Source organism: Leptodactylus fuscus, chromosome 7 (genome assembly GCF_031893055.1).
Source record: "Leptodactylus fuscus isolate aLepFus1 chromosome 7, aLepFus1.hap2, whole genome shotgun sequence".
Taxonomy (NCBI): Eukaryota; Metazoa; Chordata; class Amphibia; order Anura; family Leptodactylidae; genus Leptodactylus; species Leptodactylus fuscus.
In genome coordinates, this window is record NC_134271.1 from 107,364,306 (window position 1) to 107,652,663 (window position 288,358).

At 43.0% G+C, this 288,358-nt stretch overlaps 5 protein-coding genes across 7 annotated transcripts; 4 read left to right on the plus strand and 1 right to left on the minus strand.

Moving 5' to 3' along the window:
• The first annotated feature begins 21,974 nt into the window (after nucleotides 1–21,974).
• On the plus strand, nucleotides 21,975–213,419 carry RTN1 (reticulon 1). Of its 2 annotated transcripts, XM_075282750.1 has the most exons (9): nucleotides 21,975–22,437; nucleotides 95,771–96,502; nucleotides 100,533–101,306; nucleotides 206,484–206,691; nucleotides 208,980–209,118; nucleotides 209,975–210,044; nucleotides 210,643–210,689; nucleotides 210,765–210,823; nucleotides 212,421–213,419. In XM_075282750.1, exons 1-9 carry the CDS (start codon nucleotides 22,254–22,256, stop codon nucleotides 212,458–212,460), a joined length of 2,253 nt encoding a protein of 750 aa, XP_075138851.1. In that variant the 5' UTR covers nucleotides 21,975–22,253; the 3' UTR covers nucleotides 212,461–213,419. The 2 variants fall into 2 exon arrangements, with proteins under 2 accessions (XP_075138851.1, XP_075138852.1); XM_075282751.1 differs by lacking the exons at nucleotides 21,975–22,437; nucleotides 95,771–96,502; nucleotides 100,533–101,306 and adding an exon at nucleotides 193,935–194,158.
• A 9,332-nt stretch (nucleotides 213,420–222,751) lies between these two features.
• On the plus strand, nucleotides 222,752–255,428 carry CCDC175 (coiled-coil domain containing 175). Its single transcript, XM_075282752.1, has 20 exons — nucleotides 222,752–222,876; nucleotides 226,584–226,669; nucleotides 228,744–228,855; nucleotides 230,972–231,107; nucleotides 235,277–235,505; nucleotides 236,918–237,040; nucleotides 237,599–237,708; nucleotides 238,998–239,079; nucleotides 242,901–243,037; nucleotides 243,302–243,412; nucleotides 243,926–243,997; nucleotides 244,548–244,683; nucleotides 247,825–247,956; nucleotides 248,337–248,475; nucleotides 248,579–248,658; nucleotides 250,548–250,700; nucleotides 251,638–251,740; nucleotides 252,681–252,724; nucleotides 254,190–254,337; nucleotides 255,301–255,428. Exons 1-20 carry the CDS (start codon nucleotides 222,807–222,809, stop codon nucleotides 255,327–255,329), a joined length of 2,232 nt encoding a protein of 743 aa, XP_075138853.1. The 5' UTR covers nucleotides 222,752–222,806; the 3' UTR covers nucleotides 255,330–255,428.
• JKAMP (JNK1/MAPK8 associated membrane protein) lies at nucleotides 255,356–270,752 on the minus strand. Of its 2 annotated transcripts, XM_075282786.1 has the most exons (7): nucleotides 270,696–270,752; nucleotides 266,132–266,223; nucleotides 262,405–262,559; nucleotides 262,046–262,252; nucleotides 260,767–260,948; nucleotides 258,226–258,302; nucleotides 255,356–256,325 (listed from the first exon to the last, which is right to left on the minus strand). In XM_075282786.1, the coding sequence occupies exons 1-7, from the start codon at nucleotides 270,697–270,699 to the stop codon at nucleotides 256,107–256,109; spliced, it is 936 nt and encodes a 311-aa protein (XP_075138887.1). In that variant the 5' UTR covers nucleotides 270,700–270,752; the 3' UTR covers nucleotides 255,356–256,106. The 2 variants fall into 2 exon arrangements, with proteins under 2 accessions (XP_075138887.1, XP_075138888.1); XM_075282787.1 differs by lacking the exon at nucleotides 266,132–266,223 and having other exon boundaries at nucleotides 270,696–270,746.
• Nucleotides 270,753–271,033: 281 nt separating this feature from the next.
• Nucleotides 271,034–280,060, plus strand: L3HYPDH (trans-L-3-hydroxyproline dehydratase). Its single transcript, XM_075282784.1, has 5 exons — nucleotides 271,034–271,519; nucleotides 275,071–275,240; nucleotides 275,424–275,546; nucleotides 277,006–277,143; nucleotides 279,014–280,060. The coding sequence occupies exons 1-5, from the start codon at nucleotides 271,036–271,038 to the stop codon at nucleotides 279,137–279,139; spliced, it is 1,041 nt and encodes a 346-aa protein (XP_075138885.1). The 5' UTR covers nucleotides 271,034–271,035; the 3' UTR covers nucleotides 279,140–280,060.
• Nucleotides 280,061–282,850: 2,790 nt separating this feature from the next.
• Nucleotides 282,851–284,654, plus strand: GPR135 (G protein-coupled receptor 135). Its single transcript, XM_075280827.1, has one exon. The coding sequence runs from the start codon at nucleotides 282,969–282,971 to the stop codon at nucleotides 284,325–284,327; it is 1,359 nt and encodes a 452-aa protein (XP_075136928.1). The 5' UTR covers nucleotides 282,851–282,968; the 3' UTR covers nucleotides 284,328–284,654.
• The last annotated feature ends 3,704 nt before the right edge of the window (nucleotides 284,655–288,358 follow it).

A 288,358-nucleotide genomic window follows, 5' to 3' on the forward strand; every position in this document is an offset into this window, starting at 1 on the left:
ATAGAACCAAACACCTTAGGGTATGTTCACACAGAGGAAAAGGTGTCGGAAACCTTTTCCACCTTGTGAACTTTCCGCACGGCTAGCTGCAACGGGATGCTGATGCAGTATCAGCATTCCGTCGCGGCATGCTGACATGAGCATGTCGCTTCTTTTTTTCTGGGAACCGGAACAAACGGCTCCCTGAAAAAACACCTGACCAGCTCCCATTGATTTCAATGAGAGCTGTCTTTTTGGTCAGGATTTTGAGGCGATACAGCTTCAAAATCCTGACCAAAAATCTCCGTGTGAACTTAACCTTATTATTGTTTTTCTCCTTCTGTGACAAAGCCAAAAATTGGAAAACTTGATATAAGCGCAAAAGGCATGAAGCTGATTTCCACAGAATGTGCTCACGGAGTTACCTTTTAAACTGCCTTGGAACAGGTTTCAAATGGCATTTTTATCATGAAAAATGTCATTAAATGCCTATATTGCTCTGCGTTTGTTTTTTGTCATAGGGTAAGGCCCTATCTGCCCCATTGCTTGACCTTTTTGTGACATCCTCAGGGACTCCATTCACTTATATTACACTAGCTTTTACCCGCGACTTCGTCCACGGGACCCACCTGGAGCGGTGCACAGGCTTATTCTTTTGCCTTGTGTCTGCAGCGGGCCCTTCCTACACCTGTGGGTCCATGGACCCTCGGAGCCCACCCTGCGGGCCGCTGGAACTGTTTACCTCCTCTCCCTCCTGGCGCTCACCACCCCCCTTTCTCCCTACCCGCTTCTCCATGTGGTCACTCCTTCCTCCTACCCCTTTGCCCGCAGGAACGTGCCCCCTTCCCCCCCTAACCCCATGCCCCCTTCTCTCATGTTACCCACTCCGTGCCCCCCTTTTCCCCATGCCCCCTTCCCCCGTCTTACCTACCCTGTGCCCCCCCACTCTGCGGCCCACTGGAACTCTTTACCTCCTCTCCCTCCTGATGCCCGCCACCCCCCTTTGTCCCTACCCACTTCTCCATGTGGTCACTTCTTCCTCCTACCCCATGCCCCCTTCCCCCGTCTTACCTACCCCATGCCCCCTTTTCCCCCTATCAGACCCTGCCGACAGTGTGTCCCTTTTCCCCCTACCAACCTGTGGCCCCGGCCTCAGCACAGCCTGGGCTTCCCGTGCACCGATGTTCCGACTTGTAGTGTCCAGAGACTGCAGACGCTACGGGACAGCTGGCCGAACCGGTGTTCCAGAGCGCAGCGCAGGCAACCCCCTGTCTGGCCGCGGCAGAGTACTGCAGTCCCATGGTGAGGCCGGGCAGGTGGGGCAGCGTATGGACTTGTCGCTGCCCCAGAGTAGAGTCCCTTGTGCAGGACGCTCCGGACCTCTCAGAGATGCCATGTTGGTGTGGACAGCGGCCGGACGATAACTCCGCCCACATAGAGTAGCGGCACCCAATCAGGTGAGCTGCTGAAGGGGCTGGGATGACGTCATCCCAGGTCCTACAGCGAATTGAACTGTGAGAAGCACCGGACACGGGAGTGAATTGCAGTGGTGTACGGGAATTCGATGTAGCCTATCGTTCAATCCCAAGGTATGTAAGTGCGCATTTTCAGACAAATCCGTTCGCCCGTGTAGGTGTGATTGAGGAACAAACACACAAACATCCAAACACACATGCTTTCACCTTTATAATATTAGTAGGATTCTACAACCCCTTATGACGTTTAGCAGCAGGGTTTTACTTGGTGCTCTTTGCTATGGACATATATTTCCTCTTCCTAAAACCATACAGGCAGGGTTTGTCTTTTTTGCTTATTGTCGATATTTTAGTGGGTGCAATTCTATCCATTATTTCTGCCTTGTTAGACCATCCTATTGAAGATAAATGTAGATATAGATAGAAATTATCACAGAATTTGTATAGTCTAAATAAAACTAGATAGTAAATAAACTGTACAAAGTGATAGATTATCACTTTACAATGATCATTTTTAACATGGTGCCTTGTATATTTTTGCCATGTTACTGAACACAAGGATCAGTAGTTTGTCACAAATGAGATTATGACACCTAAGCCTATTACCATGCATTCTTATCAAGGGTGTAATCTTCTGCATTCTTGTATAAGGACACGTGTAAATAAAAGGAAGTTCCTTTTTTGTTTCATTTTTATGTTAATAAGACTAGGACATAAAATATAATACTATATATCTGCCTGAACAATAATACATATACATGCACATATACTGTATACTGATCAGCCATGATCAAAAAAGTGAGTAACAGTAATAAAATCTGACAGACACCTGCCAAAGGTCGGAATATATTATGCTGCAAGTGGATAGTCACTTCTTGAAGTTGATAATTTATATTGGGAGCAGGAGAGATGGGGAAGTGTAAGAATCTGAGTGTGTTTGCAAGGGGCCAAAGTGTAATACTAAGACAAGGCTGTGGGGTATTCCTGGTCTGCAATGACTGATACCTACCAAAAGTGATTGAAGTGGAATTTGCCACAGAATCAGAACAAATTCTACTTTGCGAACAAGCCCTTAGGCCAGGGCCCCACGGACCGTAAACGCCACGATTTGCCTGCGGCTGAAATGCTGCTAGAAAAAGCGTGGCGTTATACAGTACAGGTGCGGTTTTGGAAATCGCAGCATGTCAATTATATCTACGGAAACGCCAGCAGCTTTCCCATACATATAATTGTAAAAGAGAGTCCATGGAGGAAAACTTTCTGTTCCGCTGCGGGAAGAACCACTGCCAAACACCCTGGGAGCCTTAGCCTTAACCGGTTAAGGACCAGGCCCAAAAGTATGTTAAAGACCAGGCCTCTTTTTTCAAAACTGACATGTCACTTTAAATGGCAATAACTTTGAGACGCTTTAACTTACACAAATGAATTTGAGACTGTTTTCTTGTAACACATTATACTTCATGTTAGTGGTAAACACTAATCAATATTTTTGCATTTATTTATAAAAAAACTAGGAAATTTGATGGAAATTTGAAAAAAATTGCAATTTTCAAAATGTGAAATTATCTGCTTTTCAGGCAGATAGTCATACCATCCAAATACATGAATAAATATTATCTCCCATATCTCTGCTTTATATTGGCATCATATTTTGATTGTCTTTTAATTTATTTTGGACGTCACAAGGCTTACAAGTGTAACAGCAATTTTCCAGATTTACAAGAAAATTCTCCAAACCAATTTTTTAGGGACCACTTCAGTTCTGAAAGTAATTATAAAGGCCTGTATAATAGAAACCCCCATAAATTACCCCATTTTCAAAACTGCACCCCTCAAATTATTCAAAACAGCATTTGGGATGTTTGTTAACCCTTTAAGCATTTCATAAGAATAAAAATAATATGGCAGTGAAATTTAGACATTTCATTTTTTTTCACTAATACATTCATTTAGACCCAAAATTAACACATTCACAAAGGGTTGAAGGAGAAAATGCATCTGACAGTTTATTGTGCAATTTCTCCCGTGCACAGAAATACCCCACATGTGGGTGTAAACTGATTTTTGGGCACACGGCAGTGCATGGAAGGGAAGGAGCGACACTGGGTGTTTGAACAGCAGATTTTGCTGGAATAATTTTCAGCGCCATGCCTTATTTGCAGAGACCCTAGAGTACCAAAACAATGGAAACCCCCCAAAAGTGACCCCATTTTAGAATCCACACCCCTCACAGAATTCATCAAGAGGTATAGTCAGCATTTAGACCCTACAGTTGTTTCACAGATTTTACTAACATTGGGATGTGTAAATGAAAAATTACTAAAATGTCACTTTATCTCCAAAGTTTTCATTTTCACAAGGGGATAAAGGAGTAAAAGCCCCCCACAGTTTGTTAAACAATTTCTCCTGAACATGGCAATACCCCATATGTGGCTATAATCTGCTGTATGGGAACATGGCGGGGCTCAGAATGGAAGGAGCGCTATTTGGCTTTTGGATGGCAGATTTTGCTGGAATAATTTTAGGTGCCATGTCGCATTAGCAGAGCCCCTAGAGTACCAATACAGTGGAAACCCCCTAAAAGTGACCCCATTTGGGAAACTATACCCCCCACAGAACATATTAAAGGGTAGAGTGAGCATTTTGACCCTACAGCTGTTTCACAGATTTTATTAACATTGGGCCATGAAAATGAAAAATTACTTTTTTTCCAACAAACTGTCAATTTAGCCCCAAATTTTTAATTTTCACAAGAGGATAAAGGAGAAAAAGCTCCATAAAGTTCGTTACACAAATTCGGCTGAACACAGAAATGCCCCATATGTGGTCATAATCTGCTGTATGGGAACATGGCGGGGCTCAGAATGGAAAGAGGGCTATTTGGCTTTTGGAGGGCAGATTTTGCTGGAATATTTTTCAGGTCCCATGTCGCATTTGCAGAGCCCCTAAAGTACCAATACAGTGGAAACCCCCTATAAGTGACCCCATTTTGGAAACTACACCCCTCATAGAATTTGTCTAGGGGTAGAGTGAGTATTTTGGCCTCACAGGTGTTTCACAGATTTTATTAACATTGGGACGTGAAAATGAAAAATTACTTTTTTTCCCAATAAATCGTCCATTTAGCGCCATAGTTTTAATTTTGCAAATAGTTTAAGAATTAAAAGCCCCCCACAGTTTGTTACACAATTTCTTCTGAACACGGCAATACCCCATATGTGGCCAAAATCTGCTGTATGGGTACATGCTGGGGCTCAGAATGGAAAGAGCGCTATTTGGATTTTGGAGGGCATATATTGCTGGAATAGTTTTGAGGTGCCATGTCGCATTTGCAGAGCCCCTAAAGTATCAATACAATGGAAACCCCTCAAAAGTGACCCCATTTTAGAAACTACACCTGTCAAGGAATGTATCAAGGGGTATTATCATTTTGAGCCTAAAATGCTTCCCAAAAATTAATGTACAAAATGAAAATTGAAATTTTTAAAAATATGCCATTTCGGTGCCCAATACGTTGCACCCACTTTGTGTTGTCAGAGACCTGCACTCCTAAAACTATTAAGTGGGCCATCCCGGGGGTCAAAAAATTATATATGTGGGTGTAAACTGCTGCTTGGGCACACAGCAGGGCTCAGAAGGGAAGGACCACTGTGCGTTTTAGCTTTTGGGGTACAGATTTAGAGGGACCCTCTGGGCGCCATGATGTTTTTGCAGAGCCCTGGAGGTTCCAGTAAACTGGAATTCACCAAGAAGTGACCCCATTTTGTAGGGGCAATTTTAGGGTCTCTGCAAATGTGACGTGGTGTCCAAAAACGAAGAATCTAAATCTTCACTCCAAAAGCACATATTGCTCCTTCACATCTGCACCCTGCTGGGTACCCAAATAGCAGTGTATGCCCACATGTATGACACTGGTGTACCCCGGATAACGTACTTAATGCCATATGTGGGTAGAAATGGCTGTTTGGGCACAGCCGGGGACAGAAGGAAAGGAGCGCTATATTGGTTTTTGGAGCACACCATGCCACTTTTGCAAAGCCCCTGAATTGCCAATAAAGTGGAATCCGCAGACATGTCACCCTATTTTGGACACTACCCCACTGATGGGATTTATCAAGTGGTGTAGCGAGAATTTTTAACCCTTGAGTGTTGCATTTATTTAGTTTCCAGAAATGAAATCGCAACTGATAGAGAAGTTAAAAATGAAAATTTTACAGATTTGCCATTTCAGTGTGCAACATGTTGTGCCCGACTTATGTCAGCAGAGACACTCCAAAAACTGTTAAACGGGTATCCCAGGCACAACAGCTTTTAGAGCGTTCATCTCTGATACAAGGTGGGCACAACATATTACGCACTGAAAGGACGTATTCCTGGAAAAATGGTCATTTTCACCTCTCACAATCCACTACAGTTATAGTTATATATATAAAGTTATAGCAACACTTGGGGGTTAAAAATGCTGTCTGTACCCCTGGATAAATCCTTCAGGGGTGTAGTTTCCAAAATAAGGTAATTTATCAGGGGATTCCAAATTACTGGCGTTTCAGCTCTACAAAAGTGTCATGGCATCCAAAAACCAAACCGTCTGTGCTCCAAAAACCAAATGACCCTTCTTCCCTTCTGTGTCCGGCTGTGCCCTAGTATCAGTTTATACCCACATATGACATTATGTCCGTTATCCGGGGGTACACCAGTGTCATACATGTGTCATACATGTGTCATAAACTGCAGTTTGGACGTACAGCAGGGTGCAGAAGGGAAGGAGCGCTATGCGGCTTTTGGAGCACAGATTCAGATGTTTGGTATCTGGACGCCATGTCATGTTTGTAGAGCCTGTAAGGTACCAGAAAAGTGGATTCCATGGGGTACCAGGAGTGACCCCATTTTGAAAACTGCACCCCTCAAAGAATTTATCAGGGGGTGTAGTGAGTATTAGTATCCCGGACGTGACTGCACAGCGGATGGCGAAGAGGGAATGTATAAGCTGTGCGGAGGACATTGCAAACACCAAATTCCCTACTATGTCCCCGTAGCTCCTATGATTGGGGGAGTCACTCTGGGGGTCACTTTAGGGGTCACTTCTGGTGTCTGTTCCCTCATAAGCTGTAAATCTGGGGTGTCCCCTGATATCCGCTCACACAGCTTATATATTCCCTACATGACGCACCCAGTTGTGTTCTAATAATTTGGCGATTTTTGAGGGTTTTTGTCTTCACATTGTGAGATGCTATATTTTCTTTATGTTTCTGGTGACGTGGCCATATAAGGGCTTATTCTTTGCGGGATGAGATGCATTTCGTAATGACACCATTTTTGGGTGTCTACATCTTATTGAATACATTTTATTAACCCTTTTTTGCTGGATTTAAAAAAAAAAAATCAATCCTGGCATTGAGTTTTACTTTTTTAATTTTGCGCCATGCAGCGTACAGTATAAGTAACATGTTCCCTTTATTCTGCGGGTCGGTACGGTTACGGCGATACCTCATTTATAGTATTTTTTTATGTGTTACTAGTTCTGCAGAGGAAAAACACATTTGGGGACATAAATCAATGTTTTTTGCATCGCATCTTCTAAGAGGCGTAACATTTTTATTTTTCGGTTGACAGAGTTGGTTGAGGGCTTATTTTTTGCGGGACAACCTGCGCTTTTTATTGGTACTGTTGTCGGATGCATATGACTTTTTGATCACTTTTTATAGCATATTTTGTATGGTGAGATGGCGAAAAATCATTACTTCCGGCGAGTTTTTTCCGTTTTTTTTTTCCGGCGTTCGCCGTGTACATTAAATATTATTTCAGTTTTATTGTACAGATTGTTACGGACGCGACAATACCAAATATGCATTGTTTTTATTACTTTTGAGTTCTTTTTTTATATAATTCATTTTCTATTGAGAAAAAGGGATTTTTGGGCTTTATAACTTTATTAATTTTTTTCATACACTTCATTTTATTTTTTTTACATTTTTTTTTACTTTTTCATGTGTCCATTTAGGACACTTCAATCAGCAATACTTTGCTGATATAGAATGCCATGTGAGACACAGCCTGCAGGTGTCCCACATGGCATTCCGTAGCAGGATGTCAGGCTGTGTAGACGCACAGCCTGACATCAGAAGGTCCTGGCAGGATCACCAGGTATGTGGGGGCTTCGGGCAGTCTGGGGTCACTGGCCAGACCCCAGACTACCTTTTACTGCTATCGGCACCCTCCGATCTCGCCGCGGGGGGTGCCGATCTGATTTAATTGTCGGCGGATGCCTTTCGATCGCGCCGTGATGTTTCACGGCGCGATCGAAAGGGTTAAAACTTCCAGTCGGACTCAGTTCCGACTGGACGTTATGGAGGAAGGGGTTAGGTGTTAGTAACACCTAACCCCTGTCCCCCCCGCACCCCTCCCCCCGCCAGAAAGGTACCTAAAGGCCGGACGTATTTCGGCAATAGTCCGGTCTTTAGGTACCAGCACATGAGGCCGTAAATTTACGTACGGCGGTCCTCATGTGGTTAAAGTCCCATTTACATTACAAAAGCATCTGCCGTGTCCAGTGGACAATTGTTGCACTGTTTTGCATTGTTTTATTGTGATTGTGCTACTGTACTGTATCTAGTACTGCAGCTTACTTCTTTTCCCCCCTTTTTAGAGACATTGTACTGTAGATGGTATGCCTCTCCTTTTTTTGAGCCACAGTCCAGCTCAACCAGTGGTTTGTTGGCTGGGGTATGGGGACGAGATGCTGAGTTCAGTTAAGGGCAGTTCTTCTGAGTCTTCAATTAGCAGCAGAGGCCACCACTGAGAGTTAGCCCCTCACAGCTTTAGGCCAGTTGTAGATGACCGTGTGCTTCCGGCCAGCCAAGAATTAAAGGCATGGGAAAAGGAGGCCGTGCTTCCCCAACCCCTTTCATTAAATGACTAGGAGCCACGGAATTGCTGCAAAATAAGACAGGAACAGGACCTGTTCTATATTTTGCCGCCCAGACTGTCGGCCCGGAGACAGGGAAGGAATCTGCTGTCAGCCTCCTGAGAGGAAAGGGAGTGCTAGGTTGGAGGATTACATGAGGGTTACCAGAGCCTCACAGCCTGGACCCTGCATTACACAGGTAGACAGAGTACCATTGGAACTTGTATATATCATCCCGACCCCACATATATAGTGGCAGAGGCAGAGTGGAGTATTACTAGAGTTGGTTTTATTATGCAATGGACTTAATATATTATGGGGTATTTCCTTTCTGTAAAACATCATTACAAGGCTCAGGATCATCTTCTACAGTGGAATTCCTGTTGTGCTGCTACACCCATCTAAATGCTGCATCGATTGTCATTATCTGCAACTGCTGTCTTCTGAGTTATTCTTGCACTTACCATCAAGGGTCCTTCTAACCACTATCACCTGGCTCAGTAGGAGTAGAGGACTTCTCATAATTAGAAGTATTCTGGTAGATCTACCTTCCCTAAACGCTGCCCGGACTTGGGATGTGGACTGGAGGAGTCGATTTCATACTCCTGGGTACCTTTGACAACCACTTGTAGGACCAAGTTGATATCTGCTATGTGTTTAGAGTTATAATACTCCATTCTGCATGACTAAACACTATTAAATCTACACTTTTATTGATCATACTATTAAAATTAATGTTAAACTAATCACTTTTGTATGAATTGCAGTGAATACACAGGCTACCTAACAATGAGTCAGTAGAAATCCCAACTTTGTATACCCCATTTCCAAACACCACTCAGAACATCAATGGTTCACATTGTCTCTGGGTCAGGAATAATTTGGGGTTACTGTACCCTTTCACCCCGTCATCACTGAACAACTTTCCCTGAACACAGGAATGGTCACTTTCAATAATCTGATAGATCATTTCTATGTGAATAGAGATGATGCCATCTCGCCCTACATTTATGTGTTAATTGGGTTTTATTAAAGGGGTATTCCCACCTCACATACTCAGCAGTCTTCACTCTTGTAAAATCTTCTTTCTTCCTGGTTTCTTGCATCATTTGGTGGGCGGGGTTTCACAGGCAACCTGCCGTTTAGCTCCGCCACCAAATTCACGTGTAGCTCCGCCCACCCACATTGGACTATGAAGTACAGGCAGCAGCAACTCCATTCTGCGTTACATACAGAGACTGCCTGTCTCTACCATGATGAACACAACTGAATTTTCTAGCCTGATAACTGGGAGAACAGAAGAAATGAAAGCAGCTCCTCTCCTCTATCTGATAGCAGGAAGCTAGGTCACATGGTGTAGACACAGGAATAGCTAGATACACAGGCTGTCTCCCTGCACTTAGCCCCTCCTCCCTCCCCCCTGAGAGCAGCAGATACATCATTTGACTCAGGAGCAGCTAGGTCAGGGCTGTGGCCACAAAAAATTGAATAAAGTTAGATAGTGGCCAAACAAAGCAGTTTTGCTGAAGCAATGTATTTAGGAAAAGTCTTACATCCACATTAACAAGCAGTATAGATAGGATCCTTGTGATGGGACAACCCCTTTAAGAATTTTATATAAAAACAAGGAAGGGGAAAAACAAAAGAAACATGATATGAATATAACAAAGTATAGCTGCTGTAACAGTGCGGACACACACCTTGGTATACAGGGCGAACACAGCGTCCCAGAAAGGCCTAAGGACATCACATTCCCACCAAATGTGGTATAGGGTACCTTTCTCGGTGCCACAGCGCCAACACCGGCCAGACACAGTGGGATAAATCCTGGTACCATCGAGACAGAATTTTAAAATTCTTCTCTTGCGTACTGCAGGGCAATGGTCGCCCTACATTTAGGACAGCTCGATTATGGGCGTGGAGCAAAGCACGTATCCATCTATCCATATACATAAGATTAGTTTTCTAGAGAGTTGCTCGGACTCCTTTCCCTCAAGTATCCATATTCTATCCACCCTTCATCTTATGCGCTTCCCTTGAAAAATTGTCCAAGGGTTATCAGAGATGTTATAAGGAGAGTAGGGGATCACTAATAACAGTGCTATGTCATTCATTCTATTTCTCCCCTGGTCCAGTTGGCATTGTTGTGCGGCCCCCAAAAGTGTCACCAATACACCAGCTATTTAAATGTCTAGCTCTTCCCCTTGCATGTACGACCCCAAGTACAGCTACACAAAGTAGTACATCAGCACCTGCCATTCAGGACTTGTGAAAAGCTAGGTGCCAAGCCCATATGACTGCTGTACAGACGTATAGAAACTGAGGTTTTGTACAGACTCTGTGTAAGCCTTTGTTGGTGGAGGATGTTTAATGGATTTGTCGTGGTATACCTCTGACAGAAGACTATGATGTATACTACTGTATAGGAAAGCACAATCTGTGCTTAAAATATGTATCCTGACAGAGGCGAAAAGGACAATCTTTTGGTCTCTGTTGGATAATGGAGCCCTACAGATATATTTGACATATAGGTCAGAAGTTTTTTCTGGCTCGTACGGAATACAAAGAGCTATGCACAATGTCTATGATAATACAGAAAGGCAGAATATAAAACTTCACTCGGCTCAAACATAGGGATTTATCTTTAGGTAATGTTAGTATTTTAACCACTTCAGGACTGGGCCAATTTATCTGGAATGGTACTGGACACATTTTCAGGCTTTTTTCTACATACAGTCTTGAGGGCTATATATTTTTCCGTTACTCAAATTTAAAAAAAAAAAAAATTGTCTTCAATTGTTGATTTAATTATTTATTTTGACTGTACATTTACTGTATGTATTCTACAACAAACGGCGCAATTGCGAGGGAGCGTGAGGGGGACGCGGGGGGGAGGAGTCAACATGGGGGTCCAGTACAAAATTGAAATCACCACCCAGAACTACAACCCCCTCACTGAAGTCTGCCAATCTGCGGATAAGGGACCTACAGTATGTCAATTGACCCTGATTCGGAAGGTAGCAGCCAGCCACGGTGAGAACCGTGCCTCCCGTGCGCAATTTCAAGAATAGAAACCTACCCTCAGGGTCGATACAGGTGTCCAGAACCTCATGCTGCAAGGAACGGTGGATAGCAATCGAGACTCCCTTGGACTTAGCAACAGGGTTGACGCTGTGGAACCACTTAGGGAAGTAACGACTGCGGATATCCGGGACGTGGTCCTTCTTAAAATGAGTTTCCTGCAAAACAAGAATATGTGAGCGCTGTTTATGCAACTGATACAAAATCTGATTACGTTTTTGAGGGACGTTAAGGCCCCGAGCATTGAGGGTGCAAAAGTTAACGGAGGACATGGCCAAGAGGAAAGGAAAGAGAGAGGAAAGGGACGAAACAACTGGGAGACAAACAGAGAACGACTAAGAAAAACAAGTAACAAAAAGGGGGAAAGGAAAAAGAAAACAACCAGAAAAGAAACACAGAGGACAGGAGGACAAAAGAAACAAAACCAACTAAGTGGGGTGGAGACAAGAACTCCACACAAAGAGGTGGGGAAACGGCAAGGAAAAAGATTGCCAAAGACCACGCAAACAGAGAGCGTGGAGACCCCGGTGGGAAACGGGCTTTTCCAAATATAGCAGCCGGTACCCCATCCCAGGCCCCCAAGCGAAAACACCGAAACAGTAAATCTTCTAACAAAGTATAAAATGCTGACCGACAAAATAGAACAACAAGAACAAGAACATAATAATCAGGGGGAACAAGCCCCACAAAAGAGCCATCTAGTGGAGAGGAAGGAAACACTGCACATAAAGATAAGCATCACACATCCCTATCCCCCCCACGCATATCTCAGGAACATAAAGGGAGACCATTCCAGACTAAAGAAGCCCGACACAGTCAGAGCAATCAGGTAGAAGCACCAGGAGCAGCCTGAGACGGACTTGTCTCCACCGAGGAGCGGGTCTTGCTATGGTAATTTTTATGTAGCTGACAGATATTATTGTGTTGCTGGGGATGGGGCTAGAACCTGTGATGTGTGTGTTGTATTTTTTTTTTTTTTACATTGTGGCCATCATAAGGTCATAATAGACCTTTGGTGGGCATTTTAACAGTATTTTTTATTTAGGCTGATTTTCCGTGTAACTGGGGCTGATATATTTAGCCCCATTTACAGGAGAAATGCAGCCATCTAACCATAACTGAAGAACTGATCTGGCTTCTTTAGGACCCTGCACTCCTACCGTGCCTGGCCCGTGCCAATAACATGACCGCCGGGTGAGAGGGCAGCCACATCATGGAGGCTATATAGCTGTATAGACAGAGTTCTTTGAGCTTAGTGTACTGTATACAGTGATCAGGAAGGCAAAGACAGTAATAAACCATCCCAGCCTTCACTAGTGCAGCTCCTGCTTCTGTAGCTGCACCACACTGATACACCTTTGCACGGCTAACAATGGACTACCCAGATGTCAATGGCAGTCTGAAACTGGTTAAAGGAAAATATTCTAACATAAAGAAATTTCTTCTTCAGGTCAAAATTGGTCTCTTTTTGTAAATAAAATATGAAGAACATAAAATGAATCTATAGAGAAACAAATACGGTATATAGATAAGTAGCCAGACCTATATACAGCTGTATAGTCAGAATTTTACTAAATTAAATATATAGTTACTTTCATCAACAATCTTGTTCTATGTTCCCAGATAGTAGTTTAAAAAAAAAAATAGATATTGGGATCAGAGGTTTCCATCATCTTAATAAAATGCACATAGTGTAAAATCTTAGCGGTAGATTTTCAGAATGAGTCATTCAGTGAGTCATACTTGATAACGTCATGTACTCCCATGATAGAGCGTGTCCGAAATAACTGGTTGGGGAAAGATGCTAATGATGAGACCTGGTAAGACACGTGTAAGGGCTCGTTCACATCTGCGCCCGGTCTCCGTTCTGCAAGTTTCCGTTTCCTGCACAAAACAGAGGCAGGAGACGGAAACCTGCAGGACTCTTTCTCACCCATTCATTTGAATGGGTGAGAAAGCTGTGCGGCGGTGAGCGTTTTATGCTCTCTGCCGCGAAATCGTTTTTTTTAATCCGGACACAGAGTCGGACATGCAGTACTCTGTGTCCGGATTAAAAAAACCTGTTTCGCGGCAGAGAGCATAAAACGCTCACCGCCGCTCACGGCCAGACCCGGTCTGTGGTTTCCGTCTTCTTGCATGTAGAAGACATGAACGGAGACCCGAATGCAGGTGTGAACCTAGCGTAAGAGTGAAGACACATCATGGAGAGTTGGTTACACACTGGTCTGTACCGCCAATGTCTTCACTCACATTGATAATTATTCGTGGACTATTCCTTGCTCTTGTGTTGATGGCCGTACGGTTTGGCGGGTTTACCTGCAATACTGCATGGCCAGTAACAAGTAACTAGCAATAACAAATAAATGATAAGTAATGTAAGTAAAGACACCGGCATGTAACCTGTGCTGTATCATGTCTTCACTCAATATAGTCATCTTTATATAAATAATGGGATACATGCAAGGTGCAAAACTTATTATGTAAATTCACTGACAAAAAAAAAAACATTATATGTTGTAGATGCTTACACCCACCGTGAATGTTTTGCAAAAACTGCATGTGTGATTCTATCCTAAGGCTACTTTCACACAGCTGAGAGGGAAAACGGCCATATAAAAGGTACATTTCACAGTCATTTAGCAACCGAGGGGCATCCGTTTTCATGGATTTTGCATAGATTTGAGTCTATGAAGGGATCTGGTGAAAATGGATAAAAATATGGTAGGAACCATCATGTGAATAGCCCCATTCACGTGAATTCACATTACAAAAAACAGCAGTCACACGGGCGTGAAAGTTGTTCATGTGAATACAGCTTTAGGCTTTATGTACACAACTTTAGTTTTGGCCTGTGGTTTGTTTGCTTTTGTTTCACATATCAGTGAATACGGGTAGTATACGGACCCTTTCATTACTATGGGCCAATACACAGATCCACAGTTTTCACAGATCAGTGCCTGGGCCATGGAAATGTGTCACAAAATATGGAACAGGACCATTTATTGAAACTGAGTCCATCCATCCAAGTGTATGGGTCCATGAAAAACACTGTTGTCACACAGATACCAATCTGTGTGCCATCCATTCTGTTTTTACTGACCCATACACCGTGTATAGTTGTGTACATGAAGCCTAAGGTCTCATGTGCACTAGCAAGTTTACAGTTTTTTAATGGAAGGCACTCGGATTATAGCTGAATGCCTTCTGTCCTCCATTGATATCAAGGGGTGGTTTCCTCTCCGGATTACGGACATGTAAATGAGGCCTAAGGCACATACTATGGCATCCACATTTTCCATGGATTTCATACATATCCATTCCTTCAATGCACTTATACAGACATCTGCTTTTTTTCACTGATGCATCATGGATACATATACCTATGAAAGTGTATTGGTTCTTGAAATAAACGGATGGTATCCATGTGTCATCCTGTTTTTTGTAGACCTCTGAGACATAGAAAGTATAGGAAATGAAAAAAATCTACTTTTAACAGGCAGAAAACAGCGGGGTGGAGTGATGTCCGTGAATATCACAGAGATCACTTGTATTATTATTCTAGGAGTCCCTGCCTCCCAGCGACATAATGTTTTGTATATTACTGGACAGTATGTCGTGGAGAGATTGGGACTCCTAATATCAGGGCTGGCATCAGCACCAAGCAAACCCAGCAGGGCCGCCGATAGGCCAGTATTACCGCTACTGGCGTCAGGGGCCCGGTCAAATTGAAAAATGGGGGGGCCCGGTTTTGGCCGGCCCCCTGGTGCCCGCAGCAGCAATTGTGCCCTGGGCCGGTGTCACTGTAGTATAGTCGGGCAAGTGCCGGGGCCCACAGAGCCTCTTGGGGCCCCCCGGCACTTGCCTGTCCCGATTTCAGCTCATCGGCGTCCATTGGACGCCGATGAGCTGAATACACAGGCGATTAAAGCAGGAGCTCAGCTCAGCTCCTGCTTTAATGCTGCGCCCGGCTTCGGCATGTGTAGGCGCGATGTGATGACGTCACATCGCGCTTACACCTGTCAGTGGAGTGAGAGGAGCGTCAGAGAGAGGAGCAGCGAGGGAGCGATGGAAGGAAGGGTGAGTGTAAATAAGTGTTTGTTTTGTGTAACATAACATAATGAAGGGGGCCCATGAAACTGGGGGGCAAATGAAGGGGAGGGGGGAACGGCATGACACTGTGGAAGATGAAGGGGGTGGGGTGAGAATGGCATGACACTGTGGAAGATGAAGGGGGTGGGGAGAGAATGGCATGACACCGGGGCAGATGAAGGGGGGGAGAATGACATTACACTGGGGCAGATGAGGGGGGGAGAATGGCATTACACTGGGGCAGATGAGGGGGGGGAGAATGGCATTACACTGGGGCAGATGAAGTGGGAGAATGGCATGACACTGGGGCAGATGAAGGGGGTGGGGAGAGAATGGCATGGACACTGGGGCAGATGAAGGGGGGGGAATGGCATGACACTGGGGCAGATGAAGGGGGGAATGACATGACACTGGGGCAGATGAGGGGGGGAACGGCATGACACTGGGGCAGAGATGGGGGGACATGAAACTGTGGGCAGTTGAAAGGGGGAGAACAGCATGAAACTGGGGACAGAGATGGAGAGGGGGACATGAAACTGGGGGCAGAGGAAGGGTGTATATGAAACTGGGGGAGAGATGGAGGGGAGGCATATAATTTACAGGTGACTGTAGGAGGATTATACTGTGTGGGAGCACATGAAAATGAATGAGAATGGGTGGAGTCAACAGAAAAGTGGGCGGAGCTAAATTTGTTGTGGCACGCAGAGTGCGCCACACATTTTCTCCCTCTTTCTACTCTTCAAAAGTTGGGAGGTAATACATAATTGGTATGTCACAAAATAAAGTAGTGTTAAAATGGCTTAGGGTGTATGGGGCCCCAAAATTCATGGTGGCGGCCCTGAAACCCAGAGTACTTGTATGGGACCACTCAGGTTCAGCAATGAGCGCTTCCGTAAATGCAGGCGGAGGTGCTCATCCTGCTAAGTGACCTGAGCAGTTACTGCATCTTTCACTGACTGCTTATAGACCATCGGACCCCCATTCCTTATCTGTTTCAGTGCTAAAAGGCTTCCCAGAACAGGGAAGGAGGAGGGATCCAAGGAAGACCTATGGGCAGTAAGTGAAAGTGAAATATGCAGGGGGAAGGCATAGGGGGGCACTACACTTTATGGGGGATTAGGGAATGTTATATGAAGTCATAAGGAGGCACTGTACTATATGAGCACATAAGGGCCAATATATGGGGAAATAAAGGGACACTATCATATAGGGGAATAAAATACCATTATTTTGGGGAATAAAGAGGTACTGTGTGGAGGCATAAGGCACCAGTTCTGTATGGAGGTGTCAGGGTCAATTATTTGGGGGCATTGTATGGCAAACAGGAGCAATACTATTGGGGTATAAGGGGATATTTTACTGTATGCAACATAATGAGTCATTATATGAAGGCACAAGAGGGCCATGATATTGTAAGGGGGCATAAGGGACCACCGTACCGTATGGGAGCATAAAGAGGTCATTAAATTGTGATGTAAGGGGGATAGGGGCATTATACATGTGAGGGCACATCAATTACAGCTGCAAATTTCACCCATGATTTTCAAGCCTTGCAATGCAAAGGTCAAACGTTACAGAAGACCCTCAGCATTCCAGCAGGTTGCCGTGGGAAAAACTAACCAATTTTAAGTGGTTTTGGCACAAGGCCTTTTAGAGGAAAACACTGCTGCTGCACCAGTTGTGCTGCAAAGGAGCCCACTGAGGCTCTGTCTCCAAGGAGCCCACAGAAACCTGGAGCCAGCCCTGCTTAAAGAACAATAATGCTTGGAGTCCATCACATGGCATAGCGTACAGGCTGCCAAACACACACGGACAGAGTTTTACAGATGAAATTCAGTTATGAGAATGAGATGTTATACTTTACCTTCCAGCTGGAGCAGAGAACTATCAAAATGGCAGCAGTACCTGATCTGTTTAATGGCCAACACCAACACTACTTTGTAAGACTCAAATGGCCAGAACGGGTCTGTTGGGTTTCACACATTTTATAGTTCAAGTCAGGAGTGTTTTCATTGGCACATTTTTGGGTTACATACGACTTTTTAATTTACATTCATTTTTAGGAAGTGGGATGACTCCTAATTTCAAAATAATGTGATCATGTTATAATTCAGATTATTACAGAATGAGTGTTATCTGTTGTGTACTTTTTTCTATAATACAGTGAATTTTTCAAGAAAAGGGAAATGCTTTTTTAATCTATGATTACTTTTTTACAATACACTTTTATGATTTTTTTTTTTCTATTTTTTACAGCACCACTATGGGACTTTACCTGCATGAGACTTGAATGGTTGCATAATACACTTGAGGACTACTTGTCTACTGCAGTGTATTATACTGCCATTAGTGAAAATGTACCTTCGCCTGTTGGCATGTGACATCTGTGCAGCGCTGATGCTCACTTCTTAGCTATGTGTATACATCTGTGTGTTTTTTTCATGGACTCATTCACCTTTATGGGTCAATCAGATCTGTGAAGATGAACCCAAGAGGCTCAGCCATGAAAAAATAGAGGATGTCCTATTTTTCTACAGAGAAACTCAGTGGTATAAATAAACTCTTATTTTAGAGTGCTGTAAACACATAGTGCTCTAGAATACGGTTCCGGAACAGCTGCTGTGAAAATGTCTGTAGATGGTTATTAAGTGGTTAATGTCTATAGTGCATTATTGAATGCTCTGCAGTAGAGATGAGCGAATAGTATTCAATCAAATACTACTATTCGATCGAATAGTAGTATTCAATCAAAAACCTCCACTTGCATAGTTATTGGGGTACTCAGTCGAATACCACGGATGTGGTCTATGGAGGGGAGGTATTCGATCGAATATACTCGCTCATCTCTACTCTGCAACACTTTGCAAGTCTAATAGAGAAGCTGGGGAAAAAAATCCAGAAAAATAAATTCCAACCTCAGAGTAAAAGCAACAAACCGAAACAGGTACAAAAAGATGGAATATGAACAATTTTGCAATATTTAGCCATAGTATTTTTTCATGTAAGGGAGCGTTCACACTACCGTCATTGTCCAACAGGTAGTGTCCGCTGCTAATGTCCGTTCAAAATCTTGTGCGCACATTAGCAGCGGACACTAGCTGTGTCCGTGACATTTTGCATTCATTTAAATGGACATGGGGTGCGTTCTTTTACAGTCCGTGTCTGTCCTTAACTGTCCATTCCCAAAGATGTCCGACTTTTCAAGCGGACAGCAAAAACCTACATGTCACGGACACAGCTAGTGTCCGATGCTAATGTCCACACAAGATTTTGAACGGACATTAGCAGCAGACACTAGCTGTCGGACACCGACGGTAGTGTGAACGCCCCCTAATTTCAACCTAAATTTAAAGGGTTCACCCATGTATTAGAGCCCATGATATAGAGGATTATACTCACTTCATCAGCTTATTACCTACATTCAGCAGTCCATTCCCTTCTTCCCTTCACAAAATCTTCCAGTTAAAAGATGTTTTTGTCCTTTAACTGCCACTAGAGGGAGCTCACTGCATATTGTTATATACATCTCCCTGGAACTTCTTCAGAGATCAGCATGCTGCAAGCACCCCCTATTGGTGATACCATCTGGAAACCCCAAATAAATCTCTCTATAGGGTTGGGCATGATGATATTATGGTAAGTGATGTTAGCAAGGTTTTTTTGGGGGTTGGTTTCTTTTGTATGTTGTGTCTTTATTAAATTATAGTCAAAAAGTTTAGCGATGATAAAACTGAATTGTAACCTTAAATAGCCTCATAATCTTAATATTTGTACGTATTAAAGAAAAATATAGATTGTATTTTTTGTATGCAACACTGCATGGTCAAACATTACACTTTGTAATGCAGGGACAGTCATGCAAGTACTGATCTGCTGTGGCTGTAACATGAAGCCCTGAACAAGGGGAGCCTTCAATTAACTGTATATGGCATTTGTTGGTAAAAATTTGAGTTCTGCTCCACTTTTGGGTGGGTTTGCACAAAGTCTTCCCCTTTTGAGATCAGGACATAGTGAACTGGCCTGGATGGTTACGGAAATTGTGTGGCATTCCCAGCAAATATTGCACTGTTAGCAACTATGAAGGTGCTGAAAGACATAAAGCACAATGCAGTTTTATCATGGTTTCTGCAGATTCACAGAAAAACTATGACAACACTGCAATGGACATTTGGAGTTTGGTCACTTTCATAGTTGCCAACAAAGCCAATTGACCCAGATAAGCTTTATTTCAGTTCTGTAAATTGCGAGTCTGAATGGCCTGGGTTTGCATTTAGAGGGTCTGGATTGGGAGGGGGGGGTCTGTATTTAAATTGTACATTTTGGGGTCCGTATTTAATTAGGGGGATGTATAGTTATTCTATGGTCTGTATTCACATTAAAGCTTGGTCTGGGGTTTGAGTTTATTTGTGCTGCTCTAGAGACCACGAATGTCTTCAGAAGTGAGGAGAGAAGGATGTCTCAGAAGAAAACATCATGGAGGACTGGGATGGATGGAAAACAAAAAGAAGGAGAGTATCTACAATGAGAGGAGATTTCAGCTGTGAGTTGTTTGATAGAGTAGCTGTTACCTATTCTGATATGTCTGATTTAGTAAATACATATTTTGCACAAAGTCTCTTTGTAGCCCAGGGCTAAACTGCAAGTAGATTTTACCATTCTCTTTGTCAATGGTAATGTAAGCAATGTTTTATTCTTAGTACAAGGGAGACGCTACATAACAGGGATTCATAAAGCACCAAAAAGAGTTAATGTGTCAGGCACAGCCCCCTTCACATATTATAGAAGTGGAGATTTTGGGAAAAATAAGGGCAACAATGTGCAAGAAGTAAAATACTGCAGTTTGCACCAAACGAGTGTTTTCCATTCCTTATCCTACATAATTCATGGATAACTTATATTTACACTAATGTTTTGCAGCAAAAAATAGTAAAAAGTGCATAAAACACAGAATAAAACTTCTGGTCATAATCTGAAGAGCCTATGTACTAATACATTTGGAGCATATTTTAGAAGACCTTATGATATGAAAGCAAATGAACTAGGCTGGCATATGATTTGATATAAGTTGACATAAATTTCTGATATACGTTGTAGTAAATCTGTTGGACTATGGGAGACCATGACGTCTACCTAAATGTCCATTTTTCGCACCATTTGTAATAAGCAATGGGAGAAGTGTAAAGTGGCCAAAAGTAAAACAATGTTTGCTCTAATAAGGTTTCCCTCGAAATTGTAACTTTTGTATGCAAGCTTTCTGGTGCAAAGCTGATCATAAATTTCCACTTGAGGATGAGGTCAATGTTGCGCAAACTTAGTTTTTTTTTGTTGCAGATTTTGCTGTTTTTTCTTTAGCCAAAGCCTGAGAACCTATTTATGCTAATATTGTAAATAAAATACTGTTACTGTATGTTTTGCCTGTAGCATTAATTTTAAAGGTATTTTCCTGTTCTTTTTTATGATGCCCTATCCTATGGAGTGGATAATAGGAACCCTCATTGATCAGATGTGTGAAGGTGACATGGCGCTCGTGTGAGCTACGTGAACTCTTCATTGTTGTCATTGCATGCCATCTGATTCATAGCAGCCGTGCCATGGTAATTGTAACCCTATCCCATAGATGTGAATGGGATACAGCTGTTATTAGATTGCACTGCTGCTACAAATCAGACGACATGGGATTTAACCACTAAAAAGATCATAACGTGCACATATGCGTTCCTTCACACAGCGTATCAGCAGGAATCCTGGGTGTCAGAACCCCACTGGTCATCAATAGAAAATAAGTGTACAATCCATACCAGTAGGATACACAATCACTTTATGATCATTAGGATCTAGTTGAACTTCCTTGTCCAGCCAGATGGTCATTAGCACTATGCAGGAAAAACTTAGGAGACCAAGCACTACTTGAGCATTGTGGCCCCTTCATCCTCAGGATTGGTGGGCTCGTCATTTTATGAAATTGGAATATAAGCGTGCCATAGATGGAAAAATTGTCAGCTATGACCAATATCAATCCCCTATGATTATAATAGTCACATTGACATGTTATTATGTTTAGGAAAAGCTTCTGATAACCTTTATTGACCAATCTTGGCAATCTGGCGAGTCGTATGTGACAATTTACGAGGTACACTGAATGCACACTGAGCAATGAGTCGTAGATTTCCTGCAGACCTTTTTATATGTCTTAAATAACTTATATTTTATGGCATAATCATTTTGTTTATGAAGTGATCGCACATAGTGAAAAATATCGGATTATCAGATTTTTTTGTTTTTTGTTACACTGTTGGCATTCCAGGCACATACCTGTGTCATCATGACTAGGAAGGTAACTGACACAGACCATTTCCTAGATCATGAAACAGTATTTTACATGTATGCATGCTGCAGACACCCAGCTCTTAACTCTTGAATGCCTGCATCATCGAGAAATCATTAGCAGACTGCATGCAGACACATCCTGTACTCAGTGCTCCAGCAGTGAAAGGGTTGATGGGCGGTAGATGTTATATGCTAATCTCCAGACTGTGATTGGTCAGGCCAGGCAGTGATGTTGAGGTGGAACTAGTGGAAACTACACAAGCCATTTGCACCTGCGTAACGCTCCAGTGTTTGTGGCATCTTCCAGGAGACACTGCAGCACTGACCCATCCCCTCCCTCCCTCTCCCCTGTTCCCAGAAGCTTCCCATAGAGACAACTGCAACAGATACAGCCCACCATGGCTGCTAATCCTGGGAATGTCAGCAGATGGCTGGAAGGTGATGTGGCTGCTCAGATGTTTCCACAAGAGGAGGGAGATTCTGCAGGAAACAGCGCCTGGGGCTCTCTGGACCAGAAAGGGGGGACCAGCAGAGCTCAGCAGGCAGAGCATCCCCCTGTTGCCATGGGGACCACATCCACAGGTAAGCAGGGTACCATAGCAGACCCCCACTCCTACCTCCTTCTGTACTGTAGACAGGTACTAATAACAAGTACATCATTGGTTACATGGACTATTGTTGCAATACTTAAGTCTTATATTTGTAAACACTTATCAAAATATGTCCAAATTCTACTTGCTTATAAAACACGTGAACAAAGAAATTAATGCACCCCCTCCCCTCGCCCAACCTGCATAGCTGTGCTTTAAATATATATCCTAATATATATAATCTAAAACAACAACATTTACAAGTAGACAACATTGTTTATCTGATACCTGATCACATCCAGATACTCAGCGGTCGGGAATGTGAAATCATTTTTACCTCTTGGCCCCCCTCCATAAAAACCAACAATAGTTATCTTGAAAAGTGGTTGGTAACAACATTCTAGATTATACCAGGCAATATAGGAGCATATGGTGGAGGATGCGGTATCTGCAAATATTACAAGAGTATTATAATACAAAAGCAAAACTGATTTATGTTTTACCCTATCTGTTCTGCAATCTGCATACAGCAATTGTACTTGGAAGGTAGTTGTTATTAGTATTTCATAGGGACGGTGGCAACATTGCAACATGAATAAATTGATATATATTATGTAAACATCCTATCACAGATATTTGTTGCTACCTTAGATCTTCAGGCGTTCCAACCAGTTGTTTCTTGGAATACCTGATAAAAGGTTTTGATATGAAAATATGTACAGTACTTCTTATGTATGTGTGCACAAGAAGTCATAGCCATACTTGTGTTTATTGGTGGTCATGTAGCTTGCAGCAGGGAGAGGCAGATAAAAGTGTATAGCAGTACTGCTGGATTTGCAGTTATTGCAATATCATTCATTCATCTGTAAAGAGATCCTTCTGGAGGTTGTCAAAACTTGAGATATGTGATATTAAATAGTGTACAGGGGGATAATATATCTCACGCTATATATAGCTTTTCTTCTGCTTAAAATGGCTGATATTAAGAACCATTAGAATGTCTTACTTTTTAAGCAAATGTATAGGCCTTGCTCACACTATTGTCATGGCTTCTGTTTATAATGGAAGCCATGATGCTATTACCGATCCATTGAAAAAAGATCCTGAAATTATCCTGGTAAAGTTTTTAAGAATTTTATTAAGGGCCTTAGGGATTCTGATAGTTGTAATTGTAAAAATAGGAAATAAGACTACATTATTTTTCATGTCCAAAATAGTGAAATGGCTGACAGTATTTACTTATACAGATGTGAAGAAAGCCATGGAATCGATGTTGTGTCCCTTTAACTCACCCATTTAATTTGGATCGTTCACTGCCAAAAATTTCCGAGAGTACATCACACTTACTGCAAAACACTGCCTGTCAAACTGTCACAGTGACTGTCTTTGAACTGTCACTCCCATAACGCAGATAATTTTAGTAATTTAGTTATAAGAAGTGTTTGGCAATTAGTGTGCATGAAAAATGCATTTTTTTAGAAAAGTATCACAGCCACTATACAGTGGGGTATGTTTTGTTGCTAAAGGGGGCATACTATTCAAATGCTATCTTTATAACTTTAGTCATCCTGCTACCCTTCATCAGACGGTCCTCCATTAACCAAAGTGCAGAGTAGCTGCAATGATCAGTTCTGCTAGGGCCCAACTTGCCTGTACAATACATAGATGGCCCATTGTCTTCAATGGATGTCATGTGATGAGTCATTAGGCAATACCCATGTTCAAAAAGTGGTTAAAAAAATTGTAGATAAGCTACTACTACACCATGACAACAAATAACAAAATCTGACCACTCTATGTGGCTGCAGGCAACGAACTGAGAACAATACAGTATGGTTTTTCCAAAAGTTAACTACTGATGACCTATTCTCAGAATAATTTATCAATATCTGATTGGCCAATACCCCCGGTCTCCACTGTGCAGCTGCTTAAAGCAGTTCAGCGCCATTTCTGTTTTAGAAGCCAGTGATGTCACTTTCATTTGTCACATGACCTGTTTACATTCCATTTAAGTGAGTATAGCTGATCTGCAATACCAAGCACAGCCACTGCTTAATGTATGGTGCTGTGCTTGATATTTAATGTAGCAGCCAACCACTCACCCGAATGCTGTAGCTCTTTCAAACTGGAAAAATTTATAAAAATGAACATAAATTTAGTACATATTTTCATCAACATATTTTAGCAATTCATGGCAACTTCATTGGTGATTCTAATACAGTATGTAGTATTACTATGCCACAATTTACTGTCACATAGTGGCAATTGCAGGTCAGACCTATGAAACTGCTGAGCTGGGACATTGCAAAATTGCACATAAAAAATGGCATTCAGTCGAAAAATATTCTGGCATGTTCTAGAAATCACAAGTCTCTATGCCAGACTCATAACTTGGCACTTGGTAAGTGCTACAATGCAAAATCTGTAGTACTTACCACGTGGTATCTATAATACTGGATACTTGTTATGTTGGAGAGAGGCTTTTGGGGCCCCTTATGTTCCAGGGGCCAGTAGCAGTTGGTATTTCTGCACCCCGTATAGCTACACCCCTGCTCTTTGCTGCAGAGGGTGAGAAGGCTTTCATTATTTCGTTCACCATTAGATGAGATAACCTACCACATTGGTCAGAATGCTACAAAGGTTTCCATATATACACAGCATTTGTATGCCATTGTAAAGTTATTGCATACTCCACATCTTATTTGTAATGTGTCTTTTTATATCAATATCTCACATATATGACTTGTCAGCTCAGCCGTACCGTAATATTAGACTTTCCAAAAGGCCTGTCTCTATTGCCCTGAGGCATAGCTTGAAGGTTCTGGACATCAGTGCAAAATCATAGGGCCCTGCAATGCACTAATATTATTAAGGTATATTATTATGTGCTAAACTTTGCAGGGGTCCTCAAACTGCGGCCCGCTGGCCACATGCGGCCCGCCAAGCACTTCTGTCTGGCCCCGCTGACAACGCCAGCAGGCGTGCATTTATAATGAAGCTCCTGGGGAGCTCGGGCCAGACCATGGAGCGCACTTCACTTTACCTATTGGAGGGCAACTCTCCCGATGTCTGTGCGACCTGCTCTGCCTCCGGCCCACTGATTAAAAAGTTTGAGGACCCCTGTGCTAAAGCCTTAGAGACTTCTTAGGCCATGGTGCCTGGGTGTAACTGTGTCTTCTGCACTGAACTTGATACACCCCTATTGATACATTCCTAGTATGGGCAGACATTTGATAAAGGGTTGCTGTATACTAACTATATTCTTTTGTATCTGTTTACTATCTACAGCCAAAATTGCGGTAAAAACTTTTAAGCAAACTATTGAGTGATGTAATGTTAGACTAGGCAGCCTCAGCCAACCCTCAGTCCTCATAGACTATAATGGGGACCGTGTGGTTTCCGCTTGGTTTCTGCATGAAACAAGCGGAGAGAAAAGTGCTGCTTGCTTTCGTGCAGAAACCGAGCAGAAGCCACACGGACCCCATTATAGCCTATGGGGTCTGCAGGTTTCCCAGGTACCTGTTTTTTATATAGGTTTCTGTTTAGGGGGTCCACAAGCAGAGTCCCTGAACAGAAACCCAAACACTGATGTGAAAAGGGCCAAAGACACTACTGTACATGTAAATCTGCCCCAGTAAGTCTGAGATGTACAGGGGTTGGAGAAAATAATGTGAGCACCCCTATTTTTACTTAGTCAAGTTAAACTCTTCTTGATACATCTTCTGTCACCAGAATTGTCCCCTTTTTTTCAGTGAATTAGAGAATATTGCTGTTAATAAACTTTATTACTATTTTACTTTATTATTATTGTGCTGTTCTAAAAATCAGTTTATTTATTTTAGGGGGGGGGGTCGTATGTCGGAACTGACAGCGTTCCAAAAGGGACTGGTGGTTGGTGTGTGCCTAGTAGAGGTGTCTGTGACCCGAGTTGCTTAGTTGACAAGAGTGTGAAGAGCATCAAGAGTGTGAAGGTCTACTTGACACGAGGGACAGAAGAACATTTCATGAGACTCTAGCCAAAAACCCAAAACTACGGTTTGCAATTTGCTGCAGAGTTGAATGTAAATTTATAGGCCACAGTGAAAGCTGTGAAGTGTGCACTGCTCGAAGTTGATATCCATAGTTGTGCTGAAATACCCAAATCAAAGTCAAGCTTTGAGTTTCTACCACAGCTGCCGGTCTTTTCATGCTGAGATATGATCATGGAATCAGTATACTTTGACACACCCATGAACTTATTAACTCCCTACTACTTAGCACATATCAACACTTCAGCCTCCTTTGGAACTCTGTCCGGCCTGACGTATGGCAACGCTAAAGCACTTAAACAGACTTTTAGGACAACACAAGTACTAGAGTTTATTAACAGTGATACAAGCTACATGACTAAGATTTAAAAAAAAAAGGGAGCATTACCAGTGATGGCAATTGTGTTAGAAAGAGTTCAACCTGACTATGTAAAAATAGGGGTGTTTGCGTTATTTTGTCCACTCCCTGAATATCTCACATGTGGGCAAAAATATGGATTGGCTTTATATATGAAATGAAAATGATACAGTGCAGAGAATTTACTATTCCCAGAAAACTGACGTAGATGAGAATAGTTCTGGTGCATCTAAAGCTAGCAGTGCAAGGCGGAAACTAAGGCAAAGACAATTTATTGTAACTCATGCCACAAACCTGGGGTCAGATATTCATGAAAGTTACACCCATTCCTGATTGGCATAGATTTCATTTCTGACACATAGGAGTGCACCATAATTATTAAGACAATGGAGTATCTTAATGATTCAGCAGCGAACTTTTTAAGAGTGGTGTGCTAAGTCGCTGCGGGAACAACCGTGGTGTGGACGCATCGCGGTTCTTCCCACACCGCTTTGATCAGAAAGTTTACTGAGTTTTCCTCTGCAGACTTTCTGTTACAATTATATCTATGGGGAAGCCGCCGGCGTTTCCGTAGATATAATTGACATGCTGTGATTTTCAAAACCACAACGGTTTTGGAATTCGCAGCGTGTCCGCTCTGCGAATTTTCTCTGCAAAATGCGGATGGGATTCGCAAATCACGGAGTTTCCGGCCCATGGGGCCCTGGCCAAAGGGTCAGTGCACACGGAAATTTTAAAGTTGGTAATGTGACCAAAAGTTGAAGCATTAGCAGGGTACACAGAGGAACCAGAGGTGTGGGTTCACCAGCTCCCCTCTACACTGGGATCTTTTGGGCCTCTGGGGTTCCTGGGTATTAAAGGGGTTGTCCAGGATAACTTGAAATCCCTCCTCCTACTTTCTAAATAATGTCAATTATCAAAAATGAATAGTTACCCATATCCCTAGAGTGGTCACGTAACCGCCCCAGGGACATTTTCTGATTATCCGTTGATGATCCATTTCTCGATTTACGGATACGTATTGTCACTACTACTCCCCCCCCCCCCCCATACACTCCATTATACTTACCATTCAGGCTTCTTCTGGCGAGATGGCTTCTTCTCCTGTAATGATGCTGCCTGTGCACGCTCTTCTCTACTGTGCACGTGCCACCGGTAATTCACCTCTACTGCACTTCCATGCATGAACAGTAGAGGTGGATCATCTCTGCTGAGAAGGAGGAGTATGGCAGCAGTACAGGAGGATGAGCCATCTCGCTCTAAGAAGCATGGAGGGATAAGTATATAATATGGGTTGGGGGTTGGGCTGAGTAGGTAAGGAAGGGTGGAATAGTTAGAGAGACAGGGAGAAGGTATATGGGGGAGAAAGGAAGGAGGGGGAAAAAGGAAGGAGGGGGGAGTAAGATGAGAGGGTTAGTGAGGAAGTTACATTGCAGGAATCTGAGCATATAAACAAAAGCAGAAATAGTAGCAGCTCCCAGAGACACCCAAAAATCACTCAAAACTCACTAAAAGGTATATGGGTGCATTTATTAACCCATTAGTAGCACTAATAGACTTAAAGAAAAAGAAAAAAAAAACAACAACAGACCTTTTTTTGCCCGGAAAACCCCTTTATCCGTTGAAGGGAATGCACTGGAAAGCTTTGTTACTCTCTGGATAACCCTTTTTTCATAACTTCCCATACTTTTGTCTGAATACTTCTTCTGCTTCATGGATTTCACAAGTGTTATTTTCTGATATTTCTTTGTGGCTGGTTTCCCATATACAATATTTAAATTTGGTTATTCATCAGATTCATAAATATGACAAGTTTTATTACATAACAGCTATTCACAGAATCCAGATTACCAGGATACATTACAGCAGGAGAGCACTCAGCAACGAAGACAGGCTTGATCTTTTGCATTGCCTTGCTGTCTAACTCAGGCCTCGTTCACATGTGCGTTGTTATTCCATTCGGGGGAGTCCGCATGAGGACCCCCCGAATGGAATACCGAACGCAACTGCAAGCAGTGTGCCAGTGAAAGCACATGGACCCCTTAGACTATAATGGGGTCCATGTGCTTGCCGCGAGATCTCCGCAGGAAACATGCAGACAGGAAAGTACTTCACAGTCTACTTTCCTGCCTGCAGATGTGAACGAAGGGTAAGACGGATGCCTAAGGGTCATTTTATCCTTATCGTTCACATCTGCGTTCGGTATTCCATTTGGGGAGTCTGCATGGGAACCCCCCCTAAACGGAATACCGGACGCAACTGCAAGTGGTGTGCAGTAAAAGTACACGGACCCCATAGACTATAATGGGGTCCGTGTGCTTGCCACGTGCTGCCCGCATGAATCATGCAGACAGGAAAGTAGATTGTGAACTACTTTCCTGTCCGCATGATCCCTGCAGAGATCTGGCAGCAAGCACACGGATGCCATTATAGTCTATGGGGTCCGTGTGCTTTTACTGCACACCGCTTGCAGTTGCATTCGGTATTCAGTTGGGGGGGGGGGTTCATGTGGACTTCCCTAGATGGAATACAAACACAGATGTGAACCAACCCTTACACAGGCAGATAACAAGTTGACTGGTTCATGTTAACTGCTGTTTACCAGTACCTATCATACTGTACAGGGACAAGTATTGTTAATATGAACATTCATCCCCATATTGTGTTTATGAGCCATACATCCTTTTTTTTCTTTGTTTGTTTGTTCACTGGCTGACCAACTGGCATATTCAAAGCGAAATGGTTGAAAACAAAAGTTCTATGAAAATTTTTTCAGCCTATCATCATCCTGTGTAAGGGTCTTTACACGGCCTTCAGAAATAGCAATAGTGTGGCCAATTACCATGATGCGGTGGCCATGGATTTTACAGGTGAAACATGTTAGGAAAATATCCTATAAAATACATACTGATTTGCCACATGGTAATTGAACATATGACACACTACCAGTATGTGTGAACTAAATCGGATTATAACAGCCCAAACTATAGTTTTAGGGGGGACTATAGTACTGTGCAAATGTTTGGGGCAGATGTGAATAAAATACTGCAAAGTAAAGCTCACACTAACGCTTGGTCTCTGCTAGGTGATTTCCTTCCCCATTCCGCTTTAAAAATGCGGAAAGCAAGCAGGACTTCTCTCTCCAAATTTTTCTGCCCTTTTCGGGTGGAAACCCGGTGGACCGCATGGAGTTTGTGGGTGTCTGAGCGTAACCATTTTTGGATTAAGTTTCCATTCTGGGGTCCCCAAGCGGACCACCCGAACAGAAACCCAAGTGCTAATGTGAACCAAGTGTAAGAACTCTTTCACAAATAGAAGTGTTAATACCGTAGTTTATTTTTGTTAAGTAACAAAATATAGTGAATGAAAAAAAGAACCCAATATTTGATGTGACCACTCTTTGGAGGAAGAATCCTGGAAGTGATGATATGGCCCCCACAGATTCCTGATTTCAACATCACCCAGTCTGTCTGGGATTACACGTAGAGACAGAAGGATTTGAGCAACCCTACATCCACAGAAGATCTGTGCTTAGTTCTCCAGGATGTTTGGAACAACCTCCCTTCCGAGTTTTTCTTCCTAAGCTGTGTACAAGTGTATCTAAAAGAAATGATGCTGCTTTGAAAGCAAAGGGTGGTCACACCAAATACAGATGTGAATTAGGTTTCTCTTTTCTTCATTCCCTTCATTTTTTTAATTGACAGAAACAAACTCTTAACACTTCTATTTTTTAAAACATTCTTATTTTGCGGCATTTTTTCCACGTTTGTCTAAATTTTTTTCACGGTATTGCCTATTGATGCATTTGTCTCTCTAGAACTAAGTAACAATAAATTCTTTAAAAAAATACTTCTTCTGAGAAGCACTTCATCTAATAAGCACAGGGCCCTGAGATTTCAAGATCGAGGCCAAGGGTGACCAGACATTTCAAGTACAAGAGATTCTTTTTGTCAAGAACTGACAAATTGGATGTGCCACCCTTAAAGTGAATGAAAGAAGAAGTAATATAAAATGTTGCCTTAGTATAGGCCTCAGTGTGTCAGCTGAAATACCTTGTAAGATGGCTTGTTCATCACTGTGTAGTAAACCATTTGCTGATATGTCTTTTATTGTTGAATTGTTTATTGATGATGATTGTACCTGGGTCGATGACTTCCCTTTAGTATTTTGGTCGTAATTAGCTCTGCCATGTGCTCGATGGCGCTGTGGCACTCTAACTATTGTAGTCTTTCCTAGTAAAGGGAATAATAGACTTATAAAAGACATCAGAGATGTCACCACAATGTGAAGAGACCACCCAGAACCTTTTAGAAGGTAGGTGGCTTGCCACTTGTGGTCAGAGTGCACCTTAGAGACACGTCAGGATGAGACTATATAGCACCCTGGACAAGAAGGCCTGTAGAAAGCATGAAGTGGAGGTTCTGTGACTGAGCAAGGAGGGAGCTGGCTACTGCACTCCTTGACTGCTGAACTCAGCACTCTTCATAGTAGAATAACATCCTATGAACTGTTTCACTACAGGCTGACATAAGACCAGCCTCTACCATTTGTACATGTAACATTAAGCTAGTGCACCCCCCTAGCTGGAGAGAATGAAGCTGAAGTAAATTGTACATTTTTCTATTGCAAAAGACGTTGGGGCAAACTTATTAAAACTGGCATATCGTATGCCAGTCTTAATAAATGAGCCAACTGGAAAGAGAAAGATATTTATGAAGAGGCTGCAGACTCTTCATAATCAGACGGACATCCCTGTGCCAGGAACTGGTGTACAATTCTATTGTAACTCATGCCAGTAAACTGAGTTAATAAACTTGTACGGCTGAGGTGCCCATGCCACATTCCCCCACTGTGCATGATGTGGGGGACAACGCGTGTATCGGGGCTTTTGGCACATGTCTGGTGCAAGAAAGGGCCTTGTGCCAAATGTGCACCACAGTATCATCCTTCTATTGGCAAGGGAATTCCTCCCATTGTAATTGACAAAATAAAGAAAATGCACTTAAATTCTGGAGTAAAAAAACAACTGGTATACATGCCTGACACCTCATCTCAAATGTTTATGCTCCTTGTTCAAAAAGAAATCGGGAAATGGATAGGGTTTGATATGAAAAACGGTGCAGTAAAAAATTTGCCAAAACATTGGCCTATTTCTTGTGAGAATCAAAGCCAACTTATAAGTGGTGCAAAGTTAGCTATATATGTTATTGACTAGACATATATAAGTTATTGACTAGTTATATATGTTATTAACTAGTCATATATAAGTTATTGACTAGACTGCCTACAAATGCACCATGCCTAACTCCAGAAATTGTGTTATACCATCCTGATGAAGAGACCTTTATAGAGTCTCGAAAGCTCGATATGTCATCGAAAAAAATTTTTTAAGTTAGCCATTAAAAAAGGTATCAACTACTGAGAACTTCCCTCAAAAAATTTCTTTCATTTCATATCCACTGGCTAACACGGTACAAAGACATTTTTTTCTTATACAGAAAGAATTAGACAGTTAAAAAAAAATCTGCCTTGTCTAAATTTGCAGTGTCTGAAATTTAGGGCTCATGCAGACGATCGTTCTAGTTGTGTTTTTCATGGCTAGCATACTGACCTGATATATTCTATGACCCCAAACACATGACCCAGGGTCCTTTCTGTTCTGCAGCCGTGGCTCACTGAAATAAATTAAAGGGTTCATGGAATAAATGCTATCAAATGGGTTGCAGCCACTCAGAAAAAAGTGCCATTTGCAACAATTTTTGTTCCAAAACAGGTCTGTGAATGGCTCCTTGGAATAATCCTTGGTGGAACACGCTGTTTAACCATGGACCCCTCTTCTACCAGTGAACCTGTGTCTTGCCCAGAGGGGACAGATTTTTATATTGCATCCCCTCACCTAAGCCATCTTTACAGTATGAGTGTCACACATGCCCATGTAAGGACTAGTCCAAAGGAGAACTGGATCAGTTGGATCATTACCAAATACAGTATGTTGTATTAGTCTTTTTTAGGGAAATGAAAGCTATAATTTCTGAGACAATGGTTATCTGCTCCAGTTTTCGTTGCACTAGGTTTTGTGGTATTTGCTCAGTTGGTCACCATTGCATTGTAATTTCAGCCACTTATATAGTTTGTATGAAATTGTTGTGACCGTATATACCATATATCTCTCAGATGTATAGTAGTTGCCATATTACATACTGCACACCTATGTATGAGCGCAGTTGCCCATTTGTAAAACATTTTTATAATGTCGTCTTATACGTCTTCAGAATAAAGTGAACGTGTAAGATTAGGTTACAGACATTGCCTTCATTATACCAAGAATAATAGTATTCCTTAGCATTAAGGTAAGGTGCCAAGTCGGTGAGCTCAGCTGGCACTATTTACTGTTTGGGGTAATGATGATGAGTTTTATTCTCTTGGTGCTAATTGGTCATTTAAAGCTTGATAGATAACCTGAATTTACATACACTGTTAATGGTAAACTACTCCATATTCTCACTGCAGCCCCATTATCAGTCTACAGATGTGGCGCTGGATCATCATTTACTGACAGAGTGGCTTACAAATGACATAAATCTTCAGGAGCGTGGGAACAAATAATAATCTTATTGCATCGGTGCTGCTATAAGGGGAGAAAAGGTTCTGCTTAGACCCTTGTAGCTCAGTTTTCCTTCATAAAGTGCAAAGGTTAATTATTCCAAGGAGCCATTCACAGACCTGTTTTGGAACAAAAATTGTTGCAAATGGCACTTTTTTCTGAGTGGCTGCAACCCATTTGATAGCATTTATGCCAGTTTTGTGGCATAAATGACAACAGAAATCTACAATAACTACTATGAGCTGGCATAGATTTTTGCGGAGGCACGGCCTAGTACAGGATACTACTGATTCCTGACAAGGTTGTCATGAATCAGGTGAATCCAAACAACTGTTTTTTAAAAAAAAAAAAAAAAAACTTATCCATTTCGGATGGTTAGACAAAAAAAAATGGGCATGGAAATAGACACATTAAGCTACTTGAGCCTTTTTTGGTGTGAATTGCACCTCTTTGTACACGTAGCTAATAAAGAGACATCTAACTAACACGTGGACAACATTTGACAAGGAGATGCACCTACATCTTAAATAGGCACCACAGTAAAAGTAGTCTAAAAAAGGCGCACCTGCGAAAAATATGGCAAAAAAGGGGCAGATGATAAATAAACCCCTCTGAAATAAATGTAATCAGCAATGGACAGTTGTGATGGAATGCTGATGCAGAGCCAGTGGCCGGAAATTGGCAACATGAAATGGTGGAATTCCTCTGGATTTTCTTCTTAGGTACCCTAAGGCAGTGGTTCTCAACCTGTGATACGTCTACCCCAAGGGGTTCACCATGTAGTCTCAGGGGATGTACACCATGACTGAGAACTAATGCTCTGGAAATGAAAGATTTAGCAAGTGCTCAGGTTCTGAGGCTCCTTGGGAGGCTAGTAGAGATGACCGAGTAGTATTCAATCGAATACCTCCCTGCCGTAGGTATTCGTGTAAGCGGCCGAACACCAAGGGTTAACCCCTTGGTGTTCGGCCACTTACATGAATACCTATGGTGGGGAGGTAATCAATCGAATACTACTCGCTCATCTCTAGAGGCTAGTGCCACCCAAACTATCCACCATCTTAAAATACAGAGGCACAGTAGATGCCAAGTTGAGACAGATATCAGAAAATGGTGGGTTTGGGTTAAGGTGATGGATCTCTACAGTAGCGGATAGTCCGTGCTGAATAGAGGTATCTTCTGATCTATGATCTATGAAGCTGGTTGCAAGCTTAAAGACCCTGATATGCAAAATGATTTGTGTGCTACACTATGCACACTGGTTTATATTCCTCACTTGAGATTGGCAGCAACATCTGACACATGACAGATTCTACAGTGTCCCATGGGTTGCTTGGTTGGAACTTTTTCACAAACGGGTACTTGGCTTGAAAATATCGAGAAACCCTGCCCTAAGGGTCCGTGGCATGAGACTTCCTGCTGATTAAGTCCATTGAACCACCCTGCATCAGAATCCCCTCATGGCTAGACCACGGCTGAATGCGATGACCTAGGGCAGTGATGGCGAACCTATGGCACGCGTGCCAGAGAGGGCACGCAGAGCCCCCTCTGCTGGCACGCGTGCTGTCGCCCTGATCGCTCACTAACGGCGAATCTGATGCAGGATTCCCCGTTAGTGAGCGATCGCTGCCTTCAGCTGGTTGTGCAAATGCGCATCCAGCTGAAAGCTGTCAGTGTAGCTCAGTGTAGGCCACGCGTACTACGCGGCCTACACTGACTACAGAGTGTGACCTCTGAACAAGCGCGGGCGTGATGACATAAGTCATCAGCGCGCGCAGTGAACAGAAGAGAGAACACCCGGCAGCTCTTCAGGTAACTATATTGTGTTTGTTTGCACTGTCAGGGGAGGGGGGCAACGGTGGACATTTCATGTTGTGTAGGAGGGGGCTACTGTAGACTTTCATGCTGTGTGGGTAGGGGGCTACTGTGGACCATTTTATGCTGCTACTGTGGATCTTTCATGCTCTGTGGGAGGGGGCTACTGTGGACCAGTTCATGTTGTGTGGGAGGGGGCTACTCTGGACCATTTCATGCTGTGTGGGAGGGGGCTACTGTGGACCATTTCATGTTGTGTGGGAGGGGGCTACTGTGGACCATTTCATGTTGTGTAGGAGGGGGCTACTGTGGATCTTTCATGCTCTGTGGGAGGGGGCTACTGTGGACCATTTCATGTTGTGTGGGAGGGGGCTATTGTGGACCATTTCATGTTGTGTGGGAGGGGGCTACTGTGGACCAGTTCATGTTGTGTGGGAGGGGGCTACTGTGGACCAGTTCATGTTGTGTGGGAGGGGGCTACTGTGGACCAGTTCATGCTGTGTGGGAGGGGGCTACTGTGGACCAGTTCATGCTGTGTGGGAGGGGGCTACTGTGGACCAGTTCATGCTGTGTGGGAGGGGGCTACTGTGGAGTATACAGGTATAATCCTGTGTGGGGGCCACTGTGGGCCAGATTGTACTGTGTGGGGGGCCACTGAGGGGCAGATTGTACTGTGTGGGGGGGCCACTGAGGGGCAGATTGTACTGTGTGGGGTCCCCTCACTATGTATATCACACAGTATTTGTTTTATAGCAGACGTGAAATTAGTACAGGATGTAATAACATTGCACGGTAACTATAAAACAGATCCTGTGCGATGTAAATAGTGAATATTAATTGTTTAAAAGTACAGAATGCAGAGACCTTTACCTTTCAGTACAAGATCTGTAAAGCCCCAGTCACATGACTGTAATTTGTGGGTCTGCAATTGTGGACCCACAGAGTTTTAAGGTTAAATTGCCGTGTTGGCACTCCGTGATAATTTATTTGGTTTTGGGTTGCAGTTTAGGCACTCGGTCTCAAAAAGGTTCGCCATCACTGACCTAGGGTGACCATACATGTAAGACTTAAAGTGACTGAATCTGCCCATGTCTACCAATCTAATGTGTATTGAATGTTTGGCTGACATTCCTTTGGCATATTGTCAGAGTGAAGAAAGATCAGCCAACCTTTATACAGTATCTATAAAATCATCCTTTGTACTTACACAGTCTTAAAGGGGTGTTTTCAGATTAATATTGATGATTGATCCTTAGGCTAGGTTAGGCTATCAATATTAGATCAGCAGGCGTTCGACTTTTGCAATCCCTGTGGATTAGCTGTTTGTCTACCATGCTTTTATGTCCCCCATAAAAAAAGAAAAAGGATTCTTAGAATTTAAGACAGATCTGTTTTTTTCTTAAACATTATAGTAAACATATAATCTATTTTCCTTTTGCGTGCATCTATTTTTAATGAATAAAATGCGTCTGTTTGATGAGTCTGCTAAATGGACTGCAAAAACATGATCTGAATCGACCTTTGACATGCCCATCGACAGTAAATTGTCCTCCTGCAGGGACCCCGCAGGAATCAGCTGTAATCTGTGTGGAAACCTTGCAGTGGTTATCCTACCTACATGCCCATCACATATAAAGCTGCACATTACACAGCACACTTTCACCTCGTGGATTGCCTGTAGGCATGTCTTTTGTAGAATTGCTCCATGTAGGACCCTGAGAAGAGACTTCCTTCTAATAACTCATATTTTCTAGTAGAACCAAAAATGGAAAACCCTTTTAAGTTTTTATGACTGAATTATTGAAAGCGATACTTGCCTGTGTAATCCATGTTTATTTCGTTTTTTGATGTTGGAAACAATCGTCTCTCATTTACTTATAATTGTATCTAATTCTTGGAGTCTGCGATGATGCGCCGTTTCATGTGTTATTACAAGTGACTCTTGAAATTGAAGAGCCACACCTGGTAATTTCACTGGAGTCATCATCAAATATGATATAATGTCATATGAAATATCAAGAACATTCACAAGGATAGCATTTATAAGATCATGCTGTGTATGAGACAAGAACTCAAAGTCAATAATCTCTTTTAACTGTTTTTTTGAAGACATTCTCTTGGTCGAGTTCTTATGCAGCAATACCCTACATGCCATGCTTAAGGGGACATAATACCCCTTCTGACCCACATTTACAGCCTATCACCTAGCCAGCTAGTCTCGCACAGATGAGGGGTAAAAGCTTTGAAACAGCTACAGGTTATTGGGTCTCTCTTGCTTTTTCAGAAGATATTCTTGACTGGCTTTAACCCAAGTTCATGCCACTAGTTTTCTGTAAAACCAGTCATTGATCTATAAAGAGCTAGATTACAAAAGGAGCAAGTTTTAATTTTTCCAAGAAGGACTTTTTTTCTTATTATTTTACCAGAATCCTTAGCGGGGCATGTATGATCTTTGTACATTGAAAGGTGACTTGCAAAGGCATTCTCCTTAAAGGGAACCTGTTGCTATGAAAATGCTGTGCAATTTGATGGTAGCATATTATAGAGCAGGAGGAGCTCAGCAGATTGATATATAGTATTGTGGGGGAAGAAATGAGTAAACCTATCAATTAGAAATGAGCGAGTAGTCAAATATTCGATATTCGTTTCGAGTAGACCCTCAATATTCGACTATTCAACCGAATATCGAATCCCATTATAGTCTATGGGGAAAAAATGCTCATTTCAGGGGAAACTAAAATTCGACTAAGGAGAGTCACCAAGTCCACAATGACACTTCAGAAAATGATGCCAACACATCTGGAATGCAACTGGGACATCAGGGAAAGCATGCCTGGGGGCATCTAACACGCCCAATTCCCAGTATTACGCCACTATCACAGCCTATCAACTAGACACTTTCCAAACTCAATATAACCTCTATGAAAGTGGAAACATACTTGGAAACCTTCTTTCCTCTACATTAGTATGGACAGAAACACACATTTTAAGCTAAAGAAACATTAGCATGCACCCCTTTAAATCACGTTGCCCATGACAACCACAGATGGCATAGGCAATGGGAAATCCAACAGCCCCCACCCTTAACTGTCATTGTTTATGTGTTTGTGATGTGATGAGACCTCCAAAATTACTTTTGTGGCCCTTGATGTGAGCCCTTCCAAATTGAGTTAGAGGCCCTTAAGCTGAGCTATACATAAATTTACTTTCCAGGCCCTTGGGGTGAGGTGAGCCTTGTATCAGCAGAGTATTAGGCCCTTAAAGTGAGTTGAGCCTTTTACCAGCAGAGTTTTAGGCCCTTGAGGTGAGTTGAGCCTTGTAGGAGCAGAGTTTTTGGTCCTTGGGGTGAGTTGAGCCTTGTACCGGCAGAGTTTTAGGCCCTTGGGGTGAGTTGAGCCTTGTACCGGCAGAGTTTTAGGCCCTTTGGGTGAGTTGAGCCTTGTACCGGCAGAGTTTTAGGCCCCTTGGGTGAGTTGAGCCTTGTACCAGCAGAGTATTAGGACCTTTGGGTGAGTTGGGCCTTGCACCAGCAGATTATTATGCCCTTGAGGTGAGTTGAGCCTTGCACCAGCAGAGTTTTAGGCCCTTTGGGTGAGTTGAGCCTTGTACCGGCAGAGTTTTAGGCCCTTGGGGTGAGTTGAGCCTTGTACCGGCAGAGTTTTAGGCCCTTTGGGTGAGTTGAGCCTTGTACCGGCAGAGTTTTAGGCCCCTTGGGTGAGTTGAGCCTTGTACCGGCAGAGTATTAGGACCTTTGGGTGAGTTGGGCCTTGCACCAGCAGAGTATTATGCCCTTGAGGTGAGTTGAGCCTTGTACCGGCAGAGTTTTAGGCCCTTTGGGTGAGTGTTTTTTTGAATATTTCCTGCCTAACAGAACCTAATCCCTCTCTGACCCTCAGCAGTAAGTCTCTCCCTGTCTATCTCCAAGCCGCATCTAACACTAATATGGCTGACATTATCCTTATAAATCGGAGGTCACCTGATTTAGCCAGCCAATGACTTTTTCCTATTTTTTTCCGATGCCTACGTTTTCCTGCTTCCTGTCCCACCTCCCCTGCACAGTTATTGGTGCCAAAAAAGCACCAGGGAAGGTGGGAGGGGAATCAAATTTTTACTGCGTTTACGGCGTGGTATTCGATTGGTATTGAATATGTTGAATACCTTAGCATTCGATCGAATACCTATTCAATCGAACAGTATTTCCTCATCTCTACTATCAATCATAACTTTACTAGGGTTGAGCCGATCTTGACTTTTCAGGATCGATTTTGAAATCTGATTTCCGATCATTTTTCATTCGAACCCGAACTCGATCCCAATTCCGATCCCAATGCAATTCAATGGGATTTTTTTACTAATTGGAAATTGAATTTTAAACACAATCCTATTCACTATACAGCATGCAGTCTAACAATTGAACGCTTTAATTGTTAGAATCCACGCTGTGTAGTGATTTTTTTTTTTTTAATCACTAAGTAGCCAGAGGAGAAGTGACGTTTCCCCTCCCAGTACCCACCCACACTCTCCTAAGCCACAAGCCCCGCCTTCTTCCTAGCTCTTTAACACTAACCTGGGAGGCGGGGGCAGCGAGGCGAAAAAGAACGAGAACACCGGGCACTGGAATATCCATCTCTGCAGGTAAGTAGCTACTAGAGAAGTTAGCTAGTATCCCATTAGAATGAATGGACGCAGCCGGCGCACAGGGGGTTAAGGCTGTGTGCCAGCTGCTTCCATTCATTCCTATGGAACCGCAGCTGAGCCTTCACACTGAGTATACACTCTGCTCATTCTGAACGCAATCTCGTTCAGACTGAGCAGCATTAAAACAGATCCCATTGATTTCTATGGGTGCAGGCATACGTGTGCTCCCCATTGAAATCAATGAGAGGCTTTTTAACCAATTGCTTTCCATGTGATACGCTCATGTGATAAGCAATAGGTTAAAAAGCCTCCCATTGATTTCAATGGGGAGTGCATGTATGCTGGCACCCATAGAAATCAATGGGATCTGTTTTAACGCCGCTCATTCTGAACGAGATTACGTTCAGAATGAGCGGAACGTATACTTAATGTGAAGGCTAACATTGTTAGCTTTTCCCACAATGCTTGGCCAGTAGCAAAGCATTGTGGGAAATAATCACCGATCTCGATCCCACCTAAAAAGATCGTGTACGGAATCCCAATCGCGATCGTGAAATTTTCTCAATCGCCGATCGGAATCCAATCTTTTCCAAACACGATCGCTCAACCCTAATCTTTACTTTTTCAATTATTTGAAACAGTATTTGAGGTAGGTGAGCAGCCCTATGAGTAGTTGACAACTAACTCTGTAGTTGTCAATCAGAGAGAGGGCTGTCCATCACAGATAGGACCACCCCCTTGACACAAGTACTGTTTCACAACATATTAAAGTAAAGTTATAAATGATAGGTTAAACTGAACCTACTTGACCCAGTAATATCTAGCACAGATGTCTCCAATCTGGGAATGTGCAGCAGTTGCAAATCTTTAACCCCTTTCTTCTGCAACCATTTTTTTTATTGAAATGCAAAAATTTTTATTATTTTTTTTGTTTATTTTTTTTATTTTTCAGCTCACAGAGCTGTATGAGAGCTTGTTTGCTTAAAAAATTGTATATCCTAATGGCACCATTTAATATTTTGTATGATGTATGTACTGGGAAGCTAGAAAGAATTCAGAATAGGGTGAAATTGCAAAAAAACGAAATTCAATTGTGCCTTTTTTTTTATTTTTTTTATGGATTCTATTTTTTTTTTTTTTACACATTTACACTGGAGCCCCAAGTGGTGTAAACGCCGTGGTTTGGCCACAACATAAATGCCACGTAAAAAAATGTGGTGTTTTACAGTCACTGCAAAGTGGATGGTATTCTAGCGAATCCCATTCCCACATTGCGGAAACATACAGATATTACAGCTGTACATATAGATCCTGAACACTCGTACGTTGCCATAGCTGGTGTCCCAGTTGTTCCCATAAATGCTTAATTAGATATATATCTGACAACCAGGCGGGTTAAGGAAGTAATGAAATATGGCGGAGACATTGCTGGGAAATCCTGCTGAAAATGTCATTTGGAAGCCCTGTGGCAATACATGTGACCGCAGGATGTCCTACGCTGTTTTTATCACTCGTATCACTACTAGGGATGACCGACTGTTGCATTGGCTCCTCAGATCATCACTCCAAGGCATGTGGCAGCAAAGACAGGATCGAAGCACTCAAGGCTTTCATACTTGAACCCGACCATTGTCGGATCCCAAATGGAACCTGGATTCCTCATAGTTTCAGTCATGTGTTCAGGTCATTCATTCATGACACTGCTGTAAAAAAAGTTGGGAAGGGCTGTCTGTCCAAGGCATCATATGTAAAGGGCGCTGTCATGCTGTGATACCAAATTTCTTTTTGCTAACCACCTGGTCCAGGAAGAGATTTAGTGTGTAATGAAGATGTTGCCTGTGACTGAATGTTGAACAAGGAAACTGTGGGAGCTGCTTGTGCTTGTCTACTAGTGGTCTGTCTAGGCTCTCCGGAGCCTGTACGCTGTGTGTGCTTGTCCTTACATGACAACTTATTTCAATACCTCCTCTAACCAGCTTAGAATGGCTCATCTCTTACCAAGAGGCCAACTAAATAGGAGATTAGAAAAATTACTATTTTACATATGGATATATATGTTCTCATGGTAGGGGCTGCTGGTGACATATAAGATCACAGGTGGATTTTTGAAGGGAGTCTCTGTAAACCATGAAATGTAGGGGACATTATGATGAGCACCTTTAGATATTCCAATAGATGCACAATTTGGAAAATATTTTTATGGGGAAAAACCCCTTTAGGCTAAGGCCCCACGTAGCAGGCTGCAGCAAAAAAAAGTGCTGTGGGCAAAATCGTGGTGGCAGCGCACCTCTGCTGACTTTCTGATTCCACTATACCAATAGGGAACCTGCCGGCATTTCCGTAAGTATAATTGATATGCTGCAATTTCCAAAACTGCAATAAAGGGGCCCTGACTTTAAATCCATTTGACCTAAAAGCCTCTGACTGTCAAAGCAGGCTGGGAGTTGTAGTTTTATTCTTAGTCTCAGATTAGGGATCATCTGATCTAGTGGTAAGGTGTTTGCTTATACATTGGACAGTTTCAACTGGGATGCAAGATTGCCAACATATATAGGAAATAGGTCAGGAAAACCACTGGCATCTTTCCATAGCAGGACCTGTGCTATAAAACTGTACATGAGCCCCCTGTAAATTCTTTTAATATTCTATTTTCTAATTTCTTACATTTTATACTTTGGTAGTTTTTATTAAAAAAAAAAAAAAATGATATACATATACAGCAGAAATACCAAGAGAAGAATTTAGCAGGTAGGAGAAAACGTAACAATGTTGCATACAATGGCAAACATATCAGAGAGGCAACTATTGTGTAGCACAGTGGTGCTCACACTTTTTTAGCATGTGAGCTACTTTATAAACTGACCAAGGCAAAAGATCTACTACCCACTTCTTGTGGGCGGGGCCGGGGTGGGCCTGTGGGTGGGGTGTGCCTGTGGGCAGGGCCAAGCATGTGGGCGGGGTCGGGTGGAGCGTGAGAGCAGGAAACAGCGGCGTTCTGTGGCCGCCCAGAGATCCCCGGTGTCTGCTTGTTCACAGCGCAGGCTGAGAGTTATCTCTGGACATTGGCAGGCAGGCTGGGGCTGCAGCAGCCCCGCCTGCCAGTGTCCGGAGATGACTCTCAGCCTGCGCTGTGAACAAGCAGCACCCTGGCTCCCTCCATCCCTAAGAGCAGGGAGCGCGTCATCCCCTGGAGCTGCTGCTGCCCGGCCTGCAAGTGTCCAGAGTGCTTGTTCACAACGCAGGCTGAGAGTCGACTCTCAGCCTGCACTGTGAACAAGCAGACATCGGGGATCCCTGGCTGCATCCCGCGATCGACCCATACGTCCTTTGCGATCGACCGGTAGATCGCGATCGACGTATTGGACACCCCTGGTGTAGCACATGTTAAGAGAAGGCCTTACACTGGTTAAAGCGATCCCCTTTGCTGGGGTGGGGGTAAAATAGAACTCAATAGAACATTGTTAGCATACTAGTAAGTAGGGAAAAGGGTCATGGAAAGTGTGTGAAGGGGGCACAAACACCAGCCCTTCTGTCCCGATTGGTCAAATTCTGCACCATAGTGAGGATCTCATTTGATCTTTGCTATGGGCCTCTTCTATACTATGTATAACACTGTTGGTAGAACGGAAAATTCTCTGTTTTGCTACATTACCTCTAACAATCCCCAGTTCAGGTCGTTCTTGGAGCACAGTGGTTAATATCAATAGCATTAGATGATAGGAATACACTGTATGATTGATCAGATGTTATGACTTCAAAGAGCCATGACGGTATAAGCAATAAGCATCAAATCTGCATTCTATTTTACAGGCTTACTTGAAATATAGCCTGCATGTTTTCCATTAAATCGTGGACAGGTTATTGGTAAATGCACTTATGGGATTGAACTACCGTATTTGAAATTATTTGTGCCAATAAACAAGATCAAGTCTATTGCGTCATACATTTTTTTTTACAACTGGATGTTTAACCCCTTCCTGCTCTGCACTGTATTGCATGCCGTGGACACAGGATCTGTGCCTGCGGGGGGGCATGACTTCCACAGCTAGAACTCAGGACTAGGTGTCGTAGTTGGAAAATACCCCAACTCCAGTGGCTTAACCTCTCATATGTTGTGATTGCTATTAATCTGGGTGGTTAGGAGGCAAGTTCATGTCCCCTTTTCAGCCCCATGATTCTCTGCAAAGCATCAACAGGAGGCTGTTGATTGGTCTCTTGGTTGCCTTTCCCTATTAGATCTAGGGACTGTATGCGTGATGTACTGTAATAGGTACATATTGTACTACATTGCACTGGGAATATGGAGATCCCAGGTTCTAATCACTTTGTGGGACGACAAAAATATACCAAAAACAAGTTTAAAGTTAAATATTCCCACAGAATCAAAAAATAGTATTATTTATCACATACTATGAATGCTGTTAAAATATATATATTCTGAAATGCACAAATTAATGTGTTTTTATAAATATGTTTATGTGCTATCGTCATCTCACCCTCTCAAAATAGCCTTAAAAAGTGATCATAAAGTCATGTATAGCAATAATTCAAAAATTGTTAACTATAAAAACTACAACTTGCCCCACAAATAAAGGGCCCTGACATAGCTAGAAGAACAAAACAGGAAAAAAAAGTTAAAGATCAGAATTAATTATTATTATTATTATTGTTTATTTATAAATTAATTTATTAATTCCATGGTGCTTTACATTTGGGGGTTACATACAGTACACAAAATATACAGGTAGATATAATACTAACAATGACCGACTGGCACAGTGGGGTAGAGGGCCCTGCCTGCAAGGAGAGGCACAAAACGCTTACGGTCGGTCACTTTGCAAACCCATTCAAGTGAAGGAGTTTAAAAACTGACTGCCGGGTCTCCGTCCCTGTCCAGTTTCTTGGGCAGAAGACGGACACTGGCAGGATTGCCTAAAGTAGACATGGGCGCAGGTGTGAACCCGCCCTAAATATGGTATCGCTGACAGACTGTCATCTGTTTTGTATCAGTTTTTGATAATCAGTATTTGACTTGTCAGGCATGAAAAATGGCCAGTCAAAAACAGTACATGTGAATATACACATTGAAATCAATATGTTTTCAAAATATCCATCACACAGCCATTTTGCATTGTGCAAATAAAGCCTTAAAGGGGATCTGTCATTGGGAAAAGTGATTTTTAGTTTAGCATATACTTGCATAGCCTTTAGAAAGGCTATTCCACTCCTGCCTTTTGTATGTAAATTGCCTCAGTAGTTTTTGAATAAGTCCATTTTTATTCATATGCTAATTATACTTCTTCATGCACCCCGGAAGTGTCTGTGTCTACTATGAGAGCAGAGAGATGAGTCATCATCAGCAGCGGTAACCTCTCTGCTCTCACACACACACATAGAAGAGAATAGCAGAGGGTGATCACAGACACTTCTGGTGCACGGAGGAGGCTAATTAGCATATGAATAAAACTGTCTCATTCAAAAACTACTGAGGCAATTTACATACAAAATGTATGTGTGGAATAGCCTTTCTAAAGGCTATGCAAGTATGTGCTTAGCTAAAAATGACTTTTCCCAATGATAGAGTCCCTTTAAATAAAATTTGGGTAGGATTCAATGTATAACCTCTAAGGGATATTTTCAACCAACATAATTCAATGATGTGTCATTTTAAGTGCCAAAATAAGAATGTTTTTTTTTTTTTTTTTTTTTTTTTTTTTTTTGGGGGGGGGGGGTTATGTGGCCCTTCCCTCCCTTTTCTTCTTCCAACATGGATCCCCAGGACGACAACTGTATACCGCTATTAATATACCCCATCTCCATAAAGTGACATCCACCTTTCCCCAATAGGGCCACCTACAGATGTAGTGACCCCTGGAAGGTGCTCCCTTGCACCACTGTCTTTGGTTGTGATTTTTCTAATGTATATTATGCTTTAATATTTACTTCCAGACTCCTGAAGAAACCACTGCATTGTTTTTATGCATAAATGACTTTCTGCTTCTCCTAGCAATCAGTATGTGCTTGCATTGTCTTCCCTTTTTTTTCCATTCACTGCCGCATTCCCAGTAGACTTCTTGACTGGGAAGAAGTCTATGCCAGTGAAGTCTCTTTTTTTAGACCCAGCATTGCCTGATTGCTATTAGAGGAAATCTTACCTGACCTGTGTAACACAGCACTATACATCTCTCATCAATCACCATGCGACTTAACTCCTTAATGGTATCAAATGCATTCTCCAAGTGTCAGTTGCTTTCAGCATCAAGCTATGTGAGTCATCAGTTACAGCGAGAATATTTTTAGTCCATCTATGAGACTTAGCATTCTGGAGAGTGAATGTATTTTTGTTTTATAACAATTACATTAGAAAACACATCTATATATTGCACTGTTTTTCCTATGATCCTTGTACAGTGCTGTCTACAGGTATTGGACCCCTTCTCAATTTCTCCTATTTTTGCTCATTACTCAAAATTAAATGTTTCAGGTTATGCAACTAATTTTAAGATAAAAATGAAGAAAAAACATATATGATTGATGTGAAAAAGTGATTGTCCCCTTAAATCCCCCTCCCCGACAGTCATTGTTCATTCACACAACAGGATTCAATGGTGATGTCATATTAATGGCCAGTAAATCGCCCCATAGACCTTATTAGATTGATTCATACAGTCATTGTGTTAACAGTCCATGTGAATGATCCGAGAAGCAATAGAACATGCAATTTCTCAGGCCATTTTCACTGGTTGGATTTGCTTCAGGGATACAATCAGCCATGGAAAAAGGACTTTTCACAGCTGAGTACACAGCAACCTGTGTGAATGAGGCCTAACAACTGCAATAAAATTTTGGAATTTTGGCCCACTCTTCCACCCTTCTTTGCAAAATTGCTTTATATTGGCCATATTGGAGGATTTTCGAGCAAGAGTTGTCCTTTAATTGAACCTTTCTAAATTCTTAATTTTGTATCTTTTAAGACATTCAGAGGTTTTGTTGCCCATGTGATTCAGATTGGTGCCCTACTGCATAACCCAACTGCACTTGAGCTTTTGGTCACAAACAGCTGGGTAGATATTGAATATTGACCATGTGACAGACTTTTTTGGCCTCATTAATTTCACATGACTAATTTTTTTGCAGTCTGTTGTAACTGATGGTCAAAATATAAATCATGCTCTATTTTTACATGTTTTTGTGGATCCCTCCATGCACTGCATGGCCAGGGCCCCATGTGGCGTAAATGCCGCTGTGTTGCGAATTCCCATCCACACATTGCAGAAAAATATGTGCAGCAGAAATGCATGTCAATTATAGCTACGGAAATGACTGCAGTTTCCCTATAGGTGTAATAGAAGAAAAAGTCAGCAGAGAAAACCTCTGCAGGCTTTTTGTGAAAAGTGATGCAAGAAAAAACAATGCATTTCTGCCATGGTGTTTCTCGCAGCGCTTTTTCACTGTGACCCGGTATGTGGAGCCTTAGCCTAAAGGGGTAAACATATCCATATTCAGATTTATAGATTATTAAATGCTAAACATTTTGGAAATATGAATAGTTAAAAATTTTGCAGAGTTTTCAAAATTTTCTGTAGCCTGCTTAGGGGAAGCAAGTGATTTAGAGATGAGCGAGTACTATTGGAAACTCCCGTTTCGAATAGCACGCACCCATAGGAATGAATGAACGCAGGGGGTTAAGCGGCCGGCCATCGACAAAGTCTGTGTGCCGGCCGCTTCCATTCATTCCTATGGGTGCATGCTATTCGAAACGGGAGTTTCGAATAGTACTTGCTCATCTGTAAATCATTTGTCTTGGTCAGCTGTTAATAGATAACTTATGACTCTGAGTGCAGGAACATTCTATAGTTTAGGACTTGTCGAAACTCTATAAGGCAGGGTACACTACATGCAAGATAACTGGCCACAATAAGTAAATCATGGCTGGGTTTCTCACAAGTGCCAGGCCGTAGAATGTTCCTGTATTGTTGGTCATACCCATTGGCTACCTATCAAGACAAAAGCCTGTCACCACTAAGATGGTCAGAGAAAATCTTTAAATCTCTGTGAACTTTTTTAATTATATAAGCAAAACTGTTCTAACTTCTTATGGTCTACAAATTTAATGTTTAATGTTATGTTTGTGAGAAAACCCTTTAACTGAGGTGAGTGATGTCTGCAGTTCTTTAGTCGTTTGTCTGGGATCTTTTTTGCCCTCTTGGTTAGGTCCTTGATGACCTCTTGGTGTAATTTTGGTTGGCCGACAACTCTTAAGAAAGTTCACCACTGTTCCAAGTTTTCTCTATTTGTCGATAATGGCTCTCACTGTGGTTTGCTGAAGTCCCACGGTCTTAGAATTGACTTTGTAATTCTTTGGCATTTCATCTGCATTTGAATCTTATTAGAACATATTTTTTACATCATATTCTGCTTTTTGAGACCCTTTGCCACATTGCCAGTGTAGAGTCAATATGCCTGGATCTGGTAAGTGAAATAATAAATTAAATATGGATAAAAAGGTTGTTCAGGAATTTGATAGTTATGGCCTACGCTTAGGATAGGCCATAAATATCTGACCATTTGGGGCCGACTTTACACAACATAGGCCCTGAAGCAATTGGCTCTTGTCCTTGTGTAGTGGCAGGGTGCTGAGGTGCAGAACAAGGGGCCTGACCACTACATAGGACACAGTTGGCCAAATTCCTGGAAAGCCTATTTAACTGGTTGATATCATACCTAAGGGCCAGATAGGGTTGACCGGCAATTTCTTTTCACTAAATTAAGCCACCATTTGAGAACAGTATTTTTATTTTACTTGCGTTATCTGTGCTTAATGTTAAAAGCAGTTTGAGCTGGAATGCTCAAGTGTGCAAGTATACAAAAATATAGGGGCAAATACTATTCACAGTTGTACTCACAATGGGATGATTAGAGGCCTAGTCCTGGACCCCCACCATTTCGCAGATGTTACCCGTACTGCAGTTCAGCCCTGCTATGGGAAACCCCTTTTAGAGATAGCTGAATAGAATAGTTGAATAGCTATGCATTTATATATTTTGGGATGAAATTACCTAAGGAGTACCTACATTTACAAAAAAAACCTAAACAAAACAATCACTGCTTAGACAGGTGTACTAGTGTAAGATGTACTGGAGACAAAAAGATAGTGTCTAACCAGAGCTGTATCCAGGCTTTCCATCAGCTCACTCCCCTTACTCTGTATTTAAATACATAAAAGTGGGTTCTTGGCACCCCTTAACCGCCAGCACCTAGAGCACATGTCCTGGTCTAACCTGCCATCCATAATATGGGACATTTCCTTGTGCCTACTGGTTTCTGTATACACTCTCTCCATACATGTTGAGTTGGATGGGCTCTTCCTGGAGTGACTTAAGAGATGTGTCTTTGAGCTCCAAGCCAATCCGATGATTCTTCCCTTTTGCTTATCCTGTGTCCACCTCATAGTGTTACATTTAAAGAGGTTTTCCTTTTGATAACACTTATGCCCTATCCTGTGGCTGATCAGACTGATGAGACTGGAGGTCCTAAAGTGCTCCTTGTGGAGAGAATGGTGGTGTGTGTACTATTCACTGTTTTTCCCTATACCAGTGTATGGGAACCATTTATATGGCGTTACCAGCAGGAAATGGGGAGATGTAGGGCGCAGGAAGCTGTATTAGATGCTCTTCATAGGTACTATGTTTTTTTTTTTTTTTTACAAAACTATTATAAAAATACAAATACTTATGCCTGTGCCATCACAACATGGGCGCGAGAGGCACACATAATGGAGATAAAACAGGGCAGTTTCTTTGAGATTCTTCTTCTGTAAGATAATGTGGCAGCATTTCTCTTTGTGAAAGACATGGGACTGTAAGTACCGCTTAAGATTGATTGTTCTGTGTCAGTAAACACTAACCCCTTTGCTGACCAGACTGTGAATGTTGATTTTTCCGTTTCTGGAATGATCAGGACTTGCTAACCATGATTAATGGACCTATTGGTTATATCTGTCCTAGCAACCCTAACAAAGAGTGAATGATTCTGCAGTCAGATACAGAAAATTTGGCCTGAAATGACACAGTGTTTTGCCCATAGTGATAAGGCTTTGTCACAGGATTGTGTAGACTGGCACTTTGCAAAATAAGCTATTTTACCAAATATGATAATATAATGTGAGTCTTATTGTTCCACCTGGGGATAAGAGTGTATGTATAAATAATATATATATATATATATATATATATATATATATACACACAGTCCTATGAAAAAGTTTGGGCACCCCTATTAATCTTAATCATTTTTAGTTCTAAATATTTTGGTATTTGCAACAGCCATTTCAGTTTGATATATCTAATAACTGATGGACACAGTAATATTTCAGGATTGAAATGAGGTTTATTGTACTAACACAAAATGTGCAATATGCATTAAACCAAAATTTGACCGGTGCAAAAGTATGGGCACCTCAACAGAAAAGTGACATTAATATTTAGTAGATCCTCCTTTTGCAAAGATAACAGCCTCTAGTCGCTTCCTGTAGCTTTTAATCAGTTCCTGGATCCTGGATGAAAGTATTTTGGACAAACAATTCAAGTTCAGTTAAGTTAGATGGTCGCCGAGCATGGACAGCCCGCTTCAAATCATCCCACAGATGTTCAATGATATTCAGGTCTGGGGACTGGGATGGCCATTCCAGAACATTGTAATTGTTCCTCTGCATGAATGCCTGAGTTGATTTGGAGCAGTGTTTTGGATCATTGTCTTGCTGAAATATCCATCCCTGGCGTAACTTCAACTTCGTCACTGATTCTTGAACATTATTCTCAAGAATCTGCTGATACTGAGTGGAATCCATGCGACCCTCAACTTTAACAAGATTCCCGGTGCCGGCATTGGCCACACAGCCCCAAAGCATGATGGAACCTCCACCAAATTTTACAGTGGGTAGCAAGTGTTTTTCTTGGAATGCTGTTTCTTTTTGGACGCCATGCATAACGCCTTTTTTTATAACCAAACAACTCAATCTTTGTTTCCAAAATGAAGTTGGCTTCTTCAAATGTGCTTTTGCATACCTCAGGCAACTCTATTTGTGGCGTACGTGCAGAAACGGCTTCTTTCTCATCACTCTCCCATACAGCTTCTCCTTGTGCAAAGTGCACTGTATTGCTGACTGATGCACAGTGACACCATCTGCAGCAAGATGATGCTGCAGCTCTTTGGAGGTGGTCTGTGGATTGTCCTTGACTGTTCTCACCATTCTTCTTCTCTGCCTTTCTGATATTTTTCTTGGCCTGCCACTTCTGGGCTTAACAAGAACTGTCCCTGTGGTCTTCCATTTCCTTACTATGTTCCTCACAGTGGAAACTGACAGGTTAAATCTCTGAGACAACGTTTTGTATCCTTCCCCTGAACAACTATGTTGAACAATCTTTGTTTTCAGATCATTTGAGAGCGGGCTGTCCATGTTCGGCCACCATCTAACTTAACTGAACTTGAATTGTTTTGTAGAAAGAAATGGTCCAAAATCCCTTCATCCAGGATCCAGGAACTGATTAAAAGCTACAGGAAGCAACTAGAGGCTGTTATCTTTGCAAAAGGAGGATGTACTAAATATTAATGTCACTTTTCTGTTGAGGTGCCCATATTTTTGCACCGGTCAAATTTTGGTTTAATGCATATTGCACATTTTCTGTTAGTACAATAAACCTCATTTCAATCCTGAAATATTACTGTGTCCATCAGTTATTAGATATATCAAACTGAAATGGCTGCTGCAAACACCAAAATATTTAGAACTAAAAATGATTAAGATTAATAGGGGTGCCCAAACTTTTTCATAGGACTGTATATATATATATATATATATATATATATATATATACATACCTGTAAATGATAGTCTCATCTGAAGCTGACTTTAGATCACACCACTTGGAACTCTCACAAATAGGCTATTGGCTCTCATAAATGTGCCCTTATTTTAGAATTGTTCTTGGGATTCGTCAGTATATCTTGAGATGTGTGGCACAACCAACTTGAAAAAAAACTACTTAGGGAGGGTTCACACCTGTGCCCTGGTCTCCGTTTTGAGGTTTCCTTCTTCTGCAGACTGGAGACGGAAACCCGGCAGTCAGTGACCGGCTGTGAGCGCCTATGAGCGTTTTGTGGTCTCCGCGGCGAAACCGTTTTTTTTAACTGGACACAAAGTCCTGCATGTCCAACTTTCGGTTAAAAAAAATGGCTTCATCACAGAGACCACAAAACGTTCACGGGCGGACACTTTGCAAACCCATTCAAATGAATGGGTTTGAAAAGTGACTGCCGGTTTCCGTCTCCTGTCCAGTTTCTCGGGCAGAAGACGGAAACCAAAAGCGGAGACCGGGCGCAGGTGTGAACCTGGCCTAGCATTATATTAACATTAATTTTATGCATGTGAATAGGGATCAGCTTGTTAAAAAATTAAATATCTCCTATTTTTTTTCTGTCTTCACAGATCCTTCCATACACTTAAATATGTGAGGGCTCCATGAAAATGGGCACCCCTCAGTTGTAAAATGACCTTGAAAATTGTATGATTTTCTTAGCCATTTTCATCATTGTTCGTGCCAATGTGATTCCAATCTGTCACAGGTTTTCCAGCATGTCATGATTTTACATTGAATTGGTTTCATGAGAAATTGGAGTCCTTAACCCAAATTTGAGGAAAGATAGTGTGGACACCTGTATGTATGGAAACAGCAGAATTTACTATGGCATGAAAGGAAATATAAATATACTCTGTGTATATATAGGTAGGACTCTTAGAAACATTTATTATAGTAAGCTTAAGATATACCAGTTCCATACAGAGGTTCACAGGTATTATATACACCACAGAGACCAAACATGCAACTGAGCACATGAAGAGAATGAACTCCACTCAGATATTCCATCCCTTTTTTTAATGGGCGGCACAAACTTATACAGGTCTCAGGACACAAAGGCATAAACAGGCACTGAGTACTTCTGTTGTGGGAGGCAAAAGTAGGCACCATAATGGGGCCATCTCTCTTCTAAGTCTTCCATACCCTACATCATAACATTATTGTTACTGGAATTTACTGCATAGTACTTTGACTTAAAGGGTTATCTAAAGAAAGGTCCATCATTCTTTTTACAATGTAACATATTTTACTTTAAAGGGGCTCTATCATTAGATTTTCCGGTTTTTAGATAAACATATGCCTGGATAGCATTTAAAAAGGCTGTTCAGGTGCTACTAATCGTTTTTACCCCCCCCCCCCCCCGTTTTTCTGAATTACCTTTAAAAAGTATATGTAAAACAGTCCTACCATGCACCCCCAGCGTCATAGCTTGTGCACGCCCTCCTCTCTTCTTTGACTTCTTCCTCCTTGCGATCCACCGCTGCCAGCCCCAGTGTGCTACTGTGCTCGCTCCATTTTCCTGTACAGGAGAACATTGTGACCATACTGCGCATGCGCAGCACGTTCGCGTAGTTCTCAGGGGAACTGAGCGGTGAGTCACAAGGAGGAGGTCAAAGAGGAGAGGAGGGCGTGAACAAGCTATGACGCTGGGGGTGCACGGAATGCCCACCGTGCACGGTAGGACTGATTTACATATATGTTTTAACGGTAATTCAGATAAAGGGGGTTTCAAAAACGATTAGCAGCACCTGAATAGACTTTTTAAAGGCTATTCAGGCATATGTTTATCTAAAAATCGGAAAATCTAATGATAGAGTCCCTTTAATTGTCAAAACTGCCTGTATTGTCCTATTTCAGTACCCTTCACATGGATTCAAAATGTCTTCTACAGAGCTATGGCATCTTGAGATAAGACACAGATTTTACTCAGTGCACAGTTAAATTGCGCCAAATTTTTCAAAATGTCTATCTTGACACATGAGGCAGATGAACTAAAACTGTCTAACCTTCCATGAACAATTCAACCAGTTCCATCCCACCATCAACCTGACGCTCAATCACTCCTTCTCGGAAATAAACTTTCTAAACACAGTCATCAAGATACAGGACAACAAAATTGAGACATCACTGTATCGAAAGCCGATTGACCGCCCTACCTACCTAAGCTGGGATAGCTTTCATCTGAAACACATAAAGAATTCCATTGTCTACAGCCAAGCCATCAGATACCATCACATATGTTCAGACTCGGTGGACAGAGACAAGCACATTGGGGGCCTCAAAAACACATTCTTGAGGCAGGGTTACCATCCAAGAACAGTTGAAAACCAAATCAACAGGGCCACGAGAATACCGAGATCAGAGTTATTAAAATACAATACCAAACAGGAGAACAATCGGGTGCCCCTGGTTGTCACATATAACCCACACCTGGAAATGCTTAGAGGAATTACACGCAAATTACATCCACTACTGCAAAAAGACAACCGTCTAAAATTCATATTTCCAGATCCCCCTCTCCTGTGCTACAGACAGCCACCAAACCTCAGGAATATGATTATTAGCAGCTCACTGTCACCTCCAACTAACAAAGGAACATTTCCATGTGGAAATAAGAGGTGCAAAACCTGCCCGCACATACTGACTACGGACAAAATAAAGATCCCGAACTCGGATCGACATTACAAGATCCCAGGTAACTTCACCTGCAGCACACCTAATGTAGTGTATTTGATATTGTGTACTAAGTGTCCTGAGGGCCTGTATGTAGGTGAGACAGGACAGTCACTTAGGATGAGGATGAACTCACACAGACATACGATTAGAGAACAGAGAATGGACCTCCCTGTGCCAAAACACTTCTGCAATGAAAATCATAATATGACCCAGGATATGAAGATCCTGCTACTAAGAGGAAATTTCAAGAGCAGAAAAGATCGCCTCATATGGGAGGTTAAACTTATGGTGAACTTTAACACTCTCCAGAGGGGATTAAATCAGGCCCAGGGTTTTATGACCTTTTACAACCACTAGACAACACGTCACTGATCAAAGAAGCCATAAACCCAGAGAACTTTCCTGTGAACTGATATATATGTTTTTTTTACTGTTTATTTACATTATGTTCTGTTCTCCATCTATTTTGCATCTAACACTCCACTTTTCTGTGTATATATATGCCTACCTTTCAGAAATTGTGTTATACCATCCTGATGAAGAGACCTCTATAGAGTCTCGAAAGCTTGAAATATGTCATCAAAAAACTTGTTAGCCATTAAAAAAGGTATCAACTAATGAGGACTTCTCTCAAAAAATTTCTTTCATTTCATATCCATTGGCTAACACGGTACAAGGATATTTTAACTTTTGGACAGTGCAAGGTTAGACTAGACAGTCTGAAATTGCACCAGATTTTCCAAAGTGTCTAATACTGTTTGAAAATCTGCTGCAGTTTTAGACTGTCTGATCTAACTTTACACCTCTTATTTGTTTTTTATATAATTTTGGAGAAAAACTTTGGCACATTGTCCAGAATTTTGGCTCATTATCTGCTGCACAGTTCTGCATATTAAACTACGCCACCTTTCTTACAAACCCCATCCACCAACTGGACAAGCCATAGAAAGTATTAGACAATGGCTACAACACCGAAAATAAGTTGCAAATCCTGTATACCAGATGCATTTGTGTTCATTTATCTGGCCTCCTGTATTGCACAGGGCAATACCCGCTGAACTAGGGGTAGAAATTGTTGTAGTGTCTATGACAAAATGAAGTATAAAGCATATCTACAAAAGTTTTTTGGACAAATGATGCCAGAATTATGGTGCATTTTTATCTCCATAGTTTGTTGGTGACATATTTGAAGGGGATGCTTGGTGGTGGTGCCAAAACTTTTTCCCATCATGGCTGATGCAGAGATGATTAAGTGAGTTAGCTAAGCTAATGATCTGAGCCGGACAGACAGTCCCTTTCATCACATCACCAACACTCAGCAGCATGGGATAGCCTAACTAATTATTGGACAACAATAATGGATACCTGAACCCATTATAATAAATGCAGTCCATCAGGATCCATTCATTTCCATCATATGATGAATCTGTCCTTGTCTGGATTTCCGTTTTACTGGTCCTATAATAAAGATAGACAGAGTAGAGGTAGACAGATATGAGAAGTACAGTAAATAATGTATTCTCCGTACACAGCCAACAGTAAGTACCTGCTAAGTTGTTGAACTCCCTAATATTCGGCATACTAAGGCTAAGACCCCATGTTACAGAAAGCTGATTTTTTTGTTGTTGTTGCAAATTCTGCTTCATTTTTTTGAGCCAAGGCCAGGAGTGGATTGAGCAGAAGGTAGTAGTATACAGTAAGTACATCCTGTACACTTCCCATTCCTATTGAATCCACCCTTAGCCCAAAACATCACTGCAGAATCTCCAACAAAAAAGCAGCTTTTCTGTAATATTGAACCTCAACCTAATAGCTATGGAAAGTTTCCCATCCTCTTACAGTATTACTCTACTCAGGCATCACTCTTGCAATGAAAAGTTTCTGCAGATTTGATGTATCATGCCACCATGTCTTTTACTTTTGCATTAAATAGCTGATTTCTAAATGACTCATGAGAATGCCGTAATTGGATAACTGTCCTTGATACCGCTTTCTGTTGTCATGGGACCTAACATAAATAAATCCAGCTAGACAGAAGTTACTTTGGCACATTTGCCATTAGCAATTTTCATTTTGGTGGCTTCTGACTATGTGCTTAGAATAGATTATGTATAATGGAGTGGCACACATACGGCTTTATGGAAGTCACATAAAACAAAGAAACCAGATGAGGAATTCTATTATACTTTTGTTCATGGCACAAGAATTAAGGAAGACAGGGTCCAAGTCGAAATAGTTCTTTCAAAGGGAGTCTGTCAGCAGAACCAGCCATGCAGATAGATAGGTTTGGGTCATCTGAATCAAATGGTTTTTTCTCTCTTGTAAATCGCTGCTTCTGTTTCTGCCATACTGTTATTTTTTTCAATATGCATATGGGCTATTTGGAGCAGTGAGGATGTTGCCAGTTATCTCTTTAGAGCAACAGTAATGCCCTCAGTGCTCCAAAGAAATAATCTGCATATTCACAAAACAGCATTATCTCTGCAACAGAGGAACCAGTTTACAGGGCAGAGACAAAGTTGATCCAGGGGACTCTGACCTATGTGCAGGACTGGGTCGATATGCTGGGCTCTGGTGATAGACTCCTTTTAAGTTATAGTCATATGATTTTCTCAAATGCTACTCAAGAAACTGGCAACTTTCCTACATCGCAGTCACTGGAAAGTCCACGGTGGCCAGTCCACTGCTAGGACGTCCCATGTGAGCCTATCCTTCAAGAGATATTCCTATTAACAACACTTATTTCCTACCCATTGGATAAGGAATAAAGTGATACTTGTATGATCGCTGAGGTCTGACGGGTGAGACTCCCAGAGGTGCCAATCACTTCATTCACTTCTGTATGACTGTTGAAGATAGACAAGTACAAAACGCCATCAATATCATAGAAGTGGATGCATGTGTATTGCTGCTCCACTCACACATTAGCTTACATATCCTATTCAAGTCCAAGACAACTAGATTGAAGATACTACTGAAAGCATTGAGTTTTATATTGGGGACATATTGTGAGTTTTATATTGGGCATGGTGATCTCTATTTGCACTGCTTGTTCAGTATTGTGTGTAAGTACCTGTCAAGCACAGATACAGAACAGGAGACATCATGTAGCTTGTACCCAAGAGTAATATATTTGTTATGCTTGTTCTTCCTCATATTAGCCAACAATTTTAATGGAATTACTGCAAAAATATTATTCACATTTATGAAACATTGAGAGAATTTGTGAGGTACGTTATAAATTTCATTGCACAGTCTAAGGCTCAAAATACAGTCAACGTAATTTCATAATCTCTATAGAAACTGTTCTGGGATATAGACTATGACTCATGTAATTGTTAGAAATGCAAAATGTTTTATCTCAAATTCTCCACTTGAAAAAGTTTTATATGAATAGTATCTAAATTGCACAAAAAATAGAGAGCTTTGTGTCTGGTTACACCGCGCCAGTCCTTCTGCACTGCAAAAACCTTTGTTTTGTTTTTTCTATTTTTTTTAAATTGAAAGTCAAGCACTAAATGAATGCTTTATTAATCTATGAAACATAAAAATAGGTTACATTATTATACTGTACATAGTATTATTATCCATTACATTGCCAGAGACATTTCTATAGAACTATTTATATGTATGGGTTTGTCTGCTTGCATAATTTAGCTCCTCCTCAATTGCTGATGTAAATATCTTAACACTGTATTTTCAGTTTCCAGAGTGTAATGGGTTAAAAGAAGACATGCGTTATAAGTTTGCCTTCCTTCTTAGACTTCATGGTTTATCTTCAAGCTGGAACAAAGAGGCAGAGGCCAAGCAGTGTTCAGGAAAATACTTTGGGAAAGTATTTTAAATACAAAATACTAAATACTTTTATCCCGAAGTATTTTAAATAGAAATACTAAATACTACTTCAAAAGTATTTTAAAAATACTAAAATACTTCAAAAATGTAAACAAAAAATTTAATAAAAACATAAAATGGAACAATTGAACATAGGCTAAATGGAAAAAGAACTTTAAGTTTATTTCCAAAACTCAAAAAGTTTCTTCTCGGTGAGAGAATTATTCCCGCTCGAGAAAATAAGCGTTCGACTGGAGCTGATGAGGGTAACACACTCTTCGAGATCTGAATCATTGTCGGTTGTGTTCCCTTCACTGGTATTACGATTAATTTTACAGAATGGATTATGCGATCGGGATGATTAAAAAATAAAAATAAATCACACTTCACTACAAGGCGGACTTGCGTTACTGGAACGTGCTGGAATTTTCCCTCCTCTCGTCGTACCTTGCACGAGATACGAGAAACGAGAGTGATGGCATGACTCACGCTGTTTTTTTTGTGTTTTTTTAAGTGCGGTGAGGCGGGTTATTTAAATTACAACATTTGTTTTGAATTTAGACAGTAATAAAAATATTTAAAATACTTCCTAAACGTATTTTAATTACAAAATACCAATACCTGACAAGTATTTTAAATACTATTTTAATTACTTGTATTTTAAATATTCCCGAACACTGCCAAGCAGAACCATGTAGTGGCATGTCTACAGTGCTTGCAATCTATCAAAAACCATAGTAGTATGTCAAATGTACCTATGGAAACGCTGGCATTTTCCCTATAGGTAAAATTGAAGCAGAGAGTCCGCAGAGGAAAATTCTGTGAACTTTCTATGAAAAATTGTAACATCTCTGCCTGTTCGGGTTTCTGCGCCACCCTCTGCTCGCGTGCTGGAGGCGTGTGCAGTTTGGTTTTTGGCTTGGAGTTTTTGGTCGCACTGTGTGAACACGGCTCTAGTTCTGTGATTGTATTTGTACCACACCTGTCTTCTGACCTTGTTTGCCTCTGTTCTTGAAGTGTTAATTCGTGTGATTGACAGCCTGCCTTCCTGTCAACTCCAGGGGCGGGTTCTTCCTCCCTATTTAGTCTTGACTCTCTTTCACACCTATGCTTGCTATTGCCTTGTGCATACTTGCTCCTTGTGTCACTATTTTTGCTTGCATTCTTATCCTTGACCTTTGACTTTCCTCACTGACTATTCTTTGGACTCCAATTTGGCACTGCATCGCTCAACTGTTACTGACCCTTGGCTAGCTGACCTCTCTTTTGTTGTTGTCCGTCTTGTCACCGTTTTGTGTTTCACACATCCAGGAAGGGAATGTCTTCCTGGTTGCCACCTATTACGTAGGATAGGGCCTGGCAATAGGAAGGGTCAGTTGGGGGCTTCAGCTTAGGGCTCACTGTCTCTTGTGACCCGTCCCAGGGTTCAACAGCTACTGGGGAATTGCTGTCCTAGCAATTCCCTAACAAAAATGCTGCAGAAAAAAAACACAATACGTTTCTGCCGTGGTCTTTTTCATTGCGCTTTTTGACTGTGGCATGCTACATAGGGCTTTAGCTCCAAAATAAGTATAATAATTTCACTTCCAGTTTGTGGCAAACTTGTTTGGCCGAAATAAATATTTGGGCCAAACTGTCCGAACCCAAAACAAAATGAATCTTCCTGTTCACCCATTTCTATATGTCTCCTGTCTCGTTCTGATTCTGCTGGGTGTAACAGTGTCTAGTAGACCCAGCAGAACAGGTTCTTTGTTGCTTAGGTTTGTACTTGCTAAAGGACTAGAGGGAACACACTGGGGTTGGAAATCCTATGGGTAGTATTTTTGAAATAACCTTCTTTGTATAGTGCAATTCTGATTGAATGTGAGCGATTTGCTCCATTTGCAATTCTTAACCCATTTTTGGGGATTATATAAAGTGGTCATACAACTCTGGCCCCTTGCACACAACCAAGTTCTGTCTGTGGGTAATGGTCTGTGTGTGGGTAGTAGAACCTGGACTGAACTGGGCCATGTGCATAAGAATCACTGTATCATACTCAGTTATGACTATACATGGACTGTTTCCTGTTCATGTGCAAAGGCCCTTAGATTGTGTTTTTCACATTTAGGGCTTTTTTATTGTTATTGGCGAGCTAACCCCTGATTTCTTGCATTTCAGTAAGCTAACCTCTGATTTCTTGCATTTCATCTTCTAATGATCTCACTATATAAAGATCTATTTAAGCCTGAGATATTTAATTTCTGTAATGCATTGTGTCACATGAAATGGCTGGCTTGCTCCACACTGATGCAGCCATTACTGTCAAAATGTATTATCTAGGGGATACATAACTTTTATTTCCAATACAAGCCCATGGAAGGATGCCATTGTAAATCAAAAAAGATGAATGGAAAAATGTGACCCTAGTGATGCTATTGCACTGCATTAAAGCAATCTGTAAATTGCCACATCATCATCCTGCGACATTATATTTCCTATGATCCCCTGTGATGGGAAAGTATTTGTGTGTGTGGTTGAAGCCTCTAAGTAAATTTACAGATAAACCATAGCAAAAATTCTGTGCAAGGTTAGGGACACAAGGGCATTTAAAGAGGACCTTTCACCGCCTTTTAACAGCTTTTATTAATAATTAATAGTCACTGCTCCACTGATTCTGACACAGTTGGAATATTTTCTCTAGTCCCCACCATTACCAGGCAATCGATGCTGTTAGTTTTGATGCCTGATATGCTATTTAGGTTCTGTACTGTCAGGGGGGCGGTGTCAGGTAGGAGCAGACAAGGGGTGTGATTCTCAGCTGTGACACTGGCTGCCTCTGATTGGAGCTCCCCTCCATGACACCGCCCTTCTGACACTACAGAGAATAAATAATACATCAAGCACCAAAACTAACTGTACTTGTTGCTCAGGAATGGTGGAGGCTTGAGAAAAAATTCCAAATACACTGGAAACAGTGGAGTGGTGCCTATTAACAGATTCTAAGAACTTGAAAGGGTTTTGATGCATGAATGTGTTTTTTGGCAGGCTTTTTGACAAACTTCTGGATGAGTTGGCTGAGCTACAGTAACATTCTCTGGGCTGCAAATGATTTGCTTAGTTACTGATTATACAAAACTGACCATAGACAGATGATAATTGTTGGCTGATGGATCTTCCTGCCTGCAGTTAACACAAAGCCTTCCATCAATAATATGTATGAAGGGCTCGTGAGAGATGGAACCATGAGGGCCTAATACATTGAAGATTGCTTATATTAGTTTTCTGGAATACAGAGTGCCTGAACCCCGCTGGATTATGTTTCCAATTCTGGAGTATCGCCCTCCCAAGATATGCCAAAATTATTAAGAGGTCTCTTGCTCTAAATACCTGTGCTGCATCAGACGCCAGATAGACTGGTATATAAAACCATGGGACATATTTATCAATAGAAGGCCAACACTTTTCTGTCTATTTTACACCAAATTTTATGGTACAAGGCATTTATGATTTATTTACTGACAGTGTTCACTAGAAAGAACAGAAAAATATACGACAGGTCAGAATTTTGGAGCTTCTTGAGACACTTCATGTTTATGAATGTCCATGCAACAGATTTATAAATATGCTCCAAAACTATGAACGGAAGTGCAAAGTTCGACAGTATTGATAAATGTGCCTTAATTATTCTTAATGAATGTATTCCATAGTCTTATAAGACTGTGTTTCTGTAAAAGCTATAGGAATAATGATGGCTTGTGCTTTTTGGCCCCCACACAGTGCACAACCCCCTTTTTTTGGCCCCACACAGGATATAACCCCATTTTTCTGCCCGCCCCACAGCATATGATGCCCTTTTTTATGCCCCCACAGTATATTATCCCCTTTCCCCCACTTATAGTATTTGACCCCCTTTTTTGACCCATTCTCCCACAGTAGATGACACTTATTTTATGCCCACTGTTCCAGTATATGATCCCCTTTTTTATGACCTCCCCAACAGTACAAGTTAGGCCACTACCAATTGTATTATTGCAGGGGGGGCCTGGACAGGTGAGTAAATTATTGGCCAATACCTATTGCAATAATACAAATAGAAGAGGCTCATTAAAAGAAAAATGCCACCCCCAGTTTATTCAATGAAGCATCGCCTGAGGCCATCTCCTCAGATTGCCTCATGGAAGATGCACCCATTGGATATGTCTGTAAGAAGAATTAGAATGCCACATGTATCAGGAACAGGGGACAGAAAGTGAATCAATAATCCAGATAGATACAATCTGTCCGCTGTCCTTGCAGCGCTGGAGTCCTGGTGTTCAAATCCCGCCATGGGCAAAAAAAACCATCTGCAAGGAGTTTGTATGTTCTTCCCGTGTTTGCATGGATTTCCATCCCATATTCCAAAAAAGGCATATTGATAGGGAAAAAATGTACATGGTGAGCTCTATGTGGGGCTCACAATCTACATTTAAAAAAAAAAGATACAACCTGTCCACTTCATTTAATGCCAAAAATCAGATATTGAGATTAGCATTTTCCATCCTGTGGCACTGGGACTGCTGGTCACCTGTTGGCATCTGTAGATACTGTTATGCACTGGTAGCACCAGACATGTCGTGGCATTTCTAGAAGTTGGTACTGCAGTCAAAACCATCTAACTGATCATATCTTTTATAGGTTTTTACATTTAATACAGCAATACAATGGTTGGCGAGTGTTGATGATCGGCCAGATATTCAGATGCCTCCTCTTCTGCTGCTGTGATGCCCTCTGCTAGCACATGGGACTCTTTCTGTCTGAAACGGAACAAGAGTTCATGTCAGGTTTTCATGGTGATTGATGCCCCTGGATGACATAAGATTGGCAGTCTATTTAAAGGGCCTCACTTCTTTGCCAGTAGATCAAGTTACATCCTTTGGTTGGCTATTGTTCCTGTGCTATTTGTGACTCTGTTCCTGATTCTTACGCTCCTGTCTTGACCTTTAGATTTGTCTTTTGTTGCTTTTGGTTGCATTCCTAGTTATCAAACCCTTGAAACACAATTTCATTTCCTCCTCTGGTAGTATTATCCATGACATATAACAGATTTTACATTGGGGTCCGAACTAATGCACCCAGGATGATCCCTCTGTCTAATGGTAATACTAAAACCTGTGCTCACGGTCAGGCATTTCACTGGTTACACATTAGGGGATATGGACAGGGTTCCTGAGCAAGATATATAACCCACTTCATCTGCCAATGCTATGTCATTTATGAAGGCTATCTGTATGGTTCAATTTTTGTCAGGAAAATGTGATCAACAATGAAACAAGGTCATTGTAGTTTGTATAAAGGGCCTTTACGTGGCCAGTGCAGACATGATTGTTCATCCCCATAGTGTTTGCAACACTATTTGGCAGCATTTGTAGGCAGTGCATCCATTTACATAAGCAGATATGACGCAGGCAATGATGATTTTGTTGCTAGCTCTATTGATGCTTGATTGCAGAGCCCTTACATATTCAGATTTTGAGGCGGAATTCGACTCAACTCTGCCATTTAGTTCAATGGGAGGCAGTAGCAGATTTTTTTCATCTAGCTAATCCGTCATGACCTAGCTTCAGGCACATTCTGCAAAAAACTCTGTGTGAATTTACCCTTACATGGGCCAAAGATTCCTACAACGACCCATCCAGCCTGTACAAATGACCATTTAGAAAGGTCATCTCTGCATTCCTTTAGTAAAGTTGCACTTTCTACTGTGAATATATTTCATAATGAACACAACAGTTTATGCAGTCCTCTAATTTATATGTAATACGTTGCATGACCTGAACCACCTTGTGCCGTTCATGCTGCATGCAGGCTACTGGAGTTGCCCCTTTAAGAGTTCTTTCCATCTTGCTTCAAATCTACAGATGGTGTCATGTCACAAAGCCAAGGTTGTTTCCCCCAGACTCTGCAGCAAAAGAAGAACATAAGTCATTGGCAGTTTACTATCTTACGTGACATTTGGCACAGTTCAATATCCATACTCCTTTGAAAATTTTTATCTGTTTTACTTAGATTGGAAAAGCTATTTAGCTTCTTATGGCGCGATTCACAATATATTTTTTACATTTTCATAGCTTTTTCTGTTACAAAGCTGAAATACCACACAAGTGTGTTATTGTACAGTGTGTATTGTGTTCAAGTGGCAATACAGAACTTATGAAAGCAGATCAAATGTGTCTTTTGACACCTTCATTTAATACCTTTACAAGGAGGATTGGACTCCATTTAAAGAGTTTATGAGCTGGTATGTCCTGCTGACTTTAAATGTCACCTAGTCAACACTTTATGTGAAAAATGAAATATGCTTCCTTTTTATGTATGGACTTTACATAGATTAAAGTATTTAAAGGGGTTGTCCCATCACAAGGATCCTATCTATACTGCTTGTTAATGTGGATGTAAGACTTTTCCTAAATACGTTGCTTCAGCAAAACTGCTTTGTTTGTTCACTATCTTACTTTATTCAATTCTTTGTGGCCACAGCCCTGACTTAGCTGCTCATGAGTCAAGTGATGTATCTGCTGCTCTCAGGGGGGAGGGAGGAGGGGCTAAGTGCACGGGAGCCAGCCTCTGTATCTAGCTATTCCTGTGTCTACACCATGTGACCAGATAGAGGAGAGGAGCTGCTTTCATTTCTTCTGTTCTCCCAGTTATCAGGCTAGCTAATTCAATTGTGTTCATTATGGCAGAGACAGGCAGTCTCTGTATGTAACACAGAATGGAGTTGCTGCTGCCTGCACTTCATAGTTCAATATGGGTGGGCGGAGCTACACGCAAATTTGGGGGCAGAGCTAAATGGCAGGTTGCATGTGAAACTTCGCCCACCAAATGATGCAAGAAACCAGGAAGAAAGAAGATTTTACAGCAGTAAAGACTGATGAGTATGTGAGGTGGGAATACCCCTTTAATGCCATTGTGAAGGACTGGATAGCCCTTTACTTTATCAAGAAAAGTTGCCCTGCCCTCCTGTGCTGTTGTCCCTCTCCTCTAGCCAGCACCACCACCAGCGACCATGTAAATTTGGTGTACTGGCACGAACTAGCCACTAGACAGTGCTCTGAATAACCAAAGCAGAGAGCAAAAGGGGAAAGTTCTGGCCCAAGTGATAAGAGGGGCCCTAGTAAAAAAAAAAATCAAAAAAATCACTGGGCAGGGTTCACTTATGCAGAGCGGGAATGTGCATGTGAGGTGGTATTTCCCCTTCCCGGGTGTGCAGGACCAATGCAATGCATGTGTTATAAGGAGTACACCTTCTGAACAGTCCTTCTGCAACAGGAAAGGGGGCTTAGAGGCAGCAGATCCAGACAATAGCCCGTGAAAGAAAAACCTAATCAAAGTGCCAAGAAGCAGGCAAGTTTGTGGAGCAAGGTCCTTGTTTAGCGTCTGGAGCAGTGCTCACAGTGGCTGCAGTGGCTCATGGTACCCAAAGTGATGGCAACTGGAAGAGATGGTGCATGGGAGGAGAGGGAGTCTCCCTACCTGCAATGGCAAGTTCGTGGCTGAGAATAGCAACTGTGTTCCACTGCTTTGGTACTTGAAATGGTCATTAAGACTTAGTGTGTATTTGGAAGATGCAGTCATGAGTAACAATATTAGCAGCTCTTCTGATAAGCAGTTAACCACTTATCTGGCAAAGTGGGAGAGAGATTTTTGGCTGATAGAGGTCCATGTGCACGGTTTGCCACAGGTACCTATGGGATATTAATTTTGTCTGTGATGCAGCAAGAAGTACATCAACTGAGACCAACTTGGATCATAGGGCAACATTATTGCTCCCCACCCCCAAGATTGCTGTGTCTGAACTGTACATACTGTAGTTGTGTACTGTAACAATAAGAGACTGCATATTCAAGGTAAGAGACTGAAAATACATTGGGGGAAACTTTCCATGCCTTCTTTTCTGGCATATGAGGCATGAGAAAGTTACCATATTTTGTGCATGTTGGGGTTGTGAATTTTTCTCTTACGTCGCCGCTTTCCTGAAAGGGCCACCAACCTCATCAGATTTATGATTGTTTATTGCAGTTTAATGGCATAAATGGTACCTAAAAACTATACCAGCTATGGTCAGTGCAGGTGTATGAGATGCGCCTACATGCCGGTCTTGATAAGTACCTCTATCTTATTTATGGCTGCCGTTTTTGTTGAAGGAGGCTGTTCAAGAAGCTATGTGAAGGATTGTGTGCACAGTGTGCTAATTGCTGTCTTCTGAACTTGCTGATCCAATTAGAGACATATAGAGGGCTCATAGTTCACTATCAGCTGTAACTCAATTGGATAACTAAGGAAACCAACGGAAAGCATTTTTAATCATCTATATACCTTCTCTACCATCTCAACAAGAAACACAGAGGACAGACAGCAACGAACCTGAGGAATAAATGGATATGTATGAATTGCCTTATTCATTCTTAGGAATATCATTATTCTTATGAATGTAAAACAATCATTATTCTTACCATTTTTTGACAAATCCCTGAAATCTGGTTGTGTCCATGAATTACATTAACAAGCGTCATTTCTTAATACCTGTCATATTAGCTTTTAAATTCTCCGGTGCTGATGTAAAATAACAAATAATACTTCCAAACAATTTACAAATACAATGCATATAAAGCAAGTACAAAGCATGCATATCATACAAAGCAAGCAGTATTACCATACAGTGTTGAAAGAAATGGAAAACCACCATCTCATGCATCGACGCTATCTTCATGAATTGCAAAAATAAAAGTGTCCACAGGAATGGGGTTGGCCACTTTCAGACCAATATTGACAAACAAATGTACAATAAATACAATTTCCCAATATACTTTCTGTATCAATTCCTCACGGTTTTCTAGATTTCAGCTTGCTGTCATTCATTCTCTTACTTCTAGAGGATAAAACTCTGACCATGGTCATGTGATTTACGGTCCATGGTCATGTGATGAGCACACAGGTGCACAGCTGATTACCAGGCAGATGTCTGATTACTGTGCTGTGTGCTCATCACATGACCATGGACAGTAAATCACATGACCATGGACTGTAAATCACATGACCATAGTCAGAGTTTTATCCTCTAGAAGTAACAGAATGAATGACGCCAAGCCGAAATCTAGAAAACCGTGAGGAATTGATACAGAAAGTATATTGGAAAATTGTATTTATTGTACATTTGTTTGTCACTATTGGTCTGAAAGTGGCCAACCCTTTAAGGGGCAACATGGTGGCTCAGTGGTTAGCCTTGCAGCGCTGGAGTCCTGGATTCGATTTCTGCCAGGAACTACATCTGCAAGGAGTTTATATGTTCTCCCCCAATTCTACAAAGACATACTGATAGGGAAAAAAATGTACATTGTGATCCCTATATGGGGCTCATAATCTACATTAAAACAAAACGAAAAATAAGACTTAAAAAAAAAAAAAAAAAAGGTCCCCCGTCCCACCCTACCTCTGTAATGTGTATTATATGTATAGCTCGGATTCTTTGCCTGTCTTCATGTGACGTTTTAGGGGAAGGATTAGGTTTTCATTATCAGTCAGTATATTCTAAAAGTAGATGGGCATAGAGTATTGAAAACTATTAGACAGCTTGGCATTTACATTGGCTATTATTAACAATCAGGCAGAAGATCATCTGAATCATGAAAATAAAGAACAAACAGTAAAATTAGGTTCAATTCGTATTTGTCAGGTTTTGTAAAAATGCTGCCGTGTCTGGAAAACAGTGTGGCATCCAATATGGCTGGCATTACAGTTCCTAGTCTTCTGTCGCTATCGTTTCCAGGTCCATTAATGGTTATTTTCTGAGAGATGTTGCTTTAATGTCGTCCATCAATCTTAGAAAAACTGCAGGGGATTATAGTTTTACAAAAACTAAAAGGCCATAGGTCCAAGAACACTGTTCCAACATGTAATGAGATTACTGTGTTACTATCCCCAGCCTGCGTTCCCAGGGAACTCGCTTAATACAGCAATGAAATTGGGTGTTAAGTTTTTGTTCGTTGCCTTGGTTACTTCATCGGTTACTGAACAAATGTTTAATTTCACAAAGACATTGATTCTGGTTATTTTCTCAGACAAGGCTGTTAGCCTATGTTTGCTTTCTGTGCAAAGATTTCTCTCAAGACTTATTACTAAGTTCTGTCTTTTAGTATTTACATAGTCTGATTCTAAGTTTAACACATTTGGTTCTTAAGTTACAATTCTGTTTAGAGAAAGGCTAGCCTATTTGGTCTCCATTCATTTTGACATTTTCTTTTTCAAAGTCACCACACTACTTGTACGCAAACAGTGCCGGTGCTGAGCTTGGCCCATGATAGATTCTTTGTTCTTATACTGCACCAACCCGTTGCGAGGCTAGGAGGCTGGGTGTAGTAGTACTTGTAAAGGTCACAGTGATTAAAGACTTGATCGTCTCCTATAGTTCATCTCAAGGGCTGGTGTAGTGCTAAGGGGGACTGCAAGGTACCTGATGGTGGTCGGATTTCCCCCAGGGCATGTCTTAGTTGTGGTCAGCCTTCCTGGGCCTGATGGAGGTTGGAGTGCCATGAAGCTCATACAGGAATAAGATTCAGGCGTTGATAGATATGCAGAAACAGTGTAACCTGCAGTTTAGCTATAGGGTAATCTCAAGGGACCAAAGACTATTCTGTCACATACTACATGAACACACTAGTTTAATAAATAGTGTGTGGTAGGGACCCTCTCTTTGCAAAAATTTGGAATGCACATTGCTAAACCCACTACAAAAATTGCATAAAAATATCTACTATCTTTGACCTTATGTATAACTGTGAATACAGCCCAACTCACGTGTCAACTTCCAATGTAGGAAATGACTGCACGGATCTTCACCCTCCGGCCAAGGGCAACAAAACAGAAGCAAGTGAAAAAGGAAGATCCAGCAGTCCAGAGTTATCAAAAATAAAATTTAACTTTTATTGTTCCCATCCAAGATAAAAAGCGATAAAAGACACAATGTCACATGTCTTCAGAAAATGCAAAAACAGCTTACGCGTTTCGGAACAGACCGTTCCTAAGTTATAGCATGCTGTAAGTTTAGCTGCAATACCGAACACAGCCCATGGACAGATGTGTTGCGGTTTCTGGAATTTTCTAATCCTGGACAAATGCTTTGAAGCTGAGGCCTTAAATTGCGGAAACGCAGACTGGTTTTCTTTTGTTACAGATTTTGGTGCCAAAGCCAGGAGTGGATTGAGCAGAATGTAGAAGTATAAGAGCTTCATACATATATATATATATATATATATATATATATATATATATATATATATATATATAAAACCCTTTTTTTAAGTAATTCCTGGCTTTGGCTCAAAATACTGCAGCAAAATCTGCTACAATAAGATGCATTTCCACAAGGGGCCTCAGCCTAAAATAACTCTTGGAACTATTTATATCCAGTTTTCGATGTAAAAAAAAATCCAAGAGTTGTGACTTTTTCATGTTTGCACCTAATACTTTCCTGTAAAGTGGGTATGAAAGTGGTAGGGGCCTAGCAGATTCTTCATAGTCTATACCAGAAATTGCCTGGCTGGTATAGATTTCATTTTCTGGCATGGAGGCCACGAAGTTGCTCATAATATATTGAGAACCATACGTGTCATAATAAATTAGTCACATATCTTTTTTTTTTTTTAAATGAAGATTCTGAGTCCCCTATAGGGATCGCAATGTACATTTTTTTTTCCTATCAGTATGCCTTTGTAGAATGGGAGGAAATTCATGCAAACACGGAGAGAACACACAACTCCAGATGTAGTTCCTGGCAGGATTCAAACCCAGGACTCCAGCACTGCAAGGCTGCAGTGCTAACCACTGAACCACTATGTTGCCTCTGTCATATATCTACTCTGGTGCACAGGGGATCAAGACTGGAGTAGGAAATTCCAATCTTGATAAATTCCCCCAAATGAACGTAGAAAAAAAAACTACACATGCAGTGTACATAGTGTAATTTCAGATTGTGTAATTGTATTCTGCACACATTGGAGGCTGACATTCATGGGGAGTGCTCATCCATTCATTGTCATCAGTACCATTGGGATATGGTAATTGAGCTGGTAATATCAGCTTGTGCCCAGTCAAAATGCAAGATGATTTTTTTTATGATAATTATAATTTACAGTTTGCTACCACTGCATATTCCTTCTCACAGGCAATTATAGAAAGGCTCGTACAATGTGTAACATAACCATGAACTTGATTTCCAGCCATTCCCAGCCAATTGATTTTCCAAGTAATGCAATCCATTTTAAGCTTCATAAAGGCAGTTTTGGCAGTAATTCAGAAAGAGTTCATTGATTCTTAATATCTCCCAGGGAGATTTTATTTATTTATATATATATATATATATATATATATATATATATATATATATCATAATTCAGGTAAAAAAAAACCTGTATGCTAAGAGATAAGTCTGGATTTTCCTATTTCAAAGGTTTATCAGCTAGGCCATCAATCTGATTCATGGGGTTCTTGTTCTTATGGGATTGCTGCAGACTCTTCACTCTTCACATCCACTTCATTGTGGTGGTGCATGCTATTGCACCTTTGGTCAATGCATTTGATGGAATGAACCTGCAGTTACCTGTATCATAGCTATGATATGTCTATCACGCAAGTACAGCTGATCAGAGATGGTCCTGAGAGTTGGACCCCCTATGCTAAGGATCATCTATCAATATGCTGATCTGCAGAAATCTTGAAATATTGCAATATTGCAAATATAAATCCCTATGGTCCATTGAGACTTCAAAATAAGCCTATCACATTCTGCCTGTGCTGTACACTATACACAGAGTCGGATATGGGATCCATTTCAGTTGGAATCAGAATTGGAAAAAAGCTACCTACTCCAACTCTTGACTTCAAAATAAAACAATTGTTTTTAATTATATGAAAAGCTAAAAGCAAGAAATACACGGGGGGCACTGACCAGGGCATCTTATCATAAACCAGTCCTTTATTCCATGTCAAGGTAAGAACAATTGGACAAAAGCAAGGGAGAGAGTGATGGCCCCGTATAGGTCACGCAACGCCCGTTTTGCTCTAATCTTCAAGTCTTGTATGTGCAAGACTGGTTTAATGATAAGACACCCTGATGAGTGCCCCCCATTTATTTCTTGCTTTTGGTTTTTCATAGGTGTATACTGGGGTATAGCGTAAGTACCGCTATAAGGGCATTTTTTAATAAATGCTATGCTCCTGCTTTCTGCTTTTTTGATGTCTCTTGATAGCAGATACTTTCAATAGGTCTAAGTAGTGCCACCTTTTTTTCCCCCTTTTTCTATATATTTTGTTATATTCTACATAATATTGTATAATTAGATGCATAGTAAAACATAGCCTGTACAACTGTGGCAGAGTCAAAACAGCAGATCATGTGGGATCTTCCCACCAAAATTGATCCCAAGAAGGACAACCGGTGAACTAGTAATAGATGTTCATAGTATATAAAGTATATAAGCAACAATATTTTGGAGAAGAAAACTAGACATGGATCGCACATCTCAATATTATACATTGATCGAATGCATCTCAGCAATATCTACAAATATGAACAACAGGTTCTTAGTATACATAATGTTCAAGGTGTATAAGCCTGCTAGTCACTTCACCCCTACTCTACTGGGTGTAAGGCTGCACAGTGATCTCCACCACCAAAATGCAGTGCCCAGTGGAGTGACCCAGCAGCTCAGCAATACCCCTGCTAACAGACTAAGCCCCCAGACCCTGGGCCACACCGCCCTCAGGCACAGCACCACAGGAGCAGCAGACACCACGCAGCACAGCACCTTGTGAACAGATCTCAAAAAGTTCATCTGACCATGTGGCCCCAGGGGACAGAGCCAGTAGGTGGATCACTTAGGCCAGGGCCCCACGTGGCAGAAACCGTGGCATTTTACAATGCCTGCATATTGCATGGGATTCTAGTGTATCTTATCCACATATTGCAGAAAAACACACCCAGCAGAAATGCTAAAGTTGCAGCATGTCAATTATACCTACGAAAACCCTAGCAGTCTCACTAAAGGTATAATTGAAGCAGATCGTTCACAGTGGAAAGCTCTGCAGACTTTCTATGAAAAGCGCTGTGGGGAAAAAACGCAAAGCGTTTACAGTGTATTTTTTCCAGCAGCGCTTTTTTGCTGTGTCCCACTATGTGGGACCTTATCCTTATGCAGTCTCCTACTAATAAAGAAAAAAAAAAAACCTGGGCAAAAAGGACAGTGTGCCAAGGCAAAACAAAAAAATGAGCAGACAAAATTATCATGCAACATTTTGGAAAAGAATAGACCGTATCCTAATATTAAACTTATGAATTAATTAATATTAAACTTTGAAATATATCTTATTAAAGAAATAGGTTTTCTTCTCCACATTTTAGGTGGTGTTACTTTCTACATAAAATTCTATGAAGAGAGGAGGGAGGAAGCTGCTAGAAAAGACACACAAATATTGCTGCTGCTACACTCTGCTACCCTGTGAGTGAGTGAGTGAGTGAGTGAGTGAGTGAGTGAGTGAGTGAGTGAGTGAGTGAGTGAGAACTCTTATTTATACTGCTGTATCTTCGAGAATTGACTTTTTTCACATAATGAGACAAAAAAATCAATTAACCAGCGGGCAGCAGCCTCCCCCTCCTCCCTCCATAATAGAGTTCTGTGTGAGGTTAGATAGGGAGACAGATATTATGTAAACAACAGTCAGATTGAAGATAAGGAGGAGATGCTAAGTCTAATAAGTGGTGAAGGAAACAGATCTCCTTAATAAGATGTATTAAAAAGTTTCTTATATTCACTTATTCTATTCGATTTATAAAAAGTTGCTTATAACTGGAGGTACACTTTAATATTATTGATGATCTGTGTATATGGTTAACCCATTTATTTATATGACATGGTAACTGAAATGTTACCGACACAACTGTGAGATCATTCACACAGCACTGGTAATACACTCTGTTCACTTGCATTATGTATATCGCTAGTTTACAGTATATGATGGTATTTCTCATTGACTATATATCATACTATCTGATATATTTTCAATGTGCCCATGAATACACTGACCTAGAGATGTAACTGAAAATATTTTACATTGAAGTCTTTATCATAACGCTTTGCTGCAGTCTCTTATGATAAAAATAATCTGTAATAATTGGGCCAAACTGGCAGTTATTAGCAGTCACAGTCATTAAATGGGAATACACCAATTTTTGCTTAGACTACAGACGCACCCCGTGAAGATGGACTTTCTAAAAGCCTCCAGCAATGCAGATACAATATTTATACAAAGAGGAAGCCTCCTACAGCTCTGGCTGACCTACTTCTACTTGTAGGCTATGATACATATTACAGATTAATGAGTTTGTAGGGAAGAGGCTAGGAATAACCGCTAGGCTATAAATTAATCCCTTGTCTGTGGGTGAAGACTTCATTGCAGTACAGATGAGCAGAATGACAGTGAGATTAATGATTATCAGTATCAGAAGACGTCAGGGGCAGCAAGATTGCAAGAGGAATACTGCATTGTTACATGTTCCGCATGACTTCATGTACCTGGAGACCCCCAGGGGGTTTGGAAGTTGCAATCATTTTGTCTGCATTAGATTCAGTATTCTGTAGGCATGAGGTTTTTATGTCGCATGATATGAAATTACAGCACAAAGGTGATATCTGCATGTATGTATCATTAAAATTTCCGTATATCCAGTGTTAATTGTATTATATTATTGACGTCTTCCTATATTCATTTTGTATGCCTACCTTTAAATGGATCCCAGACGTGAGCTAAAACCAGAGAATGTTACCGAATAAAAAAATATAGTAAGTCTTATTCATTTGTTCTTTGTAAACCAAAACTCCAGTGCTCCCTGCCAGTCTCTGTTTCTTGCAGTGATGACATCCTCCACGACTCAATGGCTCAGGCCAGTGATTTGCTGCAGTGGTGACATGAAGTAGTCTGTGACGTCATTGTGGCAGCAATGGAAAGGGAGACCAATGGAAAGCACCAGAGTCACAGGGGAGTAACTTTTACCTTTTTTATAGCATTCCCTGACTTTTAGCTCATACGGTGTCTCTGAAGGCCCATTTAAATGCTAGGGATAACTTTGGAGTATTCTTTCTTATTGCATTGTACTCTCTTTGGTCTAAAAGTATTCTCTCCAATAGGTCTTCATTGTTGTTGCATTTGTATTCTGCAGCCTGTATGTTTTCACTTGCAGTGAGGACTTCTCAGTTCCCTTTACAGTAACATCAAGGTTCCTGATGGCTTGTTCTGTAGCCCTTATCTCCATTCTCCTGAGGTCCCATAAAAACTCATTAAGTTAAATTCTTAAAGTTCTTATTAAACTGGTACAAATTCAGCTTAAATTTTATGAGCCCTCAGGAGAACAGCTATTTAGATGCTACAGAATGAGCCATCAGACAGTTTAGTATCCTATAGTTGTACAAGTAACAGTGCAAGACACTTACGAGTAACCCCATAATGACACCCATAGAAAAACTACATTTCATGTTGACATTTAAGTCTGAAAACAAAAAGTTATATGGGGTGTTCATCATCTTACAACTAAAATCCGTCTCAGAAATGTATTAAAGGTGTTTACATGGCAGAAGGAATCTCTTATGGATTGGACTGGTCTGTCTTGGAATGTTGTCTTGGAATGGACACTTGGCACTTCAAATTCTGCATGACAGATGACATGTAAATGTTACTTTATCAGATTCTGCAACCAAGTGTCACTGCATTGACATAATGCCATGTTCTCTAGCAAAACAGTTACAGCAAATAGCTTGCAGTATTGGAAAGTGTCATCTGTATACCGGACTGAATCATATAGATACATTTTTATGTTTCATTATAAAGTATCATTCACATTATCCCTCAATGGTTGTGTTACTTAATCTTCTTCTATCTACTTATCACTGTTGTTGCTCTTGACAGGTTACATTGTATGGGGTTATTTTTTATCTGAATAGGACGGGAGTGTTCTTTATGCATAGATGTGAGCAGAATATTTTTGGGCAGTAGAGATGTGAAGTGTGGGACTTTGAAGGCTCAGCTGACTTATGAATTATTCCTTACTCGTAATCAGGTCAGGATGGAGTTGCACAAGATTTATCTTTTCGAGATAACCTAGCTGATTTCCAGAAATCTCTGCATGATTGGCACGCTATTCCTGGCACGCTTATTGCTAGCAAAACCAAACTGATTATTCGCTGCAACTGCTGTTACTGAATCTACAATACACATTACTTATAAGAGTTATTCATTTAATAGCAGTTTACATTACTGCTTATTGAATTGCTTTTCTCAGCCTGTGTTACCTTGACCGGTTAGTTCCATTTGGGGTATATTTCCTCCATTACACTTTCATTGCCCAATATTTTAAGTTATATAAACAATTACTGGGCTCGACTCCTGTACAGTGGGCCCCCTGCAGCTTTAAAAGAGACACACAAGGTCACTGATCCCTGACCTCTCTACCCCAGTTTGCCTTATATAGAAAGTTTAATACACCTTTTTTGGTGCCCTAAAATACTGGAATAACTATAGGAACTGCCATGGTGGCATCAGTTAATATTATGCTGATTCAACTTCTTTTTGGTTTAATTTGATGATTGGCAGTCTGTTCATCCTAAAGTTATGAACCCTGTCCACTGGTTCCATGAAGTGATACACATGAAGAAAATTTATGATACACCGCCTTCCACTGTCAGAAAAGAGAAAATGAACCTTATAATGGCAAACACACCAGTTTTTCAGCAAGTGGTCAACTGGTCATATAGTCAAGGAGGGATTCTCTGGGGGAGTCTGTGGCACAAAATGGGGCTCAATTTCTGTGTAGGGGCACTAATGGGATGGGAATAATAGGAATCTTCTGCACATAGACATGTGGTAAATATATATGTAGTCTTCAACCACAAAGAGAAAGAAAGGGAAATTAAATAATTAAATTATACTAAAATGTGCAGATGGATGTGCAAATGTGCACATGGATCCCATACACTATAATGGGGTCCGTGTGCTTGCCGTCACATCTCCACAGGGATCATGCAGACAGGAAAGTAGTTGACAATCTACTTTCCTGTCTGCATGATTCGTGCGGGCAGCGCGAAGCAAGAGCACACAGACCCCATTATAGTCTATGGGGTCTGTGTGCTTTCACTGCACACCGCTTGCAGTTTGTGTTTGGTATTCCGTTTGGGGGGGGGGGGTCCCATGCGGACTTCCCTGGACAGAATACCATTGCAGATGTGAACCAAGCATTAGCTTAGATGTAGGACTGTCTACATGCTCTAACTTTTCTTATTTTTTTTTTCTTTTTTTTAAATTTCACTGCTATCAAATCTTTTTCCAGTAGGAAGTTACAGAAGTTTGTGCTATGCATTCTCCATAGGTCACAAACAATATTTGTCAAATCTTGAAAAAGCTTGCTTGCTTAAAACTCATATACAGTAATTCATAGTAAAAGGGGATGTCCACCTTTTGGCTATAAAATAACAAGAGAACTAATATTCGTGTTACCAATCCCATACCACTCCTGCACCAATTCCTTCCTGGTCCTCATAATGATGCAGGGGTGACTCGCCATTAGAAAGTGTATTCCTGTGACTGGCAAACCCTTTTAATACAAAGGGTTTTCATTTAGGACCCTACCTTAGCCAGGTCGAGAGCAACTCTTGCTCTAGGACCAAGAAAATCTGTGCATCACATGAAAAGCCCATTGATCTCAATAGCAATTGTATAATCCTTTATTTGCCCTGTAATGGAGCTGCAGTGAAATCCAGCACTTGCTGTCATGTTCCTTCATGGTTTACAGCTGATCACTGGGAATTTCACAAGCAGAATACCATGTGACTGTGAAAGAGGATTTTCTGTCCTAAAACGTTTTATAGAGCGCTATAATATCCGCTAAACAGGAAGTAATGATTACTGTAATTATAGAAAGAATACATTGAGCGCTCCACTAAGTAGCGGCTTTATTATTGTATTCTTTCAAGCATCATTTGGAATGAAGATTTTTTGCTAACATCAGACATATAAGAAGCGAAATGCCTAGTGATGGCTAACATTGCCTTATGTTAATTATTCATTGAGTGAATGTGCTAAATACAGAAGACTCATTTATGACATCTATTAATATCACCATTGGCTGCTCAAAGTATCCTCTGTTTGTCCATAGTCAGCTAAGACTCAGCCATGTTTAGGTTTAGAGATGAGCGAGTCCTATTCAAAACGACAGCAATACCCAACAGCACGCTCCCATAGGAATGAATGGACACAGCCGGCACGCAGCCGGCGCAGGTGTCCGGCCACTTAACCCCCTGTGCACTGGCCCCTCCCATTCATTCTTATGGAGCGTGCTATTTGAAACTGCTGCTTCGAATAGTATTTGCTCATCTCTATTTAGGTTATTTTAGGCATAGCCTGGAACCCACGGTTGTGATCATTTCACATCTTAAAAGGCATATACCATACACTGTCTACTAATAAGTATTTGGACACCCATGCAAATGAAGATATCTGTGGTTGTGATGTATGTCACACCTTCCGCTGATAAATAGGAAACAGCATTGGCATTAGTGTATTGGCATTAGTCACATGCAAGATGCCACGAAGTGCAGAGTTGTCCAATTTCGAGAAAGGGGTAATTGTGGGGTAGCATAGAAATGGTCGATCATTAAGGGACATAGCAAGTGAACTGAATCAGCAGTACCCTATATGATTATGAAGTGAATGGTGAATGTGCCCCGAGTCGGCAGACCTGAAATTAGGAGATAGGGACCGATGAGTGCTGGCCAGAGAAAGCGCACCCAACCGATGGTTCACATACACCAGGAGTGTCATCAGGCATCCAGGAGTATTATGTCGCTCAATACCATCTGTAAGGAAGCATCTGCTGAGTTCTACCAACTACTGAATATGAATAAATGTTATATTTCTATTCTACCACAGGTGTCCAAATACTTATTAGTAGACAGTGTATCACCATGTTTTATTTATTTATTAAAATCTGCTTTTATTTTATGGTTGTAGGTTTTTTATTCCATTTTCTGTAACTGGTTATGAGTCTGCCATCTTGTCTGAACTTCTCTTCTCCTATGTTAACAGCATTTAGCAATAAACTTTACAGTATAGTAATGGCCATGGGCAGTAATAGTCCGGAGCTGACTAACTACTGCTTGACATCCATACATCACGTTCTGATGTTGATCAGCATCCACGCTTAGTGCACAGCGCCACCTGGAGGCTGAAACTGAGGTAGCCCAGAACAGGAGCGGATAGGTGAAGGAATATCGCCATAAACGGTTGGAACACTCCAACAGAGAATGGGGTAATGTGGCAATATAGCATGTGGGGAGCCATAGACAGCATTATATTATGTGTGGGTTATTAAAGGAATCAATGTTCTATGTTGGTGGCCATAAATGGCTGCATTATACTGTGTATGGGCCATAAAAGGCAGCAGTCTAGAGTGTGCGGGCCATAACAAGGCAGCAGTCTAAAGTGCGTGGGCCACAAAAGGGACAATGTACTGTGTGTGGGGCCATAAAAGGCAGCAGTGTACAGTGTGTGGGCCATAACAAGGCAATGTACTCCTGTGGGAGCCATAAAAGGTGTTGCTATAATGTGTGTACAGTGGCGGATCCAGGCTTTGCGGGGCCCTGGGCAATTGACTTTGGTGGGGCCCTACTTACCGGGGTCTGAATAGTATGGAATTTTTAAAAAAATTAGCCCTAAAAATGCGTTTTTGAGGCTCTTTTTTAACTAGTTCCTTTGTCTGTACCACACGTGACCTAGCTTCCTGCTCTCAGATAGAGGAGGGGGAAATGAGTGAGGTATGTGAAGGCTGGGGGACTGGTCTCACCATCTACTTATATAGCTGCATGTCTGATGCCTAGCTGCATCGGGAGCGAGCACGCAAGGCCAGCGGCATAGAAGCGACGTAATCTCACCGCTGGCTTTGCATATGAAACCCCGCCCACCAATTGACGCAAAAAAAACAGGAACAAAGAAGAGTTTACAGCAGCGAAGACTGGTGAGCAAGGGACATGGGAATACCCCTTTAAGGGCCTCGTGCTTCTAACCGACTGACCCAACCTGCGTTTTGTTAGGTCCCAGGCGGTTGCCCGGCTCGCCAGCCCCTGTGTGTGTGCTCCATAAAAGAGGGTAGTATAAAGTGTAGGGGGTTATAAAAGGCTGCATTATACTGTGTGGGAGCTACAAAATGTATCATGTGGGAGCTAGTAAAGGGGACAGTGTTCCATGTGGCATCCATAAAAGGGAGGTAATAAAAGAGGGCAATATGTAGGAGCCATGTAGGAGCCATAAAAGGGAGCAATATATTGTGCAGGGGCCCTAAAAGTGGGTAATATACTGTAAGGGGGCATTATATGGTGTGTCGGCCAATAAAGGTTTGTTTGTTTTTTTACCAGAAAATGGGTGGACAGTTATGGTAAATAAGGGGAGCGGCCTAAGAAAGTGATTAGGTGTCCCATATATAATTTTGCTTTGAGCCCCCTAAATTATATATACATATACGTTTAAAAGGTAATTCATTGAAACGGGGGGGGGGGGGGGGGCTTTTAACAAACTATTAGCAGGACCTAAATAGCCTTTTTAAAGGCTATTCAGGCATATGTTTATCTAAAATAGCAAAAATCCAATGATAGAGCCCCTTTAACAACTGCATGTCTCACTGTCTTTATATAAAGATTAATACCATATACAAAGATACAATAATGGTCACAATCTAACTCTAGTAAGTGGTTGGTGCAGAAAGTGGAGATAAGAAATAAATGTTAGACTTACATGTGACACATATATCAAACAACCAGCAACATTTTTGTATATTAGGTATATATTATGGATAGGTATAGATGTAATAGATATATAATATTAAATTGCTACAAACACCACTTCCTAATATATAAATGCAGGTATTAGAATTGTAAAACGTTATCAAATCTATGATCACGCCATCACACCACTAACATGTTTTGCTTTCTGGTAATTAGCATTTTCTTAATGAATTACCATTATTTTGCCAACAGTAAATCTTACTGCCTCAGGTTGCCTCATTATATTCACACCATCTGGTAAGAATATAGGAATGTAATAAATAGCTATGGGACCATTCCTACTAAAGGAATAAAAGCAGTGTGAGATATTTGCAATGGGAAACGGCTTCTGGACAAACTCTCAATTATGATATTTCCTTCTCAAACCTGTCTGCGGTGTCATTTGTTGCGTATTGTATTGCTGCATCCTGCCCTAGTAATGTTTACAAACAAGATAGATAGGTATAATACAGATTCATTGAGTGACTCTGCAGACATAAAGGTCATTGGATGTTGCTACTTCCATACCAATGTCAAATGCATCAAATTTCTAGGGTTGTAGAATACAGCGTTCATGTTATTTTACTATAATGGGGAATGTTTCTTATAGCGTACCTCCAATTATGAAATAACTTTTCCTAAATGAATAGTACAGGTAAATATAAGAAACTTTATAATATATCTTATTTAAGAAATATGTTTTCTCAGTTTCGCAAGCTGATATTTACATATTAGTATGTGGAGAGGAGAGTGGAAGGAGGAGGTTGCTGGAAAAGAGACACAAATAACTGCAGCTTCTAAGCTATGCTACACTTTGAGTGAAGGGGCTCTTTTAACACTGCAACGTTTCAAGATAAGTCTACCAGTGCACAGAATGAATAAATAAATGTACAGCCTCTTTCTCCCCCTTCCCTCTACATAAAGCTCTTGTTATTATTATTTTTTATTATTGTTCTTTATTTATATAGCACCATTAATTCCATGGTGCTTTACATTTGGGGGTTACATACAATACACAAAATATACAGGTAGATATAATACTAAGGGGGCGTTCAAACTACCGTCATTGTCCGACAGGTAGTGTCCACTCTTCGTGTCCGTTCAAAATCTTGCACGGACATTAGGAGCGGACACTAGCTGTGTCCGTGACACTTTTCATTCATGTAAGATTGGGTGTGTTCTTTTGCACTCCGTGGCTGTCCTTAACTGTCCGTTTGTAAAGATGTCCGACTTTTCAAGCGGACAGAAAAAACCTACATGTCGGGTTTTGCTGTCCGCTTGAAAAGTCGGACTTCTTTACAAACGGATGGTTAAGGACAGGCACGGAGTGCAAAAGCTGGATAAACATGCATAGTGTTTGAGGGACACGGAACAACATGGAATAATATAGGCACCTATATTTATAGGTCAACTCTCGACCTTTAATATTGAAATTGATCACTAGGTGTTAGAACAGCCAATAGGGGGTGTGTGGCCTTGATATTCGGGTATTCCTAGATAGGGTTATATGGGAAGAATATGCAAATCTGTCTCCCATGATGTAATTAGGAAGACAGTGCCTCAGTCATACAGCCCAATAGAGCGCGCTCCCTTTAACATCACGCCCGACCTTCCTATTGGCTGTTCTAACACCTAGAGTTGACTTATAAATATAGGTGCCTATATTATTCCATGTTGTTCCGTGTCCCTCAAACACTATACATGTTTATCCAGCTTTATCTACAAGTACAGATGCAGGATCAATTAATACCTATCATCATATCTGTTTCATGTTTTCATTTCATGTTCTCATTCATAGGTTCTGTATAGAGCTCTACGGTTACTACCCCATTGTGGTGCCCCGGTGATGATGGTATACCTTCCCGTCGCCCCGCCGCACCTTGTTATGCTGATATGTATTTATATGGCAGCACATGAAGTGTCGTGTGTCTATGGCTATAATTGCTACATGGCTATGAGCTTTATGAGTTATATGAGCATGAGCTATAGGAGCATTATACATGAGCTATATGTTTGTACTATGGAGCCATAGAGATTCCATATCCTGCTCCATGTAGTGCCAAATTATGGAGTTACTCTTCCCTAAAAGCGATGTCATAATTATTCCTATTACTATTATTATTGTTTTATTACCGGCCACAGCAATGTGTAGCTGTAAATCTTGAGATTCCTGACAATTGCTTTTCAATCTCTTAAATCTCCGAACCAATTTCATTACTTAAAAAATAAAAAGTGAAGCTATAAATTTTAAATCAGACATATATCCTCCAAGTAGCACTGCAATAAAAAGCAATGACATACTTGACAATAAATATTATTTTTATTGTGGAGATGTTACTGGATGTAAGCAGGACTTATTGTAAATTCAGGCATGTCTCCTATTATTTGTAGGCTGGACAGATCCAGCACTAGCTATACGGTGTATTACATAAATCTAGTACAACCCGAGTCATATCAATGAGCATTCTGTAAGCCTTATTCACATGTCACATCCTACTCAATAGACTCAAGTGGATATGGTGTTTGGCCTCTTTTTTTCAAACCTCTTCTTGACATCCACCATAATAGTATGGCAGATATCAGATATTTAAATATGGCAGCCACTCAGGAGCGGGTGTGAAAATATGGCGAGTTTTAGAAAAACATTTTTTTGCAAAGTTTTAGATTTTTGTTAAGGGGTTAAAATGGAAATAAAACTATATAAATCAAAGACAAAGTCAAATACTGAGGTCTAGGAGGGACCTGCCAAGCCGGATGCAATATGATTGCCAAACAGGAGTAAAAACAATAGATGTATATATAGAGTATCTGATTTTCACAGTCGTTTTTTCGTGGATGGAATAATGAAAGAGGAGCCAGGGCCACTTTTGGTAAATAGGTAAAAGTTACCCGACTCCAGCTTGAAAATAAAATGATTAATTATTTTTAATTGTACTAGTTCCGCCCCCCCCCCCAGCTTTAAACTTACCCTTAAACTGTAATGTAGTTTGCACAACCCTACGCAGGGTACATTCAAAGCTGGGAAGAGGGGGGGGGGGGTAATACAAGTAAAAGTAATTAATAGGATAGGTTCACTGAAAATCAGAGGGAGCCCTCATGTTAAACAATGTAAATAAAATCAACATCATGTCTGTAGCCAACCTAGATTTTGAGATATCACTGGTTAAAGTGGAGCTGCATATACGTTCAACTTTCATTTTAACCTGTTTACAGAACACATTCAGCTGACAATGTGCAGACAGAAGAAAATGACTTTATTATTCTTCTGTCCTTGTCCCTGTCACTTCATTTTATCCCATGGGAGGGGGTACCATGGACATTTGTTCATGATATCACCTTACCCCATCAATCAGAAAACATACTTGCCATGTAACACCTTATATGCTGCGGTCAATGCTAACTGCAGCACCTAAGGTGTTTTAAAGGGAAAAAAAACACCCTTTTTCCCCTTTAAATGAAATAAATAAAATGAGTGGTATCGCCACATCCGTAACAACCCCTAAAATAAAATTAGTTTGTTTTTTATTCTACATGATATATGCCAGAAATCTAAAACTTCAGATTCCATAATTCATGTTTTCTGATCATCTCACCTCTCAAAAAAAAAAAAAATTAGATACAAAGTTTGTTATATATTTACTTTTATAATAATTCAATCACTAGATATTTAATGAATTAGAAGATCTTTACTGCATCTGTCTGTGCATGGCTGTCTGCCATGTATGAAAGAGTAAGGCTGAAGCCACAATTTGCAGAAATGCAGCTTTTTTTTGTTGCAGAGTTTGCTGTGTTTTTTTGAGCCAAAGTCAACAATGGCTACAAAAGGAATGGGAAATATACAGTTAGTTCTTATACTTATCTCTTCTGCTCAATCCACTCCTGGCTTTGGCTCAAAAAACCGCAACAAAATCTGCATTAAAAAGCTGTGTTTCCACAATGTGGGGCTTCGGCCTTAGAGTTGGAGTTGATCTTTGGGAAAATAGGGAAGTTGAAGTTCAACGTTCACAGCTGTGATGTTGATGCAGGCAAAGTAGACAGTGGTCTAAGGCACCATCGACTTAGAGATGGGCATATTAAAAGAAGGCTAAGTGTTCAAACTCTGTTCGGAGATTCCATCCCCAAATCCACTGGAAAAATGTGGAGAGCAATGTCCTACAAGCAGGACTCTTCACATTTTTTGGGCAGAAATCAGGTGGAAGCACATTATAAGCTATGGGGTCCATGGGTTTCCATGGGTAACCACTGTTTAAGCAGATTAGGTTTCCTTTCTGAAAGGTGAACATAACATAAGGCAACACAATGCGGTATAGTTGCTTTATTGTTACAGATTTTGCTGCGTTTTTTTTTTTTAACCAAATCCATGAATGGCTACAAATGGGAAACATAGCAAGTATTTATACTTCTACATTCTCCTCAATCCACTCTTGGTTTCGGTTTAAAGGGGCTGTCCCGTCACAAGGATCCTATCTATAATGCTTGTAAATGTGAATGTAAGACTTTTCCTAAATACACTGCTTCAGCAAAACTGCTTTGTTTGGCCACTATCTCACTTTATTCATTTTTTTGTGGCCACAGCCCTGACCTGAGTCAAGTGATGTGTCTGCCTGCTCTCAGGGGGGAGGAGGGGCTAAGTACACGGGAGCGAGGCTGGAGGGGGGGGGGTAGTTTACCCTTTGGGGGACAGGTGAAGCCAGCAACATCGCTATGCTCCTGCCCTGCATGAAGCCAGCAGCGGCAGAAGCGATGCTGCTATTCCGGGGTGGGGAGGCGGAGGAGCGGAATAACAGCATCGCTTCTGCCGCTGCTGTCTTCATGCAGGGCAGAAGCATAGCGATGTTGCTGGCTTCACCTGTGCCGGTGTCTAACTCCCCGGCATCCGCTATAATAGGCGGATGCTGGGGACTGTTAGACGCCGGCACAGGCACATTGCTATGCTTCTGCCCTGCATGAAGCCAGCAGCGGCAGAAGCGATGCTGGTCCGCTCCGGGGTCACATATGCAAAGCCAAGCGGCGAGATGCCACTGGCCCTGCGTGCGCTCATACACCAGTCTAACCTTCACAATGCTAATACAGACCCGCAGTGTGTCGGGTATGTATTTGCATTGTGAAGGGTAGACTGGTGTATGAGCGCGCACGCAGGGCCGGCAGCATCTCGCCGCTTGGCTTTGCATATGTGCCCCGCCCACCAATGACGAGACAAAGCCGGAAGACAGAAGATTTTAGAGGAACGAAGACGGGTAAGTATGCGACGTGGGAGTACCCCTTTAAAAAAAACAAAAAAAAAACAACCCAAAACTGCAACATAAAAAGCTGTGTTTGGGGCCACATGGTGGCTCAGTGGCTAGCACTGCAGCCTTGCAGCGCTGGAGTCCTGGTGTTCGAATCCCGCCAAGGGCAAAAAACCATCTGCAAGGAGTTTGTATGTTCTCCCTGTGTTTGCATGGATTTCCATCCCATATTCCAAAGACATACTGATAGGGAAAAATGTGCATTGTGAGCTCTATGTGGGGCTCACAATTAGAGATGAGCGAACACTAAAATGTTCGAGGTTCGAAATTCGATTCGAACAGCCGCTCACTGTTCGAGTGTTCGAATGGGTTTCGAACCCCATTATAGTCTATGGGGAACATAAACTCGTTAAGGGGGAAACCCAAATTCGTGTCTGGAGGGTCACCAAGTCCACTATGACACCCCAGGAAATGATACCAACACCCTGGAATGACACTGGGACAGCAGGGGAAGCATGTCTGGGGGCATAAAAGTCACTTTATTTCATGGAAATCCCTGTCAGTTTGCGATTTTCGCAAGCTAACTTTTCCCCATAGAAATGCATTGGCCAGTGCTGATTGGCCAGAGTACGGAACTCGACCAATCAGCGCTGGCTCTGCTGGAGGAGGCGGAGTCTAAGATAGCTCCACACCAGTCTCCATTCAGGTCCGACCTTAGACTCCGCCTCCTCCGGCAGAGCCAGCGCTGATTGGCCGAAGGCTGGCCAATGCATTCCTATGCGAATGCAGACTTAGCAGTGCTGAGTCAGTTTTGCTCAACTACACATCTGATGCACACTCGGCACTGCTACATCAGATGTAGCAATCTGATGTAGCAGAGCCGAGGGTGCACTAGAACCCCTGTGCAAACTCAGTTCACGCTAATAGAATGCATTGGCCAGCGCTGATTGGCCAATGCATTCTATTAGCCCGATGAAGTAGAGCTGAATGTGTGTGCTAAGCACACACATTCAGCACTGCTTCATCAAGCCAATACAATGCATTAGCCAGTGCTGATTGGCCAGAGTACGGAATTCGGCCAATCAGCGCTGGCCAATGCATTCTATTAGCCCGATGAAGTAGAGCTGAATGTGTGTGCTAAGCACACACATTCAGCACTGCTTCATCAAGCCAATACAATGCATTAGCCAGTGCTGATTGGCCAGAGTACGGAATTCGGCCAATCAGCGCTGGCTCTGCTGGAGGAGGCGGAGTCTAAGGTCGCTCCACACCAGTCTCCATTCAGGTCCGACCTTAGACTCCGCCTCCTCCGGCAGAGCCAGCGCTGATTGGCCGAAGGCTGGCCAATGCATTCCTATGCGAATGCAGACTTAGCAGTGCTGAGTCAGTTTTGCTCAACTACACATCTGATGCACACTCGGCACTGCTACATCAGATGTAGCAATCTGATGTAGCAGAGCCGAGGGTGCACTAGAACCCCTGTGCAAACTCAGTTCACGCTAATAGAATGCATTGGCCAGCGCTGATTGGCCAATGCATTCTATTAGCCCGATGAAGTAGAGCTGAATGTGTGTGCTAAGCACACACATTCAGCACTGCTTCATCAAGCCAATACAATGCATTAGCCAGTGCTGATTGGCCAGAGTACGGAATTCGGCCAATCAGCGCTGGCCAATGCATTCTATTAGCCCGATGAAGTAGAGCTGAATGTGTGTGCTAAGCACACACATTCAGCACTGCTTCATCAAGCCAATACAATGCATTAGCCAGTGCTGATTGGCCAGAGTACGGAATTCGGCCAATCAGCGCTGGCTCTGCTGGAGGAGGCGGAGTCTAAGGTCGCTCCACACCAGTCTCCATTCAGGTCCGACCTTAGACTCCGCCTCCTCCGGCAGAGCCAGCGCTGATTGGCCGAAGGCTGGCCAATGCATTCCTATGCGAATGCAGACTTAGCAGTGCTGAGTCAGTTTTGCTCAACTACACATCTGATGCACACTCGGCACTGCTACATCAGATGTAGCAATCTGATGTAGCAGAGCCGAGGGTGCACTAGAACCCCTGTGCAAACTCAGTTCACGCTAATAGAATGCATTGGCCAGCGCTGATTGGCCAATGCATTCTATTAGCCCGATGAAGTAGAGCTGAATGTGTGTGCTAAGCACACACATTCAGCACTGCTTCATCAAGCCAATACAATGCATTAGCCAGTGCTGATTGGCCAGAGTACGGAATTCGGCCAATCAGCGCTGGCCAATGCATTCTATTAGCCCGATGAAGTAGAGCTGAATGTGTGTGCTAAGCACACACATTCAGCACTGCTTCATCAAGCCAATACAATGCATTAGCCAGTGCTGATTGGCCAGAGTACGGAATTCGGCCAATCAGCGCTGGCTCTGCTGGAGGAGGCGGAGTCTAAGGTCGCTCCACACCAGTCTCCATTCAGGTCCGACCTTAGACTCCGCCTCCTCCGGCAGAGCCAGCGCTGATTGGCCGAAGGCTGGCCAATGCATTCCTATGCGAATGCAGACTTAGCAGTGCTGAGTCAGTTTTGCTCAACTACACATCTGATGCACACTCGGCACTGCTACATCAGATGTAGCAATCTGATGTAGCAGAGCCGAGGGTGCACTAGAACCCCTGTGCAAACTCAGTTCACGCTAATAGAATGCATTGGCCAGCGCTGATTGGCCAATGCATTCTATTAGCCCGATGAAGTAGAGCTGAATGTGTGTGCTAAGCACACACATTCAGCACTGCTTCATCAAGCCAATACAATGCATTAGCCAGTGCTGATTGGCCAGAGTACGGAATTCGGCCAATCAGCGCTGGCCAATGCATTCTATTAGCCCGATGAAGTAGAGCTGAATGTGTGTGCTAAGCACACACATTCAGCTCTACTTCATCGGGCTAATAGAATGCATTGGCCAGCGCTGATTGGCCAGAGTACGGAACTCGACCAATCAGCGCTGGCTCTGCTGGAGGAGGCGGAGTCTAAGGTCGGACCTGAATGGAGACTGGTGTGGAGCGATCTTAGACTCCGCCTCCTCCAGCAGAGCCAGCGCTGATTGGCCGAATTCCGTACTCTGGCCAATCAGCACTGGCTAATGCATTGTATTGGCGTGATGAAGCAGTGCTGAATGTGTGTGCTTAGCACACACATTCAGCTCTACTTCATCGGGCTAATAGAATGCATTGGCCAGCGCTGATTGGCCGAATTCCGTACTCTGGCCAATCAGTGCTGGCCAATGCATTCTATTAGCTTGATGAAGCAGAGTGTGCACAAGGGTTCAAGCGCACCCTCGGCTCTGATGTAGGAGAGCCGAGGGTGCACTTGAACCCTTGTGCACCCTCAGCTCTGCTACATCAGAGCCGAGGGTGCGCTTGAACCCTTGTGCACACTCTGCTTCATCAAGCTAATAGAATGCATTGGCCAGCGCTGATTGGCCAATGTATTCTATTAGCCTGATGAAGTAGAGCTGAATGTGTGTGCTAAGCACACACATTCAGCTCTACTTCATCGGGCTAATAGAATGCATTGGCCAGCGCTGATTGGCCAGAGTACGGAACTCGACCAATCAGCGCTGGCTCTGCTGGAGGAGGCGGAGTCTAAGATCGCTCCACACCAGTCTCCATTCAGGTCCGACCTTAGACTCCGCCTCCTCCAGCAGAGCCAGCGCTGATTGGCCGAATTCCGTACTCTGGCCAATCAGCACTGGCTAATGCATTGTATTGGCTTGATGAAGCAGTGCTGAATGTGTGTGCTTAGCACACACATTCAGCTCTACTTCATCGGGCTAATAGAATGCATTGGCCAATCAGCGCTGGCCAATGCATTCTATTAGCGTGAACTGAGTTTGCACAGGGGTTCTAGTGCACCCTCGGCTCTGCTACATCAGATTGCTACATCTGATGTAGCAGTGCCGAGTGTGCATCAGATGTGTAGTTGAGCAAAACTGACTCAGCACTGCTAAGTATGCATTCGCATAGGAATGCATTGGCCAGCCTTCGGCCAATCAGCGCTGGCTCTGCCGGAGGAGGCGGAGTCTAAGGTCGGACCTGAATGGAGACTGGTGTGGAGCGACCTTAGACTCCGCCTCCTCCAGCAGAGCCAGCGCTGATTGGCCGAATTCCGTACTCTGGCCAATCAGCACTGGCTAATGCATTGTATTGGCTTGATGAAGCAGTGCTGAATGTGTGTGCTTAGCACACACATTCAGCTCTACTTCATCGGGCTAATAGAATGCATTGGCCAATCAGCGCTGGCCAATGCATTCTATTAGCGTGAACTGAGTTTGCACAGGGGTTCTAGTGCACCCTCGGCTCTGCTACATCAGATTGCTACATCTGATGTAGCAGTGCCGAGTGTGCATCAGATGTGTAGTTGAGCAAAACTGACTCAGCACTGCTAAGTCTCTGCATTCGCATAGGAATGCATTGGCCAGCCTTCGGCCAATCAGCGCTGGCTCTGCCGGAGGAGGCGGAGTCTAAGGTCGGACCTGAATGGAGACTGGTGTGGAGCGATCTTAGACTCCGCCTCCTCCAGCAGAGCCAGCGCTGATTGGTCGAGTTCCGTACTCTGGCCAATCAGCGCTGGCCAATGCATTCTATTAGCCCGATGAAGTAGAGCTGAATGTGTGTGCTTAGCACACACATTCAGCTCTACTTCATCAGGCTAATAGAATACATTGGCCAATCAGCGCTGGCCAATGCATTCTATTAGCTTGATGAAGCAGAGTGTGCACAAGGGTTCAAGCGCACCCTCGGCTCTGATGTAGCAGAGCTGAGGGTGCACAAGGGTTCAAGTGCACCCTCGGCTCTCCTACATCAGAGCCGAGGGTGCGCTTGAACCCTTGTGCAGCCTCGGCTCTGCTACATCAGAGCCGAGGGTGCGCTTGAACCCTTGTGCACACTCTGCTTCATCAAGCTAATAGAATGCATTGGCCAGCACTGATTGGCCAGAGTACGGAATTCGGCCAATCAGCGCTGGCCAATGCATCCCTATGGGAAAAAGTTTATCTCACAAAAATCACAATTACACACCCGATAGAGCCCCAAAAAGTTATTTTTAATAACATTCCCCCCTAAATAAAGGTTATCCCTAGCTATCCCTGCCTGTACAGCTATCCCTGTCTCATAGTCACAAAGTTCACATTCTCATATGACCCGGATTTGAAATCCACTATTCGTCTAAAATGGAGGTCACCTGATTTCGGCAGCCAATGACTTTTTCCAATTTTTTTCAATGCCCCCAGTGTCGTAGTTCCTGTCCCACCTCCCCTGCGCTGTTATTGGTGCAAAAAAGGCGCCAGGGAAGGTGGGAGGGGAATCGAATTTTGGCGCACTTTACCACGTGGTGTTCGATTCGATTCGAACATGGCGAACACCCTGATATCCGATCGAACATGTGTTCGATAGAACACTGTTCGCTCATCTCTACTCACAATCTACATTTAAAAAAAAAAAAAAAAAAAAACTGTGTTTCTGCAACGTGGGGCCTCAATCTAAATAGGATGCAAAAGATCTGTACGCTAATGCGAAATATGTTGGCACTATGTAAATAAATAAAATGAAGCGTAGTATGGGTAAGTAAAAACAGGAGGTTATCTTGTAAAAACTTGATGGCTTATTAGAGTCCTGCATTTCTATACGTAAGGGCAGATATATTATGAATGGTATGCCAGTTTTCTGGTGTACAAGGCATAAAAAGTCCAATTTTTTTTGCGCATATCACATTTTTTCATAAAAAATTTGGAACTTTCATTTTTTGCAATGTACTCACCATTTTCCCAAAAGGGCACGTGGTGATGGCATGCAGGGGATGGAGTCCAGATATTATTAGGTTTCGGGTGTAAATATATGCCAGTTATGAGCTCCAGATACACGGTCCAGCGGAGGGTGTGCGCACACTTTGCCGGCAATAGTTAAGGGTTAATAATGACAGTGGTCTTAAATCTTCCCCATAGTTTTTTTTAGCTGTAACTTGACATATACTGTATAACTATGCTTACATTATACTCCAATGTATGTTAATGAACTATAAAGGCTGATAATAGCAGCTGTAGAAAGTGATACGCTTCTGCTTAGTTACTAAATCGGGTCTTGAGCCTGACAAATTAATCAGACATACATTGTGCCAGACCTCCTACTCATGTCTGCACTGAACAGACTAGCACTGGCTCCAGGGCGAGGGGATATCACTGGGGGCGCTGGCAGATCTTTGGGTTCCTCTATGCTTAATTATTAGACATTTTTAATATATTTCAAACGTATCTGTCAATAAATAAGACAAATCTTTCTCTTGTAACAGCCACGGGGCATTTATTAAATATTTTAGTTCTTGCGCTGGTGTCTATTAAATATTCCCTTTTTTCGGAGAGAAACAATGTATCAGAATGCATCGTCAGTAGAAATATAATTTTTGCAATGCTCATTAATTCCCAACTTTAAAGGATAAAGCACACATGGAGAGCTTATGGAGAACAGAAAAAATCTACCTGTATTTGTTGGCATCTTTGTTTATAGGAGCTTTATCACTTTGTAAATATGAAGGCCAATCCTTTCTGAAAGGCAAGGTTGGTTTTAGGGGATGGCAAACTGAACAGTTGGCAGGACCCCCATTTCTATCTGGACTCCCAAAGATGTAAATGCCAGAAGTGACCTAAGTGTCAGATGCAGTAGTCAGGTTTACTGCTCAAAAAAAACATACAGAGGACTGCATTGCTATTGAAGCACACCCTGCTATGCCCCGCACTGGGGCAGGGGGAAAGAGGTATGGGGGGAGCGGTTTACTTTCCTCATTGGCCACGGCCTTATTTTTTCTAAAACCGGTCCAGTTCACAGTGAAAAAGGAAATGGAAAAGAGCATCATAAATCCCAAACAAAATGTAAAATCATGACTAAAGGGGTGGCATTGGGTGATAATTCCACAAAAGAACTGGGGCACTTTGCAAGTGCACTTGGGTCAAAGCCATCATATTTGTGTATCAGTAAAAAGATGACTAGCCCTGCTTATGACTACAAAGATATGTTCCTACTCTTATTAGAGGCCCTCACACCCCCATTAGTATTGGTTTCAGCGGCATTTTGGAACTAGCAAACCACCCTTAAAGGAAATGTGCCAAATGCTTTATGAATATTGAGCTAAGAACAGAGTTCAGTAGGGTTCTTAAAGAAATGTGCAAACATACTTTTATGGCAACTTTTATCACATATGCAAATGTAGACACAAGAGTAGTTCCAAGCCTCGCAAGTGCTCTGACTGAAAACAATGGGGAGAATTTATTAAGACTGGCAATCCTTATTGATTCCCTGCAGGCACCAGACTTGCAATGAATATAAGACTCACCAGCTTCTGAATAATTCTTGTGCATCTAGGTGTGCCTTATCTCTAATCTATACCAGTCAGGAGCTGTAGATTTGTGATACAACTCACACCATGTTTTGGGAGGGAACTATAGTAAATCTGGTAGACTGGGTCTCCCTGACCCGTTTAGTTTCCCGGCCTGCTCCACCCACTGTCCAAAAAAGTGACGAGCAAGTTGAAGCGCATTTTTGACCACTTTCTAGGCACATCAGCCTTATTATATGTGAGCCAGTGTTGCAGAACAGAGGAGCCATCTATTAAAACTTACACATATATTCCAAAGGTTTTGGCAATGATCCCACTAGTAGAGAGCAACATCAGAGATTTTAGGTTTAGCTGATGTTTATCATCCCAAGACTCCTAACTTCCAGCATAACCAATAGCTGAATTGTTATACCTACTGTATATACCGGTATATACAGTTATTTGTGGTCACCTTATCTATTCACAGTAATGTTCCCCTTAATTTTAAGAGTATGATCTTGATATTTGCAGATCATATATTGCAGGATAGGTTTAGTAGACAAATGTGTCCAACTCTTAGTTGTAATTATAGCCTTGCAGATTTCAGTAATAGAAGTTGGACATATTTGTCTAAACCTATCCTGCACGCTATGTCTTATTTAGATAGGCAGAGGTGCAGCTTGAGGGGTTGCATTTCCTCTCCAGAGCATGTTGACATTTAATAAGTGGCTGAAAACATAATAATATACGATAATATATACTTTTCCTCATTGGGATTTATTGAAAATTACATCTGCTTTTATTGCAGTGGTTATTAACAGAAAATATTGCTGCAATTACACTTACCAGTCATGCAGGAAGATCTCTTTTCTATTTTAAGTAGAAATTGCTGTGTTTTGAGAGAACACAATCTTGATACAATTTTGTAAATTGTTACTGAGAACTATACTTAGCACATTCTAACTGCGATGCTCAGGCGAACATGTTTGGATGTTAAAAAAAGACCTGATGCCAATTTATCTGACACAGCAGACTAAGAAATGATGTTAAAGGGATATTCCCACATTAGCTTTTTATGGTTTAGGATGTTGTTCCTACCTCTAGGGAAGCCATCACTATCCAGAAGAAGGGGTTCTTTCAGTGTGGAATTGGCCTGGCTCCAGCCAACCTTACATTCTTCATGGTTGGGCCAGGTCTGCCAGAGTGAGAGCTGCTATTTTGTTAGAGACTCTATGGCGTATAAAGAATACCCACCACTATGATATCCACAGTCCTATTAAGATATTTGAGACCCTTAATAGCATGATCTTAATATGTGGAAGGTTATGCATGTTTTCGTGGTTCAGTGGCAAAGCCTAAATATTGCTATGCATATATACAGAATGTAATTCTTCCTCAAGTTTTGGGCCACATCACTTTTGCTCTGAATGTCTAACCTATATTTCCATTATATAAACATCTTTAAAGGCTTTTTTGGGGAAAAAAATAAAAAATGTGAAAAAAATCTGTTATTAGTGCTATTAATAGATTAATAAGTGCAACCCAATGCCTCTAGCAGTGTTTTGAGTGATTTCTGGGTTTCTCTGTGAGCTCCTGCAATAGTAGTTTCCTGTTCTGTTTTCCTACAACTACCATGATGCCTTGGGCATCACTCAGAGCTGACTCACCACACCACCTCCCTCTCTCACTCCCTCCCCCTCCGTTTCCCTAACTAGCCTGCCCACGAGTAGTCAGTCCTAACCAACTCAACCTCCCCATCCCATCATACTTGCCTATCTTCTGGGCAGGATCTTCTGTGCATGGGGCGTCACTTCTACTGTGCATGCCGTCATTCTGGCACTATTGCTCAGGTGTGGGCGGCCAGCAGACTTCAAGAAGAGGAAGTGCAGGCTGCCTATAACAAGTGATGTAAGGGGCCCAGAAGATCCTGCCCGGGGGACAGGTAAGTATGATGGGCTGGGAGGGGGGGGGGTGAGTTAGCATAGGTGATGTTACCTTTCTGGAAATGGAACATCACCAGAAATTTGGAAAATGTGCCTGGGGCAGTTACATGATTGCCCTGGCGATATAGGTAAATATAGATTTTTGGTACGCTAAGTAATTTAGAAGGTAGGCGGGGTGTTTAGCTTAGATCAGAGATATCAATTACACAGATGACCCCTTTAAGACTACTGATCACTTTGTGTCATAACTGCTTAACCTACAAGCATGAAGCAGTAAATTGACTGAATCCTAACGTGTTGCATCCAGTCACAAGACAAATGTTACAAAGTAAACTTAAATTGTAAAATTACTTTTCAACAAGTTGGGATCAGTAGCTGTAAAATAAAAGAATATGCTAGTGTACTATATATTACATGTTTTGCCTCCTACGCCGTGTTGGATCCTGACTACAAACTGTAGTCAGATTCTGTGAAGACAACCCTTAGACTCCTTATCACTACAGGTTGATGCAGTTCCTTGCAGAACTCTCAGATATCATATATCAGAGTGCAGTGAATGAGTACAACCATCTCAGTAACAGGAGAGTAAAAGGAGTGATGCAACGTTACAGTTTAGAACGCTGAAGGGGCAGAACAAGGTGGACTTGTCTCAGTGTAGGAGAGAACATTCTTACAAAGCAGGGAAGAGGTATGGAGAACACACATTAGAAGCCATCCTAAAAATATGAAGGTCAGAGCAACACAAAATTATTAAGATTACAAAAAAAACCCAACAAAGACATGCATTGTTTAAAGGCTCAGCTTCTGTATTACCTATCCAAAAATAAAACGTTTCAGTGCAAAAAACAGAACCTTCACGTTAGTCTTAAATTATATTAATTATATTTGTATTGGAAAGGGTTAATTTTGCTACCTTTGATGCTTTTTCCACCTTAGTGTCTTTAATGATAAGAACCCCTTTAAGTGACCACTTATTTTGCTTATTACCTTTGTTATTGTACTTAGTATCTTTTATTTTATTATAGTCACATATACCAATACTTTAATGTTGTTTTTTTTTACTTTTCTATTGTACTTTCAGATTATAGAAGCAAGAAATTACCAGTGGAAGATGAAGGAGCCTTTTACACATCTCTGACCTCAGATGAGAATTATGTATCTCGGCCAGACTCCAACTACTTCACTGGGATTCTTCAAAAGGGAGATGGTGTCACAAGCTTAGATGATGAGCTCAACTTTGGTTCCCAGTCTCCTCATGATATGCCTGTATTTCAGTCTCGAGGTTTGTTTAGTTCAGATTCAGGTATTGAAATGACACCAGCTGAGAGCAAAGATGTGATCAAAACATTGTCTGATCCCATGGAGGATGACAAATTAGAAGCTTACAAGTATATTGACATTAGCAGGTCCCCAGATAGCAACCCAAAGCACTCTCCAGAGGGTGATGACAGAAAGCCAAGCCCAATGGGATATGATTACTCCGATGAAGACAGTATACATGAGGTTGCCGCAAAAACTTTTCAAAAAGACCAACAAAGCAACAAAGTAGGCGAAGATCTGTCATTTGCACCATATATGGATGAACCTGGAAACAATATGGGACTGTATAGTGACACGGGAGCCAGGAATACTAAAACATCTCCAGTAAAAATCACTCTTACTGAATCCTCTATTGATAATGACTTTATTGAAACCAGTCAGGATCTATGTGAAGTAGGCTTAAAGCTGGGTTCTGACATAGTTCCAACTGTTATGGTGTCGGAGCCAGAAGATGACAGTCCTGAGTCCCTTACGCCACCATCTATAGAAACAGGTAAGGCATTATATATATATATATATATATATATATATATATAAGCATTATCCATGATCATTTAGTACATACAGCTTCTTTATTATTACATTATCCGCAAAACCCCCTATTACGATATAATGTTTTGATGTATGACCTACACATAGTGGTGGGTTATCATATAACTGTTACCATGGCTATCCATAAAGGTCCAAAAATACAACACAGCGCAGGCAAAGGGGCGGCAGACAAACTCCTAAAATTTGTTCACAGTACACACAGATCGATGATAGCAATGCTAGCCAAGATCCTTTCAATTAACTATTATGGGAGCTGTGGCAGACAATAAAATATTGTGCAGCAGCTGTTCTCAGTGTCCTTGGCACTGCATTGGATAGGTGGCTTCAGCAGATACAGAACTTATTTTTTTTCCTTTTCAATAGGAAAGTACTTTATTTAGAGGGCGCTTTATTTTTAGGCTATTAGGTTTTGCCTGGTTTTCATGCATTTAGAACTGGGGCAACTTGGAGATATGTCAACCTTTAAAGAGGAGCACTAACTGCAGTTCTTTGTATACTTTAATAGGCACTGTGTCACTGATTCTGGTGCAATAGGAATGTTCTTCTCTAGTTTCCACTGTTCCTGAGCAGTTGGTGCAGTTAGTTTTGGTGCCTGATATGCTAATTACATTTATCTGTCAAGTGGGTAGTATCAGTCCAGAGCATGAAGAGGGAGTGACTTAAACTGTCCAATTAGATGCAGAATCATGCTACCCTTGCCTTCTCCTGCCTGACACCACCCACTAGACAGCTAATTACATAATTACCTTACCAGGCACCAAAACTACTGCATTGATTGCTTAGGAATGGTGGGAGGTAGAGAAAAATTCCAACTGTGCTGGAATCAGTGGAGCAGCATCTATGCAAAGATCCAGAGTTGATGGAGGTGGTAAATGACCATCTCCTTACAAGATTGTTGTACCTACAGTGTGTAGGATGCCAAAAGGTCCACATATTATATCTCTAAATAAGGGTTAGTACTATGGGTAAAGCTCCAGCTTCCTTATCAAAAAAAAAGTCCAATCATGTTATTTCTAGATAGACCTAATAAATAGGATTGCCCCAATAATTAAAACATATTGTAAATAAACCCTGGAACTTAATGAATGACCTAGTGAAACCAGTGCATCAGCAGTATGTAAACTTTGGTGCTGATTATTGCTAAATGGATCTTTCCACAAAATCATGGACTAGAAAAGATTCACTACTGCATATAAAGAAACCTTTTTGGTCTGCAGATTTTGCAATTTGTAAATGGTTCTTATTGAATAATTTATGGAAGAACTCACTGCATATTGCAGCAATGATGCTGTCAACACAGCAGTACTCTGTCAATGCTGACAACAGCATACGTGTGCAAAATGATAATAACTGCAATCCAATTGTTCAGTAATGCAATCACTATAAACTAATACAGGTGAGCCCATAGATCAATAGAATCACCAGAAGCTAATGAAGCTGTCACATATAGCACAGAACACTCACTGCCAAGTGAAAGAGAATTGGCAATAACATACGCAAAAAAAATGTTGATGTGCTTCAAAACCGACCAGGAATGATAATGTGCATGAATACAGCCATGCAACGTAAAATGGTTTTCAGATCTACCTTAATTGGAATTTCTCATCAGCATGTCAATTATGATTTTCTTTCTAACATACTGCATTTTGGTGAACAACTAACAATGAAAGCTTCCATAGACGTAACATTCTAACATTCTGGTCACCTGTAGCTGCCACTAGAGGGGGGTATAAATGCTTCCTGCATACTGTTGTATTATTGAATTCACTGGTCACTGTGTTTTCAACTTGCATAAGATGTGTATGGAAAGGGCTACAATGGTGATGCTAAAAATCAGGATGTACTTCAGTCTATGGCTAGATAAATTGCTTGCACACAGAGAAAAGTCAGAACTATTGCTACTGGTGCCACCTAGATCTTTTGGGAAATGTTGTAGAAGTTTTTTGCACTAAAGCGTAATGCTATGTTCAAGGATAAAGGAACACAGCACACTAACACAAAATGATGGAGGGAGCATCATGGCTTTAAGGGTGCTGTGGTGCATTAGGGATGGGAAGACATTGCATTTTGGAATGGACAAATCAGATTTCTGACCTTATGATGATACCATGACATGACCTGAATGTGGTGGTACACACAAGACATCCCAGAAATAATAATAAATTGAAACATAATTCATGGAGCAATGATCCAAAATTCCTGAACATTAACAAATATTTGCAGCAATAGGAACCATTTAGTGGAGGTGACTGCTGCCCTGTGGATGTTTTCCTAATGTGCTTATTATAAGATAAACAGTACAATAAATACAGTATATATACAATGTAGTCATTTTGAGACTCACAAAGAAATAAAGAAGACTTTTACATTTTTTGCCCAATCCGTTTGCTCTTGAAACCTCTGCGACATTTCTCACATAGATGTCTCCAGACATTTCTTCTCTAAATTTTGGGTCTCCCTTATTATGAGAAGTGTCAGATTTCTGGTTACTGCCATTTATTTCTAATATATACTGTTTTATTAAAGTAAACCTCTATGTTAAATCCATGTTAACAGCCTAGGTGACTCTGTCACAGAAACCAATGAAAATCATCATAGAGAAAAGTCCTGCAGTCAGTAGGGTCTAACCGGAGTCCGTATGTAACCATTACAAAAGGCTGTCCAGCCCTGCGTCGCTCAGGTCCCCCAATAGACCCGAATGATGGAAAGACATGCGCAGATGTGAACATAGCCTTAGATGGTTTTAAGAAAAAGGATCTATGAATTGCCCTTACAGATCTATTGCTAAGCCACTTTCACAATATAGTATTTTGGTCAGTATTTGTAAGTTAAAACTAGGAGTGGGTCTTATGCAGAAAAAAACCTCATCTATGTTTGGGACGACTCCTGGTTTTGGCTTGCAAATTCTAATGCTAAATGCTGCTGTACGGTGGCGCAACTAGGAATGGCGGGGCCCCCCTCCCCTAAAGACCCTGACCAACCCCCCAACCCCCCCCCCCCCCGCCGTTTTCCTGTACACACACTGTTATGCCCCATAGTGGCCCCTGTACACAGTATTATACCCTATAGTGGCCCCTGCACACAGTATTATGCCCCATTGTGGCCCCTGCACACAGTATTATGTCCTATAGTGGCCCCTGCACACAGTATTATTCCCCTATGGTGGGTCCTGCACACAATTTTATGCCCCATAGTGGCCCCTGTACACAGTATTATGTACTGTTATACATAATACTGTAATAAGTTTGCTGCCTGGGGAAGAAGGGGTTACAGCACTGAATGTGGCATTGTAACCCCTTCTTCTGCAGGCAGCAGAAAGAGCAGCAGGCAGTTGCCAGCATAGTATTGTGTGCTGACAGCCTGCACTGCACACATGGGTTAAACTGACCAGTCTGCACTCACTCTCCATAAGTCCTCAGTGCTGTGCTGCTCACTGCATAAGATGAATCCCCCGGCACCATCTTCTTCCTGCATGATGTCTCCGCCCCTCCTCCATTCTCAGGACGCATACTGAGGCTCTCCCCGACTGGAACCCGACACCTTAGGTGGCCTTGGGCCTCAATAAGTAAAATTTCTTTTTTATTTCTCTTTTTGGTGTATTAACTAGTGATGGGGCCTGGGCCCCCTAAGATGTCGGGCCCTGTGGCATCTACTACCACTGCTACCGTGGTAGTTACGCAACTGCTGCTGTCTGAAGTTGCCTATGCGTGCTTATGAAATCTGTTGAAACATGAAATGGTCTGTTCGCTCTACAAAAACACCAATACGTTGGTTATTTCAGGATTGCCATTGAAATCTCAAAAATATTTCTTATCCGTTAATATTGGAAAAGAGAATAGGAAAGTAAGAATTTTATTTGCATAGTTTTATAACAATCTAATGAAATAAAAGTATTTCATGCTTTGTAATGGAAGTCTCCAAGGGATTGTTCTCCTCACCATGGTTTTTTTTCTGTTATCGTTTGCATCCAGATGGATATACAGAACCATCTGGCTCAGAGAAACAGAGTAAATTCCGAATATCTGAAGATGAACTGATCAGCGCCATGAAAGCAAAAGAGGCAACAAAAGGCTTTCCTTATGAAGCAGCTGAAGAGCAGAAACCTCATAGTGTTTACTCCGAAAAGCAAGAATATAAAGGCATGCCTGTGCTACCAGCTGTCCCGTCTTCACTAGATAACGAAGCTTCGAGCACTGAATCTGGTGATTCTGAAATAGAACTTGTTTCCGAAGACCAGCTGGCAGCAGAAGAGGCCATGCAGTCTGCTTACATGACATTCAGTCACATTGGTGGTCCACCACCATCACCTGCCTCCCCATCCATACAATACAGTATACTCCGAGAGGAACGTGAAGCTGAACTGGACAGTGAGCTCATCATTGAGTCATGTGATGGTTCCTCCGCTTCTGAAGAGAGTCCAAAGAGAGATCAAGACTCTCCAATGATGAAACCAATGATGGACATAATCGAAGAAGAAAACAGTTCAAGAACCGAAAGTTTTGATGCTTCGGACTTCGACTCATATAGCTCTACAGAAAGGAAACTAAATATGGAGAACCTGGCAGAATCAGCTGCCTATATGAAAAGCTCCTATGCAGAAGGAAGATCAGATTTGTTAATGATCAAAAAAGATGAAGGACTGCATTACAGAAAGGCAACAGAACCAACGGTTTACCAAAGTAGGGTGTCTGCAAAGACAAGCACAGGAGCCACAAGTCCAGTTACATTGCTAAGTAAGAAGAAAGGTAATTGGTTATTTTTTTTTTCTTATTCCAGATTGAGAGTATTAAAAAATTCTAAAAAGTTGCATTTAGATATAATGATTGGTTTTCAACAGGTGCGTTGTATATAGTACTGTCATTAGAAAGCATAGCTCTTTGGTGCAATGAGAGCAATGGTGATTAGAGATGAGCGAACAGTGTTCTATCGAACTCATGTTCGATCGGATATTAGGCTGTTCGGCATGTTCGAATCGAATCGAACACCGCGTGGTAAAGTGCGCCATTACTCGATTCCCCTCCCACCTTCCCTGGCGCCTTTTTTGCTCCAATAACAGCGCAGGGTAGGTGGGACAGGAACTACGACACCGGTGACGTTGAAAAAAGTAGGCAAAACCCATTGGCTGCCGAAAACATGTGACCTCTAATTTAAAAGAACAGCGCCGCCCAGCTTCGCGTCATTCTGAGCTTGCAATTCACCGAGGACGGAGGTTTCCGTCCAGCTAGCTAGGGCTTAGATTCTGGGTAGGCAGGGACAGGCTAGGATAGGAAGGAGAAGACAACCAACAGCTCTTGTAAGAGCTAAATTCCAGGGAGAAGCTTGTCAGTGTAACGTGGCACTGACGGGCTCAATCGCCGCAACCCAGCTTTCCCAGGATCCTGAATGGAATACACTGTCAGTGTATTCCCGTATACCCGATATATACCCCGATACCCGTTCCAACGGTGTGCCCCCCCACCTTCACCCCAGAAATACCCTGCAAGTCCCCTAGCAATAGAATTGGGGCTATATACACCCACAATTTTTACTACTGGTATACAGTGCCATTGTCTGACTGGGAATTCAAAGAGTATATTGGGAATACAAATACCCTCATTTCTTGCTACTGCCATATAGTGCCAGTTTCTGACTGGGAATTCAAAGAATATATTGGGGTTACGTGCACCCACAATTTTTACTACTGGTATACAGTGCCATTGTCTGACTGGGAATTCAAAGAATATATTGGGGTTATAAATACCCTCATTTCTTGCTACTGCCATATAGTGCCAGTTTCTGACTGGTAATTCAAAGAATATATTGGGGTTACGTGCACCCACAATTTTTACTACTGGTATACAGTGCCATTGTCTGACTGGGAATTCAAAGAGTATATTGGGAATACAAATACCCTCATTTCTTGCTACTGCCATATAGTGCCAGTTTCTGACTGGGAATTCAAAGAATATATTGGGGTTACGTGCACCCACAATTTTTACTACTGGTATACAGTGCCATTGTCTGACTGGGAATTCAAAGAATATATTGGGGTTATAAATACCCTCATTTCTTGCTACTGCCATATAGTGCCAGTTTCTGACTGGTAATTCAAAGAATATATTGGGGTTACGTGCACCCACAATTTTTACTACTGGTATACAGTGCCATTGTCTGACTGGGAATTCAAAGAGTATATTGGGAATACAAATACCCTCATTTCTTGCTACTGCCATATAGTGCCAGTTTCTGACTGGTAATTCAAAGAATATATTGGGGTTACGTGCACCCACAATTTTTACTACTGGTATACAGTGCCATTGTCTGACTGGGAATTCAAAGAGTATATTGGGAATACAAATACCCTCATTTCTTGCTACTGCCATATAGTGCCAGTTTCTGACTGGGAATTCAAAGAATATATTGGGGTTACGTGCACCCACAATTTTTACTACTGGTATACAGTGCCATTGTCTGACTGGGAATTCAAAGAGTATATTGGGAATACAAATACCCTCATTTCTTGCTACTGCCATATAGTGCCAGTTTCTGACTGGGAATTCAAAGAATATATTGGGGTTACGTGCACCCACAATTTTTACTACTGGTATACAGTGCCATTGTCTGACTGGGAATTCAAAGAGTATATTGGGAATACAAATACCCTCATTTCTTGCTACTGCCATATAGTGCCAGTTTCTGACTGGGAATTCAAAGAATATATTGGGGTTACGTGCACCCACAATTTTTACTACTGGTATACAGTGCCATTGTCTGACTGGGAATTCAAAGAGTATATTGGGAATACAAATACCCTCATTTCTTGCTACTGCCATATAGTGCCAGTTTCTGACTGGGAATTCAAAGAATATATTGGGGTTACGTGCACCCACAATTTTTACTACTGGTATACAGTGCCATTGTCTGACTGGGAATTCAAAGAGTATATTGGGAATACAAATACCCTCATTTCTTGCTACTGCCATATAGTGCCAGTTTCTGACTGGGAATTCAAAGAATATATTGGGGTTACGTGCACCCACAATTTTTACTACTGGTATACAGTGCCATTGTCTGACTGGGAATTCAAAGAGTATATTGGGAATACAAATACCCTCATTTCTTGCTACTGCCATATAGTGCCAGTTTCTGACTGGGAATTCAAAGAATATATTGGGGTTACGTGCACCCACAATTTTTACTACTGGTATACAGTGCCATTGTCTGACTGGGAATTCAAAGAGTATATTGGGAATACAAATACCCTCATTTCTTGCTACTGCCATATAGTGCCAGTTTCTGACTGGGAATTCAAAGAATATATTGGGGTTACGTGCACCCACAATTTTTACTACTGGTATACAGTGCCATTGTCTGACTGGGAATTCAAAGAGTATATTGGGAATACAAATACCCTCATTTCTTGCTACTGCCATATAGTGCCAGTTTCTGACTGGGAATTCAAAGAATATATTGGGGTTATGTGCACCCACAATTTTTACTACTGGTATACAGTGCCATTGTCTGACTGGGAATTCAAAGAATATATTGGGGTTATAAATACCCTCATTTCTTGCTACTGCCATATAGTGCCAGTTTCTGACTGGTAATTCAAAGAATATATTGGGGTTACGTGCACCCACAATTTTTACTACTGGTATACAGTGCCATTGTCTGACTGGGAATTCAAAGAGTATATTGGGAATACAAATACCCTCATTTCTTGCTACTGCCATATAGTGCCAGTTTCTGACTGGGAATTCAAAGAATATATTGGGGTTACGTGCACCCACAATTTTTACTACTGGTATACAGTGCCATTGTCTGACTGGGAATTCAAAGAATATATTGGGGTTATAAATACCCTCATTTCTTGCTACTGCCATATAGTGCCAGTTTCTGACTGGTAATTCAAAGAATATATTGGGGTTACGTGCACCCACAATTTTTACTACTGGTATACAGTGCCATTGTCTGACTGGGAATTCAAAGAATATATTGGGGTTATAAATACCCTCATTTCTTGCTACTGCCATATAGTGCCAGTTTCTGACTGGTAATTCAAAGAATATATTGGGGTTACGTGCACCCACAATTTTTACTACTGGTATACAGTGCCATTGTCTGACTGGGAATTCAAAGAGTATATTGGGAATACAAATACCCTCATTTCTTGCTACTGCCATATAGTGCCAGTTTCTGACTGGTAATTCAAAGAATATATTGGGGTTACGTGCACCCACAATTTTTACTACTGGTATACAGTGCCATTGTCTGACTGGGAATTCAAAGAGTATATTGGGAATACAAATACCCTCATTTCTTGCTACTGCCATATAGTGCCAGTTTCTGACTGGGAATTCAAAGAATATATTGGGGTTACGTGCACCCACAATTTTTACTACTGGTATACAGTGCCATTGTCTGACTGGGAATTCAAAGAGTATATTGGGAATACAAATACCCTCATTTCTTGCTACTGCCATATAGTGCCAGTTTCTGACTGGGAATTCAAAGAATATATTGGGGTTACGTGCACCCACAATTTTTACTACTGGTATACAGTGCCATTGTCTGACTGGGAATTCAAAGAGTATATTGGGAATACAAATACCCTCATTTCTTGCTACTGCCATATAGTGCCAGTTTCTGACTGGGAATTCAAAGAATATATTGGGGTTACGTGCACCCACAATTTTTACTACTGGTATACAGTGCCATTGTCTGACTGGGAATTCAAAGAATATATTGGGGTTATAAATACCCTCATTTCTTGCTACTGCCATATAGTGCCAGTTTCTGACTGGTAATTCAAAGAATATATTGGGGTTACGTGCACCCACAATTTTTACTACTGGTATACAGTGCCATTGTCTGACTGGGAATTCAAAGAGTATATTGGGAATACAAATACCCTCATTTCTTGCTACTGCCAAATAGTGCCAGTGTCTGACTGGGAATTCAAAGAATATATTGGGGTTACGTGCACCCACAATTTTTACTACTGGTATACAGTGCCAATTTCTAACTAGGAATTCAAAATGCGCAAGGCTCCCGGAAAGGGACGTGGACGAGGCCGTGGGCGAGGTCGGGGGAATGGTTCTGGGGAGCAAGGTAGCAGTGAAGCCACAGGGCGTCCCGTGCCTACTCCTGTGGGGCAGCAAGCATTGCGCCACTCCACAGTGCCAGGGTTGCTTGCCACATTAACTAAACTGCAGGGTACAAACCTTAGTAGGCCCGAGAACCAGGAACAGGTCTTGCAATGGCTGTCAGAGAACGCTTACAGCACATTGTCCAGCAGCCAGTCAGACTCTGCCTCCTCTCCTCCTATTACCCAACAGTCTTGTCTTCCTTCCTCCCAAAATTCCGAAGCTTTACAGAACAATAACCCAAACTGTCCCTGCTCCCCAGAGCTGTTCTCCGCTCCTTTCATTGTCCCTCAACCTGCCTCTCCACGTCACGATTCCACGAACCTAACAGAGGAGCATCTGTGTCCAGATGCTCAAACACTAGAGTCTCCTCCATCTCCGTTCGATTTGGTGGTGGATGACCAGCAACCCACCCTCATCGACGATGATGTGACGCAGTTGCCGTCAGGGCATCCAGTTGACCGGCGCATTGTGCGGGAGGAGGAGATGAGACAGGAGTTGGAAGAGGAAGTGGTGGATGATGAGGACACTGACCCGACCTGGACAGGGGGGATGTCAAGCGGGGAAAGTAGTGTGGATGTTGAGGCAGGTGCAGCACCAAAAAGGGTAGCTAGAGGCAGAGGCAGAGGTCAGCAGCTTAGGCGAAGCCAGGCCACACCCGGAATCTCCCAAGATGTTCCAGTTCGTACCCAGCCCCGAAAAACTCCCACCTCGAGGGCACGTTTCTCGAAGGTGTGGAGTTTTTTCAAGGAATGCGCCGAGGACAGATATAGTGTTGTCTGCACAATTTGCCTCTCGAAATTGATTAGGGGCTCTGAGAAGAGCAACCTGTCCACCACTTCAATGCGCCGTCATTTGGAATCCAAGCACTGGAATCAGTGGCAGGCAGCAACGGCAGGACAAAGGCCGCCTGCCGTTCACGCCACTGCCACTGCCTCTGCCTCTGCCTCTGCCACTGCCACTGCTGACTGTGCTGGCGATGCACTCCAGAGGACGAGCCAGGACACCACTTCATCTGCCTCCGCCACTTTGTTGACTTCTACCTCATCCTCCCCTGGTCCTGTCTTATCTCCTTCTCCTGCACCATCAAAGGCACCATCAGGCGTTTCTTTACAACAACCCACCATCTCTCAGACATTGGAGCGGCGGCAGAAATACACTGCTAACCACCCACACGCGCAAGCCTTGAACGCCAACATCGCTAAACTGCTGGCCCAGGAGATGTTGGCGTTCCGGCTTGTTGAAACTCCCGCCTTCCTGGACCTGATGGCAACTGCGGCACCTCGCTATGCCGTCCCTAGCCGTCACTACTTCTCCCGGTGTGCCGTCCCCGCCTTGCACCAGCACGTGTCACTCAACATCAGGCGGGCCCTTAGTTCCGCGCTTTGCACAAAGGTCCACTTGACCACCGACGCGTGGACAAGTGCATGCGGACAGGGACGCTACATTTCACTGACGGCACACTGGGTGAATGTAGTTGAGGCTGGGACTGCTTCCCAAACTGGCCCGGTGTACCTCGTCTCCCCGCCTAACATTCCTGGCAGGGACACGAGAAGAACACCCCCCTCCTCCTCCTCCTCTACCGCCTCCTCCTCCGCCACCGCCTCCTCCTCCGCCACCTCCTCCGCTGTTAGATTGACCCCAGCTACGAGTTGGAAACGTTGCAGCACTGGCGTTGGTAGACGTCAGCAGGCTGTGCTGAAGCTGATCAGCTTGGGGGACAGACAGCACACTGCCTCCGAGGTGAGGGATGCCCTCCTCGATGAGACGGCAATATGGTTTGAGCCGCTGCACCTGGGCCCAGGCATGGTCGTTTGTGATAACGGCCGGAACCTGGTAGCAGCTCTGGAGCTTGCCGGACTCCAACATGTTCCATGCCTGGCCCACGTCTTCAACCTAGTGGTGCAACGTTTCCTAAAGAGCTACCCCAATGTTCCAGAGCTACTGGTGAAAGTGCGGCGCATGTGCGCCCACTTTCGCAAGTCGACAGTAGCCGCTGCTAGCTTAAAATCTCTCCAGCAACGCCTGCATGTGCCACAACACCGGCTTTTGTGCGACGTCCCCACACGCTGGAACTCAACGTTTCAGATGTTGAATAGAGTGGTTGAGCAGCAGAGACCTTTGATGGAATACCAGCTACAAAACCCTAGGGTGCCACAAAGTCAGCTGCCTCAGTTTCACATCCATGAGTGGCCATGGATGAGAGACCTTTGTGACATCCTACGGGTCTTTGAGGAGTCCACAAGGAGGGTGAGCTCTGAGGATGCGATGGTGAGCCTTACAATCCCGCTCTTGTGTGTTCTGAGAGAATCCCTGATTGACATCAGGGATAACTCAGATCACACAGAGGAGTTAGGGATAGCATCCGATCCGTCACAGCTGGAGAGTAGGTCCACACATCTGTCCGCTTCACTGCGTTTAATGGAGGAGGAGGAGGAGGAGGAGGAGGAAGAAGAGTTGTCCGATGATGTGATGGTGATACAGGAGGCTTCCGGGCAACTTCGAATCGTCCCATTGTTGCAGCGCGGATGGGTAGACATGGAGGATGAGGAGGAAATGGAGATTGAACTTTCCGGTGGGGCCAGAGGAGTCATGCCAACTAACACTGTGGCAGACATGGCTGAGTTCATGTTGGGGTGCTTTACAACCGACAAGCGTATTGTCAAAATCATGGAGGACAACCAGTACTGGATCTTTGCTATCCTTGACCCCCGGTATAAAAACAACATCTCGTCTTTTATTCCGGTAGAGGGGAGGGCCAATCGCATCAATGCTTGCCACAGGCAATTGGTGCAGAATATGATGGAGATGTTTCCAGCATGTGACGTTGGCGGCAGGGAGGGCAGTTCCTCCAGTAGGCAACCAAGTTCTCACCGGTCCACACAAACGAGGGGCACACTGTCTAAGGTCTGGGACACCTTGATGGCACCCCCTCGCCAAAGTGCCGCCACGGAGGGTCCTAGTGTCACCAGGCGTGAGAAGTATAGGCGCATGTTGCGGGAATACCTTTCCGACCACAGCCCTGTCCTCTCCGACCCCTCTGCGCCCTACACGTATTGGGTGTCGAAGTTGGACCTGTGGCTTGAACTTGCCCTATATGCCTTGGAGGTGCTGTCCTGTCCTGCCGCCAGCGTCCTATCTGAGAGGGTGTTCAGTGCAGCCGGTGGCATCATCACTGACAAGCGCACCCGTCTGTCAGCTGAGAGTGCCGACCGGCTCACTTTGATAAAAATGAACCACCACTGGATAGAGCCTTCATTTTTGTGCCCACCTGTGTAAAGCACCCCAACATGAAACTCCATGTCTGTACTCAACCTCTCCAATTCCTCCGCATCCTCATACTCATCCACCATAAGCGTTGCACAATTCTGCTAATACTAGGCTCCCTCCAACATGATTTCCCCCAACTCTGCTGGTTAGAGGCTCCCTCCACCCTGATTTCCACCAACTCTGCTGGTTAGAGGCTCCCTCCACCCTGCTTTCCCACAACTCTGCTGGTTAGAGGCTCCTTCCACCATGAATTTGCCCAAACTGGGCTGTTTAGAGGCTCCCTCCACCATGAATTGGTCCAAACTGGGTTTTTTAGAGGCTCCCTCCACCATGAATTGGTCCAAACTGGGCTGGTTAGAGGCTCCCTCCACCATGAATTGGTCCAAACTGGGGTTTTTAGAGGCTCCCTCCACCATGAATTGGTCCAAACTTGGCTGTTTAGAGGCTCCCTCCACCATGAATTGGTCCAAACTGGGGTGGTTAGAGGCTCCCTCCACCATTAATTGGTCCAAACTGGGCTGGTTAGAGGCTCCCTCCACCATGAATTTCCCAAAACTTGGCTGTTTAGAGGCTCCCTCCACCATTAATTGGTCCAAACTGGGCTGGTTAGAGGCTCCCTCCACCATGAATTTGCCCAAACTGGGCTGTTTAGAGGCTCCCTCCACCATGAATTTGCCCAAACTGGGCTGGTTAGAGGCTCCCTCCACCATGAATTGGTCCAAACTGGGCTGGTTAGAGGCTCCCTCCACCATGAATTTGCCCAAACTGGGCTGTTTAGAGGCTCCCTCCACCATGAATTTGCCCAAACTGGGCTGGTTAGAGGCTCCCTCCACCATGAATTGGTCCAAACGGGTTTTTAGAGGCTCCCTTCACCATGAATTGGTCCAAACTTGGCTGTTTAGAGGCTCCCTCCACCATGAATTGGTCCAAACTGGGGTGGTTAGAGGCTCCCTCCACCATGAATTTGCCCAAACTGGGCTGTTTAGAGGCTCCCTCCACCATGAATTGGTCCAAACTGGGTTTTTTAGAGGCTCCCTCCACCATGAATTGGTCCAAACTGGGCTGGTTAGAGGCTCCCTCCACCATGAATTGGTCCAAACTGGGCTGGTTAGAGGCTCCCTCCACCATGAATTTGCCCAAACTGGGCTGTTTAGAGGCTCCCTCCACCATGAATTTGCCCAAACTGGGCTGGTTAGAGGCTCCCTCCACCATGAATTGGTCCAAACTGGGCTGGTTAGAGGCTCCCTCCACCATGAATTTGCCCAAACTGGGCTGTTTAGAGGCTCCCTCCACCATGAATTTGCCCAAACTGGGCTGGTTAGAGGCTCCCTCCACCATGAATTGGTCCAAACGGGTTTTTAGAGGCTCCCTTCACCATGAATTGGTCCAAACTTGGCTGTTTAGAGGCTCCCTCCACCATGAATTGGTCCAAACTGGGGTGGTTAGAGGCTCCCTCCACCATGAATTTGCCCAAACTGGGCTGTTTAGAGGCTCCCTCCACCATGAATTGGTCCAAACTGGGTTTTTTAGAGGCTCCCTCCACCATGAATTGGTCCAAACTGGGCTGGTTAGAGGCTCCCTCCACCATGAATTGGTCCAAACTGGGCTGGTTAGAGGCTCCCTCCACCATGAATTGGTCCAAACTGGGCTGGTTAGAGGCTCCCTCCACCATGAATTGGTCCAAACTGGGCTGGTTAGAGGCTCCCTCCACCATGAATTTGCCCAAACTGGGCTGTTTAGAGGCTCCCTCCACCATGAATTTGCCCAAACTGGGCTGGTTAGAGGCTCCCTCCACCATGAATTGGTCCAAACTGGGGTTTTTAGAGGCTCCCTCCACCATGAATTGGTCCAAACTTGGCTGTTTAGAGGCTCCCTCCACCATGAATTGGTCCAAACTGGGTTTTTTAGAGGCTCCCTCCACCATGAATTGGTCCAAACTGGGCTGGTTAGAGGCTCCCTCCACCATGAATTGGTCCAAACTGGGCTGGTTAGAGGCTCCCTCCACCATGAATTGGTCCAAACTGGGCTGGTTAGAGGCTCCCTCCACCATGAATTGGTCCAAACTGGGCTGGTTAGAGGCTCCCTCCACCATGAATTTCCCAAAACTTGGCTGTTTAGAGGCTCCCTCCACCATTAATTGGTCCAAACTGGGCTGGTTAGAGGCTCCCTCCACCATGAATTTGCCCAAACTGGGCTGTTTAGAGGCTCCCTCCACCATGAATTTGCCCAAACTGGGCTGGTTAGAGGCTCCCTCCACCATGAATTGGTCCAAACTGGGGTTTTTAGAGGCTCCCTCCACCATGAATTGGTCCAAACTTGGCTGTTTAGAGGCTCCCTCCACCATGAATTGGTCCAAACTGGGGTGGTTAGAGGCTCCCTCCACCATTAATTGGTCCAAACTGGGCTGGTTAGAGGCTCCCTCCACAATTAATTGGTCCAAACTGGGCTAATTAGAGGCTCCCTCCACCATGAATTGGTCCAAACTGGGTTTTTTAGAGGCTCCCTCCACCATGAATTTGCCCAAACTGGGCTGTTTAGAGGCTCCCTCCACCATGAATTGGTCCAAACTTGGCTGGTTAGAGGCTCCCTCCACCATGAATTGGTCCAAACTGGGCTGGTTAGAGGCTCCCTCCACCATGAATTTCCCAAAACTTGGCTGTTTAGAGGCTCCCTCCACCATTAATTGGTCCAAACTGGGCTGGTTAGAGGCTCCCTCCACCATGAATTTGCCCAAACTGGGCTGTTTAGAGGCTCCCTCCACCATGAATTGGTCCAAACTGGGCTGGTTAGAGGCTCCCTCCACCATGAATTGGTCCAAACTGGGCTGGTTAGAGGCTCCCTCCACCATGAATTTCCCAAAACTTGGCTGTTTAGAGGCTCCCTCCACCATTAATTGGTCCAAACTGGGCTGGTTAGAGGCTCCCTCCACCATGAATTTGCCCAAACTGGGCTGTTTAGAGGCTCCCTCCACCATGAATTTGCCCAAACTGGGCTGGTTAGAGGCTCCCTCCACCATGAATTGGTCCAAACTGGGGTTTTTAGAGGCTCCCTCCACCATGAATTGGTCCAAACTTGGCTGTTTAGAGGCTCCCTCCACCATGAATTGGTCCAAACTGGGGTGGTTAGAGGCTCCCTCCACCATTAATTGGTCCAAACTGGGCTGGTTAGAGGCTCCCTCCACCATGAATTTCCCAAAACTTGGCTGTTTAGAGGCTCCCTCCACCATTAATTGGTCCAAACTGGGCTGGTTAGAGGCTCCCTCCACCATGAATTTGCCCAAACTGGCTGTTTAGAGGCTCCCTCCACCATGAATTTGCCCAAACTGGGCTGGTTAGAGGCTCCCTCCACCATGAATTGGTCCAAACTGGGCTGGTTAGAGGCTCCCTCCACCATGAATTTGCCCAAACTGGGCTGTTTAGAGGCTCCCTCCACCATGAATTTGCCCAAACTGGGCTGGTTAGAGGCTCCCTCCACCATGAATTGGTCCAAACGGGTTTTTAGAGGCTCCCTTCACCATGAATTGGTCCAAACTTGGCTGTTTAGAGGCTCCCTCCACCATGAATTGGTCCAAACTGGGGTGGTTAGAGGCTCCCTCCACCATGAATTTGCCCAAACTGGGCTGTTTAGAGGCTCCCTCCACCATGAATTGGTCAAACTGGGTTTTTTAGAGGCTCCCTCCACCATGAATTGGTCCAAACTGGGCTGGTTAGAGGCTCCCTCCACCATGAATTGGTCCAAACTGGGGTGGTTAGAGGCTCCCTCCACCATTAATTGGTCCAAACTGGGCTGGTTAGAGGCTCCCTCCACCATTAATTGGTCCAAACTGGGCTGGTTAGAGGCTCCCTCCACCATGAATTTGCCCAAACTGGGCTGGTTAGAGGCTCCCTCCACCATGAATTGGTCCAAACTGGGCTGTTTAGAGGCTCCCTCCACCATGAATTGGTCCAAACTGGGTGGTTAGAGGCTCCCTCCACCATGAATTTGCCCAAACTGGGCTGTTTAGAGGCTCCCTCCACCATGAATTGGTCCAAACTGGGTTTTTTAGAGGCTCCCTCCACCATGAATTGGTCCAAACTGGGCTGGTTAGAGGCTCCCTCCACCATGAATTGGTCCAAACTGGGCTGGTTAGAGGCTCCCTCCACCATGAATTGGTCCAAACTGGGCTGGTTAGAGGCTCCCTCCACCATGAATTGGTCCAAACTGGGCTGGTTAGAGGCTCCCTCCACCATGAATTTGCCCAAACTGGGCTGTTTAGAGGCTCCCTCCACCATGAATTTGCCCAAACTGGGCTGGTTAGAGGCTCCCTCCACCATGAATTGGTCCAAACTGGGGTTTTTAGAGGCTCCTCCACCATGAATTGGTCCAAACTTGGCTGTTTAGAGGCTCCCTCCACCATGAATTGGTCCAAACTGGTTTTTTAGAGGCTCCCTCCACCATGAATTGGTCCAAACTGGGCTGGTTAGAGGCTCCCTCCACCATGAATTGGTCCAAACTGGGCTGGTTAGAGGCTCCCTCCACCATGAATTGGTCCAAACTGGGCTGGTTAGAGGCTCCCTCCACCATGAATTGGTCCAAACTGGGCTGGTTAGAGGCTCCCTCCACCATGAATTTCCCAAAACTTGGCTGTTTAGAGGCTCCCTCCACCATTAATTGGTCCAAACTGGGCTGGTTAGAGGCTCCCTCCACCATGAATTTGCCCAAACTGGGCTGTTTAGAGGCTCCCTCCACCATGAATTTGCCCAAACTGGGCTGGTTAGAGGCTCCCTCCACCATGAATTGGTCCAAACTGGGGTTTTTAGAGGCTCCCTCCACCATGAATTGGTCCAAACTTGGCTGTTTAGAGGCTCCCTCCACCATGAATTGGTCCAAACTGGGGTGGTTAGAGGCTCCCTCCACCATTAATTGGTCCAAACTGGGCTGGTTAGAGGCTCCCTCCACAATTAATTGGTCCAAACTGGGCTAATTAGAGGCTCCCTCCACCATGAATTGGTCCAAACTGGGTTTTTTAGAGGCTCCCTCCACCATGAATTTGCCCAAACTGGGCTGTTTAGAGGCTCCCTCCACCATGAATTGGTCCAAACTTGGCTGGTTAGAGGCTCCCTCCACCATGAATTGGTCCAAACTGGGCTGGTTAGAGGCTCCCTCCACCATGAATTTCCCAAAACTTGGCTGTTTAGAGGCTCCCTCCACCATTAATTGGTCCAAACTGGGCTGGTTAGAGGCTCCCTCCACCATGAATTTGCCCAAACTGGGCTGTTTAGAGGCTCCCTCCACCATGAATTGGTCCAAACTGGGCTGGTTAGAGGCTCCCTCCACCATGAATTGGTCCAAACTGGGCTGGTTAGAGGCTCCCTCCACCATGAATTTCCCAAACTTGGCTGTTTAGAGGCTCCCTCCACCATTAATTGGTCCAAAACTGGGCTGGTTAGAGGCTCCCTCCACCATGAATTTGCCCAAACTGGGCTGTTTAGAGGCTCCCTCCACCATGAATTTGCCCAAACTGGGCTGGTTAGAGGCTCCCTCCACCATGAATTGGTCCAAACTGGGGTTTTTAGAGGCTCCCTCCACCATGAATTGGTCCAAACTTGGCTGTTTAGAGGCTCCCTCCACCATGAATTGGTCCAAACTGGGGTGGTTAGAGGCTCCCTCCACCATTAATTGGTCCAAACTGGGCTGGTTAGAGGCTCCCTCCACCATGAATTTCCCAAAACTTGGCTGTTTAGAGGCTCCCTCCACCATTAATTGGTCCAAACTGGGCTGGTTAGAGGCTCCCTCCACCATGAATTTGCCCAAACTGGGCTGTTTAGAGGCTCCCTCCACCATGAATTTGCCCAAACTGGGCTGGTTAGAGGCTCCCTCCACCATGAATTGGTCCAAACTGGGCTGGTTAGAGGCTCCCTCCACCATGAATTTGCCCAAACTGGGCTGTTTAGAGGCTCCCTCCACCATGAATTTGCCCAAACTGGGCTGGTTAGAGGCTCCCTCCACCATGAATTGGTCCAAACGGGTTTTTAGAGGCTCCCTTCACCATGAATTGGTCCAAACTTGGCTGTTTAGAGGCTCCCTCCACCATGAATTGGTCCAAACTGGGGTGGTTAGAGGCTCCCTCCACCATGAATTTGCCCAAACTGGGCTGTTTAGAGGCTCCCTCCACCATGAATTGGTCCAAACTGGGTTTTTTAGAGGCTCCCTCCACCATGAATTGGTCCAAACTGGGCTGGTTAGAGGCTCCCTCCACCATGAATTGGTCCAAACTGGGGTGGTTAGAGGCTCCCTCCACCATTAATTGGTCCAAACTGGGCTGGTTAGAGGCTCCCTCCACCATTAATTGGTCCAAACTGGGCTGGTTAGAGGCTCCCTCCACCATGAATTTGCCCAAACTGGGCTGGTTAGAGGCTCCCTCCACCATGAATTGGTCCAAACTGGGCTGGTTAGAGGCTCCCTCCACCATGAATTTGCCCAAACTGGGCTGTTTAGAGGCTCCCTCCACCATGAATTTGCCCAAACTGGGCTGGTTAGAGGCTCCCTCCACCATGAATTGGTCCAAACGGGTTTTTAGAGGCTCCCTCCACCATGAATTGGTCCAAACGGGTTTTTAGAGGCTCCCTTCACCATGAATTGGTCCAAACTTGGCTGTTTAGAGGCTCCCTCCACCATGAATTGGTCCAAACTGGGGTGGTTAGAGGCTCCCTCCACCATGAATTTGCCCAAACTGGGCTGTTTAGAGGCTCCCTCCACCATGAATTGGTCCAAACTGGGTTTTGTAGAGGCTCCCTCCACCATGAATTGGTCCAAACTGGGCTGGTTAGAGGCTCCCTCCACCATGAATTGGTCCAAACTGGGCTGGTTAGAGGCTCCCTCCACCATGAATTTGCCCAAACTGGGCTGTTTAGAGGCTCCCTCCACCATGAATTTGCCCAAACTGGGCTGGTTAGAGGCTCCCTCCACCATGAATTGGTCCAAACTGGGCTGGTTAGAGGCTCCCTCCACCATGAATTTGCCCAAACTGGGCTGTTTAGAGGCTCCCTCCACCATGAATTTGCCCAAACTGGGCTGGTTAGAGGCTCCCTCCACCATGAATTGGTCCAAACGGGTTTTTAGAGGCTCCCTTCACCATGAATTGGTCCAAACTTGGCTGTTTAGAGGCTCCCTCCACCATGAATTGGTCCAAACTGGGGTGGTTAGAGGCTCCCTCCACCATGAATTTGCCCAAACTGGGCTGTTTAGAGGCTCCCTCCACCATGAATTGGTCCAAACTGGGTTTTTTAGAGGCTCCCTCCACCATGAATTGGTCCAAACTGGGCTGGTTAGAGGCTCCCTCCACCATGAATTGGTCCAAACTGGGGTGGTTAGAGGCTCCCTCCACCATTAATTGGTCCAAACTGGGCTGGTTAGAGGCTCCCTCCACCATTAATTGGTCCAAACTGGGCTGGTTAGAGGCTCCCTCCACCATGAATTTGCCCAAACTGGGCTGGTTAGAGGCTCCCTCCACCATGAATTGGTCCAAACTGGGCTGTTTAGAGGCTCCCTCCACCATGAATTGGTCCAAACTGGGGTGGTTAGAGGCTCCCTCCACCATGAATTTGCCCAAACTGGGCTGTTTAGAGGCTCCCTCCACCATGAATTGGTCCAAACTGGGTTTTTTAGAGGCTCCCTCCACCATGAATTGGTCCAAACTGGGCTGGTTAGAGGCTCCCTCCACCATGAATTGGTCCAAACTGGGCTGGTTAGAGGCTCCCTCCACCATGAATTGGTCCAAACTGGGCTGGTTAGAGGCTCCCTCCACCATGAATTGGTCCAAACTGGGCTGGTTAGAGGCTCCCTCCACCATGAATTTGCCCAAACTGGGCTGTTTAGAGGCTCCCTCCACCATGAATTTGCCCAAACTGGGCTGGTTAGAGGCTCCCTCCACCATGAATTGGTCCAAACTGGGGTTTTTAGAGGCTCCCTCCACCATGAATTGGTCCAAACTTGGCTGTTTAGAGGCTCCCTCCACCATGAATTGGTCCAAACTGGGTTTTTTAGAGGCTCCCTCCACCATGAATTGGTCCAAACTGGGCTGGTTAGAGGCTCCCTCCACCATGAATTGGTCCAAACTGGGCTGGTTAGAGGCTCCCTCCACCATGAATTGGTCCAAACTGGGCTGGTTAGAGGCTCCCTCCACCATGAATTGGTCCAAACTGGGCTGGTTAGAGGCTCCCTCCACCATGAATTTCCCAAAACTTGGCTGTTTAGAGGCTCCCTCCACCATTAATTGGTCCAAACTGGGCTGGTTAGAGGCTCCCTCCACCATGAATTTGCCCAAACTGGGCTGTTTAGAGGCTCCCTCCACCATGAATTTGCCCAAACTGGGCTGGTTAGAGGCTCCCTCCACCATGAATTGGTCCAAACTGGGGTTTTTAGAGGCTCCCTCCACCATGAATTGGTCCAAACTTGGCTGTTTAGAGGCTCCCTCCACCATGAATTGGTCCAAACTGGGGTGGTTAGAGGCTCCCTCCACCATTAATTGGTCCAAACTGGGCTGGTTAGAGGCTCCCTCCACAATTAATTGGTCCAAACTGGGCTAATTAGAGGCTCCCTCCACCATGAATTGGTCCAAACTGGGTTTTTTAGAGGCTCCCTCCACCATGAATTTGCCCAAACTGGGCTGTTTAGAGGCTCCCTCCACCATGAATTGGTCCAAACTTGGCTGGTTAGAGGCTCCCTCCACCATGAATTGGTCCAAACTGGGCTGGTTAGAGGCTCCCTCCACCATGAATTTCCCAAAACTTGGCTGTTTAGAGGCTCCCTCCACCATTAATTGGTCCAAACTGGGCTGGTTAGAGGCTCCCTCCACCATGAATTTGCCCAAACTGGGCTGTTTAGAGGCTCCCTCCACCATGAATTGGTCCAAACTGGGCTGGTTAGAGGCTCCCTCCACCATGAATTGGTCCAAACTGGGCTGGTTAGAGGCTCCCTCCACCATGAATTTCCCAAAACTTGGCTGTTTAGAGGCTCCCTCCACCATTAATTGGTCCAAACTGGGCTGGTTAGAGGCTCCCTCCACCATGAATTTGCCCAAACTGGGCTGTTTAGAGGCTCCCTCCACCATGAATTTGCCCAAACTGGGCTGGTTAGAGGCTCCCTCCACCATGAATTGGTCCAAACTGGGGTTTTTAGAGGCTCCCTCCACCATGAATTGGTCCAAACTTGGCTGTTTAGAGGCTCCCTCCACCATGAATTGGTCCAAACTGGGTTTTTTAGAGGCTCCCTCCACCATGAATTGGTCCAAACTGGGCTGGTTAGAGGCTCCCTCCACCATGAATTGGTCCAAACTGGGCTGGTTAGAGGCTCCCTCCACCATGAATTGGTCCAAACTGGGCTGGTTAGAGGCTCCCTCCACCATGAATTGGTCCAAACTGGGCTGGTTAGAGGCTCCCTCCACCATGAATTTCCCAAAACTTGGCTGTTTAGAGGCTCCCTCCACCATTAATTGGTCCAAACTGGGCTGGTTAGAGGCTCCCTCCACCATGAATTTGCCCAAACTGGGCTGTTTAGAGGCTCCCTCCACCATGAATTTGCCCAAACTGGGCTGGTTAGAGGCTCCCTCCACCATGAATTGGTCCAAACTGGGGTTTTTAGAGGCTCCCTCCACCATGAATTGGTCCAAACTTGGCTGTTTAGAGGCTCCCTCCACCATGAATTGGTCCAAACTGGGGTGGTTAGAGGCTCCCTCCACCATTAATTGGTCCAAACTGGGCTGGTTAGAGGCTCCCTCCACAATTAATTGGTCCAAACTGGGCTAATTAGAGGCTCCCTCCACCATGAATTGGTCCAAACTGGGTTTTTTAGAGGCTCCCTCCACCATGAATTTGCCCAAACTGGGCTGTTTAGAGGCTCCCTCCACCATGAATTGGTCCAAACTTGGCTGGTTAGAGGCTCCCTCCACCATGAATTGGTCCAAACTGGGCTGGTTAGAGGCTCCCTCCACCATGAATTTCCCAAAACTTGGCTGTTTAGAGGCTCCCTCCACCATTAATTGGTCCAAACTGGGCTGGTTAGAGGCTCCCTCCACCATGAATTTGCCCAAACTGGGCTGTTTAGAGGCTCCCTCCACCATGAATTGGTCCAAACTGGGCTGGTTAGAGGCTCCCTCCACCATGAATTGGTCCAAACTGGGCTGGTTAGAGGCTCCCTCCACCATGAATTTCCCAAAACTTGGCTGTTTAGAGGCTCCCTCCACCATTAATTGGTCCAAACTGGGCTGGTTAGAGGCTCCCTCCACCATGAATTTGCCCAAACTGGGCTGTTTAGAGGCTCCCTCCACCATGAATTTGCCCAAACTGGGCTGGTTAGAGGCTCCCTCCACCATGAATTGGTCCAAACTGGGGTTTTTAGAGGCTCCCTCCACCATGAATTGGTCCAAACTTGGCTGTTTAGAGGCTCCCTCCACCATGAATTGGTCCAAACTGGGGTGGTTAGAGGCTCCCTCCACCATTAATTGGTCCAAACTGGGCTGGTTAGAGGCTCCCTCCACCATGAATTTCCCAAAACTTGGCTGTTTAGAGGCTCCCTCCACCATTAATTGGTCCAAACTGGGCTGGTTAGAGGCTCCCTCCACCATGAATTTGCCCAAACTGGGCTGTTTAGAGGCTCCCTCCACCATGAATTTGCCCAAACTGGGCTGGTTAGAGGCTCCCTCCACCATGAATTGGTCCAAACTGGGCTGGTTAGAGGCTCCCTCCACCATGAATTTGCCCAAACTGGGCTGTTTAGAGGCTCCCTCCACCATGAATTTGCCCAAACTGGGCTGGTTAGAGGCTCCCTCCACCATGAATTGGTCCAAACGGGTTTTTAGAGGCTCCCTTCACCATGAATTGGTCCAAACTTGGCTGTTTAGAGGCTCCCTCCACCATGAATTGGTCCAAACTGGGGTGGTTAGAGGCTCCCTCCACCATGAATTTGCCCAAACTGGGCTGTTTAGAGGCTCCCTCCACCATGAATTGGTCCAAACTGGGTTTTTTAGAGGCTCCCTCCACCATGAATTGGTCCAAACTGGGCTGGTTAGAGGCTCCCTCCACCATGAATTGGTCCAAACTGGGGTGGTTAGAGGCTCCCTCCACCATTAATTGGTCCAAACTGGGCTGGTTAGAGGCTCCCTCCACCATTAATTGGTCCAAACTGGGCTGGTTAGAGGCTCCCTCCACCATGAATTTGCCCAAACTGGGCTGGTTAGAGGCTCCCTCCACCATGAATTGGTCCAAACTGGGCTGTTTAGAGGCTCCCTCCACCATGAATTGGTCCAAACTGGGGTGGTTAGAGGCTCCCTCCACCATGAATTTGCCCAAACTGGGCTGTTTAGAGGCTCCCTCCACCATGAATTGGTCCAAACTGGGTTTTTTAGAGGCTCCCTCCACCATGAATTGGTCCAAACTGGGCTGGTTAGAGGCTCCCTCCACCATGAATTGGTCCAAACTGGGCTGGTTAGAGGCTCCCTCCACCATGAATTGGTCCAAACTGGGCTGGTTAGAGGCTCCCTCCACCATGAATTGGTCCAAACTGGGCTGGTTAGAGGCTCCCTCCACCATGAATTTGCCCAAACTGGGCTGTTTAGAGGCTCCCTCCACCATGAATTTGCCCAAACTGGGCTGGTTAGAGGCTCCCTCCACCATGAATTGGTCCAAACTGGGGTTTTTAGAGGCTCCCTCCACCATGAATTGGTCCAAACTTGGCTGTTTAGAGGCTCCCTCCACCATGAATTGGTCCAAACTGGGTTTTTTAGAGGCTCCCTCCACCATGAATTGGTCCAAACTGGGCTGGTTAGAGGCTCCCTCCACCATGAATTGGTCCAAACTGGGCTGGTTAGAGGCTCCCTCCACCATGAATTGGTCCAAACTGGGCTGGTTAGAGGCTCCCTCCACCATGAATTGGTCCAAACTGGGCTGGTTAGAGGCTCCCTCCACCATGAATTTCCCAAAACTTGGCTGTTTAGAGGCTCCCTCCACCATTAATTGGTCCAAACTGGGCTGGTTAGAGGCTCCCTCCACCATGAATTTGCCCAAACTGGGCTGTTTAGAGGCTCCCTCCACCATGAATTTGCCCAAACTGGGCTGGTTAGAGGCTCCCTCCACCATGAATTGGTCCAAACTGGGGTTTTTAGAGGCTCCCTCCACCATGAATTGGTCCAAACTTGGCTGTTTAGAGGCTCCCTCCACCATGAATTGGTCCAAACTGGGGTGGTTAGAGGCTCCCTCCACCATTAATTGGTCCAAACTGGGCTGGTTAGAGGCTCCCTCCACAATTAATTGGTCCAAACTGGGCTAATTAGAGGCTCCCTCCACCATGAATTGGTCCAAACTGGGTTTTTTAGAGGCTCCCTCCACCATGAATTTGCCCAAACTGGGCTGTTTAGAGGCTCCCTCCACCATGAATTGGTCCAAACTTGGCTGGTTAGAGGCTCCCTCCACCATGAATTGGTCCAAACTGGGCTGGTTAGAGGCTCCCTCCACCATGAATTTCCCAAAACTTGGCTGTTTAGAGGCTCCCTCCACCATTAATTGGTCCAAACTGGGCTGGTTAGAGGCTCCCTCCACCATGAATTTGCCCAAACTGGGCTGTTTAGAGGCTCCCTCCACCATGAATTGGTCCAAACTGGGCTGGTTAGAGGCTCCCTCCACCATGAATTGGTCCAAACTGGGCTGGTTAGAGGCTCCCTCCACCATGAATTTCCCAAAACTTGGCTGTTTAGAGGCTCCCTCCACCATTAATTGGTCCAAACTGGGCTGGTTAGAGGCTCCCTCCACCATGAATTTGCCCAAACTGGGCTGTTTAGAGGCTCCCTCCACCATGAATTTGCCCAAACTGGGCTGGTTAGAGGCTCCCTCCACCATGAATTGGTCCAAACTGGGGTTTTTAGAGGCTCCCTCCACCATGAATTGGTCCAAACTTGGCTGTTTAGAGGCTCCCTCCACCATGAATTGGTCCAAACTGGGGTGGTTAGAGGCTCCCTCCACCATTAATTGGTCCAAACTGGGCTGGTTAGAGGCTCCCTCCACCATGAATTTCCCAAAACTTGGCTGTTTAGAGGCTCCCTCCACCATTAATTGGTCCAAACTGGGCTGGTTAGAGGCTCCCTCCACCATGAATTTGCCCAAACTGGGCTGTTTAGAGGCTCCCTCCACCATGAATTTGCCCAAACTGGGCTGGTTAGAGGCTCCCTCCACCATGAATTGGTCCAAACTGGGCTGGTTAGAGGCTCCCTCCACCATGAATTTGCCCAAACTGGGCTGTTTAGAGGCTCCCTCCACCATGAATTTGCCCAAACTGGGCTGGTTAGAGGCTCCCTCCACCATGAATTGGTCCAAACGGGTTTTTAGAGGCTCCCTTCACCATGAATTGGTCCAAACTTGGCTGTTTAGAGGCTCCCTCCACCATGAATTGGTCCAAACTGGGGTGGTTAGAGGCTCCCTCCACCATGAATTTGCCCAAACTGGGCTGTTTAGAGGCTCCCTCCACCATGAATTGGTCCAAACTGGGTTTTTTAGAGGCTCCCTCCACCATGAATTGGTCCAAACTGGGCTGGTTAGAGGCTCCCTCCACCATGAATTGGTCCAAACTGGGGTGGTTAGAGGCTCCCTCCACCATTAATTGGTCCAAACTGGGCTGGTTAGAGGCTCCCTCCACCATTAATTGGTCCAAACTGGGCTGGTTAGAGGCTCCCTCCACCATGAATTTGCCCAAACTGGGCTGGTTAGAGGCTCCCTCCACCATGAATTGGTCCAAACTGGGCTGGTTAGAGGCTCCCTCCACCATGAATTTGCCCAAACTGGGCTGTTTAGAGGCTCCCTCCACCATGAATTTGCCCAAACTGGGCTGGTTAGAGGCTCCCTCCACCATGAATTGGTCCAAACGGGTTTTTAGAGGCTCCCTCCACCATGAATTGGTCCAAACGGGTTTTTAGAGGCTCCCTTCACCATGAATTGGTCCAAACTTGGCTGTTTAGAGGCTCCCTCCACCATGAATTGGTCCAAACTGGGGTGGTTAGAGGCTCCCTCCACCATGAATTTGCCCAAACTGGGCTGTTTAGAGGCTCCCTCCACCATGAATTGGTCCAAACTGGGTTTTGTAGAGGCTCCCTCCACCATGAATTGGTCCAAACTGGGCTGGTTAGAGGCTCCCTCCACCATGAATTGGTCCAAACTGGGCTGGTTAGAGGCTCCCTCCACCATGAATTTGCCCAAACTGGGCTGTTTAGAGGCTCCCTCCACCATGAATTTGCCCAAACTGGGCTGGTTAGAGGCTCCCTCCACCATGAATTGGTCCAAACTGGGCTGGTTAGAGGCTCCCTCCACCATGAATTTGCCCAAACTGGGCTGTTTAGAGGCTCCCTCCACCATGAATTTGCCCAAACTGGGCTGGTTAGAGGCTCCCTCCACCATGAATTGGTCCAAACGGGTTTTTAGAGGCTCCCTTCACCATGAATTGGTCCAAACTTGGCTGTTTAGAGGCTCCCTCCACCATGAATTGGTCCAAACTGGGGTGGTTAGAGGCTCCCTCCACCATGAATTTGCCCAAACTGGGCTGTTTAGAGGCTCCCTCCACCATGAATTGGTCCAAACTGGGTTTTTTAGAGGCTCCCTCCACCATGAATTGGTCCAAACTGGGCTGGTTAGAGGCTCCCTCCACCATGAATTGGTCCAAACTGGGGTGGTTAGAGGCTCCCTCCACCATTAATTGGTCCAAACTGGGCTGGTTAGAGGCTCCCTCCACCATTAATTGGTCCAAACTGGGCTGGTTAGAGGCTCCCTCCACCATGAATTTGCCCAAACTGGGCTGGTTAGAGGCTCCCTCCACCATGAATTGGTCCAAACTGGGCTGTTTAGAGGCTCCCTCCACCATGAATTGGTCCAAACTGGGGTGGTTAGAGGCTCCCTCCACCATGAATTTGCCCAAACTGGGCTGTTTAGAGGCTCCCTCCACCATGAATTGGTCCAAACTGGGTTTTTTAGAGGCTCCCTCCACCATGAATTGGTCCAAACTGGGCTGGTTAGAGGCTCCCTCCACCATGAATTGGTCCAAACTGGGCTGGTTAGAGGCTCCCTCCACCATGAATTGGTCCAAACTGGGCTGGTTAGAGGCTCCCTCCACCATGAATTGGTCCAAACTGGGCTGGTTAGAGGCTCCCTCCACCATGAATTTGCCCAAACTGGGCTGTTTAGAGGCTCCCTCCACCATGAATTTGCCCAAACTGGGCTGGTTAGAGGCTCCCTCCACCATGAATTGGTCCAAACTGGGGTTTTTAGAGGCTCCCTCCACCATGAATTGGTCCAAACTTGGCTGTTTAGAGGCTCCCTCCACCATGAATTGGTCCAAACTGGGTTTTTTAGAGGCTCCCTCCACCATGAATTGGTCCAAACTGGGCTGGTTAGAGGCTCCCTCCACCATGAATTGGTCCAAACTGGGCTGGTTAGAGGCTCCCTCCACCATGAATTGGTCCAAACTGGGCTGGTTAGAGGCTCCCTCCACCATGAATTGGTCCAAACTGGGCTGGTTAGAGGCTCCCTCCACCATGAATTTCCCAAAACTTGGCTGTTTAGAGGCTCCCTCCACCATTAATTGGTCCAAACTGGGCTGGTTAGAGGCTCCCTCCACCATGAATTTGCCCAAACTGGGCTGTTTAGAGGCTCCCTCCACCATGAATTTGCCCAAACTGGGCTGGTTAGAGGCTCCCTCCACCATGAATTGGTCCAAACTGGGGTTTTTAGAGGCTCCCTCCACCATGAATTGGTCCAAACTTGGCTGTTTAGAGGCTCCCTCCACCATGAATTGGTCCAAACTGGGGTGGTTAGAGGCTCCCTCCACCATTAATTGGTCCAAACTGGGCTGGTTAGAGGCTCCCTCCACAATTAATTGGTCCAAACTGGGCTAATTAGAGGCTCCCTCCACCATGAATTGGTCCAAACTGGGTTTTTTAGAGGCTCCCTCCACCATGAATTTGCCCAAACTGGGCTGTTTAGAGGCTCCCTCCACCATGAATTGGTCCAAACTTGGCTGGTTAGAGGCTCCCTCCACCATGAATTGGTCCAAACTGGGCTGGTTAGAGGCTCCCTCCACCATGAATTTCCCAAAACTTGGCTGTTTAGAGGCTCCCTCCACCATTAATTGGTCCAAACTGGGCTGGTTAGAGGCTCCCTCCACCATGAATTTGCCCAAACTGGGCTGTTTAGAGGCTCCCTCCACCATGAATTGGTCCAAACTGGGCTGGTTAGAGGCTCCCTCCACCATGAATTGGTCCAAACTGGGCTGGTTAGAGGCTCCCTCCACCATGAATTTCCCAAAACTTGGCTGTTTAGAGGCTCCCTCCACCATTAATTGGTCCAAACTGGGCTGGTTAGAGGCTCCCTCCACCATGAATTTGCCCAAACTGGGCTGTTTAGAGGCTCCCTCCACCATGAATTTGCCCAAACTGGGCTGGTTAGAGGCTCCCTCCACCATGAATTGGTCCAAACTGGGGTTTTTAGAGGCTCCCTCCACCATGAATTGGTCCAAACTTGGCTGTTTAGAGGCTCCCTCCACCATGAATTGGTCCAAACTGGGGTGGTTAGAGGCTCCCTCCACCATTAATTGGTCCAAACTGGGCTGGTTAGAGGCTCCCTCCACCATGAATTTCCCAAAACTTGGCTGTTTAGAGGCTCCCTCCACCATTAATTGGTCCAAACTGGGCTGGTTAGAGGCTCCCTCCACCATGAATTTGCCCAAACTGGGCTGTTTAGAGGCTCCCTCCACCATGAATTTGCCCAAACTGGGCTGGTTAGAGGCTCCCTCCACCATGAATTGGTCCAAACTGGGCTGGTTAGAGGCTCCCTCCACCATGAATTTGCCCAAACTGGGCTGTTTAGAGGCTCCCTCCACCATGAATTTGCCCAAACTGGGCTGGTTAGAGGCTCCCTCCACCATGAATTGGTCCAAACGGGTTTTTAGAGGCTCCCTTCACCATGAATTGGTCCAAACTTGGCTGTTTAGAGGCTCCCTCCACCATGAATTGGTCCAAACTGGGGTGGTTAGAGGCTCCCTCCACCATGAATTTGCCCAAACTGGGCTGTTTAGAGGCTCCCTCCACCATGAATTGGTCCAAACTGGGTTTTTTAGAGGCTCCCTCCACCATGAATTGGTCCAAACTGGGCTGGTTAGAGGCTCCCTCCACCATGAATTGGTCCAAACTGGGGTGGTTAGAGGCTCCCTCCACCATTAATTGGTCCAAACTGGGCTGGTTAGAGGCTCCCTCCACCATTAATTGGTCCAAACTGGGCTGGTTAGAGGCTCCCTCCACCATGAATTTGCCCAAACTGGGCTGGTTAGAGGCTCCCTCCACCATGAATTGGTCCAAACTGGGCTGGTTAGAGGCTCCCTCCACCATGAATTTGCCCAAACTGGGCTGTTTAGAGGCTCCCTCCACCATGAATTTGCCCAAACTGGGCTGGTTAGAGGCTCCCTCCACCATGAATTGGTCCAAACGGGTTTTTAGAGGCTCCCTCCACCATGAATTGGTCCAAACGGGTTTTTAGAGGCTCCCTTCACCATGAATTGGTCCAAACTTGGCTGTTTAGAGGCTCCCTCCACCATGAATTGGTCCAAACTGGGGTGGTTAGAGGCTCCCTCCACCATGAATTTGCCCAAACTGGGCTGTTTAGAGGCTCCCTCCACCATGAATTGGTCCAAACTGGGTTTTGTAGAGGCTCCCTCCACCATGAATTGGTCCAAACTGGGCTGGTTAGAGGCTCCCTCCACCATGAATTGGTCCAAACTGGGCTGGTTAGAGGCTCCCTCCACCATGAATTTGCCCAAACTGGGCTGTTTAGAGGCTCCCTCCACCATGAATTTGCCCAAACTGGGCTGGTTAGAGGCTCCCTCCACCATGAATTGGTCCAAACTGGGCTGGTTAGAGGCTCCCTCCACCATGAATTTGCCCAAACTGGGCTGTTTAGAGGCTCCCTCCACCATGAATTTGCCCAAACTGGGCTGGTTAGAGGCTCCCTCCACCATGAATTGGTCCAAACGGGTTTTTAGAGGCTCCCTTCACCATGAATTGGTCCAAACTTGGCTGTTTAGAGGCTCCCTCCACCATGAATTGGTCCAAACTGGGGTGGTTAGAGGCTCCCTCCACCATGAATTTGCCCAAACTGGGCTGTTTAGAGGCTCCCTCCACCATGAATTGGTCCAAACTGGGTTTTTTAGAGGCTCCCTCCACCATGAATTGGTCCAAACTGGGCTGGTTAGAGGCTCCCTCCACCATGAATTGGTCCAAACTGGGGTGGTTAGAGGCTCCCTCCACCATTAATTGGTCCAAACTGGGCTGGTTAGAGGCTCCCTCCACCATTAATTGGTCCAAACTGGGCTGGTTAGAGGCTCCCTCCACCATGAATTTGCCCAAACTGGGCTGGTTAGAGGCTCCCTCCACCATGAATTGGTCCAAACTGGGCTGTTTAGAGGCTCCCTCCACCATGAATTGGTCCAAACTGGGGTGGTTAGAGGCTCCCTCCACCATGAATTTGCCCAAACTGGGCTGTTTAGAGGCTCCCTCCACCATGAATTGGTCCAAACTGGGTTTTTTAGAGGCTCCCTCCACCATGAATTGGTCCAAACTGGGCTGGTTAGAGGCTCCCTCCACCATGAATTGGTCCAAACTGGGCTGGTTAGAGGCTCCCTCCACCATGAATTGGTCCAAACTGGGCTGGTTAGAGGCTCCCTCCACCATGAATTGGTCCAAACTGGGCTGGTTAGAGGCTCCCTCCACCATGAATTTGCCCAAACTGGGCTGTTTAGAGGCTCCCTCCACCATGAATTTGCCCAAACTGGGCTGGTTAGAGGCTCCCTCCACCATGAATTGGTCCAAACTGGGGTTTTTAGAGGCTCCCTCCACCATGAATTGGTCCAAACTTGGCTGTTTAGAGGCTCCCTCCACCATGAATTGGTCCAAACTGGGTTTTTTAGAGGCTCCCTCCACCATGAATTGGTCCAAACTGGGCTGGTTAGAGGCTCCCTCCACCATGAATTGGTCCAAACTGGGCTGGTTAGAGGCTCCCTCCACCATGAATTGGTCCAAACTGGGCTGGTTAGAGGCTCCCTCCACCATGAATTGGTCCAAACTGGGCTGGTTAGAGGCTCCCTCCACCATGAATTTCCCAAAACTTGGCTGTTTAGAGGCTCCCTCCACCATTAATTGGTCCAAACTGGGCTGGTTAGAGGCTCCCTCCACCATGAATTTGCCCAAACTGGGCTGTTTAGAGGCTCCCTCCACCATGAATTTGCCCAAACTGGGCTGGTTAGAGGCTCCCTCCACCATGAATTGGTCCAAACTGGGGTTTTTAGAGGCTCCCTCCACCATGAATTGGTCCAAACTTGGCTGTTTAGAGGCTCCCTCCACCATGAATTGGTCCAAACTGGGGTGGTTAGAGGCTCCCTCCACCATTAATTGGTCCAAACTGGGCTGGTTAGAGGCTCCCTCCACAATTAATTGGTCCAAACTGGGCTAATTAGAGGCTCCCTCCACCATGAATTGGTCCAAACTGGGTTTTTTAGAGGCTCCCTCCACCATGAATTTGCCCAAACTGGGCTGTTTAGAGGCTCCCTCCACCATGAATTGGTCCAAACTTGGCTGGTTAGAGGCTCCCTCCACCATGAATTGGTCCAAACTGGGCTGGTTAGAGGCTCCCTCCACCATGAATTTCCCAAAACTTGGCTGTTTAGAGGCTCCCTCCACCATTAATTGGTCCAAACTGGGCTGGTTAGAGGCTCCCTCCACCATGAATTTGCCCAAACTGGGCTGTTTAGAGGCTCCCTCCACCATGAATTGGTCCAAACTGGGCTGGTTAGAGGCTCCCTCCACCATGAATTGGTCCAAACTGGGCTGGTTAGAGGCTCCCTCCACCATGAATTTCCCAAAACTTGGCTGTTTAGAGGCTCCCTCCACCATTAATTGGTCCAAACTGGGCTGGTTAGAGGCTCCCTCCACCATGAATTTGCCCAAACTGGGCTGTTTAGAGGCTCCCTCCACCATGAATTTGCCCAAACTGGGCTGGTTAGAGGCTCCCTCCACCATGAATTGGTCCAAACTGGGGTTTTTAGAGGCTCCCTCCACCATGAATTGGTCCAAACTTGGCTGTTTAGAGGCTCCCTCCACCATGAATTGGTCCAAACTGGGTTTTTTAGAGGCTCCCTCCACCATGAATTGGTCCAAACTGGGCTGGTTAGAGGCTCCCTCCACCATGAATTGGTCCAAACTGGGCTGGTTAGAGGCTCCCTCCACCATGAATTGGTCCAAACTGGGCTGGTTAGAGGCTCCCTCCACCATGAATTGGTCCAAACTGGGCTGGTTAGAGGCTCCCTCCACCATGAATTTCCCAAAACTTGGCTGTTTAGAGGCTCCCTCCACCATTAATTGGTCCAAACTGGGCTGGTTAGAGGCTCCCTCCACCATGAATTTGCCCAAACTGGGCTGTTTAGAGGCTCCCTCCACCATGAATTTGCCCAAACTGGGCTGGTTAGAGGCTCCCTCCACCATGAATTGGTCCAAACTGGGGTTTTTAGAGGCTCCCTCCACCATGAATTGGTCCAAACTTGGCTGTTTAGAGGCTCCCTCCACCATGAATTGGTCCAAACTGGGGTGGTTAGAGGCTCCCTCCACCATTAATTGGTCCAAACTGGGCTGGTTAGAGGCTCCCTCCACAATTAATTGGTCCAAACTGGGCTAATTAGAGGCTCCCTCCACCATGAATTGGTCCAAACTGGGTTTTTTAGAGGCTCCCTCCACCATGAATTTGCCCAAACTGGGCTGTTTAGAGGCTCCCTCCACCATGAATTGGTCCAAACTTGGCTGGTTAGAGGCTCCCTCCACCATGAATTGGTCCAAACTGGGCTGGTTAGAGGCTCCCTCCACCATGAATTTCCCAAAACTTGGCTGTTTAGAGGCTCCCTCCACCATTAATTGGTCCAAACTGGGCTGGTTAGAGGCTCCCTCCACCATGAATTTGCCCAAACTGGGCTGTTTAGAGGCTCCCTCCACCATGAATTGGTCCAAACTGGGCTGGTTAGAGGCTCCCTCCACCATGAATTGGTCCAAACTGGGCTGGTTAGAGGCTCCCTCCACCATGAATTTCCCAAAACTTGGCTGTTTAGAGGCTCCCTCCACCATTAATTGGTCCAAACTGGGCTGGTTAGAGGCTCCCTCCACCATGAATTTGCCCAAACTGGGCTGTTTAGAGGCTCCCTCCACCATGAATTTGCCCAAACTGGGCTGGTTAGAGGCTCCCTCCACCATGAATTGGTCCAAACTGGGGTTTTTAGAGGCTCCCTCCACCATGAATTGGTCCAAACTTGGCTGTTTAGAGGCTCCCTCCACCATGAATTGGTCCAAACTGGGGTGGTTAGAGGCTCCCTCCACCATTAATTGGTCCAAACTGGGCTGGTTAGAGGCTCCCTCCACCATGAATTTCCCAAAACTTGGCTGTTTAGAGGCTCCCTCCACCATTAATTGGTCCAAACTGGGCTGGTTAGAGGCTCCCTCCACCATGAATTTGCCCAAACTGGGCTGTTTAGAGGCTCCCTCCACCATGAATTTGCCCAAACTGGGCTGGTTAGAGGCTCCCTCCACCATGAATTGGTCCAAACTGGGCTGGTTAGAGGCTCCCTCCACCATGAATTTGCCCAAACTGGGCTGTTTAGAGGCTCCCTCCACCATGAATTTGCCCAAACTGGGCTGGTTAGAGGCTCCCTCCACCATGAATTGGTCCAAACGGGTTTTTAGAGGCTCCCTTCACCATGAATTGGTCCAAACTTGGCTGTTTAGAGGCTCCCTCCACCATGAATTGGTCCAAACTGGGGTGGTTAGAGGCTCCCTCCACCATGAATTTGCCCAAACTGGGCTGTTTAGAGGCTCCCTCCACCATGAATTGGTCCAAACTGGGTTTTTTAGAGGCTCCCTCCACCATGAATTGGTCCAAACTGGGCTGGTTAGAGGCTCCCTCCACCATGAATTGGTCCAAACTGGGGTGGTTAGAGGCTCCCTCCACCATTAATTGGTCCAAACTGGGCTGGTTAGAGGCTCCCTCCACCATTAATTGGTCCAAACTGGGCTGGTTAGAGGCTCCCTCCACCATGAATTTGCCCAAACTGGGCTGGTTAGAGGCTCCCTCCACCATGAATTGGTCCAAACTGGGCTGTTTAGAGGCTCCCTCCACCATGAATTGGTCCAAACTGGGGTGGTTAGAGGCTCCCTCCACCATGAATTTGCCCAAACTGGGCTGTTTAGAGGCTCCCTCCACCATGAATTGGTCCAAACTGGGTTTTTTAGAGGCTCCCTCCACCATGAATTGGTCCAAACTGGGCTGGTTAGAGGCTCCCTCCACCATGAATTGGTCCAAACTGGGCTGGTTAGAGGCTCCCTCCACCATGAATTGGTCCAAACTGGGCTGGTTAGAGGCTCCCTCCACCATGAATTGGTCCAAACTGGGCTGGTTAGAGGCTCCCTCCACCATGAATTTGCCCAAACTGGGCTGTTTAGAGGCTCCCTCCACCATGAATTTGCCCAAACTGGGCTGGTTAGAGGCTCCCTCCACCATGAATTGGTCCAAACTGGGGTTTTTAGAGGCTCCCTCCACCATGAATTGGTCCAAACTTGGCTGTTTAGAGGCTCCCTCCACCATGAATTGGTCCAAACTGGGTTTTTTAGAGGCTCCCTCCACCATGAATTGGTCCAAACTGGGCTGGTTAGAGGCTCCCTCCACCATGAATTGGTCCAAACTGGGCTGGTTAGAGGCTCCCTCCACCATGAATTGGTCCAAACTGGGCTGGTTAGAGGCTCCCTCCACCATGAATTGGTCCAAACTGGGCTGGTTAGAGGCTCCCTCCACCATGAATTTCCCAAAACTTGGCTGTTTAGAGGCTCCCTCCACCATTAATTGGTCCAAACTGGGCTGGTTAGAGGCTCCCTCCACCATGAATTTGCCCAAACTGGGCTGTTTAGAGGCTCCCTCCACCATGAATTTGCCCAAACTGGGCTGGTTAGAGGCTCCCTCCACCATGAATTGGTCCAAACTGGGGTTTTTAGAGGCTCCCTCCACCATGAATTGGTCCAAACTTGGCTGTTTAGAGGCTCCCTCCACCATGAATTGGTCCAAACTGGGGTGGTTAGAGGCTCCCTCCACCATTAATTGGTCCAAACTGGGCTGGTTAGAGGCTCCCTCCACAATTAATTGGTCCAAACTGGGCTAATTAGAGGCTCCCTCCACCATGAATTGGTCCAAACTGGGTTTTTTAGAGGCTCCCTCCACCATGAATTTGCCCAAACTGGGCTGTTTAGAGGCTCCCTCCACCATGAATTGGTCCAAACTTGGCTGGTTAGAGGCTCCCTCCACCATGAATTGGTCCAAACTGGGCTGGTTAGAGGCTCCCTCCACCATGAATTTCCCAAAACTTGGCTGTTTAGAGGCTCCCTCCACCATTAATTGGTCCAAACTGGGCTGGTTAGAGGCTCCCTCCACCATGAATTTGCCCAAACTGGGCTGTTTAGAGGCTCCCTCCACCATGAATTGGTCCAAACTGGGCTGGTTAGAGGCTCCCTCCACCATGAATTGGTCCAAACTGGGCTGGTTAGAGGCTCCCTCCACCATGAATTTCCCAAAACTTGGCTGTTTAGAGGCTCCCTCCACCATTAATTGGTCCAAACTGGGCTGGTTAGAGGCTCCCTCCACCATGAATTTGCCCAAACTGGGCTGTTTAGAGGCTCCCTCCACCATGAATTTGCCCAAACTGGGCTGGTTAGAGGCTCCCTCCACCATGAATTGGTCCAAACTGGGGTTTTTAGAGGCTCCCTCCACCATGAATTGGTCCAAACTTGGCTGTTTAGAGGCTCCCTCCACCATGAATTGGTCCAAACTGGGGTGGTTAGAGGCTCCCTCCACCATTAATTGGTCCAAACTGGGCTGGTTAGAGGCTCCCTCCACCATGAATTTCCCAAAACTTGGCTGTTTAGAGGCTCCCTCCACCATTAATTGGTCCAAACTGGGCTGGTTAGAGGCTCCCTCCACCATGAATTTGCCCAAACTGGGCTGTTTAGAGGCTCCCTCCACCATGAATTTGCCCAAACTGGGCTGGTTAGAGGCTCCCTCCACCATGAATTGGTCCAAACTGGGCTGGTTAGAGGCTCCCTCCACCATGAATTTGCCCAAACTGGGCTGTTTAGAGGCTCCCTCCACCATGAATTTGCCCAAACTGGGCTGGTTAGAGGCTCCCTCCACCATGAATTGGTCCAAACGGGTTTTTAGAGGCTCCCTTCACCATGAATTGGTCCAAACTTGGCTGTTTAGAGGCTCCCTCCACCATGAATTGGTCCAAACTGGGGTGGTTAGAGGCTCCCTCCACCATGAATTTGCCCAAACTGGGCTGTTTAGAGGCTCCCTCCACCATGAATTGGTCCAAACTGGGTTTTTTAGAGGCTCCCTCCACCATGAATTGGTCCAAACTGGGCTGGTTAGAGGCTCCCTCCACCATGAATTGGTCCAAACTGGGGTGGTTAGAGGCTCCCTCCACCATTAATTGGTCCAAACTGGGCTGGTTAGAGGCTCCCTCCACCATTAATTGGTCCAAACTGGGCTGGTTAGAGGCTCCCTCCACCATGAATTTGCCCAAACTGGGCTGGTTAGAGGCTCCCTCCACCATGAATTGGTCCAAACTGGGCTGGTTAGAGGCTCCCTCCACCATGAATTTGCCCAAACTGGGCTGTTTAGAGGCTCCCTCCACCATGAATTTGCCCAAACTGGGCTGGTTAGAGGCTCCCTCCACCATGAATTGGTCCAAACGGGTTTTTAGAGGCTCCCTCCACCATGAATTGGTCCAAACGGGTTTTTAGAGGCTCCCTTCACCATGAATTGGTCCAAACTTGGCTGTTTAGAGGCTCCCTCCACCATGAATTGGTCCAAACTGGGGTGGTTAGAGGCTCCCTCCACCATGAATTTGCCCAAACTGGGCTGTTTAGAGGCTCCCTCCACCATGAATTGGTCCAAACTGGGTTTTGTAGAGGCTCCCTCCACCATGAATTGGTCCAAACTGGGCTGGTTAGAGGCTCCCTCCACCATGAATTGGTCCAAACTGGGCTGGTTAGAGGCTCCCTCCACCATGAATTTGCCCAAACTGGGCTGTTTAGAGGCTCCCTCCACCATGAATTTGCCCAAACTGGGCTGGTTAGAGGCTCCCTCCACCATGAATTGGTCCAAACTGGGCTGGTTAGAGGCTCCCTCCACCATGAATTTGCCCAAACTGGGCTGTTTAGAGGCTCCCTCCACCATGAATTTGCCCAAACTGGGCTGGTTAGAGGCTCCCTCCACCATGAATTGGTCCAAACGGGTTTTTAGAGGCTCCCTTCACCATGAATTGGTCCAAACTTGGCTGTTTAGAGGCTCCCTCCACCATGAATTGGTCCAAACTGGGGTGGTTAGAGGCTCCCTCCACCATGAATTTGCCCAAACTGGGCTGTTTAGAGGCTCCCTCCACCATGAATTGGTCCAAACTGGGTTTTTTTAGAGGCTCCCTCCACCATGAATTGGTCCAAACTGGGCTGGTTAGAGGCTCCCTCCACCATGAATTGGTCCAAACTGGGGTGGTTAGAGGCTCCCTCCACCATTAATTGGTCCAAACTGGGCTGGTTAGAGGCTCCCTCCACCATTAATTGGTCCAAACTGGGCTGGTTAGAGGCTCCCTCCACCATGAATTTGCCCAAACTGGGCTGGTTAGAGGCTCCCTCCACCATGAATTGGTCCAAACTGGGCTGGTTAGAGGCTCCCTCCACCATGAATTGGTCCAAACTGGGGTGGTTAGAGGCTCCCTCCACCATGAATTTGCCCAAACTGGGCTGTTTAGAGGCTCCCTCCACCATGAATTGGTCCAAACTGGGTTTTTTAGAGGCTCCCTCCACCATGAATTGGTCCAAACTGGGCTGGTTAGAGGCTCCCTCCACCATGAATTGGTCCAAACTGGGCTGGTTAGAGGCTCCCTCCACCATGAATTGGTCCAAACTGGGCTGGTTAGAGGCTCCCTCCACCATGAATTGGTCCAAACTGGGCTGGTTAGAGGCTCCCTCCACCATGAATTTGCCCAAACTGGGCTGTTTAGAGGCTCCCTCCACCATGAATTGCCCAAACTGGGCTGGTTAGAGGCTCCCTCCACCATGAATTGGTCCAAACTGGGGTTTTTAGAGGCTCCCTCCACCATGAATTGGTCCAAACTTGGCTGTTTAGAGGCTCCCTCCACCATGAATTGGTCCAAACTGGGTTTTTTAGAGGCTCCCTCCACCATGAATTGGTCCAAACTGGGCTGGTTAGAGGCTCCCTCCACCATGAATTGGTCCAAACTGGGCTGGTTAGAGGCTCCCTCCACCATGAATTGGTCCAAACTGGGCTGGTTAGAGGCTCCCTCCACCATGAATTGGTCCAAACTGGGCTGGTTAGAGGCTCCCTCCACCATGAATTTCCCAAAACTTGGCTGTTTTAGAGGCTCCCTCCACCATTAATTGGTCCAAACTGGGCTGGTTAGAGGCTCCCTCCACCATGAATTTGCCAAACTGGGCTGTTTAGAGGCTCCCTCCACCATGAATTTGCCCAAACTGGGCTGGTTAGAGGCTCCCTCCACCATGAATTGGTCCAAACTGGGGTTTTTAGAGGCTCCCTCCACCATGAATTGGTCCAAACTTGGCTGTTTAGAGGCTCCCTCCACCATGAATTGGTCCAAACTGGGGTGGTTAGAGGCTCCCTCCACCATTAATTGGTCCAAACTGGGCTGGTTAGAGGCTCCCTCCACAATTAATTGGTCCAAACTGGGCTAATTAGAGGCTCCCTCCACCATGAATTGGTCCAAACTGGGTTTTTTAGAGGCTCCCTCCACCATGAATTTGCCCAAACTGGGCTGTTTAGAGGCTCCCTCCACCATGAATTGGTCCAAACTTGGCTGGTTAGAGGCTCCCTCCACCATGAATTGGTCCAAACTGGGCTGGTTAGAGGCTCCCTCCACCATGAATTTCCCAAAACTTGGCTGTTAAGAGGCTCCCTCCACCATTAATTGGTCCAAACTGGGCTGGTTAGAGGCTCCCTCCACCATGAATTTGCCCAAACTGGGCTGTTTAGAGGCTCCCTCCACCATGAATTGGTCCAAACTGGGCTGGTTAGAGGCTCCCTCCACCATGAATTGGTCCAAACTGGGCTGGTTAGAGGCTCCCTCCACCATGAATTTCCCAAAACTTGGCTGTTTAGAGGCTCCCTCCACCATTAATTGGTCCAAACTGGGCTGGTTAGAGGCTCCCTCCACCATGAATTTGCCCAAACTGGGCTGTTTAGAGGCTCCCTCCACCATGAATTTGCCCAAACTGGGCTGGTTAGAGGCTCCCTCCACCATGAATTGGTCCAAACTGGGGTTTTTAGAGGCTCCCTCCACCATGAATTGGTCCAAACTTGGCTGTTTAGAGGCTCCCTCCACCATGAATTGGTCCAAACTGGGGTGGTTAGAGGCTCCCTCCACCATTAATTGGTCCAAACTGGGCTGGTTAGAGGCTCCCTCCACCATGAATTTCCCAAAACTTGGCTGTTTAGAGGCTCCCTCCACCATTAATTGGTCCAAACTGGGCTGGTTAGAGGCTCCCTCCACCATGAATTTGCCCAAACTGGGCTGTTTAGAGGCTCCCTCCACCATGAATTTGCCCAAACTGGGCTGGTTAGAGGCTCCCTCCACCATGAATTGGTCCAAACTGGGCTGGTTAGAGGCTCCCTCCACCATGAATTTGCCCAAACTGGGCTGTTTAGAGGCTCCCTCCACCATGAATTTGCCCAAACTGGGCTGGTTAGAGGCTCCCTCCACCATGAATTGGTCCAAACGGGTTTTTAGAGGCTCCCTTCACCATGAATTGGTCCAAACTTGGCTGTTTAGAGGCTCCCTCCACCATGAATTGGTCCAAACTGGGGTGGTTAGAGGCTCCCTCCACCATGAATTTGCCCAAACTGGGCTGTTTAGAGGCTCCCTCCACCATGAATTGGTCCAAACTGGGTTTTTTAGAGGCTCCCTCCACCATGAATTGGTCCAAACTGGGCTGGTTAGAGGCTCCCTCCACCATGAATTGGTCCAAACTGGGCTGGTTAGAGGCTCCCTCCACCATGAATTGGTCCAAACTGGGCTGGTTAGAGGCTCCCTCCACCATGAATTGGTCCAAACTGGGCTGGTTAGAGGCTCCCTCCACCATGAATTTGCCCAAACTGGGCTGTTTAGAGGCTCCCTCCACCATGAATTTGCCCAAACTGGGCTGGTTAGAGGCTCCCTCCACCATGAATTGGTCCAAACTGGGGTTTTTAGAGGCTCCCTCCACCATGAATTGGTCCAAACTTGGCTGTTTAGAGGCTCCCTCCACCATGAATTGGTCCAAACTGGGTTTTGTAGAGGCTCCCTCCACCATGAATTGGTCCAAACTGGGCTGGTTAGAGGCTCCCTCCACCATGAATTGGTCCAAACTGGGCTGGTTAGAGGCTCCCTCCACCATGAATTGGTCCAAACTGGGCTGGTTAGAGGCTCCCTCCACCATGAATTGGTCCAAACTGGGCTGGTTAGAGGCTCCCTCCACCATGAATTTCCCAAAACTTGGCTGTTTAGAGGCTCCCTCCACCATTAATTGGTCCAAACTGGGCTGGTTAGAGGCTCCCTCCACCATGAATTTGCCCAAACTGGGCTGTTTAGAGGCTCCCTCCACCATGAATTTGCCCAAACTGGGCTGGTTAGAGGCTCCCTCCACCATGAATTGGTCCAAACTGGGGTTTTTAGAGGCTCCCTCCACCATGAATTGGTCCAAACTTGGCTGTTTAGAGGCTCCCTCCACCATGAATTGGTCCAAACTGGGGTGGTTAGAGGCTCCCTCCACCATTAATTGGTCCAAACTGGGCTGGTTAGAGGCTCCCTCCACAATTAATTGGTCCAAACTGGGCTAATTAGAGGCTCCCTCCACCATGAATTGGTCCAAACTGGGTTTTTTAGAGGCTCCCTCCACCATGAATTTGCCCAAACTGGGCTGTTTAGAGGCTCCCTCCACCATGAATTGGTCCAAACTTGGCTGGTTAGAGGCTCCCTCCACCATGAATTGGTCCAAACTGGGCTGGTTAGAGGCTCCCTCCACCATGAATTTCCCAAAACTTGGCTGTTTAGAGGCTCCCTCCACCATTAATTGGTCCAAACTGGGCTGGTTAGAGGCTCCCTCCACCATGAATTTGCCCAAACTGGGCTGTTTAGAGGCTCCCTCCACCATGAATTGGTCCAAACTGGGCTGGTTAGAGGCTCCCTCCACCATGAATTGGTCCAAACTGGGCTGGTTAGAGGCTCCCTCCACCATGAATTTCCCAAAACTTGGCTGTTTAGAGGCTCCCTCCACCATTAATTGGTCCAAACTGGGCTGGTTAGAGGCTCCCTCCACCATGAATTTGCCCAAACTGGGCTGTTTAGAGGCTCCCTCCACCATGAATTTGCCCAAACTGGGCTGGTTAGAGGCTCCCTCCACCATGAATTGGTCCAAACTGGGGTTTTTAGAGGCTCCCTCCACCATGAATTGGTCCAAACTTGGCTGTTTAGAGGCTCCCTCCACCATGAATTGGTCCAAACTGGGGTGGTTAGAGGCTCCCTCCACCATTAATTGGTCCAAACTGGGCTGGTTAGAGGCTCCCTCCACCATGAATTTCCCAAAACTTGGCTGTTTAGAGGCTCCCTCCACCATTAATTGGTCCAAACTGGGCTGGTTAGAGGCTCCCTCCACCATGAATTTGCCCAAACTGGGCTGTTTAGAGGCTCCCTCCACCATGAATTTGCCCAAACTGGGCTGGTTAGAGGCTCCCTCCACCATGAATTGGTCCAAACTGGGCTGGTTAGAGGCTCCCTCCACCATGAATTTGCCCAAACTGGGCTGTTTAGAGGCTCCCTCCACCATGAATTTGCCCAAACTGGGCTGGTTAGAGGCTCCCTCCACCATGAATTGGTCCAAACGGGTTTTTAGAGGCTCCCTTCACCATGAATTGGTCCAAACTTGGCTGTTTAGAGGCTCCCTCCACCATGAATTGGTCCAAACTGGGGTGGTTAGAGGCTCCCTCCACCATGAATTTGCCCAAACTGGGCTGTTTAGAGGCTCCCTCCACCATGAATTGGTCCAAACTGGGTTTTTTAGAGGCTCCCTCCACCATGAATTGGTCCAAACTGGGCTGGTTAGAGGCTCCCTCCACCATGAATTGGTCCAAACTGGGGTGGTTAGAGGCTCCCTCCACCATTAATTGGTCCAAACTGGGCTGGTTAGAGGCTCCCTCCACCATTAATTGGTCCAAACTGGGCTGGTTAGAGGCTCCCTCCACCATGAATTTGCCCAAACTGGGCTGGTTAGAGGCTCCCTCCACCATGAATTGGTCCAAACTGGGCTGGTTAGAGGCTCCCTCCACCATGAATTTGCCCAAACTGGGCTGTTTAGAGGCTCCCTCCACCATGAATTTGCCCAAACTGGGCTGGTTAGAGGCTCCCTCCACCATGAATTGGTCCAAACGGGTTTTTAGAGGCTCCCTCCACCATGAATTGGTCCAAACGGGTTTTTAGAGGCTCCCTTCACCATGAATTGGTCCAAACTTGGCTGTTTAGAGGCTCCCTCCACCATGAATTGGTCCAAACTGGGGTGGTTAGAGGCTCCCTCCACCATGAATTTGCCCAAACTGGGCTGTTTAGAGGCTCCCTCCACCATGAATTGGTCCAAACTGGGTTTTGTAGAGGCTCCCTCCACCATGAATTGGTCCAAACTGGGCTGGTTAGAGGCTCCCTCCACCATGAATTGGTCCAAACTGGGCTGGTTAGAGGCTCCCTCCACCATGAATTTGCCCAAACTGGGCTGTTTAGAGGCTCCCTCCACCATGAATTTGCCCAAACTGGGCTGGTTAGAGGCTCCCTCCACCATGAATTGGTCCAAACTGGGCTGGTTAGAGGCTCCCTCCACCATGAATTTGCCCAAACTGGGCTGTTTAGAGGCTCCCTCCACCATGAATTTGCCCAAACTGGGCTGGTTAGAGGCTCCCTCCACCATGAATTGGTCCAAACGGGTTTTTAGAGGCTCCCTTCACCATGAATTGGTCCAAACTTGGCTGTTTAGAGGCTCCCTCCACCATGAATTGGTCCAAACTGGGGTGGTTAGAGGCTCCCTCCACCATGAATTTGCCCAAACTGGGCTGTTTAGAGGCTCCCTCCACCATGAATTGGTCCAAACTGGGTTTTTTAGAGGCTCCCTCCACCATGAATTGGTCCAAACTGGGCTGGTTAGAGGCTCCCTCCACCATGAATTGGTCCAAACTGGGGTGGTTAGAGGCTCCCTCCACCATTAATTGGTCCAAACTGGGCTGGTTAGAGGCTCCCTCCACCATTAATTGGTCCAAACTGGGCTGGTTAGAGGCTCCCTCCACCATGAATTTGCCCAAACTGGGCTGGTTAGAGGCTCCCTCCACCATGAATTGGTCCAAACTGGGGTTTTTAGAGGCTCCCTCCACCATGAATTGGTCCAAACTGGGGTTTTTAGAGTCTCCCTCCACCATGAATTGGTCCAAACTGGGGTTTTTAGAGGCTCCCTCCACCATGAATTTGCCCAAACTCTGCTGGTTAGAGGCTCAATCCACCCTGATTTTCAAAACAAATGTTGGTGCCAACCTCAACTTACTACAAGGGCCAAATTCACTGCTGGTGACAAGCTCTCCTCACTGCAAGTGCCAAATACACATGTTTCAAGGTGTTTTCCTACTGTCAGAGAGGTGGTATTGAGTGTGTAAAGTGTGTAGTTGTTAGGCTGTGATGTTGGGGTAATAGAGGGTCTTTGGTGTGTTAGATGCCCCCAGACATGCTTCCCCTGCTGTCCCAGTGTCATTCCAGAGGTGTTGGCATCATTTCCTGGGGTGTCATAGTGGACTTGGTGACCCTCCAGACACGGATTTGGGTTTCCCCCTTAACGAGTATCTGTTCCCCATAGACTATAATGGGGTTCGAAACCCGTTCGAACACACGAACATTGAGCGGCTGTTCGAATCGAATTTCGAACCTCGAACATTTTAGTGTTCGCTCATCTCTAATGGTGATGCCCTCCTTGCACCAAACATCTTATACCATATCAGGAAGAATTACTATCTCAGCAAGAGAGGAACTTATCGGGATCTAGTGTCACTCTAGCAATTGGGCCTGGAAATGGGCAGCAGTTTGGCTTGGTTTTATAGAACGAACAGTGAAGTTACGGCTGGAGAAGAAATTCTCCTGCAATGCAGAATAATAAATGTAGCTTTGTAAAGTGTAGGAGCAGCTCTGCAAGGTACTTTCATTAGTTTTGTACCAATTATCCTGCTGAAAGACTCCTTTTAAGACAACCTACTGTCTTAACTTAGAAGTCCGTGAAGGAACCAGAAGGATTTCTTTTTTATATAAATAAATTACTGCAGCTCTCCAAGTCAATGCACTTATTGTTTTTTATACTTTGTTAATACTATGTTTGTGATTGTTATTTTTTTTTCAAATAGAGAGATAGAGGCGGATGGGGAGAGCCCAACAAATAGGCCTCAATATTTTAATACTATTTTTAATACTTTGATAAATCCATGTTTTCTAACGGAAATTTATTAAGAGTATTCCATGACATATATTGTAGTATTTTTGTATATTATTACTAGTGTTTTTGTTTTGATGCTTTTCTATATGACAGCGATCTCTCCAATTTCATACACTGTTTAAGTTGATAAGGCTGAGGCCCTACGTTGCAGAAATGGAGATTTTTTCTGTTGTTGCAAAAGTCCGTAGAGATTCTATTATACCTATAGGGAAAACACCAGCATTTCCGTAGGTATAATTGACATGCTGCAATTTCCAAAAACACAACATTATTTTCATACAATGTTTGGCTGAGATTAACTAGAATCCAATCCACTTTGCAGTGACTATAAAATGTAGCAACGTTTACGACATGTAGGGCCCCGACCTCAAGGGTTTTCCAAAGAACAAAACTAGATTTAAATTTGTAGACAAATAAAAGTTAACATTTTTTTCAAACATAAATAATTTTGAAGTGTTTTAAGTCCGGAGCCCCACGAGCCGGATACGCCGCGATTTGGCCACAGCGGAAAAACCGCAGTAAAAATTGCAACGTTTTACAGTACTTGCAAAGTGGATGGGATTCATGCGAATCCCATGCCCACTTTGCGGAAAAAGAAAATCGCAACATGTCGCGATTTAGAAAATCGCAACATGTCAATTATATCTACGGAAATGCCAGCGGCTTTCCCATAGATATAATTGTAACAGAAAGTCCGAGGAGGAAAACTCTGAACTTTCTGTTCAAAGCGCTGCGGGAAGAACTGCAATATCTTCATGCTGCGGCTGTTCCTGCAGCGCTTTAGTGCGGCGGTTCCGGCCCGTGGGGTCTTAGCCTAAAGATTATCTCCAACTATCTTAGACTGACGCCCCAGGTTGCAGAAACACAGCATTTTTGTTGCAGATTTTGCAGTGGTTTTTTGAGACAAAACCAGAAGTGGATTGAGCAGAAGGTAGACGTATATATTTCACTGTGTATTTCCCAGTCTTTTTATAGCCATTCTTGGCTTTGGCTCAAAAAACTGCAGCAAAATCTGCAATAAAAAAAAAAAAAGATGCATTTCTGCAACTTGGGGCCTTACCCTTAGAGTGATCTCTTAGTAGTCTTTTGTCTTGATTGGTTACCAATGAATATGACCATGGATTTTCTATAGTCCAATACTTGTTAGAAACCGAGCCATGATTTTCTTATGGCAGACAGGTTATCAGTCACAGACAAGACATGTATATGAAGATAATCCACTATAGGGAAATCATGGCTGGGTTTCTGACAAATGCCAGACCGTAGAATGTTCCTGTACTCATTGCCATATCCATTGGCAAACAGACTATCATCACTACGATGTTTAGAGCTATAAAACTCTGAAAAATTTTTAATGACTTATATTTGCAAAAATGTTTAGTTTTTAATTGTCTGCATATCTAAACATGATTATTATGTTTGTGGGAAAACCTTTTAAGTTTTCCTTTCTGTCATATTATTAATAATTTGATTTAGTCCAGAACCAGTATGGTTATTACAGCTCTCATTGGGGCTGTTACTCAGCTTTCTTAGACTTCTGAATGGCAAGACAGCCCAAGTTTTGTTTTATAACTAAATAGGTCTTGTCTTCTATTCAGGGCTTTCTGTCAATGCTGTGGGAAATGGGTTACAAAGCATACTATATTGTGCAGTTTATTACTCCATTTTCCTTTGGTGCCCTGGCTAGACTGAAACATTGGCAGATCTGACATCATTGCAATTCCCTCCCCATCTGCTTGCAGGATCCTGGTTTCATTGCTGAAATAGGAGCCAAATAGGACCAGACTGGCACATCAAAGTATAATAATGTCCCCCGAGGATCAGTAGAAATGGAGATCGGGTGCGTTCTTTTGCACTCCGTGCCCTTCCTTCACTGTCCGAATGTAAAGATGTCCGACTTTTCAAGCGGATAGAAAAACCCTACATGTCGGGTTTTTCTGTCCGCTTGAAAAGTCGGACATCTTTACATGCGGACAATGAAGGAAGGGCACGGAGTGCAAAAGAACGCACCCGATCGCCATTTAAATAAATGACAGGTGTCACGGACACAGCTAGTGTCCGCTCCTAATGTCCGTGCCAGATTTTGAGCGGACACTAGGAGCGGACACTACCTGTCGGACACAGACGGTAGTGTGAACGCTCCCTTACTAGCTAGTGGAAAAAAGAAGCAAAGTAAATGGGAGCCCTTTTTTGCATCGTATTTTGAGACAGATTCCGTGTCAAAATCCGCTGCCAAAAAACTCTGATTGAACGAGCCCTTAGAAGTCCAGTCCCAACACTACCCACCACATGAATGACACAATTCTGTTACTGTTTGCTACCTGATATTTCCCTTTACCTTTGTGCCTATGGATCTAGAAGAACCATTATCGTAATGAGCGCAGTTTTTCTAAGATATGTGTTGATTTCATTTCTTCGCACTGCACATGGAAGGCGGATTAGGCGTGAGGACTGCTAATTGACTAATAAATCTTTCTGGCGTCACTTTCTGCTGACCCAAAGTCTATATTGTTATTGTTCCGCTGTGTTCCATGTCACAGCCATTAATATGTTTTGCTGCAATGCGTGCTTTCCTGTGTCATACATTTCATTTAGCTTTGGAAACAAAGTATTATAAATAGAATCAGAGATATTTATAGCGGGAAGTTTATTCTGTGCAGGTTCCATTACCTAAAAACACGGAGCTATCTCCTTCTTCCTGACATGCCATTTACCTTTTTTATATTTAGTACGTAATTACAGGCATAAATTTATGTTTTGCTTTGTTGGTATTTCTAGACGTTGTAACCTAAAATGCATTTACTTAATTGTTCCTATGACAGGTAAATGATAAGGCCAATATCTAAGTGTTTACCAGATATATACTGTGCCTCCCTTGGGGTACACGGATCACACGCTATACCACACTGTGTCAGAACAGAGGACCTATAGAACATACACAAGTCTACTTTTAGTTGTATCACGAACAATGGAGGGGATTTGTTATTACAGTCTCAAATGTAGACAGCTTAAAACTAGGGAAGGTAGACAGTCGTTGCACCAAAGTCATCACACTCCTACATATTGGACGGAAATTTAACAACCACTATGTCCCCGTTTTCTGGAGTAGAGGATTGCTATTGTGGCACACTTTTGGTGCAAGTTTGCCACTTTCCATGAATGCCTCTTGATGAATCAGGTGTGCCTTGTGCCTGTTGGGCCTTTTATTAAAGGGGTTGTCCCATCTCAAGGATCCTATCTATAATGGTACCTTATGTAAATTGAAGACTTTTCCTAAATATATTTCTTTAGAAATTCTGCTTTGTTTGCCTGCTATTTGACCTTATTCCTACACAGTGTTGCTATAACCGCGGGCCTATAGGACAATGATGTCACTCACTGCTCTTGTTGCCGGCAGGAAAATCGTTCAGCTCATTACAATTTGCTGATAAAGCCTGGTCTGTTATCTCTCTATGTAAACACACAGATAACACTGAACCATACAAGCATCTGCATATTATCTGACCTGTATAAGTGTTCTGTGTCCCATTCAGCAGGAGGGAGGAGGAAGATCCTTTATGGGGAATTTATTAAGACAGGAGCATCATGTGCTTGTTTTAAAGGGGTTTTCCAGCAATAAGGTGTTTTTTTAATTTTATACTGATGACCTAATCACAGGATATCAGTATCCAATCGATAGGGGTGCAACAGCTAAAAAGCATTTACTGATTTGGCAGCGTCCCATCACTGCAACCTACTGCACAGGATGGAGCCAAAAGTAAGTATTTGAATAGGAGCAGAGCTGCTTTTGGCCCCATCCTGTGCAGTAGTTTTTGGTGCCAAGACGCAGTCAGATCAGCTGAGTGCGGGATCCTATAGGTCATCCTGCAGGTCATCAAACAAAGACCTGGGGGGCAGAGAATCACTATAATATTTTAAGTGTTAGCAGAAGATGCTAAAGAGCCTCTTTAGCATCTGGTACACCACAGTAGGTTCCATGAGACAGTATTGAAATCTACCCCAGTCAGAAACTAGTGAAGAATTCATGGAGGTTTTCTGGCATTAGTCACTGTAAATCTGTTGGGCTGAGGTATTCTTACTCTAGCCTTCCTCGATCTCTGCCCAGTGCCACCATCTTTTCTCAAAAGCAGCAAGCAAGTTAAAAAATGGACAAAGTGGCATACTTTTGGTGCTTTGTACTTTTGCACCAAAAATTGTCATGACCAGATTAGTAAATTCCCCTCTCTATGTCAAAATTATGGTACATTTTAAGACTCTTCTATGCCATAATAAGCCTGGCACAATACATGTATGCCTTGTTAACCAGAGTTGTAGGTATTTAGATAAGTAAAGCTTTTCCTCGTATGTTGTTAGCCAGACAGAGCTGGGTCCCCTTGCCAGGAGCCCCATAGCAAGCAGTCAAATGGCCGGCATGTGTCTGTCCTTGGGAGCCCCCTGAACCCAGTACAGGTGGTGGGTGACAGAAGGATACTGTCTGTGGTGAGCTCTATGCTGGTAAACAACTCCCATCTCACGTATGAGATTGTGATAGCACTGGGCAGTACTGTCAGTGACCAACTGCTTCACCCCAAGTGTGAGAAGGAGCACTATCGGAGGTTCTTTCTCCCAACTGCAGTCAGGCTGTATAATCAATAGAGGTGAGCGAGTATATTCAATCGAATACCTCCCCTGCATGGAAACACATGTTTAAAAAAAAAAAAAGCACCAGGGAAGGTGGGAGGGGAATTGAATATTTACGGCGTGGTATTCGACTGAGTACACCAATAACTATGCAAAGGGAGGAATTCAATCGAATACCACTATTTGTTAGAATACTACTCGCTCTATAACCAGCATCACGCTAAGTGGAGATTACTCCGCACAGAGAACTAAATGATCCTGAGGTCTTTCTTTTTAGTTGCTATGACTCCTAGTATCTTTTCTATCTGCTATTCTGAGCTTGTATGTGTTCTTTCTCTACAGTATTATCCATGCTGCTGTAACACACTGAATTTCCCCATAGTGGCACTATTAAAGGATTATTTTATCTTATTGGTCGTTTTCATTGGTTTTGCTAGAAACTTGCTACGGTTGTTTTTGCAATCTTTCAATGAATATCTAAAATTCTCATGGTGCAGATCTTTGGATTGCAACCTCCCTTGATATCCATCAAGAAGTTCTCTCTTATATACAGGGATAACATTTACACTTAGTATGTAGTGAATAGCAGAGGCAAGCAATGATATCCGCTATTGTAATGTAACTCCAATCAATTCTGTTGCCAGCCATCGTGCTGGAAATGATGAAACACATGTGAATATGGCTTGAAGATAAAGCAATAAAGAATGTGATGTGTTGCCTACTATTATTCTAGAGCGCACATTCACCAGCTCAAATCCAGATCACATTTCATTTGCAGTGGAAAACACCTACGGCAAAAGTTGTCAACTAAAACTGTCAATGAGTCTATAAAATATCCAAGTACATGAAGTTATTCTTCTTGGTCGGGGCACTTGTTGTGCCAGAGGTTCTACATTTCATTATGTTTTATTCATTTCATATATATTAATGGTGTCCTATTTTGTTTAATTAAATTTATTGAAGGGTATTTTTAATCTCGTGATATATGGACTCAATGCAGATATGTCAGTGTTGGGGCATAATAGTATGGTAAATAGTGTTTGATACAGAATCTGTATTTATAATAGACAAGGCTTTCCTTGCGATGAGGAATAGCTCACTGCCCTAGCTCTGCATTTAAATATCCTTTGCCATGGCAGAATGGTGTCTAGCCAGGGCAGAAACCACTTCTGGCACCCATGATCTAGGCCCATGATGGCGAACCTTTGGCACACATGCCAGAGGTGGAACTCAGAGCACTCTCTGTGGGCACCCATCTGTGGAACAGATTTCACTGGGTGGGGGCCACTTTGCAGAAGATTGTAGTGTGTGTAGCCCACTGTAGAGCAGATTGTAGTGTGTATGGGCCACTGTGGAGCAGATTGTACTGTGTGGGGGCTACTGTGGAGCAGATTGTACTGTGTATGGGCCACTTTGGAGCAGATTGTACTGTGTATGGGCCACTGTGGAGCAGATTGTACTGTGTATGGGCCACTGTGGAGCAGATTGTACTGTGTGGGGGCCACTGTGGAGCAGATTGTACTGTGTGGGGGTCACTGCAGGGAAGATTGTGCTGTGTGGGGGCCCTTCACTATTTTTACCACACAATATCTGTTTTATAGCAGACATGTGATATTATCACAGATCATCCACACAGTATTAAGGCTGTGTTGGCACTTTGTGATAAATTAGTGGGTTTTGGGTTGCAGTTTGGGCACTCTAAAAAGTCTCTAAAAGGTTCGCCATCGCTGATCTAGGCTATACTTGCCCTTTATTATCTTATTTCTATTTACTTGTATAGAGCCAAGATGGCGCCGCATGAGTGGCAGCCTCAATACTTATTATTATTTATTATTAACTCAAATAATCCCTAAAACCCAAGTGTAGAATAAAAAGCAAAAAAAACAAATAAGAAATTCCATGGTATACTGTATCTTCTCATACTAGTCATACAGGAATCAAGGTAGATGAGGAATAGTGAGATTTGGTCCTCAAATTGCAGAGCTGTGTTAAGTTGACCAAACACATTAGTCATTGTTAGTTGTAATTGCCCATTTGGGCCGACCAAAAAAATTACTACACATGTGAATTTGCCATGGCAGACAGCAGGCTTTCTTCTGTCCAAAAGGCAAAGTGTGATTTTGTAAAATTTCAGTCCGATCGGTCATTTTGGTTGATTATGTTTCTGGTGGGATCATTTATATGAACGATCCCACAGACCTTTGATCAGCTACAATGTGGCAAATAAAAATCCTGTTAGAGAAACTTTAGCTGGCTTGTACATGTGACATGGAGAGAATTGAAGGTATGAGATTTTCTCACTTACTTGGTCCCGACCCAAGTTTATAAGTGCTGAGAGTAGGATCCCCAACCCTCACAGCATAACAACAGACCTTCTGCACATACGTATGGTTATAAACTCATATAGTTAGTGTTTCATCGCATATTTCAGACCAAATAAATACAATGTTTCAGCTTATTTTTGACGTACTTCAGAATAGTCACCCAAAATGAAATTACTAGGTTGCAGTCTGTAAATACAGTATCAGGGACTTGCTGGGTAGCATTTAGCAAAATTTTGCTATTTACAGATTGAATTGTAGTAATTTCACTTCATATACTATTAAAAGGGACCAAAACATTAACATTAACTTAACGTTTCATTAATTTGGTCGGCAATATTTGATAAAGAAAATCTGTGCTTACTGTATAACCATAAGTGTACTGCTGTTACTGAGGATTTTCTACCTCTGACTTATAAAACAGTTGCAGCAGGGAAACTAAAAAACAACTTATTTTTTATTCACTTACGTTACAGAACAGTAATTTACCTAAGGAATGGAAAATAACAGTGGACGGTCTTTTACAATCTCATGCTACATACACTCAACAGTAGTGTTTTTTTACTGTTCACAAAAAAATCTATTGTCTGTAAAAAACAAACAAACAAAACATGTCTGTATTGCAAGCACAGATCTACAAAACGGCCTGTATGATCTCATACACTTGTATGGGAGAGTCTATGCTTCAAATACAGACAAAAATAGACCATACTTCATATTCTGCACTTCCTGGTAGACATACCTCTCAACCATCCAAGATTCGGGGGGACAGTCCCAGATTGTGAGTCCTTTTCCGCAGTCCCAGTCAGCGGGAGGTATGTCCCGGATTCAACTCATCTGCGTCCAGAGAGAATGCAGATGAGTTGAATACAGAAGTGAAGCAGGAGCTGCCTGTAGACAGTGCTTGCTTCACCACTGTTCCTCTCCCTATGCTCCGGCCCTGGGAGCTGTAGGTGCGATGTAATGGGTAGCGAGGAGAGGTGAGTATCAGTGATTTTATTATGTTAAACTTTGGAGAGATAAAGGGGGACATTAAAGTTGTGGCAAATGAAGGATTAATTAAACTGGGGGCAGATGAAGGGGGGCATTTAAGCTGGTGGAAGATGAAGGGGGACATTAAACTGGTAGCAGATGTAGGGGGCATTTAAACTGGTGACATATGTAGGGGGCATTAAACTGGGGGACAATGAAGGGAGCAATTAAGCTGGGGACAGATGGAAGGGAAGAAATTAAACAGGGGACAGATGGAGGAGTGGACATTAAACTGAAGGGAAGATAGGGGATGACATTAAAGTGGGGACAACTGGAGGAGGACATTAAACCATGAGGGTAGCTGGAGGAGGACATGTCTGCCTCTAGTGGCCCCAGTATAAACTGGGGCACAAAGAGAGGAACTTCATACTGTGGGGCAATTGAAGGGGAACATTATAATGTGGGAGCATCTAATGTTAGGTTGACTGTAGGAGCATTATACTGTGTGGGGGCACAAAGAAAAATGGGTGAGAACGGGCAGAGTCAACAAAGAAATGGGAATAGTACACCACAAATTTTGTCCCTCCTTCTGTCCTTTGAAAGTTGGGAGGTGTGTGGTAAACCTCTAGAAACTATGGGACCGTAGAAGTGAATGGGTCTGTATACTATCTGCAATTACTGATCCGGTCATGGTCATGGGGCCTTAGTACGGCAGGACCTGATAAAAGGTGCTGCCAGACTGTTATGGACACGTCCCATAGAAATAAAACAGCCCAGTCTGTTATGTATTGTCTTTGCCAGCAGAAGCAAATGAATATCTGAATATTAAATGATACATTTCAGTTTCTACTCTTATGTTCTGTCTGATATGACTTCTGTTTGAGGATAAGGGCTTTATATTTATCCCACTGACAGAACTACATGGCTCAGCTCCAGGACTTGTGTTTTATAGCAGCCCAGAGAACCAATAAAACTTGTAACTCAGTATATAATGTTTTGAATGGATTGGACCAAACTAGCAATAATTTTGTGAAGTCATAACCCTTGCAGTAACCACTTGCCTTCAGCTTTCATTACGGGATCACTATTATTCTTTGTATTACATAGCTGAGATTATTGGTGTATGTTTTGTGCTTCACTGTTCTTAGCTATGTTTCTCTGTATTCCAGATTGAATGCAACCTACCGGTTCGTAGCAGAAACTTACAATTAATGTAGAACATAAAGTTAAAATACTCAGTGTTTGGTACAGTTCACTTGGTTCTCTCTTCATTCCTCTAAAATGGCCACAGACTTCTGAGGCTACTCTGCCTACACTATGCATCGGTAGTCAGAGACACTCCCATTGTTCTTGGATGAGCCAGATAACAGCAAGGGAAGTGTCTTAGATTATCAAAGCACAGTATTTTGGCACATATTTGGTGCATTTAAGACACACAACCTTTCCATCAGATTTCAAGCCCACATGTGGAGAAAGCCGGAAAATTCTAGCCCAACCTAGATGCAGCAAGATGCTCCATGCTGCTCCAAAGATGCGCCATATTTACGCCAGTGTCTAGTCGTATCCTCAATAGTAAATCAGGGCCAATGTGCATAGTGCAGGTGGGTATTTACAGAAATGGAGAGGGGGCGGTGAATTGAAGGAACCCAACCAGAAATCTTAAAATTATTATTTATGTAATCAGACCTGCACTTTCCCTATTATTATGGAGAAATAATAATCCTACAAATTTCACCAAAATCACAAAAATAAATAACATATTTATTAATGCAAACATTGGACCACATAAATTATCAAAATGTATAAACATTTAAAAAAGTAAAGGGCTAACAGCTAGCATCCTCTCAAACAGTGTGTTTATGGCTACGGCCCCATGTAGCGGGCTACAAAATAGTGGCAACACATTGTGGTTTTTCCTGCAGCACTTTTCGCAGAACGCCTGCAGAGTTTTCCTCTGTGAACTTACTGTTTCAATTGTACCTACAGGGAAACCGTTGGCGTTTCCGTAGGTATAATTGACATGCTGCATTTTCCAAAACTGCAACAGTTTCCTCAACGTAAAATGGAGTCTTTCCGTAATTTTCCCGCAATGTGTGGAAGGGATTAGCTAGACTGCATGGACTGTAAAACGCTGTGTTTTTTTCCACCATGGCATTTACTCCATGTGGGCCGCAATCTATAAACTAATGCTAACTAACGTTACAATACAAAAAAAGTTGGAAAGTCAAATGTAACAGTACAAGTAATACTTGTGGATGGGATTCATGTGGGTCACATGGTGTTGTGGCATAACGCTACCACTAGAGAAAATCCAAAACAGGTTTCCGCAGGTGCCGTTCAACTCATTGGACCGGTAAAAATCCCCACATGCAAACCACCTTATTAATTTTGCCTTTGGGTTGGATTCACTTTAACACATTACTTTGACAAACTTTGGTTATATGGAAACTAGGGCCTGAATAATATCTTCATTATATAATTTTGCCCTTGTTAATTATTATTATTATTTTTAATCTGTTGTCACATGGTAACTATCCCAATTGGGAAATAATATCTGGTTTTTCCAGAAACCGTACCATGCTTGTCAATGGACAGTGTCTGGTACTGTAGCTCAAAAACATTCAAACACTTGTAATACCAGAAACAGCCAGAAGACAGGAATGGCACTGTTTCTATGTCTCCAACTTCAAACAAGAATTCTTCCTTTCTCCAGTAGAGACGTCTGACTGCCTTAATAGTCTGGGGATAGGATAGTTTTCGAGTGATCTTTGTTATATATGAGATTAGTGGCTTTTCCGACATTTGTCACTCGGCTGTGAGCGCTCCAGAGATTAGTGTGGTTTGACTGTGAAGCAAGTTCAAACTCATTACCAGAGGCAAACTATACAGTGTCAATACGGTTAGACAAGATATATTATGTCCCGTTTGTGTAATTCCAGGCAATTCGCTGTGTTTGTCCTAGGCTCAGCGTGAGCTGCTCGGAAAATCACAAGCATCTAATTACACTTGCATAAATGTAAATTGTTTTGGTATCATGTGGAAGCAGGCGAGACACTGAACAGATTTCACCATTCTCTTGAGTAGGCTGTAGGGGACTGCCTTGGCATTATGATCTGTAAATTAGGGTGCAATGTGTGGGTTCATTGTAAACACAAGCTGGAAAAAACACAGGCAGACATTGAACAGAACGCTGAATCCGCTTCACTGGTTTCTATGGTGGTAACGTGCAAGCTGAATAGCAGTAAGAAATGCATAAGGTGTGTATACTTAGAACATAAGGAACTGCACAAAAATGTCAATACATCTAAGCAGTGACAAAAAAATGTCCCTGATTATAGATAATATTAGGTGAAACATTAGGTTCCTCTGCTATATACACAATCACCTCTCTGGAGGATCCTGCACATTAATACATTATGCAAACAGGACATTGATTTTTAATGGGAACTGTGTAATGCCTCATTTCCCCTGTAGGAAAATCGAACACTTGCTACCAGGTTCCCCTACAGACTACAGCTGTTTGTTGGGGGTCAAAGGAGTGGGTGACCTATGATTAAATTATCGACAGGGATCCCTCTAAGGGCTTGGTGCCACTTTTTATTTTGCAACATGATAGGTTTGTACATGAAGTTAGAAATGAAATACATAATACAGACATTGGCAGAACAGCAGATTAAAAGAGAAGGGTTTATTCCATATACTCACAAAATTATAAGGATTCTAAGGGTGAACCATCAATAGATTGATGGGAGTCTGGCATTCAGCACCCCCACTGGTCATCGGCTCTCAGCGGCTGATACACAGAGAATGCGTCTGTGCACACGCAAAAAGACGCGCGTTATACGAACATGCCATTGAACTCAATGGCTAAGTACAGAATACACCGAGCGTAAACTCCATGTGAAGGGGCCCTAATATAAGCATGTCCTATTCTGGCATAGGTATATTACATGTCAATGTGCAGCCCAAGATTTCCTGACACATTCATGCAATATCATACACCCTCACATAGACCTGGTAGTGGCACTGTTGCATGATATTACGCTGCGCCTTCATGTACAGCACTTGTGAGATTACTGGCCATGATGTGCAGTTTTGAGTAGCACATCTTACTATGCCAGTGAATTGGAGCTCTCAATGTAATGGCTAACATACAGTAACATACAGTAACATGTAACGCTCATTACTAGAATTAAATACTGCATGTAGATCTTCTGTATAATCGCACTGTGTAAACCCAGCCTAAGGTGCTATTCACACTACCAATGTTCAAAAGTGATGTCTGTGATCCATCGACAAGTATGACATGCTCTACTTTTACAGAAACACAACTATTTTCGTGGACTACTCTCCCATTGTCAAGTCAATGGGTCCATGAAAAAATTCCACACTAATGCTGGGCCTTCAAAAAAACACAGACGAGAATCAGCACGGTCATGTGAATATAACCCAACAGTGAAGTCCAAAGTCAATGTAGATGGAAGCATAATTTACAAGGAGGCTCTGGTGGGAATACTGCCATCTGCTGGCAGCACTAGTTCTGATTCTATCAGGACTAAGACACAATATCTAATTAGATAGATAGATAGATAGATAGATAGATAGATAGATAGATAGATAGATAGATAGATAGATAGATAGATGATTATATTTTTAGACTTAGCATGCCATAAAAGCACATATTAATACAAGTTCCCCATTTACTGTTGGTGTGTCATTGGTCAGTTGCAAATGAAACATTCTGGATTTTTATGAATTATGGCAGCTACACGGTTAATTACTGTTCGCTGTACTATATGTAACACAATAAATGGAAATAGATGTAATCATTCTCTCTAATTCAATGACAGGGGGTCTTTATAACTTGCACAAAATTTATTGGGTGATATTTAATAATCGGCAGCATGCCGAGTCACTGGGGAAATATGCTCCGTAATAGTCTATTTGCTTATTCTGTAATGGAGGAGCTAATTTGTAATGCCTATTATGCAGTATTATGTTTCTTATTCAGCACAATGGTTTTAGTAGGACAGTATGATAAATCTTAATTACTATCACCATCTAGTGGCAGACAATAATAATGCAACTGTAATTTTCTTATACCAAGTCTGATTACCTGTTATGCATCCTTTTATGATAGAGATAGAAATATACATGGATGATGATTTAATTTGCAGAGTAAACATAGGACGCAGAATATTTTACAATTGCATGCATGTCTGTAATATATCTGTGCTGGAAACCTTCTATATATCACTAGTCTGTTCTCTTATTCCTGTAGCTGGATGAACCAATCTTTGGAAATGGCTGCTGCCTTTTATTTTTTAAAGGGGCTCCATCATTGGCAAGAGTCATTTTTAACTAATCACATACTTGCATAGCCTTTAGAAATGCTATTCCACATGTACCTTTTGTATGTAAATTGCCTCAGTAGTGTTTGAATAAGTCCATTTTATCCATATGCTAATTACGCTGGGTTCACACTAGCGTTCGGGTCTCCATTCTCAGCTTTCCGTCTTCTTTCCGGCAGAAGACAGAAAGCTGTCAGAGCGGGTCCGGCCGTGAGCGGTGGTGAGCGTTTTATGCTCTCCGCCTCGAAACTGTTTTTTTAAAACCGGACACAGAGTACTGCATGTCCGACTCTGTGTCCGATTTTTTAAAAAATGGTTTCGCGGCGGAGAGCATAAAACGCTCACCGCCGCTCACGGCTGGACATCTTTCAAACCAATTCAAATTAATGGGTTTGAAAGAGTCCTGCAGGTTTCCGTCTCCTGCCCTGTTTTGTGCAGGACACGGAAACCTGCAGAACGGAGACCGGGCGCAGATGTGAACGAGCCATTAGGCTCCTCTGTGCACAGGAAGTTGTCAGCCAGCTCTCCTCCCTATGCTGTGTGCTGTGTATGAGAGCAGGGAGGAGGAGTCAGCAGCAGCAGCCTGTGCTGTATATACAGAAGGCAGTGCATGAAGAGACTTCCGGGGTGCACGGAGAAGCTCATTGGCATATGAATAAAAACGGACTTATTCAAAATCTACTGGGGACATTTACATACTATAGGTAGGTGTGGAATAGCCTTTCTAAAGCCTATGTAAGGATGTGATTAGTTAAAAATGACTTTTTCCAATGATAGAGCCCCTTTAACACCATAAGTGTAGCATATAATTAGTCATTAAAGACAACAGATTAAAAAAAACAATAATTAGAATTAGTAGATCAGAAGTTAAATAAGTTTGGTAATTTTATTTTTTGCTTGAAGAGATACTTTCATTTTCATGTTTTACTGTGGCAAAAGTGGCAACAGGATGTGTAGCCATATTGGTTGTCGTCATTGAATTATGACTAGAGATGAGCGAACAGTGTTCTATCGAACACATGTTCGATCGGATATCAGGCTGTTCGATGTGTTCGATTCGAATCGAACATCACGTGGCAAACTCCAAAAAAATTTGATTCCCCTCTCACCTTCCCTGGCGCTTTTTTTGCACCAATAACAGCGCAGGGGAGGTGGGACAGGAACTACGACACCGGAGGCATCGAAAAAAATCGGAAAAAGTCATTGGCTGCCGAAATCAGGTGACCTCCATTTTAGACGAATAGTGGATTTCAAATCCGGGTCATATGAGAATGTGAACTTTGTGACTATGAGACAGGGATAGCTGTACAGGCAGGGATAGCTAGGGATAACCTTTATTTAGGTAGGAATGTTATTAAAAATAACTTTTTGGGGCTCTATCGGGTGTGTAATTGTGATTTTTGTGACATAAACTTTTCCCCATAGGAATGCATTGGACAGCGCTGATTGGCCAGAGTACGGAATTCGACCAATCAGCGCTGGCTCTGCTGGAGGAGGCGGAGTCTAAGATCGCTCCACACCAGTCTCCAGTCAGGTCCGACCTTAGACTCCGCCTCCTCCGGCAGAGCCAGCGCTGATTGGCCGAAGGCTGGTCAATGCATTCCTATGGGAATGCAGAGACTTAGCAGTGCTGAGCCAGTTCTGCTCAACTACACCGTGTGCCGGTCAGCCCATCTGATATAGCAGAGCCGAGTGTGCACACTCAGCTCTACTACATCAGATGTAGCAGAGCCGAGGGTGCACTAGAACCCCTGTGCAAACTCAGCTCACGCTAATAGAATGCATTGGCCAGCGCTGATTGGCCAATGCATTCTATTAGCCCGATGAAGTAGAGCTGAATGTGTGTGCTAAGCACACACATTCAGCTCTACTTCATCGGGCTAATAGAATGCATTGGCCAGCGCTGATTGGCCAGAGTACGGAATTCGACCAATCAGCGCTGGCTCTGCTGGAGGAGGCGGAGTCTAAGATCGCTCCACACCAGTCTCCATTCAGGTCCGACCTTAGACTCCGCCTCCTCCAGCAGAGCCAGCGCTGATTGGCCGAAGGCTGGCCAATGCATTCCTATGGGAATGCAGACACTTAGCAGTGCTGAGCCAGTTCTGCTCAACTACACCGTGTGCCGGTCAGCCCATCTGATGTAGCAGAGCCGAGTGTGCATAAGGGTTCTAGTGCACCCTTATGCAACATTTTGTATCAAAGATACCACAAACATTGGCACATTTTACACACATTCTGGGCATAAATACATTAGTAGATCTGCTACGTTATTTATAGAAATGACAGGAACAAAACAGGAAACCCACTGTAAGGCCGGGGCCCCACATGGTGTAAGTGCATAAAACTCTGGTATTTTTCAATCACTGCCAAGTGGATATGGAATTCGTGTGAATCCCAGCCACACATTGCAGAAAAATACACGCAGTAGAAATGCTGTGATTTCCAAAATTGTTTTTGGAAATCTCATCATGTCAATTATACCTACATAAACGCCAGCAGTTTCTCTATAGGTATAATTGATATACGCTCTGCGAACTTTCTGTGAAAAGTGCTGTGGGAAAAACTGCAATATGTTTCTGCTGCGGTTTTTCCTGCAGTGTTTTTTCGCTGCGGCCCACTACATGGGGCCTTAGCCCTATCATTTATTTTAGCGTCAATTTACAAATAAGTAAAGGACCTGTCTCCTCTCCTGACATATCTCTTTTACTAAATACTTACATTCCTCATTAAAGAAAAAAATAGATAAATAAACAAAATTATTTCTCCTAGATATTTATGAATATATTGACATCTGAGTGTTACCAGTTCTGAGTGTCAGATGCATTGGATGCAAAAAACTGATGCAAATGGATGGCCACCATTTCCATACAGATCAGTGTAAATTATGTGTTTTATGTCCTAAACAGATGTAAAATACTTGATGAGAATTGAGTAATAGTCCAATACAGTCCAATGAGTGCTGATGTTACCAGATTGTGTAAGGGACACCCCACAAACGGATTCGAAACATGAAGTCGTCAATTTATTCATGAATTTCCTGGAAAAATAATAGGGTAATGGCACAACACAAAAAAGATGCTCCAAAATAGTTATTCCTCTGGGAATTCAAGCGGAGCTTCTCCTTAACCCCTTCCCAAGTTAGGGCCACGAAACTGTCACATGGACATGTAAGTGATTGTTGGTCTGGTATAATACATTTGGCCTTACAGTCTACAGAAAACATTCAGGCTCTCGTTTTTATTGAATCTTATTATCTAAAATGCCCTGGAAACTGAGAGCTATAATACAAGTGAAAAACATTCATGGCTGTGGGTAATCTAAACTGTTCCAATCTATCCACTGGTGTTTATATATGAGATAGTAATTCTCACATGACTATGTGTATAGCAAATCTACAAATGCAGGATACTCATGAACTACAGTATACTTGGGAAGGTGTCAATTACTGTACTTGTAAGTGACACATGCAGGATGTGTGAGACTAAACATGTCTGCCAGCGGCCTGTTCTCACACCTACTTCGTACTTTTTGGTTATGTTGTTTAGCACACGATATATAGTATCAGTAAGACACATGTGTGATAACACTATAGACGCCTTATCAGCTCTCCTGACATGTCTGTTTTAGCAAATACTTAAATTACCAATGAAATAACAATTCTGGGGCATCTCACAACTCGTCGCTGGGGCTTTCCTATGTTATTACTATAAATTTATGAATAAATCGGCAGCTGAGTGGGGGTATGTGCCTCTACATACTCTGACAATGACCAGGAGCATCCTGTTAATGTAGTCTACTACCTCCCCAAGCATATTCCACTGCCACCACGGTATTACACAGCACATTCCAGAGAGAAACAACATTAACACCATTTGCATATTTATTCCTTAAGGAGAGAAACACATTTGCATATTATTCCCATGATCCCCCACAGTGGAGCGAAAATGGCTTTATAAGACTCCACACCTACATGGTGCTCTCTCCCTAAGGAGTACAATGTCCCCATAATCTGGTCTAGAAGTCTCTCACCATCCTGGGAAACACATTTGAATATTCTTCCCACAATCCATGATGGTCATTCATAAATGTAATATACTGGAAGGAGGAATAAGGAGGGCACAAAGGAAAGGAGGTTTAGAGTGCAGAGGCAAGGCAAGGAATGGAAGCACTCAGGAATAGAGAAGACATGCTAGTTTTTTGGTGGGAAAGAGTATAGGGTATGTTCATTCTTGCCACAGTCTAGTTGTGGCAGGATGCCAATGAGGCATCGCGCTCCTGATTAGGCCTGGATGAATGGGCCTAATCAGGATGGAATCTCAAGCTGTGGAAACCGCAGCAAGAGTAAGCAGGGCACTTCTTTTTTCCACATCCTGCTGTGATCTCTGCCTCCCATTGAAAACAATGGGAGGCAGATTCTAAGAGGAATATGCTTCGGATTCGGGGTAAAAATCCACCCCAAATCTAAGGAAAGTTCCTCCATGTGAACACAGCCTAAGAGTTCCCCCATTCAGTGGTAGTGGTTCATGGGTCCTAGTGAACCAATGAAAGGGATTGCCAGTCAGTGATGGGGATGTAGACTATGCAGCAGGCCCCATTTGATCTAGCACAGTTAGTCACCAAGATTGTGACCAGTAGCTACCTGGGGGGGGCAGCATGCTTTATAGCATTGCAGTCAGCTGAACTCCTGTACCTAGTCTATTATTAATGAAGAGTGGAATAGAGTGTGTGGAGTTTGCATTGGTAGTCAGGGCTCAGGATAGGGGTTTAATATGTGTGCAATAGTGCCATCATCTTAATGGTTATGTGCTTTTGGGGTTTCCAGACTATTCAGATTAATTTTTGTATTTGAAGGCTTGCTCACCTATTGACACTATATTGTCTAATGCCAGTGTTGTAGGATACAATTAGGGGAATGCACAATCCATCTTAGAGATTTTCACCTTGTAAAAACACAGCATCCCCTTAATGGTTATGTGCATTTGAAGTTTCCAGACTATTCGCACATTAATTTCTTCCCGAGTATTCAGTTGCAAACCTTTGGATACTGATCTTAAAGGGGCTCTGTCAGCAAAATTTTGCTGTATGAGCCCCACATATGCGTGAATAGGCTTTAAAAAGGCTATTCAGGCACCGCTGATCTTATTTTAACCCCCCGTTTTAAAATAAAACTATAAAAACATAGAGGTAAATCATACCTGAAACTTGCATCCTGGGCTGTGATGCACAATCCAACGTCATCTTCTGGCGACGCCCTCCAGTCCTGGCTCTTCCCCGACTCCATCTTCAACTTCTTCCGGCGCCATTTTTCTCAATGGCAGGGAGCGCTACTGCGCACGCGCCAGATTTCAACCAATCGGATTTGAACCGCAGAAGAAGATGAAGTCGGGGAAGAGCCAGGACTGGAGGGCGTCGCTGAAAGAAGCAGAAAGAAGAGGAAGGCGTGCCAGAAGATGACGTCAGATCGTGCATCATCGCCCAGGGTGCACATTCAGGTATGATTTACCTATATGTTTTTATTGTTTTATTTTAAAACGGGACGGGGTTTTAAAATAAGATTAGCGGTGCCTGAATAGTCTTTTTAAAGGCTATTCAAGCATATGTGGGGCTCATAGAGCAAAATTTTGCTGATAGAGCCCCTTGAAGCTTTCCTATCCTATTGTCACATATTGTCATATGTCATATATATTGTCATATATTGTTTACTAACCAGTGCTGTAGGATACAATTAGGAGAATGAGCAATCCATCTTGGAAATTTTCACCTTGTAAAAATATACTAAACTGTTCCAATCTGTTGGTGCCCTATGGCATAGCTATCTATATCCATATAGTAGATGACATACCTATTGCTTTAGTGGAGTTCTGCAAGTGTTAATAAGAAAGTCGTCTTTGTAGGAATTCTCCCTCCGGCCGGATAAATGCCTCTGTTTCCATGGAGACAGTCTCCTCCTGCTCTAAATCAATAATTTTGCTTTGCCCTGGATCTTGGATGCTAAAAATAATCCTTCGCTCCGTCTTAATGTTTTTGCACAAAAATATGTATGTGGTAGCCAAACATCAGAACACGGTACAATACAAGCGAAGGTTTCTGATAGCTGCATTAATTAGGGATAATGGAAAAAACTAATCCAATTAGGAAGTGCAGAAGCTGAGGCTGTGACCTGGCATACCAATGGTTAATTAATGTCATCTTAAAGACGACCCGTCACCAGGATTTTGCTCACAACCACACCTTTTGGCAGATAGCTCACTATAGATACAGTATAACGCAAGGTTTCAAGGTTATTGCCCCTCCTCAGTGCAGAGTAGGGTACTGGCTGGCTGGGTGAGGGGTCTCAACATGGGTCAGAAGGGGTAATGTCTTACATTAGGAAGAGATGGTACAGGGACCTATTAGACCATACATGCCCTGGGTAAGGAATATGCAAATAAGAACTCACTGATGAATAAGAGGATTTTGCTTGTAACGCCACCTATTGGAAGGTAGCACCCTATAGATCAGGGGTAGGGAACCTTCGGCTCTGCAGCTGCTGTGAAACTACAACTCCCAACATCCTCCATTCACTTCCATGGGAGTTCCAAGAATAGCAGAGCAAGTATGCATGCTGGGAGTTGTAGTTTTTAAACAGCTGGAGAGCTGAAGGTTCCCTACCCCTGCTATAGAGTAACACCTGTTTTTCAAAAAAAGCTAGGGCAACAAGAGGTGCTAACTTGGGTCAAGTTGGTGTCAGACTCATCACCAAAAGAGAGAGGAACCCAAGGTCCTCTCATGTGATTCATGTCAAGTATGCCGCCAGGCTGTCCAATATTTTTGTCACTACCATAGGTAACAAGCTTTTCCGGGAGTACACACAAGCTTGCAACATTGCTGTACTGTCCTCCCAGCAAAGTGAAACAAGGCCTTAAAGGGGGTTTTCTTGGTGGGGAGGGGAAGGGGGGGACCTGCAAGATATCACTGTTTTTGTATTTTGTTGTGCTATGATAATTAAAAAATAATCCACTGGAAAATCTCTTGAAATGGAAATTCAAGTGAAATAATGGCTTTTCCCTTTGGAAATATTCATGAACAAGGTTTCAGACTCCCTAATGAATACTCACTCCAGGCACAGGGATTGCTGGGAGGCACCTAGTCAACATTGGCTGGCTGCCTACCAACAGGCAGAAGGGATCTAGTCAACCAGCTGGGTCACCATATGCACTGGCAGGACCAGCATATTGGCCTTGCATTGGGCTGAAGAATATTTAGGATGGAAGTTCACCTTTGCTTTATATATACCCCTTATTTGAGATTTCATTAGATTTGTGAATACATTGCTTTACTTATCTTGTACTGATCCAGAACCACATCCTATAATGTACTCCAGAGCTGCATTCACAATGCAACTGTACTGAAACCTCCCAGTACTGCATTGCAGAGTCTGCTCTGCTAATTTTCATTTTGGGAGGAGTCATGTTTATACCAACCACCTTATATGATGTACAAGGAACTAACTCTCCGACTTCATTATAGGATGTCAGCTAAGTTGTTAGGGGCAAGCCTGCTGACTGTTTCCAATAGCCTACAGTAGAATTAATGCCAGCTGTAATGTGAACCAGCACATCTTTTATTTCCATTGCCTTATTCGGTAGTAACATTTGATGATTTAATAGTATTAGAGTTGAATAAGGCATCTCTGACAAAAACATATCTCCTATAAGAACTAAGGATTGGGCATACTGAACTCCAACATGCCTAATTTATCTTAACTGCAAACAGATTGTACCACCAAATTTGCTGTGTTTGGCTGATGCTTATTTATTCTATATGGCCAACTATCAGACTGGCACAGCAGAGTATCAGAGGACTGCCTGGAAGACCCAGGATCTGACAGAGTAATGAGTCCTATGTGGATGTACTGTATAGATGGAGTGAAGGTCTGCATGAGATGATGCTGAATGAGATTTGCAACAGTGGCGTAACAAGGAATGGCGGGGCCCCATGGCGAACTTTTGACATACCCCCCCAACCGACACCGATGCCGAAGACCTCAACCGACCCCCTCCTCCGCACTCTATAATGTCCCTTAGTAAGCCCTGCACACAGTATTATGTCCATTAGTGGCCCCTGCACACAGTATTATCCCCCATAGTGGCCCCTGCACACAGTATTATACCCCATAGTGGCCCCTGCATACAGTATTATGACCCTTAGTGGCCCTGCATACAGTATTATGTCCCATAGTGGCACCTGCACACAGTATTATACCAAAAAAAAGTGGCCCCTGCACACAGTATTATGTCCCCATAGTGGCCCCTGCACACAGTATTATGTCCCCATAGTGGCCCCTGCACACAGTATTATGTCCAGGATCGGCAAGTAAATAGGGCCCGTAATGGCCAATTTAAAAAAAAACACGCAGCGGTAGCGGCTGTCACTGGGCCCCCTAATGGCCCGGGCCCTGTGGCAGCCGCCTCCGCTGCCTCTATGGTAGTTACGCCCCTGATTTGCAATGTTGACCATCTCAGTTCTGGCTCCATAGCATGATTTAGTACATAAAGTATTGAGATTTAGCTTCATATATCAATTGCTCGGAAAGCCTCAGCAAGGACTTAGAGCATGAATTTTAGCCTTGGAATTTGGAAGTACACAGGCCTCCTTACTGTATGGTGAATGAGAAATCAGTTTTTATACTTAAAGGGGTACTCCCACGTCGCATACTTACCCGTCTTCGTTCCTCTAAAATCTTCTGTCTTCCGGCTTTATCTCGTCATTGGTGGGCGGGGTCACATATGCAAAGCCAAGCGGCGAGATGCCGCCGGCCCTGTGTGCGCGCTCATACACCAGTCTACCCTTCACAATGCGAATACAGACCCGACACCCTGCGGGTCTGTATTAGCATTGTGAAGGCTAGACTGGTGTATGAGCTTGCACGCAGGGCCAGCGGCATCTCGCCGCTTGGCTTTGCATATGTGACCCCGGAGCGGAACAGCATCGCTTCTGCCGCTGCTGTCTTCATGCAGGGCAGAAGCATAGCGATGTGCCTGTGCCGGCGTCTAACAGTCCCCAGCATCCGCCTATTAGAGCGGATGTCGGGGAGTTAGATGCCGGCACATGTGAAGCCAGCAATATCGCTATGCGCCTGCCCTGCATGAAGACAGCAGCGGCAGAAGCAATGCTGTTATTCCGCTCCTCCGCCCCCCCCCCCCCCGCCCCGGAATAACAGCATCACTTCTACCGCTGCTGTCTTCATGCAGGGCAGAAGCATAGCGATGTTGCTGGCTTCACCTGTCCCCCAAAAGGGTAAACTACCCCCCCCCCTTCCAGGCTCCCTCCCGTGTACTTAGCCCCTCCTCCCCCCTGAGAGCAGGCAGACACATCACTTGACTCAGGTCAGGGCTGTGGCCACAAAAAAATGAATAAAGTGAGATAGTGGCCAAACAAAGCAGTTTTGCTGAAGCAGTGTATTTAGGAAAAGTCTTACATTCACATTTACAAATAGTATAGATAGGATCCTTGTGACGGGACAACCCCTTTTAAGGTTAAAACTGAAGAGGGTATATTGTATATGACACAGAATACAGACTACTGTAAATTGATAGAGAAACTGGATTGGACCATGTGGAATTAGAGTTTGTCTCTAGGAAAAATTTGAATGGTCTTGATGGGGCCGGGAGAGTGACCTCTACGAGGTCTATTATATAGAAACAAAAAAAAGAGTCAGGCAGATGCTACACTGACCCATGGGGACTCTCAAATATAGCTGTCTTCCCCATTGGGAGCAAAAACATTTACTGCAGTTTAAATGTAGACGCATGTGTAGATACAGGCCAATAGGTGTGGACGCAGGACAGTGTACAAAATAGGGCCAAGGGCTTTTCTAGCAGCATAGTATCCCCAACGGAATTAGGGATAAAACAGATCCTGTGTGATGCAAAAGCACCACGTTCCCTTCCAACAGTTGATCAGCAGGGGTCCTGGTTGTTAGACCCCCACTAATCTCTTAGATCCCTTAGACTGCTAGGACCCTGCAGATCAAATGTTTACCAGAACATACAGCTTCCATTACTATTTCCATGTTGAGCGTTGTGCTGCTCACTCACCATATTTTTGATAACTGCCCTTGTGGGTACTATAGTTGTATCTCTTCAAAAAAATCTGAGATACAGTTGCAGCACCCATAACCAAGATAACCAAGCTAGTGTACCCTAGAAGGAGGGGGCCCCAGTAAAAGTTTGCACCGAGGCTCGCAAAATTTTAGTTACGCCACTGCTTTGCCCCTTTGTATTGCCTGTTTTTGGCTCCTTCTATATACATTGCTGCTCCTCACCAAAATGCAGCGCTCTGCAATCAAATTTCCATTGCAATCACAGTGTTCAACCATACTACACTTCCATGCCTGGACCTTACCTCCTTGGGAGAAACAGACATTACATATGGCGCACAATAACTCTACAACCTTTCATATCACACAGCATGTAAAACAGGGAATTTGTTCATAGAGTATCCCCCTTTAAGGGGCTCTATCACTGGGAAAAGTTATTTTTAACTAATCACATGCTTGCATAGGCTTTAGAAAGGCTATTCCACACCTACCTTTAGTATGTAGATTGCCTCAGTGGTTTCTGAATAAGTCCGTTTTTATTAATATGCTAATGAGCTTTCAGCCAGTACAGGAAGTTCCCAGCAACCTCCTCTCTTCTATTATCTTCTATGTGTGTGAGGCAAACAGGAAGCTGAGTCATCATCATCATCAGCAGCCTCCCATAGGAAACAACAGGAGAGGAGTGCACGATGTATCGTGCAACAGTCTAATTAGCATATGAATAAAAACGGACTTATTCAGAAACCACTGAGGCAATCTACATACTAAAGGTAGGTGTGGAATAGACTTTCTAAAGCCTATGCAAGGATGTGATTAGTTAAAAATGACTTTTCCCAGTTATAGAGCCCCTTTAAGAGGACTTTTTCATCTCTTGCAACTCCAAGTCTTTGCATCCTTCAATAGGTGCCACTCCAAACTGATTCTATCGCTGTTGGAAATTTTTATCTATCCCCCACCATACCTGAGTAATCAGTGCTGTTCGTCACCGCACCCAATATATTAATTTGGTTCTCTCTAAAGCAGGCAGTCCCAGGTTTCCTGTGCCAGATAAGGATTGCCCATCTGGAGAAAATTCTAAATGTGCTAAAATTAATTTAATACACATCTATATTGTGTGGGTACTTTTGAACCTTCTTGACCTTGCATGTGAATGGAGGAAACAAGACAACTGCCATGCGTCAAAGTACTTGCAACTTAGTAAGGAGGTCGTAAGAAATGTCTGTATGGAAAACTATTGGGATATTCACTCCTTAGATCTAGATATTCTGTATATAAAATATGTTTAATATTGATAATCCAGTAGTCATTTTCCCTTTAGAATAATTACACAGTAATTTATTTCCTCTCTTCTTATTTCATCATTTCTCATATGCAGCACTTTGCATGACAAAAGGAGGCTTGATTGGAGAAAATTGCAAGGAAAATGCTGTTATCGCAATGACATTCCAGGCTGTGGGGGCCTGAGACATCAGTGTCACTTTGACATATGGAAAGCAAGGACTGTCATTACTTTTTATAAGGCTAAGCTATCTCACAAATGTCAGACAGAAAAGAGTCAAAAGGGGAAAAATAATAGTTTTACTTGTAAAGAAACAAATGCAAACATTAACTTTATATAAGGTATACAATTTCAGTATCAAAGGAGGTTTTCCAAGACCCCTGATGATCTATCCAAACTAAGTTAATGGAGGTGGAGAAATATCCCACATTACAAAAACACTGCTATCCCATCCACACATTGCAGAAAAAATCTGCAGCGGAAAAGCTGAGTTTTCAAAAGCGCTCAGGTATACCTATGTCACGGAGCAAAGGTATACGTCTTCCTCCGGAGGATATCTTGAATCAACACGGACGCAAGAGGTCAGGAGACAACAGCAATTTATTGTAATCCACAAAGTTAGTAGCCGGTGGCGGTCACATCAACCGTAACAACAATAAGTCCACAGAAGTCACAATCCAATGATAGCTTTGGCTCCTTGGTCCTGTAACTAAATCCTGGCTCTCTACAGAGCTGTGCACAGGCCGGCTAACACATACTAACTGCTAGCTACAACTATATACTAAGACTGTTACACCTATATCTGTGGGTGGGAAGGGCTGAGTCACAGATCCTTCCCCCCTCACCTATACCAAGGAGAGCAGACTCCCTGTCTACTATGGACAATGCACCATCCAACATCTTCTTGGAGACACTGATCAGATTATCTCCACCCATTGTCTTCACTAGTTAGAGGTATTTGCATACAATGTGCTAACACACTAGACCCTAATTAGCCAACTACACATTGATGTATATAACAGGTTAGAGAATACATTCCACATGAAATATATATTACACATTGCCTATAGTATAGACTCTAACCATCCCGTGACAACCCCTCCCCCTCTCAAAACATGTGCATGACACAATTGGCCTACACAGGTAAATTGGGGAATGCACATCAGTCTCTATAGCTCATATGTCCTCCTGCCGGGATAACCCATCTGCGTTCTGGTGTTGGTTCCCTCGGCGGTACTGAATGGTAAAGTTGTAGGTTTGAAGGGCTGGCATCTGGCAGAAAATCCGGTCGATCCATGTTGGCATCTCTCTGAGCTTGGCTTCGGGTCACTGCTCCCACAAAGTGGCACTGTAGATTTCCAACATCGTTGCCTAACAGAACATCGGCCGGCAGCCCGCTCATCACACCAATTGTGCATCGTTTTGGTCCATAACCATAGTCGAGTTCCACGGTAGCTTTAGGAATACGTTTCCGAGTACCTCCTGCCAACTCGATAGAAAGGCCAGGGCCCTCCTCTAGGGCCTCGGGTCGAACCACTCGGGGGTCCGCTACCGTTAGGAAAGCTCCCGAGTCCCGGACTCCAACAACTGTTCAGCCATCCAGTAGGACCTCCTGCAAGTGCTTCCGCTGAAGGTTTGCGGGATGTGTGGTGGAAGGCTGAATCCCATAGACCCCTGGAGGTGGAACAGATGGGTCATTCATGGAGTCATCTGGAAATGGGGCCAAACTTTCAGTCCTAGGGGTGGTTCCCAGGTAGTGAATAGGCCGGGATGCCACGGTGGCCCGTGTCCCCATGTTAACAGGGCAACTAGCTTGCAAATGTCCAGGCCGCCCGCACCCAAAACATCTGCGCTCTAGCATTCTTCCAGTAGGTCGTTGTCTAGGGACAGGGTTGTTCATAGCTGGAGGCCGATGGGCTGGGGCAGGGGTAGAGGGGGAATTGTAATCCTGAGGCCGGGCACGAAAGGTGGGTGGCTGGATGAAGGGTGTCTGGCGGACTGTGGTAGTTTTCCGCTCCTCTGCAAACAACCTCTTCCACTGCGGCTTGATGGTCAGGCCCTCATCTGCAAGGGAAGCAGCTTGCTCCACTGTGGCTGGGTTCCGTTCCAGCACCCACTCACGAATCTCAGCGGGGCACTGGGAAAAGAACTGTTCCTTAAGTATGACTTGGAGGATCTTATCGACTGTGACAGCCTCCTCTCCTTCTAGCCAGCGCTTGCATGCTTGCTTCAACTTGTGGGCGAACATGTGGAAGGAGCTTCCCCCATTGTAAGACAAAGAGCGGAACTGAACTCGGTAGGTCTCTGGAGTGACTGCATAATACTTCTGCACCGCTCTTTTAATGGCCTCATAGTCCCGCTGATCACTAGGGTCCATGGCTCTGAGAGCTTCCGCAGCCCCATCTCGTAGGTGCCCCACCAGATACCGGACCCAATCCTTCTCTGGGACTTCCATCAGGCGGCACTGGTGTTCGAAGTCCTGAAAATATCCATCAACATCCCCAGCCGCTTCATCAAAGGTCTTGAAGTGTTTATGGGAGACATATGGTGGTTCTCTCACTGTTGGGCTGGGGGTCGACGTTTGATTATAATTCCGCGTAGTTATCACAGCCATTCGCATTTCATGCGCCATTCTTTCCTTTTCATGCGCCATTCTCTGTTCCTCCTTCTCCGTTTCCTGAGCCCTCTGTAATGCTCTACTCCTTTGCTCTGCAGTTGCTCCTAGCCCCAGCACTGCCAATTCCTCCTCATACAAAACAACCCATCTGCTCTTTTGGGTCTGTACCTGCCACTCCTGTATCTCTACTGTCTCCTGGGGGCAGCCCTCCTCATGGTCGCTTTGCAGGGTCATCTCCTCCAGTGCCTCGATCAGTTGCTCTTTCGTTCTTCCCTGATAACTCAGGTTTAGTTCCCGGGCCCTTACTTGTAGACTTGCCATAGTCCAGTTCCTGTATTCTGAGGTTGTGGCTCCATTAATCGCTGGGCTGCTGTAGTCCATCTCGCTGTCCGCTGTTGATCCCACCGCTGCCAACCAGTTGTCACGGAGCAAAGGTATACGTCTTCCTCCGGAGGATATCTTGAATCAACACGGACGCAAGAGGTCAGGAGACAACAGCAATTTATTGTAATCCACAAAGTTAGTAGCCGGTGGTGGTCACATCAACCGTAACAACAATAAGTCCACAGAAGTCACAATCCAATGATAGCTTTGGCTCCTTGGTCCTGTAACTAAATCCTGGCTCTCTGCAGAGCTGTGCACAGGCCGGCTAACACATACTAACTGCTAGCTACAACTATATACTAAGACTGTTACACCTATATCTGTGGGTGGGAAGGGCTGAGTCACAGATCCTTCCCCCCTCACCTATACCAAGGAGAGCAGACTCCCTGTCTACTATGGACAATGCACCATCCAACATCTTCTTGGAGACACTGATCAGATTATCTCCACCCATTGTCCTCACTGGTCCTCACTAGTTAGAGGTATTTGCATACAATGTGCTAACACACTAGACCCCAATCAGCCAACTACACATTGATGTATATAACAAGTTAGAGAATACATTCCACATGAAATATATATTACACATTGTCTATTGTATAGACTCTAACCATCCCGTGACAACCTACAAAAATGTTGGCATTTTCCGTAAAGGTATAATATGGTCAGAAAGTCGACAGAAGAAAACCCTGTGGACTTTCTGTAAAAAATGTTGCGTAAAAAAATGTGTTTCTGCTGCGGCCTTTTCCACTGCATTTTTTGGCTGTGGCTCGCTAGGTGGGGCTTTAGCTTAAAGCGGATTTCTCGGATTTACATAATGGTAATCTAGCCTAGGGATAGGCCATCAATGTGTGATTTAGTATGCCCGACACCTGGGACTCTTAGGGTACATTCACATGGCGGAAAAGGTGGCGGAAACCTTTTCCACCTTGTGAACAATGCAGCACGGCATTCCGTCGCGCCATCCTGCTCCTGTTTAGGGCCGAATGAATGGGCCTAAACAGCAGTGTGTCTCGAGCCGTGGATGCTGCGGCTGACTCAGCTGCAGAATCCAAGGCAAGATAGGTCATCTTGCTTCTATTTTTTCCACTACTAACTAGCGGGGAAAAAAAAATGAACAGCTCACATTGAAGTCAATAGGAGCCATTTTTGCAGGCAGATTTTAAGACGGATTCCATGTCAAAATCTGCCTGCAAAAAACTGCGTGTGAACATACACTAATAGATCTACTGCTTGAAGAGGTTTTAGCCCTCAGGTGGGCACTGCAGCCTCTTCAATGAATAGCAAGCATAGCACAATATTGTGTGTATATAAAATATACGAGTCACATATATACACTACTCACTATTTTATCATCAGTAGTGCCTCTATGGGATGCTACAAATGCAGTACACAATTTACTACTAAGAACCTATTCTTTTCATTGTATGCATAGTGAATGTAATGTGTGTATGTGCAGTGTAAGGCAATTTCCCATCCAGCAGGAACCAATTCTGACCACAAGGATGCAGCAAACAGCTGCAAGAGCTTCTCCGAGACAATCCATCGTAAACGTACCGTCTATATAGTCTATGTATTCCCTTGCTTTCTATCTACCCAGCTTTTATTATTTGTAAACAAGAAATGTAGCATTATTTTAATATATCTTAGTCAAGTTGTGGGGATTTTTACACTTTATTTTTCCATTATGCATTACATACTGTCAAGAATCTGCTTTTGGTGGATCTAATAATCTTTTTAGGGCATATCTGCGTCTCGTCCAGTTATGGGTCTGACTGGAATAACTCTTACCGCTAAACAAGACATAAGGAGGATAATAAAAAGAATACGTGTTAAGTACGGTAGCACCCAACCTACTTGTGAATAGTTTCCATGTAGCCATGCTTTCTCTATACAACATTGTACAAAATAAAACAAAAATAAATTAAAATAGCAAAATAAGTAAATATATAAAATATATTATAATGCTTTATATTTGCTGCTTAAATACTTGTAGAAGATGTGCTGAATTTCCAAATGCTCACACAGAGGTAGTAACACTGGTCTGAGAACACAAGATACGCATATGGGTTAGCTGAGATTACTGTTGATGTGTATCATCAGCTAAGGGTAAGTTCACACGGGGTATTTTGGATTGGATTTTAACGTTGAGGCTAGCCACAACTGTATGCCAGTGCAGTGCACTGGCATTCCGCTCTAGATTAGGCACAAATGAATGGGCCTAGTTGGGAGGGAGGTGTCGCGCCACAGACGCTGTGGCGTATTCAGCTCTCTTCTTTTTTCTACGATTGGCAAAAAACTGCTAGTGGAAAAAAGAAGAGAACAGCTCCCATTGGGAGGCGTTGTTTGGAGCCGGATTCTGAGGCAGATTTTGCCTCAAAATCCAGTCCAAAAAAACCTGTGTGAATTTACCCTAACAGAGTTTCCAGGTAATGATGGTTGATGGTTCTAGGTAACTGATGCTTGCAGGACTTTTCTCTCCGCATATTTTAATGGAATGGGGAGCAGATTCCCCGAATGGTCACACAATACTCATGTGACCACAGACTTATTGTGTTAAAAAATAGGTCTGAAGGATTCTTTGGTACTCCGATGATACTCTGGTGTTACTGTGAACCCAAAAGCTAGGATTTAAAGGAAATAGTCTTTGATGATTTAGCATACATACAGTATCATAGTTTTCTTTTGTCTCACCTCTATGCACCTCATGAGGACCACCGTATTAGAACTCTCTGCAGGTTTCTAGTTGTACAGATCTTTAATTTGGTGGCACCCATAGAAGTCTATACTGTACTTCCACACGTCTCAGATTTCACACAGAATTTGGTAAGAAATTTTGGCACATTGCTGGAATGTTCCATAACATTATGATAGGCAGGGGTTGGTCCTCTGGTACCCTCACTAATCCAGAGACCTGATTAGACAGCTATTTATCTATGGTACACCCGGCTATCAGCTGTGCAGAAAATTGCAAAACAGTCCCTTTTAATGCATGGCAATACCTCTGTGTAGGGAATCGCTATGAAGATGCTCCATACTTATCTAACAATAAGCCCAGGGCCATTGGACCCTTATCAAGCATTCTACCAATACGCCATCACTTACTGTGCTGTTAAAGTGTTAACGTTGGTCCTTTTATTCTAAATTTTAATTCAAGGGTATTTCTAGCATTAGCTTTCGACATGGCATTGCACTTCTTAGAAGAAACAGTCTAACTATATCAGAGTAATTGCAGGCCTTCTTTTATGTCTGAAATCTTTTTGAAAGAACATCGGCGTCTCACAAGTAAATGTAATGTGACATTCAGCCTTTTGAAGTTGTGCCTTCTCAATAATACATTTTCCCTTAAACAAAATGTATCATAGTTGAATGTATTTTTGCCGTTTCTTTCAGTTCACATTGGAACTCAAATCCAGTAATTCTACAACCTCATTCACATGATTTCTGCCTATGTGCTATGTTTTCCCTGAACAGCACACAGACCCATTGTATGTGTGTTTACTGTAGATGTCATTTGTTGGTGAATTGTTGTTGCACTGGAAACAGCAGTATGTTTGTCTATTTCTCAGACAGAAAACTCATTTTAGTGGGTCAGTAAAATGAAGGACAGAACAATAAGGCTACGGTCCCACAAGCTTTGTTTGATCAGGGATTCTGTCCCCCATTTCTCTTGAAAAATGCAGAGAGAAAAGTCCTGCAGCAAAACTTTTATCTTCTCATTTTCCGGGCAGAGGCTTGGTGGACCCCATTATAGTTATGGGGGCTGCGAGTTTTCGAGGCTAGTCACCTTATTAAGCGGTGTGGTACAGTGTGCAGATGTGTGTATCTAATCCTCCGGCGTTTGGTACTGTGTGCTGAGGGATGTATCTAATCCTCCTACATGTGGTACTGTGTGCTGAGGCACATATCTAATCCTCCGGCGTGTGGTATTGTGTGCTGAGGCGCGTATCTAATCCTCCTACATGTGGTACTGTGTGCTGAGGCACATATCTAATCCTCCATATGTGGTATTGTGTGCTGAGGCGCGTATCTAATCCTCTGATGTGTGTATCTCAGTTTGGATATTAGTGTTGGATTGTGCATGTGGAGTGACCATGTGTATTGCAGTTGGAATATGAGTGAAAGACTTGAAGGTTGGTATTGGCTAATGCCAGTCATTGTTTTGGGAATACTGTATCTCTGGAACAGTACGTCTGAGAGAGTTGAGGCCTGGTCTAAAACCTTCCTGGACACCTGATGTATCTGTGTGCCAAATTTGGTAAAGATCGGTCCAGTCATTTGGTTGTGCATAAACAACAGACAGACAAACACATTTTTATAATATAGAGAAATATTTTGTTGGTTATATATTGTATTGTATGTATTGTATGGTACTTTCTTGACTGCTATCATTTTTATTTCCTGTGTTTCCCTTTGTGCTTATATCCATTGGTAAAACTTCAATGGATATAAACACGGAGAATTGTTTCTCTCCATTGCAGGAACAGGGTAAGTATGATTTTTGTCTTTGGGAGTTTTACTTTAAGACACATACCTGCAGGATAGATGAAAGAGTGATGTAATTGTGAGTAGTCATCACCCGGGCTTATATCTGACCTCACGCACTTAGTATCAGCAGGTAATGTTTGACCTGGCATCATGCAGTCACTTCTTCCTAAAGGGAGCTGACTCAGAGGCTTTTCCAGTCTATTTGTTAAACTGGAAATTGATCTTGCAGAAAGTTACTCAATTTGAAGCAACCGTTCACAGTGCAGTACATGGTTCAGAAATAGGTTGCCATTTATATTAATAGCTAAAAACAGCAGAGCGGTTTACAGTATACCGTGCATGAAGCAACAGTCATTTATAACAGCTCTAGGAAAAAGCTTATATCCATTTCAATAACTTTATTCTATTATGTCGCTTTCAGAGAAGTGGAGACTTGATACACCAGGCTCAAACATGATATACTCTATGTTGATACTTTGGTCCTGGCCTATCATTCCTCAATCTGGGTTTGCAGGGTATCATCAAGGGCTTAATAAGAGGCAGTGGCATAACTAAAAGCTTATGGGCCCTGGCATAAAAGCTTAGCATGAGCTCGCCTGCACAACTTTTCACAGCCATCAGCCACTTGAACATTTTACCAGCATATACAGTTCCTTTTGCTTCTCTATTTGGGCCCAGACCACCAGAAAGAATTGTTCACAATAACCCCTCTGGCTATATGCTGTTCACCCACTGCTATTTTTGGTATGAAATGGTTAATTTTTTTGTGATATAACCTCATCCTTATGCTCTGAAGACAATACTGTGTCCCTTGAGTGCTCAGACCTAGTGATGTCATTGATGGCTCTGAATTGTTCTTACAGCAGACACAACTCTAGCGCTACCTTTGCATTGCTTTCACTTTCCAATCTGCAGTGCTATTAAATAATGGAAATCCAATAATAATGACACTATAACAATAACATCAAACCAGAATTACCCATACAACATGTGCCACTACATATTATCCATTAAATGCCCAAGCCACATAAAACTTACAGTAAAGTAATAGATGTGCCCATAACATTATTTTTGCTAGCACTGCAATACATTGCCTTGAACATGAACTTAAATTTCAGAAGCCTCTCTATCTTTTTATCTACCATTTTCTATAGTTACAGATCAGGTCTGCTGAATACCCTAAGGCAAGAATGTTTTATGATTGATCTCTTCTGTCAGGTCAGATGGGTGGCATGCTGGCACAATGTCAGGAAGATCTAGCACTGCCTCACTGAATTCTGTTTATTGTAGAGTTGGAAGGTCAGACGCCATTGAAAAAAGATCCATGAGCCACATGACCCTAATGTAAGCCATAATATAATGATTCCAAAATGAAAAACTCTTTATACATACACATTGCCAAAGAGATACAAGCACATTATACAGTACATGCAGCCATGTAAGGTAATATTGACACCCGTCTTCTACGTTTTGTTATAGCAAGAAGTACTGCAATTGATTTACTTACTGAAGCTCCCTTTTTTTTTAATTATTATTATTTGTTGAGTCTTTAGAGCACAAAAAGGGTCGCCCTATATTCACAGGTTGTGTGTTATTGCAGCTCATCTTCATTTACTTAATTAGATACAACCTATGGACAAGTGTGGTGTTGTTTATGAAAGAAAGCAGCCATGTTCTTCTAATCTCAAATAACTCTTTAATATATGGAAAGGTTTATTTTCTACCAGATACAAGTATAAAGTGTTAGGAATCTCAATTTCTGTACTTCTACCTATTCTACTTATATCCATCATTCTCTTCAGTGCAGCACTACTCACAGATGCAATAAAGGGGTATTCCCATAACTCTTGTTCTGCAGCCTGGAGGCTCTGTGCTCTCTTCACTTCCTGGATTTCTTGGCACATTGATGGGTGGGGTTTCACTTGCTCTGCTATGTTTGCAGTCAGTAATGAGGGATTGGTTGTAAATGCATTACCACTGTAATGATGCTAGTTATCAGATTTGGAGTCCAAATGGTGGGGCAAATGGTAGAGTACTTAAATAGTAATAAATGGAGGATAAGTACCTCAGAAGTAGAAGAAACCGTGGTCAGACGTTTGCAGAGATCGGTACACAGGAGCAGTAGATACGCCTTGAGGAGGGAGGAATGAAAAACAAAGTGAATTCACACAGAATCTGAGAGTTTTAAACGAAACGCTACAGGATTAATTTGAGCCACAATTTCAAATGGTCCAATAAATTTCTGACCTAGCTTGGCTGAAGGTAACTTGAGCTTCAAGTTTGTTGTAGAGCGCCATACCTTATCTCCTATACCAAAGGAAGGGAAAGACTTGCGATGTCTATCAGCAATCTTCTTATAGTGATCTTGAGCTTCATGCAGAGCGTTTGTCAATTTTTCTTGAACTTGCTTCAAGGTAGACAGTCTGTCGGTGACAGCAGGAACTGAAGAAGAAATTGGAAGATTGGGATTGAATGTAGGATGGAAACCTATATTGGCAAAAAATAGGCTCTGAGACGTAGAAGAATGCTGGGAGTTGTTATAAGCAAATTCCGCTGTAGGAAGGAAATTAACCCAGTCATCCTGGAGATAACTTGTGTAACACCGCAAATACTGTTCAAGGGTTTGGTTAGTGCGCTCAGTTTGCCCATTAGACTGTGGATGAAAAGCAGAAGATAAATTCACTTCAATTCCTAGAGTGGCACAAAAACTCTTCCAGAACTTTGAGGTGAACGGTCAGACACTACATTGTCAGGTATGCCATGTAGGCGGAAAACTTCTCGGATGACTAATTTCGCAGTCTCTTCAGCAGAGGGTACCCTCTTTGTGGGTATATAAGTAGCCATTTTGTTAAGACGGTCTACCACTACTAGAATTGTACACATATCTTTTGAAGATGGTAGTTAAACAATAAAGTCCATGGAAATCGAAACCCAAGGACGAGATGGAATAGGAAGAGGCTGAAGTAATCCTACTGGTGAGGATCGAGGGGTCTTATTCCTAGCACAGGTTTGACAGGAAAAAACATACTTCTTCACATCCACCTGATATTTAGGCCAGCAAAATGAGCGAGACAAAAGTTCTTTGGTCTTTTTAACTTCCATGTGACCTGCGGGTCTAGAGTCATGAATAGGGTTGAGCTGATCTTGACTTTTCAGGATCGATTTTGAAATCCGATTTCCGATCATTTTTCATTCGAACCCAATCTCCATCCTAATTCAGATCCCAATGCAAGTCTATGGGATTTTTTTTTTTCCTAAGATCGTTTTTTAAAAGCAAAAAAAAAGGTACCCAAAAACACAAGTACAAGTTCTTAGAATGCATAGAAACAGCAAGGGAATACTTAAATGGCCATAAAAACATTGTTTTCTAATCACTACACAGCATGGAGTCCAAAAATTGAAGCACATGAGCCTCTGAAAAATTGTAACTAAAAAAAAAAAAAAAATGTGCAGGAGGAGCTATAGAAAATTGATGATGCATTTTTTAACAACATCGATTTCTATATAATGCCAATGGTGTGTTATAGCCCTTCTCAATCCAGGACTCGTTCATCTTTATAAAACTCAGGCGATCGACATTGACAGCAGAGAGTCTTGTCCAAAGCTCTGTGACAACACCACCTGCAGTGCTGAACAGTCATTCAGAAAAGACACTAGCTGCTGGACAGGAATGTAACTCCAGGGCATACTGGGCAAGTTCAGGCCACATTTCCATCTTTGACACCCAGTAGTCCAGCAGGAAAGACTCTTGTGGTAAGATGTCTATGTGCGTTTTCATATAGTCTTGCACCTGCAACAAAAAAATGCTGTCTCTGGTCTGATACCTCTACATTTAATGTTGGTGTAGTAGGCCTCAACAAAGACAGCCAAGCATTAGCCATTATGCCCACACTTCCCTTGCAACAGGCTGTGCTTCTGTCTCTGGGACCACCACGGCATTGTGAAAGGTGTGCAGGAGTTGGAGATGATCTTGACTCACTGCTTTCTGTAGGAAATGCGTCCATTAAGTCTTCCAACAGTTTTTGATGGTACATATCGATATCCCTATAAGCCTGTGGTGTGATGGAAATGAAGCCCGGAACTTTATCCCTCAAGTGAGGATCAAGTAGGGTTGCCACCCAGTATTCAGGATCTGCCAGGATGTTTTTCACGCGTTTATCTTCCAGAAGACAATTACGCATGAAATGACACGTGTGCCAATGTACCTGGTGGTGATTCATCACTGTCCAACTCATCTAAGCGGACTATAGTCTCTTCTGCATCCCCCCATCCACGCACAATGCCTGTTGTCTGGGACTGCTGGAATGACTCCTCCACAGTGACATCAATCTCCTGATCCAAATTGTCCTCATCATTTTCCTCCTCCTCCTCCTCTGAATAAGTACCCACAGAGGCTATTCGAGTCTGTGACCCAGTCTCCAACCATTGCCTGATCTGTCCTGCCCTGGAGTCATGTTGGTCTTCCAAGTCCTGGCTGTTTTCCAAGAAAATCTCCTCTTCCTCCTCTCTTGGACATACCTGATCCCTCAAAGTTATGAGGCTGTCCTTTAATGTGCACAACAGTGGCACAGTCATGCTGACGCTGGTGTTGTTGGCGCTGACCACTTTTGTGCAGTATTCCAGACATTGAAGAACCAAACAGACGTCATGCAGCTGTGCCCACTCCACAGCCAAAAGATGGAGGTTCACTGGGTCAACATTTGTACGTCGGGCTCCTCTCGTCATCAAAAGATCAATTACTGCTGGCTTCTGTTCGACAAACCTCTGCAACATATTCAATGTCGAATTCCACCTGGTGGGCACATCACATATGAGCCTGTGAACTGGCAAGTGGTGTTTGCGCTGAAACTGAGACATGAGAGATGAGGCTACCTTGGACCGCAGTATATGGGCACACAATGTTCGTACTTTGTCTATCAGGGGTGCAAGATTGGGATAGTGTTTCAAGAACGCTTGCACCACCAAATTGAATACATGCGCATGGCAAGGTGTATGTGTCAATGGGAACAAATTCAGGGCTGCCACCAAATTTCTACCATTGTCGCAGACCACGTTGCCTATTTTGAGGTCCAGCGGACCAAACCATAACTCAGTTTCAGCAAGTACAGCATCTTTGATGTTTTCGGCAGTGTGACTCAGTTCCCCCAAACTAATTAATTTCAGTACTGCTTGCTGCCTTCGCCCGTTATCACGCCAATACAAATTAGGTGCATTTCCAGACCCATAATGTGATGGAGATTCTGGTGTGGAAGTCATTCCGTCCCCGGAACTCTCAGGAAATGAAGTTTCCGAATTAGTTGAAGGGGAAGATGGAACCCCCAATGAATTCGGAAGGACCCTCCTTTGGGTTGGAAGAACAGATGAGAAACTGCTGTCCATATTCTGACAAGAGTCAAAAATGTTGACCCAATGTACGGTCAGAGATAGGTAATGGCCCTACCCATGCTGGTTAGTCCACGTGTCCGTTGTCAAATGCACACATGCACTAACAGATTGCTTTAGGGCACACTTTATCTGTTGCTTGACATGCTCCTGCAAGTCAGGGACCGCCTTTCCTGAAAAGTAATGGTGGCTGGGTACAACATATTGGGGCAAAGCATGGGCCATAGTAGAGCGAAAAGCCTTTGATTCCACAAAGCGAAAAGGGACCATTTCCAAGGCCAGTAGTTTTGAAATACTGGAGGTAAGCAGCTTAGCACGCTCATGTGTGACTGGATACTTTTTTTTCCTTTCCAATACTTGTTGGAGGGTGAGCTGAATATTAGAGCCAGAAAGAGAGGAACATGTTGGAGCAATTGGCATGTGAAATATAGACATGGCTCTTTGGCCAGTGGTTCCTGTAATTCTTTTATACAAATTGCTTGACTGTTGCCCAGCACTGCTGCCTGGCGCACATGAAGTTGGTGTGTACGTGGCACTGACATTGGACAAGTAGGTTGAAGAAGTAGCCAAAGCTCATGGTGGGTCAGTGTTCACAGGCACATCCCTCTCTTCACTTTCTTGTTGATTAAATATTTTAAAAAGTGATGGGTGTACAGATTTAAAATGCCTAGGCATAGCATTTGTATTGAGGTGCTTAGTGTCCTTTCCTCGGCTAAGTGACTGCTTGCAAGTCTTGCATATCACCCTCGTTGGGTCATTTTCATCTTTGGTGAAACATAACTACACAGTTTGTTTGAAGCCTCTCTTTTTCAGGTTAGCACGTTGGGTCGCGCAGTGCCAGGAGAAGTAGTGTTTACTGGTGTGCGTGTTATAACTGGGATTTGTGCATTAATTGGAGGACGTTTTGGTGGCACTGGCAAACGAACTTGAACCTCATCATCAGAAGTAGTTCCCTGATCCTCTTCACGTGGAGACCAAGTTTTGTCAACATAGTCATCATCCACTGTCTCTTCAGAACAATCTTCCACACTAACGCATGGACTGGCCTGGATGATGGTGAAGGCAGCCACATCTTGAATTTGTGTTTCATCATCGTCAGATGACAGCAGTATGTCTGTGAACTTGGACATTAAATGATCAAATAATGCAGCAGATCCCTCAGCTTCTTCCAAATTTGTTGGACAGGTTAATTTAGAAGGGGGTGAACTGGATCCCCATTGAACATTTGGCACAGCAGATGACCCAAAGCTTCGTTCAGTGGAATATGAGGAGGAAGTCCTTCCAGAAGAAGATGCTTCAATATATGAAGTAATAAGTTGTCTGTGGACTGGCTTATCAACATTCAGAATACCGGATTCGCCACACACACGCCATGCTGACGTCTGTTTTTTTCCCTTTCATGGCAGGTGGTTGAGCACTGGCCAGAGCACGACTGTTGGGTCCTTTTACTTTTTTGTTTTTGGTGGCATATTTTTTTTAAAAATGGTATACTTTTTTGGCACAGGTATGTATATCTCAGAGGACAGGACTGCCTATTGGATTATAACAGCCACTGGTTGTCAGGCGTCATGTTAGCTGTTCCTACATTGATTGGCCAGTAGCCAGGCATTGTGGGAATTTAACCTTCGACCTCGATCCCGCCGGAAAAGATCGTGTTCGGAATTCCAATTGCGATCATGAATTTTTCTCGATCACCGATCGGAATCCAGAATTTCTAATCGAGTAGTCTCAGGTACATATACACACTGATCAAAAGTCCAAACCCCATCTTTAAACACTAAATCTACATCTGTGGGGGGATGGTTAAGGAAAAGATCTCCATTGTAACCTTCTTTGGTCTTCTGAAGTATATCCTTGGAAATGGTTACCCCTACAAAATTCTTAGCAGGTAAGATGGTAGTTTCGGGTGTGTCATCTTGTGTTATTTCAGAAAACATTCAGGATAAGGCATTTGCTTTTCCATTGTGGGATCCCGGTCTGTAGGAAATAATGAAATTAAATCTTGAAAAAAATAAAGACCATCTAGCCTGTCTACCAGAAAGTCTCTTGGCTGATCTAATAAATTCTAAATTTCGGTGATCTGTACGAACCTGAACCACATGAGATGCTCCTTCAAGAAGATGCCTCCATTCTGTGAATGCTTTCTTCATTGCAAGTAGTTCTTTATTCCCAATGTCGTAGTTTCTTTCAGGAGGTGACATCAGGCAGGAGAAAAAAAGCACAAGGATGAAGCAACTGTTTATCCCCAACTCTTTGGGACAACACTGCTCCTACTGCTGAGTCTGAGGCATCCATTTCAACTATAAATGGAAGGTCTTGTTTAGGATGAACTAAGATAGGAGCAGAAGTAAAAAGTGTCTTTAAAGGGATTCTACCATTAAACTACCTTTTTTTCTAATGAACACGTTGGAATAGCCTTAAGAAAGGCTATTCGTCTCCTACCTTTAGACGTGGTCTCCGCCGCGCCGTTCTGTAGAAATACCGGTTTTAACCGGTATGCAAATGAGCTCTCCACAGTAATGAGGGCGGGTCCCAGCGCTGAAACACCGATGAGCGCGTCCCCATTGCTGCCCAGAGCTCTTTCCTGCGCCGCCTCCTTCTTCTGCAGCAACTCCGCCTCTTCTGGCTTCTCTTGAAGGAACATAGAGAGGCCACCCCAAAATGGCCGCCAGCCAGCTTCTGTATTGAACTGCAAGAGCGGCTACCCCAAAATGGCCGCCGGCCGGCTCCTGTATTGAACTGCAAGAGCGGCTACCCAAAAATGGCCGCCGGCCAATTTTTGGGTAGCCGCTCTTGCAGTTCAATACATGAGCCCTCCGGTGGCCATTTTGGGGTGGCCTCTCTATGCTCCTGTATATAACTACAAGAGCAAGAGAAGCCAGAAGAGGCGGAGTTGCTGCAGAAGAAGGAGGTGGCGCAGGAAAGCTCTCGGGCAGCAATGGTGATGTGTTCATCGGCCTTTCAGCGCTGGGGCCCGCCCTCATTGCTGCGGAGAGCTCATTTGCATACCGGTTAAAATCGGTATTTCTACGGAACGGTGCGACGGAGATCACGTCTAAAGGTAGGAGACGAATAGCCTTTCTTAAGGCTATTCTGACGTGGTAATTAGAAAAAAAGTAGTTTAATGGTAGAATCCCTTTAATTGGTTAAATGCTTCATCGGCACTTGATGACCATTTAAAAGGAATTCCTTTCTGGGTTAATTTTGTTATTGGACTAATAACTTTTGAGAAATTCTTAATAAATTTGCGGTAGAAGTTTGCAAAGCCAACAAATCTTTGGATCTCCTTGACATTCTTGGGAGAAGGCCAGTCTAAAATAGCTTAGATCTTACTACGGTCCATGCGCAATCCTTCTGTAGAAATGATGTACCCCAAAAACTGAATTTCTGTCTTTTCAAATTCACATTTTTCCAGTTTAATGTATAGTTGGTTCTCTCTTAGATTGCTCAAAACCATGGTAACCTGCTTACAATGTTCTTCGAGGTTCTCAGAGTATATTAATATGTCATCCAAATACGCCACCACAAATAGATCCATCAGATCTCGGAAGACATCATTGATAAAATGTTGAAATGTTGCTAGGGCATTGTAAAGTCCAAATGGCATAACAAGGGATTCAAAATGGCCGTAGCGTGTTCGAAATGCTGTCTTCCACTCGTCCCCAGGTCATATACGGACAAGACTGTATGCCCCTCGTAGATCCAACTTGGTAAAGATCTTTGCTGACTGTAACCTCTCAAGTAACTCTGGAAGAAGCGGAAGAGGATAACGATTTTTTACAGTTATTTGATTTAATTCTCTATAGTCAATACAAGGACGTAATGTGCCATCTTTCTTTGGTACAAGGAATATAGGTGCTCCTGCTGGAGAAGTGGAATGCCATATAAATCCTTTGGCCAGATTTTCTTTGATGTACTCATCCAGGACCTTCAGCTCCATCTCTGCAAGTGGATAGATGCGTCCATAAGGTATAGATGCACCTGGTAAAAGTTCAATAGGACAATTATACGTGCGGTGAGGAGGTAGTTGGTCAGCATTCTTTTTGTCACAAACATCTTTAAATTCCTTATAAAGTTCAGGTAATTCGACAGTGATAGATCTTTCAGTAGCTCCCACCTGGGAAGGAATAGGCTGCTTCAGTTGACAATATTGTTGACAATATTCAGAAGTGAAAGTTACATTTCCTGACTTCCAGTCTACTGAAGGATTGTGGATGCTGAGCCATGGTATGCCCAAGATTATAGGAAATTTTGGTGAAGAGATTAACTGGAAACGAATCCTCTCCTGATGACCAGGATCAATCAACACTTCCAGTTCGGTAGTTTCATGACCAGAAATTAAAGGTCAACAGTCAACATCAACAGTCACTAATTCAACTGGTGAAGATCTTGCACTGTGCTCGATATGATTATCAAATGAAAACTTAATGTCCATAAAATTTCCAGCTGCACCGGAATCCAACATTGCTGTAGTGGACAACTTGTAGGAAGCATACGAAAGCTGAACTGGTAAGTTGAAATGAGGTCAGTTAGAGGTCATATTATCAGGACAAGATGTGGTGGAAAACAGAGGCTGTGTCACCAGACTAAGAGATGCACAGTGGGGACAAGACTCCAAATTTGGTCGAATTTCAGTTGCCGCAACTGCCCGTTGAGGTTTCTTAGGGCAGTCAAGAACATAATGTCCAGGTTGTCCACAATAAAGGCATAATCTTTCAGCGAGGTGACAACGTTTTTCAGCAGTCGAAATTGGTCCCAGGATGGCATCTACTTGCATAGGTTCTGGGGCAGAACTAGTTTGAGAAGGTGTCTGCATCTTTGGGAGAAACCGTCCCTCAGGTAAATGAGAGAAGGTGCCTGCATCATAATAACCTCGTCTTTCTCGCTTCCTTTCCAGGAGTCTTTGGTCAATACGGACACATAACCGTATATACTCCTCAAAGTCAGCTGGAAGTTCTACTTTAACAAGTTCATCTTTAACAGATTCAGAAAGTCCTCCATAGAACCGCCATTTTAGTGCGGAGGTGTTCCAGGAAACATCAGAAGCCCAGCGCCGAAACTCTGCAGCATATTCCGCAACAGAGCGTCTTCCCTGGCGAAGATCCCGCAGAGCCCCCTCAGCAGTGGCGCAACGATTGGAGTCATCAAATACTAAGTCCATTGCTGCAAGAAAGTCCTTCGAATTATTCAAAATGTCATCATCCTGTTCTAAATAAGGTGATGCCCATGCTTGTGCATAGTCTATTAGCAGGGCAATGATGAACACAACTTTTGGACCTATCAGTAGGGAACTGTGAGGAATGCGTAGAAAAAAATCATCCAGTAATGATTAAGGAATCCTGAGTACAAGTGTCTCTTTCCACCAAATTTTTCTGGTAGTTGAATCCAGTAAATTTGACAAGTGGCAATGACAGCAGCAGAATTTGCATGCAATTCATGTACTTGTCCTTCTAATTCAGTGACTTGACTTTTCACTTTATTTAATTGTCCTTGTAGGTTATATACAAGGTTATGTAATTCCAAGATCTGGAAGGCATGCTGTGACAAAGCAGACTCCGCCCCTCCGGCTCCTATGTTGGGCCTGATTATTATGTAACGATGCTAGTTATCAGATTTGGAGTCCAAATGGTAGGGCAAATGGTAGAGTACTTAAATAGTAATAAATGGAGGATAAGTACCTCAGAAGTAGAAGAAACCGTGGTCAGATGTTTGCAGAGATCGGTACACAGGAGCAGTAGATAAGCCGTAGTCAGACGTTGCAGGAATCGGTACACAGGAGGAGAAAATTAGCCGTAGTCAGACGTTTGCAAAGTTCGGTACACAGGAGCAGCAAGGTAGTGGTGAGGTTCAGGGCAACAAGGAGCAGACAGCCAGAATAATCAGGCACAGGATGGAGTAAGCTGTGAGTTTATATAGGAAGGGCTAAACTGTGATTGGCCACAGAACAGGTGATCTCCATAAACCAATTAGTCCAATAGAAGAGACCAGACCAGGCAAGGAACAGAACAAACAGGGTTCCAAATAGTGTAATGGTCAAGGCTGCAGAACATAGCCAGGAAGTTATGGGTTCAAGACTGAGTTCGTGACAACCACAGTACAACCACAACCACAACTGATGTGGAAACTGATGTAGCAGGACTGGATTTGAGTCAGCTTTCATTACATACAGAGGTAACTGACTCCTTATCTCAGCCCTTATCAGCCAAATTCAATTAAATCAGCTGATAAGTGGAAAAGCAGAAGATAGACAGCACAGTAATCCTGGAGCTCTCACCTCACCTATCTTGTCAGCCCCTCCCTACCCCCCTGAGAGCAGGCAGCTACATCACTTGGGAAAGAAGCAGATAAGCCCAGTGACCATAAAAACGCAGTGTCAACAATTAAGTGAATAAATTAAGATAGCGGCCAAACAAAGCAGTTTTGATAAAGCAATGTATTTAGGAAAAGTCTTAAATCCACATAAACTAGCAGTATAGATAGGATGCTTTTCATGGGACAACCCCTTTAAGGTTATAATGCCTACTAGTCAAGCTCTGCCTAGAACTGCAGAGCGCTGTCTCATTGTCCAACGCTAAGCTGAGGTCAGGTATCTAAACCTAGAATTTACATTTGTCTTATGGCTGTATTTACATTGTAATTTCACTTTATTCTCTGAACGTATTTGGTGTTTGTGGTATTTTTGGTTACTGATTTTGGTTTACTTTCTTGGTCAATCTCTTGCTGATTTGGTTTTGTCTGTGAACTCCTAGACTTGACCCTGGATTGGAGTCTGTTATTTTTCTTCTGTTGTTTTAGATATTCCTGTAATCTCCTGGTTTTGACCCGGCTTATAAATTATACTCTGTCTACTGTAAGTTAGCTGGTCTGTTCTTTAGTGCACAAGTGCACCTATTTTCTGTCACCAGTTTTGGAGTGCAATTTGATCGACAAAGTCCAACCTCAGGGGTGCCAATAATCCAACCTCAGGGGTGTCTTAGACTCTGCTAACCAGAATGGTTGGATTATTGTTAGCTCGTTTTTCTTGTCAGCTTCTTGCAGCATATTTGGAAAATTTTTACTTGGTAATTATATCACTTGAGAATTGCTTAAGTAGAAATTCCATTACATAAACAGAGATATCATTGCATTGGTAACTAGCTGGGAAAAAGGGAGCAGAACTAGACTACTATGTTGTCCCCTGGACTTACAGTAAGGCTGAATTATGCAACAACAGTCAAATAAACAAGAAAAAAAATAGCACATATTGCAACACTAGCAGGTGACAAGAATACAAGAAAATATAAACTCACTGATAGATGTCTGAAACAGAAGTGATGGTACAAACTGTAGATAGTGATCAAACAGTGGAACAAATAGATGATAGGCTTGGTATTGTAATAGGCACTCATGGGCAACCACCAGTGCCTGGTCAGTGGCAATATAATAAAGTAATAAATTATACTATTTATTTGCTCCACAAGCCAACGTGCTTCAAATCTTCCCACATCCCAAGATGACCTCCACACCTGCAAGCTTTCTTCCTCTCATGCTGTCCTCCAAGCTGGTCCCCTTCAACAGAGTGTGAAACAGATCTTTAAAGGGAGTCTACCATTGAAATGAATTTTTTTGGCGATCACACATCGGAATAGCCTTTAGAAAGGCTATTCGTCTCTTACCTTTAGATGTGGTCTCCGCTGCGCCGTTCCTTAGAAATACCATTTTTTAATGGTATGCAAATTAGTTCTCTCGCAGCGATGGGGGAGGGTCCCAGCACTGAAAATGCGATGGAGCGTCCCCACTGCTGCTCGAGAACACACTCCAATGACGTCTGTATCTTCGGCTGGATCCTCCCCTTCTTTCGTCGTCTTCCTTCTGCGTCACCTCTGACGCCTGCGCAGTTGGCTCTGCCAGTGAGACACTAGTAAAGCCGACCGCGCATGCCGGCCAGCGGCCATTTTTGTGAGGCCGCTCTTACTCTTGTAGTTCAATACAGGAGCGGCCTTGGGTCTGATCATCTCACCTTCTACAGAAGGTTGTAGAGGATCTAGTTAGGCCGGGAACACACAGGAGTTTTTTGGACTGGATTCTGAGGTGGAGGCTAGCCGCGACTGGATGCCGATGCAGGGCATACAGTGCATCGGCATCCAGTCACAGAATTCCGCTCCGGATTAGACTCAAATGAATGGGCCTAGTCGGGAGGGAGTGTCATGAGGCAGACGTCCGCAGCTGAATCAGCCACAGAATCCACCTGAAGAAAGGGCATGTTGCTTTTTTTTTTCCGTGACCAGGAAAAAAACGCTCGCCGAAAAAGGAAATGTCCGGCTCCCATTGAAGTGAATGGGAGGCGGTTTTATGAGCAGGATTTTGACGCGGATTCCATGTCAAAATTCTGATCAAAAAACTCCCGTGTGAACTTAGCCTTACTGACAGTCACCAAATTTTCCATTACAGGCTGATATCTAGCTAACAACAGGGCTCTGCATTGATCAAGTTGAACTCTACTACAAGATGGATCATACAGGTAGTATGACAGGAATCTCACCCCAAGAAAATTTTCAAATGCAAACAAGATGTCAAAATGTTTCTTATGGAGAGGTTTCTTATAATGGTGCTTGATCTTGAAGCTTCCTTAATTCACAACGGGAGAGGTTCTCGATTCAGAGCTTGATCATGAAGTTTCCTCAGTTGTCTTCTTCCCATTCATCCCATCTTTCCCCCTGGCTGTTGCCTACCTTGCCACCAGACCCAAGATAGAAGCACCTGTCATTTGGATACCACCACAAGCATTGACCTTCTATATCATCTTCGACAGATGAGTAGCACTTCTGGTATCTCAGGTCCATCATTACTCATGAAGTTTCCTCAGTTGGCCAAACTGCCCAAATACAGTCCTATGAAAAAGTTTGGGCACCCCTATTAATCTTAATCATTTTTAGTTCTAAATATTTTGGTGTTTATAACAGCCATTTCAGTTTGATATATCTAATAACTGATGGACACAGTAATATTTCAGGATTGAAATGAGGTTTATTGTACTAACAGAAAATGTGCAATATGCATTAAACCAAAATTTGACCGGTGCAAAAGTATGGGCACCTCAACAGAAAAGTGACATTAATATTTAGTAGATCCTCCTTTTGCAAAGATAACAGCCTCTAGTCGCTTCCTGTAGCTTTTAATCAGTTCCTGGATCCTGGATAAAGGTATTTTGGACAAACAATTCAAGTTCAGTTAAGTTAGATGGTCGCCGAGCATGGACAGCCCGCTTCAAATCATCCCACAGATGTTCAATGATATTCAGGTCTGGGGACTGGGATGGCCATTCCAGAACATTGTAATTGTTCCTCTGCATGAATGCCTGAGGATTTGGAGCGGTGTTTTGGATCATTGTCTTGCTGAAATATCCATCCCCGGCGTAACTTCAACTTCGTCACTGATTCTTGAACATTATTCTCAAGAATCCGCTGATACTGAGTGGAATCCATGCGACTCTCAACTTTAACAAGATTCCCGATGCCGGCATTGGCCACACAGCCCCAAAACATGATGGAACCTCCATCAAATTTTACAGTGGGTAGCATGTGTTTTTCTTGGAATGCTGTTTCTTTTTGGACGCCATGCATAACGCCTTTTTTTATAACCAAACAACTCAATTTTTGTTTCCAAAATGAAGCTGCCTTGTCCAAATGTGCTTTTTCATACCTCAGGCAACTCTATTTGTGGCGTACGTGCAGAAACGGCTTCTTTCTCATCACTCTCCCATACAGCTTCTATTTGTGCAAAGTGCGCTGTATAGTTGACCGATGCACAGTGACACCATCTGAAGCAAGATGATGCTGCAGCTCTTTGGAGGTGGTCTGTGGATTGTCCTTGACTGTTCTCACCATTCTTCTTCTCTGCCTTTCTGATATTTTTCTTGGCCTGCCACTTCTGGGCTTAACAAGAACTGTCCCTGTGGTCTTCCATTTCCTTACTATGTTCCTCACAGTGGAAACTGACAGGTTAAATCTCTGAGACAACTTTTTGTATCCTTCCCCTGAACAACTATGTTGAACAATCTTTGTTTTCAGATCATTTGAGAGTTGTTTTGAGTAGCCCATGATGCCACTCTTCAGAGGAGATTCAAATAGGAGATCAACTTGCAATTGGCCACCTTAAATACCTTTACTTATGATTGGATACATCTGGCTATGAAGTTCAAAGCTCACTGAGGTTACAAAACCAATTTTGTGCTTCAGTAAGTCAGTAAAAAGTAGTTAGGGGAATTCAAATCAATAAAATGATAAGGGTGCCCATACTTTTGCACCGGTCAAATTTTGGTTTAATGCATATTGAACATTTTCTGTTAGTACAATAAACCTCATTTCAATCCTGAAATATTACTGTGTCCATCAGTTATTAGATATATCAAACTGAAATGGCTGTTGCAAACACCAAAATATTTAGAACAAAAAATGATTAAGATTAATAGGGGTGCCCAAACTTTTTCATAGGACTGTATCTTCTCTCAAAGTCCCTTGAACTCTCTAGACTCTCAGGTGCTCCGGGAGAGTACACTTCAGCTAGTACCCACTTGTGTGGCATCAAACAGAAGGTCCTATGTTCTTTCTCTGGGCTGACTTCCTTTACACAGCAGTGTCTTATCCCGGCTTGCTTCCTCCTTCGAGCCAATTGCTCTGATGAAAAGTTACTCTTTCATCAGGTTGGGTCAACCACATTTGGACCTCTCTGCTCAGCTCTAGTACCTGGGTATAATTGTTCAATTGCCTGATCAAGGGTATTTAACCCGAAAAAGTTGTAAAAATAACACTATTATATATCTAGAAACTCTTTTAGACAGCTCCAATCAGAAGCAGCCAATGTCAGAGGTCAGATTCACACCTGTTGTTTGTTCCTACCTGACCCCGACAGTACAGAGCCTAAATAGCTTATCAAGCACCAAAACTAATAGTATGAACTGCTTGGAGATGGGGACAAGAGGAAGAATTCCAACTGTGCAAGAATCAGTGGATCTCTTCTTTGTTGGAGGTGGTGAAAGGTCCACTTTAAGGATAGGCCAACCGTTTTTAAAGGTGGATAACCCATTTAATATCTATCTTCTGCCACATGAGCCTAACTCAGGACATAGATGGCACTTCACCTTTAACACATTTGTTACACCTTTAAGAGTCCAGCGGGAAGTTCTAATCTAGACAGAGGTAAATAGTCTTCCCTGTATGACTGTATAGTTAGTAGAACTAACCACTAGCCTCACAGGCATATTGGAAGAGCAGGGATATAAAAGAATAAAAAGTTATGCAGAATATTTTCCTTTACCACTACATGTCACTCTGTTCAGCTCTTTAAGGCCCAATGTTACATGGAGCTGTAGGGCACCCATGGCATTAAACAGGCTTTACTGTACTTCTCTAAATTTGACATGGGTTTGTTTATTCTTGGATTTCACACATATCAAACAGACGACAAATTGTTGCATTGGGAAGTCTGGAGACATACAAGTAAGGCTCACAAGCCTCATGAGGATTACGGCAGTCATAATACAGTGATTAGAAACATACTCATTACACATACACATTACCATAGACATACTGTTACATTGTACATGTAGCCATGCAAAGCAATTAACAATAATGACAGCTGCCAAGTTCTCTTATAAGCAGTAAGTGGAGTGAGGGATTTGATAAGTGACTCTCCCTTCTGAATTAATACATGCTGTATTACAGTAGAATGTTCCCTTAGAAGCATTGCTTAGTAAATCCGTATTTTGTCAAACAGTATCACCAGTATGGCAATTTTGGTAACTCCAAGTTACTTTAGCAGATGCAGAAACTCTGCACTCCGCTGAATGTTAGCATTTAGGAGAGCTTTTATTAAGTGCGATAGCAATACAAAGTTATTTAATATGTAACATTTAGGATTGCAGTCCATATTTGATGAAGGTCTATGTTCCAGACCGAAACGTTACACATTTGATAACTAGAACACTTAAAAATTCTCCTAGACGATACATTTTCTATATCTACTGGAACCCTATTCAAGCACCTGACACTAGTGGAGTTGCGGGCGTCCTTATTGTTTTCTAATTCACTTTACTGCAGAAAAATTGTTGGGGGCATTTGGGTTTTGCACAAACAAGTGTGATGTTTTATTCTTTTATGCACCCTCACGACTTTCTGGAAACATCAGCCCTGTAAGATATAGGATCATTTCTGCCAGTTTACTGGAAAAAATATGTCTTAAATCCATGCCAGCTATCAGCACGGAGGAGGCACTTTATTTATGACAACGCACAATGCCTCTGGTGGCGCAAGAATTATCAAGACTTGATAAATCACCCCTATGTATGCACAGTGCTAGAATGGAGTTCCTTAAAAGGGTTCCCCAGGACTCATAAGGTTATCAGTATTAGAGACGACTACTGTGCCTCAGCAACCCCTCCTGGGATGTGAATAGAATGCATATATATATGTGGGGTGGTGAGGAGTGAGAGTGTGTCCTGATACTTCGCTCCTTTTCAGAGTGACATGCAGCCTGACAAGTTATTGGAGGCATGGACGGCTGTAACGCACAGGAAGGCCCCGTCCCCCTAGCACCATCACACATATGTATGTATGCAGCAGCACACAGCTCATCCTATTCACATTCTGGGATGGGTTACACACATGCTGGAAGCCTTTTTCACTAAGAACCCCATGAATTCTGGAAAAGCCCTTTATGGTATCTTTAGGCAAATTTCTACAATACAGTAAGTGGATTTCAATTATTACTTTGCAATGATCTTGAGGTTATTAAAGAGATTATTCATGCATTATTTGTTCCTCCATTCTGTCCTAAAGTTTACATCACTGTCTGCAGCACATGCCCTGTTTACATGAGGGATATCTGCCAACAAACAATGATTTTTGTGCATTGCTAAAATGCTTGTTCCTTGGAGGAAATTAATATTCATATGAGCAGTGCGGGTGATCCTTGTCCTGTGTAATTGGCCCTTCAGACCCAACCTTGTTGATATTGTTGACAGGCAGGACATGTCATCAAAAAGCCAAACAGATTTGGTCTTAAATCAGTTCTGAATAAGACTGGCTACTGCTGGTTCTTTGGGGCCGTGTAGTGTTTTGGGGTCTATAATTGTGTCAGTCCATAAGGTCCTTCTATTGGCCAGCCTGAATTTGTACATTACCAGTGGACATCTGAGCCTCCGAAGACTCATAGGCTCATCTTTCATGACTTTTTTGGTTCTGGAGCCCTTATCATCCATTAAAGGGTTGCCCCATGAACAATCCTCTATCCATAAGGGCAGCACGGTGGATCAGTGGTTAGCCTTGCAGCGCTGGAGTCCTGGGTTCAAATCCCACCCAGGACAACATCTGCAAGGAGTTAGTATGTTCTCCCCGTGTTTGCGTGGGTTTCCTCCCACACATCAAAGACATACTGATAGGGAATTTAGATTGTGAGCCCTATATGGACAACTATTAAATATATTTGATTTGAAGGTTATGTGCATAAATATCACAAGAAAAAACAATTTTGGTGTGGGGATTTTTTGCACATTAAAAACTTAACTTTTATTATTTACTGTTAAAAGTTGAATATCAAAACAAAAGAAAACAAATAAATGTTCCTAAAAACTGTGTGTGGTCTTATTTGTATTAGCAAAAGTTCCACCTCCCAGATTATACACAACTAGGTACTAGGTCCTCACTAAGCAATGCTCCTGACCTTAGTTTTACAGACAGGAAAACTGAATTAGTTACTTGCTTTCTTTCTTATTGCATATTCATCTAAACTTAAGAGGACCAATTTCCCAATTATCTCTCACCGACTAGAAATATTGTTCTTGGGCTGGATAGTAAAGAGTGTTGAATATTCCTAACATATAGCTAGTAGCCATTGAATCCACCCATTTACATGCACACATATAGTTTGTTTCTGCCACATGAGCAATTAACTAGCCATGAAGGGGAGTGACATTGCTAGACTGGGGTGAAACTAATTCTCGGGCTGGGGAAACTGCTTGTTTCTTTCTGTGAGCAGAAACCACACTTCCACACAAACACACACTATTAGAATAGATAGGAGCCTATATACTGATAGGGAATTTAGATTGTGAGCCCTATATGGGACAGTGACTGTCAATGTCTGTAAAGCGCTGCGGAATATGATGGCGCTATATATAAGTAAGCATAATAAATAAATAATAAGGTAGAGGATTACTTGCACATCGGTTAGGGTCGGACACGGGTTCATGTGGCAGGTTGTACAGAGAAATGTAAACAAGAAAGAGGCCTGAGCACCACAGTCCCTTAAAGCAGCTGATCAGTGGCAGTGCTGGGACCCCACAATCTGATACTGATAACCTATCAGCTATCCATTTTAATGAGCTGAGAATAAATTGAGAAAAATAGATATTAATAATAGGCAAGTTGTTTCAAAAATAACTTCTGATATGATATCATGTCATTTTTATTAGCGAAATCACAATAGCAGCTGGGAAGTGACAGGTTTAGCTCTAACCAGCTAATATTAGGGGAACATTGCAATTTTTATGACATTTTTCTAAATGGATGAAAACAGAAGATTCAGTGATATTAAAAGAACAGATCAGGGTGAAATGGCAAACAAAGAGCTGCACAACATGTCTGTATCATTTATATAAATGGATGGAAAGGATATACTGTTCCATCTGTGATGTAAAACCTGCCTATGATGGATTTTTGATGCCGTAAAGCTTCTAAGCAAATGCTTTTCAGTTCAAAGGCAACTGTGCATCCCTTTTCTAATGATACATCCCCAAGGCAATCACATCACCATGCTGATTTGCTGCAGTGAAGACTGCAGCGTCTACAGTCTGCCCTCCCCCTTCTCTCCGTTCTGCTTAGAGCATCAGTCTGTGGCTAGTGCATGTAAGCAACTCTGATACCCTCACCTATTCATGCTTTGGAATGCTGTAGCGACAATACTGTGCCTCTGAAGAAAGCCCTAGTGATCCTCCGAGCCCCACAGCAATGCAGGCCAGCGCCGACTCCACCAGGATGGAATGTTTTTGGAGCAACTGGAAATGCCAGGGTAATAATGACAGAATCATCAGTCATGCATGCTCCAAACAATGACAGACAGAGCCTCATGTCTGAGCCAGATATACATCCATTTTGTTCTCTTCATCTCTTTTTTTCCCCGTTGCCTTATCCATTGTTATATTTTGTATCATATTCTTCATATTAATTGTTTATAGCTGTACAGTGCCTTTTATTATTGTGTATAGGCGGAATAGATTTTAACCTTGTGTGCTAGATCTTGTCTGTCCTGATTCATTATGGATGCATGGGATTTCTTGTTACCAGTGCTCTAGAAAATACTAAGCTTGAAGCATATTTATTTGTAGAAACAATGGCCTGGGCTTATATTAAAGGGACTCCCTTCCAGGGGGGGCACGCCCATTGTAATATCCGTGTCTGCCAGCTACACAAAGAAACCCATTTTAGCCCAGACTATAGACATGATGTCGGTAAATATTAAGGTAGGATAACACTGGGTGACATTCTAGGGTAATTGTGTACGTATAGGAGACGCGTGAATAAAATAATATCTAATAATGGTACAGAATAGTGGTCTGTGTCCTACTATGTGAGGATTCTACTAATATTACTCATTTTAGATGAAGCTGCGGATTTAATTGAATGAAATGATTCTTAATATTAGGTCTGGGTGTGGCTAGAGAAGCTTCCCCTCTCCCTGTCTGCCGTTCAGCCATATTTTTTTTAGTATCACGTCTTGCTTGCGTCCTTTGTTGTGCTGGAGAATCAGTGCCTAGCTCTGCTGGCAGCCTGGCAGTGAATGTTTAATTCAGTACCAGGAACGGAGCATTGTATTAACCTGTGTATAGCAATGTAAGCATTATTATATTCTGGGGAAAATAAGTCAAGAAATATGTGTGCATTATGTACGTATACAGCAGTAAAATATCTGAATATATATAGGTAGCTTTATAGAGGTAATGTCATATATGTCATAGTAAATATAGTATTTTTATGCCCGTTATGCTTGGAATGATGGCTTCAAGTCCTTGGTAACCATGGTTACAACACTCATTCTCATCCCCATCCTGTAATGATAAAGCAGATTTACCCTTTACTTGCTGCAGAGGCCTAACCCAAGGCACAATGCCTGGAAGGCCCTGACAGCTGATTTTAGATACAAAGGTCAGTGCAATTTAAATATATATATACATACAGTATGTGTGTGTGTGTCTATGTGTATATAGGTTTTTACCTATAATATAGCGATTCCCATTAGCACTGCCTTATATGTATCTACTGATTTTATGATAGTTCAGCCCCTGCTTTTCTCGAATGTACTAGAGCTCCCCACCTACTCATAGTCTCACTACTGCGGCCTTGATAGCCTACGTGTGTCTTCTTACATATAAGATGGCAGAAATACAGAATCTGAAACTAATAAATTATATTAAAACATAATTAACTAATAGAGTTTGGTATATTTTACTATATAGACCATATGATTTTGTAAATGTTTTGCATGTATGTATATTTACTACTGTGTTCATGGGGTTTTATATTAGATCACATAAAATCGCAAGGACACAGCTAGAAGAAGAGGTTGCTCGGCCATCTGTCTAGGAGGATGGGGCGTTGCTCATTTCAATCTACCTTGGCCAGGGTTCTTAGATATAGGGCTCAGTTAGTAAAATAAAAAATACAATGTGCCTATACAAAGCTACAATGCTTGTGTATTATAGCATTGTGTATGTGGGGCCCAACGGGGTTTATGTCAGCAGTATGAGCTTGTGTTTTCAGCATGGCGCGCAAACCCACAAAATACAATGTGAACACATTGCAGTTATCATATGTACTACCTGATGAAACACTCTCTGCAATAAGCCACAACCATTTTCATTGACAAAATGGCCTTTTCACACTTAATCACATATCATGCAAACCATTAGAATCCTAATACTATTATTACATATTAATTATTAGAATCTTAAATCATTAGCCTGCTACATATGAATAATATGTCATTACATAGCATTACGTATACATTGTACTAAATGAGCTAGGTCATACCATATGACATCACCTCCTAGCAGCATGAAATAAGCAATGTCATGTGTCAAAATAATCTTCTTGTAACACCACCCAGACATCAATGCCCGGAAGGCTGAGTAATTTGTCGTGTGGTATATTAGTGATCCAGATCTCTGTCAGCCACTATATTCCCTTTCCAAGCAGTTGATGTTGGACAGAGGCCTAAAACCTTTCAGTGTCTGGTTATTATGCAGATACAAGGACAGACATACAATATGTACAACATGTGCAGCTATACAAGGACACAGTAGATAAGGGGGCGCTCTGCCACCTTGAAAGACGTTTGTAGGAGGGACTTTTCAGAATGGTGTAGATGTTGCAACTACAAAAGTAATTCTAGTTCTTTCTGAGCTGTCCAATTGAGTTGGAGACCTTAATATTCATTGGAGGTCCCACCAAGTTGGGTTGCATTAAATTTATTACTGGCAGACTAAAGGACCACTCTATTTATACATATAACATAAGTTTCTACTTTTATAAGTAGTAGTAGTAGTAGGAACACTAAAATAGTTGTCCCATTTTGTCCCAACAGTCTACTCAATCTGCTTGGCTTGAAGGATGGGCCCTACAGTAGGCCTCAGTGCAGCCAGCCACTGTGTTCACTGTTCCATTTGGGGCGGGTACACTCACATTGGCTTGTCTCATGGTATCACATACCTCTGGCACTAAGCACCTTCTTTGTGGAAAGAATTTTAGGTTTAATACCATTTCAATCAGTTTTATAGCATTTAAAGACTCATTACACTATTTTTTTATGTAGATTGTGAGCCCCATATAGGGATCACAATGTACATTTCTTTTTCCTATCAGTATGTCTTTGTAGGTAATCCACGCAAACACAGGGAGAACATACAAACTCCTTGCAGATGTTGTTCCTGGCAGGATTCAAACCCAGGACTTCAGCACTGCAAGGCTGCAGTGCTAACCACTGAGCCACCGCGTTGCCTTCATTGCACTATTTTCTTACTCCTGGGTCCTATGAAAATAAACTAGGAACCCTAGCGATCCACTGTAATATGTGGGGGACCTGGCATTAACTGTTCAGTTTACTTGCAGCACCACCACAGGGCAAACGTAGCATTACACATTGTCCATTGATATAAAATGCCTAGCCATGTAATATATAGATATGCTGGGTCCTCTGGATAGTAGCTGCCCTCTACTCTAATAGAATGAGGCTCTGAATTTGAAGAATTCCCTTAAAAGGGTTTTCCCATCTTACAAAGTTATGGACAATTGCTTGGATATGTAGGAGAACAACTTCACATATTATAAATTAAAGGCCTAGCCAAGTGATATTCCATCACTTTATAAGATGGGTGAGCCCCTTTAAGGTAATATTCCAAGTAACTTAACCCATTTCCTAATTAATGTCCTGATGTACTACTTAGAACAGTGCTAAGGACACTTATGGTACATCACAGCGTACTATAGTACATATTCTATCCCCAATCACTGAGTTTCCTCTAAAGATACCAACTTCGGAGGCTGAGAACTTATTTCCTTATAGCATTTACTGGCCAATTTTAGACAGTGTTTATAGGGTTCAACATCCCAGTTTCTGCTACACTCATGTATTCCTATGCAAATTTAACAGAGTAGAGAATCGTTGGCATTCATTAGTGGTTGCCCATGTACAATAGTAACCTTACCAGAGGACATGTATAAGCGTAGGAACTTAAGTAAGAAAGCTGTCTGTTCCCAGTCTAGAGTAGGCAAAAGATTTCCATGGTAATGTTTGTTGGTGTAGTGTGCCATGGTGATCCGCTGCTTTCTCAGAAAGGTTAAGAGCAGCAGACAAAGATTCTTTTCAACAACCTTTTAGACTTCCACTTTTCTGTTCATGGCCGTGAGTGAGGATGATAAATCAGCCATATGGGCTCATGTACACTGCCATATGATGGATCAGTGGTCATTGCTATGGTCCCATACTTTACTTTCTTGTATGACTCCTAGGCTAATATTGTACAAATCCACTATACAACATTACATAGAGTGACTGAAGATACATAATGAGGACATGCTTAGGGACTCTATGTGTTGATGTGTTGGCTCCATGCACATGAATGCATTGTAAGCAATAAATATTCACAGTGAAACTTCTCCATAAGACCACCCCGTTTTTCTTCTTCAGATTTTGAGTGGTAGATTTTTAGTTACATCATGTGCTACGCACACTGACCATTTCCTTTGAGAAATCCACCCCCTATAAAACCACTTTTCAATGCAATTTTGATGGTCATCTCACTATACAATTCACTTGGAAAAAAAATGATGTTGAAGCCTTGTACTAAAATTAAAAAAAAAAAATCAAGTTTTCCCCATCAATCTGCACTCAATATCCGATAATCAGGGTGTGAGAATTTTAGAAATGTTTTAAAAAGGAAAAAAAATATTTTGCTTAGACATAAGTATTTAGGCCCTTTGTTAGGACATCGCCCATTTCTCTTGATCATCTTTAAGATGTTTCTACACCTTGATTGGAGTTCATACATGGTAAATTTGGTTGATTGGCCATAATTTGTTAAGACACACCCTTGTCTATATAATGTCTCACAGAGGATAATGCATATCAGAGCAAAAAATAAACCATGAGAAGGAAAGAACTGTCCGTAGAGCTCAGAGACAGGATAGTGTAGAGGTACAGATTTGGAGAAGGGTACAACACAATTTCTGCTTCACTGAAAGTATCCAAGAGCACAGTGGTTTCCATAATTCTTTAATGGACGACATTTGGAACAACTGAGACTTTAATCTGGGAAAAAAGGCCTTGATAAGAGAAGTGACCAATGACTCAATGGTCATTCTATCTGAGCTCCAAAGATCCTGCATGTAGATTGAGAAAACTTCCAGCATGCCACCAATATGAGCTTTATGGCAAAATGGCCAGAAAAAAAAAGTCCCTCCACAGTAAAAGCCACATAAAAGCCAGTCTGGAGACAGTAAAAAAAAGTGCCAGTTTTCCCAGCTATGATGAGAGCAGGGGACTAAAAGTCCACCATGCCTCCTCCATGTGCATGGTGATCCACTGCTATGATGGAGATGGCATGGGAGGCTTTCCGTCTCCTCATCGCTGGGGGACCCAGTGGTTGGACCCCCAGTGATATGACACTTATCCCCTATCCTAGTTGACCTAATTACAAGACTGAGTGCAGAATGCTGGGGGAAATTTGACACAATGGTGCAATGTAAGAAAATGTGAAAATAGTGAAAGGGTCTGAAGACTTTCTGAATCTGAACCTTTAGTTCCAGAGATGGGTGAACCACTTTGGTACGAGCTGTGTTCAACCCAAATATTCCAAATTGTTTGGTTTTTAACAAAACTGAACAATTAGGGATTTGTTTCAGACTAACTAAAATGGCCACTGTGACATGCTTTCTGGTATTTTATTATACTCTGGGGTCTTTTCATAGTATAATGATTTCACTTCTGGTTAGTTCCAAGCTTGTTTGACCCAAAATGAATCAAGGACCCGAGCCATCCAAATTCGAAACAAAACCAACTTTACTACATGTTCATGACAGATTATTCTTTTAGAAAAACTGAAAACCACTAAATGTTTGACCAATGGAATTTCTTTTTCATACGTCCATAAGTGTTGTTCTAGGAAATCATGTGAATGAAGAAACCAGAATTTATAGGGTGTATTCTACCTACAAGCATATATCACTTATTCAGCTGGGTCAGGAAGACACTATGTCTCCTTATGGAGACTGCCTTTGTAGATCAGCATTTCAGATGTGCAGAGTCTTACTACCGTTGCATGCGCTGCTCAATATTCTGGGAAAAAATATGCAAATAAGTTTTCCTCAATGGAAAAGGAAAACAATTCTTTTAGCACCACCTTCTGGAAGGTAGCTCCCTACAGATCAGTGCCTGGCTTACCAGAAGACTAGTGGCGTGACCTAGTATTAAAACCAAATCAGAATATGTCCTCCAAAAAGAAGAGAAACCCATCTCTTTGAAGGAGATATTCTGCTTTGGCTTTAATCCCAGGTCATGCCACTAGGCTTCTTGAAAGTCATGCACCAATCTATAGCAGATCTTCCTAAAGGTGACAGTAGAGGAACAGTTTTTCTTTTTCCTTGAAATTTAAAATGTATTCACTTATTCACTAAATAGGTCAGAAATGCCTGGGGATCCCTATGTATAAGATCCCTACCGTTTGTCAGAACAGGGAATGACAAAGGCTAGGAGGAGTTTAAGGCTAGCTGTGCACCAGCATTTATGGTCCGGAACATAGAGTCCATATATCAGCTGTATTTTCTGGACTGCATTTAGTCCAGAGACCAAGACTCACACTATCATAGTTTTATATCGTGACAGTAAATTTTTTTCTCAAAATATACTAAAAAGCTGTGATTTTAAAAATTACTGCAGCTTATACATTTAGATCTTTACAGATAATTCCAGCAGTTTGTTAAAAAATAAGGCTAAAATCACATTTGTGCCGGAGTCTCAGTTGGAGACTCCGTCGCAATTTTCATGTTAAATTGGAGTATGAAAAAGTCCTGCAAATTTTTTTCATCCAACTCTTTCAGTTTTAAAACGGAGATCAATGGCGTCTTCCAGTGTCTATATGTTCTGGTCCTCCGACAGACCAGAGCAACAGACTGGTGATGCTAGTGTGAACTTAGCGTAAGCTGGCCATATGCATTAGAACAATGTCAGCTGAACCCACAGATTTTGGCAGGACTGGCCAACCATCTATTCTGTATGGGAGATGTTGAGGGAAAGAAGTATCAGACAATTCGATTTTAACAATCTTTTTGTCATGGGGCCAGCAAGGGGTTTTTCCAACTATTCTACTGAGAACACATATACACTTGACTGAGCCAAACATGCTTGTGTATGAATGGGATCAGGAAAGATAACTTTTGGACATTTTGGACACTTTTGGCATTTCACCAACAGCTATCTAATGTCTATGGAAATCTTCACTCAACATTTTGTGCACATTGAGGGAAATTTATTAAATTTGTGGCATACAAGACATGGAAATGTCACAAATGTGTGTGTAAATTGGGTTTTTGCACAACAATTTGTGTATTTTCTTCAGTTTTGTGCTACCCTCACCACTTTCCTGAAGTGGGTGGTGGTAAGGGTTGGGGTGTGGACAGGACCGCTATCCCAGACAGATTTATAATTTACGCCATGTAAATTATTCCTGAAATCTATGCTAACTGCAAGTGGGCATAGATGTCAGTGTAGATGCAGGAGAGGCCCAGCAGAGGGTCCACCTGAATTTTGGGGAGGTGTGGGAAATGAAGACTATTGCAGCTGCCAGTCTTCATAAATCTGCCCCATATATCTATATATATATATCTATATATTATCGGTAACATGTGACATGGTGTTTTACTTTAAGCTGAGATAATTGTTTTATTGTCTATTTAATGGTCACGTTCAGGGGTGTAGATATAGGGTTTGCAGAGGTTTTGGATGCACACGGGTCCTGGTGCCTAAGGGGCCTAGAAATCCATCTGCTCCATGAGAAGATACTACAATTATAAGTGACACTTTGCAAGTAGGACTCAGGAGCTTCAAGCTATGCTAGTGGTCATGTTTATTATCTAAGGAATTTACTATTAACATACAATCTGTTTGTCAGGGTTTAGAGTTTTGGATGGTGTTTGCTTATAGTGTCTATGATTCAAATAGATGATCTCAAGTTCCTATCTCAAGTTTAACATGTCTATGACCAGTTTTACGGTAAGAAAAGCCTAAATATTTATGCATTTTAGAATGGGAAAGCTAAAATTTGGAATATTGCTCCAGTCTCTACATGGGGTATTCATTTATTAATATTGCTGTTACTTACCGGGCATTAGAAAACTCCTGTGTGAATAGTACAAACTGAGAAAATGTTCGGGTGGCCCTGTGCAAAATCTGTAACAGATCTCCCAACCTGCAATCTACCATTTATAATATTTCCGTCTTCATATGCGAGGGATCTGTAGGCTATAGTTATGCCTACGTATTAAAGTTTCCATGTTATTGTAGTGTCTTATAATGTTAGTTCTTCAAGAAATAAACAATACTTAGCAGATACGGATGAGATGGATGAGAAGCAGCATATTTTTCTAGGAAAAAAATCAGCAGTCATTACAATCTAAAGAGGTTGCTTAAAGTGGTTTTCCCATTGGAAATAATTTTCATATCAGTGGTGGTCCAAGTGCTCAGACCCCCACTGATCAGGAGAACAGGGGACTGCTCCATTCATTTCAATGAGAGCTGGAGATAGCTGAAGTACAGTGTTTGGCTATCTCTGGCACTTCAATTAAAATGAATGGTGCGGTGCAAATGTCCTTCGTTCTTATGATCAGCGGACGTCTGACCTGTCTGACCCCCCCACTGATCTACATGTTAACTCCTATCTTATTGATAGGGCATAACTTGTTTAGATGGGAAAACTTCTTTAAAGGTGTAAGGGTGGCCATAAACATTGAGTTAATGTCAGCTAAATTCGCAGATTTTGGTGGGACTTTTAAATCAACCATGTAATCATAGATGCAACTTCAAGCTCCAATGCAAAATCTGTAATGGGGCCTCCATGTATCTTGTGCTAGCTATAATACTGCTATCTTTTTATGTTGCCCCCCCCCCCCCAGGCTCCTGGGCCCAGCAGTAATTGTTACCTCTGCATGTGATGTTTAAGGTGTCTGGAGGCAGCTTCTTCCATTCTCCTTATTGATAACACATAGCTGAGTATGCATATGAATGGCAAGGTCGGGAGGGAAAGCTTTGGGATGAGCAATTGCTCAGCCAATACCTATTTAGGGTAAATGGTTGGCCTTAGACATGTAAAAAAATGATAACTGGAAGCGTACAGAATGTTGTAACTAAAAAGGTCCAGGCAACTTATCAGGCCGATATCTTTCCTTAAACTTGAGTGCGTTTCTGTAGGTGCATATTTTATGCACAGCCGTGACTCAATGAAAACCTGGGAGATGTCATGGTCTTCTGTTCATAGCTACAGAAATCCACAAGTATTCAGAACCAAAACTATCCAGACCCCTATATATGAAATATTGCCTGTGTATTGTGTGCATGGCTGGAGTAAACACATTCACTGAAGGAGTACATCTCAAATTTAACCTTTATTAGGTATGTTAAAAATAAAAATAAACAAGTGCCCAAAATGTGATTAAAAAACAAGTGAGGGAGTATATGTCCATTAATGGAGATGGAGTAGATAGAACCCCAACCCCTATTATATATACATACTCCCAAATTTCTTTTTTCCCAAAATTAGACAGATATATATGGATTATAGTGTCCGCTACACTGCTGATTCCAGGGGCAGGTAGGGGCTATTGTTATAGAGACATTGCTCCCAGTCAAGGGTCTATCAGATAAGGGTAGCAAATAACACTTAGCAAGGGCTATTGTTATAGAGATATATAGATTGCTCCTAGTCAAAGGTACATCAGATAAGGGTAGCAAATAGCCCTTAGCAAGTGTCCACTACTACTACTACCACTACTACAAAGCAGCCCTCATATGCAGATCAGTCTCTTGATGTATTTAGGGCTGGAGTAAAGGCTGATTTGAGCGCTCCTGTCCCTGGTGGACTGTATAATACCTCCTTTATGGAGCATTCACCAGCAAGCTGTCACTCTGCGGTCTACCCAGAAGGGCTGACATGTAGCCTCACATGCACTTGGCAAGACAGGCAGCCATTAGAGAAGATTTCCAAGACATGTAGCAGATGTTCCTTGCCTTTGGAGATAACCCGCAGCACTGCATTTTTTCCAAGAGGAGGGACAGTTGTCTTTATACAACATGGGGGCTCTTTATAAATAATTTGTGTATATTGTTATTTTTATTCTATATTTATTAATTGTTTTGCCAAACAAATATTATGATTGATTTCATTTTAAGTTTTTCCTAAAATTATATGGGTTGAAATGACTTTGAGATCACTGTATAAAGTCCCTAAATAGAAGGTGTATGATCTCTGCATGAATATTACAGTAAGTAGAAAAATCATCTCTGGAACAAAACGCCTACATATGAGAAATACATTTTCTCCCTGCAGGAATACTGATTTGCCTTTGAAAAATAGAAATTGCCTTTTAAACTCAGAAAATAATGTGTCACGTGTATGGAACATAGGACACAATATATATGCCAGAATCATTTTTCATTTGCAATTCAATAAAAGTCATTTACTGGCAATATGCAGATCTGCAGATGACCATGGCAGCCATTCAGACTACTCGTTTAATTGCTAGTAATGCATACTGTAAATTACAAAACGGCTAAGGTGCCAATCTGAAGATGTCCCCATATTAACACACATACTGTGCTTCTTTCTTCTTTCACTGATCACTGGTCTCTTAGACTTTACTCATTTCCTAATGGAAGGGTGGTTTAAGTCATCTTCTAACTAATGGCCATGTCCAAACAGAGATGGCTTTTACAAGTGCGCCCTATATTTTGAAGTCAAGGAGAACCAATTGCTTTATCGGTGGTAGCAACCATCATTGTCACTGTGTAGCACTGCATCCACTTCCAAGAGGGGGGTAAAATAGGAAAGGGGATCCAGAGTCACACCAGTGGTGTATCCCCTCTGGTTAGTGTCCCAGAGTTTGGACATCCACCTATTATAAGGCAATGGCATATGGTAGTGATAAGCCATCACTTTATAAGATGGGAGATAACTCCATTAGGACATATGGAATTTGTCGATGGGTTCCCTGTTCAGGACCTACAACTATACACCAAACGAGAGAGAGAGCCATTCTATCAGCACAGTAGCATTTACTTATTACATTGACAACCATTCATCTGAATACTAGATTAACCCAGCAACAGCCTCTGGCTACAGCATCCCCAGTAAGGTTTGTTGTTTTCCAGGAAGGCTAGGAGTGGAAAATAAAAAATAGAGGTTATATGTGGTGAGACGAAAATGGTATAGGTGGGAGGGTAAAAAAAAAAAAATCACTCAATAATACACATTCTCAATGCCCTCATAGGATATTAGAAAATAGGTTCTTACATTAGACAACCACTTCAAGTATATGGAATGACAAAAGTGAAATATACAGTCAACGCAAAACCAAAAGAGTAAAAAAGTGATAGTGATTAATATAAATGAAAGGATATGGGATCACTGTCTGATTAATGAGGTCTTACTATTGGGACCACATCCATTCAGGAGAACCAGGGTCCCATGTGAATGGAGCAGTGGTACGCATGCTCTGCCACTACATCATTTACTTCTATGGAACTGTCGGAAAATGTCGCTCTGTAAGTCCCATAGAAATATATTGAGTCTGCTCATACAGAGCACTTCTCAAGATCATGAGGTTCCAACCACTGGAGATAGGATATAATCACTCCTTCAAAACCAAGACTTGATTCACAGACTGTTTGCTGTTTTTATGAGGCAGTGGCACTGTTGCTGAAATGTAAAACATAAAAGTGACTTAAGACCCAGATGTAAGGTGAGATGAATTTTAAGGAATCCTGGTGAGTCTGGGTTGACAAACTTTACTACTAGACACCCACAGATAATGGGGGAATTACATTTTTTCTGCTGTGAATTATAATAAATATGTCCTGCGGTGGGGACCTTGTCCCAGTCAGCGCTGCACCTCCCATGAGGCGACCTGAAGTGACAGCTTAAGGCGGCGCTATGCCAGGGCCCCGGGAAGGGCGGCATTTTTGCTTACCTGGCTTAGCGTCACCGTCACCGAGCGGTGGATTGGGGAGGCCGCTGGAGCAGCGCTGCTCCAGCGGTCTCCCCTCACGCTCAGGCAGAGAGAAGGTCTTCTCCGTGCCTGTTCTCTGCCTGCTAACGCCGCTCCACCCCTTTCGCTCCGCCCCGCCCCCTCCTCCTGGGAGGGGGGGGGGCTTTCTGTCGTCGGCGAAAAAGGCAGGTTCACCCCTGGTCCCAGTCTGTTATGCTGTTCACCCTGCACCATCTACGTTTGCAGAAAGTGGTGAGCAAGGTGCAGAGGTGCTGTACACCATAGATGTAAACTGACATAGATAGGTTGATAACTCCCCCTTTGTTTCTTTACTAAATTCTCAGTTGGACAATTCCATTGTACAACCCACGAAAACAAGCTGTTATGGCAGATAACATTTTTCATTCATGTTGTTCACGTATACTTGTTAAAAGCTGGTTACTGGATGACATCATAGGATGACTTACTCCATATAAAACATATTTGTGTAGCATGATAGCATGATGTATACATGATGATCTACTTGTACTGATGTCCTAAATTGTAAAGTTTCATCACCAATGTGATCTTATGTTTTTCCTCTACAGCGATAGACTTGTTATACTGGCGAGATGTGAAGCAGACTGGGATTGTCTTTGGAAGTGTCCTTTTGATGCTTTTCTCATTGACTCAGTTCAGCGTGGTCAGTGTCATCGCCTACCTAGCACTTGCTGCCCTCTCAGCCACAATCAGCTTCAGAATCTACAAGTCCGTTTTACAAGCTGTACAGAAAACCGATGAAGGACACCCTTTCAAGTAAGTGCTTTCTTACCAGACTGCTAGGCTAATCCATTGCATATCACATGGTAAAGTCAAAGGTACTGGGAAGAGCAAGAAGTTATTCACATTCACAGTAGTGAACAGACTTTACATAAATATATATTCAACCATTCAATGAGCAAAAAGAAACCCACATCACATAGCACCAGAATCCCATTTCAATCCCATTGAATTACTGGTTAGTACAAAATCACAAGCAAACTTATAAAATATGACCTTGCATCAAGGAAATGCCAAAAACTCAGATGAATTAGTCCATCTATCTTCTGTCCTGAGACTTCATGGTCTGTGCTGGGGTCTCTAAGACAATTGTTAAAACACATGACCACATGCAGTTTATGGTTTTCAAGTGGCAGCTTGGCTCATTCTTTTTTTGTGTATTACTCATGCCCTTCCCCTAGGTGACCTGTAAGATTCTGGGTGAGACCTAGCTTATCAGAGTAATTGCTTATCATTGAACAGCTTAAGTGCAAGTAAATGCTCAACTTGCCAAAAAGGAGAAAAATCTAAAAATATCCTAAAATAGTCAAAAGTGGCTTAAAAAATTAAAGGCCTTGTTCACTTTGAGCAATCCCTTTTTGTTGGAAGGGTCACCAGATGATAATCTACTCTTTGGGCCTCAGTTATTTAGATGTAATCTATAAAGGAACCCAAAAGTCAAGTGTTCTTCTTAAACACCACTACTGGAAAAATGAAACATTACGCTCTACTCATTGAAATCAATTGGCTGCCTCTAATAAACAAATGTGCTATGACCTCTGACGTGAAAACGGATCTTGGAACTACTCTCTACTCTGCTTTCTACTCCTCTTGTCACAGTTGGTTAGAGGTTTGGTAGTCTTAACCAAAGCTAAAAGGGAACCCCAACTTAATCTGCTATGTATGTCTCAGATGTTGACTAAGAGTAAATTTAAGAATCTCAATGTGTACCATATTTAAAATCCCTTCATTTGTCTGTAAAGTATATGTTTTATGAGATAAGTGTTCCAACAGTTCTACTCTTGTCCATGGGTAATGTGATGTCTGGTACTGTGGTTCTATTTCATTTACCAGTACTTAAATGAGTATGAGCTGCAATACAGATACAGCCCATGGACAGCATTGGCAGCATATTGGAAAAAAAGCAGACTCTTTTATTGATATGAATCCGCCCTTTCCTTACCATGGAAACATGAAAGACCCTTATTGTCACCCTGATTCACTCTTGCCTTGACTACTGTAACTCCTTACTAAACTCTCCCCTGTACAATCTATGAATGCAGGGGCCAGGCTCATCTATCAGTCTAGACGCTACAGCGATGCCTCCGGTCTGTGCCAGTCACTGCACTGGTTGTCTTATCATTATAAAATTCTAAATAAACTAATCACCCACATCCACAAGGCTCTCCATAATGCTGCACCTCCCTACATTTCCTCCCTAATCTCTGTCTATAACCCAACCCATACTCTCCATTCAGTCAATGACCTATGTCTAAAATCCTCTAATATCAGAACCTCCCACTCCCGTATCCAAGACTTCTCCTGAGTTGCACCAGTTCTCTGGAATGCTCTACGCTGGACAATCAGATTAACTCCCAATTTCTACAGCTTCGAGTGCAAACTAAAGAAAGATCTTGTCAGACGGGCAATTCTTAATCTAAAGGCTTCTGCAGTTAGAATCCCTAAAACTAAACCTCCACTGTTCACTTTCCTGCATTATGCCACAGGACATGATGCCTTATGAGCCTGTAACCTTATATGTTCAGTTACCATCTGCATCTAAAAGGAGGCTGGCTGCTGACGGCTCATATAGCTTTATTTATATGTGTAATAAAAATAATATTTATCACAAAAACAGCTGGGCCATTATATAAGCAATGCTATCTCCTATGCTACCCCTGCTACCTCTTGTGTCACCCCCTCTACCTCATAGATTGTAAACTCTTGTGAGCAGGGCCCTCAGTCCCATTGTGTGAATTTACTTATTACTCTGTAAATTTTTGTCTGTACTTGAACCTTACAATTTGTATTATTATTATTATTATTATTATTATTATTATTGATATGGGATGAGCAGGTAGAATTGGATAAAGAAAGATATTAAGATTTTATCTCTTTTACATCAGAAATGGTCTACCATATTTTTTTAATGCAAATATCCGATAGGATTACAGCAATAAAGCCATTTCATTGTCTTAACACACCGCACTGTATTTTATTTGTAACATGTTCAGGAGTTATTAATTCTACCTAAAGTCAATAAAATGGTTCTTGGTATTTTGCAGAAACTACTTGGACATTGAGATCTCCCTCTCTCAAGAACAGATCCAGAAGTACACGGACTGCCTTCAGATGTATACAAATAGCATAGTTAGGGAGCTGAGGAGACTTTTCCTAGTACAGGACCTTGTGGATTCATTGAAGGTATACGTGTTATAAGTCATTTTCCTGTAGTACATTGATCATATGCTCAATAATATCCTGGTCAAGTTATGACACAATGCCCGATCTATGGAATAAGATATTGTGAATTATAGTCACTTATATTTTCCTATTTCAATTACTAAGATTGAATTTAATTGAATTGATGAAAAAATAAGATGAATCTCTGAATTTATTAATGCGTTGATGACATGATCTAAGACATGTCACATGGTTTACATGCAGTACAATTAGTCACTTAACATGCATGTGTTTATATCCTACTTGTGAGAAGTCCTGTACTCTAGACACATGGTTATATCACGTCTCGCTAATGTACAGGGCATCATACAGCACATGCCAGTTATCTCCACTGCTTCCAAACTCTCATACATCCTTTTCCCCTTGGAGTTGGTGTGTTTGTCATGCTGAGTAGCAGATGTGGAGGCTAGTGAGCAACAGCACAGCAGAGATGTCTCACTTGTGTGAGAATGCAGGGAGGAATTACAGAACAATACATACAGAATAGCACGCATACAAGCAAATATGTGAATAGAAGCAATCTCCAAGATGAGTGAGAACGTGTAGTTCTTTACATGCTTATTTACTGCAAGCTCTGGCAGCATTAAACCAAAGATACAGCACAGAGCTGGGCAAAATAAAGAACATGAATAGCTATTTCTCAGTATGGTGACAACTCCTGGTGAGCATTCGCACAAACATAAGACCCTTTCTATCTTTTTTACAAGCTGAAATAGAAGATTCATAAAATTTGGCATTTAACTGCCTTTTGTTGTCCTAGAAAAGTATGTGTACCATGAAATAAGCCTAAAAATATTGTTGCTATTTCCTCTTCTAGTTTGCTGTACTAATGTGGCTGCTGACATATGTCGGAGCTCTATTCAATGGACTTACACTCCTCATCATGGGTAAGGAAAAACTTGTGATAAAATTTTATACTATTTTTTTTTACCAAATTCTATCTTTGAGTTCAAAATATCTGTACCTGTAGTTACCACATATCCATTCTATGTTATTCTGTTAGCTCATGTTTGAATTGTTAACAGACCCTAATAAAAATAAAATATTTTGGAAGTTTGCAGACTGAAACTTTTCTGATACCATTATTAGATCCTTGGGCTTTGTCTGATATTACAGCATGTCCTCATTACAGTGAATGAAGCTAAATTATAATACCACAGACAATGACATAGAGACCAGGCTGCTCCATCCTATGTGATAGTAGCAATTTTAATTTTTTGTTAGCTATGCTCATGTGCTTTTGTGTGATCAATAATGATAGGTAGTTAGATGCAAAAGCATGAAACATTTAACTGAAATAATATTTATAAAAATTAGATTTGGAAGAATCCATCGAAAACAGGGCCATGCTAATGGTGCATTAAATAATAACTTTTAATGTAAAATAAATAAATTATATATATATATATATATATATATATATATATATATATACATAATTTTTTTAATCAAACTGATATATGTTTTCTATTTATTGTTATACAGCTGTGGTATCAATGTTCTCTCTCCCAGCCGTATATGACAAGTACCAGGTAAGAACCATTTTGCGTTCATAGCATCTGTTTGCAAGTATAACGGAATAATAACTTGAGATTTTCCTTTTCTAGGCACAAATTGACCAGTATTTGGGACTGGTGAGGACAAACATGAACACAATTGTGGCAAAGTAAGATAATATGTTTCTATAAATGTTTATTTCTTTATGCCCTTTTATCATAGGTTTAACCATTACATGATCTATGAAAATGTTGCTATATATACATTAAGAGATATTACCTGCAGCAACTTTTAAAGTCAATGTGTTGCATTTTGCAACCATTCATATGCTGAATACAGATTTATAGGAAACGAGAGGATTTTATAAGGCTAATGTATTTAGCATTGCAACAAGCCAAAAATATAGCTGAACTCTTATGGCAGACTAAATACGTTTTCCTGATTTTAAACATACACTATGGAGGTGCATTTCTAGATTTTAGAACATATAAAGTCTCTACAATTATAATTAAGAAGAAACCTTTTACATGAATTCCAAACTCCATTCTGGGACCAGCAGAGTTGTAGATATTGGTGGTACAGAAGTAAGATACTCCTGGGCCCTTGTGTCATCTTATAGGGCAGTAGAACCTCTAGGCCCCCTCATTCACAAGTGCTATACTGCAGTTATAGAGCTTTGTCATAAATATTTGAACAAAACTAGCATTTGTGGGCCCAGGAGTCAGGAACAAGTGTGCTAGTTATATTGAAGGCTCTGTAGGTGGTGAAGAATAAATAACCCTTTAAGTAGCTCCCTAGGGTTGGGTTCCTAAGAGTGTATTAGAGCGATTTTGGTATGACATATGTTGTGGTTAATCTGTGATCTTCTCTGTCCTATCACTTTGTGTCTAGGTATTTCTTTGCTGGCAACTTATGTAGGCCCTGTAGTTGTTTGAGGTTTTATGGTGTTGTGTGGAACACATTGCTTCTACCTTTAGCTAGTGTAGGTAGATCACCATTTCCTCTGGGAGGAGGAAGTTTCAAGTTAGGTTTCCTCCATGGACTGAGCCTCAACATCCTTGTGTAATTGCAGTATGATGTTACACCCTGTGCTAAGGCACTGTCTATATATACAGGCACTTTAGTGTCATTATGATTCTTGATGTATAAAATGTAAAGAAGTCCGTATTTTAATTCCATCCTGCCAGATATGGAGCCACTAATCGCAACTGTAGATGGCACAGCCAGTCAAACAGCATATTCCAGTCATGGACCACCATCTCAAAGTGGATGTGTGCCTGTCAATAACAACACGGGTGGGCAACACAGTGGCTCAGTGGTTAGCACTGCCGCCTTGCCCTTGCAGTGCTGGGGTCCTGGGTTCCAATTCCACCAGGAACAATGGGAAGTGCACTTACGCCGTGTGAAGGGACCCTTACATAGAACGGCTGAATAAAGACACAAATCCACCAAGTTCAACCAAGGGATCTTGTGAAAAGCTAAAGGACTCAGTAACAAGTTTGTGTCATGTGATTCTTCTAAATTTGTGGTCTCTAATCTGTGACATTCCAGCTGTTGTGACATCACATTTCACAGCATGCTTGGGGTTGTATTTTCACAACAGCTGGAGAGCCATGGGTAATAGACAGCTTTCTGGCCAAGTGAGCTCAAGGTGGTGGTAAAGGGCTTGAGAGCATTATTTCAACATCTTAAAATTGTGTGTAAAAAAAAAAGTAGACCTATGATGTCATGAACTAAAACATATTTTACTATTTTTCTATTTGCAGAATTCAAGCTAAAATTCCTGGTGCAAAACAGAAAGAATAAATAGTCTATCTAGTCCAGTCAATTCTTGGTAAATTGTGGAGTCTAACGTGGAAACAGCTGTGTTCTACACTTTACTTACAGATTTATTGCACCATTCTCTTTTCAACACTCTGTGTTTATGGAAACATCCAAAAAATCTAGGAGCAGCCCTTGTGAACCTGCTTCTATGCTATTAGAATACTTGCAATCAGCCGTGTCAAGCACTAAAGTATAGTGAAGAGATACAAAAAGTGTACTAGATGTGTTTCTTTTTTGTGTTGCTTAAAAGTGCATGATGTTGGAAGCCTAAGTAAAAAAAATTTCTTTAATTTCTTATTTATTATTATTTTTAGTGTTTTTTCTGCTATTCTTGGCAGCGCTTCTATAACTTAATGTGACGTGCGGCTAGGGCTTCATGCTTAGGGCATTGATGCAATAGAACAGACTTGCTTCATTGTCTCTGGGCCCGCTGGTTGGAGTTATTTCAATTATATAAATATATATATACGTAGAACTGTAGACTAATGTTTCGTGTTTTCCAGCACAAGTGAAATCAGTGTGCGGTACTTCTCTCCGTTTTTGTATGAATTCAACTTGCAGTACTCCTGTTGTAAGGGATGGGGATAACAGATTTACATGTATGGTAGACAGGTCCAGCTCGTTCGGTTTATTACGATTTGTAATCCATTCTCTGTAGTTCCTAGCGGACTTATGGACTCTGAATATTTGCACTTATTATGTACTTGACACTGAATGCATAAATAAAATGTCACTAAGTGTATAAGGTTCTCTTTTTGTTGAGCTTGTAAAACTTTGCCAAAACACATCATACCAGTCCTGACAGATGAAACAACCCAGTGAAGTTCTTGATGGTGACAACAGTTATTAATGGCGCAGATAACATATTCACTGTATCTATGTGCTGGTTTCCTAACCAAAATATTTAAATACAAATGGGAATAAAAATTGATTCTTGCCAAGGTTTTGTGTTTTCCATTTGCTCTCACTGTGTATATTGGATCTGATCATTTATATTTCTATGGGCTGCCGGCACAAATCCTAGTGTATATAAAACAGCATTCTGTCTATCTATCTATCTATCTATCTATCTATCTATCTATCTATCTATCTATCTATCTATTCATCCATTTATTTATTTCTGGGTTGACCTGTACTTTGAACGGGGGTTCCAACTCAGCCTTACTGTCACTTAAAGAGGACTTTCACCACTTGGAGCACATGCGGTTTTATATACCGCTAGAAAGCCGACAGTGCACTGAATTGAACTGCGCACTATCGGCTTTCATGTTCTGTGCCCCAGGTGAAGAGCTATCAGTGCTGGTACCGTAGCTCTTCACTGTCAGAAGGGTGTTTCTGACAGTCTGTCAGGAACGCCCTTCCTCACTGCAGTGCCTATAGCGCTGTACTGTGAGAGCGGTGAGGAATGCTCCCTCCCCTCCTGATCGTACTCATCCATAGACGAGTACTGGGGGGGCGTTCCTCACTGCTCTCATAGGCACTGCAGTGAGTAAGGGCGTTCCTGACTGACTGTCAGAAACGCCTTTCTGACGGTGAAGAGCTACGGTACCAGTACCGATAGCACACTTACAAATGACTGAAATGTAAATATGCCAGACAGGTTATCACATCTCAAAATCAGTCATTAGTAAATGTGCCAGGCAGCTGCAGCGCTATCTAACAGAGGTGTTCCAGATCAGTAGATCATGTGTCTTGTTCCTCCCTCTTTGATCTCTGCCCCTTTCAAGTGATAAAGATGGCACATTTTCCTTTCTACCTGCGCTCTCCCAAATGCTGATGCAGCCTTCGCTCTCCTCTCCAACTTATGCATTTTGGTAAGTCAACTCTGTTTTTAACTTCTGCCCCTTTACACAGACTCACCTGTGTTTCAAGGCACATCCTTTTTAGAATTCAACAGAATTAATTTTTTCATGCATTTGAGAAAGGGATAAAAATCCCGAAATGCGTTGTGCTTTTAACCAATAAAAAGATTCTAATTCTAATGACTGTGAACCCTGCCTATTGAAGTGTGCATTTTGTCCTTCCACTCCTCAGGTACCCCACCCAACACCTTAACACAGACAATCCACGTATATATGTATGTATTTATTTTATTGGATGTTGACCAGTATAAAAAAATAAATAAATAAAAAATTGCACAACTCTAAGACACAGTGGACTAAAACTGTAGGGGGCATAAGGAGTTAGTGGCTATCATACAGAAGATCATCTCCAACACCCACTAGGGTCAGTTGTTTTTACAGAAAGCCAATTTACCTATCAGTATGTATTTGGAATGTGGGAGGAAACTCATGCAAACATGGGGGGAAGTGTTAGCCACTGAGCCACCCCGTGCTAAACCAAATCTAACCAAGTCTAGCTGTCCCCACTGCCTGTTCTAGGGAGCCAGAGATGTGACCTGCATCTATCAGACATTTATGTATGACATATCTGAGATATACCTCATTATGTTTCACAGTGAAAGGGGCAGAACTAAGACACAGATGACCTACATGTGAATACATTTAACGTGCAGTAAAAAACTGGTGTACATGCTCTTAAACAAATTTATTAATGGTTTTCGATACAATTTTGTAGAAATGTGTTCTGTGAACCTCAAATTTACAAGTATATTAAATGTAGGGCAATGCTATCCTGGATAAGGATGTTATCCAGTGGCAAAAAATATGTTACAAAGAGCTCAGAATAGCTTAGGAAATAGAACAAAGAATACTCACCCCATACCCTCCTGTTCTTTCTAATTCTGCCCAGTTCCTCCACTGGTCTCTATTATCTGGCCCTTCTCCTCACACAAGATATGCTCCCAGCCAATCACTGTTACTACTAGCTACACCTGGAGTTGCATTTCCAATATCTTAGTAAGTAGAGGACAGCAGGGGACACTGGCAACATCAATGACGCATGGGGAAAACAAGTCCTTCCATTAGAAAAATAATTTATGGTTAAGAGTCCCTATATATGGAAATAAAACAAAGAAGGCCAAAGTAAATTGGAAAAATGTACAAAAAATTATTTACTGCACCCCACTGTTACATAACCCTCTGACTAAAAACTGTATGGTCTTACGATAGCATGGGACTGATCTTGTGTAACTAACTGTTCTTGCCGTTATTGTATTGTGATATGAATGGAGAGAATAGAAAAAGGATCGGCTGTCAATGGCAGTGGCTCCATTCTTACTGTCCAGTACTAGTAACAGTCTAGTACCAGTGAACAGGTGGAACCCTTTGTTGTCACTGCCTGGGACATAATTTACATGTCATTTGTAAACTTCCAGTGAATCTATAATAATAATAATCATGCAGCACACACCCCTGCGACTCTAAAACTGAGAACTCAGATCTCTAAGTCCTCGAAATTTTGTAACCATCTATACGAATCACTGAACCACTGTAAAGGTTACACACATGGAAATTAATCATAAACCTTGACCATCCGTGGTAACAATGGACTAAACCCTAATAAATAGTGCAAAAGATTTTATTACAGCCACAACTGGCCTCAATCCAGTATATCGAAGTCTCGTAAGGTCGCTGGCAGATCGCAATGCATTATTAATGCTGTAGCTTAGGCAAAACAAATTTAATTATCATGTTTTCCTAGTATCAACACAATGATGTCTCACACACCCCCAGGGTGGTTATTCTGTACAGGCTTTGGGATGCATTTGTTAATTAAAATAGCAGAATGGCTGTATAAAAACAATTAAAAAGCATTGCCTTGTTTAGATGTTCACTGGCATCTTTGGGGTGTAAATGTAATATGTATAGTTTGTGATATTACCTTCTTGTGCTTATTAGTCACCATTTCAGTATATCACTGTGTTCCTTTTTTATGTTTAATATAGTGCTCACTTGTGGATGTGGCGCTATAATCTCAACTTTAACCAGAGAGAATGCATTAATAGCTTTAATGGGAGGAATTTAGTAAGTGTCAAACTGGCCCACCAGAGCACGAGAGGATCCTCCGGAGGGGCCAGGCTCGTACACAACAATGGTCCAGCAGAAGATACCCAAGTTTGAAGGGTGCTATGGTCTGTTTCCTATGGAGTTAGAGGGTGTTTTCAGAGTTGGAAGCATTGCCCGAAATATTGGGGTTTACATTGATGCTATACTGAATTTCTTTGATGAAAGATTACCCTGCTATATCAGGGTACACCGCCAGTTTACTTCTTAAACTAAAAGGAACATGGTTGGACAAAACAATGATTTTGAGGCTCTTTACAGTTCAGTTCATCATTATCTGGATTTGATGGCTGTAAGGAGTTTCCTGAACACCAGGGAACCTCACCTTTCTGTACAAAATCGATTTGCGCTAGAACTATTAGGGTTCAGTCTAAGAACTTCTTCATTTTCTTTGTCCAATACTACCACAAGCTCACGTACGCCATCGTGGGCAGTCCTTATGTCACAACTTATGTAAATTTGCTCCTGGGCTTGTAGGACACCAATGTGGTCTTCTTAGAGAACTTCAGCTGATAGCAGGATTATATCTTCCTCTGGATAAGGTACGCCAATGACATTTTCGTGCTATAACAAGTCACAGGGAAGACCTTTTCTGAGTTTGTGAGAGACATCAATCATGATGACGCTAGGTTCACACCTGCGTTCGGGGTCTCCGTTCTATGGTTTCCGTCTTCTGCATGCCAGAAGACGGAAACCATAGACCGGGTCCGGCTGTGAGCGGCGGTGAGCGTTTTAGGCTCTCCGCCGCGAAACCGGATTTTTTTTATCCGGACACAGAGTACTGCATGACCGACTCTGTGTCTGGATTATAAAACCCGGTTTCGCGGCGGAGAGCGCAAAACGCTCACCACCGCTCACGGCCGGACAGCTTTCTCACCCATTCAAATGAATGGGTGAGAAAGTCTCCTGCAGGTTTCCGTCTCCTGCTCTGTTTTAGGCAGGAAACGGAAACCTCAAGTAAGGAGTGCCAGCGCAGAGGTGAACGAGCCCTTACAGTGAAGTTGTTTCCTTTTTTAGTTGTCCTTATTAAGATGGAAGCATTTTGTAAAGTGACTGCTACAAACAGCCTCTTGAGGTGTGCAACCCTACTCCCTGAAGAGGGGGATGCAAAGGGGTAAATATCCCTGCCTCAGGAAGAAATGCGTGAAGACATCTTTTTTGAAACAAATAAATGATCTCAGGGCCTGATTTAGGACTCAATGGTAACCAGATAAGGTTCTGAAACAGCAATAAAGAAAGGTAGGAAGTCTCTTCTTCTGCCAAAAACTGAGATGGAGACAGGGAAACTGAGATGGAGACAGAGTTAACTGGACTTTTGAAGATGCCCATATGGAAATTAAAAGTATATTGGAACAATGTTGGGATGTTCTACAGGATGAAGATCTAAAACAGGTGCTGAGTGAGGAACCACCAATAATGTAAAGGGTAAAGTATAAAAGACTGATTTGTCAGAAGCCACTAAACCCCTCCTCCACAACAGGGAAATTAGCTATCCAGAAACCATACAGGTTTCCTAACTTATCTAATGTGTGACCAGATCTTGAGTTTTCATGAGCTCCTCAACAAGGAAACAATTCACTATAAAGGATTTAATAAACTAAAGGACCCTGTCTGTAGTGTACTTGGCTAGTGTGGAGTCCTTTGGACTATACTGGCAAGGCCAAACACGAGTTTCTGTGCGGAATATGAGATCACCATAATGATATTTTAAATAAAAGGGATGCACCCCTATCATGACAAATAATTCTGGTATGTGGAGACCCCAACTCTTTATTGGAATTCAAATGAACTGCCAACACGGCAGGAGAGGAGACTAGAATAGAATGACTCTTCAGGCGGAGTGAAATCTCTAGATACTGTAAAGTTCTGCACACAATGATCACATAGTGCGGGCACCGCACTTTCGCGCATGCGCAGTACGTTCGGCAATCTTCGCCGAACAGAGAGCATACTGCGCAGGCGTCCGACAGACGCTGAAGAGGCAAGGGGAGGACACCGAAGACCAGAGAGGCGGCGCTGCGGTCGGTTTTCGAGCTGCAATGGGGACGCCCCCATCGCTGCTCCTGCGATGGGGACGCCCCCATCGCTGCGAGAGAACTAATTAGCATACCGGTACAAACCGGTATTTTGAACGAACGGCGCGGCGGAGAGCACTTCCACAGGTAAGAGACGAATAGCCTTTTTAAAGGCTATTCCGACGTGGTAACTAGAAAAAAAAGTGTTTTAGTGGTAGAATCCCTTTAAGGCAGGACCCCACGTAGAGAAAACGCAGCATTCTGACAGTGGTGAGAATGCTGTGGCAAAAATTGCTGTGTTTTACAGTACCTAAAAAGTGGATGGGAGTCTGGCTAATCCCATGCACACAGGAAGTACTTCTACGCAATCAACTCCTAGCTTGGGCTCAAAAAACAACAGCAAAATCTGCAACAACAAAAAATGTGTATCTGCAACGAGGGGCCTCAGCCTAAAGCTACATTCCAGTGAACTTTACTATTAGTACTGGGCAGAAGGGTGAGTTCAGTCATCCAGTGTATTTATAAGGTTTGATAATGTCTTCAGTCATATATTTGTCAGACTGCAGGTCAGTCTGCCCATCACACGACCTGACGGAGAACATTCCCAGCCATATAAGATGATGAGTACACCAGGTTAGTGAACTCACTGTTCTGCGGACATCTCTATGCCAGAACTAATGGGCCGCAGAATAAAAATATTTACCAGAGTGTTGCCTTATAGGGAGTCTGTCAGGTCCAAAATGTCATCTAAATAATTATGCCACGTAGGAGCAGTGTTAAGGATTGGCGAATCTCTTTATAACAAACCCGATTCAACCCAAATATTCCAAATTGTTTGCTTTCTAACAAATCTGAACAATTTGAGATTCATCTTGGATTAACCTAAATGGCCACCAAGACATACATTGCTGTAAATTAATATACTCTGGGGTCTCTTCAGACCCTAGAGTATAATGGGTGGAGGCCCAGGAGAGGCAACAAAAATTAAAAAAAAAAAACATTTGTACTCACCTGTATTCAATTACATGCCTCAGAGCGACTGGTACTCTCACAGGAGAGCGACTGGTACTCTTACAGCAGAGCGCCCGTCGAACACGGGAAGGAAATGAATCTTCAGAGATTTGCCCGTCTGTAAGCAGTAATAAATCTGAATTCAGTGCACTGTCGACTTTCTAGCGGTATATAAAACCGCATGTGCCCCAGTTGGTGAAAGGTCCTCTTTTAAAGAGGCTGCTGCACCACTCATCTTACTTTAATAGGAGCAGTGCTGCATGTGTTGCACATCCACTAGCAGCCTCCAGCACCCAGAGACTGTCAGACCCCGACAGGTCATGTACTGATTATCTATAGGGTGGATAGATCATTAGTATGAAAAATCAATCTGGGTTCGGACATAACCTTTAAATGTAGCAGAACCTGTTAGTTCACCCTTCTGCTGCTGAAGAACCTTGTAATACAAACCTCCAATACTGCAGAAACTCATAATACATAAAACACGTTCAGAATCAGCGGCGTATAAAGCAGTTCCCATTCATTTCTATGGGAGCCGGCAAACGAGCGCTCCCCATAGAAATGAATGGGCTGCTTTTTTCACTACGAGCACTCCCATTGAAGTGAATGGGATGTGCTGGCGTGTACGGCTAGCTCTGCTCATGCCGAGCCGTACACGCGGGCACTTCCCATTCACTTCAATGGGACTGCTCGTAGTAAAAAAAGCAGCCCATTCATTTCTATGGGGAGCTCTCGTATGCCGGCTCCCATAGAAATGAATGGAACTGCTTTATATGCCGCTTATTCTGATCGTGTTTTACGTTCAGAATAAGCTGCCGTTTACGTAGTGTGAATGCACCCTATAATTGACATGCTGCAATTTCCAAAAACGCAACGGTTTTGGAAATCACAGCATTTCCAATGCATGTATTTGTTTGCAATATGTGGTTTACGTTTACGTCATGTGGGGCCCTGGCCTAAGGCTGAAACCCTGAAACCGTATTACTGCATTTTACATTACCTGAAAGGTGGATGAGATTCTGGCTAGTCTAATTTAGGGCGGGTTCACACCAGTGCCGATCTCCGTTTTGCAGGTTTCCGTTTTCTATCGGCAGAAGACGGAAACCCGGCATTCAGTGTTCGCCGGTGAGCGCCCATAAGTGTCTTCTGCATTCCGCAGCGAAACGTTTTTTTTAAAAACCGGACTCAAAGTCCTGCATGTCCGCCTTTGTGTCCGGTTAAATAAAAACGGTTTCGCCGCGGCGAGCAGAAAACGCTCACGGCAGACACTTTGCAAATCCATTCAAATGAATGGGTTTGAAAACTGCCTGCTGTGCAGTACAAATGACATGTTCCTTATATTCATTGGGTCAGCACATTGACTGCAATATCTAATTTAGGCTGAATCCCCACGTGGCGTAAACGCCGCGGCAAAAACCGGAATGTTTTCCAGTCCCTGCAAATCCCATCCACTCATTGCGGAAAAATACTGGGAGCGAAAATGCTGCAATTTCCAAAACTGCTGCGTTTTTGGAAATCGCAGCATGTCAATTATATCTATAGAAACGCTGGTGGTTTCCCTATAGGTATAATTGAAGCACAAAGTCCACAAAGGAAAACTCTACAGACTTCCTATGAAAAGAGCTGCAGATGTGTTTTTGCTGTGTTTTTTCCTGCAGCTCTTTTTGGTATAATACTTTTACAAAAATCCAAAACTACGATAAATGCAAAAAAACTTCCATGTTTGGTGGTGCGTAAAGTGTCTTATTTCGCAGCGCAAAATGTAGTTTCTTTTTGGCTAGCCAAAATGGTGAAAAAAATTGACTATCATTTGATTGTTTGTACCATAGACTGCAATACAACTGACGCTAGGTTCACAATAGCGTTCTGGTCTCTGGTCTCAGCTTTCCGTCTTCTGCATGCAGAAGACGGAAAGCTGTCAGAGCGGGTCCGGCCGTGAGCGGTGGTGAGCGTTTTATGCTCTCCGCCGCGAAACCGTTTTTTTTAAAATCGGACAAAGAGTACTGCATATTCGACTTTAAAAAAACGGTTTCGCGGCGGAGAGCATAAAACGCTCACTGCCGCTCACGGCCGGACATCTTTCAAACCCATTCAAATGAATGAGTATGAAAGAGTCCTGCAGGTTTCCGTCTCCTGCCTCTGTTTTGTACAGGAAACGGAAACCTGCAGAATGGAGACCGGGCGCAGATGTGAACGAGCCCTGAGGGACACAGGAAAGCCTCAATAGTTCTATTCCTATGACAGGTCTGGGGGCCTTCACAAGACTCCAGGCTCTCATATGAGCTGAATGGCTCCCACAGTCACACCGTACGGGAACCATAATAGCATCAAAAAGTAATATAACAGGTAGGGACAGCATTGAAGACATGGGGTGGAATAGTTTACACAAGCAGTATCACAGTGGTTTTTTTTTTGCTTTGCTTCTGTGTAACATATTTATAGTGCTAACAGTCACTCAGATGTTGTCAAGGGGTTAAACTGCACTACAAGTCTAATGAGAAATTTGATGCACTTTTAGACTACGGCCCCACATAGCATATAAAGTTTTCTGTTGCTATCAATCATGGAAACTGATCAGATCAGAATGGACAAGGATTGGTAGCCTTTAAATTCACACGGAGGAAAATGGCGCTTTATTTGGCGCTGAATTTTCAGGAAAAAAGTCTCCCATTGATTTCAATAGGTTCTGCTAGCTTTTTTTCCACTAGCGGAATTTTCCTCTAGCGGAAAAAAGGGTAGTGCCACCCATTGAAGTCAATGGGAGGCTTTTTTTTCAGTGCTGAAAATTCAGCGCCAAATAAGGTGCCATTTTCCTCCGTGTAAATGGTACCTTAGTGTGCCATGTAAAACTGTGGCAGAGGGTAGTGACTGCACCTCTACACCCCTTATAGTTACTCCCCTGACTAGATTACATTAACCCCTTGGTTAAATCACTTCATTTCTCTGCTTTTCCCCATGTATAGAAATGAAAATAAGTGATATGCGCCAAAATGAACCCCCCCCCCCCCAAAAAAAAAAAAATATATATATTGTCCACGATGTTCAGAGTTTACAAAGACCTCACTGCCAAAATGTGCTGCGCTGTTTAAGGCAAATGGCTAGTTTTCTGCAAGATAAGTGCTCGAGAATAAAGGTAAGAAAAGGAGACGTCGTTCCTCCCCTTAAACAGCATTGGTACGGTCTACTTCTATACAAATTACACGACGCCAGACTGTTCCACCGCCTACAGCAGGGTGGTGTGATGTTTGTGGCGTCTGATTTCCATAGTAACCCTGTGTGCTCTGGAGCAAATAGGGCCTGATTTTTGGAAAGAAAAGCTCCCGGAGGAGATCGGATCATGAGTGCGGCTCTGTCAGTGCCGGACTGCGAGGCGGTGTCCGTGGTCTTGGATCATTTCATGGAAGTAGGTGAGGTAGCAGTGCCGGCTGAGGAGACGCAGTGATTTACCACCGTGCAAACATGGAGTGCTGTGAACGACGCCGGTATATGTGTAGAGGACTGTACACTGACTGACCAGACCGGGGACACATAGTGCGGGCACTAGTCTGTGTATATGCTGTATTCCTGGGTACACTCACAGAGTCAGTCATTCATCATATGACATCCTCTCATATTTCCACCATTTTCTATATCTCCAACCAGACAGAGGCCACACAGTGCCCCATAACCCATATAAGCTAGAGCGCCCCCTTCACAATAACAGTTTTCACAAGCATTGCCAGTCATGGTGCCCCAACAGCATTGCTGGTCAGAGAGTGTCCCCATTAAAAGCCAATACTTATGGCGGATATACACGTAGAAAAAGAGCAGAAAAACAGGGCTGAGCCTCAGATTTCACTGAGGTACCATTTGCAGTTTTTACGTGGAGCTGGTAGCAGGGACTAGCCCCATGCAGAAACTCGCCGCCGCTATTGCAGCGCAGTGATCCATCTCTCAGTCATATGGACTTGTAAACACATATATACATGCCTATACTACTGTACCATCTATGAACCTGTATCACTGAAATTTCTCCATTGTGGGACTATTAAAGGATTATTTTATCTTATCTTATATACCATGTGAGGGTTTTTTGGTGACTCTGTATAGGAAAATGCATTTTATTGTACACCAAAATATGGATTTAAAAAAGCCATTTTTCTTTTTTCCATCAGGTCAATGGTGTTGCATTAAACCATTACGGTATACATTAGGAGCTATAGATTAATGCACAGGGGCTGTGTGTACTAAGTCTTAATAGAAATATAATGGAAAAGGGGATAGGATGGGCAGGGGAAAAAGTTGGGTCAGATTTTTGGTACTTTTGTACAATTTTTTGGGGAGAGCGGGGTTCTACCTACCTATTTTTTTTTTTTTTTTTGAAAACCTGATAAAAATGACTTGAGTGAAAAAAACAAACAAAAAAAAAAAACACAATAATGTCCCTATTAGAAGAAAATGGGATGTAAAATTACTAAGGTTTCCATATGGGAAGAATATGCAAATCTGTCTCCCAAAATGTAAACAGGGAGACAGTGCCTCAGTTATGCTGCCCTCTATAGCAAGCACCCTGAACAACATGCCCGACTTCCCAGAAGCCTTCACTGCAAGATACGAGGTTATAACCAAATCAGTTTCTCAACTGCGGACGGCACCGTTTCTGTCTCTTTGGACATTACCAGCGCAGCCTAGAGAGAATTGATTTGGTTTAAGTGAGAGGCTGAGAGACCAGATTATGGGGATAACGTCTATCCTTAGGGAGAGGCATCATGCAGTGAAGGCTTCTGGGAAGTCGGGCATGTTGTTCAGGGTGCTTGCTATAGAGGGCAGCATAACAGAGGCACTGTCTCCCTGTTTACATCTTGGGAGACAGATTTCCATATTCTTCCCATGTTCCCTTGCAGTGGAGCAACTATGGCTGTATAAGTCTCCACACACCTGAGAAGGTGGTCTCTCCCTAAGGATAGACATTATCCCCATAATAAGGTTTCCATACACACCCATTTGTTTCAACGTTTTCATTTCAGTGTTTATTCAGACATCGGTGTCTTTTTGCAGACAGTACGTCTATTTTTTTTATTCACTGATGATGATGCATCACGTTAATGAAAGTCTATGGGCTCGTTATAAAAACAGGTAACATCCTATTGTCATCTATTTTTCAAGGACACAGAGACCTAGAAAATATAAAAAAAAGATAGAAAAAAAAATATGTTGATCTGTCTGATTTTCACAAACATTAAAAGGAGATCAACCACAGATACCAGACCACCTGCAAATGAACATGGTAGGATGCTGTCTGAAAAACACGACCTTAGGCTAAGGCCCCACGGGCCACAATCGCAGTGCTAAAGTGCTGTGGAAAGAACTGCGGCGTGATTGCATTGCGGTTCTTTCCGCAGCGCTTTTAAGAGAAAGTTCACAGAGTTTTCCTCTGCGGACTTTCTCTTAACATGATATCTACAGGAATGCCGCCAGTATTTCTGTAGATATAATTGACATGCAATTTGCAAAGCTGCAATGGCTTTGCAAATCATGGCGTGTCCGCGCTGCAATCTTTTCCGCAAAGTGGGGATGGGATTCGCATGAATCCCATCCACTTTGCCTGCACTGTACAACGCCGTGATTTGTGGCGTTTACGTCCCGTGTGGCCCCAGCCTTACATGTCCGCAGATGCACAAACAAGACAACAAACATTTGCATTTTTCACAGATTTTTTGCCTCCTCCATATAAGTCTATGGGGAAAACAAAGCGTTTTTTTCAGCATAGGGCTCGTTCACATCTGCGTTCTGCTCTCCGTACTGCAGGTTTCTGTTTCCTGCATAAAACAGAGCAGGAGACGGAAACCTGCAGGAGTGCGGCGGTGAGCGTTTTGCGCTCTCCGCCGCGAAACCGGGTTTTTTAATCCGGACACAGAGTCGGACATGCAGTACTCTGTGTCCAGATTAAAAAATCTGGTTTTGCGCCGGAGAGCATAAAACGCTCACAGCCGGACCCGGTCTGTGCTTTCCGTCTTCTGGCATGCAGAAGACGGAAAGCACAGAACGGAGAGTAGAACGCAGGTGTGAACCTAGCGATAGATTAAAAAAATAAGAAAAAAATAACTCCCAAAAATATGCTCAACAAAGGGGATTTAATGCGCAGGATAAAACTAAGGCTTTGTTCACACATAGGGTGGTTACACATTAAAAGGGTTGTCCAGAATTTTTTTTATTTATAGCCCATCTTTGGGATGGGCCATAAATATCTGATCGGTGAGGGCCAACATGCTGGATCTTCCCATATGGATCAGCTAGGTTAGGGTTTGCTTACAGCATTCCTAATATAGACAGTAGTAGTAGTAGTTGGCTCCAGTCCCTGTATAGTGGAGTGAGGTCAGTGGAAGCTGAACTGTAATGATGACGCTTGGCCAACCAGCTCTGTGCTGTGTATGGTACAGGCGTTGAATGCAGCCACATACAGCTGATCTGAGCAGGGGCTGGCTGTTGGCCTTCCACCAATCATATATTTATGGCCTATCCTAAGGATAACCTCTTTAGGCCAGGCCCACACGGGATGTAAACGCTGTGATTTGCCTGTGGTGGAAACGCTGTGGGAAAAATCGTGGCATTTTACAGTCAGGGCACAGTGGATGGGATTCTTTGCGGTAAAAAACGCGATGTGGGCACACCACGATTTCCAAATTATACCTATGGAAATGCCGGCAAATTCTCCATAGATACAGTATAATTGAAATAGAAAGTCAGCAGAGAAAACCTCTGCAAACTTTTTGTCTAAATCGCTGCAGGAAGAACCACGATGCATTGCTGCCGTGTTTTATCCCACAGTGCTTTTTTGCTGCGGGACGGCCTTAACCTTAATCCAATTTCTTGTCAATGCTCTGCTGACTTTAGCGCAAAAAGAGCTGCAAAATTACCAAATATCCAACAAGAATTGCAAGAAAGTGTTTTGTTTTTGTTTTTTGTTTTTTTTTAATTTTATAACATGATTTTTATTTCTGGCTTTTAGCAGCTCCCATATCGAAGTCTATACACAGAGCAGGCTGCATGAAAAAACAAGAATAGTAAATTCTGCTGTTATTTAGCCAAATGCTGTAAACCCTTTTACTAACCACGTATTGTACTCTTGTTATAGAGAAACAGATAAGACACAAAGATCCAGCATTAGATGAAGACTTTGTACAACACTTGTTGGCTGTGGCAGATGCTGTAAAAGAATTGGTAAGAATGGACCAGTACATAGTATTTAAACTGCAAGGAGAGACATGTAGTGTAAAACATTCTGTTTGAAAAGCACTTTAAGGGTGCATTCAGACTACGTAACGCCGGGCGTGTATGAGAGCCGTACACGCCGGCATTACGGCAGACTGCCGAACACTTCCCATTCACTTCAATGGGAGCGCTCGTAACAGCGGCGTTTACGAGCGCTCCCATTGAAGTGAATGGAAAGTGTTCGGCAGTCTGCCATAATGCCAGCGTGTACGGCTCTCATACACGCCCGGCGTTACGTAGTCTGAATGCACCCTAAATGTGCAGTCATCCTATTAATATTATAAATGTGAAAGTTTGTGAGTTTGGGTGTTTGTGTGTTTGGATGTTTGTTCCTCAATCACGCAAAACCCGCTCGACCGATTTGGCTGAAAGTTTCCACAAACATAGTTAATACACCCGATTGCGCAATAGGCTACTTTTCGTCACAATAGCGCACATACGTTTGTGCCAGGACCCCCACAAAACCCAAACTCACACCACCATCTCTGCAATCTCACACACTTTGGACCATAGCAAGCCACAAAATTCATATTGCCCTCTACAGCCTCGCCCCTAACCCCACACAATCTCATTTACATATACTTTACCACTTTGCCCCTCACCTTACCGATACTCCAGGAGGCTCTCTTTAACGCTCCGGAGCAGCCATGTTTGCCGACCCCCACCGCTCTGACAATCCGCGACACCGCCCACCCATGTCAATACCCCTAGGAGGTCTAATAAATGCAAAAAAAAAAGTTTAAAAAAAAGGAAAAAAAATATAAAAACAAATAAAAAGGATTAAAAATTCAAATCACCCCCCTTTCCCTAGAACACATATAAAAGTAGTTAAAAACTGTGAAACACATACATGTTATGTATCCTCGCGTCCAAAATCGCACGCTCTACAAAGCTATACAAATATTTTCCCTGTTTGGTAAACGCCGTAGCGGGAAAAATGGTCAAAAGTGCCAAACCGCCGTTTTTTCACTGTTTTGATTCTGATAAAAATTTGAATAAAAAGTGATCAAAGCAATAACATTTGCCGAAAATGGTAGAACTACAAAGTACACCCGGTCCCGCAAAAAAAGACGCCCTATACATCCCCGTACACGGACGTATAACAAAGTTATGGCTGTCGGAATATGGCGACTTTTCAAAAAAAAAATTTATAACACAGTTTTGCCTTTTTTTAAGGGGTCGAAATGTAAATAAAACCATATAAATTTGGTATCACCGGAATCGTAACGAAACACAGAATACATGGGACATGTCATTTTGGTTGCACAGTGCATGCCATAAAACCAAAGCCCGTAAGAAAGTCGCAGAAATGCATTTTTTCTTCAAATCCACCCCATTCTGAATTTTTTCCCTGCTTCCCAGTACATTATATAGAATAAATAATGGTGGCATCATGAAGAAAAATTTGTCCCAGGAAAAATTAAGACCTCATATGACTCTGGGAGCGGAGAAATAAAAAAGTTATGGGGTTTAGAAGGAGGGGAGTCAAAAACGAAAATCAAAAAATGCCATCGGCGACAAAGGGTTAACTTCAAATACTTCTGTCCCAAAGTCACTATGTAAAGTTTCTCACAACACCGTATAGCAGCTCAAATACAAATTACCTTCAACACAAAAGTCTCACGTATTCTCTGAATTACAGCAACAACAAGATACAAAGTTACATTTCATATCCCATACCTTATAGACACTACGAAAACCTTACCCGCGCCTCTATATACCCACTTCTACAATCACCGCAGACGAAGTCGCGGGTACCAGCTAGTACAGTATAATATTAATATTTTTAATCATAGGTTATTGGGTGGTGATGGGATGGATTATCAAACGTTATGGATTACTGGATGCAGGAATCTCTCCATATCCATCCAGAATTTTCTGGGTAACTGAAGGAATATTATCAGTTCCTTTGATTTTTTTTGTGTAGGAGTTAAGTTGTTTCAATACATTGCATTCAAAGTCCCTAGAGCAACTTTTTTCTTAAGTGTCATGTGGGACCAATTTCACTCTCTTCACCAATTAGGAAGACATAAGAAGGAATACACGGGAGCTTCTGGAAGTTGAGACCATAGAAAACAGCAAATTACGATACAAAGTTGTACATCTGCCAAGAATCATCATGAAAGAGATTGAAGGTAACTTCTAACACTTTGAATTTGTACAATGATCAGGAACCAGTAGGTCCAGTTCACATTGTATATTGCCATGGTTATCAGGTGGAAATATATGTTCTGCACTTTATTGAAACCACTATATTCTCCATAGCTGATGTTTTTATCACCAACTTTAATAGTGAAAAAAATGCCATGTAGAAAACCTCATATGTACATGCTATATCTTAGGTTAGGTGTTGGCAACCCCTGGCACGTGTGACATATTTTGCTGGCACGGCAGCCAGAACAAGAGCTGTATGAATTAAATGAAGAGGGAGTGTCCCTTAAGTGCTATTCTAGAGCTGAGGTATAGAACACTCCCCCTTCTTTCTGCCCTCCAATGAGCCCAGGAGGCGGAGCACATTACTGTACAGAACAAGGACCCTGCCTGCTATAGTGATGAGCTCATGCCATGTGCATCCCTGAAAAGAAGAAGAGGAGAGGAGGAGGTGAGCTCCATTCAGCATAGTGAAGGTAAAAAAAAAAAAAAAAAGGTATATACTAGGGTTACTATTCCTATTAATGTCAGGCATTTGAGGTTATTAATTTAGTGTTAGTAACTCCATGTGCCTCACATTAATAGCAATTAACCCCATCATGCAACTTATTGACCCCTGTGTACCTCACATAAGGGTTACTGATATGTGAGACATATGGGGGTACTAATAAATGACCTCAATAATGAAGATGTTTAATTACCTCCATGTCTCTCACATATAAGTAACTCTTATGTAAAGCACACGGGATAATGTGAGGGACATGATGGGGTTTATTGCTATTAAAGAGTACCTCATGAAAGCTGACAGTGTGCACACTGTATGAGCCCTGGGGCTGGAGAGAACTTAACGGCACCAAAATCTCCCCACTGTCACAAGAGCGCTCCTTATTACCTAGCTTCATCGTTGGCCGGTATGGAACACCCCCCTTGACAGTACTCATGCATAGACTTATACTAGGGGCGCGTTCCTCACAGCTAAGGGTCATTGCTGGGCGGTAAGGAATGCCCTTCTGACAGTGGGGAAATAATGGTTTTGTTAATTTATCTCCAGCCCCAAGGTACCCTACTGGGAAAACTGACAGTGAGCTGAATTCGGCATTTGCAACCGTGTCAATTAATTTTTAATGAATAGGTCAGTGAAAACCACCTCCATGCCATTTAATGCAGGAGGCCTACAGGTGCTTCTTTTATGGAGATGACACACTGTGTACCCAGATGTGGCTATAGCCAAATCCAGTTCCTGGGCACCAATGCTGTCACTTTGGGGTAACTGTAACACCCATTAATTCCTGGCTGTGGCTTTGCTATTACCACACTGCCAGGAATTAAATGTGGCTGAAATGACAGAAAATTGAAAATACATTTACCACTAATTGCCGGTTGCCCATGTACTTACATCACTTATAATGGAAAACTACAGATGTGTATACGCAAATAGTGGTAAACGCATGTGCCGGGGAGCACAGTATGACAGCACCATAGTGTGAATGAGCTGTGAGGCAGCTTTCTACTCATGTTACCCTTGGTTCATATCCACGTTTGGTAATCCGTTCAGGGAGTCCGCATGGGGACCCCCCGAACGGACTACCGAACGCATTTGCAAGTGGTGTGCAGTGAGAGCATACGGACTCCATAGACTGTAATGGGGTCTGTGTTTTTTTTTCACCAATAAAAATGAAATGCAAAGCACCTGTTTGGTTTCATAAAACGCGTGTGTTATAGCACCCAAAGGCCTAAATCACACAGCAGTGTTTCATTTACATGTGCTATGAGCATTTTGCACATGAACGTTTTAATTTTGGCACAACCATTTTTAGAATAATACATGCTGTACTTTGAATTGAGTTTGAGCAGGGATGACCTCTGCTTGCTGTCCCTTTTTCATCTTCCCTTAGACTTTATTTTATTTTTACGGACTGAAGGTTCATAATTTAAAATGGACATTCAAATAATGACATTGACGTCAATGTATCTGTGGTCCATGTACAGACGCAACTTGTTCGTGAAAAATAGTCGAGTGAATAAGGCCTTGGGCTAAGATTAAACAGATCACTACACCAATCTGTGATGAGTGACAGGACATGGTTTTCCCTCCATTAGATGCAGTTACAAGTGCTCGTGAGGCCATTGCTATAGAGAGACTCCAGTTAGAAAATGAACTGAAACATTTCAGCCAGTTGCTGGAAGAGACTGAAAAGAAACAAAAAGATCTAGAAGATATGAATGTAATTTTGAGGTAAAAAATACTCTTTGAACTCTCTTTTGGATGTTTTAAGTTAAATGTCTGTTGGGAGTGGTTACCATAGACTCATACTACATTGCACACAACTATATTCACAACTACTTCTATGAGGCCAAAGCCAAAAAGCAATGTGGGAAAACCTGCGATGGAAACGCATACCGTGTTTCACCGAAAATAAGACAGTGTCTTATATTATTTTTTTCTCCGAAAAAAAAGGCTAGGGCTTATTTTCAGGGTAGGTCTCAATTGTTTCCATGAACATTAGTCACACATTTGATCACTTTTTATTTCAAGGCGAAACAGTAGCAAAATGGAAGTTAGGCACTTTTTTTCCCACTACGGCTTTCAAATTTTGTTAAAGTTTGTAGACCAGGTGAGTTCAGACACAAGGATACCTAATGTGTATGTGTTTCACAGTAATTTTTTAGTTTTATAAGTATTCTACTAAAACTAGGGGGAACTTTTAAAACTAGTGAGGGACTTTTATTGTTTGTTGTTTTTCTTTTTTAACTTTTTATTTATTTATTTATTTATTTATTTTATGCTATTAACCCCCCCCTCCCCCCCTCCAGGGGCTTGAATCTGCAATCGTGCCACAGACTGAAATACAACATATTGTAGTCTATGGCAGATTATCTACATTACTGTTGAGGCTGGTCATAGACCAGCTTCAATAATTATATTCCTATGACAAGCCTGGGAACCTTCATATGGCTCCAGGCTATCAAAGGAACAGGTCGGCTCCAGCTATGTCGCTGCTCGGGAACTGACTTGAAATGAGAAAGATACAGGGCCGGTGGGGTTTGGCCCCGGGGATAGTTGTTCTACTTTTGGGAGGTCACGGATTGCCCCCTGGAAGTTGCAATACTTAAGGGGGAGTGGTTATGGTTAACAGTGCTCGTGAGCAGAGTGGACTCTGATTAGGGGCAATAGCTCCGGGTCTACGCTGTACATTACAGTGGAGACCTAGTACAGTGGCTATGGTGAGAGTTAAGACCGGCTCTGGGGATAGTGATGTTACCTTGGGTTTGGGGGGAGGTCACAATCAGCAATGCCTACGATTATAGTGGACTCTGATCGCAGGGCATTAACGCGGGGTCTCGCGCTGTACATTACATTGGAGACCTAGTATGATAGCCACTCTGCAGTAGCCATCATTTTTAAGGACCCGGCATCCGCTATTATCGCACAGCATATGTCAGGAAGGAGTTATACTAGCTAGGACTAGCTATTTTCAGGGTAGGGCTTACTTTTGGAGAAACATGGTACCGTTTTTTCCCCAGCGTTTATCACAGAAAGTCTGCAGAGTTTTCCTCTGCAAACTTTCTGCTTCAATTATACCTATGCAGAAAACACCAAAGTTTCCATAAGTACAATTAACATGCTGCGATTTACAAAAAAGCAAAGGTATTTGAAATCACAGTATGTCCACTGCGGATATTTTTCTGCAATGTGTGGATAGGTTTAGCCAGAATCCCATACACTTTGCCGTATCTATAAAATGCTGTGGTTTTTGCTGCAGTGTTTACGCTGCAGCAAAATCACACGTTTATGCTACATTGGACCCCAGCATTAGGGACTCGTTCACATTATTGTATGTATAGTATAGGTCAGTGATGGTGAACCTTTTAGAAACTGAGTGTTCAAACTGCAACCCAAAACCCACTAAGTTATCGCAAAGTGCCAATTTAACCCTAATACTCAGCAGATCCACAATTGTGGATAGTTATGGCCGTGTGAATGGGGCTATATTGAGCTTTCAATAATACAAACAACTTTGTACTGAAAGGTAGAGGTATCTGCATTTGGTACTTTTGAACAATTAATGTTCACTATATACATTGCACAGGATCTGTTTAAAGGGGCTCTATCACTAGGAAAAGTCATTTTTAACTAATCACATCCTTGCATAGCCTTTAGAAAGTCTATTCCACACCTACCTATCGTATGTAGATTGCCTCAGTGGTTTCTGAATAAGTCCGTTTTTATTCATATGCTAATTAGACTGGTGCACGATAGATCGTGCACACCTCTCTCTGTTGTTTTCTATGGGAGACGGCTCCTGCTGCTGCTGATGACTCAGCTTCTTGTTTGCTTCACACACATAGAAGATAATAGAAGAGAGGAGGCTGCTAGGAACTTCCTGAGCTGCCTGGAAGCTCATTAGCATATTAATAAAAACGGACTTATTCAGAGACCACTGAGGCAATCTACATACTAAAGGTAGGTGTGGAATAGCATTTCTAAAGCCTATGCAAGCATGTGATTATATAAAAATGACTTTTCCCAGTGATAGAGCCCCTTTAATAATAAGCGAGCAGTGTTGTTTCATACTTTAATATCATCAATAGTCTGCTATAAAACAGATACTGTGTGATACAAATAGTGAAGGGCCCCCACACAGTATTATGTGCTCCGCAGTACACCCCCTCACACAATATTATATGTTTCTCAGTACACACCCTACCCCCACAGTATTATGTGCTCCTCAGTACGCTGCCCTGGCAAACACATTATTATACTTACCTGAAGTCCCATGAAGAGCCGGACATCCTCCTTCTTCTGACTGCAGGTACTGATGATTTACATCAGGGGTCCTCAAACTGTGGCCCGCGGGCCACATGCGGCCCACCAAGCACTTCTGTCTGGCCCTGCCGACAACGCCGGCAGGCATGCATTTATAATGAAGCTCCTGGGGAGCTCGGGCCAGGCCATGGAGCGCACTTCACTTTACCTATTGGAGGGCACTGCTCCCGATGTCTGTGCGACCTGCTCTGCCTCCGGCCCACGGTTTAAAAAGTTTGAGGACCCCTGATTTACATCATCACGCCAGCGTGGGGGCAGAGGTCACACTCTGCAGTCAGTGTAGGCTGCGGTCGCTGACAGGTTTCAGCTGTTTGTGGATTTGCGACGGTGCACGTGCCAGCAGAGAGGGCTCACATATACCATAGGTTCGCCATCACTAGTCATGTTCTCAATCATCAATAGGTCATATTCTCATCATTAATTTTTGGTTAAAACTGGATCACATCCCAACAATTCTTCCTTGAAAAATAAATCACACATTGCAATTTGGGATTATTTGGGATTTTATACATTAGAAGAAGTAGAAATCTACCTGCAGTTTTATTTCTCTAATTACTGTAAGAAATAAAAATCATGCTTTTCTATATATTATTTTGTTAATACAGGTTAGTACAGTTGTTCTTGCCCAGTCCTAAATGTAGAAAATGCTGAATCAGATTTGCCTTTCAGAGTCTGGGAGAGCGACATCTTCTGGAGCTTTGTTTTTACTCACAGCTTTTCAATTCTGTTAATGCAATGATTTACCACAGGGGGGCGTTTATGAGCATCGCTGAGGATGTTATTTTAGGGTTTATTTCACAACAATTTTTCTAACTCTCCATTGTGTCTACATAAATCATGGATGATAAAAAAAACGGTAGATGTCCATGTTTTGTAAGCACGCAGTGTGAGCAAATCTTGACGTGCCATTCTGATGAAGAAAAATGGAGCACAATAGGACATGCTCTGTTATTCCACATGTACCGTAGGTCTTCATAAATATCTAAAATGTGTATGGCCCCATTTACAAAAATGAGTCTGTCTGAGTCTAGTCCTTTTTGCTCCAACCTTTATCAAAAATATCAACTCTCAGAAGTCAGACACTAACACTCTTTTCTGTAGGTAGGTGATAGGTGACTTTATTGGGGATACTGATTAACTTACCTTTTAGTATGATTAAACATCTTTACAGAGATGATCCACTCTTCTTTAGGTTAAGACCCCACTTTGTGGAAACGCAGCTTTTTTTGTTGCAGATTTTGTTGTGTTTTTTTTTAACCAAAGTCAGCAGTGGATTAAGCAGAAGGGAGACGTATAAGCACTTCCTATATATTTCTCATTCCTTTTCTAGCCATGCTTGGCTTTTACTCAAAAAATCGCAACAAAATCTGCAACCAAAAAAGTGCTTTCCCTTAGGATAGGGCATAACTTGCAGATCAGTTTGGGTCCGACCCGTCAAGGGGTCTGATGGAGAGGAGATAACTTGTTTTAATGGAAAACCCCTTTAATATACGAATATTGTATCACCTTTCTTGATGGAGTTTTATTATTAATATTTTCACTTGCTGAGATGTACATTGCATTTCCATTTCTGGTAGTCAACAGGGGGAAGCATTATGGGACAAACATCAAGAAGCAGTTGATCTACTAAACCAGCAGATGGCAGGCAAAGCTCACCAGAGTATTCTTGTTAATGAGACCCATAACAAGCGTAAAGAAGCTGAAGAAGCGGTCACTGAATATCAGAACAGAAGTGAGGACCTAGCAGAGGATATGGTGATAGAAAGGCAGCAGTTCACTGAAGAGTCAGAAAGACTAACTACTAAGGTGCACATAGTATAAGAGATTCATTTGTTGTCGCTTTCTATAGCTTGTAGATTGAAACTGGCTTCATTGTTTAGTGGCACTGACTTCAGAAGTGCATGCACAAGGGCTAGTTCATATGGGGGAAAGTTGGCAGCAGAATGTGACGCAGAATACGCCTTAAAAACCGCTGCTCCCATTGAATTCAGTGGGAGCCGCTCGCTTCTTTTTTCCCCTTAGCTAGTAGCGCAAGGCTGTGTCCCATTCATTTGGGCCTAATCAATCACACAATGCCGCAAAGGGATGCCAGTTCACTGCATCGGCATCCCGTCACGGCAGCCACGACTGAATGTGTACGCGCGGAACCCCATGTAAACTAGCCCTTACTAATATCTAGTTTGCTTTATAGTTTTTGCTCTAGTTAACTTTACCTTCCAGTGGGAAGCTTGTAATGCAATGAATATTGCTCAGTATTAATAAGAGAATGCTGGAGCCCTCAAATAGTTTTCATTTTCTCTTGGAGTACCACTATGGATTAAAGGGTGTTCCAGCTAGAAGTACGTATGTATGGCCTATGCACAGGATAGGTAATAAATGCTAGATTGGTGGGTGTCTAGCCACTGGCACCTCACTGAGGATGGCTGAACTTAGTAACCTAACTACTGGGCTTTGCTATATCTGGGTTCCTTGAGAAGAATCACCTACCCTGTTGGTGAGTGTCAAGGTAGGAAAATAGATATCCTCTCAATTGGCGTCTCACACATTCATCAGAGTGGCCACTCAAGGACCACATTGAGTTACACTGAGGTGGATCTAGGTTCTTTTAAAGGGGCTCTATCATTGGGAAAAGTCATTTTTAAATAAGCACATCCTTATATAGCCTTTAGAAAGGCTATTTCACACCTACCTTTAGTATGTAAATTGCCTCAGCAGATTTTGTATAAGTCCGTTTTTATTCATATGCTAATGAGCTTCGGTCAGTGCACTGGAAGTGTCTGTGATCACAGTCTGCTCTATGTGTATGCACAGCACAGACAAGTCATCAGCACAGCAGCCTTCTGTACATACACATAGAGCAGACTGTTATCACAGACACTTTCGGTGCACAGACCGAAGCTCATTAGTATATGAATAAAAATGGATTTATACAAAATCTGCTGAGGCAATTTACATACTAAAGTTACATGTAAAATAGCCTTTCTAAAGGCTATGTAAGGATGGGCTTATCTAAAAATTATATTTCCCAATGATAGAGCCCCTTTAAGGAGTTCTTCGTTTTGATGCCATGAATATTGCTGCATACTGAATTATTCTTGCAGTATATCCAGTAATTGAACACAGATTAAATGTTTTGAAGGGGCATAACAAAAAACTAACCTATTAAGTACAATGTGGAAAGCATGAGTATCTATAGATTGATATTATTGATGCTCTAGATTGCAGAAACAAAAAGAAAGACTGAAGTACAAGATGCCAGAAATACGGAAAAGAAAATATATCTCAGTCAGAGGAGGTCAGTGCTTTATGATTTGGAAGAGAAAATTAACATGGAGGAAGAGGTAAGATGTGGGCATAAGATATAGATACAAGTACAATGTATAGTATGTACTTTACAAATAAGCAAATAGAGTAATATAATTGGTGTAAGATAGAAGAACCATCAATATGTAATATTTTATAGTGTGCTGTATACACACTGTCCTACTATAATGGAACGTTTCATTTAGTGTCCAATTATGTGGCTTATATCATTCCCATAGTATTGCCTGTGTTGTATACGGCCTTACAGCTGTATTGCACAATCAGTGGTTATGGAGCCACATGTGCCACAATATATTTAAATGGTTAACTCATAGGGAAAATCTGTATCCATATGTCTTAGTAGAGCTTATGAACATCACCGAGATGGGTCGTCTACTCTGTGATATAGTGCTCTGCATATGCTGCTCCCTTTCTGGAATACTGGAGCTATCCTTGTATTACTATGGGACTCATACTCTGAAATGAGACAACCCTTTTATCTGCTGCAGTGATGGTCTCATGTCCTTCTTTCTGCTTGCATCCTCATCACTGCTTGAAAACAGTGAAATAATAAGCAATATCTTTCTGTTTTACAGAACATATCTTCTATAAAGGGCAAGATTTTACTTTTGCAAGCAACACATGGAAGACTAACAAACAAACTAGTCATACAAAATAAACAGTCAGTGGAAACCTCAAACAAAATGTGAGTGGTTTGGCAAAGTAACACAGTGTTTCTTAGGCCGGGTTCACACGATGTCTTTTGGCACGTAATGTGGCACGTAGATGCCGCGGGAGCTTTTGCGGGCCGTATACGCTCCCATTGATTTCAATGGGAGCCGGGACCGTATACGCAACGCTATTTTGCGGTCGTGATTTTGCGGCAGCTGCAAAATAGCGCTGCGTATACAGTCCCGGCTCCCATTGAAATCTATGGGAGTGTATACGGCCCGCAAAAGCTCCCGCGGCGGCTACGTGCCACATTACGTGCCAAAAGACATCGTGTGAACCCGGCCTTAATACATATCTGAGATAAATCGATGGGATTATCATACATCTTTCCTTGCATCTTACACTTCGTAGTGGGGAGTTGACATGAAAAGAAACAAACAGTTTACTGTGTGATACTTGTGGTTTCTTCACACTATGGATGCTTCAGGAGATTTGGCTATGTTCACACTTTCAGTACTTGATGATTTAGGTGCAGATTCTTTAAAATCTCTGACATTCTGCATTCCAATTTAATACCTCGTGTTTGCAGTGGAAAAAATCTGAAAGAAATACTGACCGCTGCAGGTTTTAATGTGGCTAATCCTTGTGTGGATCTGCTGGTACATCTGTGGCAGAAATCTGAGTATTAGCCTTGGATTTCTTACGAGACTAAATGTCTTTAAGCATACATTGTTTATGTCTGGCATAACAATGGCAGTACAGAAAATAACAATAAAGCAATCCGCAGTATAGGACATCGCAGACAGTATAGCAGTGGGCAGTACAGAACAGCAAAGACAACAGATGAACACTACAGAACATCACAGCGCAGACAACAGATCAGTGGGCAATACAGGATAAGTGAGTATTTTAATACTTCTGATGAAATGTTGCGTTTTGCTTATAGCACACCATAAGGCTAAGGCCCCAACATAGCGGGCCACAGTGCTGGAGAAACCGTAGGAGAAACGCATCGCTTCTTTTTCTGCATTGCTTTTCAAAGAAAATCCAAAGAATTTTTCTTTGTGGACTTTCTGCTCAATTTTTTTCTGCTACGCGTATTTTTTTGAAATGTGTGGATGCGATTTTATGGAATCCCATCCACTTTGCAGGGACAGGGGGGCTCTAGCCTTTTTTTTCATATATTTAAAATAAAGCAAACTCATAATTTAACAACTGAAAATGAAGAATCTGTGATAGAAACTTGTCCTTAGCACAGTCTATTTTTCTAAAGGGAATATTGCTAAGACGAACTACTGAAAACTTTCTTTTTACTGTTTTTAGAGACATTCTAGAGCTTCGCATGGCAAATATGAAAGAGAATTTTTATAATCAAAGCAACTCTTTGCAGGATGAAATATCAAAGGTATAAAACTTTTTTGTGCTGAGGCCCAATGTTGTGGAAAAGCTGTGTTTTTTCGTTTCAGACTTTGCTGTGTTTTTTTGAGCCAAAACTAATAGTAACTTCAAAACAAATGAGAATTATGAAAGAAGCTGTTAGGGTATGTTCACAGTTTTTTTTACGCTTTTTTTTTTTTTTTTTTTTTTTTTTTACTCCAACACACTGTATGGACCTGGAAAATCCACTTAAAAAAAAAATACTAGTAGTGTTTGATACAGTTTTTGCAAAAACTGCTTTAAAAAAAATGTGCATTTTTTTTTTGCCTCTTACTGTTTTCAATGGGTTTTTCAAGGCAGAATCCACCTGAAGATAAGTCATTCCGCTCAGGATTAGGCCCAAATGAATGGGCCTTGGGAGGGAGTGTTGCGAGGCGGATGTCAGTAGCGGAAACCAGCTGGAGAAGAAGCATGTTGCTCGCGGAAACCGCTCGCAGAAAAAGGAGCCCATTGATTTCAACAGGAGGCAGTTTTTTGAGACCAAAAAACCCTGTTTGAACCCAGTCTTAGGTTGAGACTCCAAGTTTGCTGCGGTTTTTTCGAGTCTAAGCCAGAAGCAGACGGTAGAAATATAAGAACTCTTGGCTTCGGTTCAATAAAATTTAAAAAAAGCAAAAATCTGTTACAAAAATGCAAATTTCTGGAACGTGAAAAGTATTATTGTAATTACGGTATTATTTTTAACAAAGAGACCTAAGACATGAAACCGCTTACAGTTCTATAAGGATGGCATAATTATATTAATTTATGTTTGAGCTTTTCTTTTCAAGAAAGACACTTACAAGCCTTTGTTATGGTATTAAAGAGAAGTTTTGAGTCACCTGCCATTTTATGCAGGGATTGACATTACAAATAGTACAAAAAACAGTTCAATGACTAGAATGATACCAATGTAATCAAATTGACCACATTGAGTACAGTAGGGTCCATTGGCATTCCATCATGGTGCCTGCTACTTTTCTTGACAAATAGGACTATTTTGTCAGACATTTTTAATAGAATCTGCTCTGAATGCTCCTGATGGAGCCTCCAATGTAAATGTCAACAGAGCCTTACTGTAGTTCAATAGAAGTGGTATAAAATGGTATATTTAAAGTGGTTTTCGGGGGGGGGGGGGGGGGAATATATATACCGGTATATATTTTTTAATTTTTTTGAATGGTCTGTTAGTCTTATTAATGGGTTAATAAGTGCATCCAAATACCTTTAGCAGTATTTTGAGTGATTTCTGGGTTTCTCTGGGAGCTCCTGGCATCCTCTGAATTTGTTTACTTGGTGTAGCTTCCTGTGCTTTTATCCTACAAGTACCATGAAGCATTGTATGAGCTGACTCACACTAGCTCCTTTTCAATCACCTGACCTCCCTCACACCCCTGCCCTGTCTCTTTAGCTATCCGCCCACTACTAGCACTTCCCAACTAACTCAGCCCACCCTATCATACTTACCTGTCTTCTTGTCCAGATCTTCTGGGCATGGGAGATGACTTCCTTCTGTGAGGATGGCTCCTCCTCTTCTTTGATATCTGTCGGCTCATGCGCAGTGGAGCCTTAGTCTCGGCATTGCGCTGTAGCCTGCACTCCATCTCTATTGCACAGGTGTGGGATCACAATATGTGCCTGGGGCGGTCACTCGACTACGCCATACTGGAAAATATACAGTTTTGCTAAACTAAGTAATTTAGAAAGTATACAGGGGGAGGGTGTTTAGGTTCATTTTATCCATGACAACCACTCTAATTTTTAGTAATTTTGTAAAGATTATTATCATACTTTGAACTTCCCTTTCTTATGATATACAGTCTTTGTCTTATAGGATCCTTACTTATGTGTCAATATCAATTTCTTTTATTAAAAAGAGATTGGAAAAGACTGACCTTTCATCACACAGTTTCTTAATGGGTGTCTGGTGGCTTCTTATGGCTTGGCAATGGGTCATGTTGCATATAGATTTAGGATAAAAATAGATATAGAAAGTAGCTTTATCAAAATGTCACTGATTAATATTTCACAAAGCAAAGTCGGATATCTGAATTGCAGTGACATTTCCACTTTATAGACAGAATTTTATATTAAGAGCTTTTATCTTATTGATGATTGCTAAATCGCAGTGTAAGGACTGGACAGCCACACTTTCTGTTTGTATCAATTTTCAATTTAGATCAAGTTTGAAATATGCCTAAAAGGAGGAGAAAGTAAGATTGGCTCCTAAACATGTCAATTCATAATGTACAGACAATAAGAAATCTGCTCCATCAAGATGTATGTGAGGCAGTGCATATCATTTCCCACAATTCAAATAATTTTACCTTTTTTCTATCACCGTGGCTTTCTTGTACATTGCAAGCACTTGCAAATCAAACCCTCACTGTTAGGCCTTATTCACATGTCTGTATGTCACCTAAGTGTTGGTGTCTGCATTTTTTGCTCTTTACAGCTGTGAAAGACATGGCTAGCACACTGACCCATGATATTGTATGGACACATGCCTGTGCATTATAACAGTTCCATGGCAAAACTTAGGACAGGTCCTATTCCTATCTGTTTTGCAGCCCGACTCCCTGTAGTCAATTAATGGGTCTGTGAAAATGTGGGTGGTACACGGACATCATCTATGTGTCTTCTGTGTCGTTCAACAACAGACCCGGCTCATGCACACGGGTGTGTGCATGAGCCTTAAATCAAAAGTTTTATACTTGTTGGCCATTAGCTTTCAGACGAATCTCAGGGCTCGTTCACATCTGCGCCCGGGGTCTCCGCTTTCAGTTTTCCTGCCCGAAACTAGGCAGGAGACGGAAACCTGCAGGCATTTTTCCAACCCATTCAAATGAATGGGTTTGAAAAGTGTCCGGCTGTGAGTGCCGGTGAGCATTTTGTGCTCTCCTTGGCAAAACCGTTTTTTTTTTTTAACTGGACACAAAGTTGGACTTGCAGGACTTTGTGTCCGGTTTAAAAAAAAAACGGTTTCACCGCAGAGAGCTCAAAACGCTCACAGGCACTCACAGCCGGACACGATCTGACAGGTTTCTGTCTTCTGCCTGCAGAACAAAAACCTGAGAACAGAGACCGGACGCTGGTGTGAGCCCAGTGACACAGTTATAGTTATACCATCCTTATAGTACATAGGGTAGAGGACAAATGGCTGATTGGCGGGGGTCTGATTTACTCCTGTTGTGAATGATACTGAAGTGAAGACAACTGAAATCCTGGTGAATGCAGATGCGCCCTCACTTCAGTTCCCTTCAGTGGGAGCGCTGGTTATAATATCCGAGTGCTGTACCTGTGCTCCCATTGAAGTGAATGAAAGTGGGGACATGCCTGTATCTACCAGCGATTGAGCTGCATTCACAGTGGGGATAAAACATCCCTGTTCTCAAGATCGTGGTGGTCTCAGTGGTCAGACCTGCACTTGTCAGCTATGTATGTTTTGTGGTGTGACCCCTTTAAAAGAATCTTTGCATGAATCTAGCCTGCAAAAGTGCTGTGTAAATCCAGCTTAATGTCTCATTTTATTTGTACATGTTACCTCTCCATTGTAAAGTGCTTTAGAATATGTTAATGCTATATTAATAAAGATTATTATTATTATTATTATTATTCCATGTATATCTCAGGCAGTATCAACTTACTTGTGCCTTTTTCATCTGACACACAGTTGGTGTTTACTTTTTTATAAATGCCACTCATCTTGCATATCATTACATAATACATCATTATTATTATTGAATATTATGTAATACAGATTTATATTGGGTTTAGTGTGTCATAATTCATATATTTGTCTAATTCTAGTTCGATGAGCAAATGAGCACTGCTGAAATGTTACACGAGTCCCTGACAAACAAGCATAATGATTTGAAGCTGAAATATCAAGTGGCCTCAGAGGAGGAAGACAGACAACATGCGATGAAGAAAGATATGGCTAAGCAGTAAGATTGTGCTTGTTACATATCAAATATCTCTGTATATAAAGTATACAGAGGGACATTATGTCCAGCTGCATGAGACCCAGTGTTTTCTATCTGTTGTGTATATAATAAGTTGTTTTGCAACCTCACCAGTTCTAGATAGTTATAGTTCATGGAAACATCTAAGCTTACTATATTTTATATATTGTCTTATAGAGTGTGAGAATTATGTTGCAAGTTGAAGGTAAGGACACAGTATTGATCTGTATGTTATTATTTTTATAGACTTGAAAAATCAAGATCTGCTCTCGAAGAAAAACAGGAAGTTCTAGGAAATTTAAAAATGGAGCTGAGAGAAATGGAAGCTGATACTGAAAAGCTGTTGGATAGTATGAGGTATGTTTCTAATAACAAAGCATTTGCATGGTGGTTAGCACCATTGCTTTACAGTGCTAAAGTCCCAGGTTTAAGGACAGCATCTGCAAGTGGTTTGTATGTTCTCCCCCTTGTTTGCATGGGTTTCCTCTGAGTACTACAGTTTCATACCCCACTTCAAAAACTTACCGATGGGAATTTAGATTTTGAGCCATATTTGGATTAGTGACTCACAAAGTTTGTAAAGTGCTGTGGAATATGTTGGGGCTAGAGATGAGCGAACACTATTCGAAACTCCAGTTTGGAACAGCATGCACCCATAGGAATGAATGGACACAGCCTTTGCCGGCGGCCGGCCGCTTAACCCCTTGTGTGCCGTCTGCTTCCATTCATTCCTATGGGTGCGTGCTAATTGAAACGGACGTTTCGAATAGTGTTCGCTCATCTCTAGTTGGGGCTATATGGGTATGACAAATAATGAATATACTGTATATGCACAGCATCATGCATGTTACAATGTTACTCTACTTACAGAATTTCCACAGAGCAGCTCACCACTCACGTGGAGGAATTCAGGGAGAATCTTTCAAATGAACGTCAAAAAAGGTATGGTATAAATATTATAGAGTTATAGAAATACTTCCTTACATGTTTAGGATAGGTTAACGTCTGCATTTGCATTTTTGCTTATGTATTCCAAGATGGGAGAAAATTACATCACCCCTTAAACCATTGCGTGATGGACTTTAACGGTGCTCATTAACTTTAATGCAGTCCATCATTTTATCAAGAAAATAATGGAGTTTTTCATTATGTAATTTTTGCCGCCAATTATGATAGACTCTGCTACAGAGATTCCTAACAAAAGATGTCAATAAAGTCTTAGTCACTTTTAGGTTGAGGCCACACGTTGCAGACAAGGTGCTTCTATGCTCCAGATTTTCCTGCATTTTGTTTTTTTGTCAAAGTCAAGAGTGGCTTGAAAAGGAATGGGAAATATATAGGAAGCACTGATACTTCTTCCATCTCCTAAATCCACTCTTGGCTATGACTCAAAAATTCCAGCATAATCTGCAACATTTCTGCAAAGTGTGGCCTTAGCCTTAGGGATGTTTTCAGTATCGTAAAAGTTTGCTGTTTTTGCATTTTAACACAGAATGAAAATCCAGACTGAAAAAGATCAATTAACAAAAGAAATGGAGCTTTGGAAACTGTCTGCGGAATCAAATATAACCAATATGAAGAAAAGAATTCAAAATGGACTGAGTAAAAAGACATTTTTAACAAATGAGGTGAGGAAAAAACAAATAGCTATATAGTCCTATTTACTCCCTGTAATTGCCCATTTATCAGTGTGTCGGTGTCCAGAATACCTACTATACAGTCATATAGGGATTTCTAGAATATATGTTCCATCACTCTTTACAGGACTTTTAGCTATTACATATCATAGGGCTTTTTAAACACTATTCAGACATTGACTCTGATTTGCAAACACTACTGTGATTGTAGGAATAGAATTAAAATGTATTCCATACATTTATTCCACAACCTATATATCCCATAAAGACACAAAATCTAAATGTTTTCTTTTATTATGAGATCCATAAAAACAATCCAAATTTATACAACATATAACCATCACAGTATAAAACTCAATCCCAAGGAGATCAAAAAAATAAAAGGTGAGAATAGTAATCTATAATTATATCTGTGAAAATAAATAATGTATATTAGGGCGGGTTCACACCTGCGCCTGATCTTCGCTTTCGGGTTTCCGTCTTCTGCCAAGAGAAACTGGACAGGGGACGGAAACCCAGCGGTCAGTTTTCAAACCCATTATCTTGAATGGGTTTGCAAAGTGACCGCCCGTGAGTGTCTTCTACCTCTTTGCAGCGAAACCTTTTTTTTAACCTATTTATTTATTTGTATATGTTCTAGATAAGGGTTTTTTTTTAGCTATTCTATCTGAGATCTTTTAATATATTATGACTAAAGATTATTGCGTTTTAGGTACCTACTTTGGGATTTTTACAGGTCCTTAGTTTTTGTTATTTTGATTTTTGAGGCATTCATGTTAGACAATTTTTGCATTTTCTGGCACTATATAAGTAATCAAAATAAATAAATGGTTAGAGGTGACTTCAATGAGAGCTGAGATGCAATACACGAGCACGGCCACTGTTAAGAGACTGGAGCCAACTGCTGTATATAAATTCCTTATTAGTATCATATACACTCGAGTATAAGCCGAGTTTTTCAGCACAGTTTTTGTGCTGAAAAAGTCAGCCTTGGCTTATACTCGAGTCATTACGGTACATCATAGTTACAGACCCGGCATCCAGACAGTGGTGCGGGTGCCGGGCCGCAGCATCGCCACGCTCATAGCAGGAGCCTGGCGATGCTGTTCATTTCAAACTGCAGAAGTCCTTACGGTACTTCTGCTAGCAGGCCCAGAATGAGCGTGGTAATGCTGCGGCCTGGCACCCGCCCTGGTGTCTGTATGCCGGTCTGGATGCCGGGTCTGAAACTATAATGGCGCCGCTCTGCTCCAGAGCGGTCGCCATAACAACTGGCACCTCCGCTGTAACTTTTACAGCGGTAATGCCGGAGGTAATGCCTGCAATCAGAGATTGCATGCATAAGCTTTGACATCTCCACTGTAAGTGTTACAGCGGAGATTCTCTGCGATGATGTCCCGGTCCGGTGATCGTCGTCAGGCGGCGAGGGGAACCGCTGCGGGGAAGCGGCAGGCGCCACCATGCCGCTGGAGGGAGGAGGGAGCGGGTGCGACCGCTCTCTCAAGGGCGATCCTGAAGATAGGCTTGACCGCGCTGAGGGAGATCCCCTGCCACAGGCAGGAGTGCCGAGGGGCGGACCTGAAGGAGAACCTCGGCCGGCCGGATCTGAAGGGGAACTGCGGCCGGCAGAAGCGTTTCTGCTGGAGATTCCCCTCAGCGCTTCTGCCGGCGGCCTTGGTTCTCCTTCGGCGCTCCTGCCGGGGATTGTCCTTAGCACTTCTGTAAAGGCTCCCTGGCCTGCAGTGCTTTTCTTTTGCAGGCTACTCTATGCAGCCTGCAAAAGAAATGACAATTTTTGCAATGTATTGCAATGCATTAGCATTGTAACGCATTGCATTAGTGATCAGACCCCCTGGGGTTCAAGACCTCTAGGGGTCTAATAAATGCAAAAATTAAAATAAATAAATAAATAAATAAAAATAAGCATTAAAAATTCAAATCCTCCCCCTTTCCCTAGAACACTTATAATTAATAACTAATAGTGTGAAACACATAGACGTTAGGTATCCCTGTGTCCAAAAACATCCGCTCTACAAATCTAAATATAAAAATATTTTTACTGTATGGTAAACTCTGTAGCGGGAAAAAGAAGTTGTCTAACTGCCCCTTCTCTGAGACTGGGTTTTTTTCCCCCCACTTGGAATTACTTGGACTACAGCCAGGCTAAATATAGGGTATCTGCAGTGCTCCTACTCCGTCGGGAAGGGGCAAATAGGAGCACTGCAGATACCCTATATTCAGCCAGGCTGAATTCCAAGTGGGGAAAAAAAAACCCAGTCCTCAAGCTCAGGGAAGGGGCAGATAGAGAGACAACCAAAACACCCCCTCCCCTTCCCCAGCGTCTACTGCACCCAAAAACTCCGGCCATTTTAATTTTTGAAATTTTCCAGTAGCTGCAGCATTTCTCCCCCTAGGCTTATAGTCGAGTCAATAAGTTTTTTCCAAATTTTTTGTGGTAAAATTAGGGGTCTCGGCTTATATTCGTGTCGGCTTATACTCGAGTATATATGGTATGTCTTCGGAGTGTGGAGGAAGCCCACACAAACTAGACAGTTGATGATAAGTGTATTGCAGGGTGTTCAGCTACCCAGAAGCAAAAGGCTACACTTAATTTTTCCTGTAGCTACATATGTAGCAATGCAGCAGGAGAAGAGAAGTATTAAATAAATCCCACTGAAATCGATGGACAAACTGTGTAACGTATAAATGAGCCATGCGTACCTGAGGGAGTGATACCCTCTGCTGCAGCTCTCTACTCTGGCTAACAGTGCTGTAATGCTATTCTTCCCACCAAATCTGCTGGGACTGCAGGTTCCAAATGTGAAGATGTATACATGGCTGTGCTCATATTATCAGTTACTAGAGAAGACACATTAAAAATCTGTGATATTAGAAAGTGTTATTCAGTTCAACAATATGTACACACTAACGCATATTACATGTCTGTGACCTCAGCTTCAACTCTAAAATCCTTGCCTGACTCTATGATCAGCAACTAATGCCTTAGGCACATAATTATAATAGGTTTAACATTATCGTATTGCTATGTGCTTTAACCATTATGAATTTATGTGTAGGAAGCTAAAGCTAGAGATGCATAGATTTATTTTTTTTGTTAATTTTGGTTTCTAGGGCAGCCGTCTCCAGGGAGAAATTGAGAAATGGGACAAGGAGATCCGCAGCATAAATGAGGAACAGGCAAAAGCAAGCAAGGAATATTCTAGTCAAGTACAAAGTCTAAAGGATCAGATAAAAATGCTGGAGGTAGGATATATATAAAAGTGATAAAAGGAGGTAAAATGTATAAAGCCACACACAACATAAATCAGATTCTAGATCTAGTTATTTCACTGCTGAAAATAAAATGAGTGAATGGACTGGTTGTGATTTGACATATATCACCCTGTGGCTCTCCAGCTGTTGTCAAACTACTACTTCCACCCCTGACATCTGCAGTCTTGCTGCAGGTTGTAGCTGGGAGTTGTAGTCTTGCAAGAGATGGAGACAAGTAGGCTACTGACAATTTCTGTAGGGGCTTGTAATACTAGATATACTTGAATGAATATTCTGAATGTTTCATTCAGAAGCAGATGTTGACAATCTTCCCAAATCAAGTGAAATGTAATATATTTGTGTTATTTTAGGAGAGTATAAGAAATTCCAATACAAGTCTAGAAAAAGAGCAAGAGAAACTGGCGCAGAACATTCCCATCATGGATGCTGCAGAAGACACATACAACACTGAGCACTCTAACTATGAAGGCCTTAAAAAGAAAGCTAGTGGTAAGGAAGCTGACAATTTGGGAATCAGATGTGTAGGTAAATGCTTCACTACATGCAGTCATTATTCACAGTATAACTAAAAATATCTTCTTTTATTATACAGCCATGAAAAGCAAACAAAAATCCTTGGAGGGGTCCATTACCAAAATTACAAAGGATATTGAAGCCAGCAATAAGATAAAGGTAAAGTAACTGTACACTGACTGTAGTAGGCAAAACACAGTTAGGTAATTTCAGGTCTTATGACCACTGTGTTGGTTTGTTAAAGCCTGGTGAAGGGGCTTATTCACATAACGGGGAATAATGGCTGTGTGATGGCCGTTTATCGATGTGTCATCTTAAAACCCATGTCTATGGGTCTGTTCCCATGGCTATATCTATGTCCGTCAAAGTGGACAAAGATAGATCATGTTATTTATTTATTTATTTATTTTGTAAGGCTTTGAAAAATGGTCTGTCAAAAAACCTGAATAGACCCATAGACATATATAGTTTTAAAAATGGCCTTGTGGCTGCGTTTTCACTGAAATGTTAATAAGGCCTTGCTAGATGAATGCCGTCTCTAGTTATGCCACAGACTGTCCTACATGCTATGTAGCAGATGTATTATACATTTTACACTTTTCTGTGCTTCTTGCTACAGTTTTAAAAAGAGTCTACAAAAGGCCAAAATTTCACCAAGTTTTATTCTAAAAGTAAACCAATCACAGGAGGCATAAGGGAAAGTGTCTAATGTGTAAATGTCGTCTCATATCTCTTTTAACTATTTATAGGGTGGTGTATTTGCAATATCCTTTATTAACCTATTTAATTCATTTTAGAAAAAAAAACTGGCTCTAATATTCTCTCTAGCAGTGCTCTAACTAAGCATTGCCAGGGTGAGTCCGTCCCATACACACTTTATATTGCCAGGTGTAGCAGTTGCCAAAGGTGAGAAGGGCACTTCAAATAGCTGTATATTTGGTTTTATACCACTTACAACAGTGTTTCTGGGGTCTACCCATAACAAACAGAAATATCAGTAGTTAAAGACACAGTCAGGACTGTGAACTTTAAATGCAATAGTTCTCTGTCTATCATTAGTAATGGATTCTGGTGGGATATGGAAGCTGAGAATCTCCGCTTTCATATGACACCAGAATTCTTCTAAAAGGAAGTAAAATAGGTTAATAAAGTATATTACAAAAACGTCCACTAAACACCCCCTATGCAGTAATAAAAAGTAAAACAACCCTTACACATTAAAGGAATTACACCCCACAAATTATTGCTGATCAGACCCTACTTCCAGTAGGGACGCATCTTGTCCACCATGGCCACATTCTCATTGGGAGTAAAGCACCACCTGTTCTCAGGATCATGGGGAGTTTAGCACCCAGACCACCTTCTGCCTGTCTACTATAGTTTTAATATGTATGAATTTAATGGCATTTTATGATTTCTAGAAATAAATGGCCCAGTGTTAGGAAATGAGATAACAAAAAAATATAAGCACAGTTTTAACTTAAGCACAGTCACTGCCGGTATTTGTTTACATTGGTGCAGCATTGATGTGTCCATATACACCATGTTACACCTACAGCTAATCTCTGCAGTCATGTTCTGTATAACAGTGAGGTCAGTGATGCTGAAAAGTGATGTAGTGTATACTATTATATTTTTTTTTATAAATCCTAAAATCCCTTTAATATAGTTATTATAATTATTCCCAATATATCAGATTTGACCGGAGTGTCTTTTACTAGAACTCTGTATGATCTATTGTTGTTTCTGGAAGTGTATACGTGAATTCACATTGCAGTTCCCTTTGTCAGTTCCAACACGTTCTGACACTATCCATTTAGTGCTGGCAGTGGCAACTGTGTTGATAAACATTCTGTAAATAAGGGGGAATGGTAACACCCACTTGTCAATGTAGTCGTACATTTCCTGGAAGAATAATAAAGAAATGGCAAAAAAGAGAGTTATGAGAAATTATGCTCCAGCATTGTGATTTTATCCAGAATATAAGTATTTACCAAAACAGACATCTGAGGAGAACTGACATGTTATCTCTAAACTTGTTTCATCAGGACACGAAGAAGACTTCTTTAAAAGCCATTAGGAAATCGGCTTTTGAAAAACTTCAGAGTGATCTTGCAACTTTAAAGCAGGTTGACAAAGAAATCTATGAAACAAACAGAAGACTTGAGCTTGTCATCATGGAGAACTGTAGGCTGAAACTGGTGAGTTGTGAAATGGAGCAAAATTCCGCAAGTTTGTACCAGAATGCACACAGATGACACTCTGACATTTGAGTACATTCCCTTATGCATTCACATCTTTGGAGACTCCCGATCCATTCCGTTCTGATGATTATAGAGCAGGTCTTATCCTACTCCGTGTCATTAAAACAGAATGAATTGGAAGCCCCAATAGACGTGAATTCTGCTGCAAACTCAGCCCCACATAAGATGCACATTTGATCATGTGCATGGAGTCTGTTCCTCTTTTGCATTCAGGCAAGTACTCAACCGGGATATAATCTAACTGTATTCAGCATTTATATAGGGCTCCAGTTATTGATCCATTTGGCTCTACACTCAGAATATATGTGGAAATTACCTGATTCTCTTGGATTATTATTATTATTCTGTATGTGTTATAGTAAGATTAGGCTTTTATTAAATGACATGGCGAGCTTGTTCATATACACACCAGTCAAGTAGAACTGCAGAGTAAAGCATTAGGCTAGGGCTGCATGGCAATTTGCGCTGTGTCATCCATTGTGCAACCAAATATTGCACTTTCACTGTGCTACACTGCATCATAATATAAGTGGTGTCTCGTTGCAACTTACACTTACAACAGCAAGACTACAAAATTACAATAGTTGGATTTCTTACGACTAGTGTCGCAGCAACCTCAGTCACAACCTGACCCCATTCATTTTCATTATGTTGCGATGTAGCATGGTGCAAGTGCGTTCTTTGGTGGTGTTACACTTGTGGTGGGCCAAGATAACATGTAGTCCTAACCTTGAGGAAGAATAGAGTAGAAGACCAAGGCTCTGCTAGGACATGAAATGGACATCATATATTTTCATACGTGCATTTTTTTTTAATTGCATTTTATATAACATTTTGCATGTTGGTGATTACTGTTATGATGATCCTTTCACAGAAAAACACACAATATAAAGAAGATATCTGTGCCATCATAAGCGAATCACAGAAACACCTATCTGTTATAAATCACCTCGATAAAGACCAGGCATCTCTTCTAGGTAAGTGCAGGAGAATATGTTTATGTGACAAATATGTAACCCAATTACCAAACAGTCTCCAGTATGGACTGAATAACAAGGGTTATGTGGTGACAGAAAAGAACAGTTGACCTGTGAACCTTGCCAAGCAATGTCCTTCAAGCTGCCAGTGGGAGAACAGGACATGCAAATACACAATAGTATTTTTCCGTTTCATTGCCTAAAAACATAGTTTTGACAAAAGGCTGAACGCTACAAAAAAACCCAAACCTATGAATAAGAAATTCTGTCTGAAGTTTTGTTTTGTCCAGAGATCAGGTACCATCAGCGTAACAAATATTCAGATATAATGGAATTGGGTGTATTCACACATAGGAATTTCATGCTGAATTTGTCAAAAACGGGTGTGAATTTTGACGCCGCAGTTGAAGTGGAATTTGGAGAATAGTGCCACTGCCAGTGTGGATTATGACAAATTCCATGTCAGAGTCTGTGCCAACGGAAGCAGGTGTATTTTTCCACTAGCTGAAAAAATCAGCTACTGCCGCTCATTGAAATGAATGGTATGCAGATTCTGCTTCAAATTCAGTGTCAAATTCCTACGTGTGAACACCCCCTAAAGATATATTCACGTGGTGTTATTTTCATGCTATCAGCATGTTTTCAGCTTGTTGCTTTTTTTTAGCAAAAAAACCCCATGTATTTTCTAACTGCGGTTTCAGTGCCGCAAGCTCTGTAGGTGGTCACATAGCTGAGACCATTCCAGGAGGTTGATTGATGTGCAGTTCTCCACCCCTTTCAAACTGTGGTAGAAACCTGACGTTCAGCCTCAGATTTGTGCTGCAGGCTCCACAGCAAAATATAAATGTGATCTGATATATATATCTGGCTTGTAAACCTACCTGAACCAAACCAATGTATCATATTATGTATGTATGTCTGAATGTATGTATCTTTTCAGAGCATCTACATGACGGTTGGAACCAAGACAAATTTGTCTGTAGTGTAAGTATTTCTTACATTATTTTCATTCCTATACACTAATTCTTAAATGAAACCAATGTATTTGCATTGTCTTGATGCCAAGAAAGCAGTAGGTTCATAATAAATTTAAAATAATGTGCCCTCAGATATTTCTAACTGTCCAGCCTAGGATAGGGAAATGGAAACCAAACTTTGCGTTATATATCTCTCTTTGAACGTAAAAAGACCATAAAGCTAACTGTATATTAGGGATTTCAGATGGCATGTTTTGGAACAATTTGTCATTCATAGTTGGTCTGTATGGGTTGGTAGTGCCAGAAGTTAAAACCACAATTCGAGCAGGATGTGGGTACCCTGTGAGCAGAGGCAACTACACTGTTAATGTTATGAAATGAGGACAAAAATAGCGGTAAAGTGTCCTAGATGTCCAGAAGAAAGCTGAATTGCTTATTATGCTTTGACTGACATATATAATGATCCAAGGAACTTGATACATAGGGTATAGACGTGAGACTCTGAGGTTTCAAAGGTGAGCCTGTTGGGGTGTGTGGAAGGTCTAGAGGGGAAACAGGTGGTAGGGTTGGCAAATAGCTATAATATTACATCGTGTGCAGAAAGGAATAGCTAGTCCAAACCAAACCCCGCCCACTGTGAGGGAAACAGTGAAGAGCATCAATGGAACTATACTAATAAGGTCCATAGATTACTCTAGGTTCCCAGCTGCACTCAGGTTTCTGCTCTTCGGGTCCGCTTGGGGGATACGAAAAATGGAAACTCAGTCTGTTTACAAAGTAGTTACCCACGGACCCCATAGAATATAATGGGTTCTGCCAGTTTCCACTGAAAAACGTGGAGAGAAAAGACATACTTGCAGGACATTTCTCCCTGCATTTTTCAAGCGGAGTGGGGAATGGAATCTCTGACTGCAAATGTAAATGGATTACACACAATCATCACGGGAACTTCTACAAAGTAGAATATTCAATCTCACAGGGCTAATAGCTGGTTTTTAACCATGAGAGGATTTGGATGAGAAAAAGGAGGGCATAGATGTGAATAGTTTCCAGGCACTTTATGGAGAGACCCTGCATTAATCTACCGTTAATTTTTGGCCTGATCAGAGATTTTATTGATATCATTCAGCTTGAATTACTTGTCATCAACAGCACCCAGCAGAGACCAAAAAATCCAAAATAGCAGAACTATTTTTCAACACATATCTGCCATTGGTCAGCATCTATCACATTTGTGATGATGATGTCAATGGTCAGCAGAAAGGGGTCTCAATTGGCCGTTATGGCCATCTAAAATATGCAGTGTCCAAACCATTTTCCTCCTCCAACAGTGTACAAATTCATTCCACTCCCTGACAGTCCTAAACAACTCTGGGCATAAAAAGGAATAAACTTAAGGAATAAACTTCTATTCAGTTCTGCAGATTTCATATACATAGAAGGAGCATTTCATAGCAACACTTTCATTGCAGGACTTTTCTGAGCGAGACCAAGAGATTCTGGATTCTATTGTTGAGCTTTTAAGAAAGATTAGCAGCAGAGAAGAGAAGGTCGGATACCTGAACAATATACTACATGAGAAATATACTGGTCTTTCATCTCTGTTAGAAAGCAAAGCAGGTACACAGTTCAAAAGTATTCTGAATTGGGAAATGTTTATTACTTGTACTCATCTGATGTTCTTGGAATAGACCAAAGAGGTTACCCCCAGGACAACCTAATATGAGCTGTTTTCAAGGATCTGGTCAGCAGATCCCCAAGTACTGCTGCTGCTATGTCATGTGCAGGCAATATGTAGAATTATATGGCACAAACTCCATGCAGAACCAAATAATAGACGGTCACACAGAGTCCTCCAGAGTAATAGCTGCTGTTTCTGCACTGGCATATAGAGAGGGTTCCTGAATGGGGGACATACAGGAGAGCCCTATATGGTAAATATGCTGGAGAAAAAGCAATATAACTCTAATGACTGTATATAACCAATTTATTGATGCAAATTGTTGGCAACTAGAAATATAAAGAAACACTATATGGCTAAACCTACTCATACATGACTGATAATTCAATGTGTGTGGTGGAAAACTTATGTAACATACTGTAGTAGAAAATGTGATCTCTAACATTCTGTGCTGATTCATTTATTAATATATCTCCATAGAGGTCTGCACGTCAATTTTTTAAGGTCCAAATCCCTGTAACTTTAAGATCACAAATGTCGCAACTGCCAGTAAACTATCACTGCCAGTCACTACTGATGATAGTAAATGCCCTCACACAGAAATCCTGCAGGTTTGGATTTCTGACAGCTGTGGTGCTGTAGTTGCATCATGGCTACATACACCATCAACACTGGGTACTAGCACGACACTTTGATTTCTCTTTTGTTCATTCACTTCAACTCACATTAACACTTGAAAGGATTCTTTTTGTTGCAACATTTTTCCCACGTATGCCTAGAACTTCTGCACAGTAATGTATATACAACATTTACATAAAATATAATAGCCATACAATTTGTGAGCTGCTTATTTTTATTGTTTATAGTAAATTTTCATGTTTGTTTCTTTTTCTTCATTTCAGGAAAAAAGGCAACAGTTACTTTCAGCTGACTTGGAAAAACTACACGCATTCCTTGAAGGTGGCTTTATTTTGTACGGGCACGTCAAACAAAACCGTATATTACAGAAATAAACGTATAAAAGAAACAAATAAAATTTACCTTCATATATTATCCACAAAACAACAAAAGTGAAAAATAAATATAACAAATTTACAAAGGTTGTGAAGACACAAAATGAAGAAACAGCCTCTGCCCATAATCCTGAAGAAGGCTGTGTGTTCATGAGGTTATTTTCATTGCTTTGCTCTTCTACTTTAGAGCTTTTCTATTTTACTAGACAGAATCCTGTCCTCTATAAAGTTCCAGCATGCTCTACCTGACAGTACCGGCTTACCTATTAACACTTCAGGTTCCTTAGCATGATTATGATATTGGGGTTCGGCTTCTTTTGAGGATGGAAGGTTTTGCAGTCTGTAGGAATAAAGCTTCAATATAAAGAAAGGCTTTAATAATGTTTGCTGGTTACTTGCAGTTATTGGAAATAGCCAGTCGTATCAATGAGAACGTGGGCAATCTGAACTCAGTTATCACTGCAAAAAATACCTACGCATCTAGTGAAAACCTCATCCTGTGAAGGCAACAGGTAAAACGTACTGTCATTGGCTCTTTGTGAAATCAATCATAAAGAGTAGCAGACAAATGGCTCTCTCCCTAGTATTGCCTTTGGTGCCTCTGCAAGTGTCCAGAAACGCTGATGCATCTCAGTAATCCATCTTAAGCACAATGCTTTCTGATTTCAGTTTATTTTGTGGGGATTCCAAACAGGTTAATGTCCGCTACCTTCTTCCAGACGTATCCTTGATGGGTCTGTAAATTTGGCAGTAAGCAGGTAGAAGAGTGTTGGCCCTGGAACCAATGCAAGGAGAGGCAAGTCCCGTTCTAGTTTATCCATTCTAGAAATGGAGATAATCCCATAGGCATGGACTAACCAGTGACTGAAGAGAACAACCAGCCGTTTCTTTCTCACCAGAAGATCCTTAAAAGTCTACAAAGAAACAAAAATATAACAAGGTATTAAACAATTATAGTAAAAAAAACCTAAGCTATAACTGGAGCTTGTAGAGCTTCTACTTGTTTTATTTAGAGTTATATACTGTATTAAGGAAATAAACAGAAACCACACAAAAACAATCCCAATTTCTCATCATCCTATCAGCCATGTCTCTCTTCTGCTCCTGTGAAAGGCTAAAAGACAACTGGCTGCAGCAGGAGCCTCCCCCTCATTTACTCTGTCTGCAGGAGGACTAAATTCCATAAATTCAGTTAGTGTCCAATCTAACAGGGCAGATCAGCAGATATTCATAAGGCTGCTTTTATTATAATTGCTCACAGAATACTGCACATTGTCAAACAGTACTCCTTTTATACCTTTAGAATTAATTTCTGGGTTTAGTGTTCCTTTAAGGAGATGCGTAGATAACAACTCTCTAATATACCTTATGCAAACAATTTTATAAGCAGAAGTGGCAAATTAAAGGGGTTTGCAGGGACTTATTAAATAATGATCTATTCTTATCCAGTTGTAGATCTGCAAGGGTCTAACAGCTGTGACTCCTACCAATCTGCTAATCTGAGAAGCGTGGCTACTAATAATGTATACATAATGGGGGCCACACTGCTTGTTGTACAAAGTATAGCGGTGGCTATGTTTAACACAGCACTGTCCCATTGAAATCTATGAGTTGCAGTACCCATAAGCCCCGTTATACTTTGAGTGAACCTCTCTGCATCTAAACATCACCAGGAACTGCACTACCCTGGAGCACCTGGACCCTCGCAGATCTAAAAATGATGACGTTTCCTAAGGACAGAACATCAGTATTAGAAAGTGAATCATTTATAACAGGTTTATCATTTTGATGCCTTAGAAAATATGTCTGAGTAGAGACTTTAAAATTAAGAAATTAATTTTATATAAGGGGGAGGGGAAATCTCAGATAACCAGTGTACACTGAAATTAGCTATATGTTTAAAGGGGTTTTCCAGACTAAAAATATTGATCATCTATCCTAAGGACCGATTCTCAGCACCAGGTTGTCTGGTTTCAGATACCCACCATTCGATTAGCTGTTTTCAGAAGCGGATACCCAGGGAATGAAGCAAGAAGCAGATAGCTCTGTTCCCTGTTTACTGTCCAAACTAGGTACTGCAAATCACCTCCCATCATTCAACTCTGTCTGCTTCCTGCACCATTCTCTGTACATCAGCTGCTGAGAACAGGTAATTGCAGATCTGATATAAGTGACTTATCTTTAAGATAGGTCATGAATATTTTTAGCCCTCAAAACCCCTTTAATGACCTCCTAATATAAATTGCTATCAGAAATTATTAAAAATATAGGGGCAACACGGTGGCTCAGTGGTTAGCACTGCAGCACTGGAGTCCTGGGTACGAATTCCGCCAGGAACAACATCTGCAAGGAGTTTGTATGTTCTCCCCGTGTTTGCGTGGATTTCCTCCATACTACAAAGACATACAAAAATGTACATTGTGATCCCTATATGGGGCTTACAATCTACATTTAAAAAAAAAATAAAAAAAATTGAATATACAACCACAAACTTATAAGATTATTGTTAAAAAAAATTATGTCTGAACACAACCTCCTTTGCTTCTTCATCTTGTAGATGTAAATGTAAGACGAGAGGCGACTAAAGCTCTGATGTCACGATCATGCTCTGTGACGGTCACAATGACTTTGCACAATTATGACAGGATTCAATTTAATGTCAGACAGCCATGTACGCAGATGAATACAATTTTTTGTCTTGAGACAGATGTCTTTTGTGAAGTAGAAAAAGGTAATTGCTAACGTGTCTATTATCTGCGTTGGACTATAATCATAGACCGGTACATGACTTGATACGCAAGACCCAGTTCTTACCTCGATCTCTGATGCAGACATATACACAGCCAGCGTTATAAGTGATAACACCAGGATGATATACGGGAAGGCATAATCTTGAAAAGTGAAAAGAAAGAACAGGTTAGATGATAAATGACAGAGAATTCCCCTTTATACGTAAGAAACAAGAGCAGACTACATGAACAATGCTAAATTGTGTGACTCATAATCTGCTCATACACACAAGGGACGCATTGTACTGTTCTCTGCTGCAAGAATCAATGCACTGTCTGAATGTTATTCATATTACAATACAAAAATCATGATACCACGTGTCCTAATAGTAAGACAGTACAGATGTCACAGGTTTTATTGGTGTTCTCTAGGAAATAATGTGCGCTGACAGTTCCTTAACTTCTCAGTAGAAGAATATCATATCTCCATAGAGGTCAAATACATATATAATAGCATTATAGCTGGACTAGTTAAAACATGCAGCATGTTACTTCATATCTGATAGACTTCGTCCTGATACTTGCTGGTGTCTTCATATTTACATATTGTTGTTGGCGCTTATGTTCTACCTTAAAAGAGAGTCTGTCAACTCTGCAGATGGATAGGTTAGTGTCACCTGAATCAAACAGTGTTTTCCCCTTGTGAATTGGTGCATGAGTTGCTGAGGTTATTTTCTGTTTTTGTCAAACGAGCTGGAGTAACTAGTGTGTTACCGCTTATGTCTTTGGAGCAACTGCAACAGCCTCATCGTTCCAAAGAGCTTGTATGCATGTTGACAAAACAGCAATATCTCAGTATTGGAATCAATTCTCAAGGGAAAAACACAGTTTGATTCAGGCGACTCTAATCTACCATATTTTTTGGACTATAAGACGCACTTTTTCCCCCCCAAATCTGGGGGAAAAATGAGGGTGCATCTTATAGTCCAAATGTGGATGGTGGAGATGACCATGTTCCTGCCGCTGCTGGCTTCTTGCAGCGACAGGAGCGTGGCAATGCTGCAGGCCCCGGCACCTGTGCCAGCGTCTAAAACCCCCTTCCCGGCATCCACCCTTCTATTGCCAGGTCTGTAAGAATAATGGTGGCGCTCTGCAGCAGAGTGGTCGCCATAGCAACCGGGTCTCCGCTATATGCGGAGGCCCAAAGCTAATGCCCGCAATTAGAATGCATTCTAATTGCGGGCATTAAAACTTAACCCCCCTTCCCCCCAAAGTGTAGAATACACCCCCATACCTTTAAAGTTGTAGGCAGACTCCTGTGCGGCGAGGTCGCGGGAGCCAACCTGTTCTGGTGACAGCTGGGAGCCATCTGAAGGCTCCCAGGCCTTTCACTGCTATATTACTATTGCGGATGGTCTATGACCAGCCATAATAGTAAAGTAGAGAATCTGCCATAGATGGCAATACACTTCTATTGCCGTCTATGGGACTTGCAATGAAATGATTGCAGGTTCAAGCCACCTAGGGGGAAGGGGCAATAAAATAGTGGAAAAAAAAAGCTTTAAAAAAATAAAATAAATAAAACTTCTAAATCCCCTTCTTTCCCTAGAATACATATAAAAGTAGAAAATTACTGTGAAACACATACATATTGGGAATCCCTGTGTCCGAAAATGCCCGCTCTACTGATATTTTTCAAACCGCCGTGTTTTTTTTTTCACCGTTTTACCTCTGATTTAAATAAAAGGTGATCTAAGCAATAGGCATTCCCCAAAATGGTATAACTAAAAAGTACATCTGGCCCCGCAAAAAAAAACGCCTTATGGATCTCCGTACAGCTGCAGGCTCACCTGTCAATGTGGCCTTGCAGCTGTTGCAAAACTACAACTCTTTAAGAGTTGCAGTATGACTACATTCACTTTTAAGAGGCATTCACACATAGGAAGTTAGCACTGATTCTGGCGTGATAACTCGCGTTAGAATCAGCGTGGAAATAAAGCCTCCCATTGATTTCAATGGGTTCCGTTTTCTTTGCGGAACCCATTGAGATCAAAGGAAGGATTTTTTTCCCATTGAGTTCAATGGGTTCCGTTTGGAAAATGGAACCCATTGAAGTCAATGGCAGGCTTTATTTCCGCGCTGATTCTGATGCAAGTAATCACGCCAGAATTGGCGCCAACTTCCTCCGTGTGAATGCCCCCTTATTAGGTGTTGCAGCAAACGTTGTTGTGTCCCTAGCCTAAACACTATGCCCACCTTCTCAACCAATATATTTTTTTTATTGTCACAAGAAAACTAAAAAGAAACATGACACAACTAGGGGCTGTCAGATAAGAGGGCAGGGAAGCATTTCATTGAAATTAAATCACTGCAGCTTGGAGTCAGCTCAGCAGCATGGATAGACAGCTTATATCTGCTGCCCCATAAGGAAAATTCATTTATAGGATATTAACAGAAAATCTGAATTTCTTGCTGCTGTCCTACTTCTCCTATCTGGTAAAGGAGGGGATATAAACTCTAGTCTATAAACCTCCATGTCGTCCATGTGTGATAATGTGATATATGGACAGGCAGCTATCCCTTTCCCTATAATAACAGACCCTCTATGTATATTATATGTACTTACACAGTAAACCACCTCCTACAGCCTGTATCACTGTTAGGATTGGAAAAAAATACAGCGCTGCGTAGATACTTTTGAAACGGTCCGACTTCCCTAACCCACAGGCGATCTTCTTTATTAAGAGAGGTCTGAGCAGCATCATCAACACCAAGCAGAATGCATAGTAAATGAAGACTATTGTGTACCTGGGGATGACAGCAAGAAATAATGTAAATAATATTGTAATAATCAGTAACAATTAATATAATTTACACTGCTAACACATGCAGATACATACCCAAAAATCACTACATACCATATAATAAAGATGGCTGCTTTCTAATGTCCTAGCATCAAGAATTTGAAGAAGGGAATATAATATGACGTGGGGGATTTACATATATGACAGACACCGCTTCGCTGTAGCTTTAGCATCAGAATAAGATTGGGGCATGCAGTCTTAAAGTTTAACTCATTTCATTTATTTATTTACCGATATTTCTATTGTGTAGGGGGATGACTTTTTGTAATATACTTTATTAACCTATCAAACGTCCTTTTAATAGAAAACAGGCTGTAAAGTTCTTATTAGGTAAATAAGCTTTGCCAGGGACTCTGTCTATACAGGTACTCAATGCAGTATGTAGAGTCAAAGGAGGGATGGTCACTTCAGATGGCTGTATCTCTGGTTGTATGCTGCCTACAAAAAGGATTCTGGTCTCACAAGAAAGCTTTCTTATGCTGCCAAGATTGAAGCCCTAGCGCTAAAAGAATTAGAGATATCACTAGTTAAAAATACAGTTGGTAATGTGATTTTATATGCAGCATGAACTGCTGTATATTACTTTCAAATTCCTCAGTTAGAGGGTTGCTAAGGAGAATTTTACAACCTGTTTTGTAATTAAAAGTAAGTTAGATAGGATAATACAGTATATTACAAAAACACAATAGTGAAAAAAACTTTATATACTTTAATGCAAAAACAGCCTCCAAGTGCCAAAAAGCATATACTACATAACTGTGATAGTTACATGAAAATAACCTTGTATTATATTATATTTAGAGATGAGTGAGTACTGTTCGGATCAGCCGATCCGAACATCACGCACGCATTGAAATGAATGGACGTAGCCGGCACGCGGGGGGTTAAGTGGCCGGCCGGCGTCAAAGCGGAAGTACCAGGTGCATCCATTCATTTCTATGGAGCGTGCTGTTCAGATCGGCTGATCCGAACAGTACTCGCTCATCTCTAATTATATTATAATCTATAAAAGTACCATTCGTTATTCCATTCAGCACTTACAAAGGATAGACGGCTTCTTGTGTACAGTGTACAGTATTGACATAGTCCGGACTGGGGTTATACAACATTGTGTACCAATCAGAAAGTTTTTCCACTCCACAGGAGCGAATGTGTAGATATCCAACCGGTTCATTGACAAGTAACGTTATGAGGGCAGCTACAGTGCATTCAATCAAGGCCGTGATGTGCTGGAAAAATGCGCTGGAACTGAAGAGATAGAAGGTTACAATACTACACAATATATACACATGCACGGAATACATTTCAGGGTTACTACTCAATGCCCCATAACTATTCCCGTTTTGAATACATAAAAACAATTTATGCTGAATATTGAAAGGAAATAACACAGTTCTTACCTCTTTTTACCAGAATACCACTCAATAAAGAACCAGTGTAGTATGAGTGGAAGCATGCCCATAAATCCTAAATACAGCCAGTCATAAAGTTCAGGAGACTCTATACACTGGCGACAGATGCTGTTAGAATCAGTCCGCTGACCTCGAGGGCAGGCCTGAAAGATAAAGACAATAAGTTGTATATGCACTTAGCTATTATAAAGACATCTGCAGTGTAAAGCGAACTTGTCAGGTCAATTTGAGACACTAAACCACCCATAGGTCCTTATAAACTGGGGGTTTACTGTTCCAAGTCATCCTGTTTTAAATCCATCTGTGCCCGCATTTAAAAAAAAAAAAAAAAAAAGTAAACTTTTATACTTACCTAGAGATAAGTCTGCTGAGTCTCACTGGACACCCTGGCTTAACTATGCAAATGGTGGAGGTATGAGAGCATGAACGCTGAAGCCAAGGTGAATTGCTCTGGCTTCAGTGAATAACTGCATCGGTGCAAGAGGCTTTTTTTTTTTTTTTACTGCCGGTACTGATGACTTTATAACACTAAACACTAAATCCCTGATCCACAAAGACCTGTGGGTGGTTTAGTGTCTCAAATTGCCCTGGTAGTTTCCCCTTAAAGGGGTATTCCTGGCAGGAAAAATGTATCATTGTTGAATGGTCACTAACTTTTCAGGCAACTCCGTCTCTTAACAGAGCATGCGATTTTGGAACAAAATGTAAATCACTTTTATTAATAATTTTGCTGTTTTCTGCTTGCAAAACCTTTCTACAGTGAATGGATAGGGGAGAAGCTGATTTCTCTGTGCACTGGACAGGACCTTCTGAATAGCCCTCAGCTTACAATGTAAGAAAAGTCTTCTATGTACTTGTATCTACTTTTGGCTACTTGTATGATTACAGATGGGATATTGTTCACAGACAGCAAGTAGCTTTCTTGACTATGCTCATCGACTGCTCTTTGCCTGTGTCAGGAATCTTTTTAGCTGCATCATGCCTGTATGTGTATGCTCTATACTTGCAGTCCAGTGTCCTTGGATCTCCTATATTATGCTCACTTGGGCTTTTCTCAGCTATTTGTTTGCTATTGAATAGTTACTCCTGGCAGAATTACATGTAGATAAACCAGTATTAGTTGTCACAGAAAGGGGAAAGTAGACTGCTCTGTATTGTACAAGCCCACAGGTTCAGAGACAAATGCAAAATATGCTACAGCCATGATGAGGATATTAGCAACAGAAAAACTGATAGGAAACCATGTATGAAGTGATATACAGTCATAGAACAGACTGCCCAGCAAGACCCTGCAGATATTTAAACTTTGCATGAAAGCTCAAGTACCATGCAAATATAAAGATGTAGCCAAGTTGACCCAAATTTCTGGAACTGTTTAAACTGCTGAAGTTATATCGCAGAAGGCAACAAAAACCACATTTGAAAAAAAAAAAAAATTATTATATATATATATATATATATATATATATATATATATATATATATATATTTTTACAGTTTAGCAGTAGATGGCATACACTCTCCCTAATATGTATGATTACCCCTGACACTAGATGGCATGCATACATTGATTTTTGTTAACAGGCATCGTTAAAGGGGTGTTTCAGGAACTAAAACACCGATGATCTTAGGATAGGTCATCAATATTAGATCAGTGTGGGGGTGGGGTGTCTGACATCTAGAAACCCCAAAAATCAGATGATGAAAGTGACGGCAGCCTTGAGACGTCACAGTCATCAGTAACACGGCCTGTTTTCAGTTCAGCCCCATTCAACTGATGCTATACAGCTGCTGTACAACATATGGCACTGTTCTTGATAAGTAGTGAAGAGGCCACAGCGCTCATCTGAATGCTACACACTCTTAAAACAGCTGGTTGTGGGGCACTGGGTATCTGACCCCAGCTTTAGCTTGAAAAATTCATGATATTAGGACATACAAAGATAGAAGGTATACCTATTTTAACAACCCCTTCAGTCCAGACTTGGGGAGAATATTTGTAAGGTGGTGGTGCCACCTTGGCCGTTGAAATGTGCCAAGGCTCAAGCATTGTATATGGATTTTCCATCTTGGAAAACTACTATTTAGGTTATCAGTATACTGCTCTCCTGTGAATTTGGGAGGTGATGTTACTGTGCAATGGATACGAAATGTTACCCAGTATTTACAGGATATATGGCAATTGAGTTTTTCTTCTAATAATATAGAAGATGGAATTAATAGCACGCTCTCTATTTCTGCAGATGGCACCAGGCTGTATAAGAGAGTGCAATCTATGGAGGATGTGCATAGAACACAAGCACAAGAGTGTTTGGGCATCCACATGGCAAATGAGGTTCAATGTGGATGAATGTAAAGGTATACATCTGGATAAAAATACTGCAACATATGTCCTAGGGGGCGTAATGCTGGGAGAGTCACTGATAAAGAAGGATCTGGGTGTACTTATAGATTATAGACTAAATAACAGTAGGCAATGTCAAACAGCTTCTTGTAAGGCCAACGGGATATTGTCATGTATTAAGAGGGTTATAAACTCGTGAGACACGGATTTAATACTACCATTTCAATTACAACTACAAATCATTAGAGATGAGCGAGTAGTATTCGATCGACTAGTCGAATATTGAGGTCTACTCGAATCGAATATTTCACTACTCGCTCATCTCTACTGTATATGTTTTTTTTTAATGCCTACGTTGTCCTAGTTCCTGTCCCACCTCCCCTGCATAGTTATTGGTGTAAAAAAAAGTGCCAGGGAAGGTGAGAGGGGAATCAAATTTTTACTGCGTTTACCGCGTGGTATTCAACAGAGTACGAGTATTTCGAATACCATAGTATTCGATTAAATACCTACTCGATCGAGTACTACTCGCTCATCTCTACAAATCATTCTGGAATATGAAAGGATGTGCTAGAGTTGTAAAGGATCAGCGGAGGGCCACAAAACTGATAAGGGGCATGGAGCACCTCAGTGATGAGGAGAGAGTAAAGGAGTTAAACCTGTTCAGTCTGGAGAAAAGACATGTAAGAGGAGATATGACAAACCTGTATAAATATATAATTGGCCGTACAAGAATATGGGGAAAAGCTGTTCCATGTAAGATCCCCTCAAAAGACAAGGAGGCACTCACTCCGCCTGGAGAAAAAAAGGTTCAATCTCATGAGCCGATAAGGCTTCTTCACTGTAAGGTCTGTGAATCTGTGGAATAGCCTACCCTAGGAGCTGGTCACAGCAGTGACAGCCAGAAGCTTCATAAAAGGATTAGATGTCCTTTCAGAGCTAAATAGCATTGATGCATACGGAAAAGTATGGACTATCATGACGTTTCCCATCTCCTGGTTGAATGTGATGGACATATGTCTTTTTCAACCATACTAACTATGAGTTCTCAATTAGCCAATACTTAGAACCTACAGACTGGAAGCCCATGGGGCTCTTTAATGGGTGCATATTAACCAGGTGATAAAGAGGTCGTGCAGCCCCTCTTTCCTCCACAATCGGACATTGGGCGTGGGGAGATGTATGCCAGTGGGAGAGGCGCTGAGATAACAGGACACGTTTACAATACTCCCTTCCTATGCCTAACGTCTGACAGGGCAGGAGTGATGAGCTGAAAAACCCCTTTATATGAAGAGCTCATCCAATTATACAAGTGGATTTATCAGTACAATCCTTATCCAGAAAATCTAAAATATATTAGGTAAAACTCACCCCACATTCTCCAAAGGTTTCATTTGACCCATTTGAGAAAAGAACCGGTTTACCACAGTAAAGGCCAATACATGTTTTTCCTATATCCACAGCTGAAAAGTAGATACAAAATAATGTGAGAGGCGTTTCATATATATTTCATATATAATATTTGTCTGCTGAAAATATTGTTACAAGGTTGCCTAAATTTGCAAATAGACTACCATTTGGTGTTTACAGCTTCTATGTAGATGTAGGTGTATATATGGTAACAGACTACAAACCCTGTGTAGTCTTATCTGTACACAGATCCTGTCATCGTCCTATAGTTCTAGCAAGTATGGCAGAATTGTTTGTAGTCTGTTACCAGAGAAGCATAGGTGTGCGCTGACACTGTGGGATCAAGACAAATAAGAGGCGCGTTGCTTCATTCAGGAGTAATACTCGGATACTCACATATTTCTTGTAAAGCGGTTTTTCAGGATTTATAGACAGATGACAATAAAAGGTGATTACATCATGTCCATTGGTCACATGGTACAGTAGCAGATCAGTTCAATTCAAGTGAATATGTTCAGTGAAAATGCGCAGCACTCACCTGAATGCTGCAGCCTCTTCAACCAGCTGATCTGTGTGTGTGTGTGTGACTACATGGAATCAAACCCCAATAGTCACATACTAGTGATCTACCCTAATAATAGGTCGCTAATATACAAGTCCTGGAGAATCCCTTTAAATGAGGTTGAGACAGGTGAACAGGAATGGCATTGCAGCTACTTCTATCCTACTTAGTGTTGGAGGGGAGGGGTGCAGCACCAGAATCAATAATAACATGTCACTAAATTATGGCAGAAGTTCTTTGAAACGGAACTTCCATTTTAATATAAATCTACCAACTCAAGACCCCAGAAGAAAGAGCCAGATAACTTTTCTTTATGTGAATACCATTGAATAAATACAGTATGAGATTGTTTGACCCTGACTGATGAGCAATACACTATGACATCAAGGCTGTGGACGCCTGTGCATGCAGAATAAGGTATCATTATGAGTCAGCCGGCGTCTTCTCTAGATAGCCATTTAACTTTATTAGGCATGAGTGAATTGATCCCACAGCTCATAAAATACAGTGACCCTATCAATTTGTAAACCTCAGAGATGTCACACTGACTTGCCCAACCTATCCGGATGGCAGGAGAAACACAACAATGCTTTCCAATGAGGTAGACTGCTTTACTCATCCCCAATATCTATCAGTTCACACTGAGATCTGCCCTCAGGCAGGTGCCCTTCATTCATGCCTAAAGCAGGCCAAACACTAGGCATAAAAGTCTGGCGAACTGGACCCGTAATAAACTAATGTATATGCATGGCTCCAAACCCCTGCCTTTTCCTGGGTGAAACAAATGTGAGCTCATCTTGATGCATGTCTATGGTGCAGTCAACCCTATTACCTTACAGTGGAACTAAACTTTCCAATAACTTTTGATTTTCTGGAAGTATTTTTTTTATCATTAATACATTTTGTAATGTGCTTTATTAACAAATGTTGTCTCCTTTCTGTGATATCCTGCATCTCTTTATTTTTCCCTGCTTCTGTATTGAGATCTGCTCCTGCTTCTCACTGAGTAGCTGAGTATGGAGGGAACACGGGGCTGTGTAACATGTAGAGAAAATGAGGGAGGGGGGGGGTCACTTTAAGCAGTTATATCTCCAGCATCATAAAATGTGGAAACATAGGAGATTCTCTTCCTTCATATGACAGTAAGTGCAGTGCTATCTATACGATTTCCAGAGGTATCACTGGTTAAAAACATAGTCAGGGCTCGTTCACATCTGCGCCCGGTCTCCGTTTTGCAGGTTTCTGTTCTCTGCACAAAACAGAGAAGGAGACAGAAAGCTGCAGGACTCTTCCCATTCATTTGAATGGGTTTGAAAGGTCTCCGGCTATGAGCGCCGGTGAGCGTTTTATGCTCTCCTCGGTGAAACAGTTTTTTTTTGTTTTTTTTTTAAACAGACACAGAGTCGGACATGCAGTACTCTGTGTCCGGTTTAAAAAAAACAGTTTCGCCGTGGAGAGCATAAAACGCTCACCGGCGCTCACAACCGGACTCGGCATGACAGGTTTCCGTCTTCTGCATGCAGAAGACGGAAACCTGAGAACGGACTGCAGAACGCCAGTGTGAACCTAGCGTCAGGATTAGGATATTTATATGCAGCTGTCTATTATATATGGTAATAAATATTCCAATCCAGATGGTGTTTGTAACCAGTGATATCTCTGGAATTAATACAAACAGCACTGTAATATGTTTTATAACTCCATAGATATAACTGCTTGAAGTGACCCTCTCCTTGTTGTTTCTACATCTTACACAGCCCCGTACTCCATAGTTACTCAGTGAGAGGCAGGAACAGCTCTCAGTACAGAAGCAGGGAAAGAATAGAGAGGATATAATGGAAAAGAGACAAAATGTGTTACTAAAGTATATCACAAAATGTATTAATGACACAGATACTGCCAGAAAATCAAAAGTTGTCAAAAAAAAAAGTTTATTTACGCTTTAAGGGTGCATTCAGACTACGTAACGCCGGGCGTGTATGAGAGCCGTACACGCCGGCATTACGGCAGACTGCCGAACACTTCCCATTCACTTCAATGGGAGCGCTCGTAAACGCCGCTGTTACGAGCGCTCCCATTGAAGTGAATGGGAAGTGTTCGGCAGTCTGCCGTAATGCCGGCGTGTACGGCTCTCATACACGCCCGGCGTTACGTAGTCTGAATGCACCCTAAGGTCATGGAAATGTAATGTACTACTGCACTGAAAAAGAATTATCAGTCACCGCCTCCTATTGAAAACAATGGGAAAGCAAATTAGGGCCATTTTTGGAACAGATTTTATGGCATAATATACCTGCTAATATTTTCTGCTCCAAAAGACGCAGTATGAACATACCATAAATGTCCATGAACATACGTTGCCTGGTGGCATGCAGAGCCCCTGTTAGTCTGTAACATAGACCTGTATGTGCTCTTTATGCCACTGTATGACATCTCTGTATTCTCACATAGAAGCAATGGATAGGATAGTTCTGTAATACAGCCTGCAATAATAATAGTAATACATTTTATTTATATAGCGCCAACATATTCCGCAGCACTGTACAATTTGTAGGGTTCAAGTACAGACAAAAAGATCCATTACAAAAAAATAGCCACTTCACACAATGGGTCTGAGCATACTAGAATTTTATTGGAAAGTACAGGCTGTAGTGGGTAAGAGGGGGCAAGTTATGGTGCTGAATCCACGTCATAATCTGCTCCCTCACAATAGAGGTCTACGTAGACCGCTAGATTTCTTTTTTCCGTGAGTGGTATGTTCCTGCTCACAGAAAAAAGAAACGAGCTGCCCTTTCTTCAGGCGGACTCCACGGCGTCCGCACCCTCTGAACTAGGTCCATTCATTTGAGCCTACTCCAGAGGAGGAAGCCATAAGTGTTGGAAGCCGCGACAGTCGTGGCAGGTGCATTTTGGCCTGCGAGTGATGCGGCTTCCCGTGTCACTCTTGGGACCAAAATCCGCTCCCCATGTGAACGGGGCCTTATGGGTGCTGTATTACAGATCTGTGCAACAAACATGGTGGCTTTCTTCCATAAACACTTGGATGCTTAGCCTTATTTACTTTCAAGGTAAAGCTGCATGTTATGGAAAAGTGGTTTCTTTTGTTGCAGATTTTGCTGTTTTTTTCTGCATAGACCAGGAGTGGATTTAGCAATAGGATAAAAACTTGCTGTATACTTCGCATTCCTTATCAATCCACACTTGACTTAGGTTCAAACAGCTGAAGCAAAATCAGCAACTAAAGAGTAGTGTTTCTGCAATGTGTGGCCTCTGTCTAAAGGGGTTTTTCATGATAAATAATTGAGGACCTATCTTTAGGAAAAGTCATCAATTAAAGATCAGCAGGGGTCTGACATCCTGGAAGAACAACTGCTTGAAACAGCTGTAACCTTGGGGTGAAGGCTGCAGCCTCTTCAGTACTTACCAAGCACAACCTCATACATTTATGCACCAACTGGCATTACTCAGGAATGGTGGGAGCTAGAGAAATAAAATTCCATCTGTGCCAGGACCAATGAAGGGGCACCTATTAACAGGGGCTGAGAACTGGAGAGGATGGGACTGATTTCTGTGGAAAGCCTTGGCCAGACAGTTGCTCCATGATAACACAACCCCTCTATCAGTTCAGGGCAAAAACTGACCACCATGATCACAAAAGCAGAGCAGTACCCATAGTAACCAATCAGATTGCAGTTTAAAGGCAGGTTAGAAAATATACGGTGGTCTCTAATTGGTTACAGTGGGTAACTTTACAATGTTTTCTCTATGGTTTTATCATGGAGACCACAGGGGATGGGGAATGTGACCGGAGCAGAGTGTTGGCAGTCACTGGACACAGCCCTGCTGAATGCTGAGCCCCTAGACGTACAGGGACTGCTATGGACGTAGCCCGTGTACAGACAGAGGCAGTGGGGGACACTCACACTCCTGCTCCTTAGGAGAGCCGGAATATTAATGACTTACCCATCAGGATCCAGGGTCAGGGATCTCCAGCCTGCAGACATAACCAACACTTCCGGGTCTGGCTCTGCGGATGTCGTGACGTCACTCTTCACGTCCAGCAATCTCAAGCAACATGAAGACGCGACCGCCATCTTTGTTATGGGCAATGGATATTCCTTAATACCGGTTGCCAAATTAAATGTTTTATTAGTCAGTTAGATGACACAAAGATTACGTGATAGGATATGATAAGAAAGACACTCATTTCTATTGAAATATTTATTTAGTAGTTTGCCCGAAGCCAACATGGCCGCCGCATGTTTGATGTAATATTGCCCACAGCTGAGATTCCACTTCAGTCATGTCGGCTCTGAAGTTTCGCTTACCCCCTAATGATGGCCCAGTGCTGTCTGTGGTGGACATGCACACTGGTGGGGAACCCCTGCGGATAGTGCTGAGTGGTGCGCCGGTACCTAGTGGGAGCACCCTATTGGAGAAGAGGCGCTGGGTGCGGGAGAACATGGACTGGGTGCGCAGGGTGCTGATACTGGAGCCCCGCGGACACCAGGACATGTACGGGGCGCTGCTGGTGCCCAGTGAGAAGGCGGAGGCGCAGCTGGGGGTGCTCTTCATGCACAATGCCGGGTACAGCACCATGTGCGGACACGCTGTCATCGCTCTGGGACGCTTCGCTGTGGACTATGGGCTGGTGGATCCGCAGGGTCCGGAGACCCCGATCAATATACACTGCCCCTGCGGTATAGTGCGGGCCTATGTGTCCTACAGCGGAGGCCGCAGCGGCCCAGTGCGATTTCACAGCGTCCCTGCTTTCACCCTGTGCACAGGTAATGTAGTGTACTGAATTACTGCTGTACTGTATACCTAAGGGTGGCCATATGTAGTACCTGACTGCAGCCCATAGTGGTCAGTAGTGCCCTGACACAGGTACCAAAGGGGGCACTATATAGTACCTGACTGCAGCCTATAGTGGTCAGTAGTGCCCTGTGCACAGGTAATGCGTAGTGTACTGGATTACTGCTATATAATACCAAAGGGTGGGCATATGTAGTACCTGACTGCAGCCCATAGTGGTCAGTAGTGCCCTGTGTACAGGTAATGAGGTAGTGTACTGGATTACTGCTATATAATACCTAGGGTGGCCATATGTAGTACCTGACTGCAGCCCATAGTGGTCAGTAGTGCCCTGACACAGGTACCAAAGGGGGCACTATATAGTACCTGACTAGTGGTCAGTAGTGCCCTGTGCACAGGTAATGCGTAGTGTACTGGATTACTGCTATATAATACCAAAGGGTGGGCATATGTAGTACCTGACTGCAGCCCATAGTGGTCAGTAGTGCCCTGTGTACAGGTAATGAGGTAGTGTACTGGATTACTGCTATATAATACCTAGGGTGGCCATATGTAGTACCTGACTGCAGCCCATAGTGGTCAGTAGTGCCCTGTGTACAGGTACCAGAGAGGGCACCATATACAGTGCCTTGCAAAAGTATTCGGCCACCTTGAACTTTTCAACCTTTTGCCACATTTCAGGCTTCAAACATAAAGATATCAAATTTTATTTTTTTGGGGAAGAATCAACAAGTGGGACACAATTGTGAAGTGGAACGAAATTATTGGATGTTTTAAACTTTTTGTGATTACAGCTGCAAGTCGCTTGGGGTATGTCTCTATCAGTTTTGCACATCGAGAGTGAAATTCTTGCCCATTTTTCCTTGCAAAACAGCTGGAGCTCAGTGAGGTTGGATGGAGAGCATTTGTGAACAGCAGTTTTCAGCTCTTTCCACAGATTCTCGATTGGATTCAGGTCTGGACTTTGACTTGGCCATTCTAACACCTGGATACGTTTATTTGGGAACCATTCCATTGTAGATTTTTGCTTTATGTTTTGGATCATTGTCTTGTTGGAAGATAAATCTGCATCCCAGTCTCAGGTCTTTTGCAGACTCCAATAGGTTTTCTTCCAGAATGGTCCTGTATTTGGCTACATCCATCTTCCCATCAATTTTAAAGGGATTTTACCATTAAAAACCTATTTTTTTCTCTGCCTAACACGTCGGAATACCTTTAAGAAAGGCTATTCTTCTCCTACCTTTACATATCTTCTCCTCCGCCCCGTCGTTCTGTTAAAATCCCGGTTTCTGGTGGCATCCCCAATGCTATGAGAGAACTCTCTCCAGCACTGCCTCCATCTTCTTCAGGAACGGGGTCTTGACGTGTCTTCTTCCAGGGCTTCTGCTTACAATACTGCATGCGCAGTCGGCTTTGCCTGAGGCCTAGAAGTTTGAAGCCAACCCCCGGAAGAAGACGCAGTGAAGACCCCCTTCCTGAAGAAGATGGAGGCGGCGCTGGAGAGTTCTATCGCAGCATTGAGGAATCCCCCCGTGCTGTTTGAGCGCTGGGGCCTGCCCCCAGTGCTGCGAGAGAACTCATTTGCATGCTGGCGGAAAACGAGATTTTAACTGAACGGCGGGGTGGAGAAGACCTCTAAAGGTAGGAGAAGAAAAGCCTTTCTTGAGGCTATTTGGACGTGTTAGGGAGAAAAAAGGTTTTTAATGGTAGAATCCCTTTAACCATCTTCACTGTCCCTGCTGAAGATAAGCAGGCCCAAACCATGACGCTGCCACCACCATGTTTGACAGTGGAGATGGTGTGTTCAGTGTGATGAGCTTTGTTGCTTGTTTCCAAACATATCATTTGGCTTTGTGGCCAAAAATTTCGATTTTGGTTTCATGTGACCAGATCACCTTCTTTCATATGTTTGGTGTCTCTCAGGTGGCTTGTAGCAGACTTTACACAAGACTTTTTAATAGATATCTTTCAGAAATGGCTTTCTTCTTGCCACTCTTCCATAAAGGCCAGATTTGTGTAGTGTACGACTGACTGTGTCCTATGGACAGACTCTCCCACCTCAGCTGTAGATCTCTGCAGTTCATCCTGAGTGATCATGGGCCTCTTGGCTGCATCTCTGATCAGTCTTCTCTTTTTTTGAGATGAAAGTTTAGAGGGATGGCAGGGTCTTGGTAGATTTGCAGTGGTCTGATACTCCTTCCATTTCAATATGAATGCTTGCACGGTGCTCCTTGGGATGTTTAAAGCTTGGGAAATCTTTTTGTATCTAAATCCAGCTTTAAACTTCTCCACAACAGTACCTCAGACCTGCCTGGTGTGTTCCTTGGTCTTCATGATGCTCTCTGCGCTTTAAACAGAACCCTGAGCCTATAACAGAGCAGGTGCAGTTATACGGAGACTGGATTGAGTTTGACAAACAGTGAGTTTGCTGCACTGAAAGTAAAAGGGCCAAATAATATTGCACGCCCCACTTTTCAGTTTATTTGTTAAAAAAAAGTTTAAATATCCAATAATTTTCGTTCCACTTCACAATTGTGTCCCACTTGTTGTTGACTCTGCTCCAAAAAAATTTAAATTTGATATCTTTGTTTGAAGCCTGAAATGTGGCAAAAGGTTGAAAAGTTCAAGGGGGCCGAATACTTTTGCAAGGCACTGTAGTACCTGACTGCACCCCATAGTGGTCAGTAGTGCCTCGTGCACAGGTAATGACATAGTGTACTGGATTACTGCTATATAATACCTAAGATGTATATACATCCCATAGTAGTCAGTGTTCCCGGTGCGCAGGTACTGGCATATAGTGTACTGCATTATTCTTGAATAGTACCAGAGGGGGCAAAATATAGTACCTGCAATCAGGACTTTTCTCTCCGCATTAGTACATTGGATAGGACTGGGCAATTCATGAAAAAAATAACTGAAACTAAAATTAATTAGCATGATCCACCATATAAATCGTATGTGTATAAAGTACATGTCCAAAAATAATCCATTTTTAATTGTAAACGACGTAAAATGTTCAATCAATTGTGAAATGTGTTACAAGATCAGCCATAGGCGCTGCTCCACTGAATCCAGAATAGTTGCAATTTTTCCTCTAGTCACCTCCATTCCTGAGCATTCAATGCAGTTAGTTTTGATGTCTGATATGATCATTAGGTTGTATGGTCAGGTGAGCGGTGTCAAGCAGAAGGGTGTGATTCAGAGCTCCAATCAGAGGCAGCCACCCCTTTCCTGCTCCTGCCTGACCCCACCCTCCTGACAGTATAAAGTGCAAATATCTTAGCAGACAGCAAACCTAACAGCACTTATTGCACAGGAACGGTGGAGGTAGAGAAAAATTCCAACTGTGCTGGAATCGGTAGATCAACAGCTATTGGTGCAAAGAGCTGGACTTCATGGATGTGGTGAAAGGGTTTTTTAATGTGTATGTGCAGCTTTTCTCACATAATAGATGCTTGGTAACTATTAGCATCATTTGGAACTTTTGAAAATGTGCTGTTCTGGTGTTTTATGTATCCAGATGTCACAGTTGACGTGCCTGGCTATGGCAAGGTTGTAGTGGACATTGCATATGGGGGCGCTTTCTACGCATTTGTTAGTGCAGAACGGTTTGGATTGGATGTGTGCTCTTCAAGGACCAGAGATCTTGTAGATGCAGCAGCTGCTGTATCAGATGCTGTAAAGGCGCAGGTAGCGTACACTACCTCCTCCTACTATAACTACTGCGTCTTGTCTGCTGCACCTGGCGACCACGTGTCTTCTTATTAACTAATAAGACTAATACTTCACATTCTTACTATTAATAATAATAATACTGCTATGTTTTCTTTCTACCGCTACTGCCTTTAACTGGACCTCTGCACTGTTTTACAGGTTCAAATCAGCCACCCTGACAGTGAGGACCTGGCCTTCTTATATGGCACTATATTAACTGATGGAAAGGATGAGTATAGTGAAGACCCCACAGCTAATATCTGTGTTTTTGCTGATTCCCAGGTACAGATGTCAATTGTTACCATACATTCATATGTATCAGAAGTTGTCGTTCCTTACACTCCATCAGCCAACTTGAGATGTTGAAGTCTTTGCTTACACCGGTGTTTTCCAACATTTTCAGATTTGGGTTAACCCTGGAGAAAAATAATCCATTTGGGTACCCCTACCAGATAATTTTAGCAAAAAGACATAGTTTGTTTTATTTTTTCTAATAGTTTTTGAATTTATAGCTGAAATTTGTTTAAATAAATTACCGGTAGTTTCACTTGTAAATTTAAAAAAAAATATCAAAACTGCATGCATTTTTTTCTGATGCTGTTTTATCTATTAACATGTGAATGCATCCTCATACTTACATCATCTTCTACGTCCCACTGAGTACATACAAAAATTCACCTTTTACCATCACCATGCGCCCTTAGTGGTCCCCACACAGTATCATGCCCCCCATTACTGAAACACACAATTAGATTCCCCAGTGTCCCAGTGTTTTATGGAACTATATCATCATCCTAAGGAGGCTGATAGAGTTGGAAGTGGGTATGCGGTCATCTTACAATTCTCTGATAAATATAAAACTACTTCCATTTGATGTTTCCTGCCCTGGGACCCACCATGATCAACTTGCTGAAATAAAGTGATGGACCCCCTAAATCAGGAGTTATACTTCATTCATACTACGCTCTGATATTGATAGTCCAAAGCAGAGAATGATTTTGAAAGCTCATGTGGAATAATTGGTTGTGCATAGAGATGAGCGAGTAGTACTCGATCGAGTAGGTATTCAATAAAATACTACGGTATTCGAAATACTCGTACTCGATCGAGTACCACTCGCTATTCAAATGTAAAAGTTCGATGCAGAACCAGCATTGATTGGCCGAATGCTATACAGACGGCCAATCAACGCTGGTTCTTCTCCTACCTTTAGAAGTCTTCTCCGTGCAGCTTCCCCGCGGCGTCTTCCAGCTCTGAATTCACTCTGCCAGGCATCGGCCTGGGCAGAGCCGACTGTGCATGTCCGCTTGTAGTGCAGGCATGCGCACTCGGCTCTGCCCAGGCCCGATGCCTGGCAGAGTGAATTCAGAGCTGGAAGACGCCGCGGGGAAGCTGCACGGATAAGACTTCTAATTTGATCGAATGTTGCCTACCCCTGAAACGAGCATTTTCCCCCCATAGACTATAATAGGGTTCGATATTCGATTCGAGTAGTCGAATATTGAGGGACTACTCGAAACGAATATCGAATCTCGAACATTTTACTGTTTGCTCATCTCTAGTTGGGCATTCATTGTATGAATATGAGGGACCCTCTAGAATAGAATAATCTGTCAAGCTGGGGGATCACGATTAGGGGACGCACCTCTATTATGTTAGTACATTTTAAAAGCATGCATATTATGTAACAAAAAAACCCCTTTAACCGTTAAAATAAATGTGATGATTCTTCCTCCATTAGGTTGATCGCAGTCCTACCGGTTCTGGAGTCACGGCTCGCATTGCTCTTCAGTACCACAAAGGTTTACTACAACTGGAACAAACCCGGACCTTCAAGAGCGGTGCCACAGGTTCCTTGTTCACTGGAAAAGCAGTTAAGGTATTTTAAAACATGTCTGTATACTTCAGCAGAATATACTTAGATGACCTTTGTGTTTATGGCACATATAGATTATGGTACATGTTAGATGAGTGTTACCTGACTTAACTTTTTCAGCAGCACATGGGGGAGAAGATTTGGACTTTTGGATTCAACTGGTCCAAATCTTTGTTTCAAAGGAGTTGAGCCTCCACCAGAGATATAGCAAAGGCTTATACTTCTTTCCATACTAAGAGTACATGTACATTCACCTGCTACATGGGGGCCTTGGGCAGTTATCTGAATATGTTGTATAATTGTGCAGACAGTTTTAGTAAGATAGTTCTAATTTGAGCTTGGCATCAAAAACGATTATCAAGTATCAAGCATATTGCTGTATATGGCAAAGGGACTGTGCCTAGTATTGTAGTTCAGCCCTATTTATTTGAATGAGACTGAGTTGCAAATGAACATGACATCTGAGTACTGATGCTGCTTCAAGTATCTAATCTGTGGAGGGCTCATGTGTTGGACCCATAACAAACAGACATTAATGATCATTTCTAAGGCAATGCTCCCTCTTAAGATGCTATGTTATTGCTGGGGAATAAGGAAGACTCTTTACAATAGTAGGGAGCCGTCACACGGAGTAAACGCACGTTTATTTTTTCAAAATACACGTGTAAAATTACACGTGTAAAAATAAGACTCCCATTGACTTCAATGACATATTGCAGGCGTATTTTTACACGTGTAAAAAATATAATTGAAGTCAATGGGAGACGTATTTTTACACGTGTATTTTGCAAAAATACACGTGCGATTACTCCGTCTGAAGGCTCCCTTAGCTTTCAATAAGTATAGGGCTCTGTTTGTCACTCACAAATCATGGCGATATTGTGGCATTAACACTATCTACACCAGAGCTTTAGTGTGACTTTTCTTTTGCCCATATAATAGACGTTGTGGTACAAGTAGCAGCAATGGTGCACTTTCAGACAGGGGACACATGGAACAAGGATTTGGCAAAAAGCAAGTGACGTCATCTGGTTTTCATTGCGACTTTCAGCTATGGCTGAACCTGCAGCAATAACTGACGAATTGTACTGCAGGTTTCTTTTTGCTGCATAGATGGGATTTGCTTAGATCCCATCCATTATACTGCTAGTGTACATTGCAGCAGGTTACCCAACACACTTTGAACTCACCCAGTGTGCCCCTGACCCTTCTATTATTGGCAGCTGATATTTTGGAGCCCTAGACTAAGAGGGGCACAAACACATGAGCTACCATGTATGTGCCTTGCCCGTGCCTAAACGTTATATATTGCAAGCATAATTTTCTCAATTGTAGACTACTATTCCATCATTCCCCCAGTTCTGTGGATTAAGATGCTCAGACGCTTTGGATTTTGGGCAGCCGTGATGCAGGTGTTTGGTCAATGGAGAGGCCTTCTGGATTATACCATGAACATAAAAATCATGGCAAACACCAAAAATTTCCAACAGTCTATTTTTCACAATAGATTAGTCATCCAAAATGGGTCATTTTGGAAGGCAAAGTCTAACAGGTATGGCAGGCTTTTGTTGTAGTCGCATGTCCTAGTGTGTTCTGTTCTATGGACATACATCAGACATGGAGGGGGTGTAGCCATCAGGAAGTCTTCCTCTCACGATTCCAACAACTTCTGCTTTTATACGGGTCATTAGATTTCCATATGGCAGTAGGGCAGATCCCGTCCATGCCAATACCTAGTGATTTATATGTAGCTATGTTTCAATTTTAATTCCCCCCCCCAGATAAACACAATGAGCTTCACTGTACTGCTAAACAGCAACATAATTCACGGTAGTAATAGACATGTATTCTGTGTCATTTCCCGCTTATCCAGGAGACGGTGTGCGGTGACTACAAAGCGGTGGTTGTGGAGGTGTCCGGTCACGCTCACTACACCGGCGCTGCAAGTTTTACTCTGGAGAGTGATGACCCACTGAAGGATGGCTTTCTACTGAAATAACAACCCACATTATATAAAGGGCATCTGTCACTTGAGTGCACCTTTAAGATACCCTTCCAAGGTAAAGTTTGTGGATGAATCTTCTCCCACCAAGACAGAGCCCCCAATTCTGTGATTGTAATTCTTTGTCATCTCTCCTTTTTGTGAAAATGTATGCACCAGGTAGGCCGTAACTCAGAAATGAGCAGATTCACCCACATATTTTAGCGTGTATAACCACACGGGCAGATGCCCTTTGAGTAACGTATTTGACTTCTACACTTTTTGACTCCATTTATTTTTCATATATACTTAGGGCTGGGCGATAATGACCTAAATAAATACGTCCTGACTTATTGAACATTTTACCTTGATTACACTTAACGAACATTTATTTTAGGACACACCTCTTTTTACATGCTACGCCCCCATTTATATGCCACGCCACTGAATTTTGGTTTCGGTTATTGACATATCAGCAATCCTGATTGGATAGCCTACAGTTAGTGACAAATCCTTTATCCCATGGCAATGTGAGACAAGATGGCGTGGATGCAAAATAATTGAAATAATCAATGAAGTTCATATCCATTAGGTGAACTCACTTTCACTTATTTTGTGATTAATTGCCCAGCCCTACACCAAGTGTTTTCTACAATATGTTTTGTATGTATGCATGCCATGTATTGTATTTTGTATCTGCTTTATTAGATTTGTAACATTTGTATCTTTAGATTGGTTGTGTTGGTGGACATGAAACTTGGTCAAATGGGTAGACAAGTCTACAGTTGTCCCTTGAACGACTCCACTATTACTTTGCACCAGTTTTGATAAAAGCACTGTTTCAGAAATCACATTTTAGGGAGCAAATTATTCATTTGGAACATATCATGTATTCATTCTAGTTTACCTGCTGTGCTCTGAAAAGCAGATGTGAGTCACATGATCACATTGATATTACAGGAATAAAGCAATGGTTTAGTATACGTTTTTTTTGTTTTGTTTTTTTTTAATAAAAATGTTTTTATTAAAAGTTTGCACTTTTTAGAAACATACTGGTCTTTTCCCTCTACCAAGTTTTGGTGGTTTCTGTGATGGACACTCTCGCACAGATGTGTACCCAGCCTTATTATAATTCTTATAAAGAAAATTTGAGTGAGTTACAGCTGAAAGATGTTCTGCATGTGGCAGGTATTTAGGAGGTCACTGTATTCTGGGGACTTATGGCCCAGGAAAGTATAGCAAAGGTCCACGTGACAGAGGCCTAACAGCCACACACAACTGAATAGACCAGTCTAGCTCATGCCTGTTTTGTAGGACTGACTCCTGTTTTCACTTTTTAATAGAATATATTGTATTCTGTGATAGTATAAGTAACTTGTCATCCCTGTTGTATATACTAGAACTCTGTGATATCCTATAGAATATCACTTTAAGACCTTAGCTTCTCCAAGGCTTTGTGCATATGACAGTGATGTTTTTGACAGTCATTTTGCATCTGTTCCGTTTTTGATGCCCAGGTATCATCTATTCAGCATCCATTTAAAAAAAATAAATAAAAAAAATCAGTCTTTTTTTACCCAACCCACTGATCTGTTTTCAGCGGATGTTAAATGTACATCATTCTGTTTTGCAACCATTAAAAACTGATTCATTGATTTCTCTTGGATCAGAATAGTGACAAAACTAGAGCTTGTCAGTTTTGGCCGTTCTGCAGCTCAGTTCCATTCATACCAATTCTTTTTTGCTGTAATATCAAGCACAACCACTGTGCTTAGTAAGTGAGGCTGCAGCAATCAATATCCTACTATCAGAAAACCCCATAGGCCAGGGCTCCATATGGCATGAATGCCAGAGAAAGAACCATCTATCCACACATTGCAGAAAAATATGCGCAGTGGAGACAGTGTGATTCACAAATTCGTTGTGGTTTTGGAAATCGCAGCATGTCAACTATACCTATGGAAATGCTGCCAGTTTCCCTATAAGTATAATGGAAGCAGAAAGTCCACAGAGGAAACTTTTTGCGGAGTTTGGGAAAAACTGCAATGCTTTGCTGCTGCAGTTTTTCCCGGCAGCTTTTTTTTTTTTTTTGCTGCAGCCCGCTATGTGGGTCCATAGCCTTAGGCCACACATGGCTCCAATGGGGAATATCTAAGAAGCTCTTATGCTTCTCCCTCGCCAGATTCATAACAAAGACTGAGCACATGTGTAAGGCTATAATATGTATATGGCAGTAGAACAGTCAGATGATGACTATTTACACATTATAATGGGGAGGATCTACATCGGAGTATTATACGCTGGTTTTGCAGATCCCTGCAATGGTAGAGGATTTGCTTGGTTGTGATGAGGCGCAGGCTCAACTGGGCTGTGCAACTCAGCTGACACCTATGCTAGCTCATGGCCAGCATAGTTTTCTGTCTTCTTTTATGCCACAAACGTTAATATGACGCAGCCGGTGGCCCGGCCAACAGCCATTTTGAGGGAAGTGGAAATGCAGTGTAAAAATGCCATTTTCAAGTAGTCATAAGTTGCAAACCACCAGTATGTGACTTTTTATACACCACAAAAAATGGTGCAGGGTAATACAATGAATAGGATAGGACATATGTCCCTCACTATGTACTGCATGCTTTTCTGTAGGCTCCCAATCTGTTGTGTGTGTACTTCAGCGGGTCTGTTTTACTTGGAGGTTGCACTGCAGAAGAAGTTGCGTTTTGCTTTCCCACAGTGCTACCCACTGATGTCAATAGTTGTTCTGTATACCCATAGCAAGAATGGGCATGCTATGTGCAGGAGGAGCTTGCTGTTACAGTCTGCTCTGCCCGAGGCCTAGAAGTCCGAAACCTGCATCGGAAGAAGAGGATGAAGAAAACGTTGCTGGAGAGAATTGTCTTGCAGCATTGCGGACGCCCCCAGTGCTGCGAGAGAACTCATTTGCATACTGTTAAAAACCGGGATTCCTACAGAATGGCTGCGCGGAGAAGACAACAAAAGGTAGTATAAGAATAGCCTTTCTTAAGGCTATTCCAACATGTTACTCAGAAAAAAATGTGTTTGAAAGATAGGATCCCTATAATGGATGAGCAGTGAGACTTGAGAAGTCCCATAATCGGATATGTGATATGATTCATATACACGTTCTGTTGTCGTCTGGCTCATGGAGGTTTTCGCCTTCTTCTGGATCCACGCTGCAGATTTCTAGTATGGAGTTGTGTCTATTAACCCTGTGCGTTACATCAGTCAGTATATCTCATGCTAGGTGACACTCATATGGGAAATGACGCCATTACTGTGATGTAATGCAGCCTGTGCCATGTGGTAAAACCATCTCTTTGCTGCCTGGTAGTTGTGTTTCTTTGTTTGCCACCAGTTTTGGTGAGATTTGCTTATTGTTGCCTTGTTGGTGAATATGTCCCCACCCCTCCCCCTTCCTATATAGATGGTAAGTTATGAATGCACCTGGGCACTGACTGAGGACTCAGGGGCATACATATACTGCTGTGCCTGGTACTGTCAATGCCACTGGTAACCACTACCATACATCCCAGTATTAGTGAGCCCTCCTGGGCCAGCACATGGACCCCTGGCCGTCTTCATTCCCAGCCGGCAGCTGCGGGGTTAACCCCCCTCCATCCATTCTCTGTGCGTAAAAGAACCAAAGCAGAGATTCTGTTTCCCTGGTAACCTGCGTGACGTCACCAGCGCTATAGAACCTGGACCCGGGCGAGAACTTGGGCTGGCAGCATCCCCGGGAACAGGGAGCAGCGCTCTCACCCGTGCCTGCCGCTACTCCCTGCACCTCCGGCGGCCTGAGGGATGCCTCCACCCAGCCTCGCCGCGACCCATGGAGCTACCTCTGGCTCTGCTGAGCAACCTGACGGCTCTGGGCGGCCCGGGGGCCGGAGCCGGGACATCAGTAACAACAGCTGCAGCAGCTGGAGGAAGAGACGGCGCAGAGCTGAGCTCCGGTCCCACAGCTCCCGGCACTAACCGCTCCTCCACCGAGCAGGTACCGACCGAGGTGTCCGGGGGGAGCCCGCTGCTGCACGGGGTGGCCGTGGCTTGTCAGGCGCTGCTGCTGCTCGCCATCTTCCTGCTCTCCTGCCTGGGCAACTGCGCCGTCATCCTGGTGATCAGCAAGCACCGGCAGCTCCGCACTGTGACTAACGCCTTCATCCTGTCCCTGTCCCTGTCTGACTTCCTGACCGCCCTGCTCTGCCTGCCCTTCTCCTTCGTGCTGCTCTTCTCCCGCGGCGGGGCCTGGCTCTTCGGGGATCGCTTCTGCTTTGCCAACGGCTTCTTCAACTCCTGTTTCGGGATCGTGTCCACCCTCACCATGACCCTCATCTCCCTGGACCGCTACTACGCCATCGTGCGGCAGCCGCAGGAAAAGATCGGGCGCACTAGGGCAGTGCAGCTGCTGGTGGCCGCCTGGCTCACGGCCTTGGGCTTCTCCTTCCCTTGGTACCTGCTGGCCAAGGAACAATGGGTGGTCCATAAGAAGGGCTACTACCACTGCATGTATGTGTTCCACTCGGCCGGCTCCAGACTGGGGGCAGCCTACAGCATCTCCCTCATTGTCCTCTGTTACCTGCTGCCCTTTGGCCTCATGTGTTTTTGCCACTATAACATCTGTAAGGCAGTGAGGCTGTCGGAGATCCGGGTCCGCCCGGTGACCACCTATGCCCACCTGCTGCGCTTCTACAGCGAGATGAGAACGGCCACCACTGTGCTCATCATGATCGTCTTTATCATCTGCTGTTGGGGACCCTATTGTGTTATGGGCCTGGTGGCGGCTGCTGGGGACTACCCCTTCACACCACTCATGGACACTGTGGCTATATGGATGGCGTGGGCCAATGGGGCCATCAACCCTCTGATCTATGCTATTCGCAACCCTAATATTTCCATGCTGCTTGGTCGGAATCGAGAGGAGGGCTACAGGACTAGGAACATTGCAGCCTATCTGTGTACCCAGGGTCAGAACAGAGAGGTCAGAGGGCGGGCTGACCCTATCCGGGATCGATATGGTAACCGGCATGGACAGGGCAGTAGGGTCTCATCCTCCAGTCCAGCTAATGGTGGGGATCTGGCTATGTGGGCTTGTAAGAACCCAACTGTACTGTTCTGTCGTGATGGACAACCAGACACCATGTCTGAAACAGCTGGCATAAAATCTGATACTGCAGATACCAGCCTATGATGACCTGGCTGTTAATGCCTATTAGCTGGGCAATGAGATCTGTTTGCAGGTTGTGATATCCATCAGTATTGGAACAAATGATATTGAACTTGAATTGTCAACATGTCACTAACCAGAATCTCCAGAGCCAATGGTAGTAATTGTAGTAAAAGTATGGGCGGCAGGGGTTTACCATTTTATATTAGGTAGTGGGAATTGGTGACTGTGACCCACAGGACCATATATATACTGAGCTGTGATCCCAACTGTGTGTATCTTAAATTTCCTAAAGGGGGTTTCCTGTTATAGATATTTATAGCATATTGCTATAGTGCCATATTCATCTCATTGGGGTGTCCAACTTGAAGATCCCAAGAGCAGGGGTTGCAGTGTGTTCCTGGTCCAGCGGTGGCTGTGCATGCAAAACCAGTTGCCATTATAGTGCAAGGGAGGTGAGGAAATCATGGTTGTTCTGTAGGGATCATATTAATGGTATGTTCACTGATCGCAATGATACTGAGGTAATATCTTCTCCATAGTCCATATAGTTACATTTCACTTGTACCATGTGAACAACCCAAACACTGCAGGAAGCTGCTTTCTCTTTCTCAGAGCAGAAAATCTCAGCACAATCTGAAACACCAACCAGCTTCTGTCCGTCTATATGTGTGCGTCTAGATAATCGCCCCCCATATCTCCTCCCAGCACTTCTCACTATCAGGATAGGTTCTAACCAAACTGGACAAGCACTTTGTCTTTGGCTGTTTTGTCTTTAAAGACATGGCGAAACTTTGGGGCCTCATATGTTAAAGTGTCAATGCTACAAAACAACACAAGTAGCAATGAAAGTGCAGACTTGTGCGAAATCTGTAACCAAACTTATCTGTGCAGTAGAATTGATATGAGACCTGTTTTCCTACAATAACCTTTTTTTAATCGGAATCTGTCACCAGAACTGGCTTTGGTAGCCAAAAGGCAACTACTAGACGCGCGTATAGGTAAAAGCCAGGGTGTGCTGCAGTACATGTATAGCGCCCCCTACATAGTGAGCTGCTGTGCTGGATGGCCAAGTGGTACCACCCATAGGACCTTACCAACCTTAGCACTATGAATGTGTGCTTTTTAATGACATCCCAAAAACTGCCCCTTTTTTTACCATATTTTTCGTAGGGGCGCCTTTTTTAGACTAGTTTTACTGTGGTGCTTATTTATGATGTCAGCACACCTCCTTGTTAAATGTGCACATGTTAGTTTTAGATGCGCCTTTTTAGGCCATGTGCACTTTGCCCCTTTTTTGTTCAAAAAGGCACAAAAATGTGCAGTTGCCCCTTTATAATACTTTCTAACCTGATGGGCTCTTTTACGATGCCCTTGGACTGGATTGCATTCGCACCGTGAGAGCAGCGTTTTAGAGTTGAACAGAGTACAAATGCTTGAAAAATGAATCATAGTGCAGAAAAGACACAAAAAAGGCACTGGTTATGCCAAAAAATGGCACAAGTAGGCTGATAAATGTGCCCGCTTGTGTATAATGTATACTACTAATAAAATGGGTCTATTCTGGTGCCAGATTCCCTTTATATTAAAAGCTAAAAGGACACCTTGTAGTCAGTCCGAGCTTAAGAGTGATGAGAGCAGCGGGGGAGGAGTGAGTTTATTATGCGTGGGGCAGTGACCTCTCTTCTGGCGGGATTATTATAGCTGTGACCAGGCTGCGTGTAATGGACACTGTGTCATTATACATAGTAACACTGCAGGCAGGTAACGGTGCAATGTAGGGCTCTGAGGACCATGTACAACAGATGCAGCAATGGTGTAGTAATGTTCCTGAATTTTAGTTTCCTCTATCTAGCTGGTGATAGTAATAGATTCTTAAAGGAACACCATGGACAACATCAATATACCGTGTTATGCCCTAATATTGGCCCCAAGCAGTGGTGTATGACAAATTGGGGAATGAAATCCCTGTGCCATGCCCTGTCCCGTCCTCGCTGGCCTACCATAACACAGTGCAGCAGTATTTCTTAGAGTGTTCTCTTTAGCTCATTCTCATTCCCATTATATGTAGTGACAACATCACACTTGGGTCATGGCTCTTATATTCTGGTCACCAGTCTTTTCACTTCCATCAAGTGCCAAAGGGAAAGGTAGAAATAATTTTCCTGCTCTGACACTGGCCCTATACATAAGATCGGCCATTAGATCTTTGATGTAGTATGCCCAATGTATGTCCCGCCTATACGCTGACAAACACCTCACCCCTGGAGGCCAAAAAAGTGGGACCAAATTGGCCATTTCCACTAGAAACTTCAGTGTTGGACAGATATGTTACGCAGCATCACACTTAGTGTTTCAGTACACAGTCTTCATGCTATTTGCTTGCTGTCAGTGAATAGAAGCATTAACCTTCAGAGGTCGAGAACCTGTGCTGCTAATAAGGGAGAGCTCTGACTGTACCTGACATAGCCTCACTGGTTGTATATTATATCACAAGCCCCTCTTGTCTATAGCTTTGTGAGCTAGACATGGTCAAAATTTCCATTTACTGACGGCAAGTAGAGATCTTGAAAATGGTGAAGAATTGAAACACAAATATTAGAAAGTTGCTGAACTTGGCAAAAATGTTACTTACATTGAGGTTTTTTAATGTCTGAGAGCCGGCTATGGCCCTCATGTTCTATTGAACAGAAAATAATACAGCCATATTGTGAACACTGTGACGTTTATGGATTCCCATAGGGTTTTAGCAATGTCCATGTCTTGGAGGTTATACAGCTGCTATGGCAGGTTATGTTTCTTTGTCTGTTAGGATTGTCCCAGCCATTCCTCCATTGGTCATCTGGGCAAGTTTTTCCCTATGCACAGGATAGATAACTTGCAGATTGGCGGAGTGCCATCCACTCGGGGGATTTTTGTGGTGTGGTATATGTGGTCCATTCAGAACAAGGGACAAAACTACCCCATTCTCTTGATTTGATGGGGGCTTGCAAGTTATTCTCTATGTGATGGGTAACTTACCCAGATGGGGAAGCCCCTTTAAGGAGACCAGTACACAGTATTTTGCTTAACTGAGTTCCTCAGGCATGAAAAGTTTATGGTCTGTCCTTTAGGGTCCATCTCGGAGAGTACTATAGCTCCCTTATTGATTATAATGGTGCAGCACCGTGCCTACAAGTGTGACTGTGCTTCGTGCTGTCGATCTGTTCTTTTTATTTAAAGGGGTCTGGATACAGAGAGAATCAGCCAAAGCCCCCTGTTCAGAAAGGGCACTGTGCATATGTGGGGGGGGTCACAGTACTCTAATTTAATCCCCCACCAACCTATCATGGAGGGTCTAGACCATCCATATTTAATCCCTTTAATATACATATCTTTTCAGATATACTTTACAATACATTTTTCTGATAATGACAAGAATCCTATATCATATGTTAAATTTTTTTTTTCCTGTTTTATATAAACAATGCTTAGGATGCCCAGTCGTGGTATAGCCTAGCCGCAAGGCCACATATGGGCTAGTTACTGGACTGCACCTGGACTTGTCACTATAGAAATGGGCACGTACAGGTGCACCCCACTTGTGTACTCGTGTCTCTGTTGCATTGTGTATGGGTGTCCTATATCTTTCTAATATACTTTTAGTTTCTCACCAGTTTCAGGATTTTTGATGCACAGGCTGAAACCTGGATATACAGTAACTAGTCCTCGTCTTAGCTGAAAAGTGAATACAGCTTTATCCAGTCTGCACAATGCTCTGTGAGCTAACCATAGCAGCTGCACAAATCTCCTGGTTAGATAGTTATAGTGTTTTAGTCTATAATCCAGCTGTTTAGCTTACAGAGCATTGTCCAGACTGATATACTCTAGCAGATCAGAAAGATTTGTATAGTTGCTCACAGAGCATTGCCTAGTCTTGAAACAATTGAACTCACTTTCCAGCTGAGAGTGGAACTAGGTCTGTACGGGATTTACTGCCTCTGCATGTAAATAAGGAGTCACTTAAAGTATATTAAAAGTTAGTTTTTTATTTTTTTTAATAAGAATGGAAAGAT

What these genes read in the sequence shown, in the direction of transcription:
- JKAMP (XM_075282786.1), bottom strand. An exon ending in AAACCTTTGGAGAATGTGGG is followed by an intron (nt 262,560 to 266,131) that starts GTGAGTTTTACC and finishes TTTATCTTTCAG; the next exon opens with GCCTGCCCTCGAGGTCAGCG. An exon ending in TGTCTGCATCAGAGATCGAG is followed by an intron (nt 256,326 to 258,225) that starts GTAAGAACTGGG and finishes GTTTCTTTGTAG; the next exon opens with ACTTTTAAGGATCTTCTGGT.
- L3HYPDH (XM_075282784.1), top strand. Translation starts at nt 271,036, where the DNA reads ATGTCGGCTCTGAAGTTTCGCTTACCCCCTAATGATGGCCCAGTGCTG. An exon ending in CAGATGCTGTAAAGGCGCAG is followed by an intron (nt 275,241 to 275,423) that starts GTAGCGTACACT and finishes ACTGTTTTACAG; the next exon opens with GTTCAAATCAGCCACCCTGA. An exon ending in GTGTTTTTGCTGATTCCCAG is followed by an intron (nt 275,547 to 277,005) that starts GTACAGATGTCA and finishes TTCCTCCATTAG; the next exon opens with GTTGATCGCAGTCCTACCGG.
- CCDC175 (XM_075282752.1), top strand. Translation starts at nt 222,807, where the DNA reads ATGAGTGCGGCTCTGTCAGTGCCGGACTGCGAGGCGGTGTCCGTGGTC. An exon ending in CAGATGCTGTAAAAGAATTG is followed by an intron (nt 226,670 to 228,743) that starts GTAAGAATGGAC and finishes TTCACCAATTAG; the next exon opens with GAAGACATAAGAAGGAATAC. An exon ending in AAATTAACATGGAGGAAGAG is followed by an intron (nt 237,041 to 237,598) that starts GTAAGATGTGGG and finishes TCTGTTTTACAG; the next exon opens with AACATATCTTCTATAAAGGG.
- RTN1 (XM_075282750.1), top strand. Translation starts at nt 22,254, where the DNA reads ATGGCTGCTAATCCTGGGAATGTCAGCAGATGGCTGGAAGGTGATGTG. An exon ending in CATGGGGACCACATCCACAG is followed by an intron (nt 22,438 to 95,770) that starts GTAAGCAGGGTA and finishes TTGTACTTTCAG; the next exon opens with ATTATAGAAGCAAGAAATTA. An exon ending in GATGAAGGACACCCTTTCAA is followed by an intron (nt 206,692 to 208,979) that starts GTAAGTGCTTTC and finishes GGTATTTTGCAG; the next exon opens with AAACTACTTGGACATTGAGA.
- GPR135 (XM_075280827.1), top strand. Translation starts at nt 282,969, where the DNA reads ATGGAGCTACCTCTGGCTCTGCTGAGCAACCTGACGGCTCTGGGCGGC.